Here is a 288,358-nt window from a genome sequence, read left to right on the forward strand (position 1 = left end):
CACTCTTTCACCATAACTCATACTTCTGAGCAAAAGCACTTTATACACTGAAATGCAGCGTTTGAGCAAATTTACGGCTGTGCCTGGATGTGCCGATGGCTGTGGTTTAAGTAACTGCCTCTAACTCTTTTTAATCCATCAGTTTGTAAAAGAGATATGAAAGGGCCAAGCCCGTCCCCTGGGGAGGGCAGAACCAGGAGGCCATGCAATCCTCCCTGCGTCCCCGGCCCCCAGCTACCTCTTCTTGCCAGCCCTGGCCCGAGCCGTAGGGAAGGTACAGGGAAGACAGGATACGTGGCCTCCTACCATGGCGTGGCCAGGATCCGTGCACCAGCAAGTGTGGTGTTTGAACCCGTATCATCTTTGGAGCCGAAGAGCCTTTGGTTTGAAACTTGCTTTTTTCTTTTCTTTTCTTTTCTTTTCTTTTCTTTTCTTTTCTTTTCTTTTCTTTTTTCTTTTCTTTTCTGTTCTTTTTTCTTTTCTGTTCTTTTCTGTTCTTTTTTTTCTTTTCTTTTAAGGGATAAGAGCATGTGCGCACCTGTATACGAGCAGCAGAGGGGCAGAGAGAGAGACAGAGAGACTCTTAAGCGGGCTTCATACTCAGCGCAGAGCCCAACTCGGGGCTCGATCTCACCACCGTGAGACCACGACCTGAGCTGGAATCAAGAATCGGATGCTCAACTCACTGAGCCACCCAGGCTCCGGAATCTTGCTTTCCCATCCGAGGTCTTCAGCAAATTATTCCAGCGGCCTGATGGCAGGCCACCTCTGGGACTTGGTCTTGCAGAGCGGGAAAGATAACACTAGCTCCTTCTCAGATCTGCGGGGTTCGTTTGCTTTGTTTTGTTTTTTCAGTACTCACCGTAAAATGATTCATCTCCTCCTCAACCTTCATCATAGATTTGAGGCCCGGATGCCTCTCTTTTTACAAGTACACCAGTCAGCTTGCAGTGTGTAATGAACACCTCTAAAACACTGGTAACAACAATCGCTTCCTGAGGTCAGAGTTTCGCAGACGGGCGGTTCGGGCAGGGCTCAGCTGGACGGCTCATTACACACGTGGCTGTTCTTGGCCGGGCTTGCTCATACAGCCGCCTCACAGTCCTGAGTCAACTGGGGCTGTCTGGAACAATGGGCCTTGATCCATCTGGAGAGGCTGGGTCTGTCCCCGTGGAAATGGTGGAAGGACCAAGAACGCGGGGGAAAGGCCGTAAGGCCTCTTGAGACGCAGGCCAGGAACAAACCCAGCCTTGCTTCTGCCACGTTCTCTGGGCTATATCAAATCAGAAGCCCAGCCTGTATTTACAGGGCATAAAAGAAATCCCTTTCCTTGAAGGAGGAGCTGAAAGAATCGGTACAATGTTTGCAATCTGCCAGGGCAGGTGAACTCCTTCCGGAGACCGTTTGAATTGATGGAAGGAGCGGTGCGTTACGTGACAGTTCGCTTGGTTGCCAGCGATTTCACGGAGTCTTACTACCATCATCGGCAACGCATGGCGTTTGTACCAAAGCTTTGGTATTTTATTTTAATCTGAACTCGCATCTTCTTACGATTCGTCCGGCACTAAGACGAGCATGGATGCCATGCATTTATTTGTTTGGGGGGTGGGGGGCTCCTCCCTTTTTTTCCCCCCCTTTCTGACAGGTGTCCTGGGAAATCCTTCTGGAGTAGCAATCTGGCCCTTCTCATCTTGCCAATCTGATCACCCTAGGGTAGGACGATTTAACAAGAGTAATTAATCATTGTGTTTTCTGAAATTGGAAGCCAAGGCACATTAGCCTCATACCAGAGAGCATGTATGCAAGTGAGGGGGTTATGAAGGAGTGCGTAATGAGAGAGGTGAGAGTCTTATAATTAAGGAGGAGCATAAATAATAATGAAAGTCATTAGTGCCACTCGGTTGAAAGAATGTCATAAATGTAATTGGGGCATTAAAGTGAAATCCATTATGACAAACATTAACACATACAAAGGAGGGGGAAACGTGGTTATCTTGAGTTTGACAGATAGTTTCGGATTCCAGTGGGGCCCAGATGGCATTCAGGAAAATGTTATGAGCAGTTTTATTTTAATATTTTTGGTTATGTGGTATTTGGGAATCGAACGACGCGAACACGTGAAGAATTTTCACATGCCCGGCCTCCAAGCGGCTGGCAGAGAAGAGAGAGAGAAGAGAGGTCACCCAAGGCAGCGGCGGGCTGGCGGACTTCTCTCTCGGCTGCACGACTGTGTTCTTAGGGGGTTGCTGTAACTCGAGGCGTGTGATGCAGCCTGCATTTGTCCTCTGTGAAACTCCCTGTCGAACCAGACATGCAGTTTGGATGCTTGCTTTAAAAAAAAAAATAGCAAAGTGTGGGGAGAGCGACAGGGATGAGAGCGAGGACATTTAAACAATTATGCAGGAAATTATATGATGCTAAAATTGAACACGGGCAGACTGTTCAATGGCAGGATTCCCACTCGTGCTGAGCTTTGCAAAGGGGAGGATGCTTTTCTTTCTCTCTGAGACTGTAATTTTTGAGCATGACATAATTCAGGATATAAAACAAAAGAAAAAAACTTAAGTCTGTCTACAGGTGGAGGCACAGAGAAGCCGAAAAGAAGGCAGTTCAAGAAAGAGAATTAAGACTGTGTTGTGTGCGTGTGTGTGTTCACAGAGAGTGAATGATGAATGACGGTGGTGGTTTGGGAAGAGAAATGTTCTCCTCTGGGGTTTCTTTTCCCGGCAAGACAGACTCATGGGATCAAGTCCCTGCCAGAGACGGGTATCGTGAGGACTCAGTGAGTCTACGTATGAAAAAGGCTTAGCACACTGGTTGGAAAATAGTAAACTCTCAATAAACGGGAGGCATAGTAACTATCATCGTAAGTGTGATCGCAAGTCAAGGCTAGTAGAGCAATCCATACATGGGGGGATCTAGATCATTCACGCCCTGTAAGGAAGAGAGACGAACTAATGTGCGTGTCAAGCCCGTTCGACGGAAAGAGATTTAGATAATGTTCTCTCGTTTAATCCACATTGCAAAGCTGCTCAGCAGGTATCGTTGCCTACAATCAAGGCAACAAAGGGTCAGATAGACGAATACATGCAACACAGTCACTGGTGTGTAATAAAAGTTCAATGGATGCTCACTCCTAGGATTGCTATGCTCAAAGTCACTGCCAACCACAGAAGAGCTAAGAATTAAACACTTCTCTCTTGGAGCGCCTGGGTGGCTCTGTTGGTTAAGCATCGGACTCTTGATTTCAGCGCTGGTCATGATCTCATGGTCGTAACATCCAGCCCACCAACTGGCTCCTTGCTGGGTGCGGAGCCTGCTTCAGATTCTCTCTCTCCCTCTCCCTCTGCTTGACCCCCACCTCTGAAAAAAATGAATAAAACAATGAACCTTCTCTCTTTAATTTCATTTGCACCAAGCTTCCTCTCACTGGACTCACCTGGAAAAATCCGTACCCCTGCAGAGGAATGTTCTATAGTGAAAAGGCCACAGAGACAGCTGGGATGTAATGGAAAGTCTCTCAAGCCTGGAGTCGGAAACTTGGGTTGTAATTTCTGCTACGGCCCCTTAGATGTATACGGTAGGGCATATATAGTGCACATGTAGATATGGTATGCGGAGTTCCCTTTGAAAAAGGTTAGTTTCCCCAGTTGCTGGGAAGGCTACTAGTGGGCTATCTTCTCAGCCCTTCAGAGATCAGTCGTCAAGAATGACCTCGTACAAGGTCATGGCCCTTCCTCAGATAGTCCCTGCTTGCTGACTGATGGCTGTGGGTGTGTAAAAGTGTGGGCCTTCCACTCGGCAGGAGCAGCTCCGGCGGGCTGTCATGGCTCTGGGGCCCCTCATGAGTGTGTACGTGTGAGGCTGGCTGAGGCGGTCAGCAGGACTGCATGGTGGACGGGACTCCTTCCTCCAATCCCTTGTCCTTTCCATCCCCCCCGCCCCAGGAATGGATCGCCAAGTGTTCTTTTTAATAAATATTCTGCAGACGATACTCTGTCTCAGAATCTGCTTCCTGAGGAAGCCAAGTGGAGACAGTTTGTTAGTTACCTGAGACATTTCTGTGAAGACCAGCCTATCGAGCACGGGACACAGTTCTGAGCACATAAAGGAATCTCGGAAAACTTTACTGAATCTAAAGCTGAGCGATTGAAGAAAAGAAGATGTGCACACATTAACATCAGCACTGAACAGGGTTATTCAGAGGGCAGAATTTCAGTTAGCATCTCTACCCCACCCTGTGGAGATACCATCCCTCATGCAGGTTTATCCCTAGGGTGCTCACCAGGCAAAAGAGAGTGTGTGAGTAACAGTGTCGAGCTGAACTTCCTTCACGTATGTGCTCTGATGTAGAAGAAACCTGTTTAAAATGAACACCAAAGGCATCAGAGAAGAAGGAGAAAGAGTCATAGAGAGGATATGCAGAGAATAGGCTTGTATCTTGATTTAAGGAGCCTGACTCCTGAGTCCAAATGAAAGCTAGCAGGACCTGAACTCACATGAGAGTGGAGCTGAGAAGGAGTAGTCAGAAGCTAGAGACTGGCTTCATTTTGCTAATTGCTTATTTGTTTTTATATTGTAAGTTTTTATAAGTTTTTATTCCAATTGGTCGACATATTATATTACGTGTTATATTAGTTTCCGGTATACGATATAGTGAGTCAACAATTCCATACATCACCCGGTGCTCATCACAAGTGCCCTCTTTAATCCCCATCATCTATGTCACCCCACGCCCCTCCCCTCTGATAACCATCAGTGTCTTCTCTATATTTAAGAGTCTGTTGCTTACTTATTTTTAAATTACATTTTTTATCCACTTTAAATTAAATGAGTATTACGTCAATACACGGTAATAATTCTTTAAAAAGCAAACATGTTAGTCCTTTAAAGGTTCTCATGCTAACCATCCTTCTCACCTGATAGATTTCCCTGTAGGAATAGAGATTGTTTGGCTAGAGATTCTTTTCTATTAATGAACAATATACTTGCTTTTTGAGCTTGGGGATTTTGAAATAACTTTTTGTGTCTTTTTTCTTTTTTCCTCATACTTTAAGATATCCTTTTTTTTTTAACTTTTAAAAATTATTTGTTGTTCGTAGCTCATTTTAGAATTCGATGAAAGGAACCTCCTATTTGTAGCACTGTTACCTGTTTACTTCCTATGATTGTTTATTTTTATATTCTTCCTTATTTCCTTAGAAAGTTATCTGATTTTCAAAGAATAAACTGTTTTGAAAAAAACTGTTTTAGTTATGATAAAATTACAGTAACTTCATCTTATATATATTTTTTTAATTTTTTTTTTCAACGTTTATTTATTTTTGGGACAGAGAGAGACAGAGCATGAACGGGGGAGGGGCAGAGAGAGAGGGAGACACAGAATCGGAAACAGGCTCCAGGCTCTGAGCCATCAGCCCAGAGCCCGACGCGGGGCTCGAACTCACGGACCGCGAGATCGTGACCTGGCTGAAGTCGGACGCTCAACCGACTGCGCCACCCAGGCGCCCCATCTTATATTTTTATATTATTTTAAATTTTGGCTTAACTGCACTTGTCTTTCTACCTTTTTCAGTTGAATATTTACATAAGCACTATTCAATTATTCTATCTATCCATATCATATAAGGGCTATGAAATACCCTCTGAGAACAGCTTTGGCTACTTCCAACTGGCTTAAATATAAAGTCATTTACTTTAAATAGTTTTTATATTCTGTTATTGTATTTTTAACCAGTTTATTATTCAAAAGTATGAAATTTAAATTCCCAACATATTTTGGAGGGCATTAGCCATGAATATATCATTGCTTTCTAATTTCATTTTATCAGGGTTAGAAAAATGTGTTGTCTGTTGTTTTTTTGTTTTTTTTTACGAGAGGCAATTCATTCTTGCCTAGCACATAATCTGTATTCACAATGTTTCACATGTTTGTGAAGAATGCATGTTTTTTCTTTGGAAGGTATGAAATACTCTAGAGAGCTATTTGATCATACCTCTTGTGTCATTTAACCCTGATATCTTTGCTATTTTCCTCTTCTTTTAGATTTGTCAGTTTCTCCTTTGAATTCTCCCATTTCAGCTCTATGTTTTTGAAGAGATTGGGAAATCTATCTTTGCATTTTCAAAATTCTATCATTAGAACTGGGTTCCTCTGTTTCCAAATAGATTTTTATTTTCAAAAAATGTTTTAATGAAATGCCATCAGCTGTGGAAAAGGTGACACTTCCAGCTGGCCTGGCAATCACAAGGTATTTATGCCATCTCTCTTCACTCCTGGGCCTTTGCCAGACTTGGCTAATTGACCAAGGTCTTCCTTCCTGCGGAGTCCAGATGCTACCTTGGAATATACTGCTGGAGTCAGTTGCTACCGACTGATTATAGTTTGCCCTTCAGTTAAAACCTATTTGTCCTCCCAGCTTAAAACATTATCAGTCAAGATAAGAAAGAAAGTTGACCAATGTCTACTAGTTTTGGAGGGAAACATTGAATTAATACTCTATCTGTCAAGCTATTATTCAAGATAATTGTCCAACACTGTTAAATTTGAAACCTTGAGATTTCAAGGTAAAAAGCATCTATGAGAATTTTTTGAAATGATTATTTGATAAAATCCAGACAACCAAGGAATGAATCAAAATAAATAATTCTGCATTAAAAAAACTGTGATAAATGGAATAAGATTAACCAATTATAGTTATAAGACAGAATGTACATAATGTATACTTTGACCATAGAAATGAAGAACGTACTGAGAAGAAATAAGTTAAAACACCTGACCCATGATTATTGGGAGGATGTTGTCGGGGAAGGAAAAGGCTGTTAACTTTGTCTAATCTTCTTTTAAACATATTGGTAACTAAACGCCTTGGTAAATAGACTAATGGTGTTTGCTAGAGGAAAGAGTTCTTATCTCTGGAATTACCAGAATATCCCTGGGTTAGAATTGCTTATGATGGACAAGACTAATATAAATGGATTTATGAAGCATGATTTCTAAAAATTATAAGCAATATGACTACCTGGAATATCAAATGGAAATGTTTCATGACTAACACGTTTTCCACTGTGTAAGGCTCTGGAAAATTTCAGTGAGAGGACTTAAATATTACTCTGGTCCAAAGACCTTTTATCCCTTAAAAGAAGAAAACTGAGGAAACATGAAAGGTCTCTGGGACTTCTCTTGGCAGGCTAGGACATGTTAATTCTTACATACTTAAATAATTAGTAAAGCTTTAATATAGGGTAAGACCATTGATTTGTGTCATTTGTATTTGACAGTCAATTTTTTTTTTAATTTTTTTTTTAACGTTTATTTCTTTTTGAGACAGAGAGAGACAGAGCATGAACAGGGGAGGAGCAGAGAGAGAAGGAGACACAGAATCTGAAGCAGGCTCCAGGCTCCGAGCTGTCAGCACAGAGCCCCACGTGGGGCTTGAACTCACGGACCGTGAGATCATGACCTGAGCCAAAGTCGGACGCTTAACCGACCGAGCCACCCAGGCGCTCCTGAGGGTCAATTTTTTATGTTTGCTGAATAAAAAAAATTGGGGAGATGTACAGATGGGCAGCAGTACAAAAATTCCTATTTCTTCTTTCTTAACATAGAGTCTAGCAATACTGCTCAAAATAGACACATGGGGCTAATAAAATGCTTTAATCTCAACCTTTTAATGTTGTTTATAATATTTTTATATACTTACGAAGATATTTAGGAAATTCCATCTCTTAAAGCGTACAAAATTTTATCTAAGATATAACAGATCATTTTGTTTTGCTATTACTTCTTAGTCTGTATTCAGTAATTTATTATTGTAATTAAAATTAGCCTTACCATAGTCTCGTAAAGTCCTCTTAAAAATCATAATGCCCATAAGTCCCTCTAAAAATTTTCTGTCTCTACCTACCTACCTATATACTATTCTAAGGGGTACATGCACATTAGAAAGGTTATTTAATCTTGAATTCTGTATAATAGGTAAAATGATAAATGGTTTAATAGTTATCTAAAAATTACTAACCAGATCCTTAGCAGGGATTGATGTAACTCACCTAAGATCTTTTGGAGGAGGGGGAGGGAGAATCCTTTGGAGACACTAAAGGATAAGAAGGAAGAGAATTAAAATGTGGTACCCAGAAGTCCCAGTTATAACACTTTATCTCCCATCTGGTGCTTCCTACAAATTTTTAGACTGTTTCCTCCCCCTCCGTTTTTTCTACATGTATACTTGCTTACTATTTTAAGTGCTGATGAAAAGAAAGAAGGTAGAGGATCTTCCCTCAAGGAGCTTACAATCCAAAGTAAAAACAAAAGGCGTGTTTTTCACTGGAACAGGCCCTGTATGAAGTGCTCTGGGAACTTGGAAGGGGGAGGCAGTAATTCTGCCTGGGGCCGCGGAGGAAGGGAAGGACATTTACTTCATCCTGTAAAGGGAAGTTTGAAGACTGTGACATTCCATTATTCAAAATAACACCTTGATTGGAGAACAAATACAACATCAGACCTGACTAACGTAGTCAGGAAGGAGAACCACAGTTTCCAAGGCAGCTCCAGAGTAAAACTGCAAGAACGCGGGCCGACAAATGAGGAGATGTGGATTCCAACCCTGACCTCTACAATTCACATCGTAAATAGGAGGTAAGGTTAAATCATATTACCTAATACTCCTTAGACACAAGAACCTGAAGCGTAGTGTGATGTTGCCATGACTCGTGATAAATTTATAACAGAAAAGAGAAACTGCTGTAATGAAAAACCCGGCGGAGGAGACTTTGGTTTGACGATCAGATAGCAGGTGGTGAGTAGAAATGAAAGAAAGCAGAGATTCTAATGTTGAAAAAGCAGACGGCTTCCAGAGTCAAGTTAATAGACTTTGAATGGAAAAGAACCCAGTAAAGTTGATCCTTTGATTAAAATGGTGCAAGCCAAAATCAAAACAAAATGTAGCTTATATACTGACGGTTAATTTTTTTTTCAGTGGATTAATATGCCTCAGGGCAAAGATTGGGCAAAGGGTGTAGCCTTCACACCTATTGTAGATAGTCTGTTGGAAGCAGGAGAGAGAGAGAAGGAGGAGAAGGAGAAGAAGAAAGAGAAAGAGAAGGAGAGGAGAAGGAGACAGAAGAGGGAGAAGAAAATAGAGTTGCGGGGAGCAGGGAGGAGGAATAGGAAAAAACTCAGTTTAGGTAAATACTGTGAGTAGAGTTGTTAGCACGTGGAATTTACGGAAATCAAAATATAAGAAACCGACAAAGTTTTGAAAGATAGTTACTACCGAAGAAACCACCAAGAGCTTGAGACTCAAAATGGCCTTTGGCTCTCAAATTTTTGCAGGCAGGAGGTACAACAAGAAAGCTGCATGACCTTCCAGAAGGGTCAAGGAAGATAATGGAAAAAGAACCTCCCAGAGGGCATCACCTTCAAGAGCGAAGACAAGGTTGCCTTTCCCCAAGAGCAGAATCAAGACTTAGAAGAATTCTCCGCACCCAGAGAGTAGAAAGCCTTTAAAAATGTCTGCCCAGAAAGATTTCAGAATTTCTACAAACCAGGGACTGGTATCTCTCCTTTTTCCACTTTCCAAATGGGAATGTTTACTGTGGTTTTCCTCTCCTCGTCCAATCTGCACATCAGGGTGGGGAGGGAGGTGGCAGCAGGCAACTCCTTTAAACTCATGATTTTCTGGAATATTGTACGGAGCTCCGTCTGAATCTGATAGAGTAATTATTACATATCACTGAGAGACCCCGGGCTTTGAAACAAATGTGTTCCTTGGTTGCTATTTGAGATTTTTCTCCCAAGACAAATGAGTAAATGTTTGTTTTATGTGTGGGAAGCAGGCAACAAAAGGATATGTGATGATCATTAGTATGAAAAGTTGTGGTATTTATATACTTATATGACTGAAAGTCGAAAATATCAACGATCACTGAATTTAATAATTACTGTTCATGTCTAGGTGTTCTAGTGATGGCTCAGCAGTGTTTAAATGGCAAATATGAAGATATCTAAACTGTACAAATCAATGGATTGTATAAAATTTGCTTTTCTCGCCTTCCCTTCGGGTAAAATCAAGAATTATGTTGTTGTTCAAAGTTTGTCTCCTAATTTGTGCTCAACTGACAATAGGGATATAAAAGATTAAAATATAAAGTGGAAACACATTCAAAGTGCAATTTGAATATGAAACAAATGTAAACTATCAAACAGCAGAGTATATAGTTTCTGGAATGTTATTTTTCTTCTTAGGTATTCATCCTTTTTTTTAGAAGTAAAAAATAAAATCACAAATTTGAACGAAAACTTAATGTCGGGGTGCCTTGGTGGCTCAGTCAGTTGAGCATTTGACTCCTGGTTTGGGCTCAGGTAATGATCTCCTGGTTCGCAGGTTCGAGCCTCACGTCGGGGCTCCATGCTGATGGCCGGGAGCCTGTTTGGGATTCTCTCTCAGTCTCTGCCCCTCCTCCACTCACGCACGCGCTCTCTGTCTCAAAATAAATAAATGTTTAAAAAAACTTGGTGAAATTAATTTGCATTTATATTGCAAATTCTTTGTAAATCCCACCCGCGATGTTTTTTGACATAAAACTATGCACAATTCTAGCCTTTAATATCCATCTATTTGCCAGTGTGAACAATCAGAATTGTCCTTGAGGCATATCGCCAACTTTACCAAATAAAAGTATAACACTCCATTAAATTTGGATTTCAGATAAACAGCAATAGTTTTCAGTACAAGTGTGTCCCAAATATTGCATAAGATGTACTTCTTCTAAAAAAGTTATCCACTTCTTAAATTTAAGACTCAAATGTTGCTGGCTGTCCTATATTTTATCTGGCAATCCTACTGAATATATAAATTTAATAATAGAATTTGCTTAATATTGCCACATGTTCCAGAGCCACTAGGTACCAATGTTCAAATAGTGTGATGATACATGAATAAATACCCTGGGAGGGATTAAGTACCAGCAAAATATAATATATATAAATGTGTAAATATAAACATCAACGTATATATATGTGTACATGCACACATTAAATTCACACCCAGAGGAAAGTTGTGACATGTTAATTAATTTATCTTTTTTCTTACCTAAGTCCTTGCATTGCTCAAATTCCACCTGCATTCTGACATAGCATCCTCCTTCATATTCAGCAATGCAAACCTTTTCACGGTAGTTGAACACAGTTGCCGTCTGTTTCTAGGTCGGAGGGCAGAAGTCCCGGAGAAGGGTTTTCCCCCTGAGACCTGAGACCTGAAATGGTGTTAGTCATGAGAGTTAAGAGTTATGAGTCATGTTCTAAAGTGCAAAGTCCTTCATTTTCAATGACGCTGGGGCCCATTATATTCTTCAGTGTGTGTGTGTGTGTGTGTGTGTTCTCATGAAATCCTGGGCTCTTGAAAGCACAAGACCCAGAGCAGACATCCTTCATACCTACATGTAAATGTGAATAAATTACCCTTTGGATATACTTCTTTCCTGGGTACTTACTCTCCAACAATTTCCCAGTCCCCTTTGTAGGCCCCCCTTAGCCCACGTGTCTAGTTCTGGACAAGGACGGTGAGCAGAGCTGTGTGTCATATCTGTGCCATTTCAGAACTGACGTGACAGCCTTTAACTGTCCCCAGTTACTGTGACTAAGTTGAATGAGCAGCCCAGTAAGATGATAGAGCCTCCACTTTTGACCAGGGGGAAAAGAGACCCCCAAACCCATATTATTCATGTAGCAGAAGCAAAAACAAACAAACAAACAAACTAACAACCATTTGTTAGAAAAAACCAGAAGGATCTCAGAGAATTTTTTTCCTCCCACCAAAACACAGCCTGGCATAACCTGAATAACAACAGTTCTGTACTTTCACGTATATATATATATATATATATACACACACACACACACATATATATATAAATACTTGCACTTTCTTTATGTACATTTAAATATTTAATCAGGCTGGAATTTTATTTTAGCACAACATTTAGTATATATTTTTGAAAGCTCTCCCAACAAAATTGATTATATAATCAATTTCCCCAATAATTTCCAATAATTTATCATCCATCATATCGAGGGTGTTCCGCAAGCCAAACCCAGGCTGCTATCTGTTTGTTTTTTTCAAATAAAGTTTTATTGAAAACAATCATGCTCTTTTGTTTACACATTGTCTAGGGCTACTTTTATGCTACAACAGAACTGAGTAGCTATGACCCAGACCATATTGCCCCAAAAGCGTAAAATCTTTACTCTCTGGACCTTAAAGGAAAAGTTAGGCAACATTCGCACCATATTCTTGTGGTGGCGTGGCGAAAGGTCTAAAATCATAGCACGATATGACATGATTTCTTGACATCTAGTAAAACCGGGAGTGCCTCAAGTGGCTTAGCCACAAGACCCCCTCCCCCACTGTGCTCCCTGGAACAAAGTGCTCATGCTAAACAACCCCTCCTTCTCAAGGGTGTTTGGCTGAGTTCCTGCTTATACCGGAGTCATGTGTTTCACGAAACAGCCACGGAATTACTCAAACGTGCCAATCAAGTCCTCCTGCAGGAACCAGGGAGTTACCCCCGCCCCCAACAATGAATATTCCACAGTCTACCTCCTCATATGAAAATTTATTTTGTTGACATATTTCACTCATTAAATTGCCATAGTAAATCTTAAACATTTTTCCTCCAGATAAAAATTTAGAATCCTCTTTTTTCAATCAAAGGAATCCAGGTGAGATATTAACTAGAATTTCACATATATGGACCGACTTAGAAAGCATTGTCATTTAAGACCTTTTTAGTGTTCCTAAAAAAGTTTGTAGTTTTAATCATATAAATCTTGAGTATGTATTGAGTTTGATCCGAAGGTGTTATGTTGGTTGTTGTAGTTGATATGTTTTTAGTGCTGCTGTCGTCAAATCTTTGTGTTTCTTTTTTGATTATATTAGTTTAATCAGTAATGACCTTTATGTGAAGTCATTTAATTTCGTCTTTTTTATTTGCAAATGAACTTAGTGAACTGGCTTTTTTTTTTTTTTTAGTTGCATTGGAGGATATCTATATAAAATCATTTGCAAATAATTTTAATTTCGGTCTTCTTCTTTCTAATATTTACACTATTATCTAGAGCGTTAGTGTCCTACGGCTAGTGTAACCAATTATTACAAACGTGGTGACATAAAAAAACTGAAATTCTTTCACAGTTCTGGAGGCCAGAGGTCAGTATCAATGGGCTGAAATCAAGGTGTCAGCTGCCCTTGCTCCCTCCTAGACACCAGGGGGAGAATCAGTTCCTTACTTCTTACAGCTTCTGGTGGCTTCTTTGTGGCTGCGACACTCCAACCTCTTCCTCTTTCTTTACACTGCCTTCTCCTCCTCTGTCTGCGTAATCTCCTTGTGCCTTTCTCTTACATGGACCCTGTCATTAGATTTAGAACTCACTCACATGATCTAGAATGATCTCTTCATTTTAAGATTCTTAACCACATCTGCACTCCTGCTTTTCCAAATAAGGTAGCATGTACAGGTTTTACATTGACAAAATTTATAGGACATAGCTTTTCCTTTGTAGGGTAGGCATTTTATTTATTTTTTTATTTGATTATTATTTTTTTTTTAGCGTTTATTCACTTTTTGAGAGACAGAGACAGAGTATAAGCAGGGCGGGGGCAGAGAGAAAGGGAGACACAGAATCCAAAGCAGGTTCCAGCCTCTAAGCTGTCAGCACAGAGCCCGACTCGGGGCTCGAACTCACAAACCGGGAGATCATGACCTGAGCCGAAGTCAGACGCTTAACTGACTGAGCCACCCAGGCACCCCCGTAGAGGAGGCATTTTAGCTTACTGTATCCAGTTTGCTCATTTTATTACAATGGTAAAACCCCAGAATAATGTTAAATAGTAATGGGGATTGTAGTTGTACTGGGTGAGAGAGTTGGTCTACACCTAGTTTGCTTAATAGCAAGAAAAAAATATGCTTTATTCTTTATGCCTTTTATTTTTAGTCATTTTTATACATTTTTACATAAGGCATTGATTTTGTCTTTCCTTCAATTAAAGCTCTGCATCACGTTTTCTTCTTCTACAATTTATCTGCTTATGAATTTACGCATTTATTTCACGTATGAAATTAACGTGACTATAAACATGTTTGAGTGTATCTGTAATTTTTTAAAAAACAGAAAAAAGAATCATATATATATATTTATACACATTAATGTTTAATCTGCTATTACCTGTTCACATTGCGTGTGTGTGTTTATCTTCACATGTCAGTTTAATTTTTTTTTTCTTTAACATTTATTCATTTTTGAAAGAGGGACAGAGAGACAGAGAGACAGAGTATGAGCGGAGAAGGGGCAGAGAGAGAGGGAGACACAGAATCCAAAGCAGCCTCCAGGCTCTGAGCTGTCAGCACAGAGCCCAATGCGGGGCTTGAACTCAAGAACCGAGAGATCATGACCTGAGCTGAAGTCGGACGCCCAACTGACTGAGCCACCCAGGTGCCCCCCCTTTTTTTAATTTGTTATTTTTTGGTTACCACCATATTTAAATACTTGATAAAAGTGCAACATTAGAAGTAAAAGTAAAAAAAAAAAAAAGAGAGAGAGAGTTTTCGGTAACAAGTCCATAAAAAAGATAATTGAATCATGAAAAGGTTCAATTAACAGGCGGAAAATCTACAGAGAAGAGAAAGAAAGAATAGACAAGGTAAACAGAAAAAGGCAGCCAGATGACAGACTTAAACAAAACCGTGTCAACAGCGACATTGAATGTAAGTGGTCTAAGTACTCTGTTCAGTAGCTGGAGATTTTAAGACTGAATGAAAAAGCAAGAAGTCATTGTATACTAGCTATAAGAAACACGCATGTTAAATAGAAACACACCAATAAGATTAAAAATAAGAGGAAAGAAAGGTATGCCATGCGAACACTAGATTTAGAAACCTGGAATGGCTATATTAAGTTCATACCAAATAGATTCAAACTAAAGGGAAAAAAAATAAAGACAAGGGAAAAATAACGTTATTTTCTAACAGTGAAAGAGTCAATTCATCAAGACGACTTAAGAATTCCAAACACATATGTGCCTGAAAACAACTATATAATACATGAATTAAAAACTCACGGAGGGGCACCTGGGTGGCTCAGTCGGTTGAGCGTCCGACTTCGGCTCGGGTCATGATCTCACAGTTTGTGGGTTCGAGCCCCGCATCGGGCTCTGGGCTGACAGCTCGGAGCCTGGAGCCTGCTTTGGATTCTGTCTCTCTCTCTCTCTCTCTCTCTCTCTCTGCCCCTTCCCTGCTTGTGCTCTCTCTTTCTCTTAAAAATAAATACACATTAAAAAATTTTTTTTAAACTTCATTGAACTCTATGGGGCACCTGGGTGGCTCAGTTCGTTAAGCGTCCAACTTTGGCTCAGGGCATGACCTCCCAGTTCGTGGGGTTGAGCCCCGCATCGGGCTGTGTGCCGACAGCTCAGAGCCTGGATGGAGCCTGCTTCGGATTCTGTGTCTCCCTCTCTCTCTGCCCCTCCCCCACTCACACTCCGTCTCTCTGTCAACAATAAACATTAAAAAAAAAACTTATTGAACTATACGAGAAATCCACAATTACAGCAAAATTCTAACTCCCCACTCTCAATAACGGATAGAACACATGGACGGAAAAGTCAGTAAGGATATGGAAAACTTGAACAACAGTATCAGTGCACTTGACGTTACTGACATTTATAAAACCCTGCGCCCCAAAATGGCAAAATACACATTCTTTCCAAGTGTGCGTGGAAGATGGACCCAGAAAGAACAATAATCTGGGTCATAAAACATGTCTCAATAAAGGTAAAAATGTTTCCTTCCCTTATATTCTAGGACAGGGCTTTCCAGGTCATACCAGTGCCTTTATACTTAGGGACACAGAAGTAAGAGAAGAGGAAAATAAGGTAACAGAGAAAAAAAAAATAAAAACAGATTGGGGGAGGAAAGAAATTTGGGGGAAGATCTGAGAGGGATAAAGTAATGGGTGCCTGTTTAGGAACAGTAGAAGAAAGGATTTCAAGCAGTGTTGCTATGGATTATATACTCTGTTAATAAAGATACACAAACAAAGAATTTGCGTTATTTTGACATCATTTCATTATTAACGGATTGGCTCACATACTTCATTGAAGTTGCACATCTAAGACTTAGAAATACTGGATACAAAGTCAACAGGTAATTGAAGGGTCATGCAACATACTGCTTTACCTTTGATTCTTGGAATCAATTTTGGGTTGTATGTTTCTTCAAAATTAATGAAGCTTTTCATGTGCTTGCTAATTTTTCTCTTTTCACTGTTTCTTCTCTATGTTGATCCAGAAGGAAAAGGTTTCTCAGAAGTTCCCCCAGCAAGTTTCCCATTATGTCTTATTGTTTATAACAGGGAATATGACCACCCCCTTCTTGGCTGCAAGACAGATTTAAAAATACCTCGCAGAAGGTGAAAAAGATTCTTACAATTGACTTTGATAAGTTTGCTTTGACCTCTGGAGCCTGACACCCTCAACGAAAATCAGAATTTTTGTTTGTTTTAATCCAGGAGTCTGTATAGAAACATTAATGGTATTAAGCATTTAAAATAAAATGTTTTAAAATTTTACAGCGTGATGTCTGGATTGGGATTCAAATATTTAAATAAATATTTATTTATAATCATTAGAAATACATTTAGCATGTATTAAAATATATTTCTGTTTTGGGCTACATAATAGACTTAAGTCTTCAAAAGGTAAACATGAACATATTCTGTGATCTGACAAATCAATTTTGAGGTATGTATTTTTGAGAAACTTCTGCACCTTGAGAAACTCCTAGTACAGTGAGATATATACCAGTGTATTCAAAGCATTATTGACTAAAGTAGTTGAAAACCAGTAACAACGCAGATGTTTATCATGGAAAAATGGTCAATCATGCAATGGAATATTACGTAGCAGTGTGAGAAAATGTATGTTTTCTATGTATATAAAACATAGCCGAACTTAGCAATAAAATGTTGAGTTCAAAGAGCATGTTCAAGAAAGTATAAACAGGATATGCATATTTTTTTCTTCATAAAAATCCCTCCAAAGAAATCTGAACGACATATTGATTTGCAGTATATATATATGTATATATATATGTACATATATATATACATATATATATATATATATATATAGTCAAGCCATTTAAAAAGAGACATGATGGAACAAAACCAAGGTAATAATTATATCAAGCAGTGAAACTATGGACTGGAACTTTGGATGAGGTCATGGGCAGGTTTCAAGAATGTTAAAATATTCTAGATAACATTCTAGATAATGTCTAGGTTCATGGATTTAGAGCTGTTTGATTGCATTGCTTTACAATTTCACACTTATTTCAAATTTCTTTTGCATATATCAGATTTTTGATTTTAAAGAATTAAAATAGAGGCGACTGGGTGGCTCAGTTGGTTGAACCTCCTACTTCAGCTCAGGTCATGATCTCACGGTTTATGGGTTTGAGCCCTGCGTCGGGCTCTATGCTGACAGCTCAGAGCCTGGAGCCTGCTTCAGATTCTGTGTCTCCCTCTCTCTCTGCCCCTCCCCCTTCATGCTCTGTCTCTCCTTGAAAAATAAACATCAAAAAAATTGTTTTTTTAAAAAAAGAATTAAAATATAATGAAAAAGAGTTTTTCTACAAGTCAACTCTTGGCCCTTTGAATTTTTTTTAATGTTTTGTTTTATTTTTGAGAGACAGAGAGAGACAGAGCATGAGCAGGGGAGGGGCAGAGAGAGAGGGAGACACAGAATCTGAAGCGGGCTCCAGACTGAGCCATCAGCACAGAGCCCGAGGCAGAGCTCGAAGTCACAAACTGCGAGATCATGACCCGAGCCGAAGTCGGAGGCCTAACTGAGCCACCCAGGCGCCCCGCAACAATTTGTCCTTTGCTAAAAATCGTACTTCACCATCTTCTTACTGACAGATAATTGTGCATGAGCTCTATGTAACTAAATAAATGAGAATCTACAAATACTAAAGAGAGAAAGAAAAGAGCTCCAAAAACAAACCAAAGAAAAGGTAATTCAGTGTTGCAAGTGCCATATCGCACCTGCTTCGGCGGAAAACAAGCATTGACATAGAACATTTGAAGGCATCCGTTTTTCTAAGGCAACTTTCTCAGCTTCCTAATTAACAGCAGGCAGTACACGATGCTCTGTGTTGCCCACCTAAGGAGGGAGGAACCTGGAAGGAAAGCCACAGCCTCAGAGCTCGCGGCTTAACTATGCAGACCAGCCCGTTGCTGGTAAATACAACTTACTGATGGACGTTTTGCAGGACCTCTGAGGGAGCAGACTTCCAGAGCAATCACTTTCTAGAGACCGGGTCCCGAGATGACAACGGGAGCGAGAACAATCAGTGATGAGCCCTATTGTAGTGCCACCCCAGGACCAACCCCAGAGAATGATGGGCCCCGGCCACACCGCGGCAGAGGCTGTGTCCCTTGCCACCAGCGTGTCACGCACAGCAGCCGCGACACGCTTTGGATATGCGGCTCACAAAACCTCTGCGCTTGCTGCCGCCGTCCGCAGGCCTCGGGTCAGGTTCCGTTTCATTTTTAATTCACGGGCTTTTAGAATTTGACCCCATTAGAGAGCTGCCTGTGTGGTCCCATCAATCTCTACCCAATTTTATTTGTCGGTGGAATAATTTAGAGGTTCTTTCTTTGGATTAATGCAACCTGCTTTAGCCATTTTTTTTTCTTTTTAGAGGCCAAGGAGATGGTACCCAGTAGACTTCTGAATTTTTACAGAACTGTTTCTTTGAAGTCCAGAGAATCTTTCTGACCCTGCCCCACCCACCGTGTCCCAAGGTTGCTGCGAGTAGATCAGTGGGTCTGTATGCATTCCCCTCCAGCGCATGGATCTGGACCTGAGATAGGCTCTTCCTGCTACTGAAGGGCTGAAATTGTGTCCGAGGCCCGTGAAGAACGGATCAGGTGCCTGCTTTTAGGCAAATGAGACTTTGAGCCGTTGGACAGGCTTGAGGTCCCGTATGACTGCTGTGTCTTCCCCTGCATCAGCTTTAGGATCAGCGCCAGGAACCCAGCCTCGTCTGCCTGGAGAGTCCTCCCTTCCGTGATCCCACTCCGCTGCCCTCTCTCTTTATTTTCACCTAAATGTTCTCTGGCCCGGTTCAAAAACCACTTAGCAGGTGTATACATCTTTCTGACTCCGAGCACTATTTTCCCCCTCCTAGCAGACCTGTGGATGCTGGACAGGTTACACTCTTCCATTGCTTTTGTGTTGTTTTGTTTTGTTTCCTCTCTTGAGCTTTTTTTCTGGAATAACTGTCACATGGGAGATCATATTTACTTATGCGGTGTTCTTGTGTATTCTTTTTTTAAAATTTTTTAATGTTTACTCATTTTTGAGAGAGACGGGGCATGAGCACGGGAGGGGCAGAAGGAGAGAGGGAGACGCGGAATCCGAAGCAGGTTCCGGGTTCCGAGCTGTCAGCACAGAGCCCGACGTGGGGCTCGAACCCAAGAACCAGGAGATCATGACCTGAGCCAAAGTTGCTCGCCTAACTGACTGAGCCACCCAGGCGCCCCCGTTCTTGTTTATTCTCAGTGTTCATCCATTCACGTCCTCCTTGACATTGATATCATCTTCCATCCACTCAGAACCTCTTGTCCTGAGCTACATTTCATGTCACAACCCCTCTGTTTAAGATAGGAACTTCCTGTGTTCTCCAATAAGCAGGACAGGTCGTCATGAAACATTTTTTTGTTTCTTTTCTTTTCTGTGCCATGCCGGAAATGTTTCCTATGGGTGAAGCATCCCTTAAAATATTTAAATTTCTCTCTTTACTTTCTACTCAAGTAAGCGCGTTAGAATGTAAGAAGGACACTGCTAGAGAAGTAACACTGAATTTAACGTATTTTTAAAGTAACTGGCAAGACTTGATATTTCAATATTATTAGTCACAGACTGAGACACCCTTCACAACTTTTTGCAAGATTCTACTGTGCTGCACTACAGTTAACAACCACAAGAAAAGAGCCAAAAGAAACATTCTTAAACACGTTTATCATAGACCAGCTTCGATTTTATCCACCCGATACTGGTGAGTATATCCAGCAGGAGGATGTGCAAAACACTTCCAAAAGCTCTTAGAAATAGTCCCCCTGTTCGCAGTGACAGGATTTAAGTGTCGACTGTCATTCAAGCCTGAGAGCTGATGACATAAGATGCTGTTCTTCCATTCTTGATGAACTACGTTCCGGAAAATCTATCCGAACTAGATGGGTTGAAACAGGTATGTTTGTTTCCGAGAGGAAGATCCAGCCTTCAAACTTTATAAGGAAGACGAGGCGTGTAATAAGTTTAAAAGCCAAAGTAGAGACAATGGCAGGTAATGTACTTCAGTCCACGTAACGCTGATCTCGGCTCCCTTTTCCTAACCTTCCTCAACTTTAGAGGATGGCAAGGGAGCCGTGGGAACGTGGAGGGTCCCTTTCGTCTAGACACGATAATGAGATACAACTTCTGACAACGCAAGAGAACCTGGGTGCAATAGCTTTTCTCCGTTTGCAGAAGCAAAGTGGTGTGAATGACAAAACTCTGTCGTCCAATTTCCCCTTTTCTTTCCTGTAACATGAAGAGTCTCACCACTTAATTAGTCTTCTTACTCAGTTTGTTTTAGTTTATTTTACTAGAATGACCTTTATAAATTCTAATACTTCTTGCTGTCTTCACACACACACACACACACACACACACACACACACACTTCATGAACCTCAGGGGAATATTCAGGTCGGCTTCCTGTATGGCTGAATAAATTCCTCACAGAGCAGATCTCCCTGAGATGACAATAACAAATGCTGGGGAATTAAGAAAACAAATTTTGGAGGGGAACTGATCCTTAAATTGAAGGACTAGTATGGTTGAGTTTAACATTTTTTTATGGCTTGTAGATTGCAGGCCGGTCAGAAGTCAGCCCTGTGTGGTGACTAAAACTCTGATAAAAAACCAAAAAAACAACAAACACAAAACCAAAAAAACCCCACAGGCACGGCAATCTAAAGGACTACTGGAACATTAAGGATAGAATTCTAGAAAGAACAGATTCAGAAAGAATCCTGTCTATAAACTTTTCTAAAATCTCTAGCTGATCCCTGAGCACCACTTGTGCTAACCAAGCTATAAGAAGTCCAATTAAAAAAAGAAAATCTGGGGGCGCCTGGGTGGCGCAGTCGGTTAAGCGTCCGACTTCAGCCAGGTCACGATCTCGCGGTCCGTGAGTTCGAGCCCCGCGTCGGGCTCTGGGCTGACGGCTCGGAGCCTGGAGCCTGTTTCCGATTCTGTGTCTCCCTCTCTCTCTGCCCCTCCCCCGTTCATGCTCTGTCTCTCTCTGTCCCAAAAATAAATAAACGTTGAAAAAAAAAATTTAATAAAAATAAAAAAAAAAAAAAAAAGAAAATCTGTGGGGCACCTGGGTGGCTCAGCTGGTTGAGCGGCCGACTTCGGCTCAAGTCTTGATCTCACGGTTTGTGAGTTCGAGCCCCGCATCAGGCTCTGTGCCGACAGCTCGGAGCCTGGAGCCTGCTTCGGATTCTGTGTCTCCCTCTCTCTGTGCCCCTCCCCCACATGCGCTCTGTCTCTCTCTGCCTCTCAAAAATAAAGAAAAGTAATAAATTTTTTTTTTAAATCTGTGATTTAAGCTGCTGACTTAACTATTGAGTGTGCAGTTGGAGCCCAATCAAGGTAACTACCTGCTAAAAGGAAAATATCTACACTCCGCATTGGACCATAACACAACACAGTATCTCCACAATGTAATATTCACATGATACATGATACAATCCAAAATTGTCTGATATACAAAGGTACAGAATAATGTTATTCATTCTCAAGAGACAAAAAAAAAATCAATGAAAGCTGACCTCCAAATAGTTCTGATTTTGGAATTAGTAAATAACATTAAAGCAGTGATCATAACCATGCTTAATGAGCTAACGGAAAATATACCTGTAATAAATAAATAGACGGGAAACCTCAGCAAAGAATTAGAGACTGTAAAAGAATAAAATGGAAACTCTAGAGGTGAAAATTAGAGTATCTGAATTTTTTTTTTAAATTACTGGATAAAAATTGCTCTTAATTAGGCCAGAGAATATATTTTATTTCCGAGTGGGTTTAAGGCTATGTAAGAAGTAAGTTTGAACACTATCTTAACACTTAGATAAGATAAACTACACAGACATCACAGAAACTTGCCAGAAGTGTTAATGTATATTTTTGTGTATGTAGATGTGTGTGTTAATTATACATAATATATAACTTATATTTCATATTTATATAATATATATTACACATCATAATGTGTTATATATTTAAAACATTCATTGTGTGAATACATATGGGTGTATGTAATATATATTATGTGAAATGCTTATATATGCACATATGTAATATATAACTTACAGAATATATATAATGTAAAACATAGTAATATGCTATATCATACATATATTATGTGATATATGAATGTATACACACACACATACCAATGCCTGTTTTAAGAAGTAGACTAGCACAGCTAAGAAGAAAAAACTTGAAGCTAGAAATAAAGCTATACATACAGCTATCAAAGCACATGCTGAAAAGCTTTTATATGTGCCATAATATATTAGTATAAATAACTTATATGCTGTTTTATATGTGTGTATATGTGTAAATATATAATATACATTTTAAAAGTTTGTCTTTGACCTGTTGGCATAGACCCACCAAACTAGTATCGCTTGCCAAGGGTAAATTATCAAAAACATGATGTGTTTTATAATATAAATCCGGGTGATAGTGTTATAGATCTTTTCAGGGAAGAGTGATTTCTGAGCTTCTCTCCTTGCTAATAAAACCTTTTTCAAGAAAAAAGATATGGAGTTAATTTTACCATGGCGTGCTAGGTGTATGCTGAAGCGTCTCCTTTCTGGCCTAAGTCCACAAAAATGACAAAATTGCACAGGGAAATTACAAAGGGGTGTCATTAGTGCATTAGTTATCATGGAAAAGGAAACATAGATGGAAGAGGGAATTAAATTGAGGATGTATTCCAAACCGTTTATGCAAAAGTAAGAAGCTTCAAAGGGGCTTCAGTCCCAAAGGTGGTGGCTTTTTAGAAGTAAAAGGAGCTCAGTGGCAGCCAAAGAGACAGCAGGTTCTCTGAGCCACAGTCGGAGCCCCTGGTTTGGACTGACACATCCATCCAATCATTCATATACCCTTGTTCTGGTCAGGATGGACGAGGAAAGAAATAAGAAGTACCTGACTATAGCAGTGGGAAATTTATTTAATGTATGGGACAATAAAATGTACAGCTATACACCAATGATCTGAAAATGTGGAAGAAAAGTGAAATTTTTCTTGAGAGATATAAAGTTAACATGTTAGCACAAGAAAAATTAGAAAACTAGAATATGCCAGAAATCATACCTGAAATTGAAATGTATCCTTAAATTTTGCCTTTTACCAAGCCATCAAACTCAGACTTTAAGAATACAGATCATTTTTCTTTTAATGAATACTTTTCTGGAAGATAGAAAACCATGGAAAGTCAGTTAGTACATTAACTGTATGGTTTTAATTATTCCTCTGATACATGTAATAGATAAAGGAAACTTAAGAAGGAAAAACTATAGATCTATCTAATTTAGGAACATGTAATAGAGTGTTGGAAAATGAACAAAATAGGAATTTTAGAATAAAATATATAGTCATTGAAATAATAATATTAAAAATCAATAGATGGTTTAAGAAGAACACTAAAGAAAAATGACACAGTTAGATATGAGGAAATCATACAGAAATCTGTGCAGAGAGATAAGGATATTTTGTAAGGAGAAAAGCTACCGCTCTACTGTATATGAGTCCAAGAAAAAGAGAGAATATAGGAGAGATAATAACAAATCTGGGAAATTTTCTAGAACTAAAAACAGAAGTCTTCTTACTATATATACATATATATCCCTATATAGAAATGATAGCAAACTATAAAACAAATATATATATATATTACTATATATACTATATATATTGTATATATATTACTATATATATTTACTATATACTATATACTATATATACTATATATAGCATATATATAGTATATATATACTATATATAATTATATATATAGTATATATACTATATATATAATATATATATATTACTATATGTACTATATATGTAGTATATATATATATATACTATATATATATATATCCCTATATAGAAATGATAGCAAACTATAAAACAAATATATATATTACTATATATACTATATATATTGTATATATATTACTATATATATGTACTATATACTATATACTATATATATATACTATATATAGCATATATATATATAGTATATATATATACTATATATAATTAGTATATATATATACTATATATATAATATATATATATTACTATATGTACTATATATGTAGTATATATATATACTATATATATATATCCCTATATAGAAATGATAGCAAACTATAAAACAAACCTCAAGATTATATTTTGTAAAAGACATCATTTTATGGTTTTAAATGATGCATGACTACAATATAGAAAATACACATGTATAATATAGAAAATTTGAAATGAATGTAATATATATTAGCACAATTCTAGCTAAAAGTTCTAATGACTATATTAATGGCAGACAAAATAGACAAAATGTAAAATCATTAATAGATATAAAAACCATAGGTAATATTGAAAAAACCAACCTATCCACAATATATATTATTTGTAAATTTGTATCCACCTATCAAAACACAATAAAAAAATGCACTAAGCCGAATTGAAATGATTGAAAAAAAAATAACAAATCCGTAAGAATAATTGAATATGTTAGCACAGTTCTCTGAGAAATAGATCAAACCACCAGAATTTAAAGGACAATAAAAGATTTAAAAACGTACAAAACAGGTTAATTTTAGAAATCTGAGCTAATAGATTGTCTAGAACCCTGTACTAAATAGAGAGCATGCATTGTTTCTAAAAACATAGGCTATTAACAAAAATTGTTCATATTCCAGATCCTAAGTAAGAGCTCAACAAATTCAAAATCATTGACTAAAATGAAATAAAATTAAAACTCAGTAGTAAAAAATGAGCATTCCCTAAAAAAATAGTACCTTTATAAACTAAAATTAAGAAGAAAAAAATCCTTTAGATAGTTCATGGGATGAAAATGACTTCTAACGGGGGTTACAACATACAATTGAATGCCAAGAAAGTACTAACGGTAAACCTTTTGTTATGCAGTTAAAATGTACTGAGATAAAAAATGTATATTAAGTGTGCATAATAGGAAATAAGAAATATCACACTTTAATGAGCTATGCTTACTCCTTAAGAGGCTATAAAATAATAATAATTGAACAAACCCCAAATAATGGAAAGAAAAATACAAATGAAGGACTTAATGAAATAGAATTTGTAGATTTTTTTTTTGAAAACTGGTTTTTCGGAAGAAGTAATAAAAAAAATTCTGGAAATATTAACAACAAATACGTAAGAGATGGTACAATTAAACATACTTTAGAAATTAATGAGGCCACAACTAAAAATAATATGGATAAATACAAAGGGCCTCTAAAACACAACTGAAAAATAAAAGAAACTCATCAGGCTCACACTTGGGAAGACAAAACAAAGGTGCCAATCTGTAAATTCAATGCAATAAAACTACCAAGAAAATGTTTCATAAAATTTTCTAAGCTATTTCTAGAATTCTCCAAAAAAAAAAAAAAAAGAGATAAATACATAGGGTGATGGATGTGTTGATTAAATGATGGGAATCCTTTTTCAACGTATCAAATTATCAAATTGTATCATATATCAAATTACTACGATGCACACTTTAAATATCTGAATATCTGACAATTTTGTTAACTATACTTTAGTAAAGCCAAAAAAAAGAAAATGAAGAAGAAAATAAGGTCTTTCCTGGAAAATAGAAAGCCTTAATGTAATACAGTAATTACAACAGTGTGATATTGCTTAGATGAACACTTAGTGCTTTCACCCCATTTTAGAAATTCAGAAACGAAAATAACTGGGGCTTTAAGAGGGAAATGACTTATTCGAGCCTCGTGGTGATTCCGCGGCGGATGTAGGACCATAATTCTGGTCTCCTGAATCCCAGTCCTGGCCTCCGTTTACTCCAGTGAATGTTATTCTCTCGCATGCTGTTCAACTAGCCCAGGGTTTATAAATCAGGGTACCTAGGTTGTGCTCTGATGACAAACAATTCCCCAAACTCAATGCCTGAAATACAATATTTTTTTCTTGCTTGGTTTATATGTCTTCTACGAGTTAGTCAACACTAACTCATATAATGCCCCCACGCAGTCACTCAGGGACCCAGGCTGATGGAGGCTACATCATCTAGAACGTCTGGACATCTGGACATTTGACTTTATCTGTAGCTGTGGAGGGAGGGGGGGTCAGGAAGGACCCGGAGAGTCTCAGAGGCTTTTCGTTGCCTGAGCCCACAAGTGGCACATATCAGTTCCATTCAACTTATAGTGGTGAGGACACGTCACATGGCCCCTCCTGATCGCAAGAGGGCCGGCTGGACAGTGACGTGTCCCATAGACGTGGATTAGAATAATATGTCATACGAAAGCAACTTTGAATTGATAGGCTGATGATTCCTCCCTTATTTTTTCTCTCCCGCTAAGGCTTCCAGTTTTTAAAAGTATTCCTGTATATCTGTGTCTGAATCCCCATCCTCAGAGCTGAAGGATAAATATGTGATAATGTAAGTCAAATTAGTGATGTTTGGCTCTGTGTAGTCAAAATGATTACGATGGTAAGCCAAGGAAGAAGATCAAAACAATGGTTTGGAGGCTTGCCCATGGTTCCTAGGGATTTGCTTTATTTCTGAGGAGAAAGAAGGCAGATCAGCAATCCACCAAATTATAGCTTCTTGGCCTATAAAGGTTCACTCAGCTTCCTCAAATATTTACCCTTTTTATAGGAAAAAAAAAATGGTATCTGTGTTAAAAGAAAAGCCTGAAGCCGAAAGGTAATCAGTGAACCTACAGAATTTGTATTTAATTCGTGTCATTCTCTTCCCCAAAACAACAGTTTTTGCCTTAATTTAATATACTTCAATTAAAAATATGCACAGGAAAATGTCTTGTATGCTTTGAATGTTATATTTATTTTTAAATCTGTATAATTTGTACCAGGAAGGAGATCGCCTTAATAAAGATCAGTTATCAAAACAAAAGATATTTTGAAACTGATACATCATCTTGAAATCTAGTATTATGCCCAAATGTAAAGTATAAGTACTTTTGATGAGCAATTCAAATTTTTAAGATTTGCCCAAAAGGGATAATCCTCCAATTTGGAAGCCGTGCCCGCAAATATCTTTCACTTGTGTATAGCACACACATATTTTGCATCAGGCCACTCTGCTCTCATGAATATATTGAAATAGTCCATGTCGTGGAAAGAACTCCCATGACTGATTCTAAAGTGGAGAGCAGGGAGCAGATGATAAAGTAACATGCATTTTGCAATCCATTTATGTAACACATTGCTTTATATTTGTGGATATACATGCACAGAGATTGGCTGAGAACCAAAGTGATAGCTGTTTGGGTGGTAGTATTTTGAGATATTTTTATTTTGTTCCTTTTAAATGTTGACCTTCTACCTCTTTTTTTTTTTTTTTAACAATAAGACTCTGTAGATCTTGCAAATGTACATTCCTTTTCAAAAAAAAAAAATGAAGAGAGAAAATTTCTTCAACGGGTAGCTTTGGAGAACACGCTGTACATTCATGCAGAATTACAAATCTCCATAATGTTCTTCAGATGCCAGGTGGTTGGCCTGCAACCGGTTTCCAGTAAGATCTTAGTACTCTCGTGAAATATGAACCTGGTGGATATGTTTTACCTTTTAGCCACACACACACACTCACACGCACACACACACACACACACACACACACCATTTCAGTTATGAAGCACAGTTTCAAAATGCAAATGTCCTGTATTTCATTAGGGATGCGTGGGAGCTGCTTTCTTCTGGTGGTTAATTCATAGACCTTTCAACATCATCTCATTGTCGAGCAGCCAACTTCATTATTCCAAGTTGTGAATAACCTGGTAACCTTTGTCTTCCTTTGCGTGAAAAGGGGAAAGGAGTCCACGATGGAGGCAAACGCTGTATCTCTGGGACCGGAATGTAAGAATGGAGGCAGGTGCGGGGCTTTGGCAAGCGTTAGGTTATGCTCTGTATCCCTCCTTGCGTTTCGGCGGGATGACATTTACCTCTGTGCTTCTCCTCTGTGCTCCTGTTGCTTCTGCTTCATTGCCGGGCTTGTTCTGATGGCACAGGTTTCTAAAAATCGGAATCATTTTCGGTAGGTTTCAGAGGAGGCTGAGAACACTTCCTGCCGACGCAGGTCCTGGAGGAGGGCGCGAACACCGGCCAGGTAGACAGGGCCTGCTAGACTCCCTGCCTGCACATACCTGCCCTGCAGTCACGGAGAGCTTTTGCATCTGAGCCTGGTGCTCCCCGCTGCACAGGCCTCAGCAACGCCAAAGCCACGTCCCCCAGGGCAGAGACTGCAGAGAAGGAAGGCACACAGTACTCTGGGGGGGGGGGGGCGGGGGCCAACCCCCCAAGTCCCAAGGGCGTGTCTGAATGCTGGCATTTCTATCCCAGGAGATGCAGAAGAGAAGTAACTCCATTTAGGCGACAGCCTCCCTAGTCTTTTGGTGCTCAGATGGTTTTAGTAACAGGTTTTCTGAACATCCCTCCTTGGTCCCTCCTTTCCTCCTTATTGTCCCTCCTCTGATTTAGATGCGGTGCCATGAAAACACTCCCCACGTTTGTTTCCGAGGAAATGCCTTGGTTTGCACTCTCGGCAAAGCATCACCGTGTGTGGGTGCAGGACACTGTTCGTTTCTGGTCTGCCTGTGAGAACACCGAGGGTTCGCGGAGATCATTTTCTTACATGCGCGCAGCAGACTCCAGAGGAAACATGGCTGGCCGTCAAGGGATCCGTGCCATTGGAACATTTGGTTTCTAGTCTCCCCAGTCCTCTTTGTTTTTGATCGTGACATTTCTTCATGCTCAGATGCATACGTGATGTAACATTCTTTGTTGATGTTCTGAAATGTGTTTTAGAGTTATTTTGGCTTAGCACAAAATAAGAATGGGGAACTAAACTTTTCTGGTTGACATGCAAATCTTCCCCCCACCCCTTGTTATCCCCCTGCCTTTCCGCACCACTTATGTTTGTATGGCTTTAAACCCGAGACTGGCATTTAATAGACCCTGGACGGTTTTGTTGAAAACAGGGCAAACGAGAAGTCTCTCTTTACTGTGGTGGGGAGAATGCCCTGCAGGGGAGTTTCTCCCGGCCTCATTGTTGAGGAATGATGGAAGTTCAACAGCATGGAAAAGTCTACTTCTCGCTTCAGCTGAAAAGGTGCTTATAAAGGTAGCGGGGCTATTTTAGCAATTTGCCTTCTTTTGAAAATCCAATTTGGAAGCTTCATTAAAGGGCACTAATTTAGTGTCTTAGGGGAATATGTGTTTAAAGGAGCTTGTCGACAATCTTAGATGTTTGCCAGTGTGTAGGTGAGCTCAACTCCCCAAGCTGGGGTTACCTGGTTACATGTGTGCTTTTTTTCATTTCCGTCTGATACCAAATCCATTCAAGCGCATCCGGACTGAAAGAAGCCACAACCTTCTCTTTCCCCACAACCACCACCTCTCACCCCCACGGTGGGGATATTTCCAAATGCATGAACATTTCTGCAACTGGCATTGTGGATCTCTCACACAGAGCTCCAATGAGGGGCCCCAGAGTTTCACGGAGGTTAGTGGTAGTTAATGCGTAACAGGTCGAGGATTCTAAGGAACGGTAAGTGTTGCAAACTGTTTAAGGAAATACAAATACTTTCTGAATGTCTAGAAGAATCACTTATTGTCACGGCCTGCCTCACATTCCCAGAAGTATATTTCAGTCCCACACTGGGGCACTAAATTTAAAATTGGACAGCTGAATGCTAATTGTCTACATGCCCTCGCATACACTTGAACTTTCTCCAGTGCCTAATTCGTTGACAAAATATTATGAGAAAAGGTAGAAAATTTTGGTTGAAGCAAGTTAACATTATTCTTCTCGGGGTGCTTCCTTTTTCAAATAAAGGCTGAAATCCATGAGAAAATGCAGATTTTGTCATCATGTTTGTCTACGCACTGAAGTTCTTGACGTATTCTGTCTCATTCTTTTATACAACCAGTGCTAAGAGAATTGATTGGATTCCCCCTCCCGGTACTCGATTTCTATAATTTCTATATCCAGTCTATATGGAGTTCCTTCTGTTTTTTGTGTTTTTTTGTTTTTTTTTTTTTTTTCAACTCTCAGGGTGAAATCTGATTCGTTCTAAGGAAAACTGTGTGTTAAGAGTAAGCTGTTGAGATTTCTTGTCAGTAGATTACGCATCCACCCATTCAAGAGATGCTTCGGGGGTAGGTAGTCCTGTCCAGAAGGAAAGGCAAGTGCACTGACCCTCTTCCCAAGCAGCCCCAACTGTGGGAATTGACGATGCAGCACAACTCAAGAGCTGACCCCCCAAGGGAGACAACTTCGAATATTTGGAAAATAATAATCGGTTCATGAAGGACCAGTACAACATCATCCTATCTTTACAGAATTTTCTAGAACTACGCGCGTCATCTGTTTGATATTTATAATCAATATCTTAGACTATGTGAACAGAGAAATAGCCGTTGAAATTACATCCCTACAAAAAGTGGAAGGCATATCCCTCAATACATCTGTTTATAATGTCTGCCATTAGGACTGGATGCCAATACATGAAAAACTAAAAGGACATGGAAATTTTCGTGGCATGGTTTATGCTGGTTATTTATTTGTTGTCTATTCATGGGGTTACTAATTGCAGCTGGTGAGAGTTGATTTTCTCTCCTCTTCCATTTATTGTGGGATGGGGCGTTCGTCGCAGCAGATACACAGTTATTCAGCGTCTGAAACGCTGGATCCCGTCAAAATGAGCTTTGACAATTCCATGCAGACGCGCACAAGTATAATTTTGCTTCACATTAATAACAACCTAGCAAAGAAGCCCAGAATCAAACGCCTTGCTCTCAGCTGGGGGGCAGAAAGCCAGAGTGATCTATCTTGGCTGGTGACCTATAATGTTGGAAAAGTAGGCTCCACGTTCACTCGGGAAGGGTGGGCGGTGTTCCGGAAACGTATCCCCATTCCTCCACGATTCCTTTTTTTTTTTTTTTTTTTTTTTTTTCCCTTTTGGTAGTGTGTGCCCCGAGACAATGAAAAAAAAAAAAAAAAGAATTACAGATAATAAAAATAGCACTTCTGCAGAACAAACGGGAAATGCAGCGCTTTAATTTCTTCGGATGTCAACTCTGTTCGGCGCCCCGCGCCCTGGCCGCTGCGGCGCGGCGGCGACCCCAGGCCCGCGCTCGGGCGCGCAGCTCGGGCCAGGGGCGCACGGGGCGCCGCTCGCCTGGACTTTGGGTCCCGCTCGAAGCCGAGAGCCTCCGAGAGCTCGCGGGCTCCGGCTGGTTCGCGCGGAGTGAGGGGCCGCGACTGCGGGGACGCGATCGCGCGGAGTGAGGGGCCGCCGCTGCGGGGTGTTCTCCGCAGAGTTGGCCGCCGGAGTGGGCAGCGGAGGAAGGCGGGGAGCCGGGCCCGGGCGAGCGTCCGCGGGAGTCGGCGGCGCCCCGGGGACAGGTACGCGGCGGGGGGAGCGGGGAGGCGGCGCGGCGGGGCAGGGGGCGGCGTGCCAGGCTCCCCTCTGATTAATGACGCCGGTGCGGCCGCGCGTGGCCCGGGCGCTTTGTCTCCAGCGTCGGGACTGGCGGAGACCGCCGGGGGAGGGGGACGGATGGCCCCGCGCGCGCCGGGCGCACCCGGCAGGTGCCCGCGCTCCGACCCAGCCAACTCCGGCCGCGCCGGGGGGCAGAGGCCCCGGCGCCCCCCTCCCCTCCCCCGTCCCCCCTCTCCCGTCCCCCCTCTCCCCTCCCCTCCGCCCCGCCGGCGCGCCTGGCCGCGGCCGGCTCCGGGGTGTGGCGGGCCGGGGGCGGGGGGCGGGGGCGCTGGAGGCTGCAGCCGGGGCGGGGACGGATGCGGCCGGGGCTGCGGGGAGGAGCCGGGTGCGTGGGAGGGCAGGGACGGGCGGAGGGGCCGGCGGCGGAGGCGGGGAGGCAGGGGCGCGGGACGGAGGGACGGGCCGAGGCTGGCTGGCTGGCTGGCTCGGGGTGGGACGACGGAGTGACAGAGCCGCGGACAGGTGGGAGCAGTTAGACAGCTCGAGTCTGGGAGAGCAGAACGCAGAGGAGAGGCAGGAGGAGAGGGAGAGGGGGAGAGGGAGAGCGAGGGAGACAGCGAGCGAGCGCGCAGCACTCGCGTGCACCCTCCGCTCCAGACGCCCTCCGCTGTCCGAGGGAAGCGGCCGGGGCCCTGAGCGGGAGCTGGAGAGCGAGCTGGGCACAGAACCCGGAACAGGGACCCGGCCCTGCTAGCGGGACCGCGACGCGCCGAGGGACGGACAGACCGGCCGCGCGCGGACCGCCAGCCGGCCGGAGCGGAGCGCAGGAAAGCCAGAATCCCGCGCGGGGCCGCGGGGCTGCGCGACAGGCAGGCAGACGGACAGACGCGCGGAGGGACGGACTGCCGGACCGGAGGCGGGGGGCATCGTTCGCCCCGCGGAGCCAGCGGGACAGAGAAGGCGGCGGCGGCGGCGCCCCCTGAGTTCGTCCGGAGCGGCGACCAGCGGCGGGGGCAGCGGGGTCGCCAGCCAAAGCCACCACGGTCGCCGCAGCTGCGCGAGGATCCCAGCCGCCGACGCTGCAGAGAGCTCGGTTTACCAGCAGTTAAATAAATCGACCAAAAAAAAAAAAAAAAAAAAAAGCGCCAAGCCAAACAAATCCAGCCAATTCAATCACTGAGAAACGGTATTAGTAAAAACCAGAAACTAAATCAAATCAATCGAGGCACCAAGACGCTGGGGGGATACCCACTGTTATGTCAAGGTAATAATCAAGCTCTTCCGACGTGAACCTGGCACGTCTTTTGTGATTTTCCCCCCTCCTTTTTGCCGTTTATCTGTGCTTTTCTTTGGAATTGTTTATCGTCTGTTTTTTTTTTTTCCCCTCCTTCGTGTTTGTAGAAAACCGTTGATGTTATACATGCATTGATTGTGTTTCTATGTTTCATCACGGGAGGGGCAGACTCCCCTCCCCCAGCTGAGGCAGACAGGGAAAGCTGGAAGAGAACAGAGGAGGGCAGTTTTCCTCATGGGCGAAGTCTACAGCGATGTCTGCGGGTTTCGTGGTAGAAAGTTTGGGACCCTCTCATTGCATTTGAAAGAACCGTGCAAGGGGCGGAGAAGTTGCCATGGGTTTGTCGCTCTTGCAGGAATTGGGGTCCCGGCTCCCAGGGGATTTGTGGGGGAAGGGGGCGGGTAGAGACGGTGGTGGTGACCTTTTATTTTTACGTGTCTGAAATGTGTGTTTCATTGCAAACTCCGAATGCAGTGTCTTCTGTCTCAGGTTGTAGATGCGGTTGGTGGAATTGCCTGGAATAGTACAGGTATTGAGAAAGTTTCTTAAGGAAGAGAAATTGACTCAGTCCATGTTTCTGCATGGAAATGGAGCGGGAGTGGATGTGGCTCACTACTTGATCACCTCCCCAAGATGCAAGATAAGGACCGAGTCCGAGTCTAAAAGGAAAAGCAAGGAGGCGTTGAAAGTTACAAGGGGTTGGGAGGCTAGCGTGCACATTGCAAGGCTGGTGGAAATCGTTTTCTGGAGAATGTGTCTGGAGGGCAGATATCCCTTTTGATTGCTGATTTTTAGAGTCTATGGGTATGACACTGTAGCCTCTCCCAAAAGGATGACATCCCCCAAAGTTGAAAGGAATCTGTACGAGATTTGGCTCAAATGCTGAATAATTCCAAACGGTTCCCACCTGCTCCTCGCTTACTTTGGAGATCAAAATTGCTATGATCGTTTTAAGGAAACAGAGAAATGGAGATGATGGGGAATCATCTTTCATTTGCTGAAAGTTAGGGAACCTTTGACATGCACTTAAAAATAAATGCTCCCACTCCTTTGATCCTCTGTGTTTGTGTCACCATGGGACATGCCTGTCTTAATAGGATTTTGGTTAATGTCGTTTTCACCAAAGACGGTGGCTTGAAGAGTTCTAGCGTGTTCCGTTCGAATAGCCAAGTAATCTACTATCTTGGCAGTAATTGCTTCTGCTGCACACCTAATGTGGATCGCATGTGAGAAATTACGTGCGCTCATTTCGGGTCTGTATGGGATTTGTAAGGTATGTATTTGTGTTTGATCCGGTATTTCCTCTCTTGTCACATTCCTTCACTCCTTCTTGTCACTTCAACTAGCAGAATATTTTAAAATTTTCTGGAGCATGGGTTTCGTATATTCTTTAAGGGCTGTGCTTCATCACAAACGATGCAGAAGGCTAACCTCTCCCTGTCCTTGCTTATCAATACTGTTTGCTTGTTTTAAACAGTTTGGTTTAGATGCAGTTTTTAAGACATTCAGACGCTATGCCTCCATGGCTCCGTTTCTCCGGACGTGCTTTGTGTTAGTTGATGAGTGAGAATATAACCCAGTTGCGGTAGGTGAATGCCTGTTGAACAGAATACTTTGGTTTAGGTAAGGCATATTTAAAGCAACTTACACAGTTTTAGAAATTGACTTTCAGCTTCTCAGTGACTTAATTTCACAACACGCTGGTTTCTCTTTTCCGGTGTTCAGCTCAGAGACAGGTTTGTGTGCGCTGTTAGATTTGCAAATTGCTGACCTTCCAGTGACTTTCCCTCTTAGATCCCAGCTGAGTATGGTTACCTTAAGAACGGTGGCATTAGCCCTGTTAGAGCATGCTCCCCTGGGGAGTTCGGTGCTGTCTATTTTTAATGCTATTTAACGAAGGAGCGAGCGCCTCACTCAGCAATAAAAGAAGCATGATGGAAGACAGAACAGTGCATGGTTTTGGATACGGGAGAAGGATGTTTGAAAAGGTACAGACTGGCTGTGGGAAACGGTAATTTTAATTAGTCCTGATATACAGTGCTAACAGAAATCGGTTGATTTTAACGGGAGAAGTACACATGAATAGTCTGCTGTGTGTTTTCATAAACCTCTTCAGTAATTCTTAGAAGCAAGACTCAGTCACTAGAATGCCTGAAAACTTAAAAAAGAGACACTAACCAAGGAGTTGCTGCACACGTACGATTTTTCCTACGAGCTGTCGTATTCTTGGATGGTGAGAAGTGCAGAAATCATTTTAGATCCCTAAAATACTGTCCTCGTGAAGGGTTTGGAGCTTGTAAAATGTTTGGGGGGCATCAAATAACTAGCATCCTTCTAAGATATTGTAACTTGAAGCTCTGCCTTGTGACTTTTTGTGTTTCTTTCATAAACTTGGATCCAGAATTGTGGCAACCGAAGCAGGAAGTTTGGGTTGAACTTGATAGAATATTCGAGTTGTTTTCCTTCCTTCCTTTGAGATAAGCACAATAGATTATCTTAGTTTAAACATTTTTAAACTGTAGATAGCAGGGGAAGCACTAGTAATTTTTGGAACGTTATAACGAGGGGGGAAATATCTTAATGTCATAGTGCGTAAAACCTAAGAAGCCATCTGTCTGCGACATTGGTATAATGCAGAACACCTGTCTTGAGGTAGACAGTGAAAATGTCCAGTCCTAAAGGTCTGTGTTGTTCGTCTTCATATTAACAACATGCTGTGATCGAGTTATATCCCTGTTCGAAGCGAAGCTGATTAGACAAATGCCTACGTAGTTTCAAAATTGATAAACGTAAGGAAAAGTGAGAAGTTTTTATTCAGTGGGGAAGTGAGTTACGTAAGTAGTGTTAAATAAAGCTGTTAGGGCAGTGTACAGAGTTGTTCTAGATCTTGTCCATTCTGTGAAGAATAACTCCCCCCCCCCCGCCCCCGACCCACAATAAACCACTAAGGGAAATGCATTGGAAGGAGTTACTGTAATTGGTTGCCGGTGTTCGTGTTTTCTACTTTGTACTTTTAGAGGGGAAAATTACAATCCACACGGGCTGCAACATTTCCCTTAGTGGTCATGCTCCTTGGACCCCAGTGCTGATACCTTTCTCAAGAGTCTCAAATCAGGGGCCATTCTCATCTGAATTCAATGTAGATTTTGCCTGTGGACAAGATAATGATAAGCTACATGAGCAGAGCGTGGAATGAGTCAGCCACTGAAGACACAAGGTACAACGCAGCCAGAAGGGACTATAACTGGGGGTCCTCGTTAGGATTAGGAGACAGTTTGAAGTCCGTAAGGCTGGAAATTGCAAATGAACCGGTTCCGTAGGAGTTAGTGTTAATTCAGATCTGCTTTGCGACAAGGTTAAGAAGGAAGATGGGGTTTAAAAATGATGCGGCCGTGAAAGTCATTTCTTCAGGTGGTGAGTATTGGCATCGTTCTAACTGGTACCACACAGTGGTAGTGTGTTTAGAAATTTGTGAATTTCTAATCAGAAAAAGAATTGGCTTCCTTAGCAATGCATTATGTCACCTGGAAAGTTCTGGACGTATTTGAAGTCAGCGATGAACTTACAAAATACGTATTTCCTCTCTTTAGACAAAGGACCTTTATTTTTTTAGGAAATCTGTGATTCCAGAGGCTCTTTGTGTCCGCTGACTTTTCTTCCTTTTGTTTTTCCTTCTAATATTTAGAATTAAATACGATAAATAATTTCAAGCTGCGATGTAAGTAAATGTTGAAGGACTGTTGGAGGCAAAAAAAGCATGTCAGCAGGATGTGTTTGTGACTGGGTTTGTTTTTCTCAGGCTATCTTTGCTTGTGGGTGTTACTTTAAGGGACCTTAATGCCAAGTTCTAATAAATTGGTTTTTTTAGTGCCTTATCTAAATGAATTTTGCTCATTTTGGATTAAATTTAGCCCTGGATGTTCACAGGGTTTATTCCTTGTTTTTACTTCACGACAGTTTCATTTCCATGGGGATCAGATCTCAGCCGAGATACAAAGTGTTTCAATTATATACATAAATACAGTATTCTTGATAAAGAATCAAGTGCTTGAGACGGAGTATCAAGTGCATTCAGCAGTTTTGAATGTTTGGTAGCATTGTTGTCGTATGGTCTCCAAATCGTCTGCAGTCTGGTGATTTCCTCCCCCGCCCCCGTGTGGCATAAAATGCCCGCACAACATTTGAAGACACCTTTCTCTAAGATCACTGGGACATTTCTGCGTCCTGGGAGATAGCTGGGCAAGGAAGCCAAAGAGTGAATTGAAATAATTATACCAGGAAAATGGAGAGCATATTGGAAAAAACCAAAAAAGAAAAGAATTGACTTGAATACACCAAATTGACTCTCCACTTTCCAGCTGAATCCTCAGCATCATGTTACGTTCCTCCCTCCTTGCTGCCCCCAGGGAGCTTAGTGTTGCCAGATGGAACGGGTGTTAATCACTACGTAGGGCCAGAGTAGATCAATATTTTGAATTCCTCTACACACTCTTCCCAAGGAGATTTCTTCTGGCATTTTTTTTTTTTTTTTGGACCCCTGCTTAATGTACATGTCACCGCCACAGGTTATATAAGATTTTTCCTGTTGTAATCAAGTGATGAGTATTAGGGTAGCACTGCAATTCCGACGCAATTAAAATGTTGAGGAATTAGTCCAAAATTGTCTCACTCAAGGCACGTACTCATTCTTCACTACATTTAGTGCAGGGGTTCTTAATAATGGAGGTACATTCTCTTGCATTTGTATAATTGTCCGTGGATTCTTTATCACACACTAAATACTTGAGATAAGGACGAAGACCGTCTCTAAGGGATGGAAACGAGGTGGATGGCGCTCATATCTTTAGCAGCTTTTCTTCTAATTGCTTGAGATATAATACTTACTTTAGAACGTTCTAGTCCCTAGCATCATACTTAAAGGGAAAGATCTGCATTTTGATTTATTTTGATCTAGTTGAAATTATGAAGCAACACCAATAATTGAAGTAAAACGTTTCGACACTTTTAGGAAACAAAATAGAACATCGGTTTCTCAAGTTTTAAGGTCCTCGAGATCCAAGTATACTATCCCTTGGTGTGTGAATCGGGGCCTACCTGTCACCTGATGGGTCAGGTAATTTGAATTGCTTTCAGGTGATCCCATCACTGATGCAGCGATCTGGAAGAATCAAACATGGGTCAAAAGAGGATGAAGGAAGGTCATGAGGACTCACTGGAATTCAGGGACTACTCGTAATCGTTTAACTGTTATTTGCTCATAAACTCGATAGGAAAATAAAGAGCTTTACATTGCTTTTGCAGCTTTTACAAAAAGCTATTTTAAAATGTTTCCAGAACCACAAGCTAAAATCCTCACACAAAGTTCTCACGTTTATTGATAAGAAAATGTCTATACTCCACACTGGCCTGTTTAACTTAGCCTTTTGCTTGTTGACACGTATGTAAGTTTGGTGGAAGTCCCATCATTGCTGGCATTTGACGATTCAGTCATTAAAGAGCTTTTGGACAGATTCATTAACTGAATTCATTAATTGTCAGGACTTTGCAGCCATATCTGTGATCCGATTTTCTCTGGTTTGTGAAAATGATCACAGTAATACTTTAAAAGGTAACACTTTTAAATTACACGGTTTTATATTTGTTTATTTTAAATTCACTTAGATATGTTGGTACGGTAGGAATTTCAGGGAACTGTCAGAGCGCTAAAGATAAATTCAAAAATCCCACCGCAGACAATTCTCTGGCATTAATGAGTCTTCATTTTTTTTTCCCCCCACTGTGGCGATGATTTAACTTTGGTCACGGCGCCTAATGCCTTTGTGAAGATTGAAACCTTTCTCCAACCCTGAAATTTCCACATAATCACTAACAGAATTCTGGAAAGATAAAATAACATAGCATGAGATCGTGTTGTATGCACATCCTGTTGCTATTTGCTTAAGCACTGTTAAACACTCTAACTGGATGCCTCAATCTTTATTATTTATTATCATAGCAATTATCTTCATCCACAACAATGGATGACTTCGTTTTTAATGTTTTGTTTTGTTTTTTTTTTCCTTCAGTGTCAAGAGGTAAGAGAGTACACACAGCTAATGTGAGAGTTTACATACGAAAACGAATACATTCTAGGACCAGGATGTCAATATCCCTCCAAGAGAGATGCTATTTTATTCCACAGATGATCGCAATGGGTGCATTTTTGGTCACATAGGATATCAGAAGCTGTCGACAGATGTTTGGAATTCACCGCAGCTTCCGATTCAAAGTCAGGTTAAAACTAAGGGAGGGGATGTATACGGAAGGTGTGCTCCAGGCTTATCTGAGAAGGAGCCCGGGGCTTGCTGTGACCAAGGAAGAACTCCATAGGGTTCTGCAGGGTACAGGTATGCACAAAACTTGAATCAAAAACAAAAGTTTAAAACAAAAGCCTCGCGAAACAAGGCTCCTGGTGGTGTATCCGAATCTCACGGCTCCATAGCGGGCCTGTATCTGTATAAACAAACACTCAATTTAGCACCTGAACAGCCCGTCCTGATGTCGGGCTTCTGAGTCTTCGGGTGCTGATGGCCAAGACTCTAAACCCCTCCGTGCGTCACAGTCTCTGCAGGTGAAATTACGTAGTGACAACAATCCGATAGGAACAGATTACTCCTTATTTGGCTTTAACAGTTTAGTTCGTGTCGCGTTGCTTCCATTTTCTCGTTTAGGAAGTGGGATCGGGCCCACCCCGAAGGATTGAAGCCGATACAGAGTACCCGGCACAGGCACGTAGGTTTCATTCACTAAAAAGAAGCCATCACCTTTCATATAAAAAACCGTAGAGATTTAAGCTGGTTACATAAATGAGCCACACCTCCCTTGAAGGTTTGCTGTTGTTGTTGTTCGGAAGTAAGAGTACAGCTCTCTTTTCTTCGGCCCCGTAACGTGTTTGACGGTTACAATTGGAGAGGAACCTTTGTGACGGTCACGGTTGGAGACAAGCTTTACTCTTTTTCTGTGTCTATGAAATCCGGAAGGCCAGGCCAAGGTACTCGTCGCTTTAGGAGCATGCACTTTGCAAGAACCCCGATGTGTAACCCGGCTCTAAGGGAAGGGGCAGCCCAATTCAGAGTTGTCTACAGAGTGAACGGACGGATATTATTTCTCCAAAAGAGTTTAACTGGGTCATCCAGTGGTGGCTAAAGAACTGAACAAGAAGGGGGTGGAAGGGATCCATGAGGGAATGATTTTAAATCCTGTGTTAATGGGTGAAAGCTCTTAAGCGGCAGACTTGAACTGGCATGGGAGATGGAAATATCTTCAGCTACCTCGGAGACGTTACAGCAAGTGACACTTGGGTCTCACTGGTAGGCTCCCAGACACCCCACCGATGGCTTTGGTTCCTAAGCACTGAGTGAGTTGTTTGGGCTGAGCAGCTGATCTGGCCTCTGATTCCGAGGCATTTGCTCTTTTGCCGAAGTGAATCACTTCTGCCCTTGGGTGAAAGTGGCCAGAGGAGGGGGGAAACTCCCCTCAAAAGGGGGGTTTCATCAGTTGGTGGCCCCGTCAGGAAATCGGAAACCACCAGTCACGTTCAACACCGAAGAAGGTGAGCTGTGCGAAGCGATACGTTTGCCAAATAATGGAGTTTTGGTTTCGATTATAATTTGCATATCAGCCGTTCTTCTGAGGGATAACACAGTCCGAAAGTTATCCAATGAAACTTCTCAGAAGGTGTCTGAGAATGAACTTAGAATCCTTTGGTATTGTGATATTTGCTGGAAAACAAGGAAAGGGTAGACAGATTTTATACGTGTGTGTGTGTGTCCATATATATATATGTATATGTATATATGTATGTATATACATATGTGTTTATGTATCTATATGTACATACATACATATGTATATATACACATATATACACACACATATATACACATATACATACATACATATGTATATATGTAACATATATATGACATATCTTGTCCACAGTATAGATCCCATACATAAGAGGTATGTTATATATCTTGTCTATCATATATATGATATTCATCTATAATCAGCATATATCTGTATCTATACCTGTATCTAGAATCTACATTCTCCACATGCTTAGATATGAGTCATCTACCTAACTCACATGAAGCAAAAAAGTAGTTTGGCCCCAAAGCATATTTCCTACTACCTCTTCTACTGCCCTTAGCAGTTCTTGCTTGCACGTGGCAGATCTTTAAATTTTTTTTTTTCAACGTTTTTTATTTATTTTTGGGACAGAGAGAGACAGAGCATGAACGGGGGCGGGGCAGAGAGAGAGGGAGACACAGAATCGGAAACAGGCTCCAGGCTCCGAGCCATCAGCCCAGAGCCCGACGCGGGGCTCGAACTCACGGACCGCGAGATCGTGACCTGGCTGATGTCGGACGCTTAACCGACTGCGCCACCCAGGCGCCCCACACGTGGCAGATCTTTAATCCAAGTTTGTTGAACTAAAAATTGATCTTTATATTGTCGATGGCATCTAACACTCCGGACTTAAAAGCAGCCCTAAGTAAAGGTTTAATTGTGTTTTTCCCCTAAAGTGTCAGCGTACGTGGGCCTGACATTTCATTCATCTTTCTAAAAAGGAGAACAAAGATACGCCCTCCCGCATAGGGGAAATTGTAACTGCTCTCAAGATTTGTTTGGGCTCTCACAAGGAAGTGCTTGCTACAGATGTCAGACCATGACTAGGGCTTCTACAAGAGTAACAAAGTCCCTAAAACTTCGGTCTGCTTTGACGGAATACGTAGATGACTTTTTCAGCTGCATGGAAGGGAATTAAGGTCAACACTCAGTTAATAAATAAATTGCGAGAGCGGATGGGGCCAAGGCAAGTTCACAAGCAATTTCCAAATCACTGGTACACAGAGTTAGCGACAACTCATGTTTACTGGACAGGTGCCTGGGGAGAGATTAACCACGGTGAAGGTGATCCAGGATGTGGGGAGAGAATTCACTCCTCCGAGGGCTGAGTGAGCTTGCAGTGCTGGTGCAGAAGGCAGGGGTAAGGAAGAGAGGGAGAAGAGAATTTGGCAAACTGGGGGGGTCTCCAGGCCCCTCTTCCTGCCCGGAAGCTATGCAGCTCTAACCAAGCAGAAGCAGGGCCTGCCTTCTCTGTCGGCTCAGGTCATGATCCCGTGGTTCACGTGTTCGAGCCCTGCGTCGGGCTCTGTGCTGACAGCTCGGAGCCTGGAGCCTGCTTCGGATTCTGTGTCTCCCTCTCTCTCTCTGCCCCTTCCCCCCTCACGTTGTGTTTCTGTCTCTTAAAAATAAATAAACATTAAAAAAAAAAAAAGAAAAAGAAAGTTAACCAGGCCTCCTTCTGGATTTGTCTGGAAATACCACAGAGAGTTTACTCTGAATACCCTTCCAGGAGCAATTTGAGACTTTATCTAAGAACTAGAAATGACTTCAAATACAACTGTGGTAGGTAGACTCGTGATTTGTACACTTCGCAGGTAAAACCAATAGATCTATCCAACAGAAGGCCATTTGTATAATCCGAGATGGGCCCAACAGATCTAGCAAGAGAAGAGACCTCTAAAATCCATTTTTCTAAAATCACCTGACAACATTACATCATTGTTTTGACCTGCCTGTGAGCATAGATTGCTTCTGATGTTTTAAGAAAAGATGAGGAGATACCAACTTGTTTCATCACTTGTAGATTAGATCCTGGGGCTTAGGTGGGGATCATATGATTTGCACCAGTAGTCAAGGAATTGATAGAACTGAGAAGGACCCAGACCTGCAAACTTGAAAGAACCCCTATATTTTACTCCAGGTCTTGGTGAACTTATCTAACTAATGTTACTGAATTGATCGAAAGCCAAACTTGGGGTATTCCTGATGAAATACACCATAAGCATTAAGGAAAATCTAAATGAAAGCAAGGTGGTATGTTTCTGTATTTTTCAGGGAAGCTACTGAGTGGCCATTGGTGGAGGAAATCTGTACTTATTTCTGTATTGATTAGGTCATTAGTGCCATTTGTTCTGCTCTGCGGGGATTACTTCCCTTGGTTTGTTCCTTCTGCTCTCTGAACGACCTCATTTGTCCAGGCAAAAACTCTTTATCAAGATGGAGATCCAAGATTTTTCTATAGTTCTTCCTGTATCGTTCGCTAAAGCCACAGGGACAGTGATAAGAAAAATCAGGATTTCCTCTATGGATTCTGACTTTGCCTCTGGATCATTTTTGATCGAAAGCTGGTTGTGGGGTGGTTGTTTTGGAAAAAATAATTTGTTCAATTGTTTTGCAGTGCGACTGTCAATGGATACTTACGAGCTGCCTCTTGTGTGAAAGGGAGTTGTGTGCGCATGTGATGTCCAGATGAATCTACCCTCGGTTGTGGTCACAGCTGTGGTTGTGTGAAAGGGACTGTGTGCTCATGTGATGCCCACATGAATATACCCTCGGTTGTGATCACAGCTGTGGCAAAATTTCTGTTGTAGCATACTGGGGGATTCTTGTCTAAGGGAAAAGAAAGGTGTATATTTCATCCTTCTGTTTTTTTCTTTGCAGTGTAACTTACACGGTAACATACAACAGGCATGGGAAACACAGGGATTCAGATCTTACCTACAGATTAGGAGTTGAGAACCAAGGGGGTAGAGAAAGGGTATGTGGTGAGGCCATGGCATAGAAGGATGTGGAAATTAACTTGTGAAACTGGTAGAGTGCCTGTAAATCTGTCTGCCTGCATCTCAAATCTGTACTTGTGGCTGCCATTTGAGACAAGAATAGATTCTCAGCTCCTGATTTCACCCATGCTTGGGACACATCCTCTCCTGGTGCCAAAGAAGGGCAATAGGTCTGAGGTCAAGGTGACCTAAGTTTAAGCTTGAATCTCATCTCTGCTTCTCACTGGCCTCGCCAAGTGACCTTCAGTGTCCTTCTTGCAGTATGTAGATAGCAGCACTCCCTTCATGAGCTATCCTCTGTAAAATATTTGCCACAAAATAGAAATGTTATCTCCTTCCTGCTTTCTCCTACAGGGACTGTTTATCCATTAAAACATTGAAAACTATAAGAATGTGCAATGAAATTATATGTCAATACTTGTTTTGAAAATAATATGAAGTTGTAGTTTGAGTCCTAAGTATTTTGTCTGTGGATTACTGAGGGAAAAAAAAAAAACATAAACAATGATTTTAAGGGGTGTTGGGATTCTTTTGCATTAGTTTTTATAAGATGTTAACAATACGTGTCACGTGGTTAAGGGGGGGAACAAAAACTACAACATATCTAAACACATATCTTTACTTACTTGTGTCCAACAGTCTGAAACAATGCTATTGATTTAAGGGACCCAGTAGTTCACGTTTGCATAAAAATAGATACCCAGGGATAAGTGATTAAGGAAAATATTAATTAAAAGTTTTTTTAAAACACAAATGAAAAAATGATTTTGAAGATCTTTATCAAGTGGTACGTGGAGTTTAAAACTTTTATTATTTTTTTAACGTTTTTTGATTTTTGAGACAGAGGGAGACACACAGAATCTGAAGCAGGCTCCAGGCTCTGAGCTGTCAGCACAGAGCCCGACGCGGGGCTCGAACTCACAGACTATGAGGTTATGACCTGAGCCTACGTCGGAGGCTCAACCGACTGAGCCACCCAGACGCCCCATCAACTGTTAAGTGGAGTTTAAAGAATTGTCTTTCTTTTTTTTTTTTTTCTTCTTTTTTTTTTTTTTTTTTCCAAATGGATTCACAAGGCTTGGGCTTTTCGGTGCATGTGTGACAAGACTTTTTTGTGATTCTTTGTAGTTAAGGCATTATGTCGTGCTCTTTGAATCTGCGTTCTGAGCTATCCCCCCGTGTCAAGTTGGGGAAAAGTGCTACCTTGTATATTTATACTCTGTCTCTGTCCCAGGGGAAAGAGCTGACGCCAGGTCGCATAAATCTCTTGTCAGGCCACCTGCCAACACGTGTTCATGCCATTTACTGATATTGAGGATGAAATGACCCATTTTAACTAATATGTTCCCCCCTGAAATTATCTTCAGGAAAACTTGAAGTTCCAATTCGCCAGTGTGAGCTCTCTTCGTCGACGGTTTGTCCTCAGTTTGTTTGGTCCCAAGTGAACCCGAGACACCTGCAGCATCATGTACACTCATTCTTTGCCCTTGCGTCCTGCTTGTTTGTCGCAGAGGGTGGCGGTTGCTTTTGGCAGATGTACAGGATCAAAGTAGCCTTTTTATCTTTCTACCCTCGGGGAGTCAGTTTCTCAGATAGAGGAAGTGGTGAGGCTAACAGAAATTTCAGCTCACCCCGAAATAAAAGTCAAGTGGATTAGGTGTGATAACCCTATTTATTAATGATTTGTCAAAGGCAGTGGCTTTGTGAAGTTATTGGACGGAGACATTTAGGGACTGGGCTTCCTTTTTACTAAGTAAATGTTTACGCCGTAGTTTGTGGCCCGAAGGAAATTAACAACCAAAATAATCTTACTGATTTTTTCATCTAGGTAACCTGAAGAAATGGAAAATCTTAGAAATACTATCTATAGGTAAATATTAAGGATTTATTTGGTAGCAGTGTATTTTACATTATATACAGAGAGGCTATCGCCCTAAATTTCTGTATAATTTACCTTATGCATTACTAGGTTTGCTTGGATAAATATTGGTCTTCGACTAGGGAATTACCTCTAAGTTTATTGTTGGGAATTTTTTCTGAAGGGAGAACAGAATAACAGAAAATGAATACGTATGCATACTCTTTTATACATATACACGTGTGTGTGTATTTTAAAAGTACATACACACACATGTCATATACCATATTATATATATGATATGATTTATATTTATTGAATATATTTATATATATATATACACATTGGGAATCTGGTTATATTATAAAAACTACACACATGTATCTAATATAGTACATATTAGATGTGGTATAATATTTTGGTATATACATACATTTGGGATCTGGTTATGTTATAAAACGAGTACTCCCTTATTGCCCGTCTTCAGTGATATAATGGCAAGATGGAAACAGAGGGTGGGGCGATGAATTTATCCTTTCAATCAAGAAGTTAGGGATTTCTCTCGACTTTAGGCTTCGAGAAGCCATAAGGCTTCGAGACAAATTTTAGTAAGTGAATTTAAAGTTGCTTTGATTTAAAAACGATTTTTAAAACATAGCACCTTAAGAGAAGAGAAGAAGATTGCAAATTCCATTAGAAAAAGAGGTTGGAGCCTCTGTTCTGGGTGATTACAGGGAGATAGATGCAGGTTTCCCCCTGAGTTGTAGTCTGAGGGTCTCCAGCGTGGGACTCTAAAGTCCGTGGAGAGAAGATAATCCCGAGTCCGCAAGACTGGATATTCTCAGGGTCAAGGAAAAACTTACATAAAAATTAGTGAGCACTAGAGAAGAAAACTATGAATGCAAAAAAAAAAAAAAAAAAAACCGTGCAGACAGCGGTTTATAACAGCTTTATTCATAATTGCCTCAAACTGGAGACAACCCAGATGTCCTTCCAAAGATGCCTGGGGAAACTGTGGTACATCCATACAGTGGAATATTACATAGCAATAAAAAGGAACAAATTATGAATTCACGTGGCAATTTGAATGGGTCTCAGGGGCATTGTGCTGGGTGGAAGAAGTCAATCTCAAAACATCACAGACTGTGTGATCTCATTTATATAACATCTCAAAATGACAAAAACACAGGGACAGAGAAATATGGATTAGTGAATGCCAGGAGATATGTCACAGAGGAGGTGTGCTCGGAAGGGATGGCATGAGGAAACTTTGGGGGTGATGGAACTCTTCTTTAGCCAGATTATGGTGGTGGTTACACAAGCTTATACCTGTGTTAAAATCCATGGAACTCTACAGCTCCCAGCCCCAACAAGCTAAGTTTACTATACGATAATTTTATGATCGTGTAAAACGGATGATGTAACAATGAAAAAAAAATCAGAAGAATACTGTCTTTCAGTTACACCAAGTAACTGGCTTTGCATCATTGCATGAGGTGAAAGTATCAATTGATTTAAATAAATCAAAACACTTTATTTCCAGCAAAAGGAAAAAAAGTGATCTCTGTAAGCAGGATTCTTTGTAAATGCTCCTAAGGCCATTCGCTGCAGGCAGGGATCCGAGGACAGATTTGGAAGGTGGAAAAATCTGCCCGACATCATCTTGGTCTGGTCACCTGTAGCACTGTCATCCCATTTGCGCCTTTGTTCTTTTTTTTGGGGGAGGGGGCGGAATCCTTCTCTTTCAATGTGAATTTCAGGGGAACGTTTGTTCTTACCACTTATACGAGCTAGAAAAGACACACAGGGCTAGAACAGTCATGCACATACCTCTACGTACATGCATGAAGCCTCACGAATTGCCAGCCATCCACAGCTTGAACAGCCCGGTGATGGCTCCCTCGGAGTTTTGGAAGGAAGCCAATATCACTTGGAAGTAGCTGTAATTTTTAGAGACACTGAGGTCGTTAGAAGTGTCTAGAAGGTCTGGGGCTCCGGAAGCGTTGGCAGTTGAATTCCAGCCAGAGCTCTCATCAGGTAACATCCACAAATCTCTGTTGAATGGACCCATGTGCATGTCTTGGTAAGAGATAGCTAATTGCTGATACATACATCACGCTAACTATGTGCGAGGTGCTTTTCTGAGTGCTTTACATATTTTCACTTGTTTACTCCTCACAGTCGTCTGTGAGGTAGGGGCTCTGCCTATTTCCACTTTCAGTGAGGAAACTGAGGCATGGAGATGCTTAGAGACTTGCTCGGACACGTAGAGAAAGCAGGCTTCCACCCTGGAGATCCGGATTCAGAGTCCCAGAAGTTCACGACTATACAACGCTATAGTTTGTGTGGTGTTTTCTTTTTGCTGTATTTTCTCCTTTGAGGGTCGGCTAATATTTTTGTTAATGGTGCATTCCAGTTGATGCATCACCCCCACCCCCACCCCCGGTTAGCCATCAACTCTTGTACAGAACTGGCCTTCCTGCCCTAACTGGGAAGGAGGTGTGGACTCCAGTTTGAAGCCAGTCACACGGGATGCCGCGGGATCCCGTGTGGCTGGACCCAGCTCCAGACCCAAAAGATAGCTGTGCGTTGAGGCTGCACCACCTTAGGGTCTGGCCCATTCCCCAAAGAAATCTCCAAACCTGAATCCTAGCATGGCGGTCAAGAACCCGGAACCAGCCCTTCCCCAGACAGGGTAACATTCGGGCACAGGCCAGAGTCTTCTGCAGCTCTTTACTTCCCACTTTTAAGAGCAGTGAGAGAATCAAGTACCAAGTATTTTTTTTCTTTTCTTTTCTTTTTTTTTGGGGGGGGGTGGGTATGTCAGTGGGATAGCCAAGTCAACTTGGCTGATAAGAAACTAACTGCATGGGGCGCCTGGGTGGCGCAGTCGGTTAAGCGTCCGACTTCAGCCAGGTCACGATCTCGCGGTCCGTGAGTTCGAGCCCCGCGTCAGGCTCTGGGCTGATGGCTCGGAGCCTGGAGCCTGTTTCCGATTCTGTGTCTCCCTCTCTCTCTGCCCCTCCCCCGTTCATGCTCTGTCTCTCTCTGTCCCAAAAATAAATAAACGTTGAAAAAAAAAAAAAAAAACTAACTGCATGTTTCTGGCTAGGAATAGTAGAAATGATACTTTGTTGCTAGGTATCCAGCAAGGTTACTCATCATCTGGCGTCTTTCTTAAATAAATAGTTGTGATTATATTTGTGGGTGTTGCATTCACCAAATGCATGGGTTGAACAACGTGGTGGTAGGCAATGGACAGGGCACGGGCATTTGAATAATATTGGTGTCGTTTGACCCTGGGCAGGGACTCATCTCTTCTGAAACTTATGTTTGTCTCCTCCCACCTGCCCTCCCTCTACCTCCCTTCTTCCGTCCACCCCTTCACCTCCTTCTCTCCCTTCTTTCCGTCTTTAAATATGTGCAAATGAGATTAGCGGCAGCGAGGATTAAAAATGCTATGTGTCACATGTTCCTTGTAGCATTTGGCGCACAATACGATATAGGAAAACAGGGTAGCTGTTGTTTTTTATAGCATGAATTAATGCATCTGCGTTTCAGTGAATTAAATATGAGTAACTATGGGAACGTGGGATTACCAGGATCCGGATACCAATCTTGCGAGTTGCTTTGAAAAAGTGATAGAAAAGTACGAGCTTCCTTTGGCCACAAGACATGCTTCTGCCAAAGCTCTTCTCCTCCTGGCGTATCCCGAAGTCTGGTGAGGAAATGAAGTAAGTTACATACGAGTTTCATTTCCTATGGAAAATCTAGGTCTGGAAGGTGAAACCCGCGACATCCTTAAGGAGCTGTTCTTCCAGACCGGTCCGTTCTGAACTGACCCTCTTCGGCCCCCAGGCTCTGGGGTGTATGTATGTCTGGGCTTGTGCGAGGCTGCATTTCGAGAGCGAGTGTGCAAGTGTTATGTGCACCGTGCGTGGTGAAGCATGGAGTACAGGCCAATCTTCTGCAGCTGGGGAGAGCAATTAGCAGCTTCATGAATTAGGGACTTGTTTACACTGTTGTCCAAGATAATCATTTGTTTGTTTTAACGAAGATGCTCTATCTTCATCAGAGGCATCAATCCTCATATTTAAATGATAAGGTCTTTGCATCTCACAAATAATGTTTGGATTTCACAGCAGGAACCCCCATCACAGCCCTTATTTTCTCTCCGCTGCCTTTGGTAATCAAGACGCCATGGGTGACATGTCTATTTCCAATTAGCCTTCCGTTGTGGAAACATTATGGGATCTATCCCAGCAACTTTTTTTGTGACGCAGACTGACTTTTAAAATACTGTCAGGGGCGCCCGGGTGGCTCAGTGGGTTAAGCATCCGACTTCTGCTCAGGTCACGATCTCAGGGTTTGTGGGTTCGAGCCCCGCATGGGGCTCTGCGCTGACAGGGTGGAGCCTGCTTGAGATTCTCAATCTCATTCTCTCTCTCTCTCTGCTTCTCCCTCCACTCTTGCCTTTTCTCTCTTTCAAAAATAAATAAACTTAAAAAACACTTTTTCATGAACTCCCCAGCGCTCAGACAGAGGTCGATGTGCACAGACTTGTCTCCCCACCCCCACCCCACACACACATGTGAAACAAAATTATAAAAGTTTACAGAATGAGTCCTGGCCTTATTGAGGGTAATGATGTACTCCAATTCTTACGTACTCCAGTCTTGCTCATTTCATTCCGCTCCATTCGTGTTCTCTAGATTTCACTGTAAAAACTAAAGTTAAACCAATGACTTGACTTGCTGATTTACTCACAGGTCATAAGCTCAAGTTCGAAACACATTGATCTCCCTTTAGATTCACTTACGATTCTGTCTTCTGTCCCGGACTCCGTAGAAGGGAATGCATATGGCATTGCTGTGTCTTTTTGAATCTCGGCTATGTGGGATGTTAATGTATCCATCTACCGAGAAAATGCCCGTTAGTACCCTTGAAGACGCTCTAGTCACTCAGTAAGGACTTATTGATGAGTCAGATGAAGTATTTTGGAAATCAGGAGCGTGAGTCATTGTTAAACTCTGGACAGTTTGCCCAGAAGAGGGACTTCTTGAATAACGTGGCCAGTGTATTTCTAGAAAACATCTACTGGTCTCACTCGCGTTCTTCATACAGCCAGCGCACACCAGGTCAGTTTTTGGTTTTTTTTTTTCAAGGTGCATGCCTTAAATGTTTTATAAGATGATGCTATTAATACACCATCCAGCGTTCCCAGAAGCCATTTATCTTTTGACAGACGTTTGCTAATTTCCTGCCGCGTTCCCTATACCTTGGTGGTTCCTAGAGACCCTGAAAGAAGCAAGGCATAGTCCCCGTCCTGGGGGAGCATACAGCCTGACTCTCTGACGACTTTGGGACCCCGTGGGGTGGGCGCTGAACTGATCCTCTTGGTGCTGCTGGAGCTCCGTGTGCACACACAGGAAGGCTCAACCGCGGCAGTGAGGTGACAGCCGGGCACTGGGTAAGGGAAGAGGGGACTTGTAAATCTCATCTTGTCGCATGAAGCAGTGATCCCTCACCTGTTGTTAAACGAGGAAACCTTCGCGGAGCGGAGGTGGAGGGGCTTCCTGTTTATGCCAGAACCCCCACACGGGTCCCAGCGGCTCAGCCAAGGGACACACGGGGACACTGGCTCCTGGACGCGTCATTCACGTCATCCTGGCACTTCCGAGAGCCGTTTTGTGAACAAGAGTCGCAGGTGTGCATTGCACCACCTGCTGGCACCGGGAGAGCATGAGCCACCCTGCCAAGGGCCACGTCGGGGCTCGAGCCCCGACGAGCCTCCCCGGCCTCCTCCCCAGGGGCTCTCAGGTTAGGGACCCTGACTCCTTTCTTTGTGACCTGGTTCAGTGCAAAAAGGTGGTTTAGTAAATAATCCTAAGGTCTGGTTTCCCAGTTACGGAACACGCTTCTGAGTGTTTACATTTACATGGTTCTTTTCAGTTTCTCCAGCGGGGCGAGAGGCGGGTCTGTTCACAGGCCGAGCAGTGTGCAAAATGTAAAGGGTAGGTCCGGCCTCTAGAGGACCACTGCTGTCCCACGTCTCTGCTGGTTTTCGACTTCAGCTTCTTATTCTGGTTCGATCCTTAGAGATACGAGCTGTGAAAACTCTGCAGCCCCCTCCCCCTGCATTCTTGCCCTCGGGGCGCAACCCTGCTTCAACCCTGCTCCCCCCAGGCCCCTGAAGCCATCCTTGCCGAGGGCTGTAGCTTGCGCTCTCCTTCCTGATTTCTGCCATCCCATCCCTGCAGAAAGGTCTGGAAAAAGAGAGCCATGCCTGGGAGGGAGAGAGGGAGGCCGCTCCCACCAGTTCAGTGTGGGGAACAACAGATTAAGATCATGAGGAACAACATTCCTGAAGTTCACTTCTTGATGGTTGGTTGTCAGACCCAAGAGGGCAATTATTCTTGACCGAGGACGTTTGGGGAAATGGGTCCTTTCTTACTGGTAAGAACACGGCTCTCTTCACCTTGTTGGGAGAAAAGGAGTTTTCTCCGAAGCATGACTTACTCTAATCTAACTTTTTCCCCTTGAAAATTCGTGAGAGACTCCACAAGGATCCGTTTGGAGTTGATCGTTCGGCATACTTACGAGAAAAAGAGAAGATGAGTCTTTGAAAAGCGGAGCTGAGGAAGTCCTCATTTCTAGCACCGTATACATTTCCCCAAGGCAGGTGCCGGACCGAAAACATCACCATATCTCTCACAAGTCCTTGGCAGGATGCCATGCACCTAGTAGGAGCTGAATAAATAATTGTTTATTGACCGCGCTCCCTGGACAGGCCTGGCTACACACACAATCACACACGCGTGGATCGTCCGCGCCATCCAAGGCCAAGCCCTCCAAGTCACTGAATGTGTTACTTTGGCCAATTAAAACACAATTCTTCTCAGCCTTGTAAAACACCAAATACCTAATGCAATTTCATATTCTCTTATTGACTCATTGTCATAGTACGAAAATCAGCTGTCGAGCTGTGCTCATGAGAGTAAGGGTTCACGCTACTGAAAATTCACCTCCCGAGGCCTATCCAGAAAGCTTCTCTATGATGGGACGAAAGGAAAGACCTAAGACAAAGGGACTCTGTGAGTCCTGCCTGGCGAAGGGCGTAGAACGCTGCTCAATATATAGGAACACAATGCAAATGTTAGCCGCTGTTGTAACTGTTTAGGCTGCTTCTGTATTAGAATACGGGAAGAGCATGGAATGGCACAGAGAAATCAGAATACTTACAGATTTCTCGAACAGCTGGCTATAAAATTTCAGACATCAGCACATTCAATTCTATTTGACCTGCATCTGTCCTGCCTCTTCGAGGCAAGGGTGCTGTAGACAGACAACCATAATAAATATCTCCTGGGGATCAAGTGAGGCTTGGTCAGTGTCTCTTAATTTGTATAATCCTGGGCCAAGTTCCTTGGCCCTGCTGTGCGTCTCAGTTATCCCATCTGTAGAGTGGAAACAGCGACAGCTAGTTATTAGTGCTTATGAGGACGTCACTGAAATAATTTGTAGAAACTGCTTAACAAAGGCATCACCTCCTATGTCATCATGATATCTTTAATGTGTACTGGGTATCAGCATCCTATTACCTGCCGGTGTTTTTGGAACTACATATAGGGTGGTAACTTGAGCGATGACGTGTCCGGGGTTAGGGAAACGAACAAGGGTTTGGAGCCAGCGAGTGGTTCGGAACCTGGGTTTCATTCCTGCCACGGTGTGATTTCCACCTTCCAAAGGGATGTCCTGAGGTGTCCCAGGTAGGCTTCCGGGAAGCTGACCCTGAGACGGAGTTTGGGGTGCAGGATGTTTACTAAGGGGAAATCTTGGCCCCAGTGCCATGGAGGAAGAGGGAGAGGGCAAGCGTGGGCGGAGGAAAGCCATAGCTCGGGCGAAGGATGAGAACAGATCTGACCAGCTCCTTGGGGTGTTCTGCGGCTAGAATGGCCTTGGGGTTGTCTTGCTGGGGTTGAGGGAGCCAGGCTTTCCGTAGCCACCTCCATCAGTGTGGCGTTGGGCCATTCAGCTCTCTGCAGCTGAAATAATCCTCCAAAAGCAACCCGTCCTTCCTTGGAGAGGGATCCGGGTCGACCCCCGAGGTTGACCAGAAAGGTAGAAACTGAACACCGGGATGCCCTGGACCTAGTCGGTCTCAAAGAATCCACCAGGATCGCATAAAAATTGTCTAGCGTCACTCCTGGGGAGAAAAACCTTAACTAGATGTGGGTCAGGTTTTCAAAGAACCCATAGCCCGTAATAGGTCTTCAAACCTCTTCCCTTTCTCCCTGGAAACAAGAATCGGTCTCCCAGCAATCGGGGTCTCTCTTATCTGGACTGAAGCCCACTTTGGGTGCAGGGGATTCGTATCCAAAGATTACTTAAGCCCAAAGGAACTGCTACACTCCCAGCTTTTTATCAAGGAAGATGTCAAAGCACGCAGGAAACAGAGACCGTTGAAGAAGAGACCCCCATGTGGGCCTGGCACAGTGTCAACATTCTGCCCTTCTCCAGAAGAATTTTCAATAGCGTAGGTACAGCAGTGCCTCTCGTGTTAATCCGAGATCCGGACAGGCGTGTCCTCAGAGGAGGGTGAGATTTCACAATGTTTGAGGTCACAGATGTCTCTTAATAGTACTGACGTGAGTGCAGTTGAAGCTGTCCGAGTCCCGGTTCCGTGTCTTGTGTTCCAGGGCCCCCCAGGAAGGCCACGCGGTGAGTCGCAGGCCAGGGAAGGGGCAAGACATTTCATGCATTTGCTTCGTATTCATACTTCTGTTGTGCTGAGAGGACTCCTGGAGATTGGTGACCTCGGAAGGGACTTGCCCGCCCCCTGTGCCCTCAGCTGTGTTGCAAGCCACTGCAAACCCCAAATCAAAATTTCTGTTCAGCAGAGGAGGTGTCTTAGGAAAATTCTACAGAGAATACATCCAAAGCAGCATTTGGCATCTGACTGGGTCCCTGGGATTTGAACATCCAAACCGTAGCGGATTCCCTTGCCAGGTTGGGTCCCCGGGTGATGCCGCCCAGGCCTGTCGGACTATGCCTTTGCTCGCCTGTCCCGGGCAGAGCAGCTCAGGCGTGCTCAGGAGTGATTCAGCAGTCCATGTTCCCCCCCGCAAGAGCCAACAGGACCGTGGTGGTTGTTTGGCCCCAGAGCAGGTGGCGGTGGGGGCTATGGCGGTTGCATTTCCTCTTGGAGGGGGGGGGGCTCAGCTGTTTCCTTGGTCACGCGCCCCTAGTAAGTGCCTGGAGGAGGCAGGGGGCCAAGAATACAGCTGAGACTTGAGTCGCTGCCAGCTCCCAGCAGCTGCTACTCTGTTCTCTGAGCTGGAACCAGCCCCAGGCTGCAGTGTGGCCTGATCTGGCATTCGGGGAGGGGCCTGCGAGAACTGTCACTTGCACATTCTGAGTGGCTTAACCCACCTGCTGTGTGTGTGTGTGTGTGTGTGTGTGTGTGTGCGCGCGTGTGTGCATGTGAGTGGCCTAGTTAGGGGACAATTCTCTGACATTCAAGTGATAACGAAAAAGTTTAGGTGTAGGGGCGCCTGGGTGGCGCAGTCGGTTAAGCGTCCGACTTCAGCCAGGTCACGATCTCGCGGTCCGTGAGTTCGAGCCCCGCGTCAGGCTCTGGGCTGATGGCTCAGAGCCTGGAGCCCGTTTCGATTCTGTGTCTCCCTCTCTCTCTGCCCCTCCCCCGTTCATGCTCTGTCTCTCTCTGTCCCAAAAATAAATAAACGTTGAAAAAAAAAATTAAAAAAAAAAAAAAAGTTTAGGTGCATGAAACAAGCAAGACTTCCCCTCTTTTGAGACCAGTGGATTTGCCGATCTTGAAGGAATTGCCTTTCTTTCAAAGGAGAAAACTGAGGGTACCATCCTAAGTCAGAATGCGCGGGCTTAATATAAGAATGTTTGGGTGTATATTTGTGACTCTGAACATATGCACAGAGGCAGCTTGGAAAGATACTGCGCTAAGAGGCAGAACCGAGCTCTAGCTCTTGTGTGGACTTTACGAACATAGACCTGTGCTTTTGGACCTCATCGTTGCCCTTGGGCTAAGCTTTTTGGTTGGTTGGTTGTTTATTATGTTAATTGAAAGTAATCTCTCAGATCAGATGATGAGAGCTGGTGTTTTGGAGAAGCAAAGAAGTTAAAGCAACTGAAAGTTCTAGGCACAATGCTATCTACACAGAACACTCTGAAAAAGCTACAGAATCAAAGTGTTGACTTGGAGATTCACACACATCTATGTATCGATTTCTCCAGAGCAGTAGTTGTTAGGTCTCTTTAAAATGGCTGACAAGAGTTGTTTTATGTAATGTAAACATATCCACGTGGACGTTAGGAGGTCATATCAAACATTCAAGACTAGCTGTTTCCTATATTTGAGAAACAAGAAAACAGATTCTCTGGGGAAACATCACAGGAGTTCGTGAAACCGTCCCATTTAAGGCAATCGTGTTGACGAAGAAGCCACTTAACGAACACTCCCCAGTTTTGTGAGCAAGCCTGGGTTCCCCTAGAGAGTGGGGCTGGATTCTAGTCATTTCTGTACGCCTTGGCTGTAGATTAAATGAAAAGGTATTCAACTGATTCTGGTCTTTGTGGTTTTGAAAGGAAAAAGATGACGGCGTGTATTGTTGTGATGTCAAAAGTACCCAGATCGTTGCTCAAGGTGTGAGGGTTCCTCGGGTCTTTCTCCAGATTTCCAGCCCTTAGCTCCAGCCTTGTCCCTCAAAGAGCAGTGGCTGCAGGCAGGAGCTGTTCAGAAGTGATAAACCAGGGGCACCTGGCTCAGTGGGTTGAGCGTCCGACTTCGGCTCAGGTCATGATCTTGTGGTCTATGAGTTCGAGCCCCGCGTCGGGCTCTGTGCTGATGGCTCAGAGCCTGAAGCCTGCTTCAGATTCTGTGTCTCCCTCTCTGTGCCCCTCCCCTGCTCACACTCTGTCTCTCTCTCTCTCTCTCAAAAGTAAACATTAAAAAAAGGTGAATCCATATGATTACAGATGTCACCCATGTACCTTTCTCTGAATCCAAATTGACAAAGTAGAAGGGAATCACATTTTTTTTTTAAGTTACAGGGTCTCTCCACAAACTGTTAATTGTCCCTGATGCTTCTTGGTTGATTCCTTTGTAGAGGAAAGTCAGTTTAGAACACAATATTCAATTGAGTGGCTCCATGTAAAAATGTCCTTGAATTTTTAAGAAATTTGAGGCCAGTCTGGCTTGTAATTGTTATTGACTTGATTTTTTTAATGCAATTGAGTTGTATTGATTTTGATATTTATTCTAAGCACCAAACATGTTTTGTGATCATTTAAATGTTTATATACCTGGGGCGCCTGGGTGGCTCGGTCGGTTAAACCTCCAACTTCGACTCAGGTCATGATCTCGCGTCGGGCTCTGTGCCGACAGCTCAGAGCCTGGAGCCTGTTTCAGATTCCGTGTCTCCCTCTCCCTCTGTCCCTCCCTGGCTCGTGTGCTCTTTCTCAAAATAAATAAACAAACTTAAAAAAAAAGAAAATTAGTGGGGTGCCTGGGTGGCTCAGTCGGTTTGGCATCCAACTTCGGCTCAGGGCGTGATCTCGCGGTCCGTGAGTTCGAGCCCTGCGTCGGGCTCTGTGCTGACGGCTCGGAGCCTGGAGCCTGCTTTGGATTCTGTGTCTCCCTCTCTCTCTCCCCCTCCCCTGCTTACGCTCCGTTTCTGTCTCAAAAATAAATAAACATTAAAAAAATTTTTTAAATGTTTATGTAACCAATCTTGAGATTCTTTGGGCATATTTTAAAAATAGATTTTAACAATGCTCTACAGTATTTGGTTTGTCTGTAGTGTGTTTCCCTTCAGTTTTATTTTTGACATTTCTCTGACACATTTTGTATAGACTTAGTTCCTTTGACTGCACATCGGTGTAGATACAGTCATTCCATACTCTTTGATTTTTATTAGCAATGCTTGCATTGTCTTTACTTTCCTGTTTTCTGACGGAACGGGTGATGACGAGGCAACCACAAACCTGCTTCACGGTACAGTTAACACTGCCGTAGCCAGTTCGGACTCACTCCTTGTCTCCTGGTTTCTTCTCAATCTCTCTGGTTACTTTTTGAATTCTAAGAGTACAAGAGGGTCACGTGAGAATATTTAGAAAGACTGGAGGAAGCATGCATCCCATGAATCACCCCTGGCATCACTTTCCGGTGCCTTCTATTATTTATTGTTGTCTGCTATGTGGTGTCTGTGATCCTCGCTCACTTCGAAGTGTAGTAGGTCCAGGTGATTCTGGGGACCTGTCTGTCCGAATTTGACCTCTGGCCCCACTCTTTCCTTCCTAGAGTAAAATCTTGGCTGTGGTAGTTAACGTCTCTGTGGCTCCATTTCCTCTCCTCCACAGTGAGACGTTTCAGACTTAACCCATAGGGGCGCCTGGGTGGCTCAGTCCTTCAGCGTCTGCCATCGGCTCAGGTCAGGTCACGATCTCGCTGTCCGTGAGTTTGAGCCCCGTGTCGGGCTCTGTGCTGATGGCTCGGAGCCTGGAGCCTGCTTCGGATTCTGTGTCTCCCCCTCTCTGTGCCCTTCCCTGTTTCTGTGCACAAGCTCGCTCTCTCTCTCCCTCTCTGTCTCTCTCTCAAAAATAAATAAATGACCTTAAAAAAATTTGATCCATATATACTGTGCTTTTTTAATCAAAATAATGTCAGGCACAGAGTGAGTATCCGGTAGATGTATTGGAATTGGCTCTGTTTATATTAGCATGTAACTTTATTTTTATGTAAAATCCTAAATTGTATCACAGTGAAAGTAGTTTTTTTTTTTTTAATGTGATTTATGGCAGCGATAAGGATAATGGGGAAATAATGGCTAATTTGGAAGTGAGACATCACCATTTGCATTGTGACAAGGTACCGTAATCTCATGACTTGTTATGTGTATGTATTAATTTATCAAATGAGCACTTCATCAAACCGTTGCTGAATGCCAGGTGTTCCAGTACGAGAAAAAGTGGGAGAGTCCCTGTTTTTAAAGAACTTACGTGAGAGACACGTAAGTAAGCGACAGATTCTTCCTGAAGAAGCAAGCCTTTTTTTTGCAACGTTCGTTGAAAGCTGGTCTCCATCCGTAGCTTGGCTTACTTTTAACTGCAGTTTGGGGAGACGCTGCATTAAAAGAAAAGAAAGGGAAGAAGCAATGTAAGATCCTTTACAGTTAATTAAAGGGAAATACGGTCTAATCGGAAATGGGAAATTATAGGACACAATATCTAACTTGCAGTGAAACTTTGGTACTGATACAGCCGCGTTCCGAAATTATGCACTCTGGAAGCTGACAATGGAGCCGATATCTTGACACCATATATATATATATAATATATATATATATATATATTTATATATATTTATATTATATATATATATATTCCGTGTGTGTGTGTGTGTGTGTGTGTGTGTGTGGAGGGAGGTTGTATTAAAAGGTTAGAGGCTACACTTTAAACAGACCGTGGTGAATACGAGTAACTTACTATTGTCATTCAGAAAAGAAACTTTTAGTCCAGCGTTTATCTCAAGAAAAGGCTGCAGTTATCTTTCAAACTCCACCAAGAGACCTGCCCAAACAATGTAGTCGTCATGCTTTAAGGAGAAAAGAAAAAAGAAAGAAAAAAAACAGAATAAATTTCCTCCTGATTTTTTTATAGAACTTTGGAAAAAATAAAGTATGTGGAAATGCTACATCCTAATCCCTTTTACGAGAAGGTTGCCTGAATTTTCCAACTGGTTTTTAATAACAAGGCCAGGGCACTCAGCCAGGGTGTGCCCGGAGAAAGCCAGGTGATGAGGTCGGTTTTGCTTATAACCAGAGCACTTTTTTTTTGAGGAGAGAGAGAGGAAAGAACACAGTGGGAGAGGGGGCAGAGGGAGGAAAAGAGAGGGAATTTTAAGCACGCTCCATACTTACCATAGAGCCCAACGTGGGGCTCCGTCTCACAACTCTGGGATCATGACCTGAGCCAAAATCAGGAATCGGATGCTTAACCGACAGAGCCACCCGGGTGCCCCCAGAGCATTTTTTTTTAAGAACACAGATCTTCTAAAATTTGGCTTTCTGAACTCACGGATGAATGCTACCCAGCACACAGGGAGTATCTGGAGAGGCAGCACTTGTTCGAGGTTTGCGGAGTTACTACCCCCTTGCTCGTGCTGGGGTCTCTGAGATCTAGGATACGTGTGGCCCGACCTGAAATCGGCATCTGTGGGCATGCACAAGCCTCACAGGAACAGTCAGGCCACAGAGTTTCCAACAGAGAGCCAGTATTTCCAGAATTGAAATGGAACCTGCCAGGTGATAAGAATTGTTTCGAACCACAGAGAATTACTTCAAAGACCTGGGATTGTGCAAATTGTATATGCGCAAACACACGCGCACTCTGTCTCTGTCTCTCTCCCTCCCTCCCTCTGCCTTCCCCTCTCCCCTCCTCCCCCTCTTCTCCCTCTTCTGGTTTCTCCCCCTCCTCCTCCTCTCCTTCCTCCTCCTCCTTCCTCTTCTTTCTAGATATATAGATAGATGGCCCTTTATCCTTACTTAGTATTTAAACCTTGCGAGGCCAGTGGTTCATGTTAATGTGCTGAGAACTCACGGGTACTTCTGTATTCAAATTACTTTTCTTGTCATCATGTAGATTATTTTTGAAAGGTAACAGGAACCCATTGCGTTCTTTCCTTGTATCTTTTTTTCCCCCAGTGGAAATGTGTAATCGTTTGAAGTGTAGGGCACATTTTCCTATATATGTACCATACTTCAACAACTCTAGGGAAATGCTATGCCTAGCACATTATTTATCTAATGAACAGTGTTGCCTCCGCCTAAATACGAGTCATAATGGGCGATTGACTCTTTTTGTCTTTCTAGTTTTAAGTCTATTCATTAAACTAAAAAGTTTTTGCAGGGTTCATCACGAATTGCCCCAAATAGTCCATGTTCCATTTTCACATATTAAGTTTGCGTGCTTCTGACAGTTGGACCAGCCTGCCTTCCTCCCTTCTGCCCATGCCTCCTCCCCCCCCTTCCTTCCCGATTTACCATTATGAGTAAACAAAGGTCATGATATTTTTTTCCCCACTCTATAGTTTTTTCTCCATGTGGAGGCCTTGGAGTTTTTATTAAGGAGACCGTATCCAGCAAAACAGATTCTTGCTGTGTATTTTGAATACCATGACTGACTCTTTTTTTATTTATGTTTAAAATCTTGAAGGTAGCACAAATAAGCAGACAGCTCAAAAGCAGAGTATTGCCTCTTATAGAAGATGGGCAGATATTTTATTTCTGTGACATGTCAAATCACAGATTTGATTCTTTCCCAGACAAGCTCAGCCTGGCATTTTCCAACCTGAAGCCTGGATGTACATTCTTGCCAACTTTTAACGGTGTGTTTTCATTCTCAGCCGCAGTACCAATTTCAGCCTCATTCCAGGGACCAGGCTGTCCTACTTTGTTGTAGAGATGCTGCATCCCGTTTGTTTTTAAGCGCAAGGTTGCCTATCAGAGACCTCAGAGTGGGTGGACAGCCTCACGTCTTTTCTAGAAATGTCCGTTGGCCCCGGGTCCCCAGCAGTTCTCTTCTACCAAAGTGCCCCAGAAAGCAAGTACGCTTTAAGGACTATGTAGTTAATGACATCATACATGTACCAAGCAGATAACCTCCTCCAGGCCCATGGCTTAGGCACCATAGAATCATGAATAAAATGACCCAAATCTTCACCCTCGCTGTCAAGAATCCTTGGATATTCCTGCACAGAACTTACCCTTTTCCTTCAAGAGTCACAGGAACAGGGGCCCTAGGCGGTTCGGTCGGTTAAGCGTCCGACCTCGGCTCAGGTCTGGATCTCGCGGTTTGTGGGTTCGAGCCCCGCATCGGGCTCTGTGCTGACCCCTCAGAGCCTGGAGCCTGCTTCAGATTCTGTGTCTCCCTCTCTCTCTGCCCCTCCCCCACTTGCAGTCTGTCTCTTTCTCGCTCAAAAATAAATAAACGTTAAAAAAAAAAAAAGAACATTTAGCCCAGGACCGCACGCCGACATCTATCCTCACTTCCATCGAGACCATCCAGGTAGCTCTTAAATTCAGCCATTTCTTCCAGTTTTTTCGCGTAGCGTGGTTGGAGAACCTGCTTTTTCTCTTTCTTCATCAACGGCCAACCCTAGTAGGCTGCAATACCTCACAGAGCCCATGCCAGCCCGCATTTCTTATAAGATGATCGACATGTACTGGATTAACAACACAGATCATTTACAACAGCAACCACACCCATTTTCCTTGACGTGGGTTTCTCAGGATCGAGGGGTCAGAGCCCATCACACCAGAAGGCATTCACCTACAAATGCTTGCAGTCTTGAGTGCAACTAACTCCTTAACCTTTAACTGCCCCTTCAAGCGAAAACACTCTGTTAAAAGAGTAACGGAAACTTGCGCCGGGCATCTGGGTGGCTCAGTTGGTTAAGCGCCCCACTCCTAGCTCATGATCTCACCAGCCGTGAGTTCGAGCCTCGTTTTGGGCTCTGCACTAACCGTGTGGATGGAGCCTGCTTGGGATTCTCTCTGCCCCTCCCCAGCTCACCCTCTGTCTCTCTCTCTCAAAAGTAAAGAGGTAATAGAAACTTTACAGGAGGTTGGGGCAGGGAGAATCGGGAGGCGTCATCACGTTCGGCCAGGGCCAGCCTTTGGAGGAAGATTGCAGTCAAGGGCCCGTGGCCAATGAGCCGACTTTAAACTGCAGCCCCCTCTTTTAAATGACCAACCGCGTGCTCCCTTTAGGTTACTTTCCAAGAACAGCATCTGGGGTCCAATCAGCATCGCCGCAGATGACCCCAGAGCTGGGTGCTGTCCCCCCCGACATGCACACCAGTCGGCATGTCTTCTGGCTGAGCCCCGGGCGCGGCAAAACCACACACACCGATAAGGGTTTCCTCCCGGGAAAATGCCCAGCTCTCCTTCAAGCCCAGTGGTGGGCGTGGTGTTTCTGCCTCGAGAGATACACTGGCCCAGGGAATTATACGCCAGTGGCCCCCGTTGGTCATCTGCAACATTTCTTCAGGATGCTTCTGTTTAGAGCAGGATCCGAATGGAGCCAAGCTCTCGGCGGCTTAGAAGTAAATGCTCGGAGACGTTATTTTGCCTGTTGGCTCTCACTGAGTATACATTTGTTCTCCCTGAGCCTCTGGGAGTCCTCTCTCTCTAGACAGATAGCTTTTTTCACCCACTGGCTGCTTTCCTGTCTTCTGGGAAAGGAGGCACCTTCTTTAGCCCTTGAGATCCCCCAACGCACACGCATCCTGGGGTGGTTTTGCTATCACCCTCCTACCTCTACCTTGAAAACAGGCTTCCTAGAGATCGAATCTCCCCTCAGAGGAAAAACTCCCAACGCAACGTCGCTCCCCGCCGGAACCAAAGACACGCGGACGTCAAAGGCCCTCATGTATCGTGCCTTTCAGGTGCCTCTTCCAACGGGAAGTCCGAGGATGGCAGGAATTATTCATCGAACGCTTACGTTCCTCCCGAGCAGAGATGTTGATCTCAGCACGGTGGCCTCTTAGGGCTCCCGACCGGGTCTGCAGGGCTGTCGCCACGTCACTTTGGGTAACGCCTCGTTGGGCGGGGCACAGAAAGAAAACACCCAGCGGGGAAAATAAGAGGCTCTGGCATTCAAGAAGGGCCACAGTTGGCACATGCGACGGGGATAGGTCATCTTCTTCTTGGCGCCCGAAGCGTGCATCACGTCATCCCCAGAGTCGCGGTGACACTTCGGTGAGCGCTCCACGGAGTGAGAGCCCTCAGGACACTGCGTGGAATCAGAGAGGCGCGTGGCTTCAGGACAAAGGAGAGGTCCTACCTCTCTATGTCCTTTAGCCTGGAAATGGGAGCAAGGCCGGCTGAATGACGGGAAATCGTGTGTTTGACGGATGCCATCACTTTTCTCAAGAAAACTCGGAAACTACCCACAGCCTGACCGGTCTGGCACGTTCTGTTCGTTGTGTCTACTCGTTCCCTTAAGATTGCTGTCAACGTTGCCTCTGGGAACAGAAGGCTTTGAGAAAACCCTCAGTTGCGAGGCTCGCGGGGCTGGGTATCCGTGCTTTAGCTCTCTGGGGAGCTGTGCTCTTAAATCTCTTTCACCGTTGAATTCTCTGGTTACACGGGTAGCTCCTTGAGGACCAGCATCATCTCTTTCCTTTCCCTAACAGCCTATCCAGAAGGCCAATAAATAAGGGCCCACTCTGTCTCTGTCCGAGTGCGGCCAGACCAGAACCTTCTTGAAATCCATACATTCAGAAATGTGTCACGTTTTCTTCTTTACCTTTTAGTGGCCTTGGTGGACATGGGGGGGGGGGTCTCCTTTAACCCCTTCCCGCACCGATTCGTAGGGCTCTGAGTGATTAGATGCCTTGGCTTTTAGGCGAAGAAAGCAGAACCCCAGAAAAGTCATCTGGCCCTCACCGATTGATTACACTGCCCTGAGTCGCTGAGTCACTGAGTCACTGAGTCGGCAAGCCCCACTGTGTGCCAGGCCTTGTCCTCAGCACTGGAGATAATACAGAGGTGTAGACTCGCACAGGCAGAAATCTCCACCACTGTGCGACTTCAGTAAGGGGAAGTGATCTTTACTGCTTGATTCAGATACTGAGGCTTGTTCCAGAATGGCTCGTTTGCATCTCTGAGACCTGGGGGTTGCATCGATGGAGTCAGCAGCCAGTGGACTTAGCACTTGAGAGAGAGGACAAGTAGGCAGCTTGCTATCTTTTCCGCCACAGGCTGGCCATGAATGGTGCAGGGTTGACGCGAGGATACAATGTCAGCATCTATGGAAAACAGTCCAGAATTACCCATGTCAGAGTCAATACTCAGGCAAAGGCTTTGTTGGCGTGGCTGGTGAATCCTGTAGAGAGAGTTTGCTGTCAGAGTGCCAAGGCACAGTTGTAGCCCAGAACTAGCCTACGTGACCAGAAATGAATCCCCTTTGTGCCCGTGTCTCCTGAAATTCCCCGCTCTGTACTTGGGATGGCAGCATACATCCGTCTCTGCGTCTTCTCCCTCCTTCCCTTTTGGGGGGAGGACATTCCCCCTGCAGTCAGAGACCCTTGAGACCCTTAAGACATTTTGGCAGTTTTGTTGTGGGAAACACCCTTTAATTCCTCTTCTCCCTTGGACAGCCTTTCCAGTCTTCTGCTGTCAGCTGGGGAGCGTGGGGAGACAGAGCTGAGGTCCTGGGCGGGAAGTTTAAACCCCTGTGTTGATTCTTTCGATTAGGTTTGGTAACGATCGCAGGCAATGGTAACTCTGCAAAGGCAACGTCCGGGCGTGAAATATTCATGATCTACGGCCCCCAAAACGTCGCGTTGGCATAGTGGAAAACAAAGATACCGGCGGGATGAAAAGTTAATTTTTCCTCCTTTCCATGGGGGGAGGGGGGAACAACGATGAGTTTTACAGTCATTTCGAACACCGGATGGAATAACAACGTCTCCACTTATCTTTGCTTTTATTCATTTTATCTACGTGCCTCTCCCTTTCTTCTCCTCCGCAAGAAAGGTTTTAATAACTCAAACATTTAGCTCCTACCCCGCCACCTGTCATTGCGTCATATTTGTTAAGTTGCATTGTGTTTGAAGTGACAGACACATCTTTCACTTCGTGTAGAAAGGAAGGTGATGAGTTCATGTCAGATATGCAGAATAAAATTCATATTTCTCCCCGCCCTTTTTTTGACATGCCTTTTCTCTTTATGATGATTTTTTATCATTTTGAATCGTTTAAGCCAGAGTTGAAAGGATCCATTTTGTGATAAATTCTCGCTCTGTTACAAGGTGTCTGCAATACAAATACCTGAAAATAGATAGTATGGATTATTTTCTTGGCATCCAGAGCTCCAAGAGAGGGGGCATTTTGGAATACTCCGTTGAACTGAACTGAATTTAGGGTGTGGAGGTTGGAACACCTGTGAGATTAATAACACCCAGGCAAAAGTTACCATTTCAGTTGGTGACCCCCCTACGCCACCCGATCCCTGCAACTACGTTGCCTTTTGTAGGAGATCACACTACAGTGATAGTGAGAGAAATATTTAGGGTGAGTGTCTAACTCAGTGGGATTCCTGGAAGATCTAATTATGCAGGAACATTTTCTTGTGTTTTGTTTTGGCAAAGTTATATGGTAACATTATCCATAAGATCCCAGCAGGGTTATTTAAGTTTGCGGAAAATTTGTTGTCGTTACACGTGGAATGACAGAGTAGCTCCCCAAGTCTGAGAGCCCGATTGATTGATTGATTGATTGATTGATTTTTTTGCCTGAAGATCAGGGAAGGCGCTCATTTGCAAAGGTTACATGTGCTCTGGCACCAGTATAGATTCTAATTAATTGGGCCACATTAAAAATTTATAGCGCCTTCCTACAAACCCTGGGCACACTTTGTCTGGGAGTCCTGCAGGCATGTGATTTCCTGCGTGGCTTCTGGAAAGATGGGTACTGTGAATTCTCTACGCAGAAGGAAGAAATCGGGCGGGTAGCCAGCAGCCAACTTTTGGTCATTCTGTTATTATGGTTTATGAGCTTTTAGGATTTTAAAAGAGAAAGGCTGAGAATAATGTCTAGAAACGCACATATGTCCGCGTGACGTTAGGGATAGAATCAGGGGAGACACCCCTAGCGGCGTCAGAGGCTCTTGTCTGTGTAGTTCTCGTGTGGTGTTTTCTGGCTCACGTGAGAGGAAGGAATATGGCGGCCTAGTGAAAATCCATGCGTTGGCCTCTCTTGCGGTGTCCAGGAAACGAATTGTATGGAGTAGGTGAGGCTGGTGGAGGTTTCTAGTACAGCTGTCACCGGGGGAACACAGGGTATTAAAAAGAGCTCTGGTCCACGATTAAAATGATGAAGTCCTGACCCCACTGTGCCACTCGATGGTTGTGTCTCTAGCCCAGGTCACTTGACACGACGTCGTCTGGCCTGGCTGACGTCAAGGTTCTTGGCGGTGCTGGGGTTCTCTGGGTACTTAAGTTTGCACCTGGCTGGAGACAGATGATATACTACCTGGTGTGTGGCTAAATCATGCTTGGACTCTTAGCATGAGATAGGAAATAAAGGTGGTCATTAGCCGGTGTGGATGATCAAGGTGCAGACTCTTTAAAATTTCCAAGACTAGACCCAGTCTCCGTGAGCACGCAGTTACGGCCATAGCGTCCTCCATACCCTCTCGGAGTCTTGGGTCATCTTCAATGATGGCAGCAGGGGCCATTAGTCCTGCTCTCTGTGGCATTGATTTCGGTCAGAAGATTCTCCTTATCGGCAATAGAAAATATGCAAAGTTCCGAGTCTGTGACGCGACAGGCTAGTCCTGACCAGCTGCTTTCTCACATCCAGAGTGTTGACAGCCCCGTGTTTGCATTGCTGTGAGAATGTGCCCAGAGTTGTCTTTTTCAGTTAGAAATGGTGTCTGTTACTTTGTGCGGAGAGAACACCTTGGCCACAGACATCTTGATTCTGATAGAGGTGCAGTGGAAGGTTCTCTGAACAACGCGTCCTAACCTCTTTATTCTTACAGTGTCCACACTGGATAAAATAAATACAATGGCAAAGCTTATCTTGCCAGAGTCAAGACTGAGAAGATGATGGTGAGGGTGATGATGGTCCATTTATGGGGTATGTACGTGAGTCAAGTACCAACCTAGGCCAGTTATATCCACAGAGCTTGCCCTCACGTGTATGTGTTACTGATACATCAGAGGAAATTTGTAAAGTAGGATGACAGTTCCTCTTCTTGGTACTATCATTTTCTGCCTTTGATCTCTTTGCATATTGATTTGTTTACTTGTGATTTATATCGTATTCAGGGAGAAAAAGGTTTTTTAGGTTCTTTTTTACTGTGATAAAATATACATAACATAATATTCGTCATGTTAGCCTTTCCTAGATGTACAATTCAGTGGCATTAAATACATTCACAGTGTTGTGTAACCATCACCACATCTATACCCACCACTTTCTCCTTGTCCCCAGCAAAACCTCTGTACCCATTAAATAACAACTCCGTTCCTCCTTATCTCCAGCCCCTGGAAACATCTCTTCTCTATCTCTATAGGTTTGCCTATGCGAGGTACTTCATATAAGTGGAATTATCCAATATTTGATCTGTGTCTGGCTTCTAATGTCTTCATAGTCCGTCCGTGTTGTAGCAGGTTTCTGGATTCCGTTCCTCTCTAAGGCACACAATTGCGTGTGTGTACCCCTTTCTGTTTATCCATTCATCTGTGGATGGACACTTGGGTTGTTTTCACCTTTCGGCCGTTATGAATAATGCTGTCATGAACACAGGTGTGCAAGTATCTGTTCGAGTCCCTGCTTTCAATCCTTTTGGATGTGTGTGTATATATAATATATATGTATATGTAATATACATAATATATATAATATAATATATATATATATGTAATATATGTATGTATATATATATATATATACACACACACATACTGGGAGTATATATCTGAAGTGCTAGGTCATATGGTAGTTCTATGTTTAAAATGGGAGCTTCTTTTTTATTCTTTTTTCCTTGGTTCTGAAGTTTGGAGCAACACCAAGCAAGGCTAATTTCTCTCTCTCTGAATATTCTGTGAGCGTTTGAAAATAGCTATGATGTCCTTTCTAAGTCTTCTCTTGTCTCAGCTAAATATTCCAAGTGATGTAACCTGTTTTTTTAGAAGCCAAATGTAAGATCTTCTACCAATCCCACCTACATTTCATGTTAATTACTTTTATCAAGTAGTTCACTCTAGGGGAAGATCCAAATACTTACTCTGGGGTCAAGTGCATCAGGCTGCTTCCCCAAGTTTATGTTTCCTGACCTTGCGATACACGGAGGAAACATTTTAGAGTTACAAAAGCAGAAGTCATCTTTATTTGCCAGTTCATGAATAATCACAAAGTGGATGCTGACGATAAAAGTCCTCCACCCGTCTTTGAAATTTCTCATGTGGATCCATTAGAAGTATTTAACCTTTATTTTGCATTTTTAGAAAAAAAAGTGGCTTTTTTTGAGACTGTATTCGTTGACTTGAATATCATGTCATAGTGTAGAATATCCTTACCCATAGTAGACGTTCCATAAAGACTTGTTAGAAGAATGGAGAACTGAAACATTGGTTTTTCTCCATTGGATGTTTTTACTGAGATCACACCTCTCTTGTTTTAAAGGCACTTGTGATTATTGTGGGGCTCTTCTTATGTCCAAAGCTGTGACACCACTTATTTCCATTACTGGGGTTCTGCTCGATGTTGATCTAGGTTGTGTTTGTGTCTGGGTAAAGGAGAAAAAGTGATATCCTACATAAGAGCTCTACGTGTTCGTAAGCTGCCTAACTCTTAAAACCCAAAGGAGAGCATTCGTGTAGAATTTTTCTACACCTAAAACCCAAGTATGAAAATTCCTTTTCTTAAACATCCCCCTCGGCTCTTCCTCTCCCAGACAGTTGTCTGGCCATTTTGGCATTTGCACGGGTGGCTCAAGAATATTACGGAATGCCCCTGCATTAGGTCGACCAAAGAGCTTAGCTAAAGGGTAGAGCTCCTGGTTGACTGTTTCGTGTATTGACCTAGAAAATTTGCTTTGGGGAATTAAACTGATGTGAAAATTTGTTATCGATGTTTTTTTGTCAGCTGGGGAAAAAGTTCAAACTTGCTGAAGATGTTAGTCTGTACACTCTGTTCATGCCATGGTTGATCTCTGGAAGGATCATATTCCAATTACATTTTTTTTACTCTTTAAACTTAATTTTACATGCTCAAAATATTTTTAAGCATTGACAGAATAACCGTTTTGAGAATAGGATAGGTCGTTCGTTCATAAGGTGTCAACAGCTTTTGAACACCTTACACAGCCAACTGACACATCACTAATGTCACCACAGTTTGCAAGTGGCATCTGTTTGCAGAGGTTGGACCAGCTTAAAATAAAAAAGAAGGGATGATGCATTAGGGCAGAAATATTTCAATTGTTCCAGTAAATCAGTGTTGATTGTGTTATTTCATCATCTGGTGCCTCTATTGATTTGAAATAAGATGAGCCATCCTGTGTTAATTATTAGTAAAAGGATGATGAGGAAAGTAACTAATAAAGGGACCTTCCTGACTTGCTAGGAGAATTCCACGTTAATTTCCTATTTTAGATATCCCCTGAGAACTAAATCACTCCTGGAAGTTGAATCTAATCCGGATCTCTCACCACATGACAGCCCAGTGGTTATGTCTTGCTCCCCTCTCCCTGTCTTTCTCATCCCCATGATCCCACAGTTGCTATTATTTTCAACTCGGAAGTAAGCTCGAGAAGAAAACCTAAATATAATGTGAAACGGTAATGATTTTACTCATTTTCCACATCGTAAACATCTGACAGCCTTGTTGATCAATTTCCTATAGCTTGTCTTACAAGCGATTGACTGCCTTTGCGACATACTATCCCCTAAATTATGTTTAAAATGTTATTTCCACTGAAAGAACTATAGTAACGTTTATTTTGTGCATTTGTACAGAGTCTCCTTTTTCTCCCCACCCCCCAAGCCCACTATCACAATTGAAACTTGGCCAGAATATCCATTACTCAAATGTTGGATGAAAGATAACTTGGTAAAAATAGTTTTGCTCTCTTGTGAGAATGGGGGAAATTTGAACAGATTATGATTAAATAGCCATGGAAGAGTCGGGTAGCTTGGCGAACAGAAAGCCGGAGTAGGGTTGATTTCCTGGCACTGCTTTCTTAGCAAAGAGAACAATTTTAATCAGTTACAAAAATATTTGTGATCCGTATGTTCCTCTGCTCATCCCCATCTGCCCATATTCTCTTTTATCTCGGTAGATGATAACTTTATGATTCAGGCGTGCAAGAATAATACCTCGCTGACTTTGGAGCTCGGTGCTATTTCAAAACGTGTCCTGGTAATTACGCCACACACACACACACACACACACACGCACACACACGCATCCAGGCTGTTCCCGCTTTGGGTTGGTTACGTGAATACCAGTTTGTTCTTCCTCTTTCTTCGTGGAAAGAATTATATCTTGTATCCACCTGCTGGGGCTGGAATAATGCATCCGAGGCTTAGATTTGAAAACTACGTTGCCATTCACCTGCTGGATTAAATGCCACTTTGCAAATATGAGGATCAGAGAAGGAAGACCAAAAGATCGCGGTGATCGTTGAAAACTTCATTTTCTCTGGGAAAAGGAAAACAGAAGCCACAGAACATGTGGTAATGCCATCCATCACTGGTGCCTATTCTGAGACATATTAGATAATGGGCTGGTTACTTAAATAGATCCTAATTGTAAGACGTGTTGACTTCTATTTAATATCGGGCGTTAGCCAAGTGGCCGTGGTGAAACCGGTCGAAATTGAAAACTTGAAATGACTGTTGATGAGCGATCCATTTTTGCCCTAAATGCACGTTTGCTTCTCTCTCATAGCTGCATGGTGTTTAGCAACAAAAGAAGCATCGGAAAGCCGACTTGGCCGTTGTAATGAGACAGGAATGAGACTAGAAATCACTGACTCCGTCAGTGATCCCGCTTTCAACAGTTGTTCCCCCCCTTGCACAACAAATGGTGTTGTAATCCAATATGTTGTCCTTAGAGCCACGGTAAAATCTGGTGAGGAGCCAGCTGTGCTCATTTAAACTTGGGGCGGGCGGGGGGGGGGGGGGGGGGGCGGCCCGGGAAAGGCAGAGAGCGTTTCTCAACTCGGGACGCAACAACTGAGCTGCAGTCGGGTGTTTGCAAAGATGGGCGTATGATGGGGAGAGGTGTCTGTGCAGTTGGGAGTTCGCAGGCGTGCCCCAGGGTTGCCGCGGAAGGGAGAGCTACCCATGCTTGGTTTTGGCAAACGTCGGCAGGGATCCGTCTCTGGGTTTGCGTTCGAGCTGCCTTTGCTGCCCCCCCCTCCCCCCCGTAGCAGTTGTGAGAAAGAGAAAATGCACACGAGAGCGAGGGGTTGTTTCCAACGGGCTCCAAGTTTGCAAATCTGACAGCGTTTCTTTTGCTGTCAAACCGAGAGCCCGGCTGGTGGTGGCAATCCTGAGAGCCCAGCTGGTGGTGGCAATCCTGGCGGGGAGGGAGGGGAACGGGCAGAGACTGTGCTCAACTGCCCAAGGAGAATATTAGGAATTCTTCATGCCAGACTGGAAGTCGGGAGGGCACGAGTGCTCTCAGCCCTGCCACGGTGAAAGTTTTCTTTTTTCTTTTCTCTTTCTTTCTTTCTTTCTTTCTTTCTTTCTTAACTGTCACAGCCAATGCTCGCTAAATCAAAATCTTCAAGTACGCTTCATTAAAAAGGAGGCACGGAAACGGCGTTAGACTATATGATACTCATCTACGATTGAAGCAAAGAGCCTTTGGTTTTTTAAAAAAGGAGGCAAGACTTTTAGCTCACGGGGCGCTCTGGGTGCTCATTGAGGCAGACACACGAACTGGTTGTCGGTCTTTTTTTTTTTTTCTTTAATATAAAGTGCGAGATTTCACTAAAAAAGGTTAAAATTGAAGTGAGTAATCTTCGGCGCATAATGCAATCGTTAATTTTAGCTCCCTGCGTGGGTGCCGCTCTGACTTGAACAGTCGGGCTGTAGCCTTCGTTAGAGAAGAAGCAGGCAGCCCGAGACAGGTGGGGCTGATCGAGCCGTGAACGTGATTTGCTGGAAGCTGGTCATTAGCGTTAGAAATCGGGTCCGATTGTTTTGGTCGTTCGCCCCGCCGTGACCGTTGCCATTATGACTATTGACTTCTCGTCTTTCTTTCAGGTTGACGATGGGTCACGCCGTGTAAGGGAATCGCAGGGAGATGGGCATTCTGAACTGTTAATGGGGACATGGGACTCCAGTTGTCTCTGATCACTGGTGTGGATTTTCCCGGGGTAGAGCGACAGAAGCCGCCAGTAAGTCGCCAAGACCTACGTCAGGAGCTCTGCACGAAAGGTAAAGGCCTCGTTGTCTGGCTGTCAGCTCATCTGTATTTTGTTACTGTCTAAACGTGTGCCAAGAAGAGGTCCGTGAGTGTAACCACTACAGACATCTATGACAGGGACTCAACTGGCTTAGAGTCTATAAAGTTAGTAGAGCTCGATCTGTTCCTTCCATTTTAAAGTTGGTCACAATCTCCTTTCTCGTTGAAAGGCTTTGAAGAAAGAGTCAGGGCCACGGAAGTCCCATCGCCTCCCCCTGCCCAGTAGGTTGAGAAACACGGTGTTTGCCCTCGAGAAACAACCTTCGTTAGCCACACACGTTAGCCAGCCAGTGTCACTAAAGTGTGAGGCGTCCGTCCGAATACGCTGGATGGAAGATCCTAAAGCCTCCTCCGACTTGAAAGCATTGCTCACCAGTAACTCACAGACTCGAGTCCCAGCCTTTGGGCAAGTCTTCCTTTGGCATTCCCATAATCCTTTGCTGAGGAAGCCTGCGTTGTTTTTAAAGATATCATTAGGTGCCATCTGTTCTGTCACGGCGGATCTTAGCAGATTTGCCACAGAAGTTGCTGTGGCCGAGATTTTTCTCACGCTCCCTCTATGCAGTGGGAAGTCAAGGGCCTGAATTTAGTAAATGGTCATTAAACACTCCCAGGGAAACTTTACCACCATTGTGTCCGATAATAATCACCGTGGTAATGAGCGGTAGGAGGACAGCCCTCCCTTTGGGGGAATTTTGGGGAAGAACTTTTGTGGATGGATGGACTTTCTGGGTCACGGTGTCTTTCTTTCTCGTTTTCTTTTTCCTTCCTTCACTCCTTCCGTATTTCTTTCCTCCCTCTCCTCTGCGTTTTTTCTCACATCTTACAAAAAACGAGAAAAACCGAGGGGGAAGTAAATGCTCAGTCATTCGTGCACCTCGGTTGACGGCCCATCAGGAAGGGGAAGGGTCAGGGGTGGTATGAGGTCGGGGGACAAAAGATAGTAACAGGCTCTCCCTTTGGAAAGCCATTTCCAGTGTCCATGTAGTGGTCTAGTGTGAGCCCCGAGGAGCAGGGCTCAGTGGCCATAGCTTCATTAGAACTGCCTTCCAGAGACTTCCTTCTACAGGGTCGGGGCAGCCCCAGCGGCTGGCGGGAGCCTGGGAGAGCACTTTTGCCTTCAATAATGGAGCTGTCAGTTTGAAGCCGGACAGCGTTGGCCCTGAAAGTGTTATTGCCAAATTTAGATGCCGTGTACGAACGGAATCCTTACCTCTTCGGTTGCTTTTTGCCCCTCGCACGGCGTCCTGTATTCCCCGTGCCTGGGAAAGCGTGCCTCCGGTTGAAAACTCGCAAATACTTTTCAAATCGTCTGGGGCCTGCCGCCCAACACCCAGAGCACCCCGTGACTCAGCGGCGGAGGGTCGTTTCTTCCAAGAGTTGGACGGAGACTCTGTTTCTCTTTCTCCCCTGCTTGGTCGTGGGGCACAGGGACTGGTAGATGTGTGGGAGTTCCGCGTCTCCACCTAAGATTTGTCGATCCCTTTTGATGGCAAGGTGTGTATTCGCAAGCGTGTGTGTGTATGGGTGCGGAGGGGGTGTGGAGAGGGCGCCCGAATCTGCCTCTCGCGTTTGCCTTGGGTACTGGATTTGATCTGGCTTCGTCGTTCTCCCCTTGTGTCACGGTGACAGAGCCGCCCGAGTCGCTCATTTGAATTCGAATACAAAAGGAGACATGAAATGCCACGGGAATAACAGTCAAGGCTCTACAGTGCGCTGACTTTACGTTCTGACTTCTTCACCTCGTAGGGCATCGAACCTTGTGATTTTAATTTGCGTCCGGGAGGATGTCCGAGCCAGGAGACCTGAATCCGGCCATCGTGGAGGAAGGCGGGACTGAGCAGGAGTCGGCCACCCCAGAGAATGGCATTGTGAAATCCGAGAGTCTGGATGAAGAGGAGAAACTCGAATTGCAGGTGAGCCTGGAAACCCAGTGTCTCGCACAACTGGGTGCAGTTCCTTTTCTTTATTTTCGGAGCGCTTGGGAGGTTTTTCCTTTTTTTTTTTTTTTTCTTCTTTCTTTTCTTTGTCTCCACTGGAGAGTTTGACTACGAAATGAATAGGAAATCCATAAAGCTAATCCTCTCCTTTCCTAAGTATTAATTACTTTTTCTTCCCGAGCAAAACGTGCTCCGGAATGCCCTTTGAAATGAAAGCAAGGGCCAGAGATCCTCTTTGAGGACTGAATTTGCACACGGCATCTCCAGAGTGATTTCCAGACCACCTCGTGGCGCTTGAGAAGGGTTTCTCCCTGAGGCAGCTTGAGGCTGGTTGAGACTTAAAAATGGATTTGCTCTTCCACGGAAAGCTGAAGACTCAGCTCATTATCATGAGACTAAGAAAAATCTAAGGCGTGAGCTCTGTGGACCTTTGAGGGCAGGCTAAGATTCAGTTCATATGAGCCAACCAACCTAAGCCCTAGAATTCACAGCCAGGGAGAGAGAGAGAGAGGGCGAGAGGAACAGAGACAGAGAGAAAGCCCTAGAAAAGGGCAGGCCAGGGACGGAGGGGGGTATTGGGGCTGTTGGGAGTGACTGACAGTACCGAAAAGGTGATATGATTAAATACACCATGATTTATGAGAGAAGGAGATTTGGTGGAGGGAAAACCAACTGTATTTGCAAATAGCCTGTATTGATTTTCTTTGAACCAAACTACAATAGTGTTCATTCTTTTTATGTACCAGTGAACAAAGGCAGATAACCACATAATGGCCAAAAGCCTTCAAGGTCAGCTTTCCCCCCCTTGCATAGCTGCTCTAAGGAGAAGGAGCTAAAAGTTAAAAAGGTCAAAAGTTGGGGGGAGAGGGGGAGGGGAGTCCTTCTCAGTGGTTATAAGACCTTATTGTTCCTATTGATTTCTGGACTCTAGTGACACCTCTCTCTCTCTCTCTCTCTCTCTCTCTCTCTCTGGTTGTTGGTTTACTGTCTGTTTGTTTGTTTTACTTTGTTTCCAACACACAGAGGCGGCTGGCAGCTCAGAACCAAGAAAGAAGAAAATCCAAGGTAGGATTCTGGAGATTCCACATTGACGTGATATCACGGATGTCAGTTGCATAGTCTACACCGGGGTGAAAAGATTTGCCGACAGTTCAAACGGTCGCGTGTGGATCGTGGCTCTCCTGGTCCTGCCCGCTTGGAAGGGGGTCCTGTTGACACTTGTCTTTTCTCCCTGGCTCCGTAGGCTTTGCAATTAGAGCGCTTAGTGTTCACGTGGCCGCAAATGTGTATATCTGATCCTGTTTTTCACAATTGCAGATTTGAGAGTGCCTTACACAGTGAGCCCCGGCTTGTTTGGCTGTCCTTTTGCGCGACACCTGGGGCAGACGTTTTAGTCGCCCCGGTGGATTTCTCCCTCGAAGTAAACAGGTGCCGGTGTTTCGATCCCGTTCCTCGTCTTCTGAAGCATCGTTTCCATTCAGATCCCTCCCAAACTCAGTGTTAGTTCCGTCATCTCTTCCTCCTTAGATGATCAGGAGATGGCAGCAAGGCATTCTTTGTATGTTTCCGACGTGATGGGCACAGTTTGCTAAAAGCGTTCCTTCCTTACGTCCACGCAGTCACGTCCTCCTCCTCCTGCGTCCCCACCAACCCAGGGGGCTCAGTCTGGGAGCCAAGGCACACAGACAGCACTGAGCCCCCAGTTCGAAGCTCGGTGTCCGAAGTCTGACTTGGGGGTGTCCTGTGAAGGGGGGGGAGACGATTTGACAGCCGGAGGACGTCTTCTGCTTGTTGTCTTTATTTTCCTGTCCTTGCCTCTTCTCTCCCCTCCCCAGTCAGGAGCGGGAAAAGGTAAACTGACTCGCAGCCTTGCTGTCTGTGAAGAATCCTCGGCCCGGCCAGGGGGAGAAAGTCTTCAGGACCAGGTACATACCCCCTGTCATTTCCATTAGCTGCACGAATGGGATCTCTCTTGGTGTGCGTGTGCATGAGTGGAAAGCTGGCACTCCGCACTGGTTTGGGGGAGAAAAGAAAGATAATCAAAGGAAGAAAGAGTTTGCTGGCTTCGTCCCCCGTTGATGAGCTATGCTAAACTAGCTGAACAGTGTGTCACAGAGTGTTACGTTTGTTTTTTTCCAGACTCTCTGAAAACTGCAAATGGGAAGGAATGTCAAAAGAATTTAGATAAAACACTTAAAAAGTAAGCACGGTAGTGCTGAGTTTCCTCAAAGGCTCTCTCTTGATAAGACTGAACCAAATACAATCCTTAGTGTCCACTCTCCTTCCTTCTGGGACGTTCTTACCTCTCACTTCCCAAATGCACTTGCCTATAAGAAACACAACTCTTGGCTCTTACAAAACTTTAGAAATAGTGAATAAGGTGCATTGAGCTTTGGAGACCTATTTTAAAGGACTTTGGTAGAGATTTCTGAATCCTGGAACAATTGGCCAGAAGTGAATCCGAGCTGGTGGTGAATTTCATATTATTAAATTTATAGGAATTTAATATTCTCCTCTATCGCTGTGGGTCCTTCCACTTAGGTTTGCTCCTTACAGCGAGACTATCGGGGTCGGAAAATTTACATTCTGACGAAACCCTCCCGTGACAAAACGGGAACTTCATATCGTATTTATTTTTGTTTGCCTTTTAGGCATCGTATCCGCTTTTATAAAAAAATAGTCTAGCTGCCGAAATGTTCCTTGCTTTTTCAGAGGCTGAGAGAAGCCCAGACAAAAGTAAAAGGATTTATCTGAGCCCAGGGGAGAGAAAATTGATTAAGATATCATTGTTTTTGTTTGCTTTTGTTGGCTTTCCTCTTTTTACTTTAATTGAAATACTCTAAATTCTCCTCGTGGATGCAGAGAGCATTGAGAGCACTTTCTTTAAAAGGACCAAAAATAAATACCTTATAGATTTTGTCCTAAGAGTATTTTTTTCCCCCTAGCTTCGTTTTCTCAATATGCCACTCATGTCGTAAGGCATAGACAGGCTGTCTTTCTCTAGCCATCACTATGTTTCATACACAAGCTTTATTTTACCTGGGCTCTGAGAAGTGTGTGGCTTTCCTTCAGCATTTTACACGTGCTTCTATTTTTCATGGAGATTGAAAAGGGGAAATAACGCGAATATCCCGGCTTGTGTTCTTAAATGTTGATCGACGGCTTGTAATGTACCACACGCGATACATGTTAACTCTGCAAAATGACAGACTCTGGGAGAAGTCATGCCCCCGGTTGTCCCCCACTCCTAACACCCGACAGAGGAGGACAGCCTTTGTAGACTTAATCTGCTCTTCGTCCCATTTGACGAGGTACCAGGAGGAAATTTTTAAAGAGATCATCTGTACTGTAGTGCCCGTCCTGGACCTGAGTCCGGTTTCTCCATACGATTGGTGCAGAGAATTAAGAGGCCAAGGGTGCTCTGTTCCCGCTGGTTTCAAGCTCAGTGGCCAAGACTAGCTTTGTAGGAGAGGTTTAGAGCTTGCGCACCCCTCTTGGGGCTGGCTGAGGGGAGGCGGGAGCAGACGGCCAATAGGAAATACCCAGACCACGCATGTTAGTGAGTGGGCACGTTCCTTTTTAGAGAGTAAAGAAGCAGACCTTTGAGCTTATATGCGATGCCTTCATTAGGTACCACCGGCACTTACAAAACGTGGGAACTGAATCCCAGAGAACCCCGGCAGAGGTATACATTTATACGGATTGTATTGCTTCCCTAATATTTGTATATTCACAGTACTTGGAAAACTGCCTTCATTTTCCTGTGTGGGGAAAAACTCTTGCTACCTGTATTACTTGATCTCAGACCCATAGCTGACGGTTCAGTCTGTCCTTCAGTTAAAGGAGCTTTGCTTTCCAAATGTTCTACGATTTACCTACCAGTGTATTACTGTGACTTGAATCATTCTTTTACTGTTGTTGGATATAAACTTATCCTGTACCGATGTATCAATTAATACCTGTATTTTATTATTGAGCATATCAATAAAAATATTAAAAAATAACAGATTGTTTTTTACCAACTCTATAGCACTTTTGTGTGTTCTTTCAACACCATAATGTATGCTGATGCCTAGAAAAGCGAGGTATTTTCCCGAGAATAGTGTTTGTCCACACGTGACGTGAGTTTGTACATTTTTTCTTTTTTTTTTGGTGGAGGATGCTCTTTAGCCTCTGCTCTTGTGTGTATGCTTCCAACCCTCTCTGATCGTAGCTGCAAACTGACAGAGGCAGGGGATGCAGTCGGTTTTGGAGAAGCAAGGAGACCACTCCCATGGCCTGGTGCCCTCAGTTTCCCCTCCTGATCAACTATTGAACTGATCCTTCCCCGCCCCCGACTGTATTCCCTTGAAGCAGAAACGTTCCAGCTGTTCCCTTAGCCAGTAGAAGCAAATCAAGACCTTAAAATCTGCCTGAACCTTTGCAGACTAAGACATTTCTGTCCCAAATCACATGCCAAAGAACCTGTAACCAAGTTACACTCGGTGTTACGTATGTTGTGTAAGTGCACCCCAAGGGAAACACGTGGATGTCAGGAAATCTGGCTAAGATAAATATCTGTCATGAGAACGTGTTTGATTTCATCCTCTCTATCCTATGTCTTTCCAACCACGGTGTCTTTTTCTTCCAGCCAGGAGTTCACAAGGTAACCCCTCCTAAAAAACGAACTTGGTGTGGGAGGCCTTGTGTTACGCTTCTTAGATCAGCCAGGTTTACCAAGAACCCTAAGAATCCTAGGTCGGCCATAATTTGAGGGTGTGCAGGCCTCGATCTGGTCACGTGTATAGGAGCATTAGTTCAGTTTTTAGTGAGGAACACTGTTAGTCATTGGGGATATATTTTTTTAACGTCATAAATTTGAATGTCACGGTAGGAAAAAAACGTTTCCCATCAAATGATCTCTTACATAAGCAAAAGTGGGCTTAATGTTGGTTAATTTGTCATAGTTTTAATCATAGCTTGGGCTTGTCATAAAACTAAGCGATCTAATTTGGCTCATTCTTCTTCAAAACGGTGAACATACTATCAACCAAATGGCTGCTGCATGAGTTAAAACAAAATGAGCTGTTTCCAGCGCAAACGAAATAAATATAAAAGTGAATCCAGCTCCAGTCCTGTCAACAGTCAGTTGTATACCAAAGCATTGGTTCAAGAGAATTTTCCATTTTGGAAAGGGTTGACTGATGCGAAAATTAAAATACTAAATTGATGGACCAGATAGTTGTACCTCCCACCTTTTCTAAACGGCAATGCTGATTGTAGCCATGTATTACGGTGACTTATCAATGGAGTTTGTACACAGTGTGTGATAAGAATCCGGGCCCAGGATTCCTGCATTTAGACAGCTTGGTTTTTCTCAGCAGTAGATATCCTTGTTTTGTGGTTCTAAGACAGACTTTTCAGTGCAAATCGGCTATTAAGGCCTTTATGTCTGTTCCATCTGTAAATATGATTCGTAATATCTGTCTGTCTGTCTTTGTGCAGATTTCTCCTGATAAGGGATTATAGAAAAGAACTCGGAAGGCTTCTTCTTCTTCTTTTTTTTTGAGACGTGACAGTGGCTGTGATGCAAACTTACTGATAAGGAAATGGTTCCTAAGTGTTTAAAAATAAATCTGTAGGGAAAATAAGAGGTATGATCTAGGAGAAAGTGACTTGCTTCATGTGAATATTCATGAGGCCAAGTTCTAGTACGAGATGTTTCTCATGAACTCCCATTGACTTCTGAAGTTTAATTCACCTTAAAGGGCAATTATTTTTCTGACAGGTTGAATTTTTTACCATTTAAGAAAAAGAAAAAAAAAAAAAAACCTGCTCCTGGCTTTCATTTTCCTGTATTTAATAACCTCTTTGCAAAATGGAAACCAGACAGAGATTCTTAAATCTGGCCCTAAATTATTATATTTTTTCCTCAACAGGAATCAATTCATTTACAGCTTTCCAGTTTTCCCAGCCTGCGAGAGGATGATAAATCTAGGAAAGATGACTCAGAAAGAGAAAAAGAAAAGGATAAAAACAAAGATAAAACCTCTGAAAAGCCCAAGATCAGAATGTTATCAAAAGGTGAATGTGAACATGTTTCCTTAACTTACTGAATTTGGACAGATCAGTAGTCACAGAGCACATCCTAGACTTACACACACATCTACCTGCCACCAAACTCTGCCCGTACTTTTCTGTGTGTACGTGTGTGTGTATGTAAAAGGCGTGAACTCTATTTTCTTTCTGTTCGCGGTGTCATTATTTGTGGAGCCAGAAAGGTTATTTTTAGGATCCTTTATTTCTTTGGATTTTCATTTGGGTCTTCTATTTTCAGTGGTAACTTGGTGCACAGGAGTGAGCATCAATCTCTTAATTCAGGTTTATCGGTCCAGTTAAGTTGGGCTGAGGAGCAGTAATGATACCTAGTTTTAGAGCTGCAGTTCCCTATTTATCTTAAAAGACAGACAGTGGATTAGCAATTCACAGCCAATGAGTGATAGTGTCCCCAAAGCACAGATGTATACATCAGTGTCGATGGCATACGTGAGTAACATTGTATTTGGCACAAATGGATTTGGCCTCTGGCCACCCATATACTGCCACATAATGTCTCACCTAAAAAATACACGCTTCTCCTTCAATAAAGTTTTTCCAAGAACAAACAGCGCTTTGCCTTCTAAATCCCCGAACCGGTCTTCCAGACTTGCCTAATTGTTACAAAAGTACCACCACAACAAAAAAAGGAAACGCAAAGTAAAACAAAACTAAGTTAGGTTGAAATGAAGAATACCATGAGTAAATAGCTTTGCGGTAGACTTTTTCTTTCCTTTTCTTTTTTTCTTTTTTAAGCAACTGAGGCAGAATAGGGCGTCTGCTACTTGTATGCTCTGTAACCATGTATCTGCTTCTACCGATGGCCTCTGTTACTGAAGATCTAAAACCCGAGGTGTAACAAGAGTAAAGAAGTACAGGTTAAATGGCTTTAGAAATTAAGCATTAGCCAGCATCAGAAGAGTTGAAAGACTTGGAGATTATTTAGTGCCCTCCTGTGTTTTGCACTGATTGATATTTAGACAGCCTTGCCACAGAACTTGTATTTTTTTTGCCTTCTCGGGGCTAAGAGAAACGGGATTTCCTGGAATCCCAAACTCTCCAGAGTTCTCTCTGTGGGTCTGTCACGTGGAGGGGCCTCGCTGATGTACAGCAGGGAAGGAACACGTGACATTTCACCCCACCCACCTCCTACCTGACCGTGCCCACGCCCCATCCTGTGACAGTTGGATCTTTCCATACTCGGGATCTGCTGGGTTCCTCTGTCGCGAATCTGACTTTCATTCTGGTGTCACCCTGCCAGTTTGCTAGTTTCGAAACACGTCCCGTTCACGCCAGTAGCTTCACCTAAAATGTACCCAAGCAAGAGGGAAACATTGCTACCCCCTTTTCCCCATCCGCATTCCTGACAACTCCATCCTGCTGTTTGTTTCAGATTGCAGCCAAGAATACACGGATTCTACTGGCATAGACTTGCATGAGTTTCTGATTAACACATTAAAGAATAATTCCAGGTAAATTATTAAATAAGCCTCTTATTTTTAGAAGAGTCGAGTGGACTATCGCAGAGTGGTTAGGGCGAACGCTTTACAGAGTTGTAAGATGCAGGCACCTTTTCTAAAGTCTTAAGCGTTCTTTTATATTTTTTCTGCGAATAGTTTGCATGTGTACTGCTTATAGATGCTCTTTTTTTTAAATATATGAAATTTATTGTCGAATTGCTTTCCATACGATGCTTATAGATAACTCTTGAGTCCTGGGTAGCTCTCCAGTGAATACGTTATAGTTTACGGGTTCTGCTTTCCTGGTCACAAAGAGATACGGACTAAGGGGGAAAGGACAGAGAACAAGAGTCAATGTCAAATAAGCCAAATTATGTTCCACTGCAGTTATATAACTCTCTACTTGGGCTTTGCCCTGGTCCAGCTTCCTATTAATTTAAAATCTACAATGTGTCTGATATGTTTTGTGGGCTTAATTCCTCATATGTCTGCAGTAACACAAAAACCACAGAAGTTTCAGTGTTACAAGGAGAAATCATCTCCAGTGGAACGAGATCATACGTATATGGGGAGCACGTTCCAGAGAAGCGTTAAAGATCTGGAGTCACGTACCTTCAAACCATCTCTGTCACACGTGCAGATGAACTTGTTTGGTCTTTGGGAATGGCCAGTCCGTCCGACCTTCTCATTTTTAACATTTATTTTGCAGGGACAGGATTATACTCTTGAAAATGGAGCAGGAGATTATTGATTTCATTGGTGACAACAAGTATGTTCCATTGCAAGGCGGGCTAATTTCTACGACGGGGTCTTGGTTTGGGCTTTGGGTTTAATGATGCGTTCTGGAAAGCCTGGGGGATAGATAAAACGTTACTTAATATGTTTGCCGACTTGGTGAGTGGGGATGCTGTTAGGGTTAGAAGCTATGTATTGATGGGGATTGTTGCTTGGACCATGTGTGTTTCTGCTTGTTAAGTTCCTGACAAAATGGCTATAAACAGGGGGCCGCTGATTAGCGTAGAGTAGCTGTGACAAGAGGCAACCCTTTTCATTTTTATTATAGTTTTTTAATGGGCTCCAGCTGGCTGCAGTCAGTGATGCCTGGGCATAATTGCGCTGTTTTCTGTGTAAACCGTGTAACGACACATCTCCAGATAGGCATCTGCTGTCACATAGTATGTCATATCATTTGTCCTGGGCCTGGCTGTGCCGATAAGGTACCACGGACTAGAAGAGAATACTTTCCAACGGACGTCAGGTTCTCTTTGCTGAGAGAAACGTGCAGCTATGAAACAAAGACACTTCTTGTAGCTTAATCGATAGATACATCATCAGCGGAAAAGTGTCCAGAAACGAGCACCTGAAGTGTTGCCGAGGATGAACTAAGCCTAGCGGTTTGGACGGGGAAGGACTGGTTTTGTGTGTGTACCTGTAAAATGTACTACAGGCCGGAAACGCCAATGCTGATCCCACTCTGTCCTGTGTTCCTTTCCAGTAATCATTATAAAAAGTTCCCTCAGATGTCATCCTACCAGAGAATGCTTGTCCATCGAGTGGCAGCTTACTTTGGGTTGGATCACAATGTGGATCAAACAGGGAAATCTGTTATCATCAACAAGACCAGCAACACAAGAATGTAAGCCCATCACCGTATTTATTTAGCGTTTCCTTTTTTCTCGCACGGCTTCGTTTATAAGAGCATGCTATACGATTCAACGTACGTGACATTTAAACTGTGCCGCGTTATTTATCTCTTGCACTTATCAGCAGCGTGTGGCATTTATCTGCAGAAGAGTATGTGAGGACCAGGAAAGTTTGTACAATTGGGGCAATAAAGTGGATTTATCCCCAGAACTTTTGTATAGCTCCTGAAACATAATTTTCTCTCTTCTCTCGGTACTCCACGTGAGGGGGTGCATGGGTGGCTCAGGCGGTTAAGCAAGCACCTGACTCTCGATTTCGGCGCAGGTTATGGTCTCACGAAGCGTGAGATCGAGTCCCACGTCAGCCTCTGTGCTGACAGTGCAGAGCCTGCTTGCGATCCTCTCTCCCTCCCTCTCTCTCTGCCTCTTTCCCGCAAAATAAATACATACGTACATACACGCATACATACATAAATAAACAAATAAAACCATTTAAAAAACATACTCCATGTGATTACATCAAAAGAGCATGGAACATTTTATGTCAGAATATAACTCAAATTGAAAATAACGGACCTTTTAAAACCACAGTGACGTATCCAGGATAACTGTTCTTTTCTTCCTCTTTCTGGTTTGTAGACCTCTGTCTTGCTGTAGTTTTTAGCGAGACCAAAAGCCCTGAACCCAGAGACCGAAATCCCACCCCCAGGACTCAATTCTTTTACTTACCGGCTGTGGGGCTTGAAACAAATCCGTTACAATCTGCCGCCTCCTTTTTTTGTTTGTTTGTTTTTCACCTGAGGAAGGAGAATGTTGAGCTCCATAGCTAAGCTCCAGATCTGAAAGGAAGATGTTTCTTTGTTTTTGCTCCTTAACGTGATGGTTTGCCTGTGTCTTCCTATCTTTCCATGGGCCCGTTGAGTCACCCAAAGCACAGCATGAGTAGCCATTGGCTTTGGAAATGTGGATCTGGCTGTCTTAAAGTGATGTCTGTGTCAAAGCCACTTCTCTAGCAAAATCCACGTTAAACTGAAAAACCGTCCCTCTGCGACACATTCTCCGAAGGCATCTGTGTATTATCGCTTACTTTTCCACAGTGCGCTTGCTGAGTTGTGCCAGTGGCGTGGTTTTTAGGAGTGCCGTGTTAGTGGAGGGAGCCTCTGTGTTGGGTAGAGCAGTGTGGTTCAAACACTGTGTTTTCTGCTCACCAGAGAGGCTGGGCAAGTATGGCTGCAGATGAGGCCCTTTCTGTTCTCGGCGCTCGGTCGGTCCGTGTTCAGCAGAACGAGAGTGCGGGCCTACCCGCTTTCCGCTTTATCTGATTGCTGGCGCGTGGACCTCCGATCTTCAACCGTCATAGGAATGAAAGGTCACTGCCCTTTCATTCTTCATGGGCCCCCTCCCCATGGAGAATTCCTCGCTGTTGCTGTTTTCAGTCTCCATTCTGGCGTTTCTTACGACTCTCGGGTGCTGCAAGTGCAGAGACACATTGATCGCAAAATAGGCCAGCGGTGGATGGTTTTCTTTTTCTTTTTCCTCCTCTCTCTCCGTAGACCATAGCAGACATGGAAATGCCCGTAGGTCAAGTATAGCGTCCGACACAGGTTCAGCCAGTAGAGCGAGTGCATTTATTTATAATTTGCATTGATCTTTGCAATCGCATGGTCATGAACATTAGCGCACGTGTGTGAGACCTGTTTTTAGGTAGAGTGGTTTTTGAGAAAATTGGCACTGTGTAAAGACTCTTGGTGAATGTTGAGTGATGGCTCTGAACTTGCTGTATGTCCAGTGTGGTAGCCAGGAGCGACATAGAGCTATTTACGTGTTGGTTGAAATGAATCAAATTTCGATAAGATTTAAGCTTCAAAGTTCAGGTCCTCGGCCAAGCTAGCCCCATTTCAAGTGCACGTGTGAGACAGAACCTATAGAGAATATTTCCGTGATTTCGGGAAGGCCCATTGGGCAGCTCCGGTCTGGACCCTTGGGATTCTTACAAGTTTCCAAGTATCACTAGAGTATGTCATTTGTCCTTTCAGACTTCTGTTTTCTGGCTAATAAGTATCATATTATCATGCTCTTAGACTTCTTCACTTCCTGGAGAACAGTGGTTTATACGTGTGTGTGCGCGTGCGTGCATGTGCGTGTGTATGTTTTCAAAACTGGCCAATTTTAAATAGACCCCACGTGTTTATGCCTTCAGGAAGAGTGAAAGGAGCATGTTTCAAGTGTGGTTGCCACAGCGGAATGCCTATTCTTATGCACACCCTCTAGCCCCTCTCTGTGACTCACACCATGCCTAAACAAAAAGACAAATGACCGTAGATCGTGGACTCTTAAGGTATTTCCAGAAGAATTGACCTTACCAGTGTCCGGTGTGGAGCTGTCAAGTCCTGCTGTTCTAGTCCAGCCACCCATCTGACCATCCTCTATTTGAGGGGCTCTTGTCTGGGGATATGGGCGGGGCCTTTTCGGACAAGAGAAGTGGGTGAATTAAATGTCATCTTTCAAAGAGGAACAAGTCCCATCCTCAGGACCTGAAGCACCGTCGGCATCTTTAACAAAGGAGAAATGTTGTTCCGTAGAAAGTTGTATGTTTGATTTTAAAAGTTTGTTCCCATGGTCTCTTGGAGTTGAAGTCTGAAATGGGACGTTCTAATCAGAACTGTTTGTTCCCATGTTCTCTTGGAGTTGAAGTCTGAAATGGGACGTTCTAACCAGAACTTGCCGTGTAAGTCGTAGGCGTCTTGGTTTTCTTGGGTTCTCTGAAAATTTCAAGAGTTGTGCTGTCAGGGCAATCGGTATGCGATGGTCATGGGGACCACGGTCATAGAAACGTGTTTTAATAGGCATATTGTTGGATGGAGAGGTTTCCATGTACCGGAGGGAAGGAGGCCGAGGTGGAAATTCCTCAGGTGGCTCCTCGTGGGTTTTGTGTTTGAGGGATGCCTTTTCGGAGTACGCGGTTCCATGCCAGTTCAGTGCAAGTCCGTGAAGGTGCGTATCTTAAATGGCACCGTAGCTTGGGAGAAATGCAGAGAAATGTGGACGGAGGGGACAAAAATGGACTGTAGGGCTGACAGTGAGAAAGCACGTTTCCATGCAAGTTTTGATGTTTCTGTCTCACCGACACTGATCTTCTGACGTGGATGTCGCTCAGCCACATCATGGCTGGGATTCATTTCCCAGAATGCTCGCGTTTCTAGAGTATAAGCAGTTCGGGTCATTGTACGGTGTGACTTGAGAATATTAAGGTTTGCACAGACAGAGAATACTTTCACGTGAGGCTCAAAGCATTTAAGTCGTGATAAGACCCTGTGAGGATTGTATGTACATGTGCGTATGTACTTCCTCGCCTCTGGTATTTTCTCTAATGTCCTGAGAGGAAATATACCTGTCCTTCATGACGGAAAACATTTCTCTGAGGACTAACTTTTCAGTTACTGAAGTGATAGAGTAGGATTATCTGCTTCTTACTCATTGCATGGGGTACTTTACCTCTCATTTCCTGTATATTGTTTCATTTAATCTTGAAATCGTATTTACAACCTAGGTAATTAGAGCCTTATTTTACAGAAGCAGAAAATGAGGCACAAACTCAGGTTCAATTTTGGACCAACAGAGAAGCAATGATTAGCATGGCTGGGATCCAAGTCGGTTTGTTACATGCCAAGAACAATGTTCTTAAATAACCTAACTCTCTTAGAGCAAAACCACCCAGAACGTCTTGAGCAGAATCCCCGAGAAGATTCCTTGGATTGGTTGGAAATGCCATCTAAGTCTCTTGTTGTCTGATAAGATACAAGGAATGGGCCCAGGGGTGGGGGATGGGGAGGGATCTTCGAAAATGAACTCAGTGGTAATCAGCAAATAAAACACACTCCCCACAGTTTGATACTTCTTGCTACCTTTTCTGTGGTTATCACTACCAACTAGATGCAATGTTTGGCAGGGGGTGATAGTGATTCAATTTCAACCTTGTTTTATTCCATTTCCATCTTTCTCCCCCCCCCCCCAAGAATGGAAAAAGCTACATTCATCAACGACGTCATTGTAGGAGATAAAGCTGTCTATTGCATTACAAAACTGCTGTAGGCAACCCGATTGTTCAAATCCACGGTTTCATGCCGTAGCCACAAGAGCATGGGGTTAGGGTTGGAAATTAGAGTAGTCCAGAGAGAGTAGGAAATGACAGCCATGCTCACGTGGGAGACATTCCGGGGAGGTGCCTTCCTCTGAGCAAACTTGGGTGCTTTAGAGAATTAACAAAGGGAAGTCACCTGACTCTCACAGCACAGCAACCTTGTTGGTTCTCTGACTTGGCCGGGGTAAGAGCAGGTGAGTATATGTAACCTGGAGCCTCCCAGCACACCTGTCCGTCCGCAAATGGGGTCTGAAGAGCTGGGGGTGCCTCTCACGAGAATTACTGCCTTTTTGTTGGAATAACGACATTTTTGAGCTGAGATTCACCCTGTTATGTTCTGCCACCTTTGGTTTATTCCTCTTTCCCCTGTGGGTTGCCTGAAATACGTTATACTCTGTGGCCCTTTCATATTTTCTTGCGTTGGGATTCTTGGTCAACTCCCAGATTTGGTGGTGGCACCAAATGAGCCCATTGGAAATCCGGGCAGGGTCGGTGTTATTCTGGTATGAAAAGTGATGTTTACAACGCATATTTACTCTCTAGGGTGTTGCGTTCTAAAGATACGCACTTGGGATGGAGACTAAAACTATGAGCAACGATTTTGTGGAAACTATTTGAATGCTGTGCGTACCTGAGTCTATTTTTGTATGAGAAGCTTCGACCTTCTCTGTATCTGCCTTTCTTGTCTCCACTTTGTCTTTTGCTTACTTTTCCAGGTGGTTAGCCCAAAGCAGCCCGTGGTTCTTTTGTTAGATGATTTTTTTTTTTCACCGCCATCTGTCTTTCTCCCTCTTAGAGAAAGGGTGTGTGCTCAGCTTGTATCATTTGGAGGCTTGAAACCATCCTCTTGCCTTAGTGTTTTCCAAGGGGCCAAGATCAGGCATAGGCAGAGTCTCAAGTGTACCTGAACGTCTTTGCATATGTCAGAGTAACTGCTGAACCAGTCCCGGATAATTGTCACGTTAAAAGGTTGTCATCTCTCGAATATTTTTTTTTTTCCTTTGACTTTGGCACCCACCCACTGTCATTGCCTGAAATCCCCTATTTCCAGAGTGCAGATCAAAGACAGAAATGGCATCTCCTTTGGAGGAGAGTGGTTCTCAGCCCCAGAAACCATGAAACAAGAATAGAGACCCAGAGGCAGAGCTTTGGGGTGACGTCTTAAGATAATACAATGCCTGGATTCCTGAGAAGTGTGGACCCGGGTAGTGATGACCATAGTTGGCCTGTTCGTTTGTTCCAGAGAGGATAATGACCTGAGTTAGCTATTTGGTAAATCAGAAGACTCATAAACTTGCCCTCTGTCTAAATAAAGCTTCTCTTTGGTGACAACGGTTGAGCCCAGTTGACTTTGTCAAGAAGCCCTGAAGTGATGGGTAAGTCCTGCCCTGAGAGGCGGGACTGTGGGACCTTCCACATGCCCAGTGGCAGACACAGAGAGGGAGTGCCAGAGCCGTAAGGGACACCTGTTCTGTTCAGTTTTCTTAAGAGGCTATGGTTTAAGGTGGGAATTACTGGGTTTTGGCCCTCGGGCATTTCACTCCCTGCGGGTGATCCAGGATGTTTATACCAAAACAAACAGACTCACTAAAACCCCAAGCTTTCCTCCCACGTGTGTTCTATTCGTTTTCCTTTTGGCTGGCGCGTGAATGGCACCCGTCAGTAAACGGAGCTACATCCCGATGCCACTGCTTGCCGAATAATCCTCTGTGGAAGATCAGGCATCAATTTCTTTAAGTGCCTCTTGGAAATCTCTGAGTGGTTGCTTGGCATCCTGTTACTTCCAAACATGGTAAATTTACTCTGCACTTTCCATAGGAATAGAAATCGTCTGACTAAAAGCCAAAGATCAGAAGCCTAACTCAGAATCACGTTGCTCTTAGGAAAGCCACGATGCTTTATTTACTGAACTGACACCCTAGTCCTTTAATCAATACTCAGGCTCAAAGTAAGACTTATTTGTTAACATCGGTCAAACTCCCTATCACCGCTCTCAAATATTTGTATTTTCTCATGTTATTATTCTCAAATACCTCAGAGAACGTATCCTGTAGATGAGATAGGTGAGTCTCAGAAATAGATCTTGAGGTGAGAAAAGAAGTTTGTTGTGTTCTTTTCCCCACCAGAAATGATGGATGGCCCTTTGAGTGTCGCATGGATAATTTACCACTTAATTTTAGAAATGAAACGTGCATGCTCCTTCTATAATATTAGAATCTTTAATATAACTTTTTTTAAAGAGCTTTTCCATGGAGTGATTTTTTTTTTTTAGATAATTAAGTGCTTGTTTATTTAGCTTACCACATTCGAGGTAGATAAAGCTAGACCATTTTACAGGAGCAAAAACTGAGATTTGGGTCTTGATCGTACTTAGTCAATACACAGAAGACCCAAGATGCCCGCCTCTACAGCCATGACCCTCCACCTAAGGTCAGGGAAACAACTAACGTGCACAGAATCAATACTCTGAAATGACAAAGAGCAAGAAGAAAACCAAACCTTATCGCTTGGTTTCCTTTACAAACTCCTAATTTGCATTTAATTATTTTTAAAGTTGAACAGAGAACTCGAGGAAACCATGGTAACACTAAGGTGGATGTTAAAATCGTGATGCCAACAAAACTCCAGGACCGCAGAACACCCCGGATTAAAAATTGTCCGGGCACGCGCAGAAGTAAGACAAAACCCAGCTCCATGTTCTTAGACTGTGCTGAGCGAAAAGTAGTTCTCAGGTATTCGGTGGCCTGCTTTGAACAAAAGAAGTGTAGGCTATAGAATATGTCCATCTTCTGTTTATTGTTTATTTGAAGAGACAAGGTAATTTTGATCAGGATTGTGTGTATGTGTGTGTGTGTGTGTGTGTGTGTGTGTGTGTGATCTGTGTCATGCAGGTTGGGGCTGTTGGAGAAGGGTTCACTATACACACACGTAGTACCTACAGTGTGATCTCAAATGTGCGATCTGTTTGGAGGGAGCAGTATTACTGGGGCCTGGTTGCTCCCACCTACGGTTTTGCTGTAAGCGGCAGAATTAGACCTGCTTCCAGAGCTCTCTCCCTTCCTTGCATCAAGATCCGTCATTAGGGTTGTCAGCACTTGAGCACCGGTGCCTTGGGAAAAGTTTGGGGTCGTACCTGAAGATGAAATGTATAATGACCAGCTGGTCTTCTTGGTGTAGTTCTTGTGACTTGTGGATCTTAACCTTTCTGATAGCGGGAGAGGTCATTAGCATGTCGTCCTGGCTTTAGGAGAGATAGAATGGGTTATATGGTAGAAAGACAGGCTGTAGTTTACTGGCCAAAGGTGTTTGGTTTCCGTTGAAGCGCATACTTAACAGGCTAGATTGTGATTATCGGTACCAATCTTCAAGCAATAGATCGGAATCCGCCCTGAGAAGTGGTTGCATACCTAATACATTTTACCCCGCAGCTGGACTCCTTTCAACCTCCCAGCCTGTCTAGATCCCACAGCATTTCCAGGAGAGCACAGCGCTCACTTCCCACCCTCCTGCCCTTTAAACCAGGAAGGTGAAAAAACCAAAACCCAAAAACCAAAAAACCAAAAAAACGGCATTTCTTTACACATACAATGCGTATTTAGTCATTCCATACCAGTTAAAGCACACTGATCACTCTGGACCTTCTCAGCAAGTAAAATACTATATTTGCATATAAGCTTAAATGGAATGTTTTTATACACAGCATTGTAAGCAAAAAGCCTTTCATGCCAAGAAGCAATAATCACATTCAGCAGTTTGCAAAGAAAACATTACTTTCAGACCATTGTTACTGCTTCATTTGGAACTCATGAATCAAACCATTATTTGAATATTATAGTGCAGATTGGATTTACCCTCATTAAAATGAACACTAATGTAAATGTTGGCTCAATATTCATTGGCAGGCCTTTAGGTTTTGACTCCCCAGAAAGGTACGAACGATGGTAATAATAGATTATGATATCTATAGAGTGATTTACCCGTGCCTGGCATTGGGCTTGACCCTCCCAAACACTTTAAGATAAGAATTGTTACTTTCCGTTCTTACAACGAAACAAACCAGGCTTCTGTCTTAGGCGTGTTAAGTACAGTAAAACCTCGGATTGCGAGTAACTCGTTCTCTGAATGTTCCGCAAGGCGAGCACACATTTCTAATAAATTTTAACTTGAGAAACGAGCGATGTCGTGCAGTAAGAGTGGCACGTGATTGCTCAATGTCACATGATCACAACTGGGCCGACGGTTCTTGAAATTCGCTTTGGTATACGAGTGCTTTGGATTACAAGCCTGTTTTCAGAACTACGCTCGCAAACCAAGGTTTTACTGTAATTTGCAAAAAGCCCACTCTTAGTAAGCTGTAGGGATGAAAAGACACAACAATGTGTGTTTTGAAAACGCCAGACCCTTGTTAGCCCCGCTTATCAGCATTTACGTGGGAATTGTTTAAAATTTAGTGTCATTATTGAAACTATTGCTCCGTTAAATTTCGTATGCTAGTTCACGTCCGTTTATATTAAAGTTATCGGATTATTCACATGCATTGTGTTTTGGGGGGAGTGGAGCTTTGGCCATTGGGTGTTTGGAGGGAGCACTCTATCTGTGAAAGGTTCACTGATAACCTAGCCCCTTTTTAAAGAAAATTTTCATTTGTGGAAATTCTCAATTTACAGGTAAACTTGCAGAAATATGCATGTTTTTTTAGCTGAATATATCCGTCTGATGTGTATGCCTCTGGGGTACTGTTGCCAATACCATGGACAGTACTGTTCAGAAATGGCTGAATTCACAGGCAGAGAAGACAGCATTCTACATCTTAAGGCATATGATTTCTTTCTCTTTTTCCAATTTCATAATTTCTCCTGTTTTTACTCATCCTTCTTATCTTTTTTTTCCTCTACCGTTATTATTTGGGTTCTCCATTTAGAGAGGGGGGGAAAAAGGTCTTCAGATTGAACACTATCACTTACTTATTACAATTAGAGTATGATTATTAAATGCAAGTCTCTGTGTATATAGATCGACAAGGACATAGCATTAAAAAAGGGGGGATTTTTGACAAAATGCCACAACGAAGTATCCGTTTTAGATTATAAAATAATACAGGGCGTGAAAGAAAGTATTCAAAAGATAAGAATATTTTAATTGTTCACAATCCAGTGGTTATATACAAACCACTTGTAGGTTGCTGGTTTGGTTTCCTATCTTTCTAAACCAATAGCTTTTATTATTTTGTTGATGAGATGCAATTTATTACAATAATCACAAATGTATGAAAGATTAGCGGTAAAAGTTGCCCATTACCCTACCATCCGGAGAAAACTGCTGCTATCGTTATTCTTATTAAATAGTATGGTTTCAACGTATATGTGAGCGTAGTATATCCTTCTATACGTCGCTTTTCTACGTTAGTCAGTAGCCTCGGATATCATCTTATAAAGCTACGTGTCACATGTGGAGATACGTTAAGCTACTTAATCAGACCACCATGGATTTCCACTGTTTTGCTGTCTTGAACAGTGAAATTGTGCATTCATTTGTTACTATTTCTTTGGACTCATTCTTAGAAATGCAGTCGCTCTGTCAAGGTGGATAGATACCGTCAGGGGTCTTAATGCACGTAACTTGTTTTCCAGGGTGTTGGCACCAATAAGAGGAGGGGCCTCAGAGACCTTTGCTGACTTTGAGTAGTCTGCTTAATTTTGTTGTTGCTCACGAATAGCCTTAGGTTAAAGGAGAGTCAAGGCGTTTCCCACGTTAGCTTCCACGCCTCTGTTTATGGATACAGTACAGCCGAGACAGAGAAGAATAAGATGAATTTGTCAGACACATAGAAAATTGAGAACATGAGTTGGCAAGATGCTTGAAAGATGTTGGAAGCCGGATGCTTAGCACCGCGTTTGTGGGCTTTGCAAGGTGTGCTCTCATTTAAGAGAGAATGGAATGGTGTAAAATGACCAGATGGTGGTGGAAATTGTGAAAGAGTTGAAGAGGGATGTAGCAAATTGCGAACTAGTTGAAGGACGTAGCACTTTATTTTTGAAATAAAAGACATCAGCTATAAATGTTTTAATTGGAGATTTGAAAGTATTGAGGGAAAGTGCTTCTTAAGCTCCTCTAATCTGTTCGACTATTAAAATATTTTTGATAGGTGTCTTACACCATCAAAATATTTTATCCTGTTGTGCACAGAAACCTTTCTTTGTTAAGACACTTATGCATATTGATGACTGTCTTTCAGTTATTCGATATGAAATTCAAAGGCTTCCGTTTGAGCCCCGTCCATGTTTAGTAGAATTGAATTCTTCATCTGTGTGTGTATAGAGTGGGGGGGAGAGGGATTAAGCTTAACCCTTTGCAAGAAAAGTGATAAATTTCATCTCAAGTATCAGGCGGTAAAATATTTCCAGATCAAAAAGATTTTTGAAAATAATAATGAGTGCTCATCTATTTTAAGTTTCAAGAGGTGGGGGGAGCCTAAAATCGTCATCGATTGACCAGAAGACAGAGTTTGAATGTCTTACTGGGTGTTTCACTCAGCCGCACTGCCTCTCAGTTGATGAGCTGTGTCTAATAAGAAACAATGAGGACGTAATTCTAAGTTTTCAGGGTTTCTATCGGGGATGCCAGGACCCTGGCTGGAAACGCCAGTACTGTTCCCCACGCACGAGCAATGAGATTCGTGGTTGGTAGCTACTACAAACTGTACCTTCAGAAGAAACGATCTTTTCATCAAGAAGAAACGCTAACTTCCTTTTCTTTGCTTTTTGATGATGATACGGAGAACACCAGAAATAACACCTCAAGGACTAAAGTCCGTCAGGAAAGAACAACGAGGCGTGTGTTATTATCGTGGCTGTGAGATACGCAGTAAACTCTAGTTATCATGAATTTGATCAATACCGTGACCTTTTGCAGCTTTGAGGAGTTTGTCTTAGAGTTCCATTCTCTTATTGATACACTGAAAGTTATCCGTTCCCATTTTACACAAAGGGCCATCATATCTTTTCAGTTCCACTCATTTTATGGTTAAGAAATAACATTGCTATGATGTTAAATTAGTGGTAAAAAGGGTTTTTAAAAGCTCTAATATAATGGTGCATTACCGGTAATTTGTAGTTTAATCACATGCGGTGCTTCAGGTGTATGCTTTAGTCTGCATGAGTTTAAACTGCAAATTGCCCTTTTGCGCTAGAGTAATAGATAATTCTCGATAAAATCAACCTGGGACAATCTTACTAAGTGTTTTTTTTTTTTTCTTTTTGCACAAACTTCAAATGGTTACTTTATAATCACTCAACATATTTTTAGAGAATCATGAAAGAACGAATAATTGGGACTAACTAGTAGGTTCTCAAGTTTGAAACAAAAGCTATTATTATGGAGACTGCACTTTGCATAACATATATGTTAGAATGAGAAATATTCTTGCTCTAAATCACATTTGCATTATTGATTAAAGCCAGGTCCTTTGACTGTTCTTTTCTTATGGGATGGATATATTTTTTCCTAAACATGTGCTGCTATGAGAAACAAATCAACCAGCACCATGAAAAAATGCAAATGAAATTTCAAAAACTAATGCTTGAATAGCTCTTGTAACTATAATGACACTGTAAACCAGAAGCTTCAAAACTAGAGACGCTAAGATTCTCATTTCCACCTCTCTTCCCAAAAGAACCTCAAAATTTAAAACCCATTTTTTTTAAGTAACACGATTCTTTTTTGTCAACTTGAACCAAAGCATAAATTTGATTTTTAAAGATCTTCTTCATGTTCTAAATTTGAATTTATGCTCCTACTAACCAAAGTCTCTCTTGTTCTGTTTTATAATTTAAAAATTTATGACTGCATATCTGATTCAGCGACTCTTTGATCTGTCCCTGAACTACAGTGGTTCCTATATAGCGCTATTAAATTTTCATTCATTCACACATTGATTAGTTTATTTATTCAACCAAATGCTTCCCATATTCCAGGCACCGTGTGAGACACTAAGAATTAAGTATTGAAAAAACAAGGTCTCAACCCACCTGGAACGCACATTCTCACCCTGGTTAGTATGCTGAAATCTCAAAATGGTTTTCCTCTTAAAGAAGAACTTCATCTAAAGCAAATTCACCTTATGCTCGTGACTCGAAAAGTTCACCTTCCCAGACCACTTTTTATCTAAATGAACAGTTATAGGCTATTAGCACCCAATACAAGAAATGGATCTGTAAACTTAGCAGCAAGCAAAGCATTTCATCTACTGGAATTCACCAGGCAGCAGAGTTCAGGAATATCAGGAGAGATTTTTCTTAGCGTGGATATAGTCAGCGTCTGTATTTAAGTTGATACCCAGTTTTGCTTGCCACAGAAAAAAACACCATAACATCCAAGTGTCGGCTGACAATTTTAGGATGCTTTAAAAAAATTCCTGGAGAGGGGCGCCTGGGTGGCTCAGTCGGTTAAGCGTCCGACTTCGGCTCAGGTCACCATCTCGCGCCCCGTGAGTTCGAGCCCCGCGTCGGGCTCTGTGCTGACTGCTCGGAGCCTGGAGCCTGTTTCAGATTCTGTGTCTCCCTCTCTCTCTGACCTTCCCCCGTTCATGCTCTGTCTCTCTCTGTCTCAAAAATAAATAAACGTTAAAAAAAAAATTTTTTTTAAATGTTAAAAAAAAAAAATTCCCGGAGAACCGTAATCATGGCCAGTGGCCTGTGAGTACTCACGCTAACCTTGTAAGACTGTCCAGCGGAATGAGAAGCGTGCGGTGACCAACACCGAACGAACCGTGTTGAATTTCTCCACTGCAAATGGCCTTTGCACTGTAAAGTGCAAGTTTACTTTGTTCCCTTGGCATTCCGATTTTAAAATGTCATATTTGCACTTCCAGATGGCTTGTTCTACCATATTTTACATTTTAATTGCGGTGGAAAACATTTACATTGATCTTTTGGGTGAGGTGATGCAGGCTTTTTAGTTCTTCTTTGTGGGGCTTGAGGGCCTCTGGCCCACTGTGTGCCGGATAAGCAGAGCGACCGAATCCCATTCCATCTCTGCAAGGATGTGAAGAGGCTGTTTGAGGCCTGTGGCTTGCTGGGAAAATCTATAAACCTGCAGTCAAAAGGATCACTGGGGGATGGTTTCTCTATCTATGAAAGAAGCGTAAAATATTTGTTCTTCCTGCCTCGGAGTTGTCCTGTAAGGATTGAGAAAGGCGATGCTGACCCTTTGCAAAAATTACACACAGTTCCGGAAGCTGTAACTGGTATCGTTCCGACTTTCTGGTAGCGTCTGCTCACCGATACCAGTATGATTCACGTACGCGTATTTAAGAAAAAGACGCACCCCATCCGGACTTGAGCCATACGCTGAAAAAGATCCCTTTGTTTTCAGCGTGCCGTTTGCTTCTTTTGGAGCGAGAAGGGACACTATGAGATTCCCTTAATTACTGGGCAGCCATATTAAACAAGAGCCACTGTGAAGGCGCTTTCCAATAACTGAATGCGTAATGAACCCCGTAGAGATAGAGGAGACCCACTGGGCTTCAGAAGTAATCCATCAGCCGTGGCAGAGGGGCTTTAATGAGAGTCATCAATTACAACTCCTTCTAAACGTGGGACAAACACTTTAGCACGTCCTCTGGGGATGAACCCATGCCCAGGCCATTCATTGAGTTCTGTGGCATGCGGTGACGAGTGTGGGAAATTAACAAGGACATGGGGCCCTTTCCTGTAATAATACAAAATGATTAAGAGGACCTACAAAAATGAAATCAATTGACTAATCAATAGCGTGTAACTGCTTGGAGCATTTTCCCCCTGCTAATCAGCCATTAAGCTGTTTAAACTAAATATGTCCAGTTTCCCCAATTACTGCACTGATTTACAAGACAGGGTCAAGGATGTCAGACTCTACTGGAGTCAGATTCCAGAGCGTTTGTCATGGGGAAAGATGGAAGTAATTTATAGGTGATCCACTCTCACTATGGATTCTGATGGCTCTTGAGAGGGACGATGTGACAAGACCTGTCCTCCTGTCGCAGACATTGGTGAATTAACGTGGTCTGCCCAAGTTCTCAACATACGTATTTGTTTGACAATACGGCTGGGAACTTGACTGCATTCAGGAATGACGGAGGTCAAAATAACGAAAGAACACACACCTATACGCTATACGTGTTCAGGCCTGAAAGTGTTTTCTTCACTTCAGCCGTGGTGAGGAACACGCAGCCAACAAGACTTCGAATTCGAAGCCACAAACGGTATCCTGACGACACCCCTGTGAGGTGACCCCGTTATTACCCACCTGTATAATGCCGGCAGTCCTGGTACCCAGACCACCTGTAGCTTCTTTTTTAAGTTGAATGCCACTGTGGGGGAAAAAGCGACACTGAGAAAATGACTTGAACCAGGGGCGAGAACTTTTTTATTGATATGTTTTACTTTGCTGGCAGACCAGAGCAAAGGTTTTGTGAACATTTAAAAGATGAAAAAGGTGAAGAATCCCAGAAGCGGTTTATCTTGAAGCGAGATAACTCTAGTATTGATAAAGAAGACAATCAGGTTGGTTCTCAAGTTTGAGAGTGGCTGACGTTGTTGTTTTTGAAGGTGGGCTGACTTATGTTCTTGTCCTTCTGTTGTCCCCGGCCCCTTTCCCCAGCCCCCCCCTCCCCCCGCCTCCGAGGCGACTGTCCTCTCTCTAACCTCCTTGCCTCCCTCGCTCCCCCTTTGGCATTCAGTGGGTAGCCGAGAAAATCTGTCCCGATTGCTTCAGCAATGGCTCTGTGTGTCGGGCTGCATGGGGGGTGCTTGGCACAGCTTTTGCAGCATGTGTTGGTGAGGGGGGTGCGGGGTTGGGACGCCACTGGCCCGAGGTGTCGGGAAAAGCTTTGTCATCGCATTTCCAGATGCCTGTGTAACTATGGCAGTAATTCCGCTCCCACAGCTTTGTCCTTCAGTTGTGCACACTCAGCTGGATTTCCAATACGGACCGATGACCAACTGGTGTAGCCGTAAAGAACAAACCTTGTTATGGTGAGGACAGGTGGATTTTGCAACTCTCCTAAAATAAGTCTTCACGCAAGGGACTCGAGTTCGTGTTTTAGTCTCCCCTCCACCCCTTCTCCTTCCCACGTTTTACTGCCCATGTAAACCGTCTGCTTGTTTTGCATGAACCGTAGCAGAACATTCTCCTTTTGTGTATTTTGCTTGTGACAAAACATTACCTTGTCCTAGAGTAAGGATTCACGGTACTTCGGCAAGGGCAGAGAGATTTGCTCAATCTCTTCTCCAGACGGGGGTTATTGGGGGTGGGGGAGTTGGGATCCGGGGTGATCAGGAAGATAGCTAACTAAGTGAATGACAAAAGACAATAAAGTTAAAACAATAATACGGACGGAAGAGAGTTATCTGCTGCCACCTCAGTCGCCCATTGTGTCTCTGACAATCCAAATAGATTTTTTTGAAAATAGACTTGGCTTTAGAATTCTTGAAGGTAAGACAATCTCGCATCTCCCCCAAGTTATCATTTTAATGACTCTGTGAGTCACTAAGCCAGTGCGCGCATCTCTGACGCACTTAAAAACAAAATCCCTGTTCTTCACCCGTATCTCGGTTCTTCGCACCCCCACCGCCACCACCACGGAGCTGTAAGCAGCTCCCATCGACTCCGAGACATGTGCCTGTGTCGTGTACTGAGTGGGTGTTTGTTGAATGAACGGATGAAGGTGGTTCGCGCAGAGTCTTTTGTGAGGAATGGGACAATAGGAGGGGAGGGGAGTTGAGACGCAGGCAGGGACACAGGTCCAGGGCTGAAAAAGAACAGTCCTCATGCTGGGTTCTTTGGATGGTGCCTTTAGATTCCTTGGTGTTGACCCTCCTCGACAAATTCAGACCCTTCAAATTCAGGGTCTGCTTTTCTGTGCCAAACGCAGGGTGCAGGATCAGTCACCGAGGGAAGGAAAAACACCGGTTAGAACACGGAGACACTATGCCCACGGTTTCCTTTCTGCCCGTTACCTTCTTTCTTCCCTTGTTCCGTTCCCAACTGTTCCCGGTACTGTTCCCGGTACCCAACGGTTCGCAGCCACGTCTTCCCTTAGCCGCCTTGAACTAGCCGCGTGCTCAACATCCCGCTTCCGCCTGAAGAGTCCCAAACGCGCAGGTTAGTTAGCAGAGGAGACGGAGTCCACCCCTGTGGCCCGCGTCCCAGCTGAACTGGCCGCACGCCGGACACGCGTCCAGGTGCTTTCATGCTGGAAACCGCTGGCCTCGGTGCGTCAGGCGGGGAGGCAAGCAGGAGCCGCAGACAACTGCCTCCACGTGTTAGGCACGCACCCTGCACACCGGCCCAGCCTCCTCCGGGACCCGAGGGGAGGACACTCTTCATGCTCCATTTGTTTAAGCGAACATTTCTTATTCTCAGCTGACGGTTGCTTAACTGCAGATTTGCACCGGCTCAACTTGGATAACCGTACTGATTTCTTTCTTTCCGTTCAGCAAAACAGAGTGCATCCATTTAGAGATGACAGACGAAGTAAATCAATTGAAGAGAGAGAAGAGGAGTATCAGAGAGTGAGGGAGAGAATATTTGCACACGATGTGAGTAGCTGTTTTAATTGCCTCTTTAGCGTCTGGGGACAGCGAGCTGGCAGGACTCAGGAAGCTGGAGCCAGGGACAGATCGAACTGCAGCAGATCAGAGGTGTTTCTGGAGGAAGACCTTAGTGCAGGGAAGTGATGGAACAGTGGCCCAGGGTTCACTGTGTTCCGGAAGCCTATGACGGAAGGGGGGGGCACCGATGTGATTCGGGTCGGTAGAATGGATCCTGAGTACAGAGCAAAGTTGCCAGATTGTTTTCTTGTTCATGTTTTTAAATGTTCATTTTTTTCTTTTTGAGAGAGAGAGAGACAGACAAGACAAAGCGTGAGCAGGGTAGGGGCAGACAGAGAGGGAGACACAGAATCTGAGGCAGGCTCCAGCCCTGGAGGGCTGGAACCCACGAAGTGTGAGATCATGACCTGAGCTGAAGTCGGATGCTCAACTGACAGAGCCACCCAGGCCCCCCCGGAAGTTGCCAGATTTGAAGAAATGCCTTCACGTCTGTGTTAGCCCGCAGACGGCCCAGTGTTGTCTTTTTTAATACGAAGGTCGTGCAGAGGGAAGACATATATAAAAAAGAAAGAAGATTCTGTGAATCGCATACGTAAACACAGAATTTTCTGCCTTCTTCGCAGGTACAGGCATTGTCTTGTATCCGAGTTAAGTGAGAATACTCCTCTTCCCCCTCAGTTTCAGATCAGATCAGGTCTGTGAGCGGTTCGTCAAGGGAATAACCAGAGTGATTTCCTCTGTTCAAATCCCAGCAAAGCAAACGTGGTGGGGATTTATCTTCCTTTGACCCCCGCCCCCCCCCCCCCCCGCCGTGGCCGAAATGAAATGAAAGTGAAAAAGTGATTTTTACAAAGCCGGATTTTAAATGCAAGAAGGCGAAAAGGGCAAGCAGGTGCCATTAGCCTTTGCGTTCGACGCTGTCACTTGGCGGCCTCCGGAGATGTCGCGGCTCTTCCCTCAGCAGAAGTAAAAGGTGTGAGCTGCTTTGTGTGGTTCCTCGTGGCTCCTGCTGCCTTAGCTGGGCCTCCCGCCTCCCGTCGGGCTTTGCTCTGGAGGCCATTGCCAAGCCAGCGTAGAGACCTAGGCTCCACTGCGTAGCATGGAGAGGCCTTCTGACCTTGCAGTTTTCGGGCCCCAGCCAGTTTCCCTGGTCCTCCAGAGCACGCTGGCGCCTTCAACAGAAAACCGCAGAGGCAATTCCGACCCCACCGACGGTGCCTTTCTTCCCTGTCTACACGGGCTGCCTCTCTCTCTTCTAGATCGCCACTGCCTGTCACGGGCGCAGGGAAATAGAACTTTAGTGATCGGATGATTTGGCTCAGAGCTCTGGAGTTGGCAGAGTGGGAGACGGGCGGGTGGAGGTGGCTGTAGAAGGACGCTGTCCACGTGCAAGTCTAGAATATTCTGCGTATGTGTGGGCTCCTTGGGCTTTTCGGACAGTCAGAGTTATTGATGGCGCAAAGCGCAGCCCGACCCATGGTAGGCTTTTCATCGTGTTTCCTGGATCCAAGGATAGGGTAATGAGGGGCTTGGAGGTGGTGTAACCAGGCTAACCAGTCCAGCAGGCTCGACTGGAAGGCGGCGAGCCTGGCCGATGAGCTTCACAGAGAGAGAGCTGTCTGAAGGCTAGTTTGTCCTTTCTTCTCTTTCTTTCTTCCTCTCTGCCCGTCCTTCTCTCCCCGTGCCTGCCACGTGCGCGCGCACACACACACACACGCACACTTCCCTCTGACTCTCATTCTAGCAAGTCATAAAATTTATGAATGAGTTGTGTTGCAAAGCAAATCCTAATCACCCAGATAATCTACAAACATCGTGGTATTCTTTCAAAGTACTGCCGTGCCACATTGCCAAACACTCTGGGGCTGGGTGGCCAGAGAACCAGCCCTGATGCCTGCCTGTGAGGAGGGTGATTCTCGGGCTGCTGCCCTTTCGTGTGCACGTGGCCGCGTCCCCGGAGAGGTCATCACAGGCGGGAGGGGGGGGCCCGTAACTCCTTGTACACATTGCATTTCCCTACAGCCCCAGCAAGGAACCCGGGTCTCGAGTTACAGACTGGAGGCAAAGCTGCTGTTCCGAGCCTCTATGACTAACTGCTGAATTAGCATATTTTTTAAAAGCAAAAGCAGATTGAAGTGTGGGAAGGCCTAAATGCCAAGCTATTGCCACGGCCTTTCCAATTCATGACTTCATGACGCCAGCCATTCGGCAGCCTTCTTTGAAATGCGGTGGCTCCTTCCCTCTGCAGGAGTAGAGGTGTGAGCTCCTCTGATAGGCTCTCCGGTGACCAGCACTCCGGCTTTCCTAATTCAGGTGGGGCCCCTGCCTGGTTCTGGCACTACTTTTCCACCTGATCTCTGGGGTCGGTTTATTTTTCATTGGTATCCTGTACCCGGAGGATACTCACCGGCAGGCTTCAGAGATTAACGCCAGTTCCTGACATCATCTGCAAAACATTATGTCTGTGAGTGTGGGTACATTTTTGTAAGGAAAAGATCTGGATTGTTCTTAAGTTTTCATGACCCTTAAAAGGCTCAAAGCCGCTCTCCTAGAGGGAGGAACGATGCCCGATGCCTGTCTTCCTAGGCCTGCAGCTCTGGAGAAACAATGCAGTCCGAAGGCTGGTGTTCCCTGTGTTTTCGCTCTTAATCGCTACTCAGCAAACTATCCCCGAATTTGACGGCTTAGAACAAACAAAACGCTTTTTGCCTCACAAGTTCTGTGGGTCAGGAAACTGAGGGTAGCTTGGCCGGCCACTTCCGGCTCACGGTCTTTTGTGAGGTTACAGTCAAGCTGTCAGCTGGGGCTGTGGTCTTCTGACGGACCCCCGTGGTTGTTGGCAGGCCTCAGTCCCTGGCTGGATCTACCGAGATCTCAGTTCCCACCACGTGGGCTTCTCCATAGGCTACGGAGCGTCTTGAAGACATGGTAACTAACTTCCCCAGAGCAAGTGATCCAAGAGAAAAAGAGCCCAAGGCGGCAGCGAGAGTCTCTTATAACCCAATCTTGGAACTGACACCTTGCCTTCTGCTGTATTCGGTTGGACACACAGACCAAACGCGGTGCCGTGTGGGAGGTACTACAAAACGTGAATGCCCAGAGGCAGGGATCATCGGGGGCCACCCTGAGTTAACAAGATGTCACTGTATCTTTTATTAACGCAAACGCAAAGACGTAACCAGCGATACGAACTTTTCTTGAATACATGCAGTAATAAATCTTCCTTACCACATACATAAAAACATTTTAGAGAGACTTAATTTATGTAACTCCGGATTCCCAAGTGACCGTTTCTGCTCTCTAGATTGTTGAGGTACACAAGGTAATAAATCAAATATAGTAAGTCAGTTGTAAAACCAATGCAAAGAATCCAGCATAAGGAATCTAAGTTACAAACATACAGTCTTTTTCTTAGCTGGCCTTTAATTTAGTGTCTTCGTAATTTAAGAACTGAGGTCATGAAAGCAACTCCCCTTGCCAACCTATTACTGTGTAAGCGGTGGAGTTATTCAGACAGGTTCAAATATGGACATATTTATGTAGAGGTATTTTTTTCCTGCTGGAAGTTATAATAGAGTTACAGAGAAATACTCCCCGGTACTTACACTTCAGCAAAATTAAAATTTATTTGGGAAAACGAGTAGTGTTCTTGAATAGTTTACAAGTGTATCTTGGTGTCTAAGGGGTGTGTGTGTGTGTGTGTGTGTGCGTGCGTGCGTGAGCGTGCGCTTTTTTTATGTAGGTCCACAATCAAAATATACAGATTATTTGGGGATTTTCTAGAAAACTAATTTCAAATATAGTTTGAGAATTCGGGTGGCTTGAGATAGGACACGTTTGTCATTTGACAATGAAGTTGTTGTAAGTCAAGGCACACTGCAATTTAGTTCTCAAATAAAAAAATAAGTGAGTTTTTGTAGTCAGATATTTGAAATATAACTGTTGTTTCCTTTGGCAAGAATTTCAGCTTATTTTATGATCACTTCAATGCAATGTTGCTGGCTTTGGCAAGGTTATGCTGATAAAGCAATGTATTTGGGAAAGACGTGTTTTGCCTGGAGGATGCTTTCTGAAGGATATTTATATGTAAGTAGAGATTCTTGGAGGAGCTCATCCACGGTCTTCCTAGCACGTACTGGGATCCCTCTTCTGTGACAACCGACGAGAAGGCGTGTGGTGCACCCAGATTGGGGTGGGGTGTGGGAGAGAATCCTGTAACCCATTAGGCAAAATCGTTTTCTCCTTAAAAATTAAAAAAGAGCCCTTTATATCTGAGAATGCATATAAGTGACAGCTTTAAAAGCTGCACTTAATTACTATGACAATTTTATCTTTCTCTGCTATTTAAATTTGCAAGTTATTCGCATAACTTTTTCAAAAAGTTTATTTTCATCAGCTACTGAATCACGGCCCGTAACCGTATCTGTCCTATTTCTGCAAATGTGGCAGAAGGATCATGTGGTAGATTTTTAGGACCTTTGCACAAACATTGGAAAATACTCTTGAGATATGTTTTTTGGAAAAGTTATCTTTGACTTGCAGGTGCCTTATTATTATTACTATTTTTTTTTAATTCAAAGGGTGAGGACAGCTTAACTTTCCCCCGAATACGACTAGATTAATGAGTCTGAAGAGGTCAGTATGTCTTTGATCAACTCCTTCAAAGAAGGAGAGTGTCATGCCAATACCCGGCATGAACCGCATAAACGTAATTGACCTCTTTCCAACCACGTGAGCTGAGTAGTCGGAGACTATGGAGCTCGGAATGTGTACCCGAGACAATTAGTTCCATGACTTGACTCAAACCAGGAGTAAAACCAAGCTAAAGGAGGCAAAGACAATGGAATATTTTGCTTACTATAAAGAGATCTTGGCAGGAATGATGCCAGTGGTACAGAGATTGTCCTCGTTTTTGTTTATGCACATAAACATCGAATTAAAAAGAAAGATTTTCTGTAAAGCTTTTTTTTTAATCGGATTTTTTTTTCTTTTTGTTAAATAAGATGCTTTGCGCTTGATTTTCAGGATGTCTGTTAAACGCACAAAGGTTAAAAGAGAAATGGTTCTAGAGATGCCCTCGCTGAGACGCTCAGACCACTGAGGGAAAGCACGTTAGGTCCAAAGCTAGCCCTTTGATTTAGTGGAAGGAAATGACTTCTCCACCAAAATGTACAGAGAAACCAATATCCTGCTTGCCTCTCTGAGTAGTGGTTACATTAGCTGATCATTGAATTTAAGAATTCAATATTGAGAGGTCCTTATTTACTTTAGTTTCATTTTCTCTTGAATCGGACCTGTTAGGTCTCGAGTGATCCCTTGAGCAGGCCATTTATTCATCATTTAGAAAATCTGCACATAGAATGCGGGGTGTACTTTTATGTTTAGCAACTCAGTACTTTGAAAACGGTTTTAGGTGAATTCCTAAACACAGTCACTATGTTAGAGGACCATTGCACTATATTGCTTCGACTTCTCTTTTTCTGCTTGTTCAAATTGAATCAGATCTGTCTTTCCCCAGCACATAATGATAATAGAATTTTCTCTTCCCTGCGAGTGTATTAAACATGAGAGAGAAGAGCAGTGATAGCTAGGGGGACAGAAGCTAAGAAGAAAGTCACGTTGTTGGGGTTTTTTTTTTTCTGGGTGAAAAACAAAACAGAACATTAGACGGAGCTTGGCATCGTTTTTCCGAATTAACTTCATTTTGTTCTCAATTGTCTCTGCGTCCCCTCCCCCCCTCCTAAAATGGATTGAGGGCATGTCTCCAATCTTCAGTGTCTTGCAGCCAATCTGTTTATTTCACCAGAGTCTGTCATTCCCAGGTAACAATTGCAGGTTTGTGGTCCTCTGACTGTCCGATCTCAGGTTGGTCGTGCTCAGCGCACGCTTTCTGCCTTGATTTGAACCAGTCTTTTGGCTCTGGTCGGGGGCCGCATCTCCGCAGCCCCGGAATACACCAGTAGCTCATTCACATCCCTCTACTTCTGACCTTGATGTCGAGCGGGCTAAATGTATTTGTAACCTGGAGACGCCCCGATGGGAAAGTACTTGTGTGCTGAATGAGAATGGTTTATGCTTCGAACTCTAACCACTTTTTCCCTTTTCTGCTTCCACTTTTTCAAAACATAGTACCTATGTTTCTTCATTCTTTTCCTCTTGGAGGGGAAAAGTAGCTTTAAAATCAGGCAAGGAATTGGGATCCTTCGGCACATCCAGAACGTCTGATACAATGCCTTCTTTTCTTTTCTTTTCTTTTTTTTTCCAGTCAGTTTGCTCCCAGGAAAGCCTTTTTGTGGAAACCAGGTAAATGAAATTGAAATTTGCTTTTTCGTGTCATTAGAGGAAAAAAAGTCTGTCGTGTGTGTCCTGTGTATTCATAGGTATATATCCCATATATAAGTGTGAGCTTGAATATATGTATAAGTAAATGCATATATCTCTGTGTACGCACTTATATGCACACGCATATGTGTTATTTAGCATGCCTAAAAACCATTTACTTTGGGGAACTACTTCTCTGTTCTTTCCAAACGTAAGTTTGCACATTTTCTTTATTTAAAGCCTCAACTTCTGGTTCTTCCCGAGGTGGAATCCTGCTACCTTCACCAGGCATTACAAAGCATGAATGAACTTGCAGTTTCATTGGCTTATGCACTAGGCTGTTAACAGTATTTGTATGTTGGGTATTGTTAGCCACTCCCTGCGCCCCGTAATTCTATATAGCTATGCAGACAATAATTGGGATAATATATTGTTTTAAGTTTCTCACTCTAACTTGGAAATCTAGCTAACCCGATCTAGAGTTGCTAACTTGGGAGTCAGGGCGGGGCTAGTCGTTGTGAGATGGGTGGCTTATCCCACCCACCCAACCGTTGAGAGGATGAGTTGAATTTTGCATATTTCACATACACTTTTTAAGAAATTGTTCTCAACTGGCATAGATATTTAAATGCTCCATTCATTCCACTGCAGCTTTTCAAGGGGAATTAAAGAATTCCACCTTAGCTGTATTAATCACGTTTGAGGGACATCAGAATGGGCAAGTTGGAATGGAAATATGGTATCCCTTCAAAGAGAGGTGCTTAATTTTATTTCAGGTGTCGGCTTAATGGGCGCCCCCGTAAAACTGATTAAAATAGAGGCTGTTTGATTAAAGTCTAGTACTTAGAGAAAATTTAAACCGGGCATTAGCGATGATTGGGGGAAAAAAAGCTATCTTTAATATTAGCAGTTAGAAAGCTTCAAGTAACTAACCCCCTCAATTGAACAGCCTCTTCTAGAAGAATGGATGAAAGGAGAAAACACGTCGATAGAAGGCATTCAAAAACAACATCAAGATTCATACATATTTAAGTAAATATTCTCTATTTATAGTTAAATGAAGAAACTATGGGTGCTAACATCTTAGGGGTGATTCTGAAGCATTCTACAATTCTATATTCTAACCCAAAGGATGGAGTGTTTATAACTCAGTTTAGTGGGAAACCTTATTCCCCAATCATCCAGCCAATCGTTCTCCATGCCTTGTGCCCTAATTTTATATCTCCTTGGATTTTGTATAAAAAGAGTGCTAATGCACTCCCGTGTCCCTTAAATTCAAATTGAATCATATTAGTCAGTATAGTAATCGGTCCCATGCATGCATTGCATATGAACAATTCTTGATATTTCCAAAAAGCAAAAATCTGATTGAGTGGATTCCCTACAAAAGTAAATAACATTTCTTGGATACCTGTCTTTGGAATGTCAGTATTTCACTATGCCCAAGAAGAAAAGATAACTTTAATATTACCCAAGGGAAAAAAGAATCACAACTTTTAATGTGTTTAATTACATGTCTGATATATCCCTACCGATTTCTATTATCTTCCTCCCCTCTTCCATTCCTTCTCTTTCTTCTTTCTTTCCTTCTTATCTGGTATCAGCGCCTTAATCCCAGGATAGGGAAAAGTCATGCAGTCATTAATTTATTATTGCAAAAATTCAACAACATGCACATAAAGCATAGTCTATGGGGTTGATCTGAAAGCAGGTATGTTACAACGTAGGACACACCCATTTAGCATGGGAAATTTAGTGTCAGTAGGTTTTATATCATAAAAACCATGTTTTTCATTTCCAGTAGGCTCTTGGAAGACAGTAACATATGCAATGAGACCTATAAGAAAAGACAGCTCTTTCGGTTGGTATGGTTTACTTTTTTTAAACTGTGTTTTCAGCTTCTGTGGCAGAATCAATGTTAAATATAAATGTATTAGTGTAAAATATCTGTTCATGAAATAAACATGTTCGGTTATATCTTTGTAAAAGCTTGTTACAAAGCTAGTGCTGAAGCCGTATTCGATAATGTGGGATATGGGACCAGGAAAATATTGCTTTGTATGTAATCCTTCAGGGTTCTCCTTCTGATTTGCTGTTTTTGGTGGAAGTTTTTTTGTTTGTTTGTTTTCCTTTTTCCCTCTCAAGAGTTCACTCTGGCAGCACACTGATTTAACATTCCCGAGTCAACTGTGGTGAATTACACCAAGTTAAAATTTCTCCGATAGCTTGCAATGATATATACGTACCTGATATGGGAAAACAAACCAATGATAACTCCATTTGAGTAGCGGAATTTTTTATAGTCATAAATATTTCTAACGATACTTTTTTCCAGCACAGGAAGGCATAGGATTGCTTCCAATTAGAATGAGTTACTTAAATCAAGGTCTGTGTGAGATAAGGGGACTGGTATATATGTGTTCATTACATACTAATATTATGTATTTTAAGTTCTGTATAGGCTAGCAGTTACATGAAAGCAGAGGGACCATACCCATATTGTCACTACCCTATTAAATATATCTCTAGCATTCATTTTAGGGCAAAGGATACACAGTTCTATCAATGTACTCAAGATGATGTATATATATATATATATATATATATATATACACACATACATATATATATACACATATATATATATACACACATATATATACACACATATATATACACATATATACACACACATATATATATACACATATATATATATACATTTAATATGTTACTGCTTTTATGAGTATTAGGATTAATCTCTATTGTAGGAAAGAGAAAACTTATTTGTTCACAAACAAATGAAACCTCTTGCCCACTTAGAAGGGAAAAAAAAAAAAGACCAAGAACAGTAAATGGGTTGTGTGCTCAGAAAATATCTTTTTGCAGTCAATGTGAATTTCGAACCTCAGCGTTAGAAAAGTTAGACTGATTTGTTCCCTTTATACTTTGGCAGAAATAAAAAAGATTTTTTCAAAATTTCCTTCACTTTTCCAGGTTGAACTACATAGGCAAATGCCTTACTCTGGTATTGCTAGACCCTTTACTTTCACACTTGTAGATTAAAAATAACAACAACAACAACAACAAAACGTTGCATTGTTCTTTTTAAAAACCCAGAGAAGAGGGGCGCCTGGGTGGCGCAGTCGGTCAAGCGTCCGACTTCAGCCAGGTCACGATCTCCCGGTCCGTGAGTTCGAGCCCCGCGTCGGGCTCTGGGCTGATGGCTCGGAGCCTGGAGCTTGTTTCCGATTCTGCGTCTCCCTCTCTCTCTGCCCCTCCCCCGTTCATGCTCTGTCTCTCTCTGTCTCAAAAATAAATAAAACGTTGAAAAAAAAAAAAAATAAAAACCCAGAGAAGAATGAGAATTTACCAGTCCTCCTGTACTTACACCATGATCTGGTTTCTTCAGGTCCATATAAATGAAATGTGAGTTCTTGCCCCCGATAGGCAAATTCGTTTTACATAGCCCCAAATCTGGTCCCCAGCCTGGACTACCATGTACTCCTAGCCATCGCAAATAGGAGTGCCATCAGCCACCAAGTCACCAAGCACAGAGACCCAGGATGATGACTGAGCACAGAGGCATCCACACGATAATAAAGCAACTCCAAGTATACATCATACTTAGCTTGGTCGGAAAAATATCACGTTCAGATATGAAGGAAAATAAATGCCCTTAGTTGTATTAATCAGCACAAAAACAGTACTTAGAGTACGTGCTTTACGACCCCCCCGGGATCAGATTCTTGTTACATACGTGAGGGACGACCGCTCTTGATGACCAGACATGTCATTACCGTTGTCTTCCTGGTTTCCAGTAGGAAGGGACCAAGACTGGGCTTAGGAGGGACAGGAAAACACTTGTGGATAATGTTTTTTTCTATGACGCCTATGATTCTATACCGAATAGATGTGGAATTCAATTCTGGCCCTCGCCTTGCCAGTGCTAAGGTGAATAATCAATGGATAGACCTGTAAAAATACTGTTTCAGTGTATCAGTAGAGATCCTAAATTAGAGTTAGTTGTATTACTATGAATCTCATTCACGCTAATTCTAAAGCAGCAACTTAAATTCCCTCTTTGGGAATTTTGACAGATGCTGACTTGGGATGCCGCTTTGAGCTGGTGGAGAGTAGGGGTAGACGACGTTAAGGCGATCTTGGGTGGCCTTATTGGCCAAAGGGTGTGGCCCAAGTCTCGAGGAGTTACCCATCGCCAGAGTGAAGCCTCCAAACTCCCGCACGCTCGTTTCCACCCAGGAATAGCGGTGGACATTCCACTGCAGGGACAGGCTAAGCCACCCCGGCGTTTCCACTAATGGAGGTGCACCATGCGTGGGGAGAGGGACACCGAAGCAGAGTTAGTGATCGTCACCTGCGTACGGAGAGCTTCCTTCGGATGCATCCTGTATGCTGCGGCTAAGGACCACCCCAAATCTTTTCCTACCCAAAATATTCTAAATTAGCTCCGTGTGAGATTATTGTCACAGCCCTGGTGCGTTGACCGTTATGAAATAATGATTTTGCCCAGCATTGTCAAAGTCGGGTCAAATTAATCAGAATTAAACGCAAAAAGAATAAAGTTGATTTGGGAACTTGAAAACAGTCAGGAATGGAGCACCACACCCTTGAAAAGGCTATTTTCCGCCCCCCCCCCCCAACCCTCCCTCCTCTGGCTTTCTTGAATTTCAAAGGAGTTTGAAGAACTCGAGCCACCTGGCCCTTGGGTGTGTGTGATACCTTCTACTCCCAGTCTGGTCTTTCTTGAGATCATCTTTCTGAAACCAGCAATCCCTGAGGTCCTAACAGAGAGAATATAAGTAAAATTGATAGAAGACAGGAGGGCACTGAGTGCTTTTCTGTGTGTGAGGTTTCTGCCCTCCCCTCATTTATGCGAAGTTGCAATCACGGACAAGCCTTTTCATTTTTATTATCTCTTGGATCCATTTACCTTCTTCAGTTCTTCTAAAACAAAGGAAAAGTTTAGTGAGTAAAGTTGAAACAACCCCTAAAGTTTCCTGTGTACCTTCTGTACAGTTTGGCTGGTGAGTGTTTCAATGAGACGCGCTCACTCCTAACCTCTCCACGGTCTATTGCTGTCTTTAGAAGAGGAGACGACAGGGCTAGGGATGACATCTGTGAGACTGGGACCAAGACTTGGGCATGTCACGTTGCTCAGGGATAATGAAATTAGGGGTTGTACCCATTGCCCGTGATTTATGTTCCCTTTACTTACTTATAGTCCATGAGAACCTTAGAGTATTGTAATCATGTGTTATTTCCAACTGCAGGAAAAGCTTTGAGAATACTCAGGTACCCTTTAAACAGATTGGAAACCAATGAAAATGCAAATTTCATCAACTTTCTCTATGAAACGCTGGTGATTTTGTGTCTTAGAGATCTTGTGGAGTCGTCAAAATTCACTCCTGGGTATTGGATCTCTTCCCATACGTTCACTCTTCTTCAATTTGAATTTTGAACCAATGGGTTCTTTCACCGATGGAGCTTTTGTTATTTTCACTGATCCCCTGGAAAGTTTCGTGTCAGCATAGCGTTTACCCTGGTGGTGTTATTGTCGCAAGTTTTTCCGCGTGAAAAGGATCGAAAGACTCTTTCCTCTGCCCACGAAGGTTAAACTCACCGGGCAGAATTCACACCCTCAGTTAATGGAGTCAAACTGCTGTGATTTCTGTGCTGTCAAAGCCTTAATGAATTCAGATAGACATTTCATAAAGGTAGGAAACAATGAACGGCCTCACCGGCTCTGGGTGCCTTTTCCCATGGTCCAAGTATTTCATGCTAAAGGGACACCCAAAACTTCTCTTCAGTGAGAGTTGCTCTTAGAATCATTCAAGATCATACTCGGTCCCAAACGTTGATTCATTGTTGACTTGAGTCAGGAGGGTTTATCCTCCTCTCCTCTCCCCAAGAGAAGTTAACAACTGTGTTTTATACCATGTGGTTTGGTTTTTTTTTTTTCCCTAATTGTCTCTCCTTCACCGGCAGAGGGATGGTGTGACAGTTCTAGGTTTGGCTTTTCTGTTGGTAAACACCCACATTGCGTGTGACATGTGATCTGTCTACACATCAACGAGGTATTTGTGGCACTGTCTGTGGGGCGACGGGGTTGACGGAAAGGGTTGCAAGAAGGGTCTCGCGTAGACCGCTCTTCCAAGAAAGTTCCCGCCCTGTGCCCGTGCGGCTCGTGGAAGGTAACGCTGTCCCTGTGCATCTTTCTGATGGCTGTGCTCCAGGGGCAACAGAGACGGCTCGGGGAGAGCAGCCGGGAGTCGACAGAGCAGCTCCGAGAATGAGCTCAAGTGGTCGGACCACCACCGGCCCTGGAGCAGCACGGACTCTGATGGCTCCAACCGCAATCTCAAGCCCGCCATGGCCAAGACGGCAAGTTTTGGGGGCATCACGGTGCTGACCAGGGGCGACAGCACATCCAGTACCAGGAGCCCCGGGAAGCTGTCCAAAGCAGGTAGTTAGTACTGAATGGGTTTGTGTCCTGTGCTGTTGCCCAGATTCTCCCCAACCCATACGGCCATCATTCCCTCTGGCTTCCAGTTAATTAACTGGAATGAATGGGTAGTGATTGCTGGCATGGCCGGGAAGTCAGAAGGTGCCGTTGAAATGCCAGGACTGTCTCTTGCCCGCTGTGTGCCAAGGCCAGATCGCTCGCTGAACCTCTCTCAGAGGTTGCATACGTGGTTTGCAAAGAACCTTTGATCCGTGTTGGAGGCAGAACCCTGATCTCTTGAATAGAATCGGTTTCTCTCTTACTGTAGCAGTTTGCAGGTGTTTGGGCTGCGTCCCCGGCGTGTTTGCAGTTGGGCCCAGCTCCAAAGTTCATGGTTCTACAGGTGAGAAGGTGTATGAGGCCCATCTCCTTAATGGCCCCCCGGGTCCATTTTAAAATCTCTTGACGTAAGTGACCCCACGTCATTTCACCTTTCACACTGTGATATGTAAGCTGTTACAGAATTTTACCGTAACCCCCGCCCCAGCAAACCACCGTACGTTTAAATTCAATTGTTTCCATACAAATGTTTCCCAAGGCACCTGTACATGCACACGAGGAAGCCATTTTTTTTTAATTTAATGCTATGATTAGTTTCTTAAAACCTCACATTGCAAGGTGATTATAACATGGATAGTTGTGGTCCCTGCTTTGGCACACTGTTAGTGTCATCGTTGGGCAAGTTATTTGACCTATTTGTGTCTCCGTTTCTCCACCCAAGACATGGGAATGATTGTGGTACCTATATTGCAAGCTCACGGCAAAGGCTAAAAGAGTTCACGTACGCATAGCAGTTAGAATAATACCTGGCAAGTTATATGCCCTCCACAAACACTAGCCTGTGTTCATTTTTATTATTGCCACTTAATGCCTCCATTCCTGCTTTGCAAATAAGGAGACTGAGACTCAGAGAGGCTTGGAGTCCTTTTTTTTTTTTTTTTCTTTTCCTGTTTTTTTTTTTTTTCTTCTAAGTGCACAGTGATCTTTGGAGGTAGGTGGTTCAAGTTGCATGGACAGACTTTGGGAGGCGGGCAATGATGAGAACCATTACCTGGAAACAACTTTAAAGTGATGCAAGCATTAATCCCCGGGGGTTCAGAGGGGTCCAAAAACTACCGATCATGGTCCGTCATTCCCAGCTCCTCTGGCTCCCAAGGATCCCTCGCCATTGTTTTCACCTGATTTCCAAATGTTCTCCATCAAAATACCTCTTAGAATCCCAGGAAGCGGACAGGCAACCATTTTTAGCAGCTCTCCACGAACTGACGTGTGGTTTTAGTATGTAGCGTTTCCGTTTGGCTTCGATTTTACCTCCGAGGGTTCGGAGCTAGGGTGGGGGTGGAGAGCTGCGGTTCAGCGACACGTCCCGGGCGTCAGGCCATACTGGGGGTGCCATCACAGACCTGGGGTTGCAGGGCAGGGAGCGGGGCGGGGAACGGCCAACACCAACCAGAGGTTAGACGTGCGTTGTCCCGATTGTGAACGCTTTCCTAACGGCGTTTCACACTCACGCTAGGGGGCGCTCTCTGCGAAATCCAGGCTCCTGCTAATGGTTTCCCCTAATGATGATGTTGAAAATGTCCTAAGAAATTATCTCGTGTTCTCCGATACGGGCAGAAAATTAATAGCATTTGGTGACGGCCGCTACCGTATCTGTGTACATATCTCTTGCTCCTCGGAAAGATACAGGTGGCTCACACCGCCTTCTGTCTTCTGTCATCTCACCAATTGGTGAATTCTTGCTTTCTTACTCTAATTAATTGCTCTCATCTCCCACTATTGCAGCAACTGAAGTCAAGAAAACCCACTGTGGTGCACTTGAGCCCTTGCACACTAAGAAAGGTTAAATCGTTTTAAATCTCCTTAAAATGCAGAAACCAAGGACCTTAAATGGTGCACTTAAAAATTCCAGCACACCGAAAGGGCTCTTAAGATTTTTAAATTAATCGTCATTCTCCATGCACCAACCCCCCAATCACTTCCAGAGAAAAGCTCTTTGGAAACATTTAAAACACTTCGAGAATGCTAAAATGCCATGTTCTTTGAAGAATGATTAGAAATTGTAAGTGCTTCAGACATTTTTTTTTCCTTTTAATCTAAGTGTCTCCTTTTGAAAGCTTGTCAAGGTGCAGCAACGGAAGGCAAAAAAGAAAAAAAAAATTAAAGGCGATCAAGATAGAATGTCAAAACAAACTTACAATTTCCCAAGATGGTTTTATGAAGCAAAGCTGTCAGTTTTGCTGTCACGGATCCTCAGAACAGCACAAGTTTTCCATTTTTTTGCCTCATTACTCACAGTGGAATTGCAAACTTTTTTTTGACCTTTCAGAAACCAAGCCTGGAGTTATGACATTTAAGTTACTCTTCTCCGGCTCTAATTACATAGGTTCGAGCTTTAAATAGATAATAATGAGACCTTCTCCAGGTGGGAACCTGTTTTCCTACATTTTGGAAGGAGCTTATTGCTGAAGTCTGAACGCACAGGAAGCCACCTGCTCTGCTAAGGCCTGGGCTGTCTTTCCCCTAAGGCATCCCCGCCACTGAGCTCAGAGGTGGTCGCCTGCCGGAGGCCCGGCGCCCAGCTCGGGAGGTAGAGGATGTCATCCTGTCATCACCTCCTCCTGGTGGAGGGGACTGGAAAGATGCTCCTATCCTAACCTCAGCTGCTTCTTGGTCGTGGCGATGTGGCTGGAAAGTGATGATGTCTCTTTCTTTCCACCCTGGCCACGCGATCGACGCCGTCTTACCGTCTTCTTCTCTCCATTTCCGGAGCAGGGGTTCTCGGCTTCAGCTGCCCCAGAATCTCCTGGAGGATTCGTGAAAGTGCAGATGGCCTGTTTTCAAACCAGGCTTTGGGAACACCTGCTCTGGAGACATAAGAGACCCCCGTATTTTGTGTTAGTGATTTTACGTGGCGTGCCATTTGGTTTTCTGGAGGCAAAGGTTCTGGAGCGTTTTTAGAGCCGATGTAAGACACCTCCTCTTTGTATCACTTCCTCTTCCGTATGTTTATTTTCATTACGACCCCAATGCATCCAGGATGTTCTCTTTCTCCTTGTCATCTCCGAAGCTTTGGGTCACTCTACTGAATTCTGACCCCTGAATCTGGAAAGATTTTCTTGAGCTGTTGATTCAGAGAAAAAGACTTATGGCTCAGGGTCCATATAAAGGAGGAATTGCATCAGACGAGATAAACAGGCAAGGAATGTTCTATTCATAACTGTTGCTATTGGGGTCAAGACTATTGTGCCAGGGGAGAAAGACTGAAATTGACCATGCACCAATGAATTGCAGGGGAAGTTTTTTTTTTTAAGTTTATTTATTTATTTTGCGAGAGAGCATGCGTGGTGGAGGGGCAGAGAGAGAGGGAGAGAATCTCCAGCAGGCTTCGAGCTGTTATTGCAGAGCCCGACGCGGGGCTCGATCCCACGGACCATGAGATCATGACCTGAGCCAAAATCGAGGAGGATGCTTAACCGACTGAGCCACCCAGGCACCCCAGTTGTTTGTTTTTTTTTTTTTTTTTTAAGTAGGCTTCATGCCCAGCACTGAGCCCAACATGGGGCTTGAACTCACGACTCTTGAGTTCAAGACCTGAGCTAAGATCAAGAGTTGGATGCCTAACCGACTGAGCCACCCAGGCACCCCTGCAGGGGGGGTTAGGTGCTGGAGGAAGGCGCTAGATAAGCACCAGGGAACAGTAGACCAAACCAGGTGGTTGGTGAATTTGACTAAGCCATCTTTGCTAATTGGTGCTTATCCAAGTCAGTCTTCTTTTGTACCCGCCCACAGAAACTGCCAGACAAGGGCACCACTTGTCTTGATTATTACATTTCAAAGGGATGGCCCCCCAAATCCTCCTCAAAGACGTGCCTCGTTGGGGCGCCTGGGTGGCGCAGTCGGTTAAGCGTCCGACTTCAGCCAGGTCACGATCTCGCGGTCCGGGAGTTCGAGCCCCGCGTCAGGCTCTGGGCTGATGGCTCGGAGCCTGGAGCCTGTTTCCGATTCTGTGTCTCCCTCTCTCTCTGCCCCTCCCCCGTTCATGCTCTGTCTCTCGCTGTCCCAAAAATAAAAAAAAAATATAAACGTTGAAGACGTGCCTCGCTTGTAAAACTGGTAAGAGGCTTGCGGAAGAGTTACACCTGAAAGGGGCAGACCCCCTCGAATAAATGAGAGGTGTAGGGGGACTGTCCTTCGGAAGAAACCAGTCTAAAGCTTGGTCAAGCTAAGGGGAACTTCAAGGCCATCGTCATCACAGCCACTCACCATTTCGTCCGGTGGCTTATATTTGATGGAAGAGGATACTGAGGTCTAAAGAAGTGGTCAGTTCACGAAGAAAACACAGCTAGTCTGTGGCATGACTAGAACTAAAACTCAGGATGCTTCCTGGGGAGCAAGTGCTCCCTTAAGCGAAGGGAGTCTGTTCATTCTTCCCTTCTGCCCGGTCAGTTTTCCATTTTGCTTTGCCTCCTCATCTGTCATACGATCCCCACCCCCGACCCCACCGCCACTTTGCTCTTTTCCTTTCTCTCTATCTTTTTAAAGTTGATTTATTTATTTTGAGAGAGAGGGAGAGAGAACACAAGTGGGGGAGGGGCACAGAGAGAGAGAGAGAGAGAGAAGCCCAATGAGCTGACTTGGGGCTCAAACCCATGAGCTGTGAGATCATGACCAGAGCTGAAACCAGGAGTTGGATGTGTCACCAACTGAGTCACCCAGGTGCCCCTCCTGTCTGTCTCTTGAGCCTTCACCAGAGTCCTCCATTCGTCTCCCTGATGCTTTGTCACCATACCTTCTGCCAGCTGCCCTTTGGGGTCCAGCTTCAACTTCTGAGCATCTCACTGGGGGCAGCCATTAGCTTTCTGTGCAGTGTCTCCTAGTACTTGGCACAGGCCTGGTCGGGGCCCTGGCCCCACCTGTATGTCGCTCAAGTGACCCCGGGTGTGGGGCGTGGTCCATGGGACCGAATTGCCGGGGTTTGAACCCAGAGTCTGCCACACAAGAAGTATGCTTGGGAAATTGACTTAACATCTCTGAGGATTGATTCTCATTTTCAAAATGAGGTCGCTGTGAAACGAGATTGGATAATTCACACAGAGCGATTAGCACAGTGCTTGTCACGCAGATATACTGGTTAAATATTTGCACGGTTATCATGTCAGTCTGTGAACGAAGGAGACTGGACACACTTCAACTCTCAGCATGCAAAGTCGTAAAGTTCTCAAATATCAATTTCATTTTTTTAACCAGCCTTTGAACACTTCTCATCCTGTGCCCTTTATCACCATGGCTGGCATGCATTCTGGATCAAGAACTTCGGGAATGCTGGCTACGCGTAGAACGTAGATTGTTCTAGATTGTTCTACGCGTAGAACGTAGATTGTACGTAGATGGTTACGGGCTCTTAAAAGCTGGATGCAAGGCAGCAGCAAGGCCAGTTACGAACCCTGGCTGTGTCGTGGCTGCTGAACCACCCCCCTAAGGAGGGATCGCGGTCTCCATCTTTGCAAGTGTTGAGAGTTTAAGCTAAGTTGCTTTCCTTCCTATCCTTCTACCCTGTGGAATCCGATTCTTCACATCATCTTTGCATCGCCTTCTCATTGTTCCTGATGAAGGAGTTGCTCTTCTCAGCTGACGGAGGGGCACGGTATTGCACACTGGTGTTTCCAGGTGTTTGCGCATACTAAGTGCTCCGTAAACATCACTGTCCTTCTCCACAACGATGTCCTCCTTCCCCAAGCTCTCTCGGATGGCCCCTCTTCTCTGCAATGACATGCCGTATCCCTACCACTTGTTTTTAAAGGTCTCCAGTTGAACTCACGGGCACATTTTAGCATCTTGAAAACAATGTTAGCGCTTCCTTAATATGTCCCCTTCAATGACACAGAAGAGTGCATATGAATGACATAAACTGAGAGCCGTGGGCTCATCATTGCAAAATCTTCTCGTACTCCGTTCTTGCCACCTATGGTACCATCCAAATCATCTGTTAGAATTCACTGATCCAGAAATGTTGCTTGGTGCCTTTTCTCTCCGATGCTCCGGTTAATATTCCGTGCCCAGAACAGCCATGGTCAAGGGTGGCCGGAACTGCTTGGCTCTGGTCATGGCGAAGGGCAGGTAGTGCCTAACGGATGTGGGGTATAGCAGGTGTCTCTTTGTCCACGGTGCAGGGAGAGGGAGGTCGTTGGGTTCGATGCCACCTTGGCATCCAGTTACCTACATGTTTGCAAATTACAGAGTCCACAGACCTCCTATTAATAGGATTTCTGTGAACATGTGAAACGTGCCTCTTAAGCGCCCTCCATTGGCATGATCTAGTTTCCTCTACTCACATCTGAGGGGAAGAGATTATTCCTAGCCACGCCCTTTCAAAATGCAGCTTTTGGGGCATGTTGGAGAACCAGTGCCTTAGACACAGGCCCGGGATCTCTTTCATATCCACCTGGCGTTTTCTTCTCCTAACTCCAGCAGGACGGGCTTCTGGCTTTAATCACGCAGGGTGATGGGTGTCTCCAGGCGCTGAGTCCCCAGCTTTAGGGTGCCATTTACCAATGTACCACCCTAGGGGCATGTGGGCGGCTGAAAGAGAGTGCCCATTGCCAAGAAGTGGACACATCTGAAAAATACGTAGCAAACATCTCAATAAAACGTGAGCCCCAAATGTTGGAGGGACATGTTTGTCGGCGCTCTGGTCCCGCGGCAGGCACCTCACATTCTTTAAGGATGGATTATGTAAACTAAGCCTTTGGAGCCTGAGCCCTCCGTGTTGGATGATTTCCTGATCCATTTCTCTGTGGCAGGCTCTGAGTCTAACAGCAGCACAGGCTCCTCCGGGTCGCTGCCCCGCACCCACGCACCTCTGCAGAGCGCGCCCCTGGCCCCAAGCGTGTCCACCGGCTCTCCTGGCTGTGTGCCCTATCCCGAGAACGGAGGAGGGGGCCAGGCCGCCCCTAGCACCAGCTACATCCTCCTTCCACTCGAGGCTGCGACAGGCATCCCGCCCGGAAGCATTCTGCTCAACCCGCATACAGGTTAGTTCCTTCCCTCTGCGACGGCAGGGGCTCCAGGTCAGAGTTCTGTGCACGTGTTTGAGCTTATAAATTCGTCAGCAAGTTTCTTGATTTAGGAAGAACGGATCTATAGCTGTCACCTCTGTCTCTGTACCGATACCAATATTTTTGTGTAGTTATCAATCTAGATTCTTCCCAGAAATATCCACTTGTCTCTCTGTCCTCTCGCCTTGACTGTGGTGTGTTTCATGTATTCCTGGGAGCTAAGATCAGAAACCGTGAAGTTGATGAGCTGGGAAATACTAATTAAAATGCAGTGTTTTGTGGACTAAATCCCGGGCCAGTCTGTTTTTTTTTTTGTCATAAGTGTTCTTGCATCCAAGATATTTCACGAACTTGAGACATCGGTTGGGACACGTAGCAGATTCTTACCTATAGACGTTGCTTTCTGGCCTTAGAACTTCACCCATTTCCTGCTGAGGAATAAGGAATAGCACATAGGACAGAGGGAGAAAATTCTTGCATGTTTTAGGGATTTTTAGGACTAGACCGGTTTTGGTGAGGTTCGGAAAATTGTTAACTTCGTGAGTACCCTTCTTCCAATGATGAGTGGTTCTTTCTTTTCGAAGTGGTCTTAACTGACCACTTAATTTCCACACTGATTCCAAAGGACCCAGATCATTGAGGAAATAGGCTAATAAGCATCTGCCCTCATGTGGGAAGCTTCTCAAACAGGGGCAATTATGGCCATGCCTCCAAGGCCATTTGGCAATATCCACAGACATTCTGATGATCTTGGCCAACGGAGGAGGGGGCTGCTGCTGGCATCTAAGGAGATGGAGGCCAGAGGGGCCGCTAAGCATCCTACAGGGCATAGGGCGGCCCCATCTAGCAGAGAATGGTCCAGCCCAAAATGTCAGTAGTGCTGGGGTTGGAAACCCTGGGTTAGAAGGCTTCACATTGGCTGGTCACTTCTTTAGAAGCCTTTATAGGTAACTGGAAAAACACTGAATCGTCTCAAAGTATGTCTGAGGTTTGGTTTAGATGATTCCGGTGTGTGTCCTTGATTCACGACACTTGACAATGCACAAGTGAACGAGAACCTCGTAAAAGGGATCTGACTCAATCTTCTCACATAGATAGCACTCCTAGTAATTAGGAAATGCAGAGGAACATGAGAATGATAGTAAAATAGTTACTTGAATAATTGCCACGTTTTCATGGAAACATATGGCACATTCTCAAGGCACGGTGTTTGAGACGTTTTGAAAATGCCATAAGCTTGAGGGAAAAGAAGGCATAATCATTTTATTGAAAACCATTTGAAAGCTTTCGGAATAGATACTTCTAAGGAGGATACTAGATTGCTTTTATTTTATTTGGATCATTGTAAGCACTAAAAGCAAATTAAAAGAAAACCAGGATTATATTCATTTCTCTGGGCACTGATCGAAGTATGGTCTGACTCTGTTGGCTTAAATCCCTTCACTTTTAATTGAGACGGAGGACTTGCAGACAAGAACACACAGAAGCATTAGTTTTGAGTCATTTGTTTTAAGCAGAATTGCTGTGCCTTGTTTGTTTTAAGCAAAAAAGCTCAACAGAATGATTTTTTAGGGCGTAATGAAGAAATATTACTTGTGATGATATAATGGTCGAGCTGTGTTTTGTGTATATTATCCTGTATAATCTTGCTTCTAGAAAAAGAAAGAAAAGTGCTTTCTGGGGCCAGCTTCCAATTCTGATTCCTTGGATCCAGTCATTTCGAGCTGTTGCCAAAATATCTCCTTGGAAAAAGGATCTTAAGTGAGGAAAAGGGTCTAATAACACCGTTGAACAGTTTCTCCATAAACACGTCCCTGACCCGACAGATACTAGACATTAAAATATCCCAAGACCAGGAAGAAAATGTGTTAATATCTCGTATCCCATGGTTGAGTGATGGGATGTAAGGCGTATCTTTATGTGCGGTGTGTATATGGGTGCACGTCTGTCTGTCTATCTCCCCACCTGTCTATTCAGTCTCACGTGACCTACAACTGAAACCGGAAATTTGCCTCCTGGGGGCTGGAACTCCTCTTTCCGTGTCATTGCTGTGGACCCCTGAAGTCCACACCTCTCGCCCTTCCCTAAATACCCTTCTGCCGAATACATGGTAGAAATTCTTTGGTACTAGCGACCAACAGCGTGTGACTGCTTTGCTTCTTGTGTGGGTAGTCCTTGGGTCCATTGCCTCGTCACCAGTACATCTGTAAGTTCCTTACGGGAAGGGGCCATCCTTGGCCATTTGTTTTTTTTTACATCACTAGAGTAGATGACAAAGTAGCGTTAGGCAGTGTGCTTACGCACAGATGCTCGATAATTGCGTAGTGTCGAAATAACGTCCCAGGATATACCCATGATGCACTGATGTGGATAGTAGGACAGGTCTTTTTTTTTTTTTTTATCTGTTTGAGAATGTGGCTCTTGGATAAAACGAAGATAAAAGAGCTGGATTTTGCGGATTTTTTTTAAATGTTTGTATTTATTGGGGCAGTGAGCGAGGGAGAGAGAACCCCACGCCGTCAGCACACCGCTGGACGGGGGGCGGGGCTCGAAACCAAGAACCATGAGATCCCGACCTGAGCCGACATCAAGAGTTGGACGCTTAACCGACTGAGCCACCCTGGCGCCCCCAAGTACGTCTTTAATTTTTTTGGAAGTTTGAGGCTAGTTGCCACGTAACGCTACATTAGTTGACGCGGTGATGTGACTCAGCTGCCACAAGCCTTGGCCACCGTGCGTCCCCATCCGGCACCGTTACAGCGTCGTTGACCGCATTCTCTAGGCGGTGCCTTTCTTCCCCACGATTCTTTCATTCCAAGGCCGGGAGTCTGTACCTCCCACGTCCCCTCACCCGTTTTGCCCATCTCCTCTTCCCCCCTCCCTCTGGCCGCCACCGGTTTCGCTGTCTGTGCTGATAGGTCTGACTCCGCTTTTTGTTGACCTGTTTAAAGTCCTCTGTCTTCGGCAGGCATAAGACGAGCAATAGGGGCAAGACACTAAGGTGCCTCCAGTCACTCCTAACAAACGAAACAGCACGAATCTTCCCGTGTCAGCACCGCTGACCGGGCTCGTCCCAAGTACCGCGTATTTGGCAGCCCAATAGCAAAGCCACCCGCGTTATTCTTGCAGTTCCTCGAGTGCAGTCCCAGCTTTTTATTTTGTCCGGCCTCAGACTCAGCTCTCCGCTGGTCTGTTGTTAAGTCAGGACCTCTGGCCTCTCCTTTCGTTGCTTTGCAGGCAACTGAATGATGCGCTTTTTTCAGAGTTATCCCCGTAGGACATACTCACGCTCACGAGGCAAGCCTGAGTTGGACCCCTGAGTTTGATCCTCCTGCTGCCTTGGGTCCCATCTCCTTTCGGAGAGGTTGAGCGGAAAGCTCATCTTTGTCCGGCCGCTTTCTTTCAATTCAGAGCTACCCGGAGATGCCAACGGGCATGAACATCCCCCAAGCACGCGTTAATGCCCTCGGATGGTGTTTCACCATTTTGCTTTGCTTTCATCTCGTGCAAATGCACGCGCGTGTGAGGTGCGGGCCTGCCATCGGCTGGGACTTTGCTGGGAGCGGCCTTTTAGGGCTCATGGCTTTCCAGCGCCCCTGATGGGCTCCCATAACACCATACTTGGTGTTTCTCACAGGACTTCTGGCACCCGTTTATCCGAATTGCTTCCACCTCCTTCTGAAACGCACCGAGACGTTCTCGTGTGCTGTCTGTAAACGTATCTTTGCAACATCTGAGTTAACCCTCGCCCGTCCATAACCAGTGGCATCTCTATAATTGGATCTGCCACCTTCTAAGGACTAGGAAAGGAAACTCTTTTTTTTTTTTTTTTTTTAAATGCCCTCTCCATCTCTTTGAATAAAAACCCTCCTGCCAAGTACGTGGCAGAAATGTGCTGGTGTTAGAAACTAAGAGCGTTTGATTACTTGGCTTCGAGTGTGAATTGCCCTTGGGTTCCTTTCCTCATTACGAGCGTATTTATAAGCTCTTTGTGGGGAGGGATGAGACTCAAGTTTTTGTGTTTGTTTTTGTCTGGCATCCCTGGAACGGATAACCTGGTCCGCGTTCTCGTGCAGGTGCTCAATAATTTTATACGAATAAGATAGCATCTCCTGCACATTATTCATGATGACGTGGGGAGCGGAGAACTTTTCCACCTAAGGGGCACACAGCTGGGCGGGGGGGGCTCGAAACCAAGAACCGAGAACCAAGAACCCTTGTAGTTGAGGGCAATGAGCGCTCGGCCCTGGCCCAGCTCCCGGCACCCCGGCTTACCTCTGCCCCCTGCCCCCTTTACCTGTGCCAGTGCACCTGCCACGGCCTGCCGGGTATGCTTCAGCAGTTTCTGACATGAAAATCTCTTCTAAGCTGGTTAGTCCTAGGGCCAACTAGTCTTTCTGGCCCCTTTGGTCCTCAGCAGCTGTCATTCAAACTAATTGCCTGTATTCAGCTGTAATTGCACCTGGATTGGCAGGAACAGCAGCATCTAGGGAGGCGACTGTTGCCTGACTTGAAAACCAACGGTCACCTGTCCTAGCTCTCTCGGGAAATCGTTTTTGTTCTCTTCCTGGCATACATCTGGCCGGTTTCCTTTCCTCACTTGTTCCCACCCCTCCTTAGTGAGCCTAATAGCTGCCTTTTACGCTGTCTTCTCTTCTAGAAGGACCTGCTACCCCTCTCTACCCCAGGGAGCTCTTAGTACTCTTCATATGCAATTATTTGGAGGCATTTCTTTTGTCCGGTTCGTAGCACATTAATACTATTTCACACAGAGGATCTAAAATGTATCAAAAAGGACATCTGAATAATTTGCAGTTATGTTTTTCACCCTCATTACGGTCCGTTTTTCATGCTACCTTACCTCTCACTGGGGTAAATTGGAAGTTGTAGAAAATATAGTAAAGATTGTTTTCTTTTTACTTTCCATCTGTGCGTGTGTGTGTGCATAGAATGGGACTTACTTGTTTTTTCTCTTTTTTAGAGAGGGAGGATAGGGATAGAGAGAGGGGAAGAGAGAGAGAATCGGGCTCAGCGTGGAAGCATGGAGACCGACTCAGGGCTTGATCCCTTGATCCTGGGATCACGACCTGAGCTGAAATTAAAAAGTCAGACGCTCAACCGACCGAGCCACCCAGGCGCCCCAGAATGAGTCTGAGTTTGAAATGACTTCTGATGAAGTTATTGTGAACATTTTTTTCAACGCTAGGTCTCTAAAATTTTCCTCTCATCTTTTTCCAATTCCAAAAAGGGGAGGGGGGCTAAGAATTCGAACACTAAATAGGCTGATAGATTTTTGGAAGTTGAACTTTTTTTTTTTCCATTCTTCCCCCAATTGCTGCTTTGGGGGAGGAAAAATGGGTTGCGGGTTTTAAGACCAGAAGGAAGTTATTTCCGAAGAAAAGAAAATAGGACTTAAAACAATGAAATGGAGCTAAAATTAAATGGCAGTGATAGGAAAACAGGTACCCAGGAAGAACATTAATATTTTAAATACCTCTAAATTGAGTCATTGTTCTGTGACTCTAATTCTGGCGCATTTGCTTTTCCGTCACAGCACATGGTGAATGGTTATGAAACTGTTGTCAGAACTTTTCTGGCGGGTACGTTCATGAATATGCAGCGTGGAAAGGCCATGGCGCTCTCTCTCTCTCTCTCTCTCTCTCTCTCTCTCTCACACACACACACACACACACACACACACCAGTATATCTGGGCTGAAATTGTGGGCTAGTGATGGGGAACACTAATCTCCCCTTCCAGTTCCCCGCGGTGCTGAAATCAAGTCTTTGGCTCCACCTACGCCCCCAGCTTCTGCCTTCCAGCCCTACTCCAGAATATTTTCTCGCCGTAATTCATAAAATGCACACACCAGGCGTGTGGCCTTGGTAGGTGTTTGAGTATAGGAACACCTGTGTGAACACTGCCAGGAAGGAGACGCAGAACACGTCTAGCCTCCTGGCGGGCTCCCTCCTGCCCCCATTAGAGGTCCCACCATTCACGCTTCCGTTACCGTTAAGTGTTGTCTGACCTTGAATGTATTCGAAATGCAGTTGTGTATTTCCATAGTTGCTACCCTTCGGGGCCTGGTTTCTTTTACTTACCTTACATCAGCTAATTAGCTCCCATTTTATAACAGTCTGCTCTTGTTGAATACCGTGCACTGGGTTTGTTTTTTTTGTTTGTTTGGTTTTTTGTTTGTTTGTTTGTTTGTTTTTTTCACTAGAATTCAGCTTCTGTATGTTCACTCTCTGACCTGTTCTACTTTGTTGCTAACTTTCCTCACACCACTGATGACCTTTGGTTGTTTTTCATATATATTGTTAATGAAAAAGGCTGCCTTTCTCAGCTGTCACGAGCTGCCTGCACTGGACAAGAGTGCTCTTGGGGACCCCACTTACCAGAACCATGTAGGGGGAGGCTTGAGACGCTGTGCTTGTGAAACTGCTTCTGACATCTCAAATGCGAAGCCGGATATTCTGATTCTTCTGGGTCTTTATCTGCCAGTCCTGAGCGTGATCCCACCTTGAAACACAGCCCCCACCCCTCCTGCCTTCTCACACATTAAGGATTTTTCAGGCACCCTTGGACGTTTTTCATCGTATCTCACTGTAGCCTGGACACGTGACGTAAACGGGGATAATCCACTCAAGTTATTTGGTGCAATGGGAAGACTTTGGAGTCATTCTGACTGGGGCCATTTCCTGGCCCTCACTTCCTGAATGAGTTGCACGGTCCATCTGAGCCCTAGTTTTTTTGTGTCTAAAGTGGAGTGAGATCACGTGTCTGTGAGCTCACTGGAGTTGCTGAGCTCATGTGTGTGAGCCTGTCCCTGTGCCTGCCACACTGGCACCTGATTTGTTCTCTCCTCCACCTTCCTTTTCCTCCTCTTCTGTCTGCTGCTTTTTCCCCGCCTCCCCTCTTCCGTCCTCCTTCCCCATAACCTTTCCGGTGGGCCCCCGTTGCCTCTTCTGCCACCTGGGGAGATGACACTTTCCTTCCTGCCAGAGTCCGGCTGAGGGTCCCGCGCCCCTATTTTGTCAACCATAAAACCCTCCTCAAACAGTGGTAATAATCATAGTGTGCCACGCCGTTATTTCCAAGGGCAAAATCATGTGCATTCGCTCCGCGGTTACGCGATGATGCTCTTGTTACCCGTCACCTTTCGAGCCTAAGCCCCTGCATTGTCCGTGTTGCTTCTGTTCAGAGAAGTGAGTCTGTGGCTGGCCTGTGCCCTCCTGTGTACGTATCGGTAGAACTGATCACGGTTCAGAGTTGGCGGCAGGGTGAGGGGAAGCAAAACACGTGTGTGGCTAAATAACGTGTGACCCAGCGTAGCTGGAGCTGGGTCAACGGAAAGCAGCCTTGTCTCTCAGCGTGTGCCTCTCAGTGTGTGCGTCTGCACCCAGATGCGCTTAGCGTTAGCAAATCTCCCCGAAGGCAGTGGATTTATTTGTTGCTTCTCAAATTGCTCCGGGCTTAACTCAGTTAGCTAGCTTAACCGGATAGGTCGTCAACAGGGAAGTCTTCACGCCCGGGAAGGTTCTGGCGTCCTGGATGTCCGCTGCCCTGCCCCTTTACCCTACGTGCCGTCTGGGGTCTCTTCTCACACGGCTCTTCCTGCTAAAGGACTGTCTGAGGAGCTCATCTGACCAAGCGGTGATTCCGTTGCAGGCCAGCCCTTTGTGAATCCCGACGGAACCCCTGCCATATACAACCCCCCCAGCAGCCAGCAGCCCCTGCGAGGCACCATGATGGGGCAGTCCCAGCAGCCACCACAGCGGCAGCCCTCTCCTCAGCCACAGCAGCAGGTGCAGCCACCCCAGCCACACTTGGCGGGCCCGCTGGTCACTCAGGTAGGAGCTGGCGGGAAGGCGGGGAGGGCGAGTGTTCCGGGACAAAGGTGCACAGTCCTCAGAGCAGCGAGCGGTGCCTCGGGAAGAGGGGGCATTTGCCACCGGGCTCACCACCACCCACTCGTAAACGAAACCAGCCTAGAGCCCTTGACGGCCCGTTGACAAGATTTCATCTGGATCCTTCAGTTTCCATAGACGCGAACGCCCCAGCCAGTGATCTGCTTAGCGAGCACACTGCCAAGTTCTTTTTTTTTTTTTTTTTTTTTTTTAATTTTTTTTTCAACGTTTTTTATTTTGGGGACAGAGAGAGACAGAGCATGAACGGGGGAGGGGCAGACAGAGAGGGAGACACAGAATCGGAAACAGGCTCCAGGCTCCGAGCCATCAGCCCAGAGCCTGACGCGGGGCTCGAACTCCCGGACCGCGAGATCGTGACCTGGCTGAAGACGGACGCTTAACCGACTGCGCCACCCAGGCGCCCCGTCAGGTTCTTTCTTAGGTCTGGATGCTGTTTTTTCTGCATCAAGGAGCCCGTCTTGGAGGCTGAACTCATAACTTCAACCAGGCCTTTGGGTCGCCTGGCTCATTCATTCCCAACACAGGCCGCGGGCTCATGGCCGCAAAGGGATCGTAGTACTGAACACTTTATCAATGGCAAGAACAGAAATCAGTTCGTTCGGGGGTGGCCCGGCTGGTCGTTAGAGACCCGTTAGAGTCAGCTAACCACAGTGACATGAAATATATTTCAGTAACTTCTTTTATTTTCATATTCTTAACATTTATATTTGGGGGGGAGGAGCAGAGAGAGAGGGAGACACAGAATCCGAAGCGGGCTCCAGGCTCTGAGCTGTCGGCACAGAGCCCGACGCCGGGCTCGAACTCCTGAAACGTCAGATCATGACCTGAGCCAAAGTCAGACACTTAATTAACCGAGAACGAGCCACCCAGGCGCCGCCATATTGCAGTAACTTCTTAAAGGAGTGATCACTCTGCGTAAACACGCCTCCTGCGAGGCTGGCTGGCTGGGGTCTGCATGGCTTTGACCTTCCGTTGGTGGCTGGCTCCCCTCTCGGGGGTGCGCCGAGCCAAGAGGACCCACAGGGATGTGGTGGGCTTCCGGTGAGGCAGCCTTCCTGTGGGATTGCTGCCCCCCCGTGCTTCCCTGTTACCTGATCAGCTTTCTCTTTCCTCCAGTCGGTGCAGGGGCTACAGGCTTCCTCTCAGTCAGTGCAATACCCAGTGGTCTCTTTTCCTCCCCAGCATCTCCTGCCTGTGTCTCCAACGCAGCAGTTCCCCATGGTACTGTATGACATGCTTGTGACCTTGTCCCCGGGAGTGCATGTTGGCTGGTTTTACTCCTGTCCTGTGCGGGGCTGGCTGACGCTGGGTGGGTGCCCCGGGCCGACCGTGAGGGGGCATACGTGAGTGTCATTCCAGAACACTGCAGCCCGTCTCCAAAATAACGGTTTCCCTTCTGTCATTGGTCCCGTGGTTGCTGCTTCCTCGATCAGGTACCCTGCCGAGACTTTACCTACCAGCTGAGCAGGAATGAAATGCCCTTAGAGTTGGAAGTCAGCAACAGAGAGACCCATGAACTTGGCGCGAGGGTTTGGGAAACAACTTAAAGTCAGTTGACGTGGTCACCAGCGTCACCCTGTGCTCCTGATGTGGGGGTTCCCCTAGCTCCCCAATCCCCCATTCTCCCTTCTTTTCCCATCAGTGGACTAGGTCCTTTTGGACAAGAGGAAATGAGCATGTCCCCTAAATTTCAAGCGAGGCAGGTGAACAATACTCCCCAGTATGCAAAGGAAAATGCCACCCGTGCTGGCTGGCTGTGCATCTCTGCAGTAGCCATGTGTGATGGTGACTACAAGGTCCTTCTGCCTCTCTCCAGAAGGCAGAGGCTGTGATGACTCCCAGGGAGACCAGCCGACCCCTCAGGACAAGCCCTTCTTGTCTCAGCACTACCCTGAGGAGCCTGAGCCCTCAGTGAAAAGATAATGGTTTGTTTCCATTGAAAGGGGGAGATTTGGTCAAATTGTTTACCGTCTCCCATCCACCAGATGATTAAAATCTGTTCCCCCTTGCTATGTCCTCTTGTTGTTCTGGACAGAGAATTCCTTTCTGGTAGCGTTTCCAATTTGTACGCCCTGCCTGTCCCGCGGCGACAAGCATGTGGCCCGTGTCTGCCTCTGTGTGCCTCTCCCCCTTACTAAGCTGATCTTGCTAATTTCCTGTTTTGCTTCCGCGCAGAGAGACGATGTGGCGACGCAGTTCACCCAGATGAACCTGAGCCGGCAATCCTCGGGAGAGACTCCTGAGCCCCCATCTGGTCCTGTCTACCCAGCGTCCCTCATGCCACAGCCAGCCCAACAGCCAAGCTACGTCATTGCCTCCACAGGCCAGCAGCTCCCTGCTGGGGGGTTCTCGGGCTCTGGACCTTCCATCTCCCAGCAGGTCCTCCAGGCCCCTCCCTCACCACAGGGATTTGTGCAACAGCCTCCACCTGCACAGGTCAGTGTGTGTTCGTCTTCTCTCACACCTGCAACCTACAGTCGATTCGCTGGGTATGTTGATCTCTGTCTTTCCGTGTAGAATTTCCCCAGGTCAACCTGTCTTGCTCTTTCTGGTCCCTACTGAGATGCCCCACCTGCAGAAGCCGGTCTGTCCTGTTCGGCAGCTGGGCAAAGCCTTGGGGCCCAGAAAGTGAGTTTGACGAAACTGACCCAGCTGCCCCCGTGATGCACTGGGGGCGTGTCCCATTTTCCAGGCTTCTGGTACAGGAGCCACAGGAAAGCATTCCCTGCCCTGCAACGTCCTTCCTGGTCACCGGATTGCCCAGAAAGGGAAAAAAAAGGCAGGCAAAAGAGAGCCTGCTCCTGGGGGACTTTCGACTCTCCCCTTCTGCTGCTCTGGAAATGCGTTCTTTCCTCAAGCGTTCTCTGGAGCTAATCTGTGCTCCAGGCAGGAGCCCCTCTATGAATATAAAGGAGGAAGATGAAGCGGAGGTCCACTGTCCTTTCCTTTCCCTGGGGGCAGGGGGGGAGCCAGGCTCCTGTGTGCTCTCACGGGTAGTCATTAATCATATTTAATTGACTCGAGCATGTAAGACACCACAGATCACTGATTTTTACTGTCTTCCCCAAGACTGATTATCTGTTACTGTTCACCAGCAAACATCTCTGGTGCTCTCCCGGGGATCCCTTTGCAGAATATTGCAAGTGATTACTGTCAAGATGTAAAATGCACGGAGGCGTTTTCTGGTCCATTTTCAAGGCACACGTATCCCAAGCAAATTCCATCCTAATTAAGAAATATTGCATTGGATGAGCTGTTTAAAGTACGCTGTCACCTTCGTATTATTTGTTGCGCTGCCTTAACATCTTGAGTAAATTATTTTCTTTTCGAGCCGTGCGAAACCCTTCACCATGAAACGGTCTTCATTCAGTTGTTCATTTTATTTGGAATGATTAATTAATAGTTCGTCTTCAGTTGCCTTCTCTGAAATATCTCTTCACCAGTAGGACTTGAGGGGCTGTGAAAAAATAATTTTAAGCTACGGGAGGAAGGGCCTCATTCATATATTAATTATTTTAGCAATAAATTAAATACTTTACGTTTAATTAATGGGAAAAATAGTGTAGCTCTTTTATCCTAAGTAGCATCTAAGTGTCCTTACCCATTTCTGCTATCAAGGAGAAGAGCTGGCAGAATGTTTAATTGAAGACTTTTTTTTAAGATGGGGGAAAAAAAAAAAAAAACATCTTCCTTGATGAATGAATTTCAGCATTCGTGCTCTGCAGGAGCAAAGACAACCCAGAACCCCTGGTGTGTCTGCAACAGAAACACTTTCATCCTTTCTTTAGAAGATTTGGGAATAGAAATGGGTGGGAGAGAGGGGGAAGACATTTTTAAATATGGCTGCTTTTTTTTTTTCTCATTTCTTTCTTTCCTCTCTAATCCACTAATATTTTTGGTTCTCCGTGATTTCACACAGTTGTCTGAAAATATATTTTCTCCTTTGGGGGGCTGTCCTTACCTTTTTCTCCCTTCCAACCTTCCATCTGGATCCTCTGGTGATTCCTCTCAGCCCCACTCTGCTTCCTTCTTCCATGAGAGAGGCTTAGGGTGAGCCAAGTGCCCATGTCCCGTGGGTGTGACATGATAGGGAGCTAAAACTCCTAAGAGCTGGCCAGTGCCCTGCCTGGGAGAGGTACTGGATGGAAGTGACCACATCTCTAGCACAGCCCTTCAGGGTATCAGAGAAGATAGGATGAGAGAAGAAGAAGAAGGAGAAGGAGAAGGGGAAAGAAGGAGAAAGGAGAAAGAAGGAGGAGAAGAAAGCAGAACAACTTAGCACTAAAACTTGAGGCTCTCCTTCAAGAGGTTACACTTTCATCCAAACCATTAGGGTGCAGCAGGAAATTGTCAAGTGTTTGAACTCTGTCCCTCCTCCCTGAAGGTATTTTCATGTTTCATATTGAATGTGAGAGAAGAGACCAAGGACTGGGTAATATATTTATGAGCTCAAATTGAATCAAATCAGAGTTTCCTAAAGGAACAAACTGTTATTCTTCCTAAAGGACCTATAAATAAATATAAGACTCGTAATATGGAATAAATTCCATAATGGCTGTTCTTATTCTTAATATTAGGAGGCATCTGATATACAATGGTGGTAATCTTTAAGAGCACCATGATGTACCAGAGCATAACTAAAACCTGTTATTACTCTAGGATTATTTGGAATGTTATTGTTATAAATTGCCTCACAAAGAAAGGGAGAAGTAGGGAGAAAACAATCACTATTCACAAAATGTACAATCAGTTAGTTGCCGCATAGTGACCCGTGTTCACTGGAAACTCGTTCGGTCTCTTACCCTTGGATATCCATAAAGCCAGTCCGAATGAGAATTCCTAACAATGCCACCAGATTGTAGAACCACGACACAACGTGAACGGAGTTATCTTTTGTTCCTACTTTATGCTAAGGCAAGGAAACATGATATATGTGTTTCAAGAGCAAGATTGAAGTAAAAAAGCGTTTCCTCTTTGACTTGAACACATCAGAAAATGACATATCCCTTAAAAATCACAGCTCTCGGGGCGCCTGGGTGGCTCAGTCGGTTAAGCGTCTGACTTCATCTCAGGTCGTGATCTCACGGTCTATGAGTTCGAGCCCCGCGTCGGGCTCCGTGCTGACAGCTCAGAGCCTGGGACCTGTTTCAGATTCTGTGTCTCCCTCTCTCTCTGACCCTCCCCCGTTCATGCTCTGTCTCTCTCTGTCTCAAAAATAAATAAACATTAAAAAAAATTGTTTTTAAAAATCACAGCTCTCAAACAGGTGGCTTGGAAGTTTACTCTGTGCATGTGACACTTGAAGGCCGTGTCCTGGCGTGCCTCTCTTTACACTGTAAAGAAGCTGATAGAAGAATGTTCAGAAGCCTGGAGATGAAAAAAAATATTTCGGGTTTGTGAGAAAACAGCCTTAATATAAATGACCTGAGGCAAGCAAGGAAGCCTTTCCAAATCAAGAGACATTTGATTGGAAGCTTATTGGAAATAATTAGAACATTTTCAGCCATTCCTAGTCATTAGGAAGGGATGGTGGGTGACATAACAGTATTTTAAACATGGTTCCTGTTTTCAGATAGAACAGAAATTCGTGTGGATGCTGGCTTTGTGCCGATCACTCTGCTTTGATAGACTTGACCGTATTTTGCCACACCATCCACTGCTTCTTTGGGGCTGGAGACGAGCAGTTTTCATGTCTCGCCTGTGTTTCCATTGGAAAAAATGACTCAAGTTAGATATAATATTTTTTGAAGTTTTATTTATTTATTTGTTCATTCATTCATTCATTTTGGGAGAGAGAGTGAGCATGAGCAGGGGAGGGGGAGAGAGAGAGAGAACCCCAAGCCAGGCTGTGCACCGTCCGTGCAGATCACGACCTGAGCCACAATCGGGAGTCGGGAGCTTAACTGACTGAGCCACCCAGGCACCCCTCAAGTTAGATTATTTAATATTTAAAACTACCATGAACTTGCTGTTGTCGTGGATGACTGTTTCGTTCACTCTTCTTTTCAGTTTGAAAACACAAAATGCAGTGTTTTGAGACAATATCCACCGTGTTGCCCAGGACTAGGTCAGCAATTACAGCAGGACTCAGCAGGGACGGCTCAGCTCTGCGGCCTATGGGGGCGGCTTGGCCGAGGCCGGAACATCCAAGATGGCCTCGCTCACTTGCTCAGAACATTGGTGCCGCCTGGCCGCCGGGGCACCTCTCTTCTCCTCATGGCCTCTTTCTCCAGCAGAATAGCCTGGACTTCCTTTCCTGGTGGCCGGATGCCCCTCCCGTGTGAGCAGAAGCTTCCAGTCTTCTCAGGCATCAGGAGTCGCCATTTGTGCCTCACGGCGTTGGTCAAAGCGCCTCACACAGCCAGCCCGGACTCGGGCTTGGGGACTAGATGTCCCATCTTCGCGAGAAGAGTAGCGGGCACCCCGCATGCAGCCCAGGGGGAAGTGTTCGGTGGCCATCTGTACAATCGACTGCGATCAGGCCTAGGGTGACCGTAGATTTTACGTCAAGGGTTACTTTCCGTACAGTTCTCGTCCACTGCGGGCTTTCTCTATGTATGGTTCTCATCCCCGGTGGTTTTTCTCTTTCTTCCGCAGATGCCCGTCTATTATTACCCGTCCGGTCAGTACCCTACCTCAGCCACACAGCAGTACCGGCCCCTGGCCTCCGTTCAGTACGGTGCTCAGAGGGGTCAGCAGATACCGCAGGCCGCACAGCAAGCAGGTACGTGGCCTCTCGTTTCCCGCCTCCTCCCCTACCCTAGCGATGCCTGCCCGTAAATCTCTCACCGTCCTCTTGGGACGAGTGTCCACGCTCGGCAGTTTCAATCCCCTCGTTTCCCTCACCCAGAGAAGATAACGGGGTGTCGGAGGAACTCTGGGAAAGTCACGGGCATGAGAAGGTGAAGCCCAAGTCACGCCGTTGCCCCAGACGTGCATGCTGAGCGCCGTCTCCACAAGTCCTTTGTGGGCCTTCTTGGTTTCTTTCAAAGCAAGAGTGCCAACCACGTCCTTAGCTTCCTAGTTCGTGCCTTCCCTTGCTGGCTTCCTTTTTTTTTTTTTTTTTTTTTTTTTTTTTTGGTCCTTTTCGACTCGAAGACAATCCTTCCGCTGTTCCTAGGGCCAGGGGGATGACATTAGCTTGTTTCTCTACCTTCCTCCAAAGTACCGTCTGTAGAAGGCGGCCCCGGACCGCGCAGCCCGTGTCACCCGATGGAAGTGACACCGTGCGTGGCTCGCTTTCTCGAGGGCCACCTGCCTCCCGCCCAGAGCTCGGCAGCCGCTGTGCAGTGGGAAGGGGGGCCGATACACTGTACGAGAGTGAGTAGCAGGTCTCACAGTGAACCGGTCTCTTTCCCTACTGTGTCACACTCCTGATGGCGTGCCGGTGCCCAGACAGCAGCAGGAACCCAGCAGGGCTGAGTGGCTCGTACTGGGGACGGGCTGGGGTCCTTCCTGCTGGCCGCTCTGCAGGGGACACCGCTCATTGCCACGCCGAAGACCACCTGCCCGGGGGACTCTGCCTGCCGTAAGTAGGTCGTGCCAGGGCGCGGGCTCCCGCTGCCGCTTCTGATCGGCTGTCCCGCCGTGCGACGTCTGTGCTCGGTAGAAGGCTGTGCACGTGTGATATGTACATATACGTGCGTGTGGTATGTGCGGGACGTGGACGGTTTTTATAAGCTGGTGGAAAGCAACGCCCTTGCCAAGGATTAACGCCAAGAACGGGCACGCTGAGACTATGAACGCGGACATGACGAGTGTCTTGTCAGATTGGAGAAAGAATTCAGTCCCTCTGTATTGGAGCGAGCGATGCGTTCTCTGATTTGTCTCGCGGCCTATTTAACGTCTGTGGGAGAAGAGTTAGGGAGACGTATGGCAGCCGGCCAGACTTCTTCTCGTTTCAACACTGTATTTGTTTAGGGGAAAAAAATCTACATTGACCTCTGAACTGGCTTTACGTTTTTCCTTTTTTTTTTTTTTTAATGTTTATTTATTTTTGAAAGAGAGGGGAGGAGAGAGAGAGAGAAAGAGAGAGCACGAGCAGGGGAGGGGCAGGGAGTGGGGGAACAGAGGATCTGAAGCAGGTTCTGTGCCGACAGCAGAGAGCCTGATGTGGGGCTCGAGCTCATGAACCGTGAGATCATGACCCGAGCCCAAGTCGGACGCTTACCAAATGAGCCACCCAGGCGCCCCTACGTTCTTCTAATAATAACACAAAAACGTTTACAATGATTAGTTTTTTTGTTTTTTGTTGTTTTCAAGCATTTGGTAATGTTTCCTCTGAAGTGGGAAAATGTTCTAGCTCTATCACTTGGTGGTAACTATGCCATCAATTTAGATATATACTATAGTAACGTGTTGCTTGCCTTCCTTCTGCTAATGTTTGTCAGAAAGTTAAGCTGTGACCTCCTAGCTGCTGGTCCGTGGGTCCCAGTGAAGTTTTCCTTTTGGCTGCCAATCCCTGTAGGAGAGACATTGACGTCCATTGATAACGATTGGCTAAATTTTAGTTTACTGCTATCGTTTGACAGTTTTCTGAGAAGGTGTGTGAGTCTTGCATTAGAGTATGTAGCTCCTACACAGGAATGCGGTTACAGACATGCTAGAACCTACCAAGCCGGAAAACCCCAGGTTTGGGTGAGGGGCTGAGAGAGTTGGATGAATGAATGTGTTCATCCGAAAGCAGATTGAATCAACCCAAGTAGATTTAAGACAAGCCTTGGGCTTCCCCTGACTCTCCCCCACGAACTTTATTGGTGAGCGTCAACGCCAACGAGAACGCTGTGACATTTTTTGTCTTTTTAAAAACACTGCGGGAGGATTTAGGGGTGCGAAACCTCCCCCCTCCCCCGCCCACCATCTCAGAGAGACCTGACTGGCCCCAACTACATCCCGTGGCAGCCTGGTGACATTGACTTGTCCCGTGCCCCCACATCACCGTGGGGATGCCACCCCCCCAAGGTGAGGTCATGGCACCGTAATTAGAGAGGTGCGTTTCAAAGGGGTATCCCGTTCCCAATAGAAGTGAGTGCTTTGGGTGGCAAAGAAGTGAGTGGAGCTAAGGTGGCCTGTGGGGACTGGGGAGAAGAGAAAAGGGAAGTGATGTTGCGGGAACAAAATCCTCCCCGAAGCGACATCATCGACATACACACGTGGACTGAGATGTTTACGCTCCTAGCTTTTGAGACCACCACACCCGATATCAGCCTAAAATCTCAATGCAGTTTCCACCGCGGTGTTGTATTTACTGAGGGTCTGGGAGGACGGATGGTGTCCCCTGACCTCACTGAGATTCCGCCTCTTCTAACAGAATTCCAGCTCATGCAATGGCCTAAGCCATTAGGCCAGTCATGTGACGGCACGTGATTACAGCTACGTGGCCTTTTGCTGAGCTGAGTGACACCAACAGAGACTTCCCAAAGGGCCCTGGAGGTTACTTGGGGGAAGCAACTCCGTGTGGATGGAATATCTCATGGAGGAAAGAGCCTCTCTGGATAACTGCCAAAGCTGTATTTCCTGGAGGAGCTTGGAGAGAGGGCCCCTCTCTCTGTAAATCGACCTCGGGACCAGGTTTGGGCTGGCACCATCCCGCAGGGATGCCCTGACTAGCTCTCCCTCCCGCCTCCTGCAGTCTGACCCTCTCCCACTTTCTTAGGGTACTGACTGGATTACGTCCCAGTAAAGGCAGCATCCCATGGTGGGGCATTAGCGTAGAGCCAATTTATGTCAGTTATAACCAAATGAGATTAAAAAAAATTTTTTAATGTTTCTATTTATTTTTGAGACAGAGAGAGACAGAGCATGAGTAGGGGAGGGGCAGAGAGAGGGGGAGACACAGAATCCGAAGCGGGCTCCCAGGCTTCGAGCTTCAGCTCAGACCCCGACGTGGGGCTCGAACTCACGGAGTGTGAGATCATGACCTGAGCTGAAGTCCCATGCTTAACCGACTGAGCCACTCAGGTGCCCCTAACCAAATGAGATTTTAATCCCGATTTGCTTCGGGGCAGTGTTCTTCATCTTTATTTAATCCTAGTGAGAAGTGTCTCTTCCTTGTCCTACATTCTTGGCCAAATTGAAGTCTCTGTAGGTCAGTCAAGTCACCACATCTTTCCTAGGCCTTAAAACTACACACAGTGAATTTTTATAAAGTAAATTGGATATTCTGCAATTAAGTAGGACATTTGAGTTAGCCTGAGGCCCAATAGGGGGACATAAATTCCTCCTGGTGATTTTGTTCTCTTTTCCCTACCAGTGTCTGATAGAGATGCTAAGCATCTAGAAGAAGGAGCCTACGCTGGTTAAGTGTTATAAACAAAGGGCATCAAAGTCAGAAATTTTGGAGAAATTGCATGGTAGATTGAAACAGTGACATCTGAATTTGGTAGCTACATATACAAGGGAAACCAAAACCTTAATATAGAAGTGTCCCTGGGGTGCCTGGGTGGCTCAGTGGGTTAGGGGTCCGACTTCGGCGCAGGTCGTGATCTCGCGGTTTGTGAGTTCGAACCCCGCGTCGGGCTCTGTGCTGACAGCTCAGAGCCTGGAGTCCGCTTCGGATTCTGTGTCTCCCTCTCTCTCTACCCTTCTGCTCGCACTCCGTCTCTGTATCTCTCAAAAAAAAAATAAACGTTAAAAAAAATTTTTTTTAAAAAAAGAAGTGTCCCTAGTGGAAAAATAAAAAATCTACTGTCAACTTAACATTATCAGGTACCCCCAACAGTGAAGACAGATAATTTTCTTTATGAGGCTCTTGTTGATGACCCGAAGTCATGTAGAAAGGCTGTTATCAGGTTAGAGCTAAAAGACTGTGGTTTTCAAATCCTTCCGGCTTTGAAAGACTTGAAAGTGAGGGCATCCGTCCTACCTGAGAACAGATCCCCCCCCCCGGGGGGGGTAAGGGGGGGAATACTGAGATGAAATGCTGAGGCATAAGCCTTACATTTCTTCATGCTTTAGGTTTACGTAGTCGTCGGTTACCATATCGCTTTGAGTTAATCCCTGTGTCGCCATGGTTTTATTCTGATTCAAACACATTTTTAAGGCCACAAAAAACGTTAGTAGTAATCACAGTTACCATCAGTTAGGCCTCTAATGGGCTCGTTGCTGTGCTCAGTTATTTACAAACATGGCATTCTTTCATACCCACCACAAATTGACGAGGGGAGTACGAGCTGTTAGAAATAACACTGTATGGAAATACACTACTTGGGTCCCAAGGCTGATCAGATCGAGGAGAGCGCCCAGGCTTGGCCGGTTCTAAGGCTGCACATTGACCACTCTCCCAAAAGCACATAAACATAGCTTACTAGTTCTGCCTTTATTTACTGTCATGGATGATGATACAAGAAACAAGCATCTTGGAACTGAACCAGCAGGGCTGTGTCAGAGGCAGACGTTTAACTGTCCAAGTGCACGGGCTGGCTGGTATCAGCACACATGGGGACCTCTGGATGTTGGCCTCCTGACCCACTATGGCCTTTCCTCTTCCTTTGCAGAGCTGGTCACTAACACCAAGTGACAGAGCACGGCTGAGATTTATGTGTGGATCACACAGTGGAAAGAGAGAGAGGGGAAAAAAAAAAAGAATTCATCTTGGATCTTGTATCCAACTCCAAATTCCCTTTTCGCTGAGTTTGACTAAGAAGAAATACATTTGATTTCTTTCTCCGCCCTCCATAATCTTGAACACAAGATTCATAATCTTGAATCTTGTGTTCTACAAGCCACAACAATGGGCTTGTAAATTCCTCTGTCCTTTCATAAGTGGACGTGTGGGGATGAATGCATCCTGCTTTGGGTATCAGAACAATAGTGGCCGCATAAAATGAATCGGGGAGCAACCCTCCTCTTCTGGTTTGTTTTTTTTTTTTTGGAAGGATTTCTGTAAAAATGGGGCTGAATCTTCCCTAAATGTCCGATAGAACCCTCCAGTGACAGTGGCTGGGACTGGGGATTTTCAGAAGCATTTTATATATATATATGTATATATATATATATATATATATATATATATATTTTTTTTACTTTTTATGTGAATGTGATTCCTAGAGCCTTTTAATTATGAAATTTTTCTGATTATCAGAGTATTCAGATGATCTGCCTCATCTTTGCTGACTTTTGGTCTTTTGTGGTCATCGAGGAACTGGCTGATTTCTAATAACTTGTTGGATTTATGAGTGAAAAGTGCTCAGTGGCATTTCTTTATTATCCTCCGACTGGCCGCAGAACATGTTGGGATATCCTGTTTTCTTCTTGATATTGGTGATCTTCAAATTCTCTCTTCTTATTTTTATAAGTCTGGCTGGATGTATCAATTCTGTTGACCTTTTCAAAGAACTACCACTTTGTGGTATTGATTTTCTCTATTGTTTTATTGTTTCGATTTCATTGATTGCTGGGCTGTTGTGTTTTTTTTTTTTTTTATTTTCTTCCTTCTGTGCATTTTAGCTCTATTTTGCTCTACTTTATGTAGTTTCTTGAGGTAGGAAGAGAGATTATTGATTTCAGACTTTTCCCCTTTCTCATGTAAGCATTTAGTGCTACGGGTGTCCTCTGTAGCCCTGATTTAGCAGAGTACCACGTACTTTTATGTGCTTTATTTGCATTTTCATTCATTGTATGTGTTTTTTCTTCTCTTTGAGATTTCCTCCTTGGTCTGTGGATTATTTAGAAGGGTTTTATGGAGGTTGTCCTGTTGTATTTCTGTTACTGGCTCTAGACTGATTCCATTACGGTCAAAAAACATACTCTGTATGATTTCAATTCTTATTAGATTGTTCACGTCGGGTTTACGGACCAGGATACGGTCTAACTTGCTAAATGCTCCACACACTCTTGAAAAAGCTGGGCATTCTGCTGATGTTTGGTGCAGTGTTCAGACGTGGCAGTTACATCCTGTTAGTTTATTTCATTGTTCTGATCTTCTATATTTCTGCTGGTTTTCGGCTTACTAGTTCTCTCGGTTGCTGAGAGGCCACAGTCATGACTCCAACTCTTAAGAAGTTCCTACAGTCCTGACATGAATCTCAGGGCAAAGGTTTCCCTGAGGTCCAAGCATGCAGGGGAGACTTTGAAAGTTATTTAAAGCATGTTTACGGGGCACCTGGGCGGCTCAGTCAGTTGGGCGTCCGACTTCGGCTCAGGTCATGATCTCATGGGTCATGAGTTTGAGCCCCGCGTCGGGCTCTGTGCTGACAGCTCGGAGCCTGGAGCCTGCTTCGGATTCTGTGTCTCTCTCTCTCTCTGCCTCTCCCTCACTCTCTCTCTCTCTCTCTCAAAAATAAACAAACATTAAAAGATAAAATAAAATAAAATAAAATAAAATAAAATAAAACAAAGCATGTTAACATTTGGGTTCCCCGCCCCCCCCAAATAAGAAAGAAATGTTTCATTTCCTTAAGAAAAGTTAGAAATAGTCTGGAAAGGAAGGCCCTGGGACCCGTGGGTCCGGGTCGGCTGTTCCTAGACATGGTGCCCGCATCCCTCTCTTCTCCGACTTCCAGCACTTTGCCTGATGCCCGTGATGATACTACCTTCGGGTTAGCTACAACAGTAATGTAGATGCCTGTCTACAACAGACAGCCCCACAGTTCTGCCCTTCCGGGAGATCAGGAAAGTCGGGATTCTTGAATGTCGGGAAAGTAGAACCATAGGAAGATAGAGCGGCCGTGGAGCAGAGCAGGAAGGGGGGAAACGCAATGCTTGAGCGAGCCCTGAATCCGTTTAGGTTATAAGGGCAACCGATCAAACTGAGGGGATACGGGTCGGGTCGCCTCTGCTTTCTCGGCGCCTTTCCTGCGCCCCTCCCCCGCTCGGGCTGAATGCTTCCTTTGTGCTAAACACCGGTTTCGTGGAGCGCTTTCCATGAAAATGTTTCACTTTTGAAATGATAGCTCAGGAGGAAGCCGGGGAAGGGAAATCTTCAATAACGCATCCTGCGGGGCAAAGGCCCAGGCAGCTTTTGTGGGGCTTTTCCTGAAGCCTGTTTAATTTCCTTCTGCTCTGGTCCTGTCCAGGGATCTGTGTTGGGTAAATGACGAGCCAACCCACCTTGCAAAGCAGAACTGGAATCCTTGCAGGAGACGGTGGGGGGGGGGGGGTCTTTAGAATTGTTCGAGCTTCTTCACTCACTGTGCCACTTGTGTTTAACCTAAGCCTCCCTTGGACTTTTTCTTGCACTGTGCTCAACAGCCGTCATGAGGAATGCAGAGTAGGAATAGAATTTAAATGCTCCGTTTTGTTACGTGAGACTGAGGGTCAGCCTCCCGCCCCGTGGGGAGGCTCTCTCGTCAGAGCCAGAAAGGGGGCTTCTACCCCCTCAGTGTTTCCAGATTCGGTGACACGTGTCGGTTGCAAAAACCCAGCAAGCTTCCTCAGTCTGGCGGAGTCTGACTTTGAGAGATTCTGCCCTTGGGTTTGAACTTAGTACCACATACATGGCAGGCTCCAAGGAGAACATGCAGACAAGAGTATGATACCTTCCAGAAAACTTGGAGATGTGTTATCACCCCTCCCCTCCCCCTTCGTGAGACAGAAGTTGGAGCTTCCCCACCTCTCGGAGTAGAGAAAACGGACACAAACCTTGCAAACAGGCTTCCCGCTGTCCAGTGAATCAGAAAGAAGAATGATGGATGCAGATAACGAGTGTCTGCAATGAATTCAAAATATATGTAAATAAAAGGCACACAGAAGAACATCGAGGGGGGAGAAAACCAGGTCAGGGCATGTAAATCCTGTTTGTTTCATTTTGCTAACTGATGATCGGATAACGGTATATAGTCCAGGAATCTTTGGGGACACCCTGACTTTTAGGATATAGATTGCATTGATTCAAACCTCCATTCTACATAGCCAGGAAACCTTTTGTGTGTAGAATTGGGTGGGGGTTAGCCCGTCAGAAATACTAACTCTGTAACGGTCCATTGGATTTTTCTGTGCCTCTCTGGATTCCTGGGAAGAGCTTGGAAATGCTGTTCTCACTCCCTCACATGGTGTGGGTGTTACTGTACCCGGTGCTCCCTAAAATTTAATGAGCATGCATTCCACCCGGGATCTTGATCAAATGCACATACTGACACAGTAGTTCTGGGGTGAGTCTCGAGATTCTGCATTTCATGCTCACGCACAGGGGATGCTGAGGCTAACGGTCTGTCATCTGGGGAGCGATGTCGTAGCTAGCAAATTTTTAATCGTGGCTGGTCTGTGCTTAAGCTGTTGTAAAGGGACGGAACCTGCACAAATTCACTCTACAGCTGGATGTTATTTCTATTTTAGGCAAAACTCTAATACTTCATAGCTATCCTATGACTCTTAGGAATTATAGCCAGTGAGTGTTTAGAATCAATGTGCTAATGTGTACAGATCCAAATTTTGAGATAGAAAGTAAATACAGCATGATTCCACTACCCAGTGGGAACTCTTAAGTGCTGAAAGAATGAATAATATGTGTACCTATTTTATATGTTTTTGAGAGACAGAGCATGCTCATGAGTGAAAGAGGGGGGTAGAGAGAGCGAGAGGGAGAGAGAATCTCAAACGGGCTCCGGACCCAGTGCAGAGTCGGACACGGGGCTCGATCTCATGACTGTGAGATCATGACCTGACCCAAAATCAAGAGTCGGATGCTCAACCAACTGAGCCACCCAGGCTCCCTGTGTACCTGTTCTCAAGTTAACGTGCACACAGAGGATTAGGTGTGTGTGTGTATGTGTGTGTACATGTGTGAGAGAGAGAGAGGGCAGAGAATGTGCGAAGATTTAAAAGGCTAAATGGGACCTTCTCCATCATCCATTTCAAATAGGAGTAAGAGCAAAGCTATAGTTAAATGTTATGAAATCAAATAGAAAGACAGCCTAGGGGCACCTGGGTGGCTGTCGGTTAAGCGTCCAACTTCGGCTCAGGTCGTGATCTCGTGGTCTGTGAGTTCGAGCCCTGCGTCGGGCTCTGTGCTGACAGCTCAGAGCCTGGAGCCTGCTTCGGATTCTCTCTCTTTCTCTCTGTCTCTCTCTCTCTCTGCCCCTCCCCCCGCTCGTGCTCTGTATCTCTCTCTCTCTCTCTCTCTCTCACACACAAATAAATAAACGTTAAAAACAATAGAAAGCCTAACACGCCGACCCACATCAACAAACAAATACATATACATTTTTCAAAGTTTGGACATTTGCCCAAGGAGTAGGTCACAGACTCTTTGGGCCACTTTCAGGGGTAAAATATGTTCGTATTTTCGTGTGCTTAGTGACTTGGGAATTTCTATAAATGTAAAGTAACCACGTTCTCATCAAAACCCATTTCCACCGACTAACTCTGAAAGCGTTCAGGTGGTAGGGAATAACCAGGCCCTGAAAATCTACTCGTAGCATCCTTAGTTCAGGACTCTCCCTCCTTCCCTTTTGAGTGTTTACCAAAGGAGTGGGCACGGCGGTGTCTGTGGTGGAAAGACGTAATTATCCGTGACGCACGCGTATTTGAAAACAGCCGCAGCCGCGGCTCCTTTCCTGATAGGTCTGCGCAGAAGTTCAATGAGCAGTAACATATGAGCGTCCTTTTTCCTTGTAGGAGTCCTGTTTGTGTTGTGATAGAATATTGTGCATATGAACATCTCCTAGTAAGAAAAAAAGATTATTGTCTCTTTAGTGTTGTTCCGAAACACGTTTGGGATGGCGAGAAATGTACCTTGATGGAGTCTGTAAATTTTTTTTAACCGGAGCACTTGTGTAAAGTTGACAGTGAACCCTGTATTTTTAGCTTGACTTCTTCGTCAGCATCAATGCAACAGGAATTTTATCTGTAAAAAGGTCTTTCTCTTTCTTTGTTCTTAGGGTGCTCCTCACCTTGAAAGAATTTAGAATACCAGTGGGACGAGTGAAATACATTAATCTCTAGGTAGTGGGATTTTCTTTTTCTTTTTTTAAGTTTATTTATTTTGAGAGAGAGGGAGAGAATGGGGGAGGAGCAGAGAGAGACTCCCAAGCAGGCTCCTGGCTGTCAGTGCAGATCAACTCCGATCAGCACAGAGCCGGACCCGGGGCTCAAGCTCATGAACTGTGAGATCAGGACCTGATCGAAATCCAGAGTCAGCTGCATTTAACTGACTGAGCCACCCAGGCACCTCTGGGTTCTCTTTTTTAGTCTTAAATCGCCTTCCCCAAGCTTGATGGTTTTTAAAAATATTTATTCAACTATCCCACGTAAAATGCACATACGTGTTAATGTTTAAAACCTGGTAAGTCAGATTATCTATTTTTTAGGTACATTTTTTAAAATGTATAACCAATAATCACTCAGAGAAGCAATGCAGAAATTGTCACACTTGACCACTCTGAGGTAGCCATTTGTACCCTTGGGGGTGTGCATTATTATGTTCCTAAAAGCAGAGGGGGTCAGTGATCAAAGAGTTACACGAGGATTTAATCGTCTGATTTCTGTTAACATCAGTGGAAGTCACGTGGATAAATCTTCGTGGAACATGCTGTTCTGAAAATATGAGTCTGGAAAAGGTTTCTATGGAAATATTCATGTGTTTCGCTCATTAATTGGTCTCATTATTCCATTTACTGAAATGGGAATGAGAAGCTGGGGTTATGGGAAAGGATAACATTATTAGGAACAATAATAGGAATTATGCTATTTTTCGGTCTGAAATCTTAACAGGTTACCAAGACAATACAGGTGGCCAGGTTCCCTCTGTCCCCTAGGAGGGTATAGTAAAAGAGATTTATTCAACGTGTTTCTTTCTTTCTTTTTTTTTTTAAGTTTATGTGGTGGTGGGGGAGGGGCAGAGAGGGAGAGAATCCCAAGCAGGCTCTGCATTGTCAACCCGGAGCCAGATGCAGGGCTCCAACTCATGAACCCTGAGATCATGACCTGAACCAAAGTCTCATACTTAACAGACGGAGCTACCCAGGCTCCCTCACAACATGTTTCTAATAGTTACTTTGGCACTTTGCATTTTATGTAGCTTCTGGTGTTTACATATTTATTAATTAGGTAGTTAAGCACTCCTGGTATGATTGGGATTTCTGCTTTCCTATAAAGAGAAGGAGTAAAACAGATCATAACAGTACTTTTATTTTATTTTATTTTTTATTTATGCAACAAAAAGTGGAAACAGTAGTTTGTTAGCGAAAAGATCTGGATTACAGATGGCAAGGAAAGACAAGTGGCAAGAAAAGCAAAACTCTAACATTCCCCTGCGGAGTTCCTAAGAGAGAACCTGAACTCCTTAAAGGACCGAAAGGGCAATTCCAAGTGGTCAGGTTTACTGATGATTCCGCTGAACTAAATGAAGAGAAGTTAGGATGTTTTGTGAGGTATGTAGTCTTGGCCCTGCCTTCTAACTTCCTCTCCGTTTTCTTTCTGGTTCATTTGTCGTCAGTTTCTTGTTAATTTCTGCCCTGAGCTATGCCCAGAGCTAAAAGTCACCCTGGTTTTCAGCCCCTCTTTTCTTTGGAAGCGCTTGGTTGTTTCCACTCTTCAAGGTCCCTCTTCATTGCTTCACCGTCTCCAGGTCTGCCTTCTCGTTTTATTTACTTTCTATCTAATTCTCTGGACCTCTCTTTTTCCTTTTTCTTTCTCCTTATCATAAATACGCTTTTCACTCCAAACTCGAGGTGATTTCATATCATGCTCTGGTTGTCTGCATTTCTTCTCATTTTAATGTAGCCAATTTATTTCTTTCCATCCCGCACACTCCTTTCCATTATGAGATAGGACACCTCATTCTTCCAGAGACATTCATGATCCAACATTCCAATGATGAAGAAGAATGTACTGGGTTTTCCCCGCCTTCTTTTTTTAAAAAAATCTTTTTAATGTTTATTTTTGAGTGAGAGAGAGAGACAGAGTGTGAGCGGGAAGGGGCAGAGAAAGAGAGGGAGACACAAAATCCCAAGCAGGCTCCAGGCTCTGAGCCCGACGCAGGGCTCAAACTTGTGAACCATGAGATCATGACCTGAAGTCTGACGCCTAACGGACTGAGCCACCCAGGGGCCCCCTCCCCACCTTCTGAACACAGAACATGAAGGGTTCTTTTTTTTTTTTTTTAAATCTTTATTTGAGAGAGAGAGAGAGAGTGAGCAGGGGAGGAGCAGAGAGAGAGGGGAAACACAGAATCCGAAGCAGGCTCCAGGCTCTGAGCTGTCAGCACAGAGCCTGACGCGGGGTTCGAACCCACAAACTGTGAGATCATGACCTGAGCCGAAGTCAGACACTCGACCGACTGAGCCACCCAGGCGCCCCAGAACATGAAGAGTTGTAAACTGTCCTCTCCACCTTGCTGTCCTGAGAGCCAATATAAAGTTACCCTCCGAGTTAGTGAATTCACTCGGAATTTCTAGTGATAAAAAAGGAAAGAGTATCTTCAAGAATGTTATTTTTATTTTGTTTCCCAAATTCGGTGACGCCGTGGTACCCACAGGAAAGTTGTGTTTACATTTGTCACTTCCAAGGGGTTTACTCTTGCTTCGACCTTTGGGTGTTCCTTCTTTGAATGGGGAGGAGTGCACAAATCATGAAATTTGAAGGATACAATCTCAGAAGTCAGCAGTCCTGAAATACGCTTTCTTTTCTGCTGTCTTCGGATGCGGCTGCTTTTTTCAGGGACACAAGTGTATATTCAGCTCAACCAATCTGCTTGCACCCACACTTGCTGGTTGGCCCCTTCCCCAGACCATCAGCGTCTGAACAAATTCTCACCCCCCCATCCCTGAAATGCCAGGGGTCTTCCTGTCTACATGAGTGGCTCCTGAACGTTATAGTTCAGAGCTGAGCAGCGATCTCTATAACCCAGAGAGACTGCAGGATTGTTGAGCCTGGGAGCAGTAGTATAATTCTCAAAAAAAACCCACGATGACTCACGCACCCATTTTAGAGCCAGTGGGGGTCAGATGCTTACAAGTAGGGTCACTAATTGATTCGGTTGTTACAGCATGATTCCATGGCACAGGCATTTCTGCACATCTGTTCAGTTGGAAGAGCGTGTCCACAACGTGCAGTGGCTTTCACACATAAGCTCTTGTCCAAATCCCCAAAGCTGCCACGGGCCTCCCTCCGTGGCCTCTCCCAGGTGCTACTACTCCCAGCCGCCTGCTGACCCTCCCCTGGCCGCCGCGGTGGTTTCCATGCCCTTCAAGGACTGCCACCAAGCCCTCACTGCCTGCTGACGTCTTCTCCGGGATTCCCCTCACCATTTCCCTGAAGGCACGGAGAGACTCATTATAAGGATGCCCTTGGTCTTGTGTTTGGTTTTTATTTTTGTAGGGGGTCCAGCACTATTGCGCTTCTCGTGAGCCATGTGGGTCGTAACTGTTTTGGGAATAAGAAAGTAATGGCAGAAAGAGGGGCCAGAACAGCGCCCCAAACACACTTCGCAGCACGCGGGGTGGTGCAGCGGAGCTCACGTGGGAGGCAACGTGAGAACGTGCGATGATACAATTTGCCGAGCCAGCCCCAAGCAGCCGTTAGGTGCATTTTTCCCCCCCAATAGCAACTTACAAACAAACGGTCCTCTAATTGCTCACCTAGGCCCAGAGGGGGTTAGCCAGAGTGCGGGTGGTATTACACGGCGGAGATCAGAAGGCTTGGGGCGCTCCCCGGCGAATCTTGATGGACACCTGGATTTCTCCACTTGAGACTAACTAGATCTATCTGGGAGGAAAGGCTCCGCTCCTACTGCGGAGGTGAGTCAAAGAGAAGGATCCAGAACATAAATCAGAGAGAAGAGCTCCTGTCTTGCTGAGAATTGCGGCAAGAGTTAAGAGAAAATCGTTCTGATGAGGAATTTTTGCTGTTTTCTTTTGCATACGTAACTTCTGTAAATTGTCAAAACGACACAGTACTTGCAGTAAAGGATTTCTTTTTAAAAAGACACGAAAACCCCATGCCCACGCAATAATGAATTCTAATTACTTTTGCCTCTTCTTTCTCTGCCTTGGAGCTTATGTATGTACACGTTGTAGACGTATACGTGCATTGCAATCCCAGATTATGCCACTTCCTTATTAATATGGCATTTTTACTTACCCGAAACTCCTTTTACATTTGCACGGAAACTGATTCTTCCAGTGTGTCTGAGACACTGCCTTTTTCAGATGTAGAATCGTGTTGGCAGAGGACATGCATGTTGACCCAGAACATTCTAAACAGTATACAAAACAACTCCTAGAACTCGTTAGGGAATTTAACAACGTTGCAGACTATAAGGACGATATATAGGAATCAATATACAGGGTACAATATTTATATATATATATTTGCAGGAAACAAAAGGAATGTTGGCAAATTCAATTTGGAATAGTGTGTGACACAGTTTTCAGAGCAATAATAGCCGTCGCCCTGCTCGCAACCGGTAGGTCCAGGGCACCTCAGGGCTTGCCTCGGTCATTGGGGATCACTCCCTGTGAGCCCCTCCCCCCCGCACGACATCTTCTAGAATCATAGCAGTTCTAGTCCTTGTGTTCCTGGCTTCTCCTTCAGAGCAAAGGCAGAAGCATATAACGGGTGAGGGGGAAAGACTAAGGCTTTCACAACTGTCATTTTCTAGCTTCTTCAACTTCCAAGTCCAACAGATAGTTCATAATAAACTGTTTAGTTATTGGCTTTCCGCTGCTCTCCCCAAGCTGGGACGACTCCGCAGAAGTTTCAGGGTATTTTTCCACCGGCTGTCAAGGCCTTTGTCTTTTTAATTTCCCATTGTTAAAACTGATACAATTCAAGGGGCTCAGGCTCTTTGCATTGGAGTCTACCTCAAGTGCCTCTGTGAAAAGGGCCCACAAAGGAGATGGTTGCCTTGGCAACAGGAATGTGGCAAAAAAAAAAAAAAAAAAAAAAAAGAAGAAGAAAGAAAGAAACATGGAACATTTGCTCCCCACCTCCTTCCCTAGTGCCCCTCAGCACTGCGGTTTGCCAGGCACAGAAACTACAAAATTGAGACAAGAGTCCCTGCTCTTGATCAGTCAGTGACCTGAAGGTAATACTACAAACCACCTGCTCTGTTTTCCCGTTAATAAAGACAGTTCAGCTGTGAAATGGGCATTTTCTCATTATGACTTTAGCTGATCTTTTTTAGACAGGTAAACTTGGACAAAGGGGAAACTGGGTTTTAAGAAATCTGTGCATGTGCGTGTGCGTGTGTGTGTGTGTGTGTGCGCGCGCGTGTGTGGTTGTCCTAATGAGCTGAATTTTAATGACTGGTAGCACTTTTACATTTATTTTCAGCCCCTGAAATTTGCATCAAAGGTATTTTTAAATCTCTGGCAGGACTTAATGGCATGTTTGGCGACCACTGTGAAAATTAATGCATTAGTTTGGCAAAACTTACGACATACTTATTGAGCATACTTCTAAATAAGCTCCCAAATGCCTTCCCCCCCCCCCCCTATTAAAAACAGTAAGGCAAATAGAGACCCGTGAACGTAAAGATAGGTGATCTCTGAAGTCTAATTTCAGAGATGTCATTGGGCAAGTCTGGGGATGAACTGATGGGGTTTTTCAGCCCTGAGCTCTCACTGTGCCCCAGGATATCAGTAAAACCACGTCGGGAGCCGAAGCTTTACCTCTTCCCAATGCACTTTATCCCTCTTCTCTGTAGTTTTTTTCTTCTCAGAGCAATGAAAGAGAATATGCATACTGTACAGTTGTTGGTTTCTGAGATTCGGCTGCTGGGCTTGTCAGTTATTGAAGGGTATTTACTGTACTGCAGGCTTTTGCTTCTTTTACGGAGGAACTTTAAGAGTTTGGCAATAGATTTAGCCTCCTGTCCAGGAACAAGTCTTTAGCACAAGTAACAAAGCTCAGAGAACTAGGATCTGCTTTGAGTGTAGGGGTAGGCGTAAACCACTTTACTTTCTCACACTTCTGGGGGCTACAAGGCCAATATTGAGCCCTTCTGAGCCCTCTTTCCTTGGCTTACAGAAATCTGCCCCATTCTTTTTTTTTTTTTTTTTTTTAATTTACTTATTTGAAAGAGAGAAAGTGCAAAAGTGCAGGCAGGGGAGGGGCAGAGAGAGAAAATCCCAAGCAGGCTCCCCCGTGGTCAGTGCAGGGCACGATGCCGGGCTCCATCTCACGAGTCGTTGAGATCATGACCTGAGCCGAAGTCGGACGCCGAGCCCGTAGCAGGATTCTCGCACAGAGAGTCGCGACACCAGGCTTTTCTGTCCAGGAAGCCACTTTATTTGTGCCGGCACCGCTCAGTTGGGTTCGTACCCGAAGAACTGAGCCCCGAGCACCATGTAGCATAATTTTTTTCTGTATGTTCTACCTCTTTGCCTCTCATCTGTGGTAACACACAAACGTGCAGTCTGATTAAGTGGTCTCATGTTACAAGGTCATGAGGGATGTTGTCACGTGCACGCATAGCCAGGTTGCCTTGAGGTGGTTCCCCCCCCCCCTTAGGGAGGGGACCCTACCGCAGACCAACTGAGCCACCCAGGTGCCCCTACCCATTCTTTTTAAACCGAGGAGTTGAAGAGAGATGTTAAGATGCAAACCCCATGTGCTTTGCCGAAGCATCCTTATAATGTTGTCAACAAACACGAGCCCATCAGATTCTTTTACCGCCAGCTAGAATTAACCAGAACAGAGACGGCATCTCTGTGTTCCTTCTCATTTTAAGCCACTCTAACGTGGCAGGAGTGACATTATACCTTCAGGAACTGGATGGCATATATTAAACATCGCATTGTATCCGTGTGTGTTTGTAAGTGGAGATTAAAAATCTAAAAAGGGCATGCTGGGGTGTATGCAAGAGGCTGTGAAAACCAGAGTTAAAAGACACCGAAAGCTTTCTTTGTTTTACTTTTTTTTCCCCCTCCCTTTGTTGTTGTTGTCTTTGTTGCCGGTTTGTGGTGACAGTAACTGACTATAAATTATGTGGCTCCGTGATGCCAGCTCTCGGCACCCCGGGAGCCCTTTTCCTGTTCCAGTTCACACGGGTGGCCCTCGGGGTCTGCAGTATTGTCGCAAAGACCGCTCCGCGAATCTGTACATTTGCCTGGTGGTAACAGCCAGCACTTGTAGGACGACTGCCATCTGGCTCTTTCTGCTAGATTTGTAGCAGGAGTCTCTGTTGGCTTTGGGGAATGTGAGAGTCTCCAGGGAAGCCAGAACCTCTGTGAAATCACCACAGATGGCTTTATTTTGGGAGCCAACAGGCGTGGAAGGAGAGGTAGGAAGTAGAAAAATCAATCAATCGGGAGTTTAATGTCTGTCGGCCTTCAAGGGACTGGAGATGACTCATGTCGTTGATTTATTAGGACTCGAGTATGCACCTGGGAGAATTTGGAGGCGTCGTAAAAGCCAATTGCAACTTTAAAGACTTCCGAGTTAAAGACCCCATCACCGAACGGTAGACGTTAGGCTTTTCTTCAGGAAAGGCGATGATGCGATAGAAATCGGCCACGGGAAAAATGTACTTGCAGAGTCCCCAAGTCATTGCTTTCCAAGAGACGTTCCCCCCATATCAGGATGAGGAGGGGGAGCTTATACAAAAATGCAGATAACTGGGTTTTTCTGAATCACTGAAGATTGCACACCATCTCTCCCTAGGGCTTCCTCCGTTTTTACGGGGAGGCTGCTTTTCTCTAGTCTCTCTAAAAGCCCTTTAAAAAAAAAAAAAAACGAAAAAAAAACAAGTATAACTGATTCTAATGCTCAGGCAAGATCAGCTTTTCCAAAATACATTCTTAAGGAATTCATATGCCATTAGTATTTAAGTGGTCAAGGATGACTTCATTTCTCAGCCCAAACAGCTCTCCTTGGAGCCTTCTTCTGATTTTTATTTCCTTCCCTCTTTTCTAAAGAATCCAAGGGCAGGCTACCAGCAGGTTCGAACCGGGTGCAAATTTCCTTCCACGTTTTCCAGCGAGTCTACGTCGCCGGGAATACTAAGCGATGAGGCAAATGTTTGTCTTCTCTAGATCTAGGGATGTGTTCAGAGACCATTACGACAGTGGCAGAGCAGTTAGATACAGGCAAGATACATGAAGAGAGTGACATCCGGCCAGCAAGTTTGACTTCTTATAAGGCAAAGCTACTTATATCATCTCTGTGCTTTCATGAGTGCTTCCTCTTCGTATAGTTACGTGAAGTTATACAGCAACTTCTCCATGAAGACAGGGACTTGCCGTTAGACCATAGCCTTCCTGCACTGCCTTCTCGTCCTCTGTGCCTCGATGCCCAGGGAGGGTGTCCCATTGAGGTTATCGGCAAAGTTGGTTTTCCACTCTGTTTTTAAGAGGAACACTTTCATCTTCCCCAAGGGAAATATCATCCGAGTGGAACCAATGTGATTCTTTCTTGTTAGATATAGTGGCAAGTGGAAGCTAAGATACCATGGATTTCCATGGTAGATGGATTTCTGAGGTAGATACTGGAAAGATGAGCACTCCAGCCACCAGCGAGTTGAATGGCGTGAGCAAAAAAAAGTCTTCTTCAGGGTATATCATGAGTTTCTACAAGTTGAATTTCCAAGTCAGAGTCAAACATCAATTTTGTAACCAGGCATTAATTCAGCAAGTGTTTATGGAGCCTCTCTTAGGACCAGCCAGGGGTCCAGTGACATTTGGAGACACAGACCTGGTGTCATCCCACATTGAAACCATTTGCATTCATCACAAATCCACTCAAATCTGTTGTGAATTTACAACACGTTTAAATAGCAAAGACCTTTTTCTAAACAAAGAGCCCTCAACACCAAAGTCAAAAACTTTATAATAACTACACACACACACACACACACACACACACACACACACACACTCACACACACATACGGAATATATATTATTTTTCTTACACATACAATGTTTTTCTAAAAGTTAGCTGATATTTCCTCATATATTTTTACACCAAAATTACAGAGATATTCTGTCATGGAGAATATTCTTCTTTGTGGTGGTAGACAAGCTAGACCATACTTTGACTACTGTACAAATGATATTTGTGATGCTATTAGGGAAATGCTGACATGTCCCAATTCTTGTGTATTTGCTTTTTATGCACCATCAAAAATGTTGGCAACAGATGCGATACTCTTCAGGGTATTAGTATATTGGACCCTCAGCCTGAGACTTGTAGGTCCTCATGCATTTTTTCTCATTATAATGTCTACTTATTTCTGGTGAATATTGGATTCGTGGGGGCTAAAATGCTGGGAAAGGAAAACATCCTTGACCACTTCTTACCAGTTGACCCCAACGGGGTCAATATAAACCTCCTGTAGCAGCCGCACAGGCAAGATCTCCCGAATGAACAAATAGCAGATGTCACAACTTCCTAAAATCATAAGAACAAATTCTGGACAAGATGCTTCTAGGCGTGTGACTGAATCCTGATTCAAAGACTTGCATATGTTGAGGTTTCGTTAAGTCTTCATTTGACATTGGATTGATGGCCAGGAGTTTAAAACCAGATGGGACCTTTGAAGCCAAGTCAGCTATAAAGCCCCATCATTCCCAAGATCACTTAGTCCTAGTGGGGAGGGGTCACATCTGCACTGTACCTCAGTGATTTCTTTTACTAAATGTTCCTGATCCTAATGCTTAGGCCGACTGGGTTCTCTGAAATACTTGAGACTTCTGAAATAACCGCTGGAGAGCTGAATCAGGGGACCTCAGTAGGGGACACAAACACAGCGTGAAACAATTAGACCGGATAAAGGAAAGCACCTCGCACATAGGTCATAGATTAGTGATTCTGCGTGTCTTTTTAAGAAGATGATTTCACAACTGGGGTTGAGGAAACCTATCGAAAGTTCTCTAATATAATCCAATGACCTACTTTGGGTGCATTAAGTTCCCAATGCTTCTGATTCATAGTTCCCCCACTTTTCTCATTTCTGCCCCTCTTGGTTATTTCTCTTCTAACCTGGCTCTTGGTGGAAGAGGGCGGGGTTCTTGTGGAGCCTTAGGAAAACTCTTAAGAGAGCCAACTCTACCTTGTGGGTTCACATCGCGAAGGACCACCTAGAACTTTGGTTTATGCATTTGATAACGTTTTTGAGGTCTTGATGTGTGTGGAACATCCACCTGTCATTGACATACCTTGTGAAGGGCAAGGAGTTTGGTGGTGTCTTCCTGACCCGCCTTGCTTGTCTCTGTGCAGTTACACCGAGTAAGGAAAAGAGCTATTAACCTAAGTCTGTGGAACCACATGGATCTCGGACAGTAACCAAAATGGTAACCCGGTGGTTCTCTTTTTGGCAGCCTTTTAGGGATCACTGTAAAATCTAATAAATTTTACAGAAGTAAATATAGTACAGTAGTCTTGAGTTTGAAGTCACAACTGACGGTAATGACGATTTAGAGGCCCGGGATAGGGGCATCCCACAGTTCTCGTATAGCAATCAAGTATTCAGTGATAGCCCTTCCAAATTTGCCATCCTCATATTTGTAGAAACATTCAAAAATTGTTATCGACAGTAAGATTTTGCTAATGAGCATTTTGTGGTCCAAATACGATTTTTAGGTGGCGTTCAAATGCTGAGGCAGGCTAAAATGTTTAAAGTGGCCTAAAAAGGTTTTCATTTGTGTTAGGAAATTAAGTGTCAGTGCTTGTTCTTGTCTCCTAGAAGAGTCTGGTGAAAGTTTTAACCTTTGTTGACACGAGGCAAAAAGATAGAAGGCTGATGGAAATAATCGTTTTAGTTCTTGTGAAATCTCTTAGAGACGTATTTGTCAAGAAAAAATTACAGCTGTATTATATGCCTCGTTTGGGATGATAAATACTAGCGTTTTTAGAAATGATTACTTTTAATACTGTGGCTCTGATTTTAAAACCTGACAGCATGCACTAGAAATATAAAATTTGACCGACATAAAGTGGGGTGACATCAGATTTCAGTGTTTTTCCCCCCTCTGTGTATTCTTTTTTATTTTTACTCTCCATGGGCTGATGTGTGCCCCTGGTCTTCAAGATTAAATTTGGATTGTTACGTGCTTTCTTCCATTAGCCCTGTGGGGACATAGCAGTTTAGGACACGACGGGTGGAAGTTAGGAATTGGCCACATTAAACCTGCGTCCCTAACCCCAGGTGACCTTCTCAACTACAGTTTTGTTTGGTCACAAAAGAGGACAGTAAGAATACAGAACTACTAGGCCAAAGAGGGAACCCTGGGTCATGTTTTGTGCGAGTTTTGGTTTTCTGTTTGCATGTATATGCATTTTGTTTTTCCAAATGGTCGTGTGTCATAGCCTCTGGGTCTGAAGGTCTCTCTTGTCCAGCAAGAGAGCTGGATGCAGGATTGAAAATGCAAGAGAGGCTAATGTCCGGGAGGAGACGAGGGCCCTGAATAAGGGTCCTTGCCCTGTTTTTATTAGGATCAGAAGGCTTACAAGGGTGATGGTCGTCCACAAAGAGACAGTGCGATATTGAACATTAACTCATGGGTGTGAGGGGAAGGGGGTTTTGAAGATATACAGTGTTAGGGGTTTGGGTCAATATAAAACGAAATCCTGGCGCCTGGCGGATGGTTGTTTAGAGCAGACATGAGGCGCCACCTCTGTTTACCTAAACTGGCCTAGGGGTCAAGACCATCAGAGCGAGCTACCTCAGGGTTAACAAGGCACCTTTCGTTTGCTGATTAACTCCCCTCTGGGCACCTTTTCTCCAGACTCTATAGCCCTCCTTACCTGTTTACCTAATTTGGTCCTTCCTTCCTGTGAAAACAGCTTTCTGCTATAGTACTAAGTTGGGGGCCACTTCCGCCCTGAATACCTAGTCTTGTTCACCTCATCTTGGATGTTGTCATTCTGAAAGTTCTACTCCTATGCCTTGGTCCTATACTGGGGGCTTTGCCCCATTTACCTAATCTTGTTTACCCAAACTTGGGTGTGTACAACCTATGGCTTTCTAATTCTTTATGCCTTGTTAGCCCATCAATGCAGGCTTAGGCAATTCCTAAGCCTATTCCCCACAGTTGTGGAGACGTAAATTTAAGCCTGCTACTTTTACTGATATATATACACATTGCTTGTATACAAAAGGTAGAAATTCACTATGTATCTCTCTATCTATATACACACACATACCTGTTTAGATATGCAGAGTCTATAGAGGGTTTTTAACTACTTACGAATTATGGGAAGGAGTTCAGCACTCATTATTTTCAAAACCTCTTCACTGCTCAAGATGTGAAGTAATTCTCTGTGCTGTCGATTAAATACAAAGTCACAACATCAGAATTAAAATCATGTGAAATAAATACATTGTGGTCTCACGTAGGTACTATTGCTCAAGACAGGGAAAATTCGGCTTAGGTGAATTAAAAAAAAAAAAATTGTCCTTTCAAGTAATTGAACTGAAATGCACAAGTGCATTTTGTTACCTTACTGAACGGAGTATATACACTGAACATAACATTGTTTGTTCTTGCCCCAAATATCCCAGGCCTACACTTGTTTTTCCTGGTTTACATCTGTCAAAATGTCAAATTCTAAGCAGAACTGCGTTGGCCCCAACTTTTTTTCTTCTACTCTGATTTGGATTGAGAGCGTGATAACAAAGCTTGTTAGAAACATGCCTGAAATTGATTCTGAGTGATAGCTAAGCTTCTTAGCTAAGAATGAAAGCATGGGTTTAGCACAGGAATACTGTAATATGTAGTTAACCATGTAGTCTCTTTTGCCCTGAGTTCTTTAGTTCATTGCATGAGTGAAGCGTGAGTGTACAGAAAATCAATCAACAATCCTTCCTGTCAGTTGGGCATAGCTGGGGTACGGTTTTGCATGCCTTCTTGCTAAGGAACAAAGCTCAGTCATCCCAGGAAACAAAGAGGTAAATGAGTGGAGTGCTTTCAACACTTATCAAATTAATTGAATGTAAGTAGTTTCCTCCTACTGAGATCAAAACTGAGAAAGATGGAAAAGATAAAAATGGTTCCTTTTAAGCAGATCGCCCTCAATAATTATACATAAATGAGCTTTCCTATGGAATAGAAAGGTTAGAAATAAGAACTAAGACGATAGATTACCTGGCTTCAAATCTCTGCCACGTAGGACTGTTTGACTTTGGACACTGCCTCCGTGTTGGAAATGGAACTTTCTGGGTTTTAAATGCTTGTCACGTAGAGTCATGTTTTTATTCTCGCAAGAGGAAACTGGGCATTCTGGATTCTTTGGTAGAATATAGGCACACGGCTCTTCCAAGTTTTGTTCTGGAACCAATTTGTATATCTCCAGCAGTTACCATTGTAATGGCGCCCTGCTGAGGCAATGTTGAATGCAGCATGGGGGTGCCAGATCTCTTCCCCCATGAAAACAAGAGAGGCTTTCTTCTTAAAAAAAACAATACAAACACAGTCACAAAATAAAACACTCAGGTGCTCATTTGTTTCCTTGCTTACCCTAGATGCCCCTGTGTGGGGGGTTATGGTGGAAAACACATTCTTACTGGAAGTTGGAGCCTTTAGGTAGCTGATGTGCCAATTGCCTTCACTTGGATCTGGTCTATAATTTATCACTGGTGTGTCCTACCCTGCTCAAATGCGCCCTTTGTGGGCAGAGGCAAAGCTAATATACTTTCCAAGTGTATTTGAATTGCTTCGATAAATCACAGCTGCCACTGTAAGCAGTTTCATCATTTGCCAGAACAAGAAGTTATCTCCATGCTTTATAGATGCAATGCTCTCTAAGACTTTTATTTGTGTAACTTGTAATGCATCATAACCCATTTCCTGAAATGAAATTAGGAAGCTCATAATATATTTTTTAAGATGCAAGGAACTCTTCCGAGGAATTCGCGTAAGCTCGCCGAGAAACGCGGCCATTTTTACCCTGCTTGTTATATAGTAGCAATTTATTCCTCTATTATTACTATAATAATGTGGGCATTAAATGCTTGTGATTGGGGTTAAACTTCATTTAGCGCTTTACTGCTTCAGTGTCTCAGTGAAACCCGTCCGCAAAGAAATGGGACTAAGCCCAAATGGTTCCTGTTGGGTCTGCTGTGCATGAGGTCAGGAAACCCGGTGTTTAGCAAATATCTACCTCTACTGACAGCTCTAAAGACGTAATCAGGCTGCAGAACTACGTTTGTGCCCATTGTGATCTCTGGGACTGACTTCCAATCTTGCCCTCATTTCACAACGACCAAACCTGAATTCAAAGCTGATTTGCACCCTTTCGGTGCAAGACTCCTGAGAGGGAAGATATATTATATAATGATAGTAGGTCTTCAGTTCCCACTGAGGAAAACAATCTAATTTTAATAGTATTTCAGGACTCCGTTTAGCCTGATGGACAATAAAGTGTGTTCTTCTTTTATGGGCTGGACTGAAAAACTGTTAAATATTTATAAACTAATTGGCCATCACGTCTTATGTGATCGGAAAATACTTTTGTTTGTAATCGCCTCGCTGGTTCATTCCAAGCAGAGAAAACAGTGTCAATAAAGAAGCCAGGTTTTATAATTAGAAACGAATGTATTTGTTTCCAAGCCGAATGCCTTTCCCATGTGCACCGCAGCATTTGAATAAGCCTTCATTCTTTCTGTCTTCGTTATCGGGAGGGACTTATGTGTCCTGTCATGGAATTTTAGATTTTTCCACCCTTCTCTCACGATTTGTAACGCTCTTCGTCTTTCTATCAAACTACCTGCTAGCTGCTCTTGAGAACTTCATAAACCCCTCCTTCGTGCCGATGACGCAGGTGTCCGAACAAGGGTTTCGCAGCCTCTGGGGGGTGGTCCCATCCTGCCCCTTAAACAGTCCTTGGACGTCGGTGTCCAAGCCAGCACCACAGCTGCCATCATCCTGGGTTAATCAGCATGCACCCCCGGATTTTCATCTCCTCGTTACCCCTGCTTTTCTGGTTTCTGACCCCACCAGCCACCTCTGTGCCTCCCGCATGTCCAATCCAGGTAGACCCAGCCCGGCTCAGGTTTATGCCCTGCTTGACCCCCGTGCGTTCCTCTGTGTGTGTTCGGGCGTATATCGTGTATGTGCATGCGTGTGTCTGTGTTGTGTATGAGTGTTTGTGTATATGCTGGGCATGCGTGTATGTGGCATGTGTGTGTATGCGTGTATATGTGTGTGTGCCTGATGTGTGTCCGTGTGTGTGGGTGTAGGATGGAGGTAAGGGATAGAAAGGCTGGGACTTGGATTCGTGACTCTTTTCAGCAGGTAGAATTCTGCCTCCTTCCTTCTGATTTCTTTTTCCCAGGCCCTCACCCCATTGCCTTCTCTCTTTGCCACCGTGGAAGGGAGCTGGGTTCCTGTTCCCCAAAATGGACTCAGTTTACAAATTCCACAACAAACAGTTTGAGTAAAAAGAGAACCACCGGTTTTTTTTTTCTTTTTGGAAGATTTCCTCATTTCACCCCAAATCTGGGACATCGCCTAACGCATATGAGCAATTCCTCTTCTAGAAAACCAGTTATTTATGGGACTGCCGCTGTTGTGTAGATACCCATTCGAAGAAGAAAAACAAGTGATAGTTTATGGTGATATCATTAATTTTAACAGCAGTGTGATTTTAAAGAAAAGAGCTATACGATATTACGACACTAGGGACCTCATTGCACGATGGAAGCACATCTCACTCCAATAATACGACAGCAATCCTTCACGGACGGTTGTTTGCCGGCTTAGTTGGCAACTCTTCTATGTGGAATCCATTCGCAAATTTGCTTTCTACTAACAAGCCCGTTGTAACATGTTGGGTTTTACATGTTTTTCCAGTGCTTAATTGAGCATGATTCACTCTCGTTTGTCTTTTCCCTGAAAGGCCACCTGCGTCCTTTTCCAAATGATTACAGTATGACAGTATTATTACTTACAATTGTTTTATCATTAAGTGGTTGCAATTTACTGTCATGTTGTCACTGCGTTCTTTAAATACCGGCGTGCGATGTTTCAGGATCCTGAGTTCATCCTGAAGGCACGGTTTGCCATAGAATTAGAAATGTTGTGGAAACGAGACAGGCTTCCGATAAAGGAATTGTGTCTCTGGGGTGTCCACCTGTGTTAAGCCTGGGTGGGAGGTAAAGGGAAGTGAAGATAGATAATCCTTGAAGAAATTATGCTCTGTCTTTCTCTCTTTCTCTCCTTCTATGTCTCCATCTCTTTCTCTAGGACTGTGTATTTATATCTTGAAAAAAGCAAAAATGAGCTCAGACTGAGAAAGTAAAAGTCTGTGCAGCTGTTCGTAAGGCTGGAATATCAGACACAGAGGGGGATCCTGGGTGGCTCAGGTACGGGAGTGTCTGACTCTTGGTTTTGGCTCAAGTCACGATCTCACGGTTCACGGGATCGAGCCCTACATCAGGTTCTGCACCGAAAGTGCAGAACCTGCGTGGGGTTCCCTCCCTCCCTCTCTCTCCCTGCCCCTCCCCTGCTCATTTTCTCGCTCTCTCTCCCAAAATAAAAAAAAAGTCTTCAAATTATAGGTTATTAAACTTCATTGTTTGAAGTTATCCCAGCTGACAATAACACTTCCCACTCTTGCTTAGAAGACTTCAGTCACTGAAACATAAAGAAGAGCCTTGATTCGCGTCCTCCTTGCAGGGTTTCAGACAGGAGTTTCTGGGTACAAGGTTCCATGCCTATCCCCACTTTCTGGTTCCCACGGTGATAGGACCCTGGGTCCACCACGCGGTCCAGACGGGATATTGGCTCCTGGACACGGTCCTGCTTTGCTTCTGTTAAACTCCCTGTGATAGCTCTCTATTTTCCTGTATCCTTTGTTGGTGGGACCCCCCATCATTCCTCTGCTCGATGGCCTTCCTCGCTATAATGGGTAATAATTTGCCAGATGACAGTTGTATTCTCAGTAGTCCGGCAGACTGGCCTAGGGCAATCTTTATCTATGTATGCAACCCCTTTGATGGCCAATTTGGGGCAAACCTTCTTTACCACCTGCCTAGACGAATATACATTCCGGTAGCCGAAGCACTGCTCCCTCACCAAGAAACAGAGAAGGCAATCTGCTCGGGAAACTTAGTGTGGGGGTAAAGACCTTGCTTAGAAGGGCATGTGGTTTGGCTTGAAACTTCACAGGAGCTCACCGCTGCCTACAAAAATAAAAAGCGTGCATGTCTGTGGGAGGGTGGGGTGTGTAGCTCACTGAGAAGAGGTTTCACAATCCAGGTGACCCACTACAACTTGCCGTGTTGTCACCGTTAAAAGAGCCCGTTGCATCAGTGGAAATCCAAAGGCAGCCAGGAAGCTTCTCGACCACAGCCTTTATGGGCAAAATACCCACCTGAAATAGGCCGCGTTTTCATCGTCTCTGGGATTAAAACCAAACCTGTTTTATACACTGCCCTTTCCAGCAGAGCCCCGTCCGGGCTTCTAAATTCTCTTAAAGAAGGCACTTGAGTGTTTTGGATGTCTAAAATGATTCACTCTCCCCCTGTCTTGTCACCAGCTTGGCCTGGGAAAGAATAGCTTGGATTTTCCAATGAGTTTCTTGAAGGGGTTCTTTGGTAGTAAGGGTAGTCATGTGGCTCAGCGTTCTTGGCCTTGGGAACCGTGAACCAGCTCAAGCTACGTCTACTTCTGGACTTGCAGCTTTGTATCTCGATGATCTGGGGCCGGAACGTTCTGAAAGAGCGTGTGGTTCTTCCTACCACAAACTGCATTTACTGTTGGTGGTGAAACGGTCGATGCCACGGCTTTGAAGGCTCTCGAAGAACGGCCTGGACTACACCCAGTCTCCAGAAGCACCAACCTATTTGATTATGAGTCTGCCCCGGTGGGCCGTGACTTTGTCAGCTCGTATGGACTCCACGATCGCCGAGCATCATTTCCAAGCATGGTAGGAGCCCTGCAGGAGAACGAAACACAAGTTGTTACAATCGGAAACCCCAGCTTGCTGACTGGATTCCTAGGCCGTGATCCCGCGGGCCCCGATAGACATTGTGTGTCGTTTAGGTGACTTAGGCCACCGTGGGGAGAGATGTGGGAGATCGCTGCTGTGATATATTGTTTTGGTCAGATGGCTATTTGGCGTGACAGCTAGAATGAATGAATGGTGAGGAAAGACCCAGGGTTTTCAAAGTAGGACAGAAGGATGCCCGTCAATATGGGCGGAACATTAAGGACGGGAATTGTCGGAGCCGGAGGAATCATCCAGTGTCCTCATTTTTCACCTGAGAAACAGGTGCAGTGAGTTACACGCTTTGCCTAAAGCCTCAGCGTTCATCTGTGTGTGACCTGAGGCTCCCCCGGGACAGAATTCCCTTTCTCTTACTCGTGCTGGAAACTGGCCCTCCCTGCGAGTTAGGCTCGTGCCTGGTGGGACCAGAAGTCGGAACGGTTGAAGGTCCAGGTTCCTCCCAGCTGGACTTTAAATTGGCTGCCGGGACCCAGGGGCACGATGCTGTCCTTTGCCTGTTTTGCTTGTTGGCCTCTGGGTTCTACTGTTGACAAACAAGATGTTTAGGCAAACTGTTACCTACCGTCGGCTGGTGATGCTTTTGGTCGTCTATCAACATCGATTCAGCGCGTGTATTGGGCAACTGCTGTGTGTGCAGGCTTTGCAACTCTGGAGGGTGTGGGGAAAGCGAGGTGGGAAATATCAGACAAAGAGAAATAACTCAAAGCCGTCTCTTAGGGGATTACACGCAAGAAGGAGAACAAAAGTGACTTAAAATCATTGGAGAGTGATACACATTAACAAAATATTGTAAAAGGCCTTTGGGGCCATCCTTTCTTCAGGTCAAGAGGATTTTTTTTTTTTTTTTTTGGTTGCTTTGTTTTGTTTTCTCCCAAACATACTGATTAGACGGACCTTAACAGACACAATAAAACTCCAATTCACATTGGGCAGGATCCTTTTTTTTTTTTTTCTCTCTCTCTCTCTTTCTTTAAACAAACTTAATACCAGATTTGGTTCAGGCTCACTATCATCTTTTTAAAGTAGCAAGTGTAGCTGTTCTTTGAAGCCATTTTAGTTCTAATTTTGGCTGCAGCTGGTTTCTGTGCCCAGTCGGAAACGTAACCTTTGATGAATTGGACAGATTTAAGATTTGAGGCATTTCGGGGGCATCTGTCGAAGTGGTATTGGTATCAGCTCCTCTTGGCAGCGGGATCAAAAGAAAGGATATTTAAGTGGGAGACCTCTCCCAGAGCTCAAACAGCTTGCGTCAGAAAATCACTTGCTGAATTGTCTTCGATGAAACAATCCCGTTTAATTTTTAGACTCTTAGAAGAGAGCTTAAAGACCCGGGTTAGCTCAGGACCCCAGCTTTCCTGTCCTACTGCCCAGCGAGGAAACTAAGGCCGAAGGAGAGAAAGCCACTTGCTCGGAGCCAATGCACTGAGTAAAGTTGTAAAGTTCACGTTCAGATGGCCAAGCGGTTGGTCGGCGGTCGGTTGCAGACGCGCGTCGGAGACTCGGCGTGTTTTCTGTATTTAGAGGTGAGCTCACGTCCTGCTGGGTGGTCCCCATAGTCCTGCGCTCTCCATCACGAGTCCATTACGCCTTTTCAAAGCCAGCCTGTTTTCTTTCTGGGCCAGTGAATTTACTTCTACGAGATATAATCCTCCTCTCTTTTTATCCCACTTTATTTTGGGCAATCATCTGCGTGGTGATCACAGATTCCGTAGCCGCAGATAAATTAAAGGGCTTAGGATGCCTGAGAACAGCTGCCTGGCTTCGCCCCGGTTGATGTATTGATGTCAGCCTCCCGGTATACGGCGTGAGCCGGAACCCAGATCAGCTGTTCTTCTAGAACGGCACTTCTGTAACCGAGCCTGGCATTATTAGATTGCAATTATTTCTGCCTCCAGCAGGCCGTTCCTCATAGATTTTTTCTTTTTTTTTTTTTTTACTTTTTATTGAAGTGAGATCAAAAGGATTTTGTACTTCAAGAAGCGGGTTTCTTAGCCATATCTTCAGCCTCAGCATTGAATTCCTTATTATTCCTGAGACTTAAAGCTGTGTCTTGAAAAACCAATGGAAATGTATCGTCTTGAGGATACGGCACATTTTTAGAGCATGATGCCTTTGAGGCAAATCCTGGGGAGGGGGGGTGGCATTGCTCTTAGCGGCCAGTGAATCAGTTTTATTTTTTTTAAGTTCTAAATAAAAGCAGCTGTCGATACGCCAGATACCGTGCATACAGGTGTTCTGCTATTTAATCCTGACCCCCATCCTGTGAGATGGAGACCTTCCATTGTGTCTCCTTCCTCATTTACCGAGGATGGAAATCGAGGTTTGCCAAGGGGAAGGGACTGCTCTAGGAGACACAAAGGGGCCCGTTTCCCAAGGCTGGGCTTTCCTATAATACCCTGCCTCTCCTGACTTGACAGTTTGTACCTACAAAATAAACCAGTGACCATCCTTGCTTCCTCCCAGAGAAATGTTTTCCAGGATAAAAAGTGCGCGTCCACTGAGACGTCATTAGATTCGTGGTCGTGGGTATTAGATATCACATGGCAGCCCTCTCACACCTAGGTAAAACCAGTGTGATCATCTATTTTTAAACTGCTCATCTCCATCCTTCATCGTGATCTTGTTAATAATGCCAGGCCGCCGAGGACCTAACGGTCGTGAGATTTCATCAGAGAAGCTTTCCAAGGGCCCTCACCTGCCGAAGTACCAACTTCGCTTAATTAAAATTGTATTCTCCAAAGAAGCCGCTCTGTGTGTCTTTCAGTGAGTTAATAACGGGACTAATTATCGCGCTGTGCCACATCTTTGGCCACATCTATTTAAATATGGGCATTTGTAGCTTTGTGTTCCCCGGCAGCACTCTGGAGGCACAGTGTCAGCTAGGCGGCCGCTCTTATCGCGAGGTTGTGCCGACCCCGTTTTCATCACTTTGGTGAGACGGTGTCTGTGCCCTGGCTTTGCAGTTACACAGGTGTCGTGTCGATGGCCGGGTACAAGAGCCCGACGGTCGAGTGTTCTTTGTGAATGTGGCGGTGGTAGGATGGAGAACGTTCCCCCTGATAGGTGCTTACCGATTAGTACCAGATGAGGAAGGATTTCCCATAAGACAAGCAACTGAAAAAAAATCCATGGCTGGAAATATAACCAAATGAGAGCCTTTTAAATGATAGACTTTATACTTCAGGATATCCATATCAGGACAGATCCCCTTCCATATTCAATTCACAAAGACCTCTCAAAGGAGCACGTTATTTTCATTGGTAGTCTCTGTTGGGTCGGTCATAGACACCTGAGCTTGTCTAAGTGACATTAAATGGCTCTTCATCAATGCAAAGGTATTTCTGTGTATCCCTCAGCCCTGCCTCCCTCTCTCCCCCTGCTTTTTTTTTTTAATGCTTATTTATTTTTGAGAGAGAGAAAGTGGGGGAGGGGCAGAGAGAGAGGGAGACACAGAATCCGAAGCAGGCTCCAGGCTCCGAGCTGGCAGCACAGAGCCCGATGCGGGGCTTGAAGTCACGAGAGCTGTGAGATCATGACCAGTGCTGAAGTCGGAAACTTAACCGACTGAGCCACCCAGTGCCCGCCCCTCGCCCCCTGCTTTTTAATACTTAGAATCTTGCCGGAGGAGTGTATTGAGAAGTGGACTCCATTCCAACTGTGCTGTATCTGAATGATCAAGAATGAGAATTGTTCACCTATCTGGCTAGATCAAGAGTTTTAAATTCCGGACTTTGTGATTGGGTTTCTAGAGTTCCTAAAGCCAGTCTTATGCAAAATGTCTTTTGCATGTGCCTGGGTACAAGTGACTAGAAAAAGGTTTCAAGACTCTCATTACGGTCCTGATGTGATCCACACTCCTCTGTGGTTGTTAAATGTCAATGTCCTTGACCGATGAACGGTCAGTGACGTCTATCGTTGTTCTTCTTTCAAAGATTAGTGAGGAAATTAAACAGCAGTCCCCAGACTCTGGACTTAAGGGTTTCTGGGAGTCCTTGCTGTTAAAAACAGTAAATATGCCAATTTAAAGATGATTAAGGGGTGCCTGGGTGACTCAGTCGGTTAAGCATCCGACTTCAGCTCAGGTCATGATCTCAGTTCCTGAGTTCGAGGTTTGCATCAGGCTCTGTGCTGACAGCTCAGAGCCCGGAGCCTGCTTCGGATTCTGTGTCTGCCTCCCTTTCTGCCCTTTCCCCACTCGCATCCTGTCTCTGTCTCTCTCAAAAATAAATAAACATTAAAAAAATTAATAAAGATGATTATTACATCAAGTAATGTAACCACTCCAGGCCCCTTCCCGTCCCCGAGAAAAATAATTCTGAAGACGTGCTCTGAGTGGGAGGCTGTGCGTAGATTAGATGAGAGAGCATGCCCTCACTCAGTCACCGATGCCTTGTTTTGAACCCAATTATCTGCCCAACGGTTTCAGAAGCATCTTTTTCATTATTTTACAGACAGAGAGAGAGTAAGAGGGAAAGAGAGCCCAAGGGGGAGGGAGGAGCAGAGGGCAAGGAAGATCATGTTCAGCAGGTTCCATACCAAGTTCAGAGCCTGACGTGGGGCTCAATCCCACAGCCCTGGGATCATGACTTGAGCCGAAATCAACAGGCAGACGCTCAGTTGACTGAGCCACCCAGGTGCCCCTGTTTCAAAGAGTTTTAATTTTGAGCCATACATCATTTAATTTATGCGCATAACGACCCACTGATCGAGGACAGGAAGAGAAAGGACAACACATGCCGTGATGGGAGCTTATGAACGGCACACAAAGTAAAACTTCTCGAACTTCATTTCAATCAGATCATCACCATCTTCATAAAAGGTATATTAATGTGTACATGTGTGTATATAGATATACATACACGTGCAGAAACATTAGAAGTGACAGGTGGATTTTAATCTTCATTTCGTGCTCTAGATACGTATTAAATAAAACCTAGCGATTAAGAGTAAATAAATGAATGCATTCGAAAGGTTAAAAGAGGAAAATGATGACATTTGTATCCAATTTGGCTTTTCATTTAGAAGGAATAGAGGCCATCTATAATCTACCGTGGTGTGTGTGTGTGTGTGTGTGTGTGTGTGTGTAAGTGCTTGCAGTGAATGGCATGAATCTTTTTGTCTTATCAATTAGAAGCGAAACACAAAACTTATCAAAATCATGTTAAAGAGCATGTTTCAAAGCATGTAATACATGTTTAACTAAAATGCTCACTTTATTATTCATTGGGTTGCCCAGGCCCAACATTTCAAAAGGTATTTGCTCGCAAATCACGATTTTTGTCCTTACACAGTTACGTGGAAAACATAACGTCATGTCACTTGTTCGATGGGAAAAAATAAAACTGTGAGTGAATAGCGTTAAATATTGCATTTGAAAGAATAATAGAATCAATAATTGAATCAATAATATGTTAATTAAAAATATGATAATTCTTCAGAATCGCTTGCTTAATCGTCCAGCACAGAAAATAGTACAAATGGGTAGGTTAGAAATATTTGTAAAGTGGAAGCTTCTCTGTGTCTCTGCAAACATCCCAGGGGTTCTAGATGTGGGGAAGCAACGCCGTAGTCTTAAGTTAGGAGACGGCCTTTCACAAGAGCAGCAGGCCTGGGGAAACGGAGGAGGGGGCCGCTGCTTTGTGTCGTATCTTTGATGCGATGACAGGGGGCCCTGTTATTAAATGGGCTTATTAATGTCACCAGAAAAAGATTGAAAGGCGCCTGCCTGAGCCCAGGGTGCACTCGGCACCCTTTTGCTCTGAGACAGCTTTAGATGAAGGGCATCGCTCCTTTTCCTGAGTACTCTGATCAGGGGGAGCACACAAAGCCTATGGGAGGTGCAAGCTCAGCTTTGATTAGGAGACCAGAGGCAGGAACAAAAGGAGGCCTCCCGTTCTGCTGAGTCTTTGGTAACCAACGTGGAGTAGAGCCTGGAAAGAAAGGAGATAGTCAGTCCCCCGGCTGTCCGAAAGTTACATCCAGAAATCGGTGTTCCCCCAGTGCTTGGAGTCTGGGGCCAAATGCCTTTCCAAATGACTCCTGCCTGGACATCTGCTCCCCGGTTACGGCCAGCTTGCCTCTTCCATCCCCGCTCTACTGGATACTTGGCCTGCTTTCCCATTCAGACCTGCTTCTGCTGTCTTGTTTTGTTTTTTGTTTTTGTTTTTGTTTTTTTTTTTTTTTTTTTGCTCCTAGAGATTGTACTTCCCATAATCCAAGGGCAAAGGAGCACGAATCCAAACCACGTAACCCATGGTAATCCATGTATGTAAATTGCGCTTAATGACTGCGCCTCGGCTCCTCTAAGGAAATTTGGTGTGCCGAAACCTGCCTCTACATTGTCGGGTCGAAGGAGCAGTTCCAGTTCCAGCAGTTTTTAGGGTTTTGGTTTGTTTTGGTTTGTTTTGGTTTTGGTAGGGGGGGGTCCATCCTGGTGTTGTCAACACCCAGTTTGTTCTTCGTTTAAAACACCTTCTGGAGGAAGTGAGAATACTCTCATTTATGTAGCATCGTTTGGTAGAAACGGGTGTCAGCTGCCATGTAATAAATGCCAGGTGCCGAAAAACGTGTTAGTCACCTTACCTGATATCTACTTGACTTTCACAAAAGCCCTAGGAAGTTGGGAGTGACCAGCTCCCAGTTAAGAGGGAAGCAAAACAAACCTCAACGATGTGAGATAACTTCCCCACCGGTCACAGGACCAGTGGGTGGAAAGAGGTAACCTTTGGCCCCCTGTCTGTGATTTGTCCATTAGGAAGCAGAAACTCCTTAGATTGGACGGAAGTCTTCTTCAAAGTCGCGTTTAAGTATCCTTTCCTACTATTTCATCTTGCTGATAGCTGCTTTAAAATATTTGGAAAACAAACACGGCTACATGTACTAAATTTCAATTTATAACAGGGCACCTTCTAAACCAAATATACGTGGGAAATGCAAGGGTCAGTTAGGGTCATTGTAGAAATAAACTGGATCCTTTTTTTTTCCCCTTTGTCATTTCCCCTGAGATATTCTCTGCCCGTTGTTACCCATTTGATCTCAGCCATCCGTTTCTGCCGCCAGTGAAGAAAAATGTGGGTTTCTACAAAATGAGTGGTACTGCTTGAGCTGAATCATAATTTAACTTTTTTTTCCTTTGCGCTACAGGATATTTAAACACTGATGTGACTGGATACTACTTCCTAAGTTATTATCAATTTCCTACAAACATTGCCATTTCCTCAAAATGGAAAGGCAGGCAGTAGGGCAGAGAGTCAAATATTCTGCCCTAATATCTAATGACACACAAATTTGAGAGTGAACATTTACTTAATTGCCCAAGCAGTCATGCTAAGTGCCTCGTCTGACATATTATCAGGTGTTAGAAAGGATCATTTTTGAAAGGGGGGAAAAAAAAGAGAGATCTATAAAACCTCTGCTAAAATCATGATCCACTCTCTTGAAAATCTTTATTTGACCAGGTTGGCCGTGTTCGGAGGGAAGGGGTGTGGGGTTATTTTCTGTTCACCTCTCCCCCCATCGCATACTGTTCTCTTTCCTTCTCTTCTCGCTCTGAAGACTGCGCCTCTCAGGTGCCTCTGGCCTGGGGCTTCCCGGTGGGTTCTTGTCGTAGAAGGCATCGGCAGCAAGAGATCAGAGAGCTGAGAGATGGGCGTCTCCCTGCCTGCCTCGGGATGCAGCCTGTTTTCCTCCGGATGGCCCCGCCAGGCTCTTCCTGGCTTCTGTTAACCCTGGCTCCTCTCCTAAGACCTTCAGGCCAAAGAGTGAAAACGGTGCCCCCTCTGTCATTAGGCTCTTGATGCCTCCTTCCCTAGTTGGTCCCTTAAATTGCCTACTCATCTGGCACTTCTCTCTTTATTAATATCCCTTCGGATGAATCCTTTGAGTGGAATTCTGTTGCCTGCCAGGCCCCCGAGGTAGGGGGCAGAGGAGAAAGGAGTAGACTCCGGTCTGGTACTTGAGGGCTATGTGGCCCTGGCCTGTCTATTCAATTCCTTGTGCTTCGTCGCATCCTCTTGTCAAATGAGAATAATAATTGTACCCACTGATGAGTGCTTAGCTCAGTGAGTACAGTAAGCAGTATGCTAACAAGGGCCACTCCTAGCTTTAAGGTGGTGAGCAAAAGGCTTGCTTTTCCTGGTTTGGATTAGCGCGAGGGTGGTCTAGAGGCATCCATGATATGAACTCTTGGTTAGTAACTGCTGATATCTGTATCTAAACATTGGAATATGGTTGGGCTGATAAGTTTCAAAAGAGATGGTTTGATTTCGGTTTTTTTTGCAACTCATGAGTTCCCTGAATCTCCAAGCCTCTCCTTTTCTTTCCGTAAGGCCCTCCTATGGGTTATCTTAGAGAAATCTGTTGGTAGCTATGGCGGACAAGCTAGGTGAGCTCCAGGTCAGGTACGCGAGAGGTTTTCTCCAAACTCTTAGTGATAATATGATAACAGCAACAGAGTTTTCACCTGCGTGGAAAGGCAGTGCCATCCCTGTTCCATTGTGAAACACGTATGGGTTATTACCAGCACGACACAGCTCAGTTCCTCAGTTGGGAACGTGTAGGAAACAAAAACGTTCCGAGCAATCCAGTCCGTCCTGTTGACGGAGTGACCAACAGGAAAATGAGAGGTAGCCCCCAGTTGCTGAGAAATTCTGTGTGTGATGCTGTGTGAGTGCCTTCTTCACCCTGTAAAGCTCAGCCTCACCACCCGGAGCTGGGTGGCCCGGGTGATTCCAGAGCCGTGGTCCGCAGTCGAGTGGACTCCCGCAGGCTGAGTGGGAGCCAAAGAGAGAATTAGAAAAACAAGGGAAATCAGCCCGAACTGTATCAGGGAAAGCAGGTGAGGTCCAAGTAGGTTGCTTTTCTATCAGGACAAAGGAAAGTTGAGGCACTGCCGTGAGATTATTACCATTGGTTAGCAAACTCACAGCTACATCTCAAGAAATGGGAGGCTATAGACATTTGGTCTGGTGTCCCAGAGGCCTCACCAAATGCTACCAGATTTGAGAATGACAAGCATCATCCCCTTCAAATGCATTTTTCCTTCTCTCCCCGCCCCCCCCACTCCCCTTATCAGCTCCTTCCTGTATTTCCTCCCCCTTTCCTTTTCTGGGCCTGTCTCTGCTCCCAGCTCAGCAGCATGAGGCCAATTTAGAAAACAGTGCTGTGCCCTCTTGACTTGCTGTTAGAAGGAACTTCTTTTTTTTTTTTCCCAAAGGCAAAGGGGTTAAGAGAGAGTTGTTGACATCTAGTCAGCTTTTTAAAAACTTGTGCTGTGGAGGGGACAAGTCCTTTGCCTCCTGCTACCCGTCGCGGGCGGACAGGCCTTCGGGCTCTCTGTTCTGAGCACATCACCTCTGCATTCTTTTCTTTCAAAGTTTTGTTTGTTGGCTTCTTTTTCTGTTACGTGACGTCACATAATAGTTAACACAAGGATTCTCGTAGGGTGAGTATAATAAGGGCAGTCGCTTTGTCCACACTGTCGATAAGTGTTCTAGAAGTGCGGCACGTAGAATCCTGGGCTAGGCAGAGATGTCTGGGGTAGACCTTCTCTCCTTGAGGGTCGTAATCTCCCTGGGAAGCAGGGAGACCTGAGTAAGTAATAAAATATCGTACAAGATGGAAAGTGCAAAGAACAGAAGAAGGGACTCACACACGTTGGTCATTGCCAGGTGCCCAGATACCGGGAGGTGTCCCACAGGAGGTCTGTCAGTCCATCCTAACACCCACTGAGAAGATTGTCTCCCTTTTACAGCCAAGGGAAATGAGATCAAAGAGGAGAGAGAGCCTCCCACAGAAGTGTGATTTGCCAAATCCCATCACCCGCTTTCTAGGGGGACAAATCACGAGTGGCTTCAACGATAGGAATTCAAGGCAAAGTATTTATTGAGAACGAAGGTCCAGCAGTGGTTCTCAAAGTGTGGTCCCCAGACCAGCAGTATCCGCATCACCTGAGGATTTCTCAGAAATGCAAATTCTCAGGCCCCAACCCAAACCTACTGAAATGCACATTCTCAGACTCCAACCCAGACCTACTGAAATGCAAATTCTCAGGCCCCAACCCAAACCTACTGAAATGCACATTCTCAGGCCCCAACCCAAACCTACTGAACCAATACCTCTGAAGAGCAGTGATTTGTGTTTTAAGTGGCCCCTCGCATTATTCAGAGACAGGGTGACACTGAGAACCGTGGACCCAGGGAAAAGCGCGCCAGTGGGGTGGGGAAGCAGTCAATCAGAAACAGATTTAGGATGTTGAGGCAGGACCGGGTGAAACCGTGAGAACACAAAGCTCTGAGAGGCCAGCGTGCAAACCTTGCTGGGTAAGGATGGGCCTTGCATGGCACTTTCTCAGAGGTACTTCTAGGAGTAGCCTGATGTCCTGCCAAGGGTAAAACTGAGGCCTTTGCCGTCTCTCTTAGACCCAGTGGGTTTATGAAGAGCAGTGGTACCTTTGGCCCAGAGGGCTCCCTCCGCCTAAGGTTTGGACAGCTGGCTACGCCATGTAGGGGGTTCCTCTGAGGCCTGGAAGGGAACCCCAGGCAAGAAAGGTTGTGACCATTTTAAAATGCCTGTGCTCCACTTGGGTGCTTATAAAGCAATGAAGCATGTGAAATGTGAGTATCACCCTTGGATGCCTTGGGTTGAAGGGAAAAATTAACAAGTGAATGATCTGCATCCTTTCTCTTCCTACCCTGGAGCAGGCCATTAAAAAGTGAAAGTGCTCTGTCCTGGGGAGACAGCCTGCCCCAAAGGGGTGATTGAAAAAGTCTGCGGAACCCAGCATTTGTCCTACAATTGCATTTTCACCTTAATTATTGTGAAATCAGATTTACGTGTTGACCAGAGCCTTCTATTCCAGCCGGCTGAAAAAGATAAGCATATTTGTATCTGTGTAGACAAGGCTGAAGATTTCTGATCACTGTCTCCATCCAGGTGAAACAACACTTTTATGTAACAGTTCCCTACGTGGTGAGATTAAAGGTATTTCTTGTTGCTGTCGCCAAGGATTATCACAGTTAATTATGGCGATGAACAGAAAGTGTCTCTTTATTGCCGCTTAGAGCTGGGACATCATCTGGTACCAGAGGTTTTGTTTTGGGGTCATCTGTTGAATATCGATGAGGAGAACAGACTATTAGGGAGTCGAAAGTCATGTCCCCCAAACTCTATAAAGAGACCGGTACAAAGGTCCTTCTCCATGGCGTTCTTGGAAAACATCAGCTGTGGGTAGGCTCTACACATTACAATGATCTAGAATCGATCATTCATTCTTGGGTTGCAAGTGAATGGAGATGATTGAAGGTTTAAATTTTGGCATCCTGAAGTCCACAGCTAACTGATAATAGCTACGCAGACCTTAAGGAAAAATGAGAACGATTAAATCTTGAAGACATCAGTACTTGGCATCTTCGCACATCTGTTCAAAGAGTAGGTGTCCGACGTGTGACAGAAGACTTGCCAGAACATACCATGTGTCCTACAATATCACCATAGGACGCGTAACAGAAGACCTCTTACTGAGGCTCGTTTTGTTTTTGTTTTTATGGGAACTTCACTTCATTGTCTGCTTCGGTAGATAATACAGCGTGGGCCATCGTATCGGTGGATCCTGTTGATCGATTGAGTGGACAGTTGGCGGGACCACGGGCTTCTCGTTCACTTCTAATCGAGACTTCCTTCATTATTGCAGTTCCTTGCGAATGAGACACTAATCGGGTTCACAAGATGAATAAGGGCCTCTTTCCTTCAGCTTCTTGTCAGAAGTCATCTTGTGTATCTTCTGTTGCCTTCCCAAACTGTGTTCCGGCATTCTGCCCTGCTCCCTCGTGACCTCTCTGAGATGTCTTGTGCGTTCGACCAATTTGGCAGAGGGAAGCGACCCCAGCTATTTTACTGCTGGGTCAGAGGAGGTCTCGAATAGTGAGGAGGGGACACTGAAAGCTGTCAGCTGGGCGGGAGAGAAAAATGCAGACTCTCGCTCAGGTCCCAAACTTCTTGATGGTGCGTATCCCTTGATGTTCAATGTACTGTGTCTCATGACAAGTGCATTCGTTTTCTTTCTCTTTCCAGATTTTTAAATCTTTTTCTCTTCACTTCATCTGCTAAAATATAAAAACCCTTCCATCCATCCCATGTTAACACCGTGGCAAAACAAACCCACAAAGGCCTGTCAACCCTAGGCGCCCCTCGGGCTCTCTGCTCTGGCCCCTGCCCACACCTCGGCCGCCCTGTCAGACTTTTCAAAGGAATCCCCTTTCCTCCTTTTCCTTCCTGCTCAGCTGCTTCGTTCCTCGCTGCCTTTGCTTTTGTCAAGATCACCGGTATGTTTTTGAACCACGGGGGTCATTTCTTCCCTCCGCACTTGGGCAGCGCGAGTCATTGGCACGTTTCCCTTTCTTGAAACACATCTCTCCCTTTTTCGCCTTCACGCCATTCTCTTCTGGTTCTTCTAATTTTCCCATCATTCCTCATTCTCCTGTTTAGGTCAGTATTTGAATACTGTCATGCCTTCAGGTCCCATGTGGCTCGTCTCCCCAGTCTGCACCCATTCGGGAATATACCGTCTCTACGTGCAACAACATCCCGACGACTTCTGAATCTGTACTTGTGGAAGGCTGATGGCCTGAGCTCTAGAACTCTTTTGCTCACGTGTTTCCTGCCCATCTCCACTTACTTGTCCCGCTTGTATTCACAGCGAGGGCACTGCAGTCAACTCCCCTAACCAAAACAGAACTTGACGTTGCTTCTTGGGCTTTTCCTTTCTCCGCTCCTCCCTGCAGCTCCTAGATGCCAGCGACTGACGGTTCGCGTGCTAAGCATCTCTCTGATGTGTCCGTTGTCTCCATCCCTACCATTCCTTCTTAGTGCGTGTCTTTGTTGTCTCTGCCCTAGGTGATGCCCACGGCCTCCCAGGAGGCGAGTCCCTACCTCCAGGTATGCAACCCCCAAGCGACTCCTGAAGAATCTCGATGAAATGGCCATCCGTCATTTCGCTGTTCAGCTTATAAACCTTACGCGGCACCCTCAGTCTTTTAACTTTCAGTTCCGGTTTTCATAAATGGTGTTCAAGGCCCTAGGATTTGCACCCAGCTCCCTTTCTCTCCCCTGTGCTGCCTCTTCTCATTTCTAACCTGCTACTGCCTCAAAATACGTACAGTCCTTAAACGTACGTCCCGCATCTCTTGGCTTTTCCCATGTTGCTCTGTACGTTTTATTTATTTTTGAGAGAGAAAGACAGTGCAAACGGGGGGGAGGGGCAGAGAGAGAGGCAGACACGGAATCTGAAGCAGGTTCCAGGCTCCCAGCTGTCTGCCCAGAGCCCAAGGCGGACCTCAGACTCGGGAACCGTGAGATCATGACCCGAACCGAAGTCCTACGCTCAACCGACTAAGCCACCCAGGTGTCCCATGTGTTTTACTTCCTTTATCATGATTATTCCCCCCTTCATCCCACTCCATTAGCAAATACCTACTCATCTTCTAATACTCGGTTCAAAATGATCTCCTGGGAGCCTCCCACATGCTCCCCATTTCCCCCCCACTCACACCACGAGTTCATCTCCCGCTCGTTGATCCTGGAGTCTGAGACCTGCTTCCACCCTAGGGCCATCCTGGTATCCTGCAAGTTTCTGTTCACGGCGGGGCTCCACCACCTGCCTGAGAGCCCTGTGAACGGCTCTCATAATCATTCTTATGCCAGTGTCAAAGACAGTAGTAAATAAGATTTGAAAAGGAAGGATAAAAAAAACCAATCAGAATCTTGCCAACGCGTTGTTAAGACATGTGTCTCGTGAGACGGGCCCTGGTGGGAATGTTGACACCAGGGAGATGGGCAAGCACTACAAACCAGGGCTTTCGTTTTTCAGAGAGTCCGTTTTCCCGTGGGTGACTGGTCTTCCCGATGGTGGTACAGCCCCCTTCTGTCGAGCGTGTGATACCACAGAAACCACGAGATGCCAGTTTCTCACAAGCCACATCGTACATTTCTCTCAGTAGATGTCCCTTCTCTCGATTCCTGCCTCCCCTGCTTTAGTTCAGGTCCTCGTTGACCCTGCCCTAGATCAGTGCTGTTGCCTCCGAGAAGACTCTACTACTAGAACAGTAATACTGTTAAATCTACCACGGGAGTGAGGTTTGCGTAAGAACCCTTGCCAGTCTGGAGCGGAAGAAAAGAAGATCATTGTTTTTTGGCTGCTTGGGAAAAATAACGTAGGATGCTTTCTCTTTTTTTGTTAATTTTTTTTAATGTTTATTTATTTTTGAGACAGAGAGAGACAGAGCGTGAGCGGGGGAGGGGCAGAGAGAGGGGGAGACACAGAATCCGAAGCGGGCTCCGGGCTCCGAGCTGTCAGCGCAGATCCCGACGCGGGGCTTGAACTCACAAACCGGGAGATCGTGACCTGAGCCGAAGTCGGATGCCCAACCGACTGAGCCACCCAGGCGCCCCTGGAAGGCCTCATTCTATAAAGGGGGCGCTTTTGATTCACCATTAGTTGCCTGTGAACTGGTTTTTCTACTTGTAGTGATGGATAGATTTCTACAGATTGAGTCTGTGTCCACAGCACTTATTTTCAAAATGGTCCGCCGGGGCCAACTTGGACCCTGGAGCCCTGTGACAGGGACGGTCACTTGGTCACAGTGATGTTAACCCCGTGACATCTGACCTCGCGATTATCCTGTGTGAACCGGCCGATCAGCAGCAAATCATCAGTGAAGATGTCCACCGGGGGGGTGATATTATGGGGACCGTGATTAGAGCCATTTCCGACCTTGACTTTGCCCCAAGCCTCGCCTGAGAAGAGGGGTCCTCACGGGGCCTCAGCAGCAGTTGGCCGTCACCCAGCCTGGCTGTATGATGCCCGCGGTTAACTCTGGCAGGGTGTAGGGATGCGGGGATGCCACCGTTATCTTCTAAGCCTTACAGCAGCCTCGTGAAGAAAGCAAAACGGTGGCGGGTCTTGTATGCAGCTTGGCTTGTCTCCCTCTGGGTCGTCGAAGCTCTCCGGCTGTCAGCACGGCACTCGGGGCCGGGAAAATTCAGAGAATTGCTTCAATAATATGACAGCCTCTTCCAGTTAAAACGGGACTCAGTGCAGCTTCTCTCGGAGGCGTTCATTGAAAGTCTATGCATGATGCATTCCTGTAGTCATTCAACAAGGTCTCTCATGTTTGCCCTGATTTAAAGAGAGAGAGAGAGAGAGAGAGAGAGAGGAAACCAGCTTTGTAGTTGCAATAACGTGGATCAGTATGGTATAATTGCAGCAAAGAGACCCCCGAGCTGGCAGTAATAGGCTGGTTCGTCTGATGCGTACTGCCATCAGAAAGTGACCCATGCGTGGATGTTCTCAGGGGACAGGGAAGAGGCTTTTAAGAAGGACGCTCTGTGCAGTATGAAAGCTAATGAGCAAACGCACACGTGTGAAGGAAAGCTACAGCTTCAGGAAGCCCGGTCCCGCTTAGAACCTGGTGCAGCCTTCCTCAAAGTCATCAGGACGGACCGGTCCTTGCGGGGACGTGGGCCGCATCACCTCCGTGCCCCCGCGCAGAGTCCCTGTCGGTCATTCTGGGTCGTGTCCCTATGAAACTACAGCCACAGGCTGACGAATGGAGAGGAGAAGACGAGGAAGGGTGCGGAAACGGCGCATAAATGAGGTGGAGGCAGATGTTTACACAGAGATGAAAGTAAACGCGATGGGCTTTAACTGGAAAAAAAACCAAAAAAGCAATTTGGTGCACTCCTCCTTTTGAAGTTAGGACCAGTTTGTGGTATTGTACCTCATCTGTAAGAACAGAGCAGTATCTGACTATTGCTGTCCGCGTGGAGCCCGATGTAGGGCTCGATCTCATGAACTGTGAGATCGAGAGGCAGATGCTCAACTGACTCAACCACCCAGGCACCCCAGTATACTGCTCCTCTGTTTTAAAAGTCCTACTTAGGGTTTCGGTAACATAGATTATTGGGAGTTTGGCCTAGAGGCCAGTGCGTCAAAAGATTAACACCTTGTCAGGGTTGAGCCCAGTTGGCCTACCTTGTCACACCTGGGATTTGTGTTGGAACAGGCCATCATCTGCAAAGGCCAGAGTCGGGTGTCTTCCCTGGTTTCTGAGGGCCCCCTGGTTCTGGGAGGCCTGAAGTAAGATATTGAGGCCTTTATTCACCTTATGTGAGGGTGGGGTGACAGACAAGGGGTATCCATTACCCCAAATCTACCTCCCTAAAGCCTAAGACAGTGGTTCCTCTTTCAGAAAACCATAGAGATATCATGATATCATGTTGTATATCCAGTCTCTCTATCCAAGGCTACCTTGAGCACCGAGATGCTATAGAGATAGATGAGGCCGAAAAGGACACCCGTCATAGAGACAGTACCCTAGTAACAAGTAAAACTTGGGCGAAAGCCACAGTATTCGCAGAATTAGAAAGCATAATGATAGCAATCTATAAACTCTGAAAGTACAGCCGTCTCTAAGCGGCCTGGGGAATCTTGAGTCCTCCGGGCCTTCATCTGCCATTCTAGATCAGATGCAGGGTCTCTGTGTACCTCTTTTCTCTTGCCTGTTTTGGTCTTTTAAAACTATTAATCCTAGTTTTGTTTCCAAAGGCCAAGCGACTTTCCTAGAGGCAGCCAGTTGCCTAGAACAGTCAAGCGATCATTCTTACATTTAATACAGACATGAGTTGCTTTTATGTCTGATATTTTAAGATCATTTTGACAAAACAGTCCAGAGTAAATATAGAGTCTTTGAAGTCCAGAGTCTTCAAAGAGTGTGAAGAGTGCCATTATTCAAAATGGTCCTAGTAATTGAAAACTACAGTATCAACTTATTAGAAACTAGTGACGTGAAGGGATTGGAGTCTGTTTGACTTAGCCCGATCCTACTCCAACCCAACTGCCTGTCTGGTGTCCCCTAATCTGAGTAACAAGACTTTAAAACTGTTACTGAGCGGTATGAGTTTGTCTGGACTGGGAAGTTATGCTTTGCCTTTGATTTCCTTTCTTTGATACTAACAAGATCATCTTCACCAAACTGTGAATCATAAGTCTTGTCCTCTTAATTGTTTTAATTACTGAGAAACAATTAATGCAATAAATGGTCATTAAATACCTGACACACTAAAGGAATTGTTAGGGTATGAGAACTAGAATAAGGTATAATAAATAGTACTACAATTTAGGGAATATCAGCAAGGGTGCTGGTGTCAGAAAACCACGACTAAAATTTGAGCCTTCCCTCCTCGTAGCTTTGTGTCCTTGAACAATCCCTACACCCCTGTAAGTCAGTTTTCTCTTTTGTAAAAGCAATTTAATAACAGTGACCGCCTCCCAGGATTGTCATGACACAAGGTAAAAGCATTTAATTCACTGTTTGGATGAGACTGAGTGATCAACATACATAGCTAGTTAGCTCATTTGTAATGGAAAATCTTCGAAAAAGATGAAAGTGTAAAGGAATTGAAACCAAGAACCAGAACTGGGAAGATACTGGAAAATGGCCCAAGGCACAAACTATAAAAATTCAGCAGAGGGAGAAGCCAGTTCTGAATCAGCCTTTTTCCTTCACCAGCCCTGCCACAGCTGACCTGTAATTCTATTTCAAAGCCATTTACAAAGAGCAGGATTTGAATTCAGAGAGAGCTCATGTGTTCCCTAGGAACTTAGAAAAATATTGACATCTTATCATTCCAAGATAAGTAATTATTGTATGAAAAATTACTAATTTTCATATTTGAAGACAGTCCGCCACATTAAGAATATTTTACTTAATAAACACAACGTGTAAATGACAGTGCTTGAGTGGGTTAGGGGAGGTGGTAGCTTCTCTTTGTTCTGTACACACTTGCCCTCTTAACTACTCCTTTCCCCGTCTTCACATCTGGAACCCAACAACAGCTGAGGCGACGGTGCCCTGAAAATACAGGTTGCTACTTTGACGTGGCCTTCAGTTTCAAAATGTTGGATCTGTAACAGAGTATTCAAATACTAGTTAAAATAGGTCCATCACAATCTTGCCAATTCATAGCCCCTCATCAATTTACATTCTGATTTTTCCTAATTGTGGTGCATCGGGAGAAACGCATTGCCTTGGCAGAATATTAATGAAGTCTCCTGCAACTACAAAGAGTATTCAATAACTGTTGTATTTCACTAAGAACACTAGTACATTTTCAGACTGATCAGATCCAGACATTTTAAATCTTACAACCCCTCAATCCCAGCAGAGTGCTTTTTTTTTTTTTTTATTTGCTAGGAGGCACTTGTCCATTCCTAACCTTTTTACCTTCAGAAAACAAATGATACACGGGACTTGGAAATTGAATGAATCTTGGCTGAAAAAGAAATAAAAATAGCTAATGTCTTCATGATTTCCATAGCAAGCCTACAGGGCAGCCACTGTTGCTGTTTCTGTTTTGTAAGATGTATTATATCTCGCTAATCCTCAATAAATATGAAAAAGTGATCATTTCACAGCCAAGAATTGACAAACTGGAACACATTTCTCATTTGAATAGACGAGATAAGCAGGTTGCCTCCAGCTCTGCCGTCTCGGCCTTTGGGTGGGTTGTGTCCTGGGCAGACGCTTAGTTCGTTCTTAGGTCAGTGGTCTCACATTTCTGTCTGTCTATTTCTGGACCAGGGCTCGGATTCACATTCCAAAAAGCCTCCTGTCTTAGGGACCATCCTGCTACCTACCGTCTGTAACGTCGTTTAAAGAAATGGGCAGCTGCAATTAAACCATTCTAGATGCAGATCTGTTGCCTGGGGAGCCTATTGAGAAATGGATGGGATTCATGAATATAAATTGGGCTTTACCTCACTTAAGTTTTCATCTTGAAACTGCAGAGCATTATCCGCTTCCCCCATAAATCTTTATGTGCCTTAAGTGTGTTTACCGCGGGACCCCAGTGCAGAGCTGGTGGCTCCTTGCTCTCTGCACGACTGAGTATTTACATCCGCAAGTCTCGCCGGGGGAGGGCGTCACCGTCGTGCACTGCATCAGTGCTCTGGGCAGAGCTGCATCGCACCCCCAGGTCTGGGCCCGTACGGGGATGGGGCCACACAGCCCCCCGGCAGGTTTTTCTCTCCTTGAATGTTATTTGAAATGCACTTCCTTTTCCTATCAAGACAGTCTGCTTCTGTATGTCTAAACGGCTCTGTTATAAAACTGGGGCACCTGGGTGGCTCAGTCGGTTAAGCATCTGACTCTTGGTTTCGGCTCAGGTCACGAGCTCACGGTTTGTGAGTTTGAGCCCCATGTCGGGCTCCAAGCTGACAGTGCGGAGCCTGCTTGGGATTCTCTCTCTCCCCTTCTGTCTCTGCGCCTTCCCGGCTCTCTTGGTCTCTCTCAAAAAAAGTAAATAAACTTAAAAAAAAAAAAGACTTATTTCCCTTCATCCCAATTTTGGTTTAGAGCTGGTGCAATAAATGAATCCCTCATAGGTTACGTCAGTTTATTTTTGAACGTTTTGTAGAGGACTCTGAGAGAACGGAAGGATTCATTAAACAACTACATAAATAATCTTTTGAAGCAAGGCCACCGCACCCCTCCTCCCCACCCCCCATTCCATTCCTCCCCTCTTTTGTTCCCATCCTAGCTAGGTATGTTCCGCAAAAAGAACCAAAAAGACCCAACGGGGCTTTCACCATGTGCCCAGATAGAAGTCAGAATTTTCAAAGACATCCCTCACCTTTTCAACCTGTGCTTTGAATCTTCAGCCAGAAATAAGGCTCTATTATATTTACCATCACATGGACTATAAAGTGTATTCACAGTGTCTGCTCTTTGCTGTGGAATTCAATGGGGAGGAATACGGCGGGTAATCATTTGTCTACATTCGTATCAGGTTGTTTTCCTACATGTAAGACAATTCTTGCTAGCACGAGTTGGATACGGGCAGGAATAATGTCATAATAAGATGGAAAAAGAGTAAGAGAATTTTGCAGGGCCAATGGATATACGCATTAGAGTGGACTATCTAGGCAAGGGAAATAATAGACCACGACTGTTGGCAAGGAGAGGCATTCCCCAGAGGTGTGACGGGTTCGGGTCCAGACCACCGCAACCAAGTGACTATTGTAATAAAGCGAGTCAAACGAAGTTTTTTGCCTTCCCAGTGCATGTAAGACTCATGTTTACATTGTACTGTAGTCTAGTAAGTGTAGCATAGCCTTAAGTCTAAAAACGCAACGTGCGTACCTTAATTAAAACATACTTCCTGCTGAAATGGGCCGGCCATCATCTGAGGTTTCCGCAAGTTGCAGTCACTGGTCGCTGATCACAGACCACCATGACAAACATAATAATGAAAAACTTTGAAATGCTGTGAGAAACCCCAAACCGTAGCACACAGACGAAAGGGAGCGAACGCTGTTGTGGAAATGGCACCAACAGACTCATCTGAAGGTTGCCGCAAACCTTCGATCTGTAGAAAATACGGTATCTGCGAAGGGTGTTAAAGCAAAGCCCCAAGAAACAAGGTATGTCTGCAGTGTTAAAATAAATTTCTCCCAAGTGCCTCTGCAGACGAGGCATTCTGGGAGATAGTGAGGGCCGTCACATGGCCTGTGTCCCGATTTCTTGTTCCCGAGTCTGCTGGGGTTTCCTTTTTTGTATAACCTGTAAACCTTCTAGGAACGCAGCCCGTGAGCCGATGTTCTTAGTCTTACGTAGGCCTGCAGAGCACGTCCAGGGAAGGCTTTGACTGTGGGCACAAAGTAGTCGGAGGGAAGATGGTCGTGACTCTTAATTACATTCTTAATATGTGATGTCCTTACAAAAACTTAAAATAGCCGGTTCAAACCACTTTGAAGCTGAAGTAGGGTGACAAATGTGAAGGTAAAACAATGGGACACAGGAAGATCGAAGGGTGGTTTTCGAAAGTCCACACTTGGCCCCCTCAGCGGCCAGCACAGGGCAGGCCTCCCAGCTTGGCTTTTCCCCAGACTTGTTCTCAGGTGTTCCAGACTGAAGACAGCTTGTGTGACCAATGGAGCTGATCTCCCAACTCAGGGACTACTCACAAGCCATTGTGTCCACAATATTTCTGTGATGAGTGAAGGCAATTATATGTAGGCCAAAGGAGAGCAAGATGTTGCCCCCTGCAAAGACTATAATATAATTTTACCTGTCCTCCATATAAAGTTAAAACTCTCACATGCGCTCGAAATGCAGGTTATTTATTAACAACGCATATTGATTGTTTCGATTCTTAAAATCTGGTTGTAAAACATGGCTTAGTGTTTGTGTTTTAAAACAATCTAAGATCTTAAAGATGTTTCTCTCAGAGAATTGTGTTAAGGCAGCGGATGGACTTTCTCTAGAGTAGTCAGTATGGTTTGTAGTAGAAGCTCCGGAAAGACCTTACTTTACGTCATGAAGTGAATCTGTTTTATTTTTCTATCACCACATCATTTTGACCTAAATCATAACCTTCTTCCCAGGAATTATATAAGAACCGTTCCCTTCCTTTGAGAATGCAATTTAGGGGCGCCTGGGTGGCTCAGTCGGTTAAGCAGCCCACCCTTGCTCTCGGCTCAGGTCACGATCTCACGGTTCGTGACTTCGAGCCCCACGTCGGGCTCTGCGCTGAGAGTATGGAGCCTGCTTGGGATCCTCTCTCTCCCTCTCTCTCTCTCTCTGCCTCTCCCCTGCTCTCGCTCTCTCAAAATAAATAAATAAAAGCTTGAAAAAAGAAAGAGAATGCATTTGAAACCACTTGTGGTGGGGATTAAAATGATTACAAGATTTAAATTGTGATACACTTCAAAAAGAAAAGAAACCCAAGCAACTGACCCACTCCCAAGGACACAACAGAGACATTTTTTTTTAAGTGCTGTATTTCGTATTATTAACGTACATGGTCACTTATTGGAGTGCTTTACCAGAATATTCTCTGGGGAGCCGGCGTTGAAACAGAATAAAAAGCATGCCGTATCTTTCTCCAGTTGCTGCCTTTTGTCTATGGCAGTGGACGTTGAATTAGAGTAGTGAATCATTTTGTTCACTAGGGCATGGAAAATAAAAATTTAATAGGCAGTTTGATGATCACTGGGTGAAATGAGTTTGTGCTGAAAGGTGAGATAGTAAGAGAATGAGTCAATTTAATTAGAAAAAAAAAACCACTTGATAATTTACGAATACTCCGAATATCATTGAAACAAAGCAAACCACAGATATCAGAGGTCCAGTGATACCAGTAGAGGTTCCTGTCTTTGTGCCGTAAAAAAAAATGACCATTGTCACGTCGTGTTCGCCGGACCATTCTGCCGGAAGATGTAAATATCAGTGAATTTTTTTGGCATCATACTCTTGTCTCCTCTTAGAGCAACAAGACGCATTCCTAGGAAAGAAGTATTTAGACAACACCCCGCTGATGGGGAGACTGGGATGTCTGAAGGTTTTGTGAACAAGTGCTTTTACCCCCATGAAATCTCATTTGTGTTCTTGCTGGCACAGCCTGTTCAAAAGGTGGTTTTTCTTGGCAGGTTACCAGCCAGTCCTGTCTGGTCAACAGGGGTTCCAAGGCCTCATAGGAGTGCAGCAGCCTTCCCAGAGTCAGAACGTGATGAGCAACCAACCGGGGAATCCGGTGCAAGGCGTGATGGTCTCCTACCCAACAATGTCTTCTTATCAGGTGCACATCAGCAGCTTGGAAAATCGTGGTTTATAAAGTAGCTCTTGCCAAAGTAGAGGCCGTGAGTCCGCCCCGTAACGGATGGTCGGCAGGGTGGGGGGTGCCGTGCCCAGCTCCTGTCGATGGTTGACTTTGAATTAAGATTAGCAGAAGAGCAGAAAACGGGACACGCATGCTTCTCTTACTACTGTGGCTTCTGAATGTCCTGCTAAAAAGGTATTTAAACTCTATAAACTTCTGTTCGCGGAAGAAGATGCTGTAGTCTAAAGCGATATTCACGAAGACCTGTGGATAGTCCGTTGAGATTTTGCCTATTGGGAAAAAGCCTTCGTGACAAGCTTCCATGCATTTTTAGTACACAGCCTCCAAAATTTCATGTCACGACAGTTTTAATTTAAAGGAGACACGGCAGCTCAGATTTATTCAAAGGGCATGTAGAGGGCCTACCAACTGCATTTTCTTGACTAAACCCATCCCGGGTATTTAAAAAATGTCACACACCCTTTTGGGACTGACGTCCCAAAATACTCTGAAGGGTTATTGAAAGGCTCCGATCATTAAATTTAGCCGTGCCAGCCACGTCTGGCCCTAAAACGAACACACAAACAAGCAAGCCAAAGCAAAATAAAAAGTCTGTCCTCGGCCCTCCTAGCTGACAATCCTTATTCACATTGCATCAGTTTCTCCCTCCAGCTCCATGGCTCTCTAAAGCTGCAGGCTGAGAGTGAGGTAGGTCTCTGTTGCTGTAGATGATTCCAGGCCACTTTGTCTGCATAAAACCAGAATGGGAATGCGGCTTTCCCCACTGAGCGAAATCCAGAGCAGGAGATCCAGACCGTAGTCCCGGGAGGGTCCCCGCACGGTACATCATCCCCGCAAGGTTTTCAGGGGCCCTGTGAGCAGGTGTCATGATGCCCATGGTCCAGGGAACTGGAGACGCTAAGTGACTTGCCCCATGTAAAACAGCTGACTAGAGGTCCGTCCGGGATAGGTGACCAGTTAGGTCTCACCCAAATGCTTGAGTATGTTTTGTGACACCACAGTGGCTTACCGGACACGCAGGCACAACCTCTTCACGAAGGGCTCTCTCTTGTGTCTTCCTCCAGGTGCCAATGACCCAGGGCTCTCAAGGACTTCCCCAGCAGTCATACCAACAGCCAATCTTGCTACCTGACCAGGCAGGTCAAGGGTCTCTCCAGGCCACCGGAATGCCTGTCTACTGTAACGTCACACCGCCGACCCCTCAGAACAACCTGAGGCTGATCGGTCCACACTGCCCCTCCAGCACTGTCCCCGTGATGTCGGCTAGCTGCAGGACAAACTGTGCAAGTGTGAGCCACACCGGGTGGCAGGTCAAATTCTGAGCACTGTGGCTGCGGTACGTGTCTCCAGATCGCTCGTGGCCGCTGAGGCAAGATGAGCAAAGGTGGGACGCTGGCTGAGGACTTAACGTATTCACTCAACACCCAAACGATCGCTGCTGGTATTCTGTAAACACACACACACACACACACACACACAAAGACTGATACACACATTAGCTGGTCAATGGTGCATATTTCTGTCATGTCTGCTAGGTACGCCTTTGTAGCTTAGCTAGTGACATGATTTCATCAAGGTAAGATTTTCTCCTACCACTGAACACCACTGTGTAGATGATAATATCCCTCATTTGGATTATTAGTTTTGTACTTTGTGTTGAGTTTGTGATGCTAAAAGTATTGAAAGATCATATACCGAAATCACATCGTACCAAAGCTGTAACGGGAAAGAGAAGAATTGATGAATGGAAGGAATAATTTATATACGCTATAGAGTTTTCTTTTCTTTTTTTTTTAATGGATATATACTGTATTGTAGTGTTTAATCAAAATAAAACTATTTGACCTTATGGAGGAAGGTCATGTTTTTACCACCAGTTTGGTTCACTCTCTGTTCCAATATGTGTTCGCTTATGTGTCACCGTTGTCCCCTTGGAACACTGTTGCATGCACCATGCAGGGTAAAGGTGTTCCGGGTATTTGTGAATGAATCGGCATCACGTTGGGAGACGTGGTAGGCAAACACCTAACCAATTGCAGTTTCTTGTCCTGATACGACAGGGGTCCTGGGAATAAGATGGCTTCCACCTCGTCCATTCGGTGACATTTCACATTTTTGAAACATATACCTTGATTTTAATTTTAGGGATACGCCACACCAAACCCCGTTCCATTTTCTTTGAGTTCCACATGCTACCTGGAAAGCAAGATTTCTTTCTTTAGAGGGAAATCAGAAGAGGCATGGTCTGATTCTATCAGTTACATTGGGTCATACAGTGAAAAGTGCCATTAGTTTTGAGGGCAAGTCAAAAATGCAAAAGGTGCTAATGCTTATCCTAGTAATTGAAAAGAAGGTAAAACAGAACAAGACTTTAGTCACAAAGACTTAGAATATTCGGGGGGAAAAACATTTAGAAGAAGCCTGTTTCTATCTAATCCTAAAATGTGTATTTAATCCCCTGTAGATTCTGCGGGTAAGACTGATTTATGACAACCTTTGAAAAATAATAACATCGAATATCAGCGTTGGCCCTTCTGGGACGTCTTTATTGGAGGCATATCACCTCACAGCTTTCACTTTGCTATCACAGTACAATGATGAATAGTTATCTCTTTTATACCCTCTGCCTAAAAAACAGTATTGCCAATGAGAGGGGTATGGAAAGCATATCTGGGTAATCCCCCCTGTTTTTCCTATTATCACCTGCTCTACATTAGATCTTTCCATTTTCATGTTGATGAGTTGGAGGTTGAGTTAAGCTACTAGTTAAAAACTCTACCTGGGAAAGTGGAGGGAAACAAACCACAAGAGACTCTTAATGATAGAGAACAAACTGGGGGGGTGATGGAGGGAGGTGGGAGGGAGATGGGCTAGACGGATGATGGGTACTAAGGAGGGCACTTGTGATGAGCACTGGGTGTTGTATGTGGGTGATGAATCATTGAATTCTACTCCTGAAACCCATAGTGCACTCGTTAACTAAAATATAAAAAAATTACCAAAAAAGCCTACCTAGAATTTTTTTTTTAAGTTTTTTTTTAGTTATTTAGTTGAGAGAGAGCGCGTGAGAGCGAGAGGGAGGGGCAGAGAGAGAGGGAGAGAGAGAATCCCACGCTGACAGCTTGGAGCCCGTAAACCATGAGATCATGGCCTGAGCTGAAATCAAGAGTCAGATGCCCAACCACAAGAGCCACACAGGTGCCACAAGGATTACCATTTCTTAATGTTATAGTATCATTTTCTTTTTCCCTTCAAAAGGGGGCTTCTACACACACTGTCACTAGCTTCATTCCCTGCGACGTGTGTCCCATTTACCCAAATCTCAGTCTCCTGGATCTCTTCGTTGTAAAGAAGCCTTACACGTGAAAAACATTATAAAAAGAGGATGTTGCATTTTTTTTATTGAGTCATTAAACCAATAGGCTGAGTCGCTATTAAACCAACCGCTGGTCTGAGAGGGAGCGATGTGTTTGCCCAATTAATACCTTCCCCTAATGGAAGGAGGGGGCCTGACCAACAGAGATTCCCTTTAGAAATACAGTCTCCATTTAGCTTTCTCATCTTGGAGGTGATACCAGATCAAGTATCCAAATACGAGTCTCAAGGTTTATCTTCTTTTCATGGAAATCTGAGACATTTTCATCTTTTCTTTAATGATTCCTAGCATGACCGAGCCTTCTTTCCCGTGGATTTGAAACCACCATCATGCTTGTGGTAAAGACAGGCCTTCTCTCTCTTGGGCTGCCCTCCCCCCAAACATGCCACACTCCTTCCTACTTAGACATTTGACTTTTCCTGCATAAAGCCCTTTGTATACTGTTTCAGGCTGAGCCTTCTTCGCTAAAGAATTGATGAATCCTAAATATAGACGCCCAGCATTACATTATTCCCAATCTTATGTTATGCTTAACTGTCTTTTATACTACGTTACTGGACCTGGTTTTCATCAGGGAAGCGTTTCCAGAATTTATCACCAGAACATTGCAGTTTTTCATGTTGGTTAATAATTTTATCACAATTGCATTTCATAATGATATATTATTCAGCTCATAAGCTTATGTAGAGAGACATGGTTATATATTTATATATAGATATATTTCTGTATATATATATATTTGTGTGTATATATATATATATATTTGTATATATATGTAACGAGATAGATAAATAGATACATTTGTCCCTGATGATCCTCTACGTGGGTGTCCATGAGAAGAAGAGTGACTTATGCATTCATTTATTCAGCAAACTTTTACTGCATACTTGATTATATCCTAATTACATGGCACCATTCCAAATGAGGACAAATAAATTTAAAGCACTTAGACTTATTCTTGTAAGTTTTATCATACACTTAGTTATTCTGCGATAGTTGGCACTAAATGTTCACTAGGATGCCAATGAATTTCAGCCATAATTATTTTATTGTTTTAATATAGTTTCACAGGATGTGGGGTGGGAAAGGAGAGTGTGTTCTAGAACATTATGGAAGTAGAATTATACAATTACTTAGGAGTACGGTTGGAGGATTTCAAATAAAGTTATAAATCATCATCATGAAAATAAGTGGGGTCCACATGAGCCGGAGCAGTTTTAGAAGAGAGATTTGAAGTAGGAAGCAGATACAATCGCGGAAGGAAGAACATCGCAGAAGAAATGGCTCTGAGACCTAACAAAGGCGCTTTCGGACTCCGCGTCGACGTTTGCCAGCAGCAAGAGTGTGGTGGGATGTTTTCAGCCCCCACCCTCCTGTCGCCTGTATTCTGGGCTGACAGGTACGCACTGGTCACAGAGGTGAGGCCCACCCCTCTCCCGTACCCTGTCACCGTCCTTACAGGTGACTTGATCACTTACAGACCAAAAAGAAAGCATTGCAAATACCTTGCCCTAAGGGCAGAGTCAACGCAAATCGTTTGGGTTTTGTTCCCAAGTAATACCCTAGAACAGTAGTTTTCTTAAAATATTTTCCATGGGAGACCCTTTCCTTGGGCTATGAATAGTTGTTATCTGCAAAAGGCTGTTCCAAGGATAATAATAGTTGGGAAGCAAGGTTAATGAAGGTCGAGCGATCCTTTGGAAGAGTCTGGTTTCTGGAATCCTTACCATATCACTTTATGAGTTTCCAAGCAGGACGGGTACTTTGCATGGTTTCTCACACCTGGTTGAACACAATGCCTTTCTTTTCACACACTGTCAAACGAATAGTATTATGAGGAACATATGTTAAAAAAAACTTTTTTAATGTTTATTTTTGAGAGAGAGAGACAGAACACCAGTGGGGGAAAGGCATAAAGAAGGGGAGACACAGAATCCCAAGCAGGCTCCAGGCTCCGAGCCATCAGCACAGAGCCCGATGCAGGGCTTGAACTCACGAACCGCAAGATCGTGACCTGAGCCGAAGTCGGACGCTTAACCGACGGAGCCACCCAGGCGCCCCAGGAACATATATATTAAACATTTTATTACAGGCCCCTAAAAAGGAATACAAACACAGTTCTTTTATCTCTATAGAAACTACATTATATACCAACACGTAATATCCAACCCTAGTTCCAAGTATGACTTCTTTTGGTAACTGCTCTAGTGTGTATTTTTTTCCTCCACAAGTGTGAGCCTGGAAGGTAATGCCGTGTTGCCGATATTTCTGGGCTAGTTTTTTTTTTTTTTTTGAATTCTTCATGTTGAATGAATTTATATTTACATTTATATCTAAAATTATAGTGATCATATAGATGTATAGATGTAGTTATCTCCAATGATCTTGCACACCTCTGAGTGTAGAAGAAAACAAGAGTGATTTATGCATTTTTTTTTTTTTATCCAACCAGCTTTTATTAGGTACTTACTGATTTCAAGATGTTGTGCCAGGCCACGGAGGCCCTGCCTTGAGGAAGTTTAAGGGTTTTCAGACTAAATTATATACCAGCATATCAATGACTAGAAATATAGCCCTCACGTAAAAAATGGGATTTTAGGGCTGCCTGGATGGCTTTGTTGGTAAAGCATCCAGAGTCTTGATTCTGGCTCAGGTCAAGGTTCGTGAGCTCCAACCTTGGGTCGGGCTCATGCTGAGCGTGGAGCCTGCTTGGGATTCTCTCTCTCTCTCTCCCTCTCTCTCTCTCTCTCTGCCCCTCCCCTGCTCACATGTGTTCTCTCCCTCCCTCCCTCTCTCTCTCAAAATAAATAAATAGACATAAAATACAGGAGTTTTGAGAAGGAGCAGATGACTTCTGGCTGACGTTTGAAGAGGCTTTTGACCTGGGTTGCGCCGGTTAGACAGAATGTGGGCACACACACATGATGTGGGTGGATCACAACCCCAGCGGAGAGAAATGCCAAAAAGAAAGGAACAGAAACGTGTGGCCTTTCTCCTTCAGGCTGGTTGGGGTGGGAGGCAGCTAGATGGAAAAAGAGGACGGGAGGAGGACTTACAGGTGTGCCGTGGGCCTGATTGGCAGGACCTTGACAGCCAGGCAGAGTTAACAGGTCCCCAGGGGCCCGTGAGGCTTTCAGAGTCAAAGATAGAGACGATCTCATCAAAGATGCTAAGATCCAGCCATGGTTCCTAAGGAAGCAAGGGCCTCAAAAAGGAGGACGGGCTAGACCTGAAAAGGCTCTTCTTTCAAAAGTGGAGATGAACATGAGGAGAGTCGAGGTTTGTCGAACTACAGCTACCATCCGCCTCGTTGGGATTAAGTCGGACATGAGTCCTGGCTCTTAGCCCCGAGCAGCTCTGTCGCACGGACGGCCAGGCTTCCCAGCTGTGTAGGTCTGATGCCTCCCTCTGGGACGGGAACTTGCGCATTTAAGTGCCGTGTCTTAAGATCACACGGCACAGTCAGCGTCCCCGTCAGGGTGAAGGAAGGCAAGTGAACACAGGGGACGACGTGGGAGGGCTACCAAGTATTCAGTACCCGTACCCAACACACAGTGAAATCGCAGATCAACGTCCTGTTCGCCTTGTGTAAATAAATGGTGAGGGAGGCCCCGGGCGGCTCAGTCGGTTGAGCGTCCGACTGCGGCTCAGGTCACGATCTCTCGGTTCACGAGTCCGAGCCCCACGTCGGGCTCTGTGCTGACGGCTCGGAGCCTGGAGCCTGCTTCGGACTCTGTGTCTCCCTCTCCCTCTGCCCCTCCCCGCTCACACTGTCTCTCTGCAAAAATAAATAAACTATATATATATATATATATTTTTTTTTTTTTTTTAAATAAATGGTGAGGGGGCACCTGGTGGCTCCGTCAGTTAAACATCCAACTCCTGATTTTGGCTCAGGTCACGATCTCACAGTTTGTGAGACAGAGCCCCGTGTTGGGCTCTACGCTGACTGCCCAGAGCCAGTTTCAGATTCTGTCTCTCCCTCCCTCTCTCTCTCTCTCTCTCTGCCTCTCCCCTGCTTGCACACACACACACGCACACACCTCTCTCAAAACAAATAAACTTAAATAACTAACTAAATAAACGGTGAGAACACTTTTCCTTTATAGCTCAGGGGAAAACAAAAATCCTGTACCCTTACGGATGACACTTCTACACAAAACCAACACTCTGTGTTTCTTGCCGTGACCTTTTACCCGAAACCCTCTTTTCTAAGGAAATTGTTCTCATTAGGGCCTGGAGATTATTTTCCCATGGTTCTCAGCATCAGTGTTCGTTTCAAGTTCAAACCTTTATCATCTGCTCTCGGTGGGGCGTCGTAACCTCCAGTCTCCTCTAAAAAAGGGCTCGCGGCTGTTCTGTGTCACCAGCGGCCAAAGCTGGATTTTCTGGATTCTTCGGCGCTGCGGGCACAGTGGGAGTGGCAGGCATCTGGCATTCTCCGGTAGAAGACAAGCATTTCCTGATTGCTGTCCTGACAGGGAACCGATGCCCCTGGTGAACACGAGGCTGAATTCTCTCAGACAATATTAACCAACTCCCTGGCTGCAGGAGCTCGGGGAAGGCTTTGCTGTTTGTGTTCGCGATTCGATTGGTTTTGTTTTGCTGCCTTATTCCATTTTGCTGTCAGCGTTGGCACAGAGGGCGTCAGGAGAGGTCAGATATTGAGCAAACAGGAGGAGACGTGACTCTGAATAGGGGTGAACCCCGAAACCGGATTCGATGGGCCATCAAGAAGCAAACCGAGCGGGGGCACGTGCAGATGACGCGCAGGCCCAGACCGACCCACGTGGCGGGGTGGCATCCTGTTGGATGAGAGTCGCGTTTAAGAATGCTCAAGGCCTCACTCCGTCAGGGTCTGGAGGGTGGGGGCGTGCGGGGCTGGGAGGAGAAGGTGAGGCATAGAAATATAAAGGTCCTGGAATTCAGAATCAAAATAAGGCAGCTATTTTGTGTGTGCGAAATTTGAATCCTGTGTTTTGCTAAACATCTGGCACCCCAAGAAACATGGCCCGAGGGATGCCTGGGTGGCTCGGGTCATGATCTCGAGGTTCTTGGGTTCGAGCCCTGCGTCGGGCTCTGTGCTGACAGCTCGGAGCCTGGAGCCCGCTTCGGATTCTGTGTCCCCCTCTGACTTTGCCTCTCCCCCACTCATGCTTGCTCACTCTCTCTCTCTCTCTTTCAAAAAATAAACAGTAAAAAAAATTTTTTTAAATGAATGGCCCGAGAAAACATGATTGTGAGAGCAACTCCCCCCCCCCCCAATTCTCGAGGTTCTGTCTCTTTTGCACACGGAGTCTGCGGCTGATTCCCCCGTGTTCTTGAGCAGGGAAGTCAGTAAGCACCTCTGTCTGTGCAATTGTGTTCTCCTCTTCTGCAAAATATCTCCGCTCATGTGGGGTTCACATTTCCGTGAAGAAATGAGTTGTGTTTACTTTTCCGTAACAGGGACCCCGGAAGAAACACCACGCGTCTGGTGCCACCTGACTCGTTGGATCAGCCCCACGAATTGTTTCTAAGCTGGAGACAAACTCACCAGCAGGAACGTCACCCATTTTTCCAAGAAACAGGAAGCTCGCCTGTCTTCTTCGGGTGCTTTACATTTTTTGATGTACAAGAATGAGGTCACGTTTCTAAACGAAACGTACAAGCCAATTTCATCCTTTTCAAAAGAGAGAGGAGCTACTTAAGGTGCCTAATAGTAACGTAATAGAGAGCAATGACTTGAGACGGGAAAAAAAGCAGCCATTTAAATTGGACATTAAGAAAATCTCACTCGAAGCGAGGGCAATTATACAATGAAATAATTTCCTAAGGGGGAAACGGCGAGATGCCATTAAAAGAGTTGTTTAAAAGGGAGTAGATAAACACACTTGCGGCTGAATCCGCCGGCTGATCGTTTGATGATTTATTGCTTTACTCCGCCTGCGTGTCATGTTCACTGGAGATTTCTAGGCTCGGTTAGCTTCCTTTCCATCATGGAAGGATCCGCATTGTACCGGAGGACCGTGATGTCTATATTCTGTCTTCCTTCGTGGAAAGACGTAAAACTCTATGGAAAAAGGTAAAGCTGTAAGGGAAACACAGGGGCTTCCGTTGTTCACAGTCTACGCTGTGTCAGACAGCGTCCGAGGGTATTGCTCGACACCCACACCCCCCACCACACACGTATCCCCATCTATTGTCTATCATCTATCCGTCTGTCTATATATGGATCCCATCCTATCCAAGCCTTCAAGCCACTGACTGATTGATTTGTTCAAATTGATTGATTGGCTGTTAATGAGTCGGTATTACTTGGCCCGAGGATGCGGGACGTAATTATTCTTTCCCACCGACCTGTTGCCATACCAGCAGGTGTAAGGTATACAAAGCATCTTTTACATGACGTCAGAAGCCTTGCATTTGAATCCCAGCAACCCCGCCCCCAGGCCCCGCCGCCCCAACACACACACTCACCAGGATTTGTGCAAAGCCTCTTCGTCTCTCTCACGTTTTCACACCCTTCATTTGTGAACAGAAGTGCAAAATGCCATCCTGGCTGAACGCTGTGCGCGTACAGACGTTAAGCCAGAGTTTTCAGTGCACCTTTGTGTGTAATTCTGAGCGAACAGGCCACACTGGCCTGGAAAATTCCCTGAAGTTCTCACTACTAAGGTACTTTCCGGAAACAGACGCATTTTTGTGGATGTTTAAAAATCTCTCTCACACTCCCTGAGAGTGTCCTCCGAAGAATCTATCACTGGAATCTGCTTTTCTGACCTTGCTGTCCCACACTGATTCAGGCAAAGGGTCTTATACACCTGCCACTCAGCCTCCATCAGGGCCCGCTACACCTAGACTGTGCCTCACCCTCATTTACATTGGGCCCCCCCTTGGGACAATCCCAAAACACAGTGCCTCCATCCAGCCTCATTCAACATGCCTGTGTGTGAGCAACACACGACCTGTCGTGATGGACAGGCACGGTGACTGCCCAAGGATGGGCTCACCTTTATACGGAAGGAGGACCCAGAAATGCCTCCAGGCATTGGAAACTCGCACACTTCTTTTTTTTTTTCTCCTTTGTCCTCAAGTTCTGTCTTATCTTTCTTATCTCCCTTACAACAAGATGCCACGGCGGGGTAGCTTCAAACAACGGAAATATTTTCCTGCACAGTTTTGGAGGCCAGAAGTCCAAAACCAAGGTATTGGTAGGATCACGTTTCCTCCAGAGGCTCTCAGGGAAAATGCTTCCTTAGTCCCTTCAGGTTCCAGTATCCCCAGGGGACCCTTGGGATGTGGTAGCTTAGCTCCGATCTCTGCCTCTGTCTTCTTCACGTGGCCGTGTGTCTGTTATCTGTGTCCCAGTCTCGGTGTCTGTGTCTTTTCTCCCCTCCTAAGGACGCTCAAAGAGGAAGTTAAGGCCCATCAACTATCTCCTCGTAACTTGATTACATCCCCAAAGACCCTATTTCCAAATAAGGTCACACTCACAGGTCCTGGGAATTAGGACTTGAGCGTATCTTTCTGGGGGACCCAGTTTAACCCATAACACACCCAAAGCCTGCAGGTCTCAAACTACAGCCAAACTTCAGGCGATGTCATCTGTTGTGGTCCACCATCTGTCCTGCAGTTGTCCTGTTTCATAAAACACAATCAGGCTTTGGGTAAAGAAGACCAGATCTCGGGTCCTAACGTATAATACGTGGATGACATTGGACGAGCCTTCGTTTCCTCAAACATTTCTTCTTGTGGACACTTTTCCTTTAGCTCTCTGATTCCCTACTAAGACAAAATAGAGTTCCCTCTATGCTGTTTTCATGAAGTTCCACATAACTGCATTGAAACACCCTCTTCCTGACTGTGGGGTCCGTCTTCTCTCCTTAGACAAATTATTCATCTGTGAAACTTTATTTACTAGTCTCCAAAATAGAGACATATGACTTCTCCTTCACTTGATAAACTTAAGGACAAGGACAGGCTTCAGACAGGAAGTCTGTCCGAGCCTCTGTCACTGCTGGGAGCGCTGTCCATGTGTCTATGACTGCAGCATCCATTGTGGTGCCATATTCCTCCGTGGTCTGATCACTTGTGAAGTTTGGGGAACTCATGTCCAGTAAGTGGGGTGGGTAGTGGAGAATAAGATTTCAGGATCTCATCTGTTTGGCAGGATCTCCCAGTGGCTCTGTTGACCAGTGAGATTTGGAGTAGATGACTTTGAAATCCCTGATGTATCTAAGAGACACTTAAGATCTATGTAGAAGGCCCAGGTCGTGATCTTAAGATAAAATTCCATATAGGTTATTCAGGACTATGAGAGTGTTTAGGGTAGTTCTCTGAGTGTTAAAAAAGGGCCTACCCAAGGCCATGGGTCGAAAGCACTGAGCTTTCAAGGACAGATAGAATTTGGGGGGAGGGGGGGTGGGCGTTGCAAAAACCTAGTCTATAATTTATTTTTTTAAAATAACATTACAAAAATAACTTGTTTTAGTTTATTTTTGAGAGAGAGAGAAAGCACAAGCAGGGAGGGGCAGAGAGAGAGGGAAGAGAGAATCTCAATCAGGCTCTAGGCTGTAAGTGCAGAATGAACTGAGCCACCCAGGCACCAACCCCCCACCCCCCAAAATAACTTTTTATTAGAACAACCACTTTCACTCTTCTACTCCTCCAACTCTTGTCCTTTTGGTGGTGGATGTTGCCTGCTTGTCTATTTCATTTCAAAATGCTTCCCCACATTTACTTGTCATTGTAGTAACTGTGGCCCTTAGCTTATGGTGGCTGGGTATAACCTCCTAATACTGTCACTTTTGGGGTGCCACCATTTCTGTGGATATTAGCGTGCCCAGACCTGTGAACACCTCTCCTGCCATCAGCCTGGCATTCCGAGCAGGCCACCACAGATCTTGGTGATGCTGGTGTCCTTATCAGCAAGTCCCTGACGATCCTGCGGACTCACGGGTCCTCCCGCCCTCCTATGAAAGATCAACTTCTAGCACATCTTCTGACTTTTCAGAACATATCCACCCAGCAAGCCCACTTCCCCCACCCTGGTCGTGTCCCTCGCCATCCTCTTAGGATTTCCTACTCCTCTCAGGGCTGAGCATCGCTTTATTCAGGACCTTGAAAGCCATCCCCCCGGGTCCCTGCCAAAATGTTCAACTCCATGTCCTGAGAAAGTCTTACTTTCTAGCTCCCATGGTCAGCACCCTCAAAAATCTAACCTCTAAAACATTCCTCTGGGTTTTGCTGGTACACGTTCTCTACTGCTGTTCCCTCCTCTTTTAACCTCCCTTATTCACCAGGCCCACCAATAGTCCTGTCGGTCTATGTAGGGATTTACTAGTTACCAGCCTACCAGCCAGGAGGAAGAAAAGGCATCTGCCAAGGGGGAATAGGGCTTCCACGGTGTCTTTTAAACAACGCTGGGGAGGGACCACCTCTGGGAACTCTGAAGTGTCAGTGCAGAACCAACATCCCCTGGGACATCGATCAAGATGCCCCCCATTCCATACGTCAGGGTCTCTAGTTGCCTCAACCGTGGCCCTAACTTAGCAATGCAGACCTTCCCGACTGAGCATTTGAAGTCTCTGGAGCTCTGAAATCCTATCAGATCTTAAGTGTGCTGTTTGCTGCTCAGTCATGTCCCCTCCTCCGCGACAGAAGTTCAGAAGCTCTTTGTAAGCCCCCAAGGAGCCTCTCTGGTGCTCACCCTTAAGACCGCAACGGTGTGGTAACAGCCTTCATTAGCTTCCGCAGAGTGTCAACACGACTTAGCAAGAACTTTAACCGCCACTCTGCTACCTTTGTGGGCATTTTCCCCCCTCCTATGGCTTCTCTGCTTGAATCATATTTTGCCACTGAACTACGTGTCAAGGAGTCGTGGATGCTGTCTTCTTTGCCAGTCCTGAACCCCACCTTACTGCTCACTACCCACGCCACGCCTGTCGCCACTTGTGTCAGTTTGGGTCCTCTGCAAAGCAGATGCCAAGGTGGGATTAGACTTTTTAGAGATTTAGGAGAAAGGAAAGACGTGGCAGGCGCTGGAAAAGGCCAGCAGAGTCATCTGACCCTGATGCAAGCCTGCCCCCTGTAGATGGGAGAGAAGGAAGGAGAAAAGGTCCGGGTAGGACAAATCTTAGAACGCAGTGCAAATCAAGAAGGTTTCACCAGGATCAATGGGGAGTCTTCCAGTCGAAGCAACTGTCGGAGGAGACCCAGCTGTCTCAGGAGTGAGCCCATCTTAGCATCTCTGCGGAGCTCAGTTGCTGTCTTTGAATGGCATGTGTGATCGTTGATATTGCCCTGAAGACAGAGATGGTTTTCAGAGCACAGTGGTTGGGGTCCTCACTCAATCTCCCCACGATCAGGGGTTTGAGAGGTGCATTCCCCTGGCTGCCACAGACAGGGACCCAGAGTCCTTCCATCCTGAGAACTCATCCTTCTTTATGGTCTTACAGTCTTCTGCAGTCACCCAGTGCAAAGGACGGGGAGAACAGCCTTCTGTTCAACTGGTGAGGATCCATCACATAGATGTGCTTCATGGAAAGGAGAGACTGGCAAATGTGTCCCTAGTTAGGAGGCCACTTAGCAGCAAGAAGTCTCAATATGAAAAGGAAATGCAAACCTTTGGAAGGATGGGGTCCTTCCTGCCATTCAGAATAAACAAAAGTGAATGGAAAGATTAATAAAAATGCCACGAGTCTGATGGAACTGATAATGAAAAAGGAAAAAAAGATACTACTAGGAAGGGAAAGTGGGACCTAACCACCCATACAGCATGAATCAAAAATAGTGTCAACACCCTGAACAACTGTGTGCCAATAAATTTGAAAAATGGATGAAATATTTGCAGCATATTCGTTAACAAAAATGAATCATACATACAAAAGCTGAATAGTCTGATAACAGATAACAGATCCCAACCCCCAAAGCACGAGTCCCAGATATGTTTATAGTGGGTCACACTAAACAATCTTATATACATCCTCTAGAGACTTGCTGTTTTTTAGGATTTGTTTTTAAGTGTGCTAAAACCTTGAGATCAAAACAAAACAAGAAGAATGAGACACTCAAATTATAGGCCAAACTCATTCAGGAAAATAGATGCAAATATTTGGAATGAAGTATTAACAAATTCAACACAACAATGTACGTATGCGTGATCACATCAGAAGATGCAAAACTTGGGGTGCCTGGGTAGCTCAGTTGGTTAAGCGTCCACCTCTTGGTTTCACTTCAGGTCATGATCTCAGGGTTTCATGAGTTTGAGCCCTGCATCCGACTGTGCTGAAGGTGCAAAGCCGGCCTGGGATTCTCTCTCTCCCTCCCTCTCCGCCCTTCTCCCACTCTGTCTCTCTCAAAAAGTAATAAATAAATTTTAAAAAAAGAAAAAAGAAGACACAAAACCCTACCAACACGTCGATCTTAGACATTACGCCTAAAGTACCGCGAGAATTGTTCTTTGAGCCGCCCATCCTGTGGTATGGAAACTCTAGTAAGATAATACCGGTTTTGCGTATGTTAAATTATGAATTGAAATCAATTCTAAGCAAGGTTTCTTCATATTTTCAAGGAACTTCAAAAGTATACCCCAACCTTCCTATAGCATAGCAAACAGCTAAGAACATCCTATGAATATTGGCACGGGAGAGGCCATTGTTCTATCAAATATCCAGATATTTTATAAAGGTATACAGTTAAAGTTGTCTCGTGTTAACACACTAATAAATAAAGATATCCGCTAAAGAGCCCGGAAACAGACACATCCCCAAATGAAAATAATGCAATGCAAAGTGTAGGACAATGATACTTTAGCCTGTAATGGAATGAGATATATATAATCTGGGTGGGAAAATGAAATGAGACGCTGTATCACACAAAATCCACAGGGATAACATTGAAAAGGATGAAACTCCTCAATAAGTGAGGAGATGTATGGGTTAATCAACCCATTGAGGGAAATCCTTTCACCGTGTGCACATACGTCAAATCATCATGGTGTCTACGTTACATATCTTATGATTTTATTTGTCGATTATATCTCAAGAACGCTGAAAAAAGAAAAATTCCTAAACATGAAAGGCAAATACATACATAATATGTTATGAGAAACTATGAAAGAATATCTTCTTTTCCTCAAGTTACGTATTGAGTTTTTACAGAAGACCCCAAAATCACACAAAGAAAAAATATTACTAAATTTTGGTTACTATAAAAATGAAAGCTTCTCTAAGGAAATGTCACCATGGTGAGGTGAAGAGAAAAGCCATTGACCAGAAGATAGTAAATATATTTGAAACTATTTAAAGAACACTTACTTATAAACCGATAAAAAAAGACCCAACGAGCCATCAGTGCACAGAAGAGTAAACTTGAATGGTTTGGAAACATATTTAAATAAAGGTTCAATATCACTAGTGATCAGGGAAATGACAAGTTTAAAATTCCAGATACCATTCTACTCTCAATCACATCAGCAAAACTTAACAAATTTGACAACAAAAAAACATTAGGCGAGAATGGGAAGCAATGGGACCTCTTTGCCACAACAGGGGGTGCGGGGTTATAAATTGGTAAGATCACCTGAGAAAAGAAAGTCGCAGGGGCGCCTGGGTGGCTCAGTCGGTTAAGCGTCCGACTTTAGCTCAGGTCACGATCTCGCGGTCCGTGAGTTCGAGCCCCGCGTCGGGCTCTGGGCTGATGGCTCAGAGCCTGTAGCCTGTTTCCGATTCTGTGTCTCCCTCTCTCTCTGCCCCTGCCCTGTTCATGCTGTGCCTCTCTCTGTCTGAAAAATAAATAAACGTTAAAAAAAAAAGTCACGTTATCTAATAACATTGAACATAAGAATATCCAGCATCCAACAATTCTACTTGTAGGGAAATACACTAGAGGACCCCTTACCCGGGGAGCCAAGAACAGGCTTATGAGAATGACCGATGACAGTGTTTCCAAAAGAGAAAAATTAAAATCAACCTAATTGCCTACCAGTAGGAGAATGGACAAATTCATACACGCGTACAATGAAATATAATACAGCAGTAATAACGATGAACTAAAGCTGCCTCTAACGGCATGGAAAAATCCCCCAGATATAAATTTCGGATAAACATCTAAATTGTAGAGAAATACTTAAAATGTAATACTTTTTAAACACATTTTTTTTAACGTTTATTTATTTTTGAGACACGGAGAGACAGAGCATGAACGGGGGAGGGGCAGAGAGAGAGGGAGACACAGAATCGGAAGCAGGCTCCAGGCTCTGAGCCGTCAGCCCAGAGCCCGACGCGGGGCTCGAACTCACAGACGTGAGATCGTGACCTGAGCTGAAGTCGGACGCTTAACCGACTGAGCCACCCAGGCGCCCCTGTAATACTTATATAAATTTGAAAACATTCAAAATAAATCTATGTATGGCTTATGAACATGGATAAAGTATAATTTAAAATATGCATGTAGGGGCGCCTGGGTGGCGCAGTCGGTTAAGAGTCCGACTTCAGCCAGGTCACGATCTTGCGGTCTGTGAGTTCGAGCCCCGCGTCGGGCTCTGGGCTGATGGCTCAGAGCCTGGAGCCTGCTTCCGATTCTGTGTCTCCCTCTCTCTCTGCCCCTCCCCCGTTCATGCTCTGTCTCTCTCTGTCCCAAAAATAAATAAACGTTGAAAAAAAAATTTAAAAAAAAATATGCATGTAAATATTCACGTGGGCCACTGGTTAATTCTGGGGAAAAGAGGGTGAAGAATGGAAAGGGTCTATTTACCTAAGAAGCTTCAACTAGATCTGAAATATAAAAAACGAAATAAATTTAAAAACGGTGAATTCACAACAAATAGATGATTGTTTGCAAAATATATTCTCTATAGTTGACTAAAAGCTTGACATTTCAAAGTAAAAATTTCAAGACACCCAGGTAAAGGCGTTTCGTTATAGTCATGCGTTTTATTTTTTTATTCAAAAAAATTTTGTTTTAATCTTTGTTTTTTGGAGGGAGAGAGAGAGAGAGAGAGAGTGAGCGTGAGCAGGGGAGGGGCAGAGAGAGGGAGACACAGAATCTGAAGCAGGCTTCAGGCTCCGAGCTGTCAGCACAGAGCCTGACGCGGGTCTCAAACCCACACACTGGGAGATCATGACCTGAGCCGAAGTCGGACGCCCAACCCCAACAACTGAGCCACCCAGGCCTCCCTTATTTTATTGCTTTACCTCTGCATTTGGCGAATGTTCATAACTGAGAAATAGCCTACATTTCTTGTACACAATACGGCGTATAAAAAAGTACATTTTGATACCACTTATGAGTAGCACCGGCATTTTATTTTTTGCCTGTGTCAGGAGAAGGGCTGCTTCACACGGTCATCTGGATACTGGCTACCTATTCGGATGTTTGTGACAGTCTCAGCAAAGAAAGCAGAAGTAAAACAGTGTGAATGGAAGAAAAGAATGTGTGTGTTTGTGTGTGTGTGTGTGTGTGTGTGTGTATGAGTGTGTGCACCTGGACAGGCTTATGTGACCACAGGTTGTGGATAATTTGCTACAATGAGTAAAATTCGAGTTCCCAGAACTTTGGGGGCATTTGAGTATGGTTGGTGCTTTTGGGTTTGCTTGAAGTCAAATACCACGCCTCTATTTTTATTGCAAAATCAATAAATAGCATTCACTAGGCACTCATTGAATACCAACACGAAAGGCTCACTGAAAAATTGAATTAACCGTCTTTAAAACCTTCTTAAAATAAATATGCTTCTTAAAACAAATATGCTTATTGATACACCGAAAGGTACCACAGTGAAACTGATTTGAAAGTCCTAAGTAATTTCTTCAACCATAGGCAGGTTAACTGATGTTTTGGGCTTGAGTTTCCTCATCTCAGAAAGGTATCATTAAACTTAAACACTGTTTATTCTTCTCCTTTCCACAAGATTTCGTACATCACTATAGCAGTAGGAAATCATTGAATTGTAAACTCTCGCGCATAACAAGACAGTAGAGAGCATTTAATGCTAACAGAGGCCCCTGGGGGTGAATTTTGATAGCTCCTAGTGAGTGTCAGGACTACCACCCAGATGTTCTCCTTTCCATCTTAGTATTTATTCTTTCCAAAATGAATTCACGTCATTATTTTCCCTCTGTGGGAAAACAGTAACATCGTATCATCGTCGGTCTCAAAATTCGTTATTCACAATGCCTAACTTAAATAAAAAAAACCGTCAAAAGACATGCCGGGAGAAGAACAAGAAAGGAATCAGATCATAGAAGCAAGCCCAAAGATAGATAAGATATAGGAGTACCTGGGGAAGTTTAAAATGGCGATCATAAATAAGACGGAGAATGTAGTTTTGTTTTTTTTTTTTAATGAATTTCATTTGAGATTTGGGATGTACAGAAAACAATCCAATGGAAATTCTGGAAAAAAAAAAAAGTGTCACGCTTAGGGGTGCCTGGGTGGCTCAGTCCTTTAAGCGTCCGGCTTCAGCTCAGGTCATGATCTCACAGTTCGTGAGTTCGAGCCCCACATCGGGCTCGGCTCTGACAGCGTGGAGCCTGCTTGAGATTCTCTCTCTCTCTCTCTCTCTCTCTCTCTCTCTCAATAAATAAATAAATAAACTTTAGAAAAAAAAAAAAGAGGGAGAAGATCCATGGCAGGGGATCCATGCTTCTCCACCACAATGACTATGTCAGAGAACATTCTCCCCAATCTGCCCCAATTCCAGCATCCCCCCCACCACCTCACCCACAACCGGCTCCCCCATTTCAGTTACCTTCCTGACCCTTAGATGCATTTGAGTTTGCAATTCCCGGCTCTACACCGGGGACTCAATTCTGTTGTTAACTAGTTCCTTGGCTACCATACATTGGGTACAGCAACGCGTTTGTACGTTTTTCTCGGTGTGGAAGAAGGAAACACAAGAAGTACTAATCTTTCCCCTCCTTGCCCTCTATCCCAAGGAGAATTAGCGATGCTTTGAGTCCTAGGGTTTCGGATCCTGTCAAAACGCTGATTTGGATGCAGGAGGTCTGGTCGTGGTCTAAGATTCTGCATTGCTAACAAGCTCCCTGGTGATGCCTTTGCTGTTAGAACTCACTTTGTACGGCAATATCCTGGGGGAAGTGTAGCCACCTTAAACTCCAGGGTGGGGTTTGAGGGGCTTTGTTTTTATGGACTGAAGTCCCAGAAGACAAAGGGCTGGACTGTCCCAGGAGGAGAACAGATCACTGTTTAAAGAGTGGGGTGGAGGGCCGGTCCAGAGGCAAGAGTACTTGGGCTTTGTGGCTCCTGTAACTGACAAGAAACTATTTCCTTAGAGAGCCAGCCTCACCGGAACTGTTATAAGGTGACTTGGGGTGACCCAGGATTCTGACATCAAGAATATGGTAGCAGGTTAGGCTCCGTGGATGTGCGTGCACAGGCCCGTGCTCAGAAGGGACTTGGTTTAAAGCCCTGCTCTCACCGTCTTGAAATTCTGAATAAATTCGAACAAGAGGCTCTGAGTTTGCTTTTTTGCACTGAGTCCCCGCACCATGTAGCTGTTTCTGAATAGCACTAAGAATTACCTCAAAAGATGCCCGTTTGGCAATGAGCAGGAGGAGGTCACCCATCCTTGAATCATTAAGGTAACTCCTGAGTTCAGATAGAGGACATTTAAGAGACAATCACAATGTACTTGTCTCTCTCTCTTTTTAAAGTTTATTTATTTATTTTGAGAGAGAGAGAGGGAGAGAATCCCGAGCAGGCTCTGAGCTGTCAGCACAGAGACCGACGTTTGTGGGCCTGAACCCACAAACCGCGAGATCACGGCCTGAGCTGAAATCAACAATCGGATGCTCAACGGATTGAGCCACCGAGGCGCCCCGCCATGAGCTTCTCTCTAAACCTGTCTATCCCCTCCTCCTTATCATCTGGATGTTACAGAAAACCTCAGCAAGTGTTTGGAGCCCCAGAAACAGGGGAGTCCTCAAACATGACCAAGCTTGAATTTCTTGCCACCCAGAAGAGCACAGACTCGGAATTAAATGTAATTCGATTTAGATAGATAACGAAGCGTTTTTAAAAACCTTGGATGGTTGCGCAAGGAACATGACCACCGCACACGCTTAGAAAAATGGCTCAGTCCGGTTTAGAATTTTACAGGCAGTCAAGAACAGTGGTAAGTACACGAACACCTAGCCGAAAGGACATCACGTCAGCTAAATGGGTTGTTAAATGGAGGGTAGCTTGTGATTACATCTGTCCGACAGACTCCCTTGTATCCACATCGTCAAAGCGGTGCTCCTGTGGCTGTGAGCCTAGAAGGGGACAGGGTGGTGGTAGGGGGACTGGGTGCTCTGGTGGCATTCATTAAAATCTGATGCTGTCAGGCATCTTGAGTGATGAACTGGAACAGGAAGCAATTGACATTTGTTCAGATCTTTCAAGGGAAGCTGGATGTTGTGAACAGGAGGAGTTTGAGAAAGACCTGCATTAGTGATGAAGTGATGCATCAAAGCTTGCAGGGAGAGCCTTTGATGCCCGGGGGCCCCAGAAAATACATGTGTCAAAATCAGAAGTGAAGCCCGTGTTGATTTTTTTTCCTCCTTTGACATCAACTGCCTTGCTCATGTAAAATTAATCTCACAAGGCCCATCTATCCTGTATGGTTAGAAATTAAGACACAGTCGAGAATGTCTGTATAATCTAATAGACTTGAACTGTGCTTTTTTCCTGTAGAAATTGAGCAGGTATGCTATCAAATGCCCGCCGTGTGAGCAGCCGTCTGCTTTGTGCAAGGGTCTGCATGACCGCGACGATAAATGAACCTCGGGTCTTGCAATCGAGATGATAACGTTGCAGAGACAGAGGAGACACGGAAAAAATAAGATAAAAGGCCACGCTATGCGAAAAGTGCTGTGAAAAGTGCTTGAAGGCGTCAGGAATCGGGAGCTTCATTCCTACTTGGGGAGACTGGATAGATTAGGGACAAGATGACAGAAGACGATGAAGTCTTCTTGTAGGGTCTTACGATGGCGTAGCATTTGACTGCTTACCCTCAATGTGGAAGGCCATCTCAGGTACAAGAAGCAATCTGCATAAAGACGCAGAGGCAGTGGAGAGTAGGCATACACGAAAACTTTTAGGGAAAAAATTAGTATCTGAATGTGCTAGAATGCGTGGTCCTAAAACCCATCATGGAGTGAGGGCCTGCAGAGAGAGAGAGAGAGAGAGAGAGAGAGAGAGAGAGAGACGGTTTTCATTCCCTGGGTGTGCTAATGTTTTCCATTGTTGGTTTGTGTGTTTATTTTTGGAGGATTTAAAAATATCGTAATATTCTTATTTCATATTGAGTCTCAAAGGGAAGACACCTAAGAGTTTGTTATTTTTTAAGCAAAATTTCATTTGGGAACAGTTTTCGATTTAGAGAATTGTTGCGGGAATAACACAGAGAGTCCTTGGATACACTACACCCAGTTTCCCCTTTGTTAATTATTAATACCTTGCATTAATAAAGTACATTTATCACAATTTCTAAAGTAGCATTTCTGTATTGTTCTTATATTATTATAATAATATGTATTTTATTAATATATGTATTATTATTATTAACTAAAGCCCATACTTTTTTTTCAGGTTTCCCAGGTCTTACCTACCATTTTCTGTTCCAGGATCCCATTAAAGACACCACGCTATATTTAGTAGTCTTGCCTCCCGAGGCTCCTCTTGGTCGTGCCGGTCGCTCTGACCTGTCTTGCTTCTGATGACCGTCACAGTCTTGACGACTGACGCTCAGGTGGTTTATAGAATGTCCCTCAGATGACGTTTGTCTGATATTTTCCCCATAACTAGACTGGAGTTACGGGTTTGGGGAGGAGATCACAAGGTGAAGTGGCATTTCCATCACACCGTGTTGAGTAGACCGTAGTACCAAAATGGCTTATCACTGGTGATGTGGACCCTGATCTCCTGGCCGAGGTCACGTCTGTCAGGTTTCTCCACAGTAAAGTTACTTTATCCTCCGCCCCCCACCCCCAACCGTTTCCATACTCTTGGGAGGAAGTGACTAATATTCGGCCAACCCTTCAGGACTGAGGAGCTGTATTCTACCTGGTTGAGAGCAGAGTGGCTACAGTTGACCATATCGTGCGAGTACACGGCCAAGCACCGCATTGCTCCATGGATCTATGTAGCTACAGTCGAATTCTATCAGCAACACCATACTGTGTGGATCACTGTAGTCTTGATGTCAGTGCTGCCTTCCATCTTTGCTCCTTTTCAGTGTTTTGATGCTTATTCAAGGTCTTTTGCTGCCCCGTTACCTTTACAACTAGTTATCATCTACCTACCAGATAGATGACCAACCTGTAGACGAGAGAATAAATAAGATGATTTAACCTAGTGGAGGTAAGTCACAGTGGGGTGTGTAGGAGAGTGATGGGGGTGGGGGGGCTGATTTTGCCAGCAGGATTAGGGAAGACTTCCTTAGGGGGTGTCATTTGAGATAACTGAATGAAGAGAAAAAGCAAGTCTTGTCAAGTTCAAGAACATAGACCTTCTAGTGACGAGGCTAAGGAGCGAAGGATTCTGAGTAAGGTTCAGATTGCTTTGTTTCGGCAACTCTAAGGCGGCCGGTGCGGTTGCTGCCAAACGGGCTAGAAGAAAGTTGAAGGAGCGGAAAGGGAATAAAGGCAGGGGTTAGAACCCGTGGGCGTTGACGGACAGTTACAGACAGGGTCTTAGAGAGGAGTGGGGTCAGAGCGACTCTGCATAACTGTTTTACAGAACCCGGGCAAGCACCCTGAAACTTCATTGAAATGCATTCAACACACAACTCCTTGCACGACGTTCAAACGTTTCCCCGTCTTTTGTACCTCGGTAGCAGGTATAAAGGCAGGCTAGGAAGCGTGAAAAGAAATCATCCAGAGATCCATACTTTCCAAGATGAACCAGTTTCCAGTAACCCTATACGCCTGTCTCACCTGTAGAAGATAGGTTGAAATGTACGCAGTGAGTGTCGATGCAACCTGGGACGTTCTTCGTGACTGTGGACTCGTGTACGATCCTCCTCTTAAATTTCTTACTACTCTTTTATTACATCTCTCCTTCACCCTCTGTCTCTCTCTCACTTGCTCCTCCCTTCTGTTCTCTCTCTAGTCTTCATCCCTCCCTTTTTACGTTGAGTTCCTTCTATCAGAGGATCTAATCTTACCTAATTCAAGGACCTCCAAAGGTAAATGTTAGCATTGCAGCATTAGCGATGCTAGAGAGACTAGAGAGACTTTGCGCTTCAACAAGGTAGGATTACTTGCTATTCCCCAAACTCCTTCTGCCTTCTCTGTCTGCTCATACTGTCTCCCTTCCCCTGGATTACCTCCACCAGGCCCCACCCGATAGAAATCCCGCCAATCCTCTAGGAACCAGTTCGCTTGCCCTCTTCTCTACAAATCGCGTCCTGAAAGTCAAAATGCGAGAGGTGACGTTTGGCCTGGGCGGTGCTGGATCCAAATTGTACTTTAAGGAAATCACTCTGCCATCAGTGTGCAGAATAACCACAAGAGAAAGACGTGAAAGGAAGGGTTCAGGTTGGCAAGACTCAGACACCATTCTTTTACTTATTATTGTTTTTATTTTGAGAGAGAGAAGGGAGAGCATGTGGAGTACAGGCAGAGAGGGGGGTGAGTAGAGAAAGAATCTCAAGCAGGCTCCGCACTGTCAGCGCAGAGCCTGAAGCAGGTGGGGCTCGAACTCACGAACTGCGAGATCATCACCCAAGCCGAAAGCGAGTCAGACACTTCACTGACTGAGCCACCCGGGCGCCCCAGAAGCCACTGTTTTTGAAGGTCTGTGAGCCACCTTCCCCAACGCTCTGCAGCGTTTGCACCTTCTCCCCAGTCATATGTTCCAGTAATTTTATTTCTTAATGAGAACAAATGAGTCCTGGATGTTTGACCAAGAGTGGCCGTGTCCTCGTGACGATGACAAAATCACTAGCTTGGTCTCTAACTGGAAAGAATACTCCACAAACTTGGCCAAGTTTCTGAGTCACATGTATTCAATTTAGGCAATTGCGGTTGGACATGTGATGATTCTATCTGAAAATGGGATCAGTCAGGGAGAAAAATGGACTTTGTGAGGCTGCACAAACAAGTGGCTCACCCAAAACTGAAATTTCCATTCTACCTCCGAGCTCTCAGATGAAGCTGTCCATGTCTCAGAAGCTCTGAAGAGTTCTTTTTCTTCCCTTGTGTCAAATAAGATGTGGTGTGTGTGTGTGTGTGTGTGTGTGTGTGTGAGAGAGAGAGAGAGAGATTGCCAAATGTCTACAACGATCCTGCTATATTTGGTGCAGAGCAAGATACACGGGAATGTAGCTGTCGTTGCCTTTGTGAATCTGTACCATGCACGGAGCAGGTGTAACACAGTTACCTACTTCTCTCGCTCTCGCTCTCGCGCGCTCTCTCTCTCTCCTTCTCTCTCTCTCGCTTCCCTTCGCCTCCCTCCCCACTCTCTGCATCCGAATCAAAATGAACAAGGATCATAAAATCTGCCTCGGCCAGCTAGTTGTATTTCTCCCAGCAGAGGAGATAGCACTAGGGGTCTTTGGGAGCATGAGTTAACTTGATGTTCGTAAAAGTAGGATTTCCTCTTCCTCTGTCCCTCAGTCAGAGCTAATCGGAAATGTGCGTTGTCATTCTTGTTTCTGTGGGCATATGTTTATTTTTGAGACAGAGAGAGAGAGCGTGAGCAGGGGAGGGGCAGAGAGAGAGGGAGACACAGAATCCAAAGCAGGCTGCAGGCTCTGAGCTGGTCAGCACAGAGCCCGACGCGGGGCTTGAACCCACGAAACGCGAGATCACGACCTGAGCCGAAGTCAGACGCTCAGCTGACTGAGCCACCCAGGCGCCCCATCACGTCTGGCACTTACTAGGTACCAGCCTTGGTGCCGAGCACTCGACTTACTGTACCTAATCTAACCCATCCAGTCGTCATTTTGCATTATCAATTCCCACGTTGGCAATGAGCGAGTTTAGGCTCAGATATAGTCTGGAGGGCACACAGCTTATGAGAGGCTGGATTCAACCCCAGCTCTACTGAAATTGTCATCTTCAGCCCCCTAACTGTACTGCCTCTCAGGACCTTTAGAAGGAGAAGCCCTTACATCTGAGACTAGAATATATTAATCTTTTTTTCCCGCTCAGGCAATATGATGGTGAGGGTGGGGCTTGTTTTAGGAGTTGTCCACAGCAACAGCATTTTCTACACTGAATCACAGAGCATGAAGACTTGTAAATGTGGCGAGGAAAGGACACATTGACTGCTAAATGGAGTTCAACAAACACGTATCGATTTCTACTAAACGCAAGGTATGTGTAAGCACTAAATGCGGGTGACGAATTAGACCCAATTCTCAGGTTCAAGTGCAGTTAGGGAAAAAAATGTTCATAAAAATAGCAGTTAAGGTCATAGTGTTAAAAAGTGCTGTAACTCACGTTCAAAGACAGGTAAAAGCGAATGCAGTGGTCAAGGAACCACCGACCATTTGCAATAGTTGGTTGTATTTTGAACAGTCATATTCTAGAAAGTTACAGATTGACAATGATATGAAACCACGTCAAGGGGTATAGCAAAATCTGGAGAGAAGAAAAATCACACATGTGTCTTCGATAGCTTGAGAAACATGCGTGGAAGCAACGATTCTCCTCTCGACTCATAAGGACCGATAAGGAATGGTTGTAGATTCGTAGATTTACCAAATTGTGAAGACCAGCTCCCCCAACCCCCTCCATTGGCAACAATGGAAACCCCCAAGAGGATCTGATAATTTATTCCATATCAAACAGCTGCTTGGTGGTGATGTCAGAACTAGACCCCAAGTGTCCAGGCTACTTGTCCCGGGTTCCTTAGGGAGAGGTGCTTGCTTGAGTCTCTTCCCGCACAGGGTTACCACAAAGGCTGGTGGCCTAACAAACACGGGACCTTCTTCATAAACTCTTCTTCATAAACTCTTCTTCATAAACTCTTGGGCAACTCTTCAGAAACTCTTGGGCAACTCTTCAGAGTTGCTTCATAAGAGCTTCAGAGGTCTTCTTCATAAACTCTTGGGCAACTCTCAGAGGACAGGATAATCAGAGGCCAATACATGAGAAAGAGCACCGAGACTATTCTATATTCTGTGGGCTATAAAAAATCCCAAATACTCCCAACCAATGGGACCGGAAAATTCCACCGAGGGGCTTGTGACTGCTATGTCTCATCCTCTCAATCAATAATGCCCATTACCGTGTTGTGCTAGGCAGGCTGAAATGCTGGGAAGTTACAGTGGTTAAGAGCGTGGCTGAAGCCAGACCCATCTTGTCCCATCAGTTACCTCAACCAAGCCAGTATTCTCATTCTCCAAAACGAGGATAATAATAACAATAATAGTATTTTATTCAAAGCTTATGGAATGATTAGCGAATTCATATGAGCACATTATCTGGCACAGGGAAACTTCTCAATGACATGTGTTACTATGATTATTTCCAGTGATGACATTAATATTAATTTAATAAATATCAGTCAGGTGCCAGTTCCATGCCAGGGAGCCATGGCCTCAGGAGAGGTAATGGAAGTAAGAACCAGTAAGACTGAGACTGGTTCGAAGAGAAAGCGGGGAGCCCTTTGAGAGGGGCAGGTCAGCTGTCCAGCCTTGCTGGGAGCGTCTGTCCTGACAAGTTCTCTCCAAAATCAGACCCCGAGACAATGATTCAAGGGCAGATATTTAAGGCTGATTCTGATCCCTGGAGGTGTGGTTAAGAGGGTGGGGGAGTGAAGCAGAGAAAAGAAGAAACCCAATAGTGGATGTTCAGCAAGGGCTCCTCTGGGAAACGAGATCTCAGCCCCGCTGGGGGCGGTCTGAGAGACAGTGCAGAACAGGTCTCACAGCATGATCCCACCTCCAGTCAAGGGTTCCAGACTATTTTCCCACATAGCCCCTATCCATTGTTGGCTGCTTTGGTCAGTATTAACACCCCACAGATAGCGTGTGTTCTGCTAGCCAGGAAATAGTGCTCAGGTAGGGACTCTCACAGCCTGAGAGGGATGAAGAAGTGAATACAGAAGGGATGGGTGAGGGGCTAGGGGCATGACAGGGTCCAAAAAGAGCGAAAATAAAGGCACTGCTTACGTTTTGCTGCCTCAAAGACTAGTGTTCCAATATTGGTTTTCCTTGATGACTTTTGGAATCCCGGGGGTTGCTTACAGTTCTAATTACAAATACTGAAATATGATTTTGGGGCAGCAGTGGGGGATATAGAAAGACATTTGGATGAGATGTGGGACAGAAGAGTCAGGTCAGCCGGGCTGGGGAAAATGTCCCAGGTCCACTGTCCCCTACAGCCTCCACGAAAAACAGATTGACATGGCCCCAATCCAGAGAGGATACGTAAAGCACCAAGTTAGGGAGAGAATCAGACCACGTTCTTTCCAGCCACCTCACTTTCCTCCCTTTTGTGGAGGGCAGCCTAAGGCGGCCATTGGTTGGGCTAGAGACCATTGCACAAATGACCTCAGTTCATTTTAGAGAGCCAACCCCCGCAGTGAGCCAAGAATGTTATCCTCATGCGATACCTCTCCTCTGGACCACGGTTTCCCCTGACCTGCCACCACCACTACATTCGGTCTGGGACCTAAAACCCTCAAAATACAAACCTGTCATGCCCCCCCTTTCCGCTCTTAACAAACATACCCAATTTCAGATGCAAGTCAAGATTAAATAGTAGTAGAAAATACTTTTTTTTTTTCCAAAATGAGAAATAAAAGGAAATGTTTGCCGAGGTCATTGGGACTGAACGGTGTTTGATTGCTTATTATATTGAGCCTTTTTGAGGTATAAATGTCTGCTCTGAATGTAGCTGTTTCTCCAAAGTAGGAGGCTAACGCTTGGCTTATTTCAATATATCGTATTAGAGGAAAACGTTTTTATGGAGACCATCAGGAAATAGCCACATTATTTTAAGCTGCACACGTTTTAAAGTGCAAACTCTTCCTTATCTGTCTTACTGGCAGATGAATGGTTTGAATTTCTAAATACCAGGCTATTCAAATGTCAAATTTGCTCAGACAAAAACAGGATTCCTCAAATACTAATGGTCGCTGGTCATCACCGTCACCTGGAAAAATGTGTTAAACTGCTGATTCTGAGATTTTGTTCTAGAGATTCATATTAATAACTCAGGCATGCTGTGTGTGTGTGTGTGTGTGTGTGTGTTTCCCAAACTAACTAGGTTATTCTTCGGAAAGTAACTCTAAAACATTATTAGATAAATAATAAAATGACTTTAAATGTCCTCTTGAAAAATAATTTGGCAGTACGAATGAAGAAATTTGACATTATGACTTCATTTCTGGAGATTTAGCTTATAGAAATGAATTTACAGATGGGAGAAGTCTGTGTGAAGCATAGTCATGATTCTCTTTGTCTTCTCGAAATGGTGGTAGCCTAAAAAAACCAAAATGTCTACATACAGGAGAATGTGAATTTATGCAAAGTCCTTAACCTTCATGAAACTCAGTTTCCCCGGATGTAACAATAAGATAATACTTCTTACCTAAGAAGGTTGTTCCGATTATAGAAGGAACGTCTGCTAACTGCTTACTCAGTGCCTTTGAAATGTAAATATCCATGCCTCCTCTTCCCCTACACCCGTCGAGATATTATACAGACAATAGGATCACGCATACAAACTATTGAGTAAAATTCAGAGATGTTTGCAATGCAACGTTAAGTAAAAAGCAGAGTCAATATTATTAAGTACAGTGTAAAGCCGATGACAAAGGTTCCGTCGCCTCCTAGGCATCAGACGCTATGTAAAGACTTCAGGAAACAGTGATTAATGAAACAGACTTGTACTCTTTTAACGGAACTTGACACATTTTGGCTCAAGGAACAGCAAACTTTCCCTGAAAGGACCAGTTGGTAAATTTTTTTTTAAGTTCATTTATTTGCTTTGAGAGAGGCAGAGACAGCATGAGTGGGCGTGGGGCAGAGAAAGAGGGAGAGAGAGAGAGAATCCCGAGCAGGCTCCACACCGCCAGCGCAGAGCCTGATGCGGGGCTTGAACCCACGAAGCTGTGAGATCGTGACCTTAGCTGAAACCGAGAGTCGGACGCTTAGCCGACTGTGCCCCAGGATCAGTTAGTAAAGATTTTAAGCTCTGCGGGATATTTTAAGCTCTCTTTCTGTCACAACTACCCACCTCTGCCACTTTAGCATGAAAACAGACGTAGGTGGTACCCAAACAAATGGGTGCTGCTGCGTTTCGATAAAACTTTATTTGCAAAAGCAGGCGGTGGGCCAGATTTGGGGGGCGGTTACATAGAAAATAAAAATAAAACCGTGTGTATACAAAGACCAGAAGGAAATGTCCCCAAAGTTAAATTAGGTGGCATTTAGGTAACTGAAGTGTATGTAATCATTTTATTTAGCATACATTTTTGTATTTAACAAAATGTCTCAAATGAGTATGTACCATCTCCAAAATGAAGGGGTAAAAAAGAACATTGGAAAACGTCGAGGCATTAGCCGAGCCCTTCAAACAGTAAGAGGACCGTAACCTGAGATTAAAATATTACTGTCAAATACTATACTACCAACAAGACTATTTGGATAACACGGGACTTCGAGGCTACGGCCGTACTTGTAGAATCCACAGTGCTCTTTCGAACTTAGAGCTCTTTGACGCTCTTTGTCGGACAGATTCAACCGTGTAGGCTTTTACGCGTGTATTTATGAGCTGTGGTGGGCACAATTGCATTCTTCTTGTCACACATGAACTCAGGAGGTCTCATAAAACCAACTACATGCGATAAGCATTTGTCACTTGCTGGGCACCACGCTAGGGGCCGTGAAATACAAACTGAGACACCACTATCAAGAGTCCCAAGACTCTTGATAGTTAAGAAAGTTAAGAAAGGAACACTTTGGAATGTTGGACGTGTAGCAGAGGGTGCCGTTATGCGGTTTCAGGTGCCCATGATGTCAGTCAGCACGCCGGGGCCGCTTCCCTGGGCGACGTGTGTGATGATTGCATCACGTCCCCCCAAAAGAGATGTCGAATTCCTAACTCCCAGTGCCTCAACATGTGGCCTTATTTGCAAATAGGGTCTTTGCAAACGTAATCAAGTTAAGATAAGGTCATTGGTGGCGGGGCCGGGGGGCGGGGCCCTAATCCAATATGACTGGTCTCTTTCTAAGAAGAGAGAAATTTGGACAGAGGTAGAGATAGAGGGAAAATGTCACGTGAAAACAGAAGCAGAGTTTGGGTGACGCATCTGCCCGCCAAACGATGTCAAGGGTTTTAGCAAACACCAGAAGCTAGGAAAGAGGCGCGGACACCTTCTCCAAGCCTCAGAAGGAGCCAGGGCTGCCAAGACCTTGATTTTGGCCTTTTAGCTTCCAGGCCTATGAGAGAATGAAAGTATGTTGTTTTAAGTCACCCACTTTGTGGTGCTTTGTTCTGGTATCCCTGGGAAACTAACGCATTGCAAAAAATTAACCTCAGATACACAGTGCGAAAAGATATATTTCTTTTAACTTTTTAAAATGTTTATTTGTTTTTGAGAGAGAGAGAGAGAGAGAGAGAGGAGAGGGGCAGAGAGAGAGTGAGACACAGAATCCAAAGCAGGCTCCAGACTCTGAGCGGTCAACACAGAGCCCGACGCAGGGCTCGAACTCACGAACCATGAAATCCTGACCTGAGCCCAAGTAGGACGCTTAACTGACTGGGCCGCCCAGGCGCCCCGAAAAGAGGTGTCTAACTTATTTGGAAGCATGGCATTTGTGGTCCTCGAGAGCAGTTGTATTTGAGAGTATGCGTTCAGTAGGTTGTTTCCAGAGAGTTGGCTCGGTTCCTTCCATCCTTGTAACCGAATGCTTCCTTCCATCGGTTCCTTCCATCCTCGTAGCAAGGGGTAGAGACTACGGTGTGGCCTTTCTTTGATCGACAGAATACAGCAGAAGTGGCATTCTGGGACTTCCACACCCGGGCCTTCAGAGGGCTGGCAGCTTCTGCTGCTTGTTTTTTCGAGCCCAGCCTTCATACTGCAAGGAAGCCCAAGATAAACTACTGAATGATTACCAGACCCCTGGGGCCAGACTCTAGAAGGAGGAGACTTCAGCTTGGGTGTTCCAGGGCCATCTGAACCCCTAGCTGATTGCAGTCACTTAAGTGACCCCAGGCAGCATCACAGAGAACCAAAGGACCACCTAGCTGAGCCCTGACCCAATTCCTGGCCTACAGAATTGTGGTAGATAATAGTTTTCATTTTATTTTACTGAGTTTGGGACTTCTTGTCACATGACAGTGGAGGACGGTATGAGGGCTGGGGGCTGGAGACAGACATAGAGAGGGGGGCAGCGGGCTAGATTGTGACGGATTAAGACAGAAATGAGTGGAGGAAGAAGGCAAAGACGGCCGAGATTAGGAGTTCAGCAGTGAAAGCCCAGAAGGTAATCTGCTAGTAACAAGGAATAGACTGGCTTTGCAGGTTTAATTGTTTCCAGACCAAAGTGGTGTTTGCCTATATTAAGGATCCAATGACGAAATACTTGGTCATTACCAATTTTAACTTGAAGCTCTTTCAAGAGTGCTCTCACACAGTTTTGCCTAAAGAGCAGAAGCCCGGTGTCTAAAGGTCCGTCGCTAAATCCTCTGGGTCTGTACCTCTTGGCATCGGATTTTCTCAATTCGTTTTTCACTTCCGGTTCAGGATAAGTGTTTTGTTTGTTTGTTCGTGTGTTTGGGTTGGTTGTTTTAGCAACAAGTGTAACACGTGTTTTGAAGGTGACATAACCAAGTGTAATCAATTGTCATGTTTCTTTGGTGCCCTCATTGCCTAAATGCTCTCAGAAGACTCAGGTCTAGCCCACATAGCTCGGGTAATGCAAATTATAACTGGCATATTGCCCGGCTACACAGCCCACTTTTTGGTGCAAAGAGTGTACAGACGTGAGGGGCGCCTGGGTGGCTCAGTCAGTTAAGCCTCCGACTTCAGTTCAAGGTCATGATCTCACGGTTGGTGAGTTCGAGCCCCGCGTCGGGCTCTGTGCTGACGGCCCGGAGCCCGCTTAGGATCCTGGGTCTCCCTTTCTCTCTGCCCCTCCCCCGCTCGTGCTCTGTCTCTCTTTCTCTCTAAAAAATAAATAAAAACATTAAAAAATTAAAAAAAAAAAAGAAAGTACAGATATGAGCAAGCGCTACGTCACGACCCTGTGCTTTTACACCGAGCTTCCAGAACATTCTAAGACCCTAGATGCTGCTTTTCTTCCTCCCCTTCCCAGCCTACACAAACATCTATGGTCACCATTAGGGCAAGTTCACACTCATGCTTTAGAACTGAAGGCAGACATGGCTTCCTGAACCCTATCTCGTAAACCACCACGTGGCCTCGCTGCCCTGCCTCCATGCCTCTCTCCTCCATTTTGAATGTACAAGCTGGGGAGCTCCACCACGACACCGTGTGGTCTTGTTGGCTCGAGTGAGTTCAGTATTTCACTTGGTTCCCGGCACATACGACCGCACAATGATGTGAGAGGCATGAGCATACGATCTGGCATCAGAGTCCGTGACGTTACGAACTGGTGTGAGTCACGTCACTTCCCAGGGCTTCAATACTTCTTGATCTCTAGCTGAAAGGAAGAGGTTGCTACTTGCTCCCATCTTCTCTATCCTGCTCCTCTGAAGCCGAACCGCTTGAGCATCATAAAACACGCTGAGAAGATAAGGGGTAGGGAACACTGCCAGATGGCAACAAAATCCCAAGGCATCTCGAAGGGACTGTCAATCAGGGAAAAGCCATGGAATGCAGCCCCAAGCACCGATCTTCTGACAGCTGCAGAGTCTTGTCTGTATGTCACGCTCGTGTCAAGGATCCTGGGGGCTCAGCTCTGAGTCCTGCTGATTGATGTTCACGGTCTCAGCTCTGCCTGCACCTGTTTGGATGTATCATTAAACGTGAACATGTGACACCGCTGCCCTTGGCTCCGATATTCAATTTCACACGTGTTCTTTATTTATCTACAACAGTTGCAAACGTTTGAGAGTTGTGAATGCTACCATCACAGGAATGCAAGGCTGGGACTGTCTAGGGCAGGCTGATATTGGCCCTGGAATGCGGTGGTCCGTTGTGGCCGTGCAGGCCCACTTGGAGTAATCAGATGTTGGATGAAAAGCCAATATTGCTGTTGAAATGCGAATGAACATGCGAATAAACAGCACGCACGTAAATGCACTGTCTAAAATTTTCCGTGCTTTCCAATATTCCTACCTTCCAATATTTTCTACAATTTGCCACGACAATGGATTTTCCAACCTCATTTAAGCCACCCAGCTGCTGCTACCAGAAGCCGAGCAGTCCCCCGTCAACCCCTGCCCAAAATAGACTCAAGAGAAAAGAAAAGTGTTCTTTTGAGTCTAAGTTATAGGGTGGTTTGTTGTACAGCAAAATGATCGCTGATACAGGCCAACCCTCTCCATTCCTAATTCCTCCCCTTAGAAACAGCTATTTAACACTTGCTTTGCTATTTCTTCCGGAAATTGCTTCCATATTTCTCGTTAGCGTTATCTCAATACTCATTAAAGGAAGTTATACACGCTTTCGGAGACCCAGGCTTACTGTCTGTTAAACGAGGTGGCGGGAATAGCTTTGTCGCTGGTCCTTCTAAGACACATGCTATAGGGAATGGTAATTAGTAACGACTAAATAAAAATTATAACGTATTTTTCATGTAAATGTGGAATAATCAGGAGAGTGGAAACCTCTATCAGAGATATACACCGTCAAGGTCTATTTAGGTTTAAAATTAGCTTGACCTTCAGGGGCGCCTGGGTGGCGCAGTCAGTTAAGCGTCCGACTTCAGCCAGGTCACGATCTCGCGGTCCGGGAGTTCGAGCCCCGCGTCGGGCTCTGGGCTGATGGCTCAGAGCCTGGAGCCTGTTTCCCATTCTGTGTCTCCTTCTCTCTCTGCCCCTCCCCCGTTCACGCTCTGTCTCTCTCTGTCCCAAAAATAAATAAACGTTGAAAAAAAAAATTAAAAAAAAATAAATAAAATAAAATTAGCTTGACCTTGAAAACATAATTATGTCAAGCACAGGTGAATTCTACATATAAAATATGCATCATCAATTTCACATATATACAGGAGAATATATTTTTATGTATTTATTTATATATTATATTTATTTTATATTATATTATATTATATTATATTATAGAGGCATTCTTTCCTCTGCCTCCCTGCTATTGTAATATCACAAATTTTAGTTTAATCAATATTTAGTGTTTGTGTTACTATAACCATTTAAATATTTTTATATCTGATTACATCCTGCAGCTGTTTCTTTTCGAAGATGTAAAGCTTTACGGTCTTTTTTTGTTTATTTGTTTTGCTTCATTTTCTATGCCCCTATCGTGAATCCGTGAACATGCTCTCTGCCTTAAGCTTTCCTCTGACTCTTGGCAATCCGTTCAAGTTTGCAAGGGAGTCACTGAAAACCTGCCTGGAGCTGACAGTCCATGAGGAAGGCAAATTGACAGGTGGTTTTGAATGTAGAGTGATAAGGAGTGAAGTGGATTTTTTATAACGAGACCCCCCCCCCCCAGTTTCATTCTCTTCAGCTATGGTCCTTGGATTGGGACCATCTAATCTCCTGCCTGAGGTAGGTGAGCCTGGTGGCGAAAATAGGGAAAGAGACCAGAGGTTCTCGTCATTCACCTATTTTCAGACAGGAACTTCAATCATGTACTAACTATGCCTAATGACCACACGATCCGTAATCGCAGCACCCCAGGAAGTAAGCCTGATATATCCTGGGGTTGTAGAGAACTGCTATCTGGGCATGAGGATTTGCAGAATGATGGGTCTGACTGCTCCTTAAATAAACCGTCCATCCTTCTTTCCGTCCATCCACCCAGCACGCCAACCCTGGACCCCACCTCCATTTCCGGAGGTCCTGTAGCATGAGTCCATTTGCTTCCTCATGACTCTCCCGTTCCACACTTGCAGCTCTGCCGGGTATAAAGAGCCAGTTATCACTCGTCCAATATTCTTTCCAGCTTCTAAAATTAATGGAATTAACGTTAAAAAAATTTTTTTTTAACATTTATTCATTTTTGAGAGACAGAGAGTGAGCGGGGGAGGGGCAGAGAGAGAGAGAGACAGAATCCGAAGCAGGCTCCAGGCTCTGAGCTGTCAGCCCGGAGCCCGACGCGGGGCTCGAACTCACGAACCGCGAGATCGTGACCTGAGCTGAAGTCGGACGCTCAACCCACTGAGCCACCCTGGAATTAACCCTGGAGTCAGCCTTTTAAATGGGCTGTTGTCTCCTCACTGAATCTCAAGTCGCACGCTCCCCCTCCTTTCCATGGGCTACGTTTTTTATCCCTTTGCTTCCACTGTGGTGGGATTTAAGAGAAAGTAAGGCGAATCATTTGGGTACGTTAACCTGTTTAACTGAGACTCTTCCTAGCTCTTCAATCTGTAATTCCCAAACATTCTCCGAGACCAGAATCAGAAGCCAAGAATAGACCAAAGAGAAGTTGACATCTGGGGAGAACAGTTCCCTGCACTCTGCACCCTGAGGCCGGCTCATTTGAGGGACCTTCCAAGCTCGTCCGAACGTGGTGAAATTTGGGGGACGCCGCCTGTGGAATCAGCCAGGGACTGACTCCTTAAGAATTTCACAACAGAATCAGGCTGAATCCGAAAAACAGGATAACAAAAGCTCTTTTGGCGCGAAGGTTATTTATCCCTTATCGGACTTGGAGCCAGAGGCCCATCTTTCTGCCTTGGCGATACAGAAAAATCAGGAAAACCTCATTTCCCAGCTGGAAGGAAGAAAACAAACAAACCAACCAACCCAACTTCAGCGGTTTTCCGGAAAGTCAAAGTGCAAACAGAATCTTCATAAAGATCTTTATAACTGACAAAGGACAACAGTGAGGCCTCTGACTCACTGCTCACTGACCCTTGTCAGTCCCTCCTTGCTTGTGGCTTCCTTTCTCCTCAGGACTGTTAGCTTTAAATTCCTAAAACGTTAACCTGACTGGAAATGTCACTTGTATATCACAACTGGCTACTTTGGAATTTGTTTTCACGTCCCCAGCCAAGCTGGCTGAGTGAAGGTGTGGTCCCAGCATTAGACTTTTTTTCATTTTGAGAAGCAATCAAGGAGTACGGTCTCCCTGGCTGGGTCTTCTGATCCGTGGGGTTTTCTAGAACCGCCTTCCAACATTGTGTTTCCTCTCTGCAGTCTAAAACAAGTTTTTGGAAGTAGAGGTTCTACTGAAGAACAGTGGAACTTGAGACTCTTAAAATCAACTAGTTTAGCTTGAAAATGCTCCTTAAAAATGAAAAAATATATATATATTTCATATTTATGTAAATATATATATGCGCGCGCACACACACACACACATATATATACGCACACACACATTTTTTCTTTCAAATTTGTGGACTGTTCCCTTCTGAATGGATGATGAAATTAAATCAGGCTTTTTTTTGTTTTTCTCTTTTGGTAAATTAACTAACATTCAATATTCTGAGTATACCTGAATAGAACAACTTTGCAAACTTAATTACTGAGAATCAGATAGACAAGTCCTTTATCACTCGTCTTTGCATTTCATTTCTCCTTAACTGTAGCAAATTTGGCCATCTCGAAGATGGATGTTTTTAGAACCCAAACAGTAGCAATTTCCCATGTTACAAACAGTGTGGGCTCTTTATCCACTTCTCACACATTTTTCATGTGAGATCCCACAGACAAAAGCAGTGGGATTTCTATTCTGTTCACATCCTTGTAGTATTACTATACCTTCCTACTCTATTCCCTTTTGCTAAAAAGAATAACAAATCCCAGCATGGTGTATTCTAGCAGAAAAATCAACCTGGGCATTTTATTAAAAACAACTTCTTCGACAGTAAATGGCTTCCTTTTGGTTCCCCCCATACCCCGTCCCCCACTCACCCTCCCCCAACTTCTACCCCTCTTCCCCTCCCCCTTCTTCTCCTTTCTTCCTCCTTTTCTCTTCCTCCTTCTGCTAACACCGGTGCGTGATTGTAACTGAAATCAGATTGTCCAAAGAAGATATTTAAGTCTATTTAAGAGCTTGAAAAAACCGAGAAGAATAGTTTCAACTGCCGCAGCCTTGGCGATAAAAATCAGAGATAGCTTTAAGACTGGATTCTTCTCTCATCCACATCAGCTTTCCCGTTTTAGGAATCCCAAATTGATTGGTCAAGACAGATCAGAGAGGGAAGAGTTTTCCCATTGGGATTACTGCTCCTGAGGGTGAACAAAAGACAGACCATGGGTTACGGGCTAGAAAAAAAAAACAATGAAAGAAAAAAAAAAAAGAAAGGGTGTTCCAGATCCATTGCCTTTTGTAAGGCCAAGCAATGATGACTTTCACCATCCTCTCGATAAAGAGAAGCTACAGTGCTTCCATTTGCCCTAATTTCTCTGAGATTTGTCATGGTCTAATATCTTGCCCTCCATTTTGACCGTCAAGAATCCCAGCTATTGGCAACTCTCCCCCCTCCGTCGCACATAATGGGATGCAGTGGGTGCTATGATTTCAACAGCTCTTAAGTCATCGTGGGTAACTCTTTTTGAGCTTCGATGCTCTCTTCTGAAAGTCAGGGTGACAGCATTCTAGCTGCGAGTTAGTTTAGCTGCATTTGGAAAGCAGAGAATTCGATGTCAACCTCACTCTCGTCAGCTTGTCACATAGGTATGTATATTCATTTACATCTGTGTGCATGCGTGCATGTGTGTGTATATATAGAGGGGGACAGGTTCAAGGATAGAAAAGGAAATGAAATAGAAAGGAGAGGATTGGGATGAATACATACACATGCAGAAAACACACACACACACAGAGTTTGACTGTGCAGCAAAGCCAGTCATGATTACATCAACATGAGAGGAAAATATCCTTGAAAGAAAAATTTTCTTTGCCTGTACAGGGCACAAGGCAAAACGCAGGAAAATTAATTCAACCACACCGCCATTTTGTTTGTTCATATGTGAGCATTGCATAAAAGGTAGAATTAGGCTGATCAGAATACATTACATGAACATTTGCTGGTTCTGATTTTTGTTCAGTATAAATGTTCCATGAATTAATGTCACCTCCTTTTTTTTATTTTTACAGATGCTGTCAAATTACTCTCTCTCTCTTTAAAAAAAAAAATCAGTGAAGGGGGCAAACGCTGTGGCAAGGGTGTCATTTTGGAAATGAAAACAGCCCTTGGTGATAGCTGTGGGGTGCCTTTGTGAGGGCTGTGTGTGGCTGTGTGAGTTCGAGAGGGGTGGGGGCATAAGGTACAAGACGGATGATATTAAAGGGTACTTTACATAATGATAATGCATTATTTTGTTTTGTTTTGTTTTTTGTTTTGTTTTGGACTAGCTGACTAGTGTAAGGCCCTAGAACGAGATCTGTTTGAAAGTGTTCCATGATTGCAATGCAACAAAAGGATCAGGTTCTTGGCTGCCCCCTAATGGACATTGAGCGAAGCAGGTCAGCCTTGGCAGGGCACTGGAACCAAAGACTTATCTCAGATAATGCAAACCAGTCTCTTTACAAATGTAAGGAGTCTTCACTTTATGGATCATAACTAGAGCTCACTACGTATTCCATAAACAAAAGGGCAATCTTGTGAGGTATTTATTTATGCTTTGTTTTCATTATTTATAGCAGGTTGGGCATAACAGGAAGAACCAACACCCCTCACATTCCTCCAAACTCTGGATTTTTACTCCTTACAACAGTATTATAGGAACAAAAGCAGCCGTTGTCAGAGCCCCAAAATAAAACAACATAGGAAGGCTTTTGGCGAGGGAAAGAAAGGAAACCTTCAGGTAGGGAGCAAAAGAAGGGCCAAATATTCTTGGGGGCTTCTCTTAGATTGGGAAAGGAAAAAAATATGTAATGCTTTTTCTGTGAATGGGAGACATCCAGTCGGTTCCACTTCAGAGTTCCTTCAAGGGACGGGACCGTGTAGAGGGCAATGAGAGAAGCCAAAGGGTGGAGAAAGTAAGTCGAATGAAAGAAATGGCTAAGGTCCTATATAACCTGGAGTCAAAATTCTCTATGCCTGACACTGGCTCGAAAAAGCGAAGGGACTTCTTTGCCGAGTAAATCTAGAAAGGCTAGGATTTTAAGCTCATCACTCGTGTCAATCCTGGAATGAAATCAGAAGGCCCTCTGTCAGGCATTCTGGAATGCCAAGAGCCCATAAAGGTGAGTTTATGGACTCTTTGCTTTGAATATTTACGAGTAGAGGAAGAGCTGCCACAACTCATAACTGAGATGAAATTTGCCACCAGCTGAGGCACGTAGGGATCTTCGAACGGCTTTATGTGATTGCATAAGATGACGGCATGCGACGTTTCTTCACCCTCGAGACTTGTGGGCAACATCTATAGCTGTTGCAGCATTTATTTTGTGATCAGGCAGGTCTGTGGGAGTAAGACTATAAACTGGGTGCTGCCTTTCAGTAGAGGAGTTTACACTATATTGGGAGATGAATCATCAGTCGGGTATTGCGTCCTTTGGTCACTAATTAACCAGTGGTCTGTCCAAAGAGCAATGGAATGAGCTGAAGACAGGTGGGGAAGGGAAGACTTCTCAGATGAAGCAACATGGCGTCTTGAATGATGAGTAAGACCTTGGTCAATGGAAATTGGGCACAATACTATTCTATATAGGACACAGACACTGTCAACGTACATCATGAATTAGTCTGTAGATTTTTGGAATTTCAAAGGTTAATAGCTAGGAAGAAATATCAAACTAGTGGGGTGAGACGGAGCCAGATCCTGAAAGGCCTTGCGCATCAAGAGGAGTCTGCCATTTTTGATGACCACAGGGTGCCTGTGGAATTTTTCCTTTTCTTTTTTTTTTCTTTTTTTTCTTTTTAATGTTTATTTATTTTTGAGACAGAGACAGCATGAACGGGGGAGGGTCAGAGAGAGAGGGAGACACAGAATCCAAAGCAGGCTCCAGGCTCCGAGCTGTCGACCCAGAGCCCGATGCGGGGCTCGAACTCACAAACCGTGAGATCATGACCTGAGCCGAAGTCGGAGGCTCAACCGACTGAGCCACCCAGGCGCCCCTCTTTTTTTTTTTTATTGAACATAACTGACACAATATTATCCTAGTTTTGGGTGTGCAACATCGTGGCTCAATATTCTTATAAATTAGAAAATGATCATAATAGGTCTCATTATCAATTGTCACCATACCAAATTATTGTATATAATCGTGTAGCAGGCAATAAATAGCATTGCCTATATGTTTTCAGACAGGAAAGCAACATGGTCAGGTCTGCAAGTGGAAAAACGTGGTGAATAATGGTGGGGAAAGGAGGAGAGGCAAGATTAGAGAGCATTTCAGAAGTCCAGATAAGGATTGGAAAAGACCTAAACTGGTGAGGAGTGTAGAAATGGGTGTGGGAAATCTGGGTGGTAAACTCACTATGGCAGAGAAATCGTACAACTCAGTCATGCTCACGGTTCTATTGCTGGAACCTGGCATCCTTCTTGGCACGAAGTATAAGTTTGAAAAATACCGCGTAAAAAGAGTGGGAGAGGCCCATGCTTTCCCATCCTGATTGAACAATGAAACACAGGAGTGGGGTGGTGGGCAAAGTAGTGGGTTTGGCTACTGACCTGTTGAACTTGAGGAGGCTATGGGTCATCCAGGTGGAGAGATCCAGCATACAGGAAGATGTATGAGACAGGAAGTCAGATGGAGGTTGCGACAGGAGAATACCACAAAAGAACTTACTCGCCTAGAAGACCACATGCTCAGAATCAATAGCTCTCAGAAAGCAAATAGCAGCCAGTATAGTCCCAGGCCACATGGGCTATTTCACATCATGCTGAAAAGAGGGCATAATTAAGAGATATATATCAAACACTGGCTTTCAGAAATATATATATATATATATATATATATATATATATATATATAGCTTTTTAAACACTAGATTATATACACTTTATGATAAGGCAATTTTTTTAATGTTTTTATTTATTTTTGAGACAGAAAGAAACATAGCATGAGCAGGGGAGGAGCAGAGAGAGAGGGGGAGACACAGACTGGGAAGCAGGCTCCAGGCTCTGAGCCATCAGCACAGAGCCCGACGCGGGGCTCAAACTCACACACCTTGAGATCGTGACCTGAGCTGAAGTCGGACGCTTAACCGACTGAGTATGATAAGGCAATTTTTAATTAAGGGCTTTTATCCCAAAGAGTTTTGTAAGAGAAATAAAGTTTCTTTTAAAAAAAACTATATACTTTTTAAAAAGCGTATATCTTTTAATATACTTCTTAATACTTTAGAAATAAAATGTTCTGGGGTGCCTGGTTGGCTCATCAGTTAAGCATCTGAGTCTTGATTTTGGCTCAGGTCACGATCTCAGGGTTCCTGGGATCAAGCCCTGCGTTGCACTCTGTGCTGACGGTGGGAAGCCTGCCTCAGATTCTCTCTCTCTGCTCCTCACCTGCTTCCTCTCTTTCTTAAAACAAACAAACAAACTTAAAAAAAAAGAAATAGGGGTACCTGGGTGGCTCAGTCAGTTGAGCACCTGACTTCAGCTCCGGTCACGATCTCACGGCTTGTGAGTTCGAGCCCCTCGTCAGGCTCTGTGCTGACAGCTCAGAGCCTGGAGCCTGCTTCAGATTCTATGTCTCCGTCTCTCTCTGCCGCTCCCCTGCTCGTGCTCTGTGTCTCTCTCAAAATAAATAAACATTAAAGAAAAGTAAAAAAATAAAGAAATAAAATGTTACGTATAAAGCTGACTGCTTTCCAAAGGAAGTGGGGGGAGGGTTCCAGTCACATGGTCAGAACAGTTTTTTCCGCTGGCCACATCAAAAGGGACACTTATGCAAGTGGTTTGTGGTCAGCGGGGAAGATTAATTCCTCAGTTAAATTAAGAAGAGAAGAATTTTATGAAAGCAAGAATGAGGGGATGTGAGAAGTTAGAGTATGAATCATTGAGAAAGAAGGATATAATTGGATTTCTTGAGGAAAGGTCCGAGTGTTAATGTTTTGTGTAGTCTTACATGAAGGTTTTGGTATCTTGACCTACACAGCCAGGCATGTGTGGATGTGTTTCCATATGTAGGTATGTGTGTAGGACTTGGGAGCTCAGAAAGAGAGGGATTAAGAAAACAGATGGGGTGCCCAGCAATCTTCAAGAGGCTTTGGACACTCTCAGATGGTTGAATTGGGTCTTGCTACAGCTTACTCATTGTGAGGCCCAAGTTCACCTTTGAGCTATACTTCAGTAAAGCAATCCTGTTCATGAGAAAAAAATCTTCCAGGATTTTCAGTAAAATTTACGCACGTAGAAGTTTGGAATGAGAGAATGCCACTTCCCACCAACTTTAGAAACAGATCTACTAAATATACTAAAACTATAAATTATGGGTTGTTAACATTTATTTTTTTTTAAGTTTATGTATTTATTGGGGGGGGGGTGGAGAGAGAACGCAATCAGGGGAGGGGCAGAGAGAGAGGGAGAGACAGAATCCCAAGCAGAATTCACACTGTCAGTGCAGAGCCCGATGGCAGGGCTTGAACTCGCAAACTGTGAGATTATGACCTGAGCTTTAGCTCAGCACCTGTTGGGTCTCTCCTCCGAGCCCTGTTGAATTGTCCCACGTCCATGGTCCTTCTGCAAAATCGGGGTTGAAAGAGTTGCATCATTTGGGAGGAACCATGAATTGATCGTTCCTCCTCTCTCTTGATTGAGAGAGAATCAGGTCAGATTTTCAAGATAGCCCTAATATTTGTGGAATGCATTTTATTCATTCCACATACTTCTTAATTAACTTTCATGTTGAGCTGTTCAATAGTAGGCGCTGAAGATTCAGATATATAAATAAAACACTACCTTTGCATTGTCTGTGTTCCATTGCCCTGAGTGGGTAGAGAGGATTGAAAAGGAGAAAGAAATAGCAAATATTAGTAAGCTTGAGTGCTATACTAAGATATCTAGAATGTCCTGGGAGCTATTTAAGATTTTAAGCCTAGAAGTGATCAGAATTTAAATTTAGGAAGATCAAGTTCAGAAATGGAAATCCTGGCTGCAGCAATAGTTCAGGTAATACATGATGAGAGCCTGACACAAGGCAGTGGCCGTATGAAAGAAGGGAGAGATACACGGAAGCTGCAGGACTTTGTCATTGTCAGAATGTGTATGAGAGATGGAGGGAGGGGCGGTGTTGTTCGACCAAAGCGACTAAGTGAATAGCACACTAGGTGAATAAGGTACAAAGTCACTCATGGGACTACGGTACGACGCTTGAACAAACCATAAGAGACTCTTAAGAACTGAGAATAAACTGAGGGTGGGTGGGGCGTGGGGGGGGGGGGGGGTGATGGGCATTGAGGAGGGCACCTGTTGGGATGAGCACTGGGTGTTGTATGGAAACCAATTTCTCAATAAATTTCATATTAAAAAAAAAAGCTTGAACAATAAAGGAAAAGACTGTGAATTCAATTCTGGGCAGTGTCTTTGACGTGGCCTGTGGGTCACCCTGGTAAAGGTTTCAACAGGCAGGTGGATGTTTGGGTCTGGAGATCAGGAGACAATCAGAACTGAAGCTATAAGACAACATGGTCAACACGTACTTGATACTTGAAGTCACAAAAATGCCCTCAGGTGGTTCAGGCGAGAAAGGTCTCCTGAGGGGAGCAACTTTCCGAAAGAACATCAGCACTTAAGGATTTCAGCCACTGTCCATTTCCATCCTTAAGCCTCATCCATCATCCCTGGTGTCGCGAGCCTTAGAAAAGTAGCACAACGTAAACTGACTCTCTCCACATCTTTGCCCGCTTCTGTACATACTTTAGCCTGTGCCTCTATCCTCCCCGCCATATCCTCCATTGTCAACATCCTGTTGAAATTTCTCACCCACCGATGTTCCCATTCAGGTTATTTTAGACTTAAATGCTATAGGTTTTTATTTCAGTCATGTAGTGCAGACTCAATTTTTTAAAATGTTCCCTGACAGCTTGGAAGCCACACTCTTCCCTCTTCCCTTTCGGCCCCCATCTGCGCAAGCAGGTGAGAAAGCCTGAGTGCTCCCTTCTTTGCCACTGGGGTGAAGTTCGACTCAGGTGCGGAAACCTTGACCCAGCCCCACCCCTGGACCATAATAAAAACTCGCAGTCTGTCTCCTTTTCCTGACCTCTCAAGCCATTTTCAAATCACTTGGAAGCCACCTTTGCCTCCTCAGAATGTCTCATCATGTGAGCAAAAATTCTTTTCATACCTTCTTGGCGTGTGTGTGTGTGCGTGCACGTGTGTGTGTAAAATCATCAGTGTCCACATCTGAACCAAATTTGGGGTGGGTGTCCATCTTTTCCCTGCGGAGAGGATATAATATTTCACTGCCATTGTAGTTGGATCTTGGCATGGAGAGCAGCTAAATACAAATGCCCATCCACCATTTTCAATGGAGGCCATCTTGATTCTACTGATTCTGGATCTCTGGGTTGTGATTGGAAAAAATCATGCAAGCATATTCGTTCACCACCTGACATGACATAATCCTCTACAGAAATTCCAGGTGGTTGAGAGTAGCTGTAAATGGATAGTTACATTTCGATCTCTGGGAATAAGCAGGTTTCTCAATCTGTGGGCCATGTGGATGAGGTGAGCGTTCCAATAAGGATGTGAGAAAGTAACATATTCGTTGATCAGGATGGTCAGCTATAGTGTGTGCAACTATTATTCTTCCAGAGATTCTGTTTCATCAGAACATTACCCTGAAATATGTTCTTGCTGAGGTTCTAGAAGTCACGCATCACCTAGCTTGTATCCTCAGCTTGGCATTGTACCCAACAGAATCCCTCTTCCCTAGGAAGCAGAGAAATACTCAGAATTAACACACTTTGGAAGGTGTGCATGGATATAAATAAAGTTCCCCAGAGCCCCAATGTCTTCTTGGTGTTGCCAATAACTCGAGGATGCCAAAACGGGAGCCTGAGAGAGCCCAGACTTGGTTTTTTAAACATGTCTAACTTCACGTCATCTGAAAGGTGTCACCAGGTCCTCTGTCGGAAAACTTTTCTAGAGATGCAAAGACATAAATACAGCTGCAAAGTGTCAGGAGAAGACCAGAAAGACCCATTGCAGTCTTGCATAGCCATCTCACTCGATGTGAGTGCTGCAAGATACGTGCACCCTTTAGCAATACTAAGAGTTAGCCCGTATGTGGAAGGGACGGTAACCTTGCTGTCCCAATCACCGTGTTGCAACTAAAGGTGGCCAACCAACCTGGGTTGTCAGCTCCCATATCTCCTGGCTCCTTAGCATCCAGACTCTACATGGAGTCTACTGATCAAGGTAACATCCTGTAATAGTCATGCGTGGGGTTTATGTGGCTCTATTTCACTGCTCTCTAAGCATTAGCCACACTTCAGGAGAACTGTGCTCCAGGTAGCAAGTGACAGCACATGAGAATTCCAGAATGTTGGTAATGACTTTGTCAACTCCTGTCGGGCTTTTTTTTTTCTTCTTGGCTTGATGGATTCTTCCCGGGTCAATGATAAGTGAACAAGAAGACATGTCTATTTTAATGTTGTTCCTCCACTGCATTCAAAATGCATTGATAATCTCAACATCAATAGTGAGCTAATATCAAGCAAAAGCACTAAAAGAGACAACGTGCTTGAGAAAGGGGGGGGGGAGAGATGGCGAGAGATCTCTCAATCCAAACCCTCCCTAACGGAAGAAATAAAATACATTTGAAACCCATCATTTTAGGGGCAGGTTGGGTCAGACTCTTACCTTGGATGAAGCAGGTGGGGGCAGTTGTACATGTGGGGAAAGCACAACGGGGAACCAAAACCTAGAGGAAGTAACTCGACATCAACTGGAGCTGTGCTGGCTATCCCGAGGGGTCATCTCAAAGCCTCTTGGAGGTGACGGACGCCGGCACACGTAGTCTCAAACAGCTCATTTAATACAGCCATCGTTTTCGTAATGATGTCCGCAGAATTTTAAGCTGGATAAAGGTTCTTGGCTTAAGGGTGGTACAGGGGTGGGAGAAAGGCGAAAAATTAGTCTCAAGGAATAGGCAAGACCAGGTTGTAGATACACTTGAGTGCTAGTTTTAAAAGTCTGCAACTTGTTTTATAGGAAATGGATTGGGGGAGGAAGCAGCTTGATGATGCAAACAAAGGAGTGGCATGGTTGGGACAGAATTCGGGAAGATGACTATGTTGGTCTCTGTAGCATTTTTGAAAGGGTGATTCGGGTTTGTAAGGAGAGAAGCATGGTAATGAATTCTAAATTTCTGGCCCTCAGCAGCGGACGGATGATTGTGCCACCAATAAACAGGGAAGATCTGATTTTTTTTTAAAGCTAAAAACAAAAGCTACCATATATCAAAGATTATTGGGTGCCAGGCAATCTATAAAGCCTTCTACAGACCTACCTTTATTTAGTGCTTGAACAACCTTGTGGGGGCTGGTTTATTTCCTAATTTTACAGAGAAAAAAAACCCCAAAAAACTAAGACTGGTCAATTGTTCTGAAGCCATCTAGTTAATAAATTGTGAATACCAGAATTCAAACCCAGGTTTGCCTGACTTCAAAGTAATTTTGATTTTTGTCATTTGGTCAAAGGCAAGGGCCATCGGAAACTTAACTCACAAGGACATCTGGCCAACAGGGTGAGAAATGGATGAAATTCTAGTCCAATCTCCCCTTACCAACCTTTTTCTAGTCTACACACATCCCCTGTCCGCTCATCCAAGCCGTACATCAACGTAGCTGTGTCTCCCTAAGGGGAAAGAGCGTTATTTCAAACCCTCACAGAGGTGCCTTTGGGTGCCCACCTGGCCGTGCATCTATAGTTCCTGAATGAAGCACGGTCAGCACTACAGTTGACCTGAGATTAGCTTTCGGAAGGAAACATTTTGAAGATAAATACATTTTCAAGGGTAAGAATTTAAGAACGTGATTAGAGTTCTCTTCGTTATTTCTAAATAATTTGCCTTTTGGAGGTTGGTAAGGTTTGCGAGGTATGATGGCATGGATAGGACTGAACAAACATCAGTGGACAGAGTGACGCATGTTGTAGATGCCATCACATTCCTTATTATTAACGACAATGCCACACTGTTATGTCTGGTCTCCCTGTATCTACAACATCTTCGCCACTGTCTCCAAACTAAAAGAATCGGGGTTGGAACTTCACAGTGGGGGATTTTGAGCGTTTTATCGCATGTTCTGAATAAAGCATACTTTCATCTCATTGTAAAAACAAAACAAAAGAAAATGTCTGTCTGAACTCATGGCCACACATCCCGAGATGAAAACCCGCACAAAAATAGTGCAAACCACCGAAGGGGCTATTACAAAGGGGTCGGCGTTTGACCACCAGTCAATGGAAGGAAAAATATAGATACAGCAAACAAATTCTATGCCTCCAATTGGATACCTCCCCTCCTTTCACACAGGTCTCTCTGCTGGACTTCCAAATTCCTGAATTTCTCACTGCTGCCGTTCATGACCATGACACCTCTCCTCACCCACTATTGAGCGTTCTTCCAATTCTTTCAAGTGCCTCTTTGAAGCTTATCAAAGCCACTTCTCTCACAGTCTTTTTCATTTTACCCCCTTAAATAGCCTCCAAAGCTGAAGGTCCCTAACCTTGCTTTTTCTAGTTACTCTAAAGCGGCACCTGTGGATAATGGATATTCCAATGACTATTTCTGGTTTAATGATTCTCAAATTATTCACATGGCCAGGCAGCCTTATGAATGCACTAGGGACTCATCACAAAGATGACCGAAACCCCAAGTAAATGGTGAAACTCACAATTTGGATGCTTCAGCTGGCTATGGCCCAAATGTTCTGATCTTGAGAAGTCACGCTCGTGTGGTTAATAGAGAAGCCTCACGTTGATCGGGTGTTCTGAAAGCTGAAGCTGGGGCATTTGTGACTTTCGCTTTTTTTTTCTTTTTTTTTTCAATATATGAAATCTATTGTCAAATTGGTTTCCATACAACACCCAGTGCTCATCCCAAAAGATGCCCTCTTCAATACCCATCACCCTGTGACTTTCACTTCTGGTGATGGCCGACGAGGCAAAGTCGACCCACCACCCTGCCGGAAACAGAATCACTGCAAATAAAGCCTGGTTGAAGACCCTGGATTGATAACAAGGCTGTGAAGAATTTTTACCAGGACACAAAACTCCGAAAACAGAAGAGCTTTCATATGGGCTACGCATCTACCTCAACTGAAGTCAATTCCTGACATTGGATTAAGGCAATCATGCATTGCAGGGATCCCAGGCCCTTGCCAGAAACGAATTCTCGTCTCTAGAGAAAAAGAACATCGGGCAAGGCTTTCGCATTTTGCTATAGTTTTTGACCTTCTGTATTGAAACAGCTGGCTATTCACATATAGGGTAGGAAATAATAGATTCTGTTTGCGGTTCTCTCCATGGTAACATCTTGCACATTATAGAACAATAAATATCATGCCCAGGAAAGTGACATTGATAGAATCCGTTCATCTTATTGAGATTTTGTCAATTTTACACGCACTCATGTGTGTGTGTGTGTGTGTGTGTGTGTGTGGTTAGCTCGCTGCAACTTTATCACATGGGTAGACACTTGCGACCGCCACCCCAGCTAAGACACGGAAAAGTTCCATTACAAGGCTCCTTCACGTAGACTTCTCTGGGCAAAACCATCTCACTCCCTCCCCCCTCCTTAATCTCTGGCAACCACTAATATGGCCTCAATCTCTACATTTTTGTCATTCAGAAATACCATATGAGTGGAATCATATAGCACATAACTGTATGAGTCTGCTAAAGCTGCAATAACACAACACGGTAGACTGGCTGAAACAACAGAGATGTATTTGCTCACACTTCTGGAGGCTAGAAATCCAAGGCCAAAGCGTGGGCAGGTTTAGTTCTTCCTGAGGCCTCCCTCCTTGGCTTGTAGATGCCGCCTTCTCACGGTGTCCACATCTGGTCATCCCTCTGTGCCCGCACACCCCTGTTCTCTCTTCCAACTCTTAGAAGGACGCCCGTCACGTTGGATTGGAACCCCATTTTAATGGCCTCATTTAACTGGATCATATCTTTAAAGACCTTATTTCCAAATACAGCTACTTTCTGAAGCACTGAGAGTCAAGACTTAAAAAAAAGTTTTTTTACATTTATTTTTTTCTGAGAGACAGAGAGAAATGGAGCACCAGCGAGGGAGGGGCACAGAGAAGGAGACGCAGAATCCGAAGCAGGCTCCAAGCTTGAAGCTGTCAGCACAAAGCTAACGCAGGGCTCAAACTCACAAACAGTGAAATCATGACCTGAGCCAAAGTTGGACACTTAACCGACTGAGCCACCCAGGCGCCCCTGGAGCATTGAGACTTTAACATATGAATTTTGAGGAAACAGTTCAGTCCATAACGGTAATATTTTGACATTTTCATTCAACATAGTGACATTGAGATCTATCCACGTCGCCGTATATCTCAATAGTCTGTTCCTTTCTTGTTTGTTTTGATGAATAGTATTTGTTATTATGGACATACTGTAGTTTTTCAAACTAGTCACCTGTTGAAGGGCACTGGGCTGATTATAGCTTGAGACTATTACAAATAAAGCAGCCGTGAACACTTGTAAACATAAAATTCTATTTCTCTGGGAGAAATACTCAATAGTGCAATTGCTGAGTTTGTGGTAAGTGCGTATTTGGCTTGAAGAAACATGTTTCGCGGGGCTCGAACTCACAGACCGTGAGATCGTGACCTGAGCCGAAGTCCGACGCTCAACCGACTGAGCCACCCAGGCGGGATAAGGTCTGCAAGTATTTTCTTGAAATCTGCAGCTTGTTTTCTCTCTTTCTCAGAGCAACATTTTAAATGTTGATGTGTACGGTTTATCAATTTCTCCTCCTATGCAGCCTGCTTTGCATTTCAAGTCTAAGAACTCTTCTCTGAGCCCTGAAGGTTCTCTCCTGTGTGTTTTTCTAAAAGATGTAACATTAATGTAAAATTGCATTTTACATTCACTCTGTGACCCATTTTGAGTAAATGTGTATATAAGGTATGAGGTTGAGGTCAAGGCTCTTTTTTTCTTAGCTTATGGATATTGAATTGTGCTAGCACCATTTGTTGAAAAGATTATTTTTTTCTCCATTGGATTGCTTTTGAACTTCATCAAAAATCAGTTCAGCATATTTGTTTGTCCCATGACCTTAGTGTATGGTACAAGAACAAAGGTAATATGTAAACAAGAAGGCATTTTTTCTTCCCATTGTTATTTATAATAGTACGGAAATGGGGGCATATTAGAAGTCTACCATTAAGATAGAAAGTGGATTAAAATACAGTGGATACATTTATATTCTAACTACAAACCGAAGCTGGATGTGCATTGAGTAAAGAAGCAAAAACAGAATAAAGTCTACAGAAAAATAGGATTTTTATAAATTAAAACCTATGGGAAAATGCAACATAGTAAGCAAAGATGCACGTTTATGTAAGGACATATTAGAATGAGGTCCCCTGGGAGTGATAAGCAGAATATAGGGGGAAAAAATTTTAATGGAGAGGATCTCTGCATGGATCACTGATTATAGTATTTTTTTTCCTGAACCAAGGAATATGTCTAACTCAATTCTTTAAACTTAAACTTTTCTTAAACTTCAAAAAATGTAAACATAAAACAAACCCAAAACTGGTCTCCTTGGACTCCAAGCTGAGGCTCTTCTCTTGTAATGTTAACTCGACAAGAAAAAAAACAACAACTGATGTTCGACTGGAAAGTCTTTCCCACAGGGAAGTATTTTTCAAGTTTTGCATTAGTTTCTTGGTTTAGTGCAAAAGCGCCTATAAGAAACTCTTCTAACCCAACAGGCTAGGTCCAGGAGGCTCATTGCCCTGGGTACAGCCATCTTCTCTGTAGCAATCTGATACAGCAGTATGTTTTTCACTAGAAGACAAATGGTTCGTTGAAACTTCGTTGTTATCTCCCTCCAGCTACTTTAGATGTAGAAGAATCTCAGATCTGCTGATGCTTCCAGAGGGTATAACACATGAACAAGTTTCCAATAGTCTCCAGTCGGTGGGAAGTTCCTTCTGACACGTACTTTATCCTCCCCTTTAAGAATCAGTGTGAGAGAAATGAATGCTTTGAATTGGTATATAATATTTTAATTTTGAAAGTTGACCTCGCTTTACATGCCTTTACTCTTCCTCAAAATGGAGGTCTTGCCCCGGTCATGCAAGCTTGTTTGTTTGTTTGTTTTTTCCTATTCTCTTTATGTAAGGGGCTCTCTCCAAAATAAATGCGTCCCCTTCCTTGCCAAACACAGCTATCTCCCCACTCAGTGGTCTTATTCTGGTGCTCATTTTAAGCTTGGTTTCAGCTTCCACTTGTCCACGAGGCATGCTTGGAAAATATGGGTTGTATTTTCCTTATACCTTTCCATGGTTCTAATGGCCCTTGTATACTTTTCTTTTTTTTTTTAATTTTTTAATGTTTATTCATTTTTGAGAGGGTGGGGGAGGAGCATAGAGCAAGAGGGAGACACAGAATCCGAAGCAGGCTCCAGACTCTGAGGTGTTAGCACAGAGCCCAGTGTGGAGTTTGAACTCATGGACTGTGAGATCATGACCTGAGCCAAAGTCAGATGCTTAACCAACTGAGCCACCCAGGTTCCCCTCTACTTTTTTAACCAAGAAATAATTTAGGAAAGTAATCCCATTCATAAGATCATCAACACTAATACTTAGGAGCACATTTAATCACTATAAACTATAAAAGATTTACAAAAGAAATTGAAGAAGACACAAGTAAATGGAAGATGGCCTTATTCATGAACTGGAAGAATATTGTTAAAATGTCCATACTACTTAAAGTGATCTATGTATTCGAATGTAACCCCCATCAAAATTTCAATGGCATTTTTCACAGAAATAGAAAAACAAGCTTAAAATAGATATGAAATCACAAAGGACCCTAAATGGCTGAAGTAATATTGAGCAAGAAGTACAAATCTGGAGGGATTACACTTTCGGATTTTAAACTATATTGCAAAGCTATCATAATCAAAACAGTGTGGTACTGGCATAAAAACAGACACGTAGACCAAGAGAACAGAACAAAGAGCCCATACATATATGGTCATCTAATTTTCAACAGAGGTGCCAAGAATACACGTTGGGGAGATACTAGTCTTTCCAATAAATGGTGCTGGGAAAATTGGACGTCCACATACAAAAGAAATGAAATTGGATCCTTATGTCACACCACAGACAAAAATCAACTCAGAATAGATCAAAACTTAAATGCAATACCAGAAATCATAAACCTAGAAGAAAACATAGGGAAGAAAGCTTCTTGACGTCAGCCTTGGTGGTGATTTTTTTGTATCTGACACCAAAAGCATAGGCAACATTATCAACAATAGCCAACACACACACACACACACACACACACACACACACACACACAATGGAATATTACTCAACCATCAAAAGAATGAAATCTCACCATTTGCAATGACATGGATGAAGCTAGAGTATGTCATGCTAAGCAAAATCAGTCGGAGAAAGACAAATACCGTATGATTTCACTCATAGGTGGAATTTAGGAAACCAAACAGATGAACATAGAGGAAGGGGGAAAAAAGAGAGAGAAAAAAATCGTAAGAGACTCTTAACTATAGAGAACACATTGAGGGTTAATGGAGGGGAGGTGGGCAGAGGATAGTCTAAATGGGTGATGGGTATTAAGAAGGGCACTTGAAACCAATATTACACTATATGTTAACTAAATAGAATTTAAATAAAAATTTGAGAAGAAAAAAGAAAGCATAGGCAACAAAAAGCAAAAATAAACAAGCGGAACTACATCAGACTAACATGTTTCTGCACGGGGGCTCCTGGGTGACTCAGTTGGTTAAGCCACGGACTTCAGCTCAGGTCATGATCTCACAGTTTGTGAGTTTGAGCCCCGCATCAGGCTCTGTGCTGACAGCTCAGAGCCCGGAGCCTGCTTCAGATTCTGTGTCTCCCTCTCTTTGCGCCTCCCCTGATCATGCCCTGTCTGTCTGTCTCTCTCAAAAATAAATAGACATTAAAAAATAAAGATAACATGGTTAGCATAGATGTGGACGAATGGAATTCTTGTACACTGTTACTGAGAATGCAAATTGGGTCAGCCATTATGGAGAATGGTATGGGGTATCTTCACATAATTAAAAATTAAAAGTGCCCTATGATCCAGCACTCTCGGTATATATTCAAAGGAAATGAAATCAGTATTTCAAAGAAATGTCTGCATTCCCATGGTCATTGTAGCATTATTCAGAATAACCAAGATTTGGAAACAAGCTATGTGCCTAATGACACATGAATGGATAAGGAAAACGTGGTATATGTTTCAAAATATTATTCAGCCCTCAAAAAGGAAACGCGGCCGTTTGTGACAACATGGATGAATATTATGTTAAGTGGAATAAGCCGAAAGGAGAACAACAAATAGTGTATGATCCCACTTATCTGTGGAATAAAAAAAAAAAGTCAATCTGACAGTAACAGATTGAGGATACTTGTTGCCAGGGGCTAGAGGAGGGTGGGAAAAATAGAGACGTGCTGGGTACAACACGGCACAAACATGCAGTTATGGGTTAAGTTCTGAGGATGGAATGCACAGGATGGCGACTAGAGTTAATTGCGTAAGCATATTAAACGATTAGAGTTAAGTTTATCGTAGACTTGAGATTTGCTAAGAGAGATCTTAAGTGTTCACACCAAGGGAAAAAAAAGTAACTATCTAAGGGGATGGATGGTAATCATTTCGCAGCGTATACGAATATTGAATTATTATCACATTTTACACATTAAATATATCACACTTTGGTCAGTTATACCTCAATAAAGCTGGGAGCGGGGAAGAATGAATTTTAGGTCGATTCCTACGTGTATTTCCTCTCCCTCTTGTGGACATCCACAATTATCAGACCCCTCCACCTTCCACATTCTCCAGGGAGCTCCTCACTCTTACCGCGTTCCTTCATGACTCCAGGGGGGACACGACACTCCACTTAGACAAAGCCTAGGAATCCACCTGACCCAGACGGACCTCATATAGTAACGCACTAGCAGCTCTTCCTGTAACCAGTCTGCACCCCTGCCCTTCACACGGCAAAAAGATTTCGCCATTCCCTTGTGTTACACATCACACTCACACAGCCAATCCCCCGGTTTACTTGAGTTCAATTAAAATTGGTTTTCCGTATTTTGAACCACAGAGAGCCTTGACCGAAGACCTACAAGTGGCTAATAAGCTTTTGGAGGAGTAGATAGTGCTCCACACTAGTTGGTACTGGGATTGGGCGGGGGAACAGAGAGGCCAGCTCCATGTTCATTATCAATGTGGTACCCAAGCATTTTCTGGTGAACTCCTTCACACGGGAAGACAATTGTAGGTAGGAACACCGGAAATGAGACAGGTTAACACCTCTGCCAAGAATAAGACGCGGTGTCCCCACAGTAGGACTCTATCCCTGCGGCCCCTGTGGAGTCCGCTTTGTAAAGATTTAGAATTATGTGATACATCATTATATCTACGACGTATAATTGCCTACATGTCAGAACAGGTGTACTTAGAATGCTTACGGATGGGGGAAAAAAAGCAAACCACAAAGCCTTCTAGGTTTTTAAAAATCATTAAATGTTGTTACTACATATTTTTCAAGTCTATTTTATATGCAGAAAAGTGTACATGATAGATTGTATAACTTAGTGGGTAATCATGAATCACACATACACACGCACAACACGCGTCATCCAGAGCAAGGAATAGAATTATTTCTGGTCTTCCATATTTTCATCATGCTTTGGGCTCCTGCCCAAAGATTAACATTATCAAAACTTAACAGTAACTTAATTTTGTGATGTTTACATCACAGAGGGGATGTTTACAACATTGACATTGAACGTACTTGTTACTGAGGCTGGATTTGCCATCTTGCCGTCTTGCTATTTGTTTTTCTATTTGTCTCACGTCTTGCGTGTTCCTCTGCTCTTCCCTGCTCAGCTTTCTTTCATGGATTTTTTTAGCCCGTGTCCTTTTTATGCCTATGCTGATTTTTACTACATTATTTTGTTCTATTTTCTTAATGGTTGCTCTAGGGGGGAAAGATACATTTTAATTTATTATAATTGACTTAAGAATTATTAGTGACGATCCAATAGTAGAAATGTTGCCCCAATACATCTTCTCCATGTTTTGTCCTTTCGTTGTCATGTATTTTAAATCTAGAAGTTCTACTGGAGTGCCCGGGTGGCTCAGTCAGTTCAGCGTCCAACTCCTGATTCTGGCTAAGGTCAAGATTTCAAGGTTTGTCGGTTTGATCACCATGTTGGGCTCTGTGCTGAGTGTGACCTGCTTGGGATTCTTTCTCTCCTCTCTCTCTTCCCGTCCCCTGTTCTTGCACACACACACTCTCTCTCTCTCAAACAAATCTTTTTTTTTTGAAAAATCTATATCATGTGATAGCAATGCAATATTGTAATTATTGCTTTATAGCATCTTATATCTTTTAAGGGAAGTAGGGAAAATTGTAAAAAGACATATTTATGCAGTCATATAATTATTCACATATATTCAAATTTTCAGCTCCCTTCATTACTTCCTATGGATACAAATCATCTTCTGGGGCCACTTCCTTTCAGCCGAAGGACTTTTCCTACTTTGGTTGGGGGAGGTCCTTTAGCAACAATTATTTCCATCTTTTTTCAATCTGTCTTTATCTTGTCTTTGTATTGAGATACAGTTTTTTCCTTTCAAAAACTTTGAATATCTTACTACACGGTCATGAACTGCATGGTCTCTGATGAAAAATCAGCCACCAGCCTTCTGTTTTTCTATCTGATGAGTCATTTCTCTCTTGTTGCCTTCAAAATGGGCTCATCTTTGGTTTTTAACGATTTGATCTGTCTAGGTGTAGACATTTTTTACTTTAGTCTGTTTGGGGTTCATTGAGATTCTTAGCATGATGGACAAATGTGTATCATAAATTTGAGAAGTTTTTAGTTATATTTAAAGATTTGTTTCTATTCCTTTTTCTCCCTCTTGTCTTTCTAGGACTCCCATTACCTGCATGTGGGTATGGTTGACCTAATTTAAATCATGCCCCACCAGTCTTTTCTTAATAAGTTTATTTATCTATTTGAGAGAGAGGGAGAGAGAGATCCCAAGCAGGCTCAGCACCGCCAGCACATAGCCCAATGCGGGTCTCGATCTCACAAACCTGAGATCATGACGCAGACCTAAACCAAAAGTCCGATGCTTACCCAACTGAGCCCCCCAGACGCTCCACCCCACCAGTCTTTAGGGCCGTTTCCATACTTCAATCTTTTTTCTATCAATTTGTCAGATTAGATGATTTCTGTTAAGTCCATCTGGAATCCACTGATTTTCCTGCATTTCCAATCAGCTGGTGAGCCCCTGTAGTAAATATCTCATTTCAGTTATCACATTTCAACCTTCTAATTTGCATTTCTAGAACTTATCTCTTTTTGGGATTTTCTATTTGCTGATTCACCGTGATTACACTTTATTTTAAAAGTGGTTTATTTTGCCCCGTTAATACACTTTCTTCTTCTTTGAATTCTTTGTAAAATCAAACATCTGAGAACACTCGGATATAGGTCCCACTGATGCTCGTGTTTTCTTTTTTTTTTTTTCCAGAGTATGAATCACACCTATTTCTTGAAATGGCTTACAATGTTTGCTTAAATATCACGCATTTTAGATAACATATTATAACACTTTTGGGTTCCTCCTCTGCCTGAGGGTGTTTGTTGTTTTGACTATGTAATAACTTGCTTGGATAGAATCCGTGATGCCTGTCTCCCTCGCAATGTGTGGCTGCTAATGTTATTTGCTTGTTTGTAAAAAATGTCTTGCCTTTGGGGCGCCTGGGTGGCGCAGTCGGTTAAGCGTCCGACTTCAGCCAGGTCACGATCTCGCGGTGCGTGAGTTCGAGCCCCGCGTCGGGCTCTGGGCTGATGGCTCAGAGCCTGGAGCCTGTTTCCGGTTCTGTGTCTCCCTCTCTCTCTGCCCCTCCCCCATTCATGCTCTGTCTCTCTCTGTCCCAAAAATAAATAAACGTTGAAAAAAAAAATTTAAAAAAAAAAAAATGTCTTGCCTTTGTGTTTAAGCCTGGCTTTCTACTGCCTGCCCCTGGGGCTGCATAGCTCAGTGCTCAAAATTTGGTTAGAAGTTGCACTCAAATATTTCAAGGCACTGAGGCTCTACCCTCTCCGCTAATGGATTTGTTTGGCAGCTAGAGCCAGGGGGGTAGTCCAAAATGCAGGTCATCACCAAGCCTTCCCTGGATTTTACCGTGTGCTGCCCTCTCACATGGAGTTTGCACAAGCCCGGGCGCTATCAGTCAAGAAAAGGCAGGTGATGGGCTCTGACTCAGCCTCCGCTCATCCCAGGAAATGCGAGAAGATTCTCAAGTCCCCTCTGGCTTTCTCACCTTCGGGAACTCCCTGTAAAATCCCTGGCTAGTCCCCTTGTCTGTGGTTTGCTCGCGAAAGGACAAGCATCTGGCCCTCCTGTCTGGCCACCCGCTGCTTGGATTGTCACTTCAGTGGACGGTGCTTCGATTCCAATGCACCCCGTCTGGTGGTGGCGGTGAAACTTACCATCGCATAGCCTGCCCCACCCTGGCTGAAACACCCTTCCGGCTGAGCTTGGTGGAGAATGGAGGCAGGTGACTTTTCAACCTTTTTACTCCATCATGCCCGAAGCCAGGGTTCCTCCAAACCCTTTCAATCGTCCTTCCTCTGACGGTGTGTCCAGATTAGCCCATTCCCACCTCTTGACACTTTTTCCCCTCTCGTATGTTTTTTTTTTCTCCGTCCTTATGTTTACACCTGTCTCTCGACACTGCATATCGCTATGCGCTTTTTGTTGCCTCGTCTGAGACCCCTATGTCTTTCAATGGGACGGTGTAATGATTTTTTATTAAGGTGACATTTACCTCTTTCTGTAATTAACCTTTCCCCTTCAACTTTGAGTATTTTTCAATACCCCCCTTTAATTTGTTGAGGTTTTATTTCTTTTTCCACTTTTTCTTCTTCACCGGTTTGAACATTTTAAATTCGTGTCACGTTTCTTCAGTAGTCACTTTTAAATTTTTTACCGCACATAACAACAAAAAAAGAATCAAATCAATATGCTTATATTCCCCTTAAACCATGCAAGAACCTTACTTTTCACTTCAAACATTGCCTCCCATTTCTTTCTCGTGTGTTATCTTTGGTGACCTGTGAATTAGACTTTAAAAATATGTGTTTTTGTAACCCTGTAAATCAGACATGAAAAATACTCTTCTGGATCATCAGCGATGACTAATATTTACCCATGGTTTTCTTTGCTCACCGTTTCTGTTTCATCACACAGTACGTGTAGAATTATTTTCCTTTATTCTGAAATCCTGCCAATGAAGTTTTCGGGATGAAATACCCATTTCTTTTCTCTGACACTCCTTTATTTTGTCCTCTTGAAACACCTTTAGCTTCTTTCCGCCCTTCTATGGCATTACTGACTTCTCTTTTGAGTTCTGTTTTTGCTACGGAAAAAGCAGCTGTCTTACTTCTCTCCAGTCTTTTCACTGGCGGCTGAGATTTTCTTCTCGCTTTCTTTCGTTGCACACAGTTTCACTACCATGTGTGGGTTTCTTCTTCATCATGGTCGAGTTCCTTGTGCTTTCTTAATATGAAATTTTGTGGCTTCAATTTCTGAACAATCTTCGCTACTCTATTTATTGCCTGTCTCAATCTCACCGTAATTGGCGGATCAAATACAGCTTTTCCCACCTTCGTCAGTTTTACATGCATTTGTCTGTGTGTGTGTATGCAATTTAATCACATGTGGCTTCCTGTAAGCATCGCCGCAAGGAAGATCCTTACATGTACCATCGCAAGACTTCTTTATTACTCTTTCATAGCCTCGCGTGTCCCCTCCGCCCTTCTGCATAACCCCTAAATGATTTGTGAATGTTGAACCAGCCTTGCATGTCTGGCACAAATACACTTGGCCTTGGTGTATGTTTTTATACATTGTTGTACTTGATTTGCTAATATTTTTTGAGGATTTGCACATCTAAAGTCATTAGTTTTTTCTTTTTCTTTTTTTTTTTTTTAACATTATTTTGGTTTTGATATAAGAAAAATCCCCCCTTGTAAAATCAGTAAGGAAGTGCTCCATTCGCTTCAACTTTCTGGAAGAAAATATGTAGAATGACATTAATGCTTCTTTACAGGTTTTGGTAAAATTATTCTCCAATGAAACTGGGCCTGGATGCATCTTTTCTGGGAAGCTTTTAATTACAAATTCAATTTCTGTAATAGTTGCAGAATTAATTTGGGTTAATGATTTAATTTGGCTGACTTTTGGTAATCAGCGGTTTTTAAAGACTTAATCCATTTCTTCTAAGTTGTTAAATGTAGGAACATAAAATACTTGTAATATTCACTTACTCTTCAATGATTTCAGGACCTGTTGTGACATCATCTGTTTCATTCCTGAAGTTTCCATCTTTGATTTTTTTTTATCTTTGACAGTCTTACTAAAGGTTTTGATTTTATTGTTTTTGAGGAGCCACTTTTTGTTTTATTAATTTTCTCTATTGTTTTCTTGTTCTCAATGTCATTGAATTCTGCTGTATGTTATCTCCTTCCTTCTACTTAATTTTGGTTTATTTTGTTCTTTTTTTCCTACTTTCTTGAAATAAGAACTTAGATTATTGAATTAAGTTCTTTCTAATATAATTATTCAGTGCTGTATGTTTCCCTTGCAACCACAAATTTTGATCTGTTTCAATTTTTTAAAATTTTTTAATGTTTATTTTTGAGAGAGAGAGACAGAGAGAGAGACCAAGCAGGGGAAAGGTAAAGAGAGAGGCAGACACAGAATCCAAACAGGCTCCAGGCTCTGAGCTGTAAGCACAGAGCCCAACGTGGGGCTTGAACTCATGAACAGTAAGATCATGATCTGAGCCGAAGTCGGATACTCAACCGACTGAGCCACCCAGGTTCCCCTGCTCTGTTTCCATTTTTTAAAATTATATTTATACCCTTTGATAATTTCTCTTCCACCCATGGATTCTTTAGAAGTATCTTCTTTAATTTGCAACTATTTAGAGATTTTCCTGTTGTATCTCTGTTAATTGATTTCTAGTTTGATTCCATTATAGTGAAAAAACATACTGTAAATGATTTCAACTTTTTGAAATTTAAGATTTGTTAGGGGCGCCTGGGTGGCTCAGTTGGTTAGGCGTCCGACTTCAGCCCAGGTCACGATCTCGCGGTCCGTGAGTTCGAGCCCCGCATCGGGCTCTGGGCTGATGGCTCGGAGCCCGGAGCCTGCTTCCGATTCTGTGTCTCCCTCTCTCTCTGCCCCTCCCCCGTTCATGCTCTGTCTCTCTCTGTCTCAAAAATAAATAAACATTAAAAAAAAATAAGATTTGTTTTATTACCCAGGATATGATATGTATTGGTAAATATTCTGTACGCACTTGAACAGAACATATATTTGGTTGGTGGTGGGTGAAATGTTCTGTATATGTTCATTAGATCCTTTGGTTGATGTTTTAGTTCTTCCATATCCCTGCTAATGTCCTTCCTCGTAGGTCTATAAATTACTGATAGTGGGTCATTGAGATCTCTGATTATAATTATGGAAATACTTCTCCTTTCAGCTGTATTAAGTTTTGCATCATGTATTCTCAAGCTCTCTTTTTGCATACACATATAGAATTGTCATATCTTCTTGGTAGATTGATCCTTTTATCATTGTGTAATGTCCTTTGTCACTAATAATTTTATTTGCTATGAAATCTAATTTTAATAGTAATAATCATAACTGCTTTTTAATTTGGTTGATGTTATACATATTTTTCAATTCTTTTATTGTTAACCCTCATATGTCATATGGAAAGTAAATTTTTTTGTGCACCACATTAATTTGGGTCCAGCTTGGTTTTTTGTTTTAATCCTTTGTGGAAATCTTGCTTTTTAGTTCGTATATTTAGACAATTTAAAGTAATTACTGCCAGAGTTAAGATGGCCGAGCAGCACGGAGACCCTGAACTTGTCTCATCCCTGAAACACAGCTAGATCAGCACCAAACCATTTGCACAACCTAGGAAACTGATTTGAGGATTGATGCAACAATCTGCATAACTTGAAACACAGAACTCAGCAGGTACGCGGTGCACAGAGGTAAACTGGGGGAGAAGAAAGCCATGGGGTGTAGGGAGCTGTTTTCACGGAGACAGGACAGAGAAAGAGAAAAGGGGAGAGTGCGGTGCACTGGGATTGTGCAAGAAAAGGACTCCACCAAAAGTAGCTGAGAGAAAGAGAGGAAGAGTGAAAACATTCGCAGGGAGCTGAACAAGAAATCTGTGCCCCGAAACCATTGATGGGGAGAAAGGACAGTGTTTCAATACCACCAGGATTCTATAAACAGTTTATAGAGTGCAGAGTCTGCAGTTTTGGAGCTCCAGTGCCTGGTGGTGCTCTGGGGAAGAAGTAGGGCAAATCCTCAAGAACAGGCAGTGGGGCCTGAGGGGTCCATGTGCCACACAGAGAAAAGCAGTTTCCCTATTTGGAGAGAATTTGGTAGAGGCCATACAGCCTCCCCATTGGCAAAGGTCCCAGTGGACCTGGAAAGCAGCCAGGTTTGCTGGTATTGGGACAGACACCAGAATCTGAAGAAACCTAGTGCCGGCTGTGTGTTGTGATTTGCCATAATCTTTGAACCTCTGCCACAGAGTGATTGCCTGAACGTTTTCTGGGGCAAGATGGCACCCAGCCATTGCTCAGCAAGACCCTTGGACCCTTCTACCCCAGAGAGTCAGTGCGGGTCCAAGACGCAGGGGTCTCTGAAGTGTGGGGCTTTGAAACACAACCCCATCTGACACAAAACTCTGGAAGAAGGTGCCACCTGGAAGGTGGACAGCTTGGACGTGGAAACTGTAGAGGCAAGGAGAGGACAGAGGCCTGAGACAAAGGATGGGTGTTTGATTGCAGGTCGGTGAGAGTGTGAAGTTTCTGGCCAGAGACTAGGGAGCTAGGTGAAGCCATTTCCACCTCTCCTGCACATGCTCATGTGCGCGCGCGCACACACACACACACACACACACACACACACACACACTGATCCACCCAGTAAGCTAAGCGACCTGGTAGCGAACAGAGCCCTTACATCAAGCCCCGCCCAAATGCACCCTCCAAGCACATCCCCTAGAAGAGCAGCATGAGTCATTCCACCTGCTTAGTGTACAGACTATAGAAGGCTTCATAGCTTCGGTTCTAGGAGAAACTGGATATAACTTCATTTGGGTTTCATTTTGTTTGCTGGTTCATTTATTCGTTCATTTTCTTTGTTTCTGTTTTTGCTTAAATTGATTTCTTTTTTCTTTCTTATCTTTCACTTTCTTGGATATAGAAAGAGGAAAATGTATTCTTATTTATTTTTACTTTATTTTTAAAAAAAATTTATGCTCTTTCATTTTATTTTATTTTATTCTACTTTATTGTATAATGTTGTAATTTAAAAACTTTTTACCTTCTTTTCCCTTTTCTTTCTCTTTTTTCTCTGTTATATCAAGTTTCTTTCAACCGCAGACCAGAATACAATTAGGATCTAGCTTTGCTTTTTTATTTTTTGTTTTATTTTTAATTTTAATTTTTCATCTTATTAATTTTTTCTACCTGCAAAATGACAATATGAAAGAATTCACCCCAAAAGAAAGAACAGGAAGAAATTAAAGCCAGTGACTTAATCAACACATATGTAAGTAAGATGTATGAATAAAATTTAGAACCACAGTAATAAGAATACTAGCTGGGGTTGAAAAAAGCATAGAAGACACCAGAGAAACCCTTTGTATGGAGAAAAAATAATAAAATCTAGTCAGGCCAAAATTAAAAATGCTATAACTGAAACGCAATTTCAAAAGGATACCACAATGGCAGGGATGGACAAAGCAGAACAGTGAATCAGCAATGTAGACGATAGAATTATGGAGAATAATGAAACACAAAAAAGAGGGAAACAAAGGCAAAAGATCACGATACAAGACTTAGAGAATTTGGTGACATATTAAAAAGGAATAACATCCAAATCATAGGAGTCCCAGCAGATGAAGAAAGAGAAAAAGGGGCAGAAGGTTTATGTGAGCAAATTAGAATGGAAAACTTTCCTAATCTGGGGAAGGACACAGACATCAAGATCCAAGAAGCACAGAGAATTCCCATTAGATTCAACAAAAATAAATCATCACTAAGGCATATCATAGTCAAATTCACAAAATACACAGACAAGGAAAGAATCATGAAAGCAACAAGAGGAAAAAAAGGTCCTTAACCTATAAGGGAAGACAGATCAGGTTCACAGCAGACTTATCCACAGAAACATGGCAGGCCAGAAGGGAGTGGCAGGATATATTTAACGTGCTAAATTGGAAAAATATGCAGCCAAGAATTCTTTATCCAGCAAGGCTGTCATTCAAAATACAAGGAGAGAAAGAGTTTCCCAACAAAAACTAAAGGAGTTCATGACCACTAAACCAGCCCTGTAAGAAATTTTAAGTGGGACTTTTGGAAAGGAGAAAAGACAAAAACAAAACAAAAAGACCAAAGCAACAAAGACTAGAAAGGACCAGAGACATCACCAGAAACACCAACTCTACAGGCAACAAAGTGGCACTACATTCATATCTTCCAGTACTCTAAATGTAAATGGACTAAATGCTCCAATCAAAAGACACAGGGTATCAGAATGGACAAGAAAACAAGACCCACCTACATGCTGCTTACAACAGACTCATTTTAGAGCTAAAGACACCCGAAGATGAAAGTAAGGGGATGGATAACCACCTATCATGTTCATGATCACCAAAAGAAAGCTGTAATAGCTATATTTATAGCAGACAAACCAGATTTTAAAATAAAGACTGTCAAATGAGATGAAGACGGGCATTATATCATAATTAAGGTGTCTATCCAACAAGAAGATCTAACAATTGTAAATATTCATGCCCCCAACATGAAAGCACACAAATATAATCAATTAATACCAAAGAAACTCATTGTTAATAATACCATAATAGTAGGGACTTGAACACCCCACTTAGAGCAATGCACAGATAATCTAAGTAGAAAGTCAACAAGGAACTGAACTCGTTCAGGAACTGATTCAACACACTGAACCCGATGGACTTAACAGATATATTCAGAACATTTCATCCTAAAGCAGAAGTATACACATTCTTCTCAAGTGCACATAGAACATTCTCCAGAATAGATCACATACTGGGTCACAATCAGTCCTCAACAGGTACAGAAAGACTGAGATCATACTGTGCATATTTTCAGACCACAACACTATGAAACTCGAAACCAACCACAAGAAAAAATTTGGAAAGACCACAAATACATGGAGATCAAAGAACATCCTACTAAAGAATGAATGGGTTAACCAAGCATTAAAGAGAAAATTAAAAAGCATCTGGAAAGGGAGCCTGGGTGGCTCAGTTGGTTAAGCTTCTGAGTTTGGCTCAGGTCATGATCTTGTGGCTTGTGAGTCTGAGCCCTGTGTCAGGCTCTGTGCTGACAGCTCAGAGACTGGAGCCTGCTTCAGATTCTGTGTCTCACTCTCTCTCTGCCCCTCCCCCACTCACGCCCTGTGTCTCTCTGTCTCTCTCAAAAATAAACAAACATTAAAAAATTGAAAAAAAAAAGAAGCACAAGAAAGCTAATGAAAATGAAAACATGACAGCACAAAACCTCTGGGCTACAGCAAAGGCAGTTATAAGAGGGAAGTATATAGCAATCCAGATCTTCCTAAAGAAGGAAGAAAGGCCTCAGATACACAACTTAGCCTTACACCTTAAAGAGCTAGAAAAAGAGCAGCAAATAAAACCCAAAACCAGCATAAGGGAAATAATAAATATTAGAGCAGAAATCAATGATATCAGAAAAACAAAACAAAACAATAAATTAGATCAATAAAACCAGGAGCTGGTTCTTTGAAAAAATTAACAAAATTGATAAATCCCTAGCCAGACTGATCAAAAGAAAAAGGAAAAGACCCCAATAAATAAAATCAAGAATGAAAGAGAAGAGACGACAACCAACACTGCAGAAATAAAAACAATAATAAGAGAATATCTTGAGCAATTATATGCCAAAAATGGGGCAATCTGGAAGAAATGGACAAATTCCTAGAAACATATAAACTACCAAAACTGAAACAGGAAGAAATAGAAAATTTGACCAGATCCATAACTAGTAAATACATTGAGTCAGTAATCAAAAATCTCCCAAAAAACAAGAGTCCAGAGCTGGATGGATTCCAGGGGAATTCTACCAAACATTTAAAGAGTTAACACCTTTACTTTTGACGCTGTTCCAAAAAACAAAAATGAAAGGAAAGCTTCCAAACTCATTCTACGAGGCCAGCAATACCCTGATTCCAAAGTCAGACAAAGACACCACTAAAAGGAGAACTACAGGCCAATTTCCCTGATGAGCATGGATGCAAAAATTCTCAACAAGATACAAGCCAACCGGATCTGACATTACATTAACAGAATTATTCACCATGATCAAGTGGGAATCATTCCTGGGATGGAGGTCTGGTTTAATATCCACAAATCAATAAATATGATACATCACATTAATAAAAGAAAGAATAAGAACCACATGATCCTCTCAATAGATGCAGAGAAAGCATCTGACAAAATACAGCATCCTTTCTTGATCAAAACCCTCAAAAAGTAGGGACAGAAGGATCATACCTCGAGATCATAAAAGCCATATATGAAAGGCCCACCTCTAATATCATCCTCAATGGGGAAACACTGAGAGCTTTCCCCCTAAGGTCAAGAACATGACAGGGATCCACTCTCTCCACTGGTATTCAACATAGTGTTGGATGTCCTAGCCTCAGCAATCAGACAACACAAAGAAATAAAAGGCATCCAAATTGGCAAGGAGGAAATCAAACTCTCACTCTTTGCATGATACTCTATGTGGAATACCCAAAAGATTCCACCAAAAAAACTACTAGAACTGATCTGTGAATTCAGCAGTCGCAGGATATAAAATCTAGGTACAGAAATCACTTTCATTCCTATACACCAATTATGAAGCAGCAGAAAGAAGAATCAAGTAATCAATCCCATTTACATTTGCACCAAAACCCATAAATTACCTAGGAATAAACTTAACCAAAGAGGCGAAAAATCTATACACTGAAAACTATAGAAAGCTTATGAAAGAAACTGAAGAAGACAAAGAAATGGAAAAAGATTCCACGCTCCTGGATAGGAAGAACAAATATTGTTAAAATGCCGTTACTACCCAAAGCAACACCTATCAAAATAACACCAGCATCCTTCACAGAGCTAGAACAAACAATTCTAAAATTTGTATGGAACCATAAGAGACCCCAAATCACCAAATGTTGAAAATGAAAACCAAAGCTGGAGGCATCCAATTCCAGACTTCAAGCTGTATTATAAAGCTGTAATCATCAAGACAGTATGGTACTGGTACAAAAACAGACACATAGATCAATAGAACAGAATAGAGAACCAAAAATGGACCCACAAATGTATGGCCAACTAATCTTTGACAAAGTATGAAAGAATATCCAATGGAAAAATACAGTCTCTTCAGAAAATGGTGTTGGAAAGACTGGACAGTGACATACAGAAGAATGAACCTGGACACCATACACAAAAGAAACTCGAAATGGATGAAAAATCTGGGATGACTGGGTGGCTCAGTCAGTTAAGCGTCCAACTTTGGCTCAGGTCATGATCTCACAGTTCACGGGTTTGAGCCCCACATCAGGCTCTGTGCTGACAGCTCAGAGCCTGGAGCCTGCTTTGGATTCTGTATCTCTGTATCTCTCTCTCTCTCTCTCTCTCTCTCTCTCTCTCTCTCTCTCCCTCCCTCTCTCTCTCTCCCTCTCTCTCTCTCTCTCTCTCTGCCCCTCCACTGCTTGTGCTCTCTCTCTCTCACTTTCTCTTTCTCTCTCTCTAATATATATAAACATTAAAGAAAACGGATGAAAGACCCAAATGTAAGATAGAAAGCCATCAAAATCCTAGAGGAGAAAGCAGGCAAAAACCTCTTTGACCTCAGCTGCAGCAACTTCTTACTCAACGTGTCTCTGGAGGCAAGGGAAACAGAAGCAAAAATGAACTATTAGGACCTCATCAAGATAAAAAGCTTCTGCACAGTGAAGGAAACAACCAGGGAAACTAAAAGGCAACCGATGGAATGGGAGAAGATATTTGCAAGTGACATATCAGATAAAGGATTAGTATCCAAAATCTATACAGAACTTATCACACTCAACACCCCCAAAATAAATAGTCCAGTGAAGAAATGGTCAAAAGACATGAATTGATACTTTTCCAAAGAAGACATCCAGATGTCTAACAGACACACAAGAAGATGCTCAACATCACTCATCATCAGGGAAATACAAATAAAACCAACAATGAGATACCACCTTACACCTGTCACAATGGCTAAAATTAACAACTCAGGCAACAACAGATGTTGGTGAGGATGCGGAAAGAGAGAACCCTTTTGCGTTGTTGGGGGGAATGCAAACTGGTACAGCCACTCTGGAAAACAGTATGGAGGTTCCTCAAAAAAACAAAAATAGAACTACTCTGCAGCCCAGCATTGCACTAGTAGGTATTTATCCAAGGCATACAGGTGTGCTGTTTTGAAGGGGCACATGCACCCCCATGTTTATGGCGGCACTATCCATAATAGCCAAAGTTTGGAAAGAGCCTGAATTTCTTTTAGCTGATGAATGGATAAAGAAGATACACACAATGGGATACTACTTGGCAATCAAAGAGAATGAAATCTTGCCATTTGCAACAACATGGGTGGAACTAGAGTCTATGCTAAGCAAAATTAGTCAGAGAAAGACAAATGCCATATGATTTCACTCATATGTGGAATTTAAGAAACATAACAGAGGAACATAGGGGAAAGAAAGCAAAAATAAGTTAAAAACAGAGAGGAAGGGGCGCCTGGGTGGCGCAGTCGGTTAAGCGTCCGACTTCAGCCAGGTCACGATCTCGCGGTCCGTGAGTTCGAGCCCCGCGTCAGGCTCTGGGCTGATGGCTCAGAGCCTGGAGCCTGTTTCCGATTCTGTGTCTCCCTCTCTCTCTGCCCCTCCCCCGTTCATGCTCTGTCTCTCTCTGTCCGAAAAATAAATAAACGTTGAAAAAAAAAAAAAAAACAGAGAGGAAGACATAAGAGACATAAGAGACGGAATACAGAGAACAAACTGAGGGTTGCTGGCAGTGTGTTTAGTGGGAGGATGGGCTGAATGGGCAAGGGGCATTAAGGAGGGCACTTGTTGGGATGAACACTGGATGTTAAATGTAAGTGATGAATTACTAAATTCTATTCCTGGAATCATTATTATACTCTATGTTAACTAACTTGGATTTAAATAAAAAAATACTAATAATAAAATAATATTAAATAAAAGACAAAAAATAAAGTAATTCCTGCCAGGTTATGGATTAAGTCTACCATTTTATTATGTTTCTGTTTGTTCATCTTTTTCTCTGTCTCTTTTTTTTCTTGTATCAATGTGGTCTACATGAATATATTTTAGAATTCCACTTGATGTATTTATGATATTTGAGTATATTGCTTTATAAACTTTTCTTAGTGATTTCTACAGATAACACCTTATACAAATATACATGGAAAGCATTTTTATGATGGCTGCATTAAAAATCCTTGTCAGATAATTCCAACATTGATTCATCTTGATATAAATATTGATTGATTGACTTCTGTGGTTCTTGCTTCTTAGAAGGTCAAGTGTATCCCAGAAAGTTGCTAATTAATTAGGATACTCTTTATGTTATTTAAATATTCTATTTTAGCAGACAGTTGCCCTGTTTAGGTTTAATATGAAGGCTCTGGCTTTCTTTTATGGGTTGTAGTTCCAATAAAGTTAGATTTCAGACCCCTTATAACACTGTTCTGGGGGGGATGAGGTGCTTCTTGTTTCCTTCATGGGTTTCCTTCTTGTTCTCCTTCTCAAAATATGGTTCTCCTGATTTCTGTAAATGGCATAATCATTTCCTTATTTTAAGTCTGCACCCACCCAAATAAGACAACAACTGAATAATTCAATAGTGAACTTTAACAACAGACTAAACTAAGCAGTAGAAAGAATCAGTAAATTTGAAGACAGATCATAAGAAATCATCAAGAAAAGCAAAAAGACCAAAGAATGAAGAATGCCTGTATAACACCATTAAGGGAAATAATCTATACATTGTTGGAGTCCCAGAAGAAGAGAGGGGGAAAGAAACATAAAGCTTAAGGAAATAATGACTGAGAATTTATCATTCCCGAGGAGAGATTTGGACACCCAAATTCATGAAGTTAATACATCACCAAATAATTGGAATTCAAAACTGCCTTCTCTAAAACACATTATAATAAAACTATCTAAAATTAAGAAACAAAGAATTTTAAAATCAGTGACAAAAAAAATATTCTCTCATATAAGAGAATGCTCATAAGGCTATCAACAGAAATCCTGCAAGCCAGTAGAGAATGGCATGAGATATTCAAAATGATGAAAGAAAAAAACCTGCCAGCCAATAATACTTTACCTAGGAAAGCTTTCTTCAGCAATGAAGCAATGATAAAGATTTCCATCAAACAACAAGCTGAGGGAATTCATCACCATAAAGACCTGACTTACCAAAAAAAAAAAAAAAAAAAAAAAAAAAAAGCTTAAAGACTTCAAGCTGAAAGGAAAAGATGCCAACGTATGAAAATATAAAAGAGTAAAAAGAAGTCAGATTTAGAGTACTCTAATACTATAATATTGTGGTTTGTTAACCACTGAACTTTAATATACAGGTAAAAAGACAAAATATTTAAAATAGCTATAACTACATTACTTTGTTAATAGATAGATTTACAAAAAGTTGTAAATTGTGACATCAAAGCATAAAAGGCCACAGTAGGGGAAGTAAAATGGTAAAGTTTTTGTATACAATACAAGGTAAGTTGTTATTAGCTTAAAATAAAATATCAATAAAATGTTTCAAATTAGCCTCAGGGTAACTGGAAAACAAAAACTGATAGTAGATACACATAAGAGGCAAAGATGGGAATCAAAGTATACTAGTTTGAGAATTCATCAATTCCGAATGGAAGATAGCAAGAAAGAAGGATGTAAACAAAAGAACTACAAAACAGCCAGAAAACAAGATGGTAATAAGAAGTACTTACCTATCAATAATTACTTTAATTGTAAATAGATTAAATTCTCCCCAAAAAAGGCACAGAATGGCTAAATGGGTATTATTTTTATTTAAAAAAGAAGACACAATTATATGAGGCCTAAAGATTCCACCAAAAAACTGTTAGAGTAAATAAATTTAGTAAAGTTTCAGGACACAAAGTCCACATACAAATTTAGTTGTGTTTTGTGGGCCTCTGGCCAGCTTAGTCAGTAGGGCATGTGACTCTTGATCTTGCAGTCATGAGTTCAAGACCCATGTTGGGTGTAGAGCCTACTTTTAAAAAATAAGAAAGAAAGAAAGGGAAGGAAAGAAAATTGTGTTTCAGTACACTAATAATGAACTATCTGAAAAAAAGAGAAAAAAATCTCATTTACAATAGCATCAAAAACAATACTTAGAAATAAATGTAACCAAGGAAATGAAATATCTATGCACCAAAAACTATAAGATGAAAGAAACTGAAGATACAAATCAGTGGGAATTTATCCCATGTGTATGATTCAGAAGAGTTAACCTTGTTAAAATGTCCACACAACCAAAGGCATCTATAGATTCAATGCAAGATCTATCAAAATTCCAATGGCATTTTTCACAAAAATAAAAATATACTCCTAAAATTCATATGGAATTATAAAAGACTCAAAAAGCCAAAACAGTCTTGAAAATAAAGCTGGGGAATCACACTTCCTGATTTTTAAGCTATAATAAAAGGCTAGAATAATCAGACATTATAATACTAGCATTAAAAGCAGACACATAGACCAATGACACAGAATTGAAGGTCTAGAAATAAATTTTAGTTCTAGTCCCTTTACTTCTAATATTTCACAAGGGAGCCAAGAATACTCAATGGAGAGAGAATAGTTTCTTCAATAAATGATATTGGGAAAATTCGATAACTGCATGTATAAAAATGAAATTGAACCCCTATCTTATACCACTCACAAAAATCAACTTGAAATGGAACAGACTTAAAGAACTAAAATTAAACTCCTAGGGAAAAACAAAACAAAACATCACTCCTTGACATAGGTTTCTACAATATTGTTTTGGATATAACACCTAGAGCAGGAGTAATAAAAACAAAAGTCAACAAATGGGACTATATCAAACCAAAAAGCTTCTGCATAACAAAAAGAATCAGCAAAATAAAGAGGCAACCTACAGAATGGGAGAAGGTACTTACAAATCATATACCTGGTAAGGGATTAATATCCACAATATATAAAGAACTCCTACAATGCAAAAGCAAAGAACAAAACAATCTAATTTTTAAAAAGTAGAGGACTTGAACAGCCATTTCTTCAAAGAAAGCACAAAATGGACAAAAAGTGACGTGAAAAGGTGATTCACATCGGTGGTCATTGAGGAACTGCAGATCAAAACCAAAATGAGATACAGGGTTCCTGCACTTTCCAAAATTGAGCATTCCTATGAAAGGTTTCATAAGCCAAAAAGGCATTAGACAAATAAGCAATTATTTTGTAACAGCAAAGATCCTCCTTGAACTTCTTTCAGTTAGAGAAAACAGGTATTAATGTAGGTCTTTTATAAAAGCAAAGTGGCATAAGGCCAACTTCTGGATAGCAGGGAAAACTGGGATCGCCACACACCTGTTAGAATAGTTATTATAGACAAGACATAACAAAATGCACCGTTAGTGGGAATGTAAATTAGCACGGCCACTATGTAAAAGAGTATAGAGATCCCTTAAATGACAATTCCTTATAGGCAGAAAACCTATTGTTTTTATTCTTTGCTATATTCTCCCTACTTAAAACAGAGCCTTTAGGTATAAAAAACGTTTGTTAAATAAATGAATGAGTAAATGTCTTTTACTTCCTATTAAGCTATAAGCTTAATGAAGAATGGGACTTGCTTTATTTATCTATAATGCCTGGGATATAGAAGATGCTCTGTATTTAATGAGTTAATCATTTTAACATGCTGAGTTTTTGCTTGATCAACATATTAATAATTGCTATTCTTGCTGCTGTGCAAGACCGTGCCAATAATTTAAGTGAGAAAAAAAGAGTAAATTTAGGTTGTAAAAGTCTTGCTACAAATTGGTTCTATTTAGGCTTGTCCATTGACCCATACTAAATCATGCAGTTCTCCCCCCAGCTGTAATTTGGAGAAGTATCTTCTAAATTCCTCTGTATCTGGACAGCAAAGGGACTCATACAGTCTCCAGCTGGCACACGATCTTCATATTTCTCAGGAGGAGTCTACTGGATGTTGGCTCATAGTATCGAAAAAAGAGAGACTCCAAGGTACGAGGAGACATGAATGAGAGTTGACAGTTCATGCACACTAGAAGACAGCTACACAATGTTATTGGACATTTTAAGTGGTTTAAAAGTCAGTTTCTCCTTCATCGGAGACAGAATGTTCCCGTATGTTTCTGTGAGTCACGTGTTGTTTGAAGTATTCATGTATGGAGAGGAACAGATTTTTATTAAAAAAAAAAAATACGGTAGACATTCACTCTTCATCGTTCAGTACAATCTAGTGTAATTCATTAGAAAACTCGGGTCTGGCCCATGTGATCTTACCAATCTAAATCCTGCCTTCCCCCTGCCCACATATTCACATGGAAAATCTTGCATTTACTGAACTCACTGTATACTTTTATCCTGTCAGTTCAGACGATACCCACTCTGTGAATCTTACTTGGCCCATCCTAAGCTGTTAAGTGTGTCCCTTAATCATATGCAATTACAATCTGTTTAGATATTCATCTCTCCCAGTAGACTTTGGGACCACAGCTGAATTTCTACTATGCCTTCAGAACCTCAGAAGTGTGGAAAAGATTCATTTATTACTAGAATATTAAAGGAAGACTGTTTAGTATAAAATTGAGTCAGTACCTTTGACTTCCAAAAGTTACAGTGTAAGTTCAAACTATATTTGTATAGCAGAAAGATAGAATTACTTCTGCTTTAGATTTTCCCCAGACAAAAACTTGCTGAGCCAGGTTAATGCTACAAATGGAAGGGATGGGGGTGGGGAATCCGTGTGCTGAGATGAACTGAAGCTGCTGAACTAAGTTCCAAAATGTCAACCTAAAGTTGAGCTGTTCTTGGGAATAATGTTTCCCTTAATTCCCTAAGAGATTGAATATTCACTGAATATTCTTGTACTATTTTCCCTTTAAATTCCTGCAGCAGAAACTGTTAGATTGGTTTTAGGTTTTCAATGTGTTGCTATTCTTAGCCATCTAGTAGCCAACTTGGTATGCGGGGAAATCAGGACTGGAAATAATAAATTGAGGTTCATTTTTTTTTTTTTTTTTGAGCAAGATTCAGTCTTCCAGAGGCAGTGAATTCTCTCAAGATTCCTAAGGAAGACTCCTTTCATTTAAGCCAATCACACATAATCCAATTTCCATTCCTCATATAAAGTTTTAGCTTTAAGGCCTTGCTGATAAGGGTCCGCAACATCAAATGGACTTAGATGTTTTAGCTAGAGATGTGAATAACTTAAGATCAAGTGTAGCTACCATAGGGAGGAAGGAAAAGGCAGAATCATCACCTGAGAGCATGTGCTTGTAGACAAAGAGAAACTGCTGATCTGGCAGAACTGTGCTCATGAATGCCTTGGTACACGGAAGGATCAAGAACCAGAGACAGGAAAAAGGAAAACATGATGGAAAAGTAGGTGAAGACACTACATGAAATTCCTGGTATGTGGTTTAAATTTATTTTGTATTTTAAAATAAGAATGGGCATTAAGGAGGGCACTTGGTGGGATGAATACTGGGTATTATATATTAAGTGATGAATCACTGAATTCTACTCTTGAAACCAATACTACACTATATATTAACTAACTTGGCTTTACATAAATTAAAAACAAAGTAAGAATGAAAAACATGTACCCCCTCCTTTAAATTTCTAAACATAGAATTTTGGAAAGTGCTGGAGAAAATAGCACAATGTCATACTGATTGTGTATCCTGGATTCCAAAGGTACCAACTTCACACAACTGAATAAAAAGTAAGCAACTCTACAATATGGATATCTATCGTTGGGCTTCATTTTATGTTTTTTTTTTTAATTTTTTTAACGTTTATTTATTTTTGAGACAGAGAGAGACAGAGCATGAATGGGGGAGGGTCAGAGAGAGAAGGAGACACAGAATCTGAAACAGGCTCCAGGCTCTGAGCGGTCAGCACAGAGCCCGACGTGGGGCTCGAACTCACGGACCTCGAGATCATGACCTGAGCTGAAGTCGGACGCTCAACCGACTGAGCCACCCAGGCGCCCCCATTTTATGTTTTATTTTGTAGCATAATCTATGGGTGATATGAATCACCAGCCTAAGAAGAAAAGATGATTAGCCTTTTAAGTATTTGCTTTCATTCTGGGTTTAGAATTTTTCTTTAGTTAAATTTCGGATCTAGGGCTCTCCTATTTTTTTTTTCCCCCAGGGGTATTGTCATAGAACTTCTGGCATTTTAACCATCATGGAAGGAGGGGTATTCAGATTAGTTGTACTATAGGACCCTCTGGCCCTGCTGTTCAAACAACCACATTTTCATTGCTTGGTTATTTAAGTTATCATACTATTTTGCCTGATTGCAGAAACATTTTGTAGAAAAAGGCCTAGCTCTTTGGGGAAAAAGTACATCAATCATTAGAGATTAAAATGCCATAAATCTTGAGTAAGATAAAATGAAATCAAAGCTACCAACAATTTGACAAGTGAGAAGCAAAGGAATGTGGTTATATTTTAAATAATAGGAAAAAAAGACGTTACAAATAAGACCAGGCAATGTGGGATGTCTACGGATAAAACTAGCACAAAATGTATAGTGCTTTACAAAATAAAATTACATGTTTTGGAAAACAGTAGTGTAAACCTAAAAAGGAGAAACATACTATGCTCATGGATGAGAAGGCTCAAGTAGAGATAAAGGCTCTCCCAAAATTAACCTAAAATGTTAATTCCAATAGAAAAGTCAATAGATGACTAACAGAACTTGACAATTTGAGTTTAAAACTTATATATGAACGGGGCTCCTGGGTGCCTCCGTTGGTTAAGCGTCCGACTTTGGCTCAGGTCACGATCTAATGGTTCATGGTTTTGAGCCCCATGTCAGGCTCTGTGCTGCCAGCTCAGAGCCTGGAGCCTGCTTCAGATTCTGTGTCTCCCTCTCTCTCTCTGCCCCTCCCACGCTCACGCTCGGCCTCTGTTTCTCAAAAATGAATAAACACTAAAAAAATAAAAGAAAATAAAATTTGCATATGAAATCCAATGTCCCTCAACCCTCAAAAAAGCAAAATACAAAGGAAAAGAACACGGTGAAGATGAACAAGAAAGACTACTTTTAAAGGATATTGACGAGAACAGTGTGATTTTGACCTCGTGACAAACAGACCAATGGACAGAGAAAAAGTCCAAGAAGAGACTAATGACAATACAGAAGCTTAGTGCTTGTCAACTTGGGCATTGCAGGTTAAGCGGGGAGGTGATGGATTTCTCAATGAATAGTGTTATCTACACCAGTTAGATATGTGAGGAAAAATTGCAGCTCCTACCGTTTAGACAATTTTGAGGGAGATAAGCTGCTTAGATATGTAGGGCAACTATAAAACATTTAGAAAAAGTATGAATTATATTTATAAGAGTAGAGAAGCAGTCCTTAAACAAAAATAGAGAAATACTCAATATTTGTGAGTATATTAAAATGAATGGCCTCCATTTCTTTTTGTTTTTAATTTTTTAAAATGTTTTTTATTTATTTTTGAGACAGAGAGAGACAGAGCATGAGCAGGGGAGGGGCAGAGAGAGGGGGAGACACAGAATCTGAAGCCGGCTCCAGGCTCTGAGCTGTCAGCACAGAGCCCGACGCGGGGCTCGAACTCAGGGAGTGAGATCATGACCTGAGCTGAAGTCGGACGCTCCACCGACTGAGCCACCCAGGCGCCTCAATGACCTCCATTTCTGAGAAGATACCATAAAGAAAATGAGAAGACATGTCACATACTGGGAAAAAAAAAATATTTGTGCCACATTCAACTAAAATAGCACACTTATCTAAAATAGTTAGAATCTCTGCCTGAAAGAGACAAGAAATCCAGTAGAAAAATGGATTTAAATGACTTACACAGCCACTTTACAGAACAGGAAACTCAAATGAACTGCCAAAGTTGTCCAAAAGTAATGAAACCAAGAGTTTAATTTATAGTTGGTTTGATTCAGAATCCTTAGAGACAGTTTTGCAGAAGCAGATGAAAATTCTCGTTGAAAAACCCACGTTATCCCAGACCTCAAAGAATTCTCATGTATGAAGTAGCAGCTCATTGGGACGGGGTGGGAGTGGGTCACAGAATACATAGAAAAACAAAGTCATCAGGAATAGACCACATCGTGATCAGAGCCTAAAAATTACAGATACTGCAATTACACAATTCAAAAATAAGATGTTTAGTCTTCTTCAAGAAGCTCACTGAGGCTTGAAAATGTGAATGAGAAGCCCAGCCAGATTATAAATTCTTAAATACTTCTAGAATTAATGAATAGTTGAAATCAAACAGTGCAGAAAGAATGCAATCTGAGATGAAAAGCTAAGATGTAAGGGGGAATAAAAAACAAAGAAAGTGGCACATATGGAATTTATAAACAAATACTGAAGGATCAAAACAATAATTACAAAGTATTGTTCACAAGAGCAGAAAGATGGATGTACTTTAGAATGTAAGTATGTATGTTAAGATGTGAGAGCCTCACCCACTAAAGGAGAAAGAGTATATAATTTACAAAATATTAAAGGGAAAGCACAACTAAAAATGCAAAGTTATTTTGTTTCATTTGGCACCAAAATTGGCAAAGAAGAAGTCAAACTTTCACTTTTTGCAGATGACACGATACTCTACATGGAAAAGCCGAAAAGACTCCACCAAAAGACTGCTAGAACTGATACATGAGTTCAGCAAAGTCACAGGGTACAAAATCAATGTACAGAAATCAACTGCATTTTTATATACCAATAATGAAGCAACAGAAAGAGAAATAAAGAAACTGATCTCATTTACAGTTACACCAAGAACCATAAAATACCTAGGAATAAACCTAACCAAAGATGTAAAAGGTCCATATGCTCAAAACTACAGAAATCTTATGAAGAAAATTGAAGAAGACACAAAGAGATGGAAAAACATTCCATGCTCATGGACTGGAAGAATAAATATTGTTAAAATGTCAATACTACCCAAAGCAATCTACACATTCAATGCAATCCCAATCAAAATTGCACCGGCATTATTCTCAAAGCTAGAACAAACAATCCTAAAATTTGTATGGAACCACAAAAGACCCCAAATAGCCAAAGTAGTACAGAAGAAGAAAACCAAAGTGGGAGGCATCACAATTCCAGACTTTAGCCTCTACTACAAAGCTGTAATCATCAAGACAGTATGGCACTGACACAGAAACAGACACATAGACCAATGGAATGGAACAGAGAACCCAGAATTGGACCTCCAATGGGTGAGCCAACTAATCTTTGACAAAGCAGGCAAGAGTATCCAATGGAAAAAAAGACAGTCTCTTTAGCAAATGGTGCTGGGAGAACTGGACAGCAACATGCAGAAGAATGAAACTGGACCACTTTCTTATACCATATACAAAAATAAATTCAAAATGGATGAAAGACCTAAATGTGAGACAGGAAACCATCAAAACCCTAGAGGAGAAAGCAGGCAAAAACCTCTTTGTCCTCAGCCACAGCAATTTCTTGCTTGACACATCTCCAAAGGCAAGGGAAATAAAAGCAAAAATGATTGGGACCTCATGAAGATTAAAAATCTTGGGAAGATTAAAAATCAAAAAATATTGGGACCTCATGAAGATTAAAAGCTTCTGCACTGCCAAGGAAACAATCAACAAAACTAAAAGGTAACTGACAGAATGGGAAAAGATATTTGCAAATGACATATCAGACAAAGGGCTAGTATCCAAAATCTATAAAGAACTCACCAAACTCCACACCCTTAAAACAAATAATCCAGTGAAGAAATGGGCAGAAGACACGAATAGGTACTTTTCTAAAGAAGACATCCAGATGGCCAACAGGCACATGAAAAGATACTCAACGTCACTCCTCACCAGGGAAATACAAATCAAAACCATACTGAGATATCACCTCACACTGGTCAGAGTGGCTAAAATGAACAAATCAGGAGACTCTAGATGCTGGCGAGGATGTGGAGAAACGGGAACCCTCTTGCACTGCTGATGGGAATGCAAATTGGTGCAGCCGCTCTGGAAAACCGTGTGGAGGTTCCTCAAAAAATTAAAACTAGATCTATCCTATGACCCAGCAATAGCACTGCTAGGAATTTACCCAAGGGATACAGGCGTGCTGATGCATAGGGGCACATGTACTCCAATGTTTATAGCAGTGCTTTCAACAATAGCCAAATTATGGAAAGAGTCTAAGTGTCCATCAACCAATGAATGGATACAGAAGATGTGGTTTATATATACAATGGAATACTACTTGGCAGCGAGAAAGAATGAAATCTGGCCTTTTGTAGCAACGTGGATGGAACTGGAGGGTATTATGCTAAGTGAAATAAGTCAGTCAGAGAAAGACAGACACCATATGTTTTCACTCATATGTGGATCTTGAGAAACTTAATAGAAGACCATGGGGGAAGGGATGGGGGGAAATAGTTACCAACAGAGAGGGATGGAGGCAAACCATAAGAGACTCTTAAATACAGAGAACAAACTGAGGGTGGATGGTGGGTGAGGAGGGGAAGTGGGTGATGGGCATTGAGGAGGGGACCCGTTGGCATGAGCACTGGGTGTTGTATGGAAGGCAATCTGACAATAAATTATATTTTAAAAAATGCTAAATTATTCTAAAGGCAAGAAAGAGCTAAAAGGAAACTTTTTTTAAAGGGAAATCTCCGTAGAATGAAGGAAGTGTCTAGGAAAGCCTATAACGTATTGGCACTTTTGCAAAGCACAGCAGTGGTGTGAACACAGCGGATGTTCTATCAGAAACAGTCTGGGGTTCAAAGCGAAATGGAATTGCACAGGTGATTCTGATCATTCTTCCTCAAGTTGACATTGTAATGATAAAGAACACCCGTAAACAATATCAAATCAGTTAGGGAAAATATGTGCACTGGCTAATGGAGATATTAGAGTAGAGCAGGGGAGAGTACTTAATTTATTTTTGTTGAGAAAGGTTGATGCACAGATATGGAACAGATATGGGTTGGAAATGAGACGGATGTTACTCTCCTTCAAGTTCAGAGCTGGGATCCACCCTTATATCTTCCACTGACAAGTCTGTGGACGGCATAAATAGACCCATTATTTTTTAGCTTTAGCTTACGGGTGGGAACCTGCAACCGCCTTTTCGAAGAAGCAACCTCAGAGGAACTCCTGTCTTGGGTTGGGAACAGATATGACAGTTCCTTCTACCCTGACAGCACAGAGCCCTAAGGCGACCTGAAGGAAGGGGGATGAGCAGGACAAGGGGTGAAGATTCTTTCTTCATTCCCCAACTCACTGTGTATCAGTCTTTTTTTTTTCTTTCATTTTCTTTAGTTTCCAGTGTGAGTTGGAACACCATAATTCTCAGAGCCAAGAAACCTGGAAACTCGTTGAGTGACTCCAACACCAGGTGAATGAGAAAAACCCACATCGAAGTGGGCAAACGAGGCTAAGACACCATCTTGTCAGAAACCCAACCCCAGCACCGTGACACAATTGAGAAGGAACTCACCACTCCCAGCTACTACTTGAGCGAGCAGCTAAGAGTTTGGACCTAACATCTAACGTCTCGATCTTTAAGACCTCCACCTGAGAGGGGCAACTGGGCGGCTCAGTTGGTTAAATGTCTGACGCTTGGTTTCGGCTCAGGTCATGATCTTACCGTTTCATAAGTTCAGGGCTGAGTTGGACTCTGTGCTGACAGAAAAGAGCCTGCTTGGGATTATCTGTCTCCTTCTCTCTCTACCCCTCCCCTACCCATGCTGTCTTTGTCTCTCTCAAGATAAATAAGTAAACTTAAAAAAAAAAAAAAAGACTTCCACCTGAGAGATGGGACTCCAAAACATCTAGCTCTGAAAGCCAAGAGGGCTTGTGCCCGCAAGACTTACAAGCCTATAGCAAAAAAAACAAAACAAAAACAAAACAAAAAACAAAATAGTTTCTAATGGTCTCGCAAGGACTCACCATGGCTGTTTCCTAGGGCTCAGTGTATGCACTGAGATGCCCAGTTTTCCCATAAAAGAGGCTTACCTGTAGATGTTAAAAGCTGTTGCCTGAGGGGCAGGCTTCTAAATTAACTCGTGTCTGGCGGCCAAGTGGAATTCTCTCCAGAGACCAGGGAGTCCAGCAGAAGCCATCTTCATACTCTTCTTCTTCTGCCCTGCTCCAGATCACCAGTGTCCTGTGAAAGGAGTTTGTGGACATGTCTGGTGCCCCAACTTTCAGGCTGCCACCCAGAAGACACATCCCTTGACAGCCTGACTCCGGTGACCGGCAGGGCATGTGTTCACAGATTCAATGGAATCGCAGCAAACAAACAAACAAAATTCTTAATTGGGCATCCCCACAGGGCTCAGAACAGAGGAAAAAGAAATGTCCGTGTCTAAGTCTTCCCCCAAAAGAGGTATATTTGACAACTTCAAAAGCTGCTGCCCAAGGTTCCAGCTTCCAATCAGCCTGCATCTAGATGCTGACTGAGATCCTCCCCTTTGGGACAATGACACCTCTTGTCATACCCTCAACTACGGGGAGCCACTAAGAACAAAGAAGTCTGCTTGGACGATCGCAGAGGTTTGAGAAAAAAAACCAAGGAGGAGGGCAGGGTTGAAGGATAAGCTTCGTCTCCCATGCAAGACCACTCCTTCAAGATTGGAAGAGGTGCTGTTTATCAAACACTAGCACAGACTCAAGGAAAATGAAGAAACGGAGGAATAGGTTCAAAACAAAATGACAAGATAAAAACCCAGAAAAATACCTTAAGGATATAATGATAAAGAGTTCAAAATAATGGTCATAAAGATATTCAACAAGGTCAGCAGAAACATACATTAACAAAGCAAGAGTTTCAACAGGTAGAAAATATAAGAAAATATCAAACAGAATACACAGATGAAGAAAATAACTGAACTGAAAAATTCAATAGGAAGTTTCAACATTAGATAAAGTGGAAGAAAGGGTTAATGAACTCAAAGACAGAGCAACAGAATTCATTCAAAACAGAGTGCAGAGTGAAAACAAAGTGAAAATAGATTAAGGGACCTTTGGGACAGCACCAGGTGAAATAGCTTTTTTATATTATTTTTGCTTCCCTTCCCTTATGTTCATCTGTTTTGTATCTTAAATTTCACGTATGAGTGAAGTCATATGATATTTGTCTTTCTCTGACTAATTTCACTTTGCATAATACCCTGTATTTCTATCCATGTTGTTGCAAATGGCAAGATTTCATTCTTTTTGATTGCCTAGTAATACTCCATTGTATATATATATACCACATCTTCTTTATCCATTCATCAGTCAATGGACATTTGGGCTCTTTCCATATTTTGGTTATTGTCAATAGTGCTATTATAAACAGTGGGTGCGTGTGCCCCTTCAAAATGCACGCCTGTATCTTCTGGATAAATATCTAATAGTGCAATTGCTAGGTCATAGGGTGGTTGTATTTTTAATTTTTTGAGAAACCTTCATACTGTTTTCCAGAGTGGCTGCACCCGTTTGCATTCCCACCAGCAGTGCAAAAGGGTTCCTCATCCTCCACATCCTCACCAACATCTGTTGTCGCCTGAGTTGTTGATGTTAGCCATTCTGACAGCTGTGAGGTGGTATCTCATTGTGGTTTTGATTTGTATTCCCCTGATGATGAGTGATGTTGAGCATTTTTTTCACGTGTCGGTTGGCCATCTGGATGTCTTCTTTGGAGAAGTGTCTATTCATGTCTTTTGCCCATTTCTTCACTGGATTACTTGTTTTTTGGGTGTTGAGTTTGATAAGTTCTTTATAGATTTTGGATACCAATCCTTTATCTGATATGTCACTTGTAAATATCTTCTCTCATTCCATCAGTTGCCTTTTAGTTTTGCTGATTGTTTCCTTCACTGCGCAGAAGACTTTTTTAAAAAAATTTTTAATGTTTATTTATTTTTGAGAGAGACAGAGTGTGAGCAGGAGAGGGGCAGAGAGAGGAGGAGACACAGAATGTAAAGCAGGCTCCAGGCTCTGAGCTGTCAGCAGAGCCCGATGTGGGGCTCAAACTCACAAACTGCAAGATCATGACCTGAGCCGAAGTTGGACTCTTAACCAACTGAGCCACCCAGGCATCCTGCAGAAGTTTTTATGTTAATGAGGTCCCAGTAGTTCATTTTTTGTTTTTGTTTCCCTTGCCTCCAGAAACATGTTGAGTAAGAAGTTGCTGCAGCTGAGGTCATAGAGGTTTTTGCCCACTTTCTTCTTGAGGATTTTAATGGCTTCCTGTCTTGTGTTTAGATCTTTCATCCATTTTGAGTTTATTTTTGTGTATGCTGTAAGAAAGTGGTCCAGGTTCATTTTTCTGAATGTCGCTGTCCAGTGTTCCCAGCACCACTTACCAAAGGACTGTCTTTATTCTATGGGATATTCTTTCCTGCTTTGTCAAAGATTAGTTGGCCATACGTTTGTGGGTCCATTTTTGGGTTCTCTATTCTGTTCCATTGATCTGAGTGTCTGTTCTTGTGCCAGTACCATACTGTCTTGATGATTATAGCTTTGTAATATATCTTGAAGTCTGGGATTGTGATGTCTCCAGCTTTGGTTTTCTTTTTCATGTTGCTTTGGCTATTCGGGGTCTTTTCTGGTTCCCTACAAATTTTAGGATTGTTTTTTCTAGCTCTGTGAAGAATGCTGGTGTCATTTTGATAGGGATTTCATTGAATGTGTAGATTGCTTTGGGTAGTATTAAAAATTTAACAATATTTGTTCTTCCTACTATTATGTCCTATACTATCACTATTATGGTATTATTAATAATGAGTTTCTATATTTGTGATTAATTGATTTATATATTTGGGTTATTACACATTGGGGGCATAAATATTTACAATTGTTAGATCTTGGTGTATAGACCTCTTAATTATAATATATTGCCTTTCTTCATCTCTTGTCACAGTCTTTATTTTAAAATCTAGTTAGTCTGCTATAAGTATGGCTTCTCCAGGTTTCTTTTGGTGACCATTAGCATGACAGATGTTTCTCCATCCCCTTGCTTTCAATCTGAAGGTGTCTTTAAGTCTAAAATGGGTCTCTTGTAAACAGCACATATAGAAAATTAATTTGAAGAAATATAGCTGAAAACTTCCCTAACTGGGAGAAGGAAACATATGCAAATCTGGGAGGCACGGAGAATTCCCATTTATGAAAAACCTCAGCTAACATTATCCTCAGTGGGGAAAAACTGAGAACTTTTGCCCTAAGGTTAGGAACAAGACAAGGAAATCCACTCTCACCGTTCCTATTCCACACAGCACTGCAAGTCCTAGCCTAAGCAATCAGATAACAAAAAGAAATAAATGCATCCAAATCAGTAAGGAAGAAGTAAAATTTCACGATTAACAGAGGACATGATACTCTATATAGAAAACCAAAAAGGCTCCACCAAAACCCTGCTGGAACCAATAAATAAATTCAGTAAAGTTGCAGGATACAAATTCAATGTACAGAAGTCTGTTGCATTTCTATATAACAATAACAAAGCAGCAGAAAGAGAAATTAAGAAAATAATCCCATTTACAACCACACCCAAAATTATAAGATACCTAGAAATAAACCTAACCAAAGAGGTAAAACACCCATACTCCAAAAACTACGAAACACTAATGAAAGACATTGAAGACAATAGGAAGAAATGGAAAGAGATTCCATGCTCATGGATTAGAAAAACAAATATTGTTAAAATGTCTATATTACCCAAAGAAGTCTGCATATTTCATGCAATTCCTATCAACATACCAACAGCATTTTTCACAGAGCTATAACAATCCCAAAATTTGTATGGAAATGCAAAAGACCACAAATAGCCAAAGCAATCTTGAAAAAGAAAAGCAAAGCTAGAGGCATCACAATTCTGGACTTCAAGTTATATTACAAAGCTGTTGTACTCAAAACGGTATGGTTCTGGCACAAAAATAGACATACACATCAATAAAACAGAATAGAAAATCCAGACACAAACCCACAACTATATGGGTCAGTCAATCATCTCCAAAGCAGCAAAGAATATCCTATGGGAAAAGGACAGTCTCTCCTACAAAGTTGTTGGGAAAACTGAACAGTAGCATGCAAAAGAAAGAAATTGGAATACTTATGATAGCATACACAAAAATGAATTCAAAATGGATTAAATTCCTGAATGTGAGCCCTGAAACCACAAAATGCTAGAAGAGAACACAAGCAGTAACCTCTTTGACATAGGCCAGAGTAACCGTTTTCCAGATATGTCTCCTGAGGCAAGGGAAAAAAAGCGAAAATAAATCATTGGAGACTACATCAAGATAAAAAGCCTCTGCACAGTGAAAGTAACAATTAGCATACCTAAAAGGCAACCTGTCAAATGGGAAAAGATACTCGCAAATGACATACCTGATAAAGGCTTAGTGTCCAAAGTATATAAAGAACTTCTAAATCTCCACCCCAAAAACAAATACTCAAATGGGCAGAAGACATGAATAGATGTTTCTCCAAGGAAGACACACAGATAACCAACAGACACATGAAAAGATGTTCATCATCACTATCAGGGAAATGCGAATCGAAACTACAATGAGATATCACCTCACACCTGTCAGAATGGCTAAAATCAACGACGTCAGAAACAATCGGTGTTGATGAGGACGTGGGGGAAAAGGGACATCGGTGCACTGTTAGTGGGAATGCAAACTGGCACAGGCACTGTGGAGAGCAGTATGGAGGTGCCTCAGAAAGTTTAAAATAGAATTACCCTGCAGTCCAGCAATCACGCAACGGGGTATTTACCCAAAGAATAAAAAAAAATAAATAAAAAAAAATAAAAAAACCCACTAATTCAAAGGCATACATGTACCCCAACGTTTAGAGCAGCGTTATCTACAATAGCCAAATAATGGAAGCAGCCTAAGTGTCCATTGACTGAGGAATGGAGAAAGAAAAATGTGACTATATATGTATTTTTATATAATCCATATTCATCAATATATATGTAATATGTATGAATATCATTCGGCCCTTAAAAAGAATGGCCCTTATATAATCTCGTCACTTGCAATGACATGGATAGAGCTGGACAGTATAATCCTAAGTGAAATAAGGCAGAGAAAGAGGGAAAACGAGAGAGAGGGGCGGGGAAACCAAGAAACAGACTCTTAACTATAGAGAATGCACTGGTAGTTACCAGAGGGGAGGGGAGGGGAGGGCAAGGGAGGGGAGGGAAGGGAAGGGGGGAGGGGTTAAATAGGGAATGAGGATTAAGGAGCTCACGAGTCGTGACGAGGCACCAGGTGTTGCACGGAAGTGATGAATCACTATATTGCACACCTGAAACTAATATAACACTGTGCTAACTACCTGGGATCAAAAGAAAAACTTGAACTCAACAAATGTTAGGCTCCTATCCTCCCAGCCGGACCGGAAGATAGAGGTTCTATCTCCCTTGATGCTTACATTGCACAAGGATGCCTCCAAAGTCCTTGAGAAAGACATTCCTGTTTTTTAAAGCTGGCAAGAGGCTAAAAAAAAAAAAAAAAGCAAAAAACAAACATTTACTAGTAGAGGTTTATGAAAAGAAGATGCTTTAAAAAGAGAGAGAAGTCTTATTTCCCTGATTTTCAACAAGGAGAACTAAGCTTGTGAGCAGGCACAGGGGCGCCTGGGTGGCTCGGGTGGTTGAACGTCTGACTTTGGCTCAGGTCACGGTCTCGCAGTGCGTGAGTTTGAGTCCCGTGTGGGGCTCTCTGCTGACAGCTCAGAGCCTGGAGCCTGCCTCTGATTCTGTGTCTCCCTCCTTCTCTGCCTCTCTCTCTCTCTTTCTCAAAAGTAAATAAACATAAAAAAACTTTAGTGTGAGCAGGTACAGAGCTGAATATCAGGAGGCAGATGCACCAAAGGTCAAAATGAGGTTCCCCCCCCCAAGGCATCAACGTCCCTAGCTTTTTGTAGTCATTCTATTCGATTTCCTTCTAGAAGAAAGACCTGTCTGTTGTTTGTTTTTGGCAAAATGCCAAGGAATGTGCCCTTGGAGAGGAGGTTAGAGATCATGGGGTTGCTGACTGCCCCAGGGCGCTCTGTAAAAGATCTGCACACGAATCTCGGTCGAAGCACTGCTGTCCCTGCCGTCTTTCCGGGCAGAGCCCGTCTAGGATTCCTACAGCAGACATATTCCTATCTCTTCTGCTAGTGCCTCCTAACACTATAGGTTGTGGTTATTCTCCCTATTGTATCTAAAAACGTTGTTGTAATCGCTGACACATTGATGGCCTCTGCGGCATCCTTCACTCCCTTAGCCATTGTTGGTGTAGTCTTTTATTTTTTAATTTTTTTTTGACTGTGTGTGAGAGAGAGAGAGAGACAAAGCATGAGCAGGGAAGGGGCAGAGGGAGAGAAGGAGACACAGAATCCGAGGCAGGCTCCAGGCTCTGAGCCGTCAGCACAGAGCCCGACACGGGCTCGAACTCGTGAACTGTGAGACCATGACCTGAGCCGAAGTTGGATGCCCAACTGACTGAGCCACCTGGCCGCCCCTCTGTTGGTTTAGTCTTTAGCTTATTTCTGTATTTTCATTTCCCCTTAAGAAGGAAGGGGAAATGATGCATGCTCAGGCTTCCTACTTCAACCTAGAGTCTTTGTGAAATATTTTTATTAAGAGAATTGTAAAATTAATCCCTAATAGTGTTGCATGAAGGGAAGCTCTTTGTTTTTATGCACAATCCTTATTTTGAAGTTCTCATTTAGGGGTCCCCGGGGGGCTCAGTCGGTTGAACGTTTGACTCTTGATTTCAGCTCAGGTCATGATCTCACAGTTCCTGAGCTCGAGCTCCACATTGGGCTCTGTGCTGACAGTGCGGAGCCTGCTTGGGATTCTCTGTCTCCCTCTCTCTCTCTCTGCCTCTCTCTCTCTCTCTCTCTCTCAAAAATAAATAATAAAAAAAAAAAAAACATAAAAAGTAAAGTTCTCATTTAGGGACTTTATTCCCACCTTAACAGTTTACAATGAGAACAACAGCCCTTAACATATCAATCTAATTTGATTTCCACCAAAGTGGATGTGATTGAGCCTCCTGATAACCATTTCACCATATTGTCAAATATATATGCCTTCAGGAGAGTGCTCTGGGATGTGTGGTAGAGTGGCTTCAAGGAATCCATCAAGCTCCATACTCCAAAAATATATATATTAACGAGAAGGGGGGGGATAAAACCACAGGCTTTGGACAGGATAAGACTGAGGAGCAAATCTCGACTCTGCCGTTTATTTGGGCAAATAACCCAAGTAACCTCAAGAGGTTCGATTTTTTCATCTCTGCTAAAAAATGAGGATACTGAACCTCTTCAGACCGAGGGCAATTTATCTAAACATCATGGAAGAAAATAACCTATCGCGCGCTCAGCAGCATCCTGACATTTGAGATATTTGTTCTCCTGCCTATAAGCGTGCCTAACTTGAATTCAAAGACTTTGTGCCAAATCTTGTGGTGAATGGCTTCCTTATATTCCTTATATTTATTAATTTAAACCTCACAAACACACTAAAAAGCAGGTAGTGCTAGGATCTCTATTAAAAAAAACAAAAGCAAGCAAACAAAACAACAGGAAACAGAAGCACAGAAATATAAAGCAACAACTGTGTAAGCAGACGAGTGGCCAAGCAGAAATTCCAGCATTGAGCCCTGGCCCAGCCCCATTCCTAAGTCCTACACCAGGCCACCTCCCCAACTCCCCACCCCGGATCTAGGGAAAGGGCCAGGCTTGGCAGTAGGAACTCGCGTATAATATTAACAGATACAAATAGAAATAAAAACTAAGATATCCATACGCAGTCATTGGCAGAGACCTTACCCAGGGCATTAAAAATTTCCTTCTTAAATGTTTATTTATTTTTGAGAGAGAGACAGAGCATGAATGGGGGAGGGCAGAGAAAGAAAGGGAGACCCAGAACCTGAAGCGGGCTCCAGGCTCCGAGCTGTCAGCACAGAGCCCTAGGCGGGGCTCGAACTTGGGAATGGCGAGATCGTGACCGAGGGCAGAGTCAGGCGCTCAACTAACTGAGCCGCCCAGGCTTGCCGGGGCATTTTAGACTCCCTTTTCAGATGTATGTGTCAGGGTAAAAGGAGACAAAGAAGGAGTGAAGCAAACATGAAATGTGCTCTGTATCCGTGCTCCTCGCCCCGCCCCCGCCCCCCCCCCCCCCCCCCCCCCCCCCCGTGCAGGTGTAGTCGGGCACCCGCAGCATCCACATCACCTGCAAGCTTGTTAGAAATGCAAATTCTCAGACTCCTCCCCAGACCTGCTGACTCAGATAGCAGGGATGGAACCCGGAAATGGGTTATTGCACAAGCTCCCTGGGTACCTCTGATGCCGTGTAGTGTTTGAGAAGCACTGCTTTGAAGTTTGCAGCTACTCTCAAGTGCATCTTAAGAATTTTACCTCCAGTCTTATGACGGCACAGAGAAGTCCTTTTAAGGTAAGAGTCCTTTTTATGGATTACTACTCGGCATTCCTTCGTCTGTACCTACCTAGTTATGCGGGATTCTTATGCTCTAATTTCCTCTCACTGTTGTAAGATTTTTGTTTGTTTATATTCTGGAAGGGACAGAGAGCATACCAAGGAATTGTATGGGAATATAGGCTCACATAGTTAGGGATAGAAGAGAGATAACCCTGTATGTGTGTGTGTGTGTGTGTGTGTGTGTGTATTAAATACACATATGTTTAATGTTTTTTTAACTTATTTTGAGAGAGAGAGAGAATCCCAAGCAGGCTCCATGCCATCAGCACAGAGCCCAATGCGGGGCTCAAACTCCCAACCCCCGAGATTATAACCTGAGCTGAAATCAAGAGTCCCATGCTCAACCAACTGGGCCACCCAGGCGCTCCTGTGTATTTTTCATATGGACTATATCCCCCTAGACCACCTGCCAGGATCTTCCCCACATCCCCCCTGATTTCTAAAGTAATTATTTTTCTGGACTCTAGAAACCTGGGCTTTTGGGTTAACCCCATTTCTAGCAGAATTAAAAAAAAAAAAAAGTCTTAGACTTTTCCCCTCTGTGTCTGCTCCTTCGAGGTGCCTAAATGTGGAGATGGTCCAGTTGAGTATCTGCATGTTGCTGAATTGCAAATAATTTGTGCAAAGACCAGCACATTTTCTACTTTGGCCTACTTTTTGAAAGCTGCAACTCCTGGGGAAAAAAGGAAAAAAAAAGCTTGCTGGAAAAATGAGCTAATCCCACAGTTGCACTGAGAGGTAAGAGGAATGTTTGGAATTCAAACAATGCCACAGAGGCAGTCCTCGTATTTGCTGCGGAGAACTGAGCCCAGGAAGCCAACAGAGGGTCGGCAATCATATAATCAAGGCTAGCAGCAGAGGTCATTGCATCCAGGTATGTTTTCCCAAATCATGCCTTCCGTCTCTATACCCCAAATCATGGGAACATTAAAAGCAAACTTACATTGAGGGCTCGCTGTAGGCCACATGCTCTGAGCTTGGCAAGCACCCCACCATCTTGTAAAAAAAAAAAATAATACAGTTGACCCCCAAACAACATGGGGGTTAGGGGCACTGATTCCTTAGCGGTCAAAAATCCTTGTGTAACACTGGTCTCCCCCAAAACATGACTAATAGCCCTCTGTCGATGAGAAGATTTACTGATAACATAAACAGTCAACACGTATTTTGTACGTTATATGTATTATGTACTGAATTCTCGCCACAGGGTAAGCTAGAGAAAAAGTGTTAAGAAAATCATAAACACGTTTACAGTACAGCCCTGTCCTATTTTTTTTTATGAAAAAAAAATCTACATATAAGTGGCCTCCCATTTCAAACCCGTGTCGTTCCAAGGTCCACTGTTCTGTTACCCCGCTTTGTGGTTAAGGAAACGGAAACCACCCAGGTTGACAGCTTACCCGAGGGCGCACAACTGGTGAAAGGCGATCTAGCATTTGTATTTTCGGGGTGTGATGCTAAAGCCTGTGTAACTTCACGCACTGCGTGTGTTCTCAGATCTCCGACCTCAGAGAGCCCTGGGGGCCGTTTGGGGACATCTAAATAGTACTCCATTAAGCCAGTGCTTCTCAAACTTTATTGCGCCCATGCGTCGTTTAGGGGTCTTGACGTGCAGGTTCAGCGGGTCCGGATGCGGCCCAAGAGACTGCATCCCGACCGTTTCCCCGGTGATCCGGAAGCTGCCAGGCCCAAGCTTTGAAAGGGGGGCGAGGCGCTCAACGACAGTAAATTCTGTCGAGTCGAGCGGCGGTGCGGGGGGCGCATCTACACCTCCTCGCTTGGATTGGCTGGACCCCTCCAGCTGCTGTGTACTACCCTTCAGGGGTCAGCTCGCTTAATTAATGAGCTGCCTAAACTGTCTCATTAATTTGCCCTCAGTGCATGGCATCGCAAGAAAGACTCCCTTTGTCTCTCCCTGATTTTTCTTCATGCTCCCGGAGCAGGCTGTGAAATAGGTAATTTATGCCAGCGGTTCCAGATTACACGTTTATTTAGCTCACCGAGGGCAATAATGAGACGCTGCAGGAGGCCGGACCGGTTTCCAGGTCTGTGGGATGCTGACAATCTCTGCCCGGATGTAGCAATTATGCAGGGTTCCGCGGTCTCCTTCTGCAACCCCCAGTTACAAAGGCAATCGATCCTCATGATGTTAAACGTGAATCCGGCTAGCGACCTATTGGTGTCCTTTCAAAGGATTTCCAGTTCTTTTGGATTTTATTTCTGGGCACCCAGGAGAGAGCTGAACTGTGTAATTAATTTGATAAGCTACGGACGGCAGAGGGACAACAGCCCCCCTGATTGCTTCTTTCAGCCCGTGGGGGGGACTCAGGACGCAGACACCGTCTTCTTGGTGTTTCAGCTGCTGCTGCTCTGCGTTCGTCCTGGGGTAATTAATCCCCACCAGCATTTATTTTGCGCCGACTGGCGGGGGGGGGGGGGGGGAACTACTGGAGGGTTAGCTGATCTCTGGGACCCTTTCTCCCTAACCCTCCAGGCCAAGCTGTAGGAATCACACAACGGGGCAAATGGCACCCGTAAGGCCTTTACTTCCAACAGAAGTAGGACAAAGTGACAAGGCATATCTCTAGAGGGGAGACATTACACGGGACACGCTTGGCTTCTGTTGGGCTTATCAAACTTGGGGAGGTTATCTTGGTAAGGAAGAATGCCAAATCAGGTGCAGACCCTCGGGGGGGGGGGGCTGGGCAAGGGAGGGACTCAGAAGCTTGAACCTCATTAGCTCTCCAGGTGGTTCACCTCTGCCTGTCTTCTCGCTCTTTGATTTGTCTTCAGCTCCAAGGCCTTATTTTCTCATTACTTGGCTGCCACTCACCGTGGCAGCTAAATATACTTTCTTTGCTTGTCCCCTCACTTTGTGAGTCCTTGTCTGCCCCTGTGGCTTTTCGGGCCATCATCATCCATATCGTCCAGAATGGCTTCCTGAGGTTTCCTGTGGCTCCAGAGACATTTTAGAAACCCGAATTGCTTCAGGCTTCATTACCTCTTTTCATGCGTTTACTCTTCGGCCAGCAATTTTTTTCTGCCTTTTTTTTTTTCCTCCCTCTCCGCTTTTCTCCGCGAGCCTAGAAATCAAGAGGAAAATAAATGTCTTACTTACTGCTACAAATGGATTTCGTGGAGTAATATTTAAGTGGATAGCTTTGGTTTCCACGTGTCATCCCGTACTCAGCCAGGTATGACCCAGTATCTTCTGCTCTTCGTTCCTTAGCGAACACGCGTGTGGCCCCTCGTTTGTGAAAGGTACCGGCATCCCAGGCACTTTATGTGCAATAGCTATTACATGTTTTATATCCCGTGCAAAGAACTCGTGCTGCTGAGCTTATCCATGGTCCCTGGGGACTTAAATGAGCGTTTCTTGGTACATTTCCGGGAGTGGAGTTGTGTCCTAATTAGTCTTATATTTTTCCTTCCCAAGGATGTGGTGCCAGGTGACATCCCACTAAGAGTGCAAGAGCTATCACATTTTCTTATATCCCTGAGAGTACTGGATATTATTTTAGTTGTCTAATTCTTGTCAGTCTGGAAAGGAATCCTTGTTATCACTTGTATAATACTCCATGGGGTGCCTGCATGTCTTGGTTGAGTGTCCAGCCCTCGATCTCAGCTCAGATCTTGATCTCAGGGTTGTGAGTTCGAGCCCCACATTAGGCTCTGCACCAGGTGTGGAGCCTCGTTAAAATAAAATAAAATAAAATAAAATAAAATAAAATAAAATAAAATAAAATAGTCTGTGTTTACTTTTCATTCCCTTTAACTTCTTATTGAAATATCGTAAGTATACAAAAATGTATATATCCTACTCCTTTTTTTAACAATGTTTTTTAAATATTTTTAAACTTTATTTATTTTGAAAGAGAGAGCACCGGAACACAAGTGAGGGAGGGGCAGAGAGAGGCAGAATCCCAAGCAGACTCTGCAGGATCAACACAGAACCCCATGGGGGGGGGGGGGGGGTGAACTCACAAACCGAGAGATCATGACCTGAGCCAAAGTCTGACACTTAACCGACTGAGCCACTGAGGCACTCCTCATGTTCGTTTTTTTAAAAGACAAGATCTCTATTTATTGACAACAACAAATGATCACCGTATGAGGTTTTTTCCCTTGGCTTTTTAAGTTTTTATTTTACTTCCAGTTAACATGTTAAATTACTTTCAGGTATACAATATAGTGATTCAACAACTCTGCTTGGTGCTCATCGTAAGTATTCTTAACCCCCATCTCCTACTTCATCCATCCCCCACCCCCTCCCCTCTGGTGTCCATCAGTTCTCCATAGTTATGAATCATTTTTTTTGTCTTTGTTTATGTTTCTTAAATTCCACGTGAGTGAAATCCACATATGACTGACTTATTCTGCAAATAAGCTCCAACCATGTTGCAAATGGCAACATATGTGTATATATATACATGCACACACATATAACATCAATAGATGAATGGATACAGATACATATACATATATATCAATAGATGATTGGATAAAGATGTGGTGTATACACACCATTTATGCATTCATCTATTGATGGACACATGGGTTTCCCAAACAAACGAAATGTCATGTTCCTTTTTTTTCTTTTCTTTTTTTTTTTTTTAATCTTTCTACAGTGCTGCATTTTACATTCCAGAAGTTACTTGTTTTAAATATTACAAATGTCCGCTGCTGACCTGCCTTGGGTCTTTAGGTGTTTCTAGTGTATTAGGGCTACGATAAGTGGGGAACGGGAAGCATTTGTGTTTCAAAAATAGTATAATCGATACGGAGCCAGGGGGCCTGGTCTTCAAAGCAGAAACCTTTTCCACCTAGTCATAATAAAAGGATTGTGACCTTCAGGCATCAGTCAGATTCTGTAGGGTCTTTTTTATTTTTATGGCAACTATAGTATATAATTTTACTCTTATGACCAAACCTACTTGGTCATAAAAGTAAAAAAGACCATTTTTATGGACTTCTTCAGAAAACCTATAGAGAAAAACACACTAGTATAGAAACAAACTTCAAGTTGATCCACTGTAACACCAGTTGGCTTTGCTTTCCCTTTTCATGAAGTAAAGTCTTCTATGTGGCAAATATCATTACTTTCCTTTAATCCTATTGCTTGGCTTGTCTCCTCACTCAAGAGTCTCTGATTGACAGCCGGATGGCCGCTAACTGGGTTTTTTCATAGAATTAGATCCAAGTGAGTCCACAAAATTAATTGAAAGGGCTGTGGATTTTAGACCACCTGTTCTTCACTGTCTTAAAGCTATAGGCATGCCCGACAGTCTACTGAGTTTAATTTACCTCTATTTCTCAAAACCAAACGATCAAATTTGCAGAATATAGAAAGAAAACACGACGTTGAATTGGAATCCGAGCAAAGACAAACCCCTTGGCTTCCAGTGTAACTTTTCCTCCGCCCGCTGACAATAAGCCATCATCCGGTGAACCGCAGTATGAACGAGGAACAATGTCAACAGCTGAAAATCCCCACAGTGGCCTCTGCCTGAGAAGGGGGGGCAGGTCCCTTCCAGGGGCTCTAACGAGCGGTGTCGAAAGAGCCCGTGAGCAGCTCTCCCTCATATAGAAAGCTGTTGGGAAATACATGCAGCCAGCCAGCGGACGCTAAAATTGCCAGGGAGTAAAAACAGTCTCTGTTATTAAAGATTGAAGTCCACGGAGCTCCTGGGGCTGGGCTCTTACTCCTTCAGGACCCGCCCACAGAGATAAGCACACCTGCCTTCAAAAGTGTCAGCCTCGCAGCCCCAAGATGCAAAGGGAATTGAGACCATTAGATAAACTGCAGGAGAAAGAACAGAATTTCAAGAGTAGTTTGGTGCCTGAGGCGACTGCTTCCAATTTCTCGACGTTGCAGGAAGACAGCAATGCCTCAAATGATACTTTTGCAGAAAGGAAATGAAAGTACACGTGGGTTCTCCCCCCCCCCCCCCAGATATCTTAATTCTATAGAGGCAGAATTAACCTCTTAAGGGGAATAGCAGATGGAATTCTATTGGTGAAAGATAAGTGTTTATTGGGTAAAAGGAATACAGTAAAGCGTTGGATTGGGAATAACTTGTTCTGGGAGTATTCCGCAAGATGGGCAAACATTTCTAACAGATTTTAACTTGATAAATGAGCGATGTCTTGTAACGGGACTAGTACGTGAGGCCGAACGTCGCATGATCGCGACTAAGCCCACGGTTCTTGAGATCCGCTTTGGTATACAAGTGCTTGTATTATAAGCATGTTTCTGGAACGACTTGCGCTCGCAAACCAAGGTACTTCTGTCAGTGAACCACAAGCACATAAGTCATAGTTTCAGAAGATTAGCTTTATAGATAGGCATGAAACCAGAAGGTTTCTTCTGTATCCTTCCCTTAGATACCATTCCTTATTTGCTATGATTTTTTTACAAGACCTGGTACTAAATTTCAAAAACATAAATTTGCTTACGATAATTATTTTATAGACTGAGAATTACCTTGTGATCCTGTATTTGGAAGATGGGGCCTGGTGCTGTGATCATCCTTGTGTTTTGTTATCTCTTTACACTCTCCAAGTGGGAGATTGTTGAAATAATTGTACCTAATGCATTATCTGTGACACTCCAGGTCATATACACGTTCCAGTAGGGCACGCTGCTATCACTTACTACAGGAAGTTCACTCTTAATTCAAGGTGGAATTGCCCAGGAACCAAGAGCCTCTCTACCTATGTTGGTTAGAGAACAAATTTAAGAAGAACTTCAATTTCTTCTTTAAAAAAATTACTGTGCTATGGGGTGCCTGGGTGGCTCGTCGGTTAAGCGTCAGACTTCGGCTCAGGTCATGATCTCACGGTTCGTGGGTTCGAGCCCCGCATCCGGCTCTGTGCTGACAGCTCAGCCCCTGGAGCCTGCTTCGAATTCTGTCTCCCTCTCTCTCGGTCCCTCCCCCACTCACACTCTGTCTCTCCCTCTCAAAAAATAAAACGTTAAAAAAATTTTTTAAAAATTACTGTGCTAAAATATAAATAGCAAATTTGTCACATTAACCATTTTTAAGTATACTATTTGGTGACATTAATTACATTCACAGTGTGGTGTACCATCAACATCTGTTTCCAAAACTTTTCTATCGTTCCAAACAAAGCCTGTACCCACTAAGCAATAATTCCATTTACCCTGTTCCCTGCTCCTGGAAACTTCTGATCTACTTTCTGTCTCAGAATGTACCTCTTCTAGGTATTTTATATAAGGAGAGTCACTTAATATTTGTCCTTTTGTGTCTGGCTTATTTCACTTAGTAAATCATGAGAATCAGAGAGTTGCTGGTCTCGAGGCAAGACCATCAATGTAGGACTGTTATCCCTCCAGGAGATCCTACTTCTACTTATTACTCATCAGAGAAGGGAGAAGTTAGCATTTTCCTCATCAGTAGCTACATATCTGGTACCAGAGCCAGGTTGATTTGCTTCAGTAAAGATACCTTCTAGAACAACACAAGTCCTTGGAATCAACTCATGATTAAGCTTACAGCTACCTTTCTCGTCCAAGATCCTATTGCTAACTAGCCTATGACATAGTTGTTTTCAATAAGCACTTGAAGGATGCTATTCTTGTCTGAACTCATTTGGGTACCAGATACCGTATCAGTCAGAGATGAGTTGTGGATAACAGTCCCTGTTGATAGTTTAAGCAGACATTGAATGTAATTCGCGGGATGAGATTTACAAAACTGTTGGAAGAGCCAGGGGAGCGGTCTCCAGGCCGGGCCCCTTGGGGTAACTCTCAGAACAACATAGCTCACTGACTCGTAAAGAAAAGTGCTTCGCTTATCTCAACCAGGAAACTGTGCCAATTTATAAGAACAGAAACTCAGTTAAAATATGGCAAACAGAAAACTATTACCAGAACATTAATTTTAGAAACCTATCACCTTATGTGTGATCTGGGTAACCAGAAATTGCAGCAAAATGTATCTTCTGAGCCAGGATACTCCCATTGTAACCAATACCTGCAAAATAGACACCTCACATACTGTCTCCTTATTTACGTCCAGATTCAAGTTAGAGCAAACATTTCCAACTGGTGGGAACTAAATCGTATCAAGACTCCTGACTGTAAGGATAAGTTCAGCTTTCATTCTGTTCTCTGCAGTATAGGAATTCATTCTAGAGGTTTGGAGCAGAGTGAGTGAATGAATCTGCCACGTCCTCAGAGAAGGGAATGCTAGCTCCATGATATATTTTAAAAGGATTCCTAACACCTTCAAAAAGGTGAAAATTTTCAGTGTTTGAACATAAGATAATTAATATTAACTGGACTCTGATCATAAGATAATACATGCAAATATGGATCCTAATGAAACCTAGTAAAGGACTCATCAAAAGCTACAGGAGTGACTTTTTAATCATCGCTTCAAAAATAGGTTACTGTTACCTAATATTGTCTCAAGAGGCATTAAGCTATTGTGTCTCATGAATTGATTTGTGGTCAATGACTTGCTTTCTGATACCCTCTTAAAAACAATAAATCTGTAATTTAAATGCAAAGTAGGCATTAAATGCAAATAACTACTTTCATAGGCAGCATACCCTTAGGTCTTGCTTATGTATCTATTCAGTCACTGTGTCTTTTGATTGGAAAATTTAGGCTATTTACATTTAGCATAATTATTAACGGTTATGGGCTTACGGCGATTTTCATTGTTTTTTGGCTGTTTTGTAATAACTATGTTCCTTCTCTTCCTTCCTTTGTGATTTCATGATTATTTCTACTGGCATGCTTAGATTCCTCTTATTATCCTTTGTGTACCTACTGGAAGTTTTTGCTTTGTAGTTACCACGAGGCTTATATAAAACTTCTTAAACTTATAAGGGTCTATTTTAAGCTGGTAATAATAATAACTTACATTTGAATGCATTCTAAAGTTCTACATTTTTATTTACATCACTCCCCAGGTTTTATGGTTTTGATGTCACAGTTTACATTTTTTACAGTGTATCCTTTAACACATTGTATTTTGTTATTTTTACTACTTTTGTCTTCTAACCTTCACAGCAGATTATAAGTAATTAGCCTACCATCATCATGATATTATTTCTTTTTTTAAGTTTATTTTGAGAGAGAAAAAGAGAGCATGTGAACGTGAGCAGGGGAGGGGCAGAGAGAGAGAGAGAGAGAGAGAGAGAGAGAGAATACCAAGAAGGCTCTGCACTGTCAGCCTGGAGCTTTATGCTGGGCTTGATCCCACAACCATGAGATGATGACCTGAGCCAAAATCAGGAGTCAAATGTTTAACTGGCTGAGCCACCCAGATACCCCCAATATTATTTCTTTATTTTTAAGTGAGAGAGAGAGAGCGCGCATGAGTGAACAGGGAAGGGGCAGAGAGAGTTGGAGAGAGAATCCCAAACAGGCTCTGCATGTCAGCATGGTGCCCGACATGGGGCTTGAACTCATGAACTGTGACATCACGACCTGAACTGAAGTCAGACACTTAACAGACTGAGCCACCCAGGCACCCCCAATATTTTTTTCTAATTTAACCATTTATGTTTAACCGTAGGATGTATACTTTCATACATTTTCCTGTTACTAATTAGGGCTCCTTTCTTTTTCAGCTTTAAAAAGTCCTTTTAACATTCCTTCTAAGGCCAGCTTAGTGGTGGTTAACTTCTTCAGGTATTGTTTGTCTGGAAAATTCAATATCCCCTTCAATTCTTTAAATTTTTTAATGTTTATTTAGTAGGTGCAGAGAGGGGAGAGAATCCCAAACAGGCTCCATGCTGTCAGTGCAGAGCCTGATGTGGGGATAATGCTCATAAACCATGAGCTCATGACCTGAGCCGAGATCAAGAGTTGGGCACGTAACTGAGACACCCAGGTGCCCCTCTCCTTCAATTCTGAAGGGTGACATTTCTGGGTAGATTATCCTTGGTTGGCAGTTTTTAATTTCCACACTTTGTTGTTTTTTTTAAGTTTTTATTTTAATTCCAGTTAGTTAACATACAATGTCATGTCAGTTTCAGGTGTACAATAGAATGGCTCAACAATTCCATACAGCACCTAGTGCTCAACATGAGAAGTTCACTCCTTAATCCCCATCCCCTATTTCACTCCTCCCCCTACCCTGCTCTTTCTGGTAACCATCAGTTTATTCTCTATAATTAACAGTCTGTTTCTTGATTTGTCTCTCTCTCTTTTTCCCTTATTTTTTTTTTTTTGTTTCTTAAATTCCACATATGAATGAGATCACGTGGTATTTTTTTCTCTGACTTATTTTGCTTAGCATTATACTCTATAGCTCCAACCATATTGTTGCATATGGAAAGATTTCATTTTTTATGGATGAATAAAATATTCCATTGCATATACAGACCACTTCTGTTTTATCCATTCAACAATCCATGGACTCTTGGACTGTGTCCATATCTTGGCTATTGTAAATAATGCTGCTATAATCATTGGGGTGTATGTATCCCTTTGAACTAGTGTTTTTGTATTCTTTGGGTAAACACCTAATAGTGCAATTGCTGAATTGTAGGGTAGTACTATTTTTAAATTTCTGAGGAATTTCCATACTGTTTTCCACAGTGGCTGTACCGGTTTGCATTCCCACCGACACCCCATGAAGATTCCTTTCTCTTCACATCCTCGCCAACGATCGTTGCTTCTTGTATTGTTGATTTTAGCCATTCTGATAGGTGTGAGGTGATATTTCATTATAGTTTGGATTTGCATCTCCCTGATGGCAAGTGATGATGAACATCTTTTCCTGTGTCTTTTGGCCATGTGTGTGTCATCTTTGGCGAATTGTCTGTTCATGTCTTTTGCCCATTTTTTAATTGGGTTATTTGTTTTATTAGGTGTTGAGTTTTAGAAATTCTTTATATATTTTGGATACTAAGCCCTTATCAGATATGTCATTTGCAAATATCTTTTCCCATTCCATAGCTTGCTTTTTTGTTCTGATGATTGTTTCCTTCACTGTGCAGAAGCTTTTAATTTTGATGTAGTCTCTGATAGTTTAATTTTTCTTTGTTCCCCTTTCCTCAGGAGACCTATCTAGAAAGAAGTTGGTATGGCCCATGTCAAAGAGGTTACTGCCCATGTTCTCCTCTAGGATTTTTATGGTTTCAGAGCCCACATTTAGGTCTTTAATGCATTTTGAATGTATTTTCATGTATAGTGTAATAAAGTGGTCCCGTTTTTTTTTCTTTTGTATGTCCAGTTTTCCCGGGACCATTTGTTGATGAGACTGTCCTTTTCTTATCGGATACTCTCCGGTGCTGTGTTGAAGATTAATTGACCATATAATTATGGATTTATTTCTGGGTTTTCTACTCTGTTCTGTTGGCCAATATGTCTATTTTTTGTGCCAGGTGCACAAAAAAAAAAAAAAAACCGTACTGTTTTGACAACTACAACTTTGTAATATAACTTGAAGTCTGGAATTCTGATGCCTCCAGGTTTACTTTTCTTTACAAAGATTGTATTGGCTATTTGGGGTCTTTTGTGGTTGCAAACAAATTTTAGGATTATTTTTCCTACCTCTGTGAAAAAAGCTGTTGGTGTTTTAATGGGGATTGCATTAAATTTGTAGACTGCTTAGGGAAGATATTTTAAGAATATTTGTTTTTCCAATAATAAGCATGAATATTGTTTCCATTTCTTTGTGTTGTCTTCAGTTTCTTTCATGAGTGTTCTATAGATTTTAGAGCACAATTCAACTCTTTGGTTAAGTTTATTCCTGGGTATCTTATTTTTGGTGCAATTGTAAATGGAATTGTTTTCTTAAATTTTTTTTATGCTGCTTCATTATTGGTATATAAAAATGCAATAGATTTCTGTATATTGCTTTTGTATCCTGCAACTTTACTGAATTTGTTTACTGGTTCTAGCAGGTTTTTGGTGGAGATGTTTTGGTTTTCTATATAGAGTATCACGTCATCTGTCAATAGTGAAAGTTTTGCTTCTTCCTTACTGATTTGGATGATTTTATTTCCTTTTTTGTTTGATTGCTGAGCTAGGATTTGGAGTACTATTTGATTAAAAGTGGTTAGAGTGGACATCCCTATCTTCTTCCTGACCTTAGGGCATAAGTTCTCAGTATTTCCCTGTTGAGGATGATGTTAGCTGGGGGTTTTTCATAGATGGCCTTTATTATGCTAGGGTATGTTCCCTCTAAAACTACTTGCTGGAGTTTTTTTTTTTTTTTTTTTTATCGTGAATGAATGTTGTACTTTCTTAAATGCTTTCTCTGTGTCTCTTGAGATGATCCTGTGGTTCTTATCCTTTCTCTTACTGATGAGATGTATCACGATTTATTTGCAAATATTGAACTACCCTTGCAATGCAAGAATAAATCCCACTTGATCCCAGTTAATGATTTTTAACTATTGTATCGTTATCAATTAGTTCCTTTATATTTGTTATTAACTGTTTTATATATTTGGGCATTCCTGTGTTGGGCGCATAAATATTTACAATTGTTATATCTTCTTGGATTGTCCCCTTTATTATAACATAGTGTCTTGTTACAGACTTTGTTTCAAAGTCTATTTTGTGTGATACAAGTATTGCAACTCAGCTTTCGTTTGACCTCAATTTGTGTGATACGGAGATCTCCATCCCCTCATTTTCAATCTGTAGGTGTCTTGAGGTCTAAAATGAGTCTCTTATAGGCAGTATATGTACCTTGTGTCTTTTGCTTTGAGCATTTAATCCATCTGTATCCAAATTAATAATTGATAGATGTGTATTTTGTCGCTGTATTATCTATTTTGTGGTTGTTTCTGAAGATTTTCTCTGATCCTTTGTCTTTCATGTTTTGCTGATTCCCTTTAGTGGTATATTTGGATCTCTTTCTCTTTATTTTTTACATATTTATTAGTGGTTTTTGATATATGGTTCCCATATAACTCCCTGTGCATATAGCAGTCTATATTAAGTTGA

The 288,358-nt window shown here is 43.7% G+C and overlaps 1 protein-coding gene across 25 annotated transcripts; it reads left to right on the forward strand.

The window, feature by feature from the left end:
• The first annotated feature begins 31,764 nt into the window (after positions 1-31,764).
• Positions 31,765-187,780, forward strand: ARPP21 (cAMP regulated phosphoprotein 21). Of its 25 annotated transcripts, none has more exons than XM_030329092.1 (21): positions 31,765-31,827; positions 72,514-72,687; positions 74,465-74,631; positions 75,679-75,720; positions 76,491-76,580; positions 80,574-80,718; positions 82,124-82,202; positions 82,900-82,959; positions 83,686-83,826; positions 98,407-98,515; positions 100,451-100,552; positions 106,830-106,867; positions 108,687-108,746; positions 113,143-113,375; positions 120,215-120,445; positions 128,141-128,322; positions 129,517-129,621; positions 130,576-130,836; positions 134,998-135,124; positions 185,714-185,862; positions 186,969-187,780. In XM_030329092.1, exons 3-21 carry the CDS (start codon positions 74,503-74,505, stop codon positions 187,224-187,226), a joined length of 2,541 nt encoding a protein of 846 aa, XP_030184952.1. In that variant the 5' UTR covers positions 31,765-31,827; positions 72,514-72,687; positions 74,465-74,502; the 3' UTR covers positions 187,227-187,780. The 25 variants fall into 25 exon arrangements, 22 of the variants coding, with proteins under 22 accessions (XP_030184952.1, XP_030184948.1, XP_030184963.1 ...); XM_030329088.1 differs by lacking the exon at positions 31,765-31,827 and adding an exon at positions 32,325-33,128; XM_030329103.1 differs by lacking the exon at positions 31,765-31,827 and adding an exon at positions 32,325-33,128 and having other exon boundaries at positions 129,583-129,621.
• Positions 187,781-288,358: the final 100,578 nt, after the last annotated feature.

The sequence above is a fragment of the Lynx canadensis genome, chromosome C2 (assembly GCF_007474595.2).
Source record: "Lynx canadensis isolate LIC74 chromosome C2, mLynCan4.pri.v2, whole genome shotgun sequence".
Classification (NCBI taxonomy): domain Eukaryota; kingdom Metazoa; phylum Chordata; class Mammalia; order Carnivora; family Felidae; genus Lynx; species Lynx canadensis.

What these genes read in the sequence shown, in the direction of transcription:
- ARPP21 (XM_030329092.1), top strand. Translation starts at nt 74,503, where the DNA reads ATGTCCGAGCCAGGAGACCTGAATCCGGCCATCGTGGAGGAAGGCGGG. An exon ending in AGAGAATATTTGCACACGAT is followed by an intron (nt 100,553 to 106,829) that starts GTGAGTAGCTGT and finishes TTTTTTTTCCAG; the next exon opens with TCAGTTTGCTCCCAGGAAAG. An exon ending in GCAGGCCGCACAGCAAGCAG is followed by an intron (nt 135,125 to 185,713) that starts GTACGTGGCCTC and finishes TTTTCTTGGCAG; the next exon opens with GTTACCAGCCAGTCCTGTCT.